General features: G+C 44.7%; 1 protein-coding gene across 1 annotated transcript; it reads right to left on the minus strand.

Moving 5' to 3' along the window:
• Positions 1-13,729: 13,729 nt before the first annotated feature.
• ERI1 (exoribonuclease 1) lies at positions 13,730-216,194 on the minus strand. Its single transcript, XM_078676421.1, has 7 exons — positions 216,013-216,194; positions 151,492-151,658; positions 106,514-106,730; positions 96,779-96,862; positions 90,805-90,914; positions 39,501-39,615; positions 13,730-14,297 (listed from the first exon to the last, which is right to left on the minus strand). Exons 1-7 carry the CDS (start codon positions 216,076-216,078, stop codon positions 14,055-14,057), a joined length of 1,002 nt encoding a protein of 333 aa, XP_078532547.1. The 5' UTR covers positions 216,079-216,194; the 3' UTR covers positions 13,730-14,054.
• Positions 216,195-220,504: the final 4,310 nt, after the last annotated feature.

The raw sequence follows: 220,504 nt of genomic DNA on the forward strand, positions 1-220,504 counted from the left end.
AAGTAGTTAACATCATGACCAAGTCAAGACAAGATCTGACAGATATTCCATTACCAGATCCCGACCTGACACTTTATGTGGATGGTTCATGCATGAGAACAAGTACAGGAGAACTAGTAGCCGCGTATGCAGTGACTACTGACACTGAAGTTATTGAAACACACCGTATTGACACCCTGTCTGCTCAAGCAGCAGAGCTAGTTGCTCTGACACAAGCCTGCATTCACGCCAAGAACCTGAAAGTTAATGTTTACACAGATTCACGTTATGCATTTGGAGTCGTACACGACTTTGGAGTGCTCTGGCAGGAGAGAGGTTTCATGACTTCTCATGGAACCAAGATTCAGCATGGTCTCCTCATTCAGGCTCTGTTAGATGCAATACATTTACCGACATCCATTGCTATCATGAAGTGCAAAGCACATACGAAAGTTACTGACACTATTTCCCAAGGTAATGATCTAGCAGATCGCACAGCCAAGCTTACAGCTCAGACTCCAGACATTCCAGTTAATCCGACACAGACATACACTCCAGATCTGACTACCTGTATGACAGTTAAGGACCCTACTCAAGATGTTATAGATATCCAGTTACACGCTACTCCCGATGAAATCAAGAAATGGTCCGAACAAGGAGGGGTCCAGACAGATCAGGGATGGGTAACGAAGGGTAAAACCACATGGTTTCTCCCCGACTCCATGGTCAAGTCATTATCAATACCGCACATAGTCCAGCACATTTAGGAGAAAAAGCCATGTTAGACAGTATCCAGAACATTTGGTTCAACAAGCATTTACGAGCTGCAGCCAAGCAGAAAGTCCGTACCTGTATGATATGTTGTCAGTTCAATCCAGGTAAAAGTGTCCCGGTGGAACAAGGTGGATTCCAGCCCCCTGACCACCCTTTTGAAGTCCTCCAGATGGATTATATTCAGATGGAGCGATGTCGAGGTTTCAAGTATGTCCTTGTAGTTGTATGCGCTTTGTCCAGGTGGACAGAAGCATATCCAGTTCCAGATTACACAGCCGCGACTACTGCCAAGCAGTTGGTTCGTGAGTTCTTCCCCCGTTATGGACTCCCTAGAGTCGTGTATTCTGACAACGGCCAGCCATTCTCATCTGAACTCATGAAGCATGTTTCCCTATTGTTAGGGTACCAGTGGAAGTTCCATTGTGTACGCCATCCTGAAGCAGCCGGTCTCGTAGAGAGACATAATCAGACCCTGAAAATCCGAATTGCAAAGGTTTGTCAAGAGAAAGGTGTGGACTGGCTAGTAGCTCTGCCAGTCGCTTTGTTCTATATGCGCATGGTCGCACATTCCAGATCAGGTCTGTCCCCGTATGAGGTCGTTTTCGGCCGTCCCCCTAACATGTGGGGTACACCTAGACCTCGAAGTATTACCGATGTTTCAAGTAATATGCTGACAGATTACCTAGCTTCCTTGATGTCTGCCCTCAACTCTTGTCGTTCACAGGTTGCCGCCGCATTTCCAGACAATACTGAGGTGGCACCGCATGAAATCGTTCCCGGATCCATGGTCCTAGTGCAAAATTTCGATCGCTCAAGTCCACTGGAGCCTCGCTGGAAGGAGCCCCGACAGGTCCTCCTCGCCACCCGTACAGCCGTGAAGTTGGAGGGACGCAAAGGCTGGGTGCATCTTTCGCATATTAAAAAATTTTATGGATTGAAGCCAGTCTCAAAGAACATTTCCCAGGATTCTAAAGACTGCCAAAGTACTATTCTTAAGGACTGTCCCGCAAAAGACATTGCTACGAACCCTTCCCAGTTAGAGACAACTCCGCAACAGGAGTATAAGCTCAAGTTAAGGTCTAGTAAAATAAGTCAGCCAGTTTGATTGTCTAAGTCCTCCCCTAGGTGAAACGGTTAGACCGGTTTCCGACATGTATAAAATAGACCCCCATAGTGAGAGAGTTAGTCAAAACTCAATCCGATGTATCGTTTTTCTATGTTTCATATTATTTCTCAGTATTATGATTTCCTGCACCAGTTATGCATTTTACCTGTATTTTCCAGTTTCTCATGTAAATAAGTCTTCTAATGTTACAGTAGAGCACACGTTTAGTGATCTGCCTCCTCATGAACTCTCTTACCGCCTCGCTATGCGTAATAATTCTTTTATCCGCATGTTACATTATTCACACCAGACCAGCAATGCCACTAATTGTTGGGTGTGTGGTCGACTCCCCCCTTTCCAGACACCGAAGGGAGTTCTGCCACTCTTTCCTTATCCATTTTCACATAATGGTTCGTGTGGAGCATGGTCCACGTTAACGTCATCCTCAACAGATATGTCTTTTCTTAACAGTACATGTTTCCCAGACAAGCAAGGTCTTCCCCACAGAACAGGGTTAGATCTAGAAAACGAAGTTTACAATTTAGGTAATTATTCTTCGAATTTCCTGGTCCTGAATGTTCAGTCTGATTCCACTCCAGACTACCCTGCTATTTCAGTACTACCAGTCAAAGGCGAATTATGTGTTAGAAATAATGGTTCCGTACATGTAGGACATAGTGATTGTACTACTATTGTCAAGTATAGTGACAGTGGGAAATCTATTTTCAAAGCTTCACGTCATTCTTATTTTATTTGTGGTCAGACCGCATATGTTCGTCTGCCCCTCGATTGGGAGGGAACCTGTTACATTGCCTTCCTACTGCCACCGGTTTTTCTAGCCCCACCCGACTACCATAGGAATTCCCACCTAGTACATACTAGACACAAGAGAAACCTCCCGATTGTCGATTATACTGAAACTGCTCTAGAACAATATATAGATATCAATAAAGGTGTCTTCCCTTATTTAGGTACAGTCGTGAATAGTAAACTGATACGTAGATTAACCAGAACACTCGAAGCAGTAGTAATTGAGACTACTTCTGCTCTAAGTAATTTAACCGAAGAACAATCCTTTATGAGAATTGTCGTGCTCCAGAATCGTCTCGTCCTTGACGTCATATTGGCCGATAGGGGCGGGGCCTGTAGAGTCATCGGATCTAGTTGCTGCATTTTCATTCCAAATAACGCGCCGTCTGTTTATTCAGCTATAACCAGACTCCATAAAATTGCCCATCTGTTACACCAAGACCCAGGCACCTGGACATGGTCCGGTTGGTTCTGGAATATAATTTCCGCTTGGGGATGGAAAGTCTTGTCCTTTCTAGGTATTGCAGTAGCGATCATATTCAGCTGCTGCCTCTGTATACAATGTGGCCCTGCGATTTGCGGCATTTGTGCTACCTCTTGTATTCCTAGTCTCCAGCCCCGTTCTAAAACCCGTTCCAAGAAAATTCGAGACGAGCAAATGATACTGTATGAAATGATAGATGGTATCATGAATATTGATGTTTCCTGAAGGAAACGTAGTGACAAGGAGGGAATGTGGAAAAGTAAATTCTGCCATGTTCTGTGTCCCTACGCGTCCTCCATCATATGTTATCTGTGCATGATTAATATGCATATGTATTCCCCATGTTTGATTAAAGACGCAATTACAGTTGTGTCCACCTCTAGTATGTCAGTTTCCAGTTCTCGTGAATACTACGAATATCAGGCCTATGTAAAGCTACGTTGCCACGTTTCTCAGTGTGCAAGTTATTCCATTGTAAAGTCCCCGTTTCTAGGCCTCAAAAGGGCCCGGACACCAGATTCAGCTCCTGTCTCCTGAAGCCTCGCTGAGGAGCGATACAGCCCCCACCTGTATCCTCGACCCTTCACTTACTTCCTGCCTCGCAGTGCCCGGCTCAGCCTGGCCCTGCCTCTGAGTCTGCCAAGAGTATGTTATGATTCCAGTTATCAGTTCAGCCCTCCTTCTCTGCATTTCTAAGCTACTGAACTGCATCAATAGTTTCCGTCATTGTCTAGCCTTTACGTCTCCATGCAAGAGAAATACTGCATTTAATGGTCATTTAATATTCTTCATCACGCACTACATGTAGAATAATGCATGCTCTAGTCTTAGAGTCTGTTCGCCTTTACCCCGATAACTTTTGGATTCTATCAACATGTTCTCTAAACATCAGATACTAGATACTGTTTAGGTACATGTCGCCCTGACTCTCCAGACTTCAGTCTCTGCTCCTAGCACAGAGTTCGTAGCCCCCAGCTTCTCCTAGTAACACGTCATTGCCAGTTTGCGCGCACCATCAGGTCAGAGGTCCCGGCTCCTTAGGTAGCCCCCTCCATGTTTCCGCCCCATTTATGACATATTCTGTTACGTTTGCATCACATGTCTATGTATACGCCCTGTTACACCTACTTTCACCCTTATCTTTCGCGACTGCTATTGACCACACCCACTGCTCCGCCTATCGTATGTATTGTAATGCAACTGTTTTAGTATATATGATCGTGCACTGTTATTAAATGTTGCGCCGATTACGCCGATTTCGATCCTGCCCCCGGCAGCGCTGCCATCCTATTCCTGTGCAGGTTGTCCTGTTCCTGTCCTTATGCTGTATTAAACCTGCAAAACTCCTACTACCTCGAATCTTGACTCTTATTTATTGAGCTATCTGTTATTCATTTATTTATTCAAAAATAGAGGTATTATTTATTTATTTACTAGCCCCCCCCCCTATAGAACCTTCCTGAGAGAGCCTCAGATTTTCTACTGCACGTTGTGCTAAGGGAGTCTCCACTGAACTCTGCTCAGATTTCTCTTCAACTTTGGATTAAATCTCTTTTTCTCTACAGTTCTCTTCAGGATGTCAGACAAGAAGGCGACTTTATTTAAAGCCTGTGCTACTTGTTCTAAAAAAAAAGGCTTTACGTGGAGGACAAGCATAAGGACTGCATTTATTGCGTGTATCCTGATCACAAGGCCACTGAATGTAAGATCTGCAGGACCTTCTCTTCAAAGACACTGAGAGACCGTGAGGGACGTTTACGGACCTGTTTGCAAAAGCTGAAGTCACGTAAGGAAGAAGTATCCAGTGACAGTGATGATGCCTCCTCAGCAATGTCTTCAAGGAGGTCTAGAAAGAGGAGTAGGTCTTCCCCTTCAACTTCGGCTGATCCTCCTACTAAGGCCTTACAAAAGACCTCTGATAGGTTTGACAGGTCCAGTCCCAAAAAAGCTCCTCACCGAGGTGTAAAGGAGAGGGAGGGACTAGTTTCTGAGGTACTTTCTACTCAGAAGGCGAGCCATGGACCTTCGGTTTCTCCTCCACCATTGGATAAGCCAAAGCTGTTAAAAAAAAACAGCTTCTGTATCTCAGGATGGAAAATCTGAGAAGAAAATCCGTCCGTCAACAACATCAGGTAAGTCGACGACTGCATCTAAAACTCACCTGACGTCTGTTCCCGTCGACGACAACAGACGACGACTCAGTTGACGCTGCAGGTACCTGTTACAATGTCGCCAATGATGGTGTCGACGGCGATGACGAAGACTACGTCGATGACGACGATGTTGACATCTACAATGTTACTGACGACGAGCTCCTCGACTGTGCTGTCGACGATCAATCTGTCGTCGTCGACGATCCACTCTTCGGCGACGATTCCTTCGACGATGACCTCATCGACGATACAGAAAGTTCAAATTTCATTAAACAGACACCAAATCACACCAGAAATGACATCTCCTCGTAGAGTGACACCATTACCTCCGGCATTGCTTTTGAGTGAGGAATTTTCAGATGAGGATGAGGGTCCTTATGGAGATGCATACAGTCCATCCCAACTCCAAGTAAAATACCAGGACGCGGAAGAATATTACATGGAACAACAGAAATACCTTCCACAAGATAGGAACAACAGGGTATGGTGGCCATGCAGTCTTCACTTATTAGCGATTTGCAAGTCATGTTGTTAGATTATAAGAGGAGATTTCTATCACAATCCTCTGAACAACAATCAATGCAAGCGCCTCCTTCGCCACCTCCAGCCTATTCTTCTGTCAGAGCAGCTCCTAACTACCTCAACCTCCGGAGCCAGAGCCAACAAAGTTGCCAGAATGTCGTCATTGTGCATGATGATGATGATTCATCAGATGATGACCAGAATGCAGAACAGCTCCCGAATCCAGATAGGGAATGGGACGAATAGGTCATTCCGGATCCTGCTTCACCATCACCGGCTCTAATAGATTCTCCTCCAGCAAACATCAGAGGTTTCCATAATCTAATGGAAAGGACTTCCAAACGGTTTGGTCTTCCTATTCCAACTGTACAATCTGAATGCTTTCTTTATGATTTTAAGGAGCCTTACAGAAAATCTGTCCGTTCTATCCCGATTGTGGAACATGTATGGAGTGAGGGGATAAAGATGATGCAGTCTCCAGCTACTGTCATCCCTGTTCTTCCGCGGCTGGAGAAGAAATACAAGGCTCCAGAAGATGGTACAACTTGCCTGGTTGGTCAACCAAAGCCAGACTCTTTCAGGCGGCTCAAAGGAAGTTAAAAAATAAGTTGGCGCCCCTTACCACACCACCGGATAAGGAGGGTAGGCGTCTAGATAATGTGGGAAAGAGGTTTTCCTCTATGTCCAGCCTCCTTGTAAGGGCTGCCAATGCACGTGCAATTTTGGGACGATATGATCGCCAAGTGTGGTGCGACTTATCTCCATTTCTGGACCAGCTGCCAGATGGTTCCAAGGCTGAGGCAAAGAAGATCTTGGAGGAAGGAGAGCCCTCTTCAGAAATCATCGATTGCATGATGGACATTGCCACCCCTGCTTTCCACACCTTGGCAGGTTCTGCTGTTCTAAGACAAAAAGGTTGGCTTCGGGCCACCTGGTTTCGCCCGGAGGTTCAAAATAAAATCTTAGATTTGCCATTTGAAGGAGAAATGCTTTTTGGAAAGTATGTGGACGACGCACTGCAGGATATTAAGAAAGACACTGAAACGGCAAGGTACCCTGGGACTTTGCAATACCGCATAGTACCTTTCTGTGGTGCAAGAGGGAAAGGTTTTTCTACATACGAGGAGGATACCAACAGCATCACTACTCCTCCTATTCGCAGTCTTCACAGTCGTACAAACCCCAGTAGTCTCAATGCCAGGGCCAATTAGCATCTTTCTCTTGCCAGCCTTCAAGAGGACGACAGGGGAGAGATTCCTCCAAACGCCGATAGCAGCATCCCCGCTCTGTTTACTGGCCCTTCACACCCTGTAACATCAGTGGGGGCAGGATATCACAATGCCTCCGCAGCTGGAAGATCATAACATCAGATCAGTGGGTCCTCAATATCATGCGGTTTGGCCACACGCTAGAATTTCAACACCTTCCACCTTCCAGAGCCCCTCGTGCCATCGAATCAAAACATCTACATCTTCTACGTCTCAAAGATCATCAACAGCTCATCAAAGGAGCGATAGAACCGGTACCGCTATCCCAACGAGGCAAATGGTTCTATTCCCGGTTTTTCCTGGTTCGCAAGACAGAAGAAAAATGGCACCCAATCGTATACCTGAGGGAGCTCAACACCTATCTCATAAAGCTCTTGTTTGGGATGGTATCCCTTCAGGACATCTTGCGTCTTCTGAATCCAGGCGATTACATGGCAACTCTGGATCTCGAGGACGCATGCTTCCATGTTCCTATCCACGGAGCCCACAGGAGATTTCTACAATTCACAGTAGCCAAGAGCCACTTTCAATTCAAGGTCCTACCTTTCAGACTCCGATCCGCACCGCGGATATTCACGAAGGTATTGGCCCCAGTAGCAGCGTTTCTCAGAAAACAGTCACTCAGGTTTTTCCCTACCTACGATTGGTTGATAAAAGCTCCATCTTCTCAGGCAACTATAAGTGCAGTCGAAAGTTGCATTCAGCTTTTCAATCATCTGGGCCTTCAAATCAACAAAGACAACTCAGTCCTTCTCCCTTCCAGGTCGGCCAAGTTTTTGGGGTCCATTCTAGATACGACTTGTTCCAAAGCTTTCCCATCAGAAGAAAGACAGAAAAGGTTGATTTCTTCCGCCCGTCAATTGCAAAAAAGACTGTCTCTGTCTGTCCGCCTATACAAATCTCTCCTAGGAACAATTTCATCTTGAATTCCCTTAATTCCACATTGCAGATTTCGTACGCGCCCATTACAAGAACTGGACATGCAATGGCGCCAGGCGGAAGGTTCGTTCGACGACAAGATAATCGTTACTCCTCTTATGAAAGAGACGGTCAACTGGTGGACGATCAAAAACAATATCTCAAAAGGTCTCACTTTCACGGTGGCTCCAGCTCCTTTGATACTGACCACGGACACCTCTCTAGAAGGCTGGGGCCAGTCTTGCAAGACCTTCAAGTAAGCGATCACTGGAAACCCAGACAACGCATTCTCCACATCAATCTTCTGGAACTCAAGGCGATTCGTCTGGCTTCACAGGCTTTCCTCCTGAGAATTCGGAACTCCACCGTCCTGGTCCGTACAGACAACATGACGGCCATGCACTATGTGAACAAACAAGGTGGAACAAGGTCTCAACTTCTTGTATGCTTACTGAAAATTGATAAATAAAAGTTAAAAAAAAAAAAAGTTTCTGTCATGGAAAGTGGCCCTCCTTCTCGCTTTAACGTCAGCCAGGAAGGTTGGAGAACTTCAAGCTCTCACGATTAAGGATCCTTTTTTACAATTTAAAAAGGACACACTGATTCTAAGAACAAACCCGAAGTTCATTCCAAAGGTTCCTTCGGATTTTCATTTGAATGAGCCAGTCATTCTAAAATCTTTTTTCCTTGACCTACGACTCCAGCGGAAAGGTCTCTTCAGTCCTTGGATGTCCAGAGATGTTTGAAATTCTATCTTCAGCGCACCAAGGATTTCAGGAAAGCTACCCTACTCTTTGTCGCTTTTAGTGCTCCTCGAAAAAGATTTCCCCTTTCAAAGCAAGGGATTTCACGTTGGATTGCCAGTGCGATTCACTACTGTCACCAAGCGGCGAGTAAGCCGCTAGAAGGACGTGTTCGGGCTCACTCCACAAGATCAGTCTCATCGTCTGCTGTTCTTTTCGCTGGAGTTCTTATCAAGGACATTTGTAGGGCAGCTACATGGAGCAGTGGCCATACTTTCACAAAGTACCACTGCGTGGACTATTCTACACGGAGTGGGCGGCAGTGGGACAAGCAGTCCTAAAGAAACCTCTTCCAGTAAGCGGTGAGCTTTCCCTTCTATCCCTCCCTGTTATTGCACATTTTGTAGCTGGTAATGTTTATTGACAAATGTTTCAATCTCTGTTTATTTCTTATAAAAATATGGATACAGAGTTATTTCAGTTTTCATGACACAAAATGTGTTTTGTTGCTAACTGCTAGCTACTCTGATACAAGCTATGGGAATCTATGAAAGTTCCAATGTTGGAGTAAGAAAACAAGCTACTTACCTGTAACTTTGGTTCTCCAATATTGGTAACTTTCATAGATTCCCATGCGCCCACCCTCCTCCCCTGGGAAAGCACAGCCTTCAGCATATGTGGTTACTGTTACACAACGACTACGAAAATCTGAGGCTCGAAGGCTCTCTCATGAAGGTTCTATGGGGTGAGGCTTGTTTTCTTACTTACCTTCGGTAACGCATTATCTGGTAGAGACGATCGAGCTGCAGATTCCGTACCTTCCAGATCCAGCCAGACGCCTGGGAAATTCAAAGGTAAGGAAACTGCAGCTATAGCTCTATCAGATTGTGCATTTTATGCAGGATATGGCTGTGTGTGATGCGGGGAGGAGCGGATTGATTTGGATTTTGAGACTACATTGATTTGTGTAAAAAATTAACATATGGAACTAAAGAATCACGTACAACAAAGATGTGTTTTTGAAATAATAAAATGTTATCCTAATTATTATATATAGAGTACTCATGTTTTTTGATTTCACAAATTTTTAGTATCATATTGGCAGTTTTCAAAACAAATCAAAACCAAGAGAGCAAATTAAAGCAGAATTATGGCGACATACAAAAATTGAGAGTTTGGTTGGGAAAATACACTGAGAATGAAAATGACAACCTTGTACATCATTTGAAGCAATAAAAGAGGGAGGGGGGAGAAGGGATACAATGTTGGGAAAAGAAAGAAAATTATACAGCAATAACAGAATATATGCAATACAAGCGAAGGTGATACAATAATGGGTCTTAAGTACCTGTTAGGCCGCTATCTAGAGGTGTGAGGCACGGAGCACGCACCAACCATACGCAGGGGTCTTAGGGTCGCTGGACAGGGGTTATAGAAAGAGTATTCATGGGGGTTTGTGTAGGCTGAAGTAATTGTCTAGCGACTTCCACATTCGTCAGTGGGGGGGGTCTCCACGGGGTATTCTGGAGGGAAATATTATCCGCACCTCTCAAGTATATGAGCCAGTTTAGCCAGCATTTAAAGGAGGCCGTGCTGGTGTCCTTGCAGTTCAGGATGATTTTTACGCCAGCCGTGAACATGAGGTCAAATAGGGCCTTATCGTCCTCCGAAAGTGGTGTAGCTTTGGTGAATCCAAATACTAGGGTGGAAAGCTCTCTAGGGCGGGAGTAGGAGAAGACCTGTGTAACGAAAGCAAAGAGTTGGTCCCAGAAAGTCGTGCCACACTTACAACTTAGAATAAGTGGTTTTAGATCTCCGTCTACATCATGGCAGTTCCAACATAGGGCATTGTCTCTGATATTGTGTGTAAAGAGGCGTGCCGGTGTACAGAAGGCTTTTTGGATTAGCCAAAATTTTGTCTGGGAGAGTGTAGGGCTTCTCTTATTTCTTATGGCGGATTCCCAGATTTTGGCCCAGTCCCCTTCCGAGTGGTGTAGATGAGCGGGCCGCCCAGTATAGTTGGAGTTCTGTAGTGAGATTGGAGTGTTGTGGGTGGAGCAATTTATAAAGTCTAGAAACCTTATGGCCCAGTTTGTTGAGGGAGGTTAAGTATTGCGGAAGGGAAGGAGGGTGCCCGGACAGTTTAGCTTTGGTGACATCCGTTTTAATGTCTAAAAAGTTATAGAATTCAGCCGGGTCGAGATCATACCCATTTTGGAGCTCTCTGAATGATAGTGGGTAGTTGTTACAGAACAAGTGATAGGGAAAGAATATCCCCTTGTTAATCCAGGTTTCATTCTGGAGGGGTACCCCTTTGTATTTCATGGAGAGTTTGTGCCATAACGATTCCCAGTCTGAGCCCCGAATCCTATTCGGTAGGAGTTTATCAATTCTGAGCAGAGCAAGTCTCGTGTTTTTAAAAATGGGGATTGAGCAGCACGGTGTGTTTGTTTTGGCAGTGAGGAGGGAAGTTGGGGCGAGATTCTTATTAAGGGTTTTCTCAATAGTAAGCCATACCGGAGTGTAATCGGTCGGTGGCACTAACCAATAGGAACCCTATTTCGCCAGGAAGGCCATCTGGTATAATTTGAAGTTAGCTATGTTGATCCCTCCCGTAGATTTGTCTAGGCGCAATTTTTTTTAGACTGATTCTGGCTTTCTTCCCTCTCCACTGGAAATTAGAGAGAAGCTTATGGTGGAAGTCCTGGGTCAGGGTAAGTGGGAGCATCATGATGAGGTAATTGACTAAAGGGGCGATCATCATTTTAATTGTTTCGGCCCTGCCCCACCAAGTTATAAAGCGGGGGGACCAGCCATCCAGTTGTGTTTTAATTTTGGTTAGGATAAGGGTTTCGTTATGGTGGAGCGTTTCCAGCAGGGAGCTGCCAAATTCAATTCCCAGATATTTAATGAATCCAGTTTGCCAGGTAAGTCCGAAGGAGCCAAGCATGACTTTGGTGCCGTGGATATTTAAAGGCTTCACTTCAGATTTGTCGCGGTTTAATTTATACCCCGAATGAAGGGAGTAACTGTCAATGGTATCCATTAGGGCGGCTATGGAGGTCTCAGGTTTTTCCGTGGCAATTAGGATGTCGTCAGCATAAGCTGCCAACTTCACCTGCGTATCATCGAATGGGACTCCGGCTATATCTTTATCCTGCTTTATGTCTGTCAACCGGGGTTCGAGAGCTAATAGAAATAGGGCTGGAGAAAGCGGGCAACCTTGTCTGGTACCTTGATGTAGAGAGAATGATTCCGAGAGGGCACCATTAATGGCGATCCTGGCAGACGGCGAGGAGTAAAGGGCCATAACCATGTTAATGAAGGAGGACCCTAGGTTAAAATTTACCATGCACTGGTGTAGGAAAGATCATGAAACCCTATCAAACGCTTTTTCAGCGTCGAGGGTTATGGCTACCAGTGGGGCGGGTGTCAATTTCGCTTTCTCTAAAATATGGCACAGAAGCCGTGTGTTGTCGTTGGACATTCTGTGTTTTAAGAACCCTACTTGGGAATCACCAATTAATTTTGGAAGAATGGCGTTTAATCTGCCTGCCAAAATTTTTGCATAAATCTTAGTCCAAATTTATGAGGGAGATGGGGCGATAATTTTTAGGTAGGATGGGGTCTTTACCTTCCTTGGGGATCACAATTATGGTGGCTTCACTCATGGATTTTGTAACACTGCCTGAGGGACCTATCGAATTAAAGAGTTTTTGGAGGATGGGGTTAAGGGAATTGTCAAAGGCCTCATAAAAGTTCGGGAAAAGCCATCCGGAGCACCGGTAGTGGGGAGAATCATGCACCCACCTCATTGAAGGAGGTCACATCAGAGATCCAGTGTGCTCGTTGGGAAGCGGGACACAGGATTAAGCATTGATCTGAGGGCAGAGGTGTTTCTTTTGACGGAGCGCTGCCATCTTAGGGCTCCGGTCCGGCGAGAGAAAGCACGGAGCCTCGCTCAAAAGTGGGGTGAGAGTTGCGCTGGCGGCCTCCAGTTATCTTCATGTAGCACGCGGCATGCAGCGCTGATCATGGCATGGCAAGACGACCTCGGCAGGGCTTGTGTGGCGCCTGAAATCTGTAGGAATCGCTCCTCTGCCTACAGAGCGACGCGATCAGGCAGTCATCACCGCTGCCGTCCAAGCCACGCCCCCTAGAGTACTCCTGTTTTGATACATATAGTGGGCTTTACATGAATTGTGTTTATTGAAAGAGCATTTTGATAACATTGAGAGGCTATATAAGGCTTTTCCATTCAGTAGGGGAAGCGGTTTATCATTTTTTTTATTAATTAGTTTGGCAGGCCTCGAGTTACGTTAGAGGCTGGTGTGAAATGAGGAGCCAGTTTCTGACGGCAAAGAAGGCCATTCCCCCATTATGATTTATGGATGTTGTACAAGATCATAAATATAATTCTAGCATATTTTGTGAGCCAGTAGGGCATTCTAAGGGCAGATTTGATATGGGACAGATTACCAAGTGTAAAGCCCATTCAATCAACCATGTTCTGGAATCTTTAGAACCTTGAATTTGTTTGGGAGACTAGATTAGTAGATGTTGTAACATTAGGGGCTCTGATCAGCTCCATTTTGATGTCTGTGTGGATAAGTGTGAATATTTCTTGTGGAAAAGGTTCCAGAATCCCACCATTTATCATATTGACTTGTGGGGAGCAAAAATAAGAATGGTGTTGAAAATTCCTTACTTTTGATGAGGTAGAATGTGCGGTGCATTGGGCTTGGCGCCTCAGTTAAATAGGATTTTGATCTTGATATAATTCATGCAGATGACGGTGTTCATGAAGTGGACAGGTCTAGGCATGAGGTCATTTTGGTTGGATTCTCCGGATCATACTTCAAGCAAAAGTGGTTTGTGTGTTATTAGCATACATTTGCTAGTTCACATGGAAACAACATGTATTGAAATAAAACCCGCAGAAGAAAAAGGTTTTCAGGAAAAAGGCTGACTACTACTGAAAAATATCATACATTTATTTTGTTTTGATCAACACCTAAACCTGACCACACTGTAAAAGGTCATCCAGCCTATTGTGTGCCAGGCAACAGTGACCGATGTAAACAGCCACGCAGCGTCTTTATCTTTTTAAAAAGGAACTACTCATTTCAAATACATATATTTCTGCAAAAACATATATACTCTTCTGATAAAAATCTGAAAATCAATGAGGTGCTTCTGAAGAATGCATTACATTGCCATGCAATGGTTCACCGTCAAACATCCTTTATCAATACATTTAGTCTGAAGACTGAATACTGGTCCATATGCTGTTAAGTTCTATGTCTTAAAATGAGGGCTCAGTGGTATAGGTGCTCCTTCTATAGGTGCCGAGCTGGCTACATTCATTAGCTGCCCTGCATGCATCCTCTCATTGACACGCAGTTCACAGCCATCCCGAAGCATGTGAATAGCAATCCGTGCAATATTCCGTGAGTCATCAAGTCCGCTGTGCGGCCGTCCATCGTAGTTCATACCTAGCTTCTCTAACATCATCAGTAGTTTAGTCTGAGTTCTGGGTACCTGGTCAATGAAAAGAGAAGAACAACACTTGAGAAGAATATATTTAGAATAATTAATACTTAAGTTATTTAGGTCCTTCTTGGAATGGTATTCCTGTTAAACAGTGATATTATAAATTACAAAATTGTGGATGTACAATTCGAGAAAAAAAGATAAAAGGTATTTTCATGTTTCACGGTGTAGCTACAATGCAGTGAAACACAATCACACTCTAGTACACACCATATCTGGTTCCTTTACTAGAAAGTAGGTACTTTAGATCGATAGAGTACTTAATTCTGCTAATGTTATGGAAATAATAGGTCTGCTTCACAAAGATTGTACGGTGACTTGCCTCTGTAGTACTCCTGAAGTCCAGACGTAAAACAAAAGTAATGCATGTATTGGAATTATAGGGTCATTGGGCTAAACCTTTAGGAGGGTACTGAGTGGAATTATATTTTCCACCCTGGATCATTTCATTTATATCTGAATCGGAAATGTTCATTTGTGATTGCCAATTACTAAACACAGTTAAATTAACTTTTAGTATAGAAGTTTTTTTTTAAGTTTTTCATAGTACTAAATTCCAGACAGGTAGTCTCCTGGATGATGTAATTCAAGAACATAATTTCTTTAGGTATAATTCATGTCCTAAATAAGGTCTTGTTGCCTTGATCCTGCCAAAATGTTGTTCCCAAATACTTTTCTCATCAACATTTTCTTTCAGACAATCATGCCTTGGATAGTCAGGTTCTGACTGAATTCATTTCAATAGATGACCTGATTAGTGCCAATTAGATTCTTCTGAAGTGGTGTTGGATTTTGTGAAAAATAGAAAGATGAGGGATGTGACCTGTCGTCACTCTGGAAGAAGGTGGTTGTAGTATGATCAGAATTAACAGTGCAGGAATATTTAGAAGGAAAGCCTACAGGAAGCTTTCTACCCAGTTGGATGGTATGGGTGGCTGTCAAAATACCTGTGTCAATCTTCCTCTAAGATCTGGTTAAAGCTGCTACTCTAAGTCTGAATTGCAGCTTTGGCAGCTAAGTCAGCTGACAGTTCCCTTTAGCATGCAATCCGTCATACTGATGGCCCAAAGTGTGCCTCACATGGACCAATTGATACATATCTTGTAAGACAGCTACCCCTCCCCAAAGTTGTTTAGCTTTAATGGATGTTTCGTTTTAATCCTTGAATCCATTCAAGCTCCAGTGTTGCAATTCAACAGTGTACCCTTGCACACAGAAGGATGGATCTGGCACTGTAAGTGTCAGAACTGATGGATTAATCTTTCGTAAAGCAAGTAAAAGGGCATCAGGTTCTGCAAGTTGCGCATTGCTGTTGCCCAAGATCTTAGTATAGTTGCTCTGTGGACAGAATTCACCATCTTTCACTACATCTTGCACTGCGGCCCAGGCTGTGGAGTACTTGTATTTCATTCCTACCTGTGGTTGAACAAAGCCATTCATGTACAATATGCTCTGGTAAGACTCAATGGGTAAGGTAGGAGAAAAAAATGTTCCTATTGGAGAAAAGCTAGTGTACGAAAAGTGGGATCATACTGAAACTTTACATCCACTGAACTCAAACAAGAGGCCCATTGTACCCACCTTGGGCGTAGGGTGAGAGCAATAGGAATTCTTGCTTTAGTGGCTGCCTTTAGTGTAGGTACGGGAGTAACCACAATCATTAGTTTTCCCGGCCAAAGGACACCTTTTCAAGCTAGCCATTTGCACAGCTGCAGGAATTTTTTCAATGGAGGCAAAATGTGCTTCATCTGGAGAATACAAGAGATATCTGTATGCAATAGGAACAGTCTGTCCCTCATTCTAGATCAAAAAGTTATAGCCGAAGTGACTTGGTAGGACTCCAAGAACTAGGATGGTGACTAGCTCAGAATAATGCAGCGAATAAGTCTGTCCAGAGTTAAAGATTCCCAGGACAGATTGCAACTTTTTCAGCGTGTTAGGACGCTGCAAGGTAGCACACTTCTGAAGGAATCTAGAACCCAGACCCTTGCCCTCATTGGATAGCTTGTATCCAAGGAAGGTCACCGTAAGGTAGGCAATCTTTGGTTTTATAAAGTTAACTCTGTAACAGTGTGATGTTAGTGTTACAACTTTGCCCACCCTAGCCAGGTGTATGGCAAAGTTGTCACCTGTAAAATAGATATCATTAGTGTATGGCAATACCTCGGGATCTTATTGTAAGATCTCCATAATGTCCCCTGAGAATAAACCTGCACTGTTCCTATAGCCCATAGTCAAGCACCAAAATGAGAACTGCACCCTGTTGAAATTAAAGCCAGCTACTAACATTCAAGCGCTATGTTTTGACTGAAAACCCCATTAGAGATGCCAAGAGTTGTTTTGTATTTTTTATGCACCAGATTCAGCATTAAGCCTGTGCTATGTGCATTTTACACCGCATTTGTTCTTGTATGTGCGTTTACATTCCTGTAGTCTAAAACTATCCTTTAGGATCAATCAGGTTTGGAGACGGGAAAAAGAAGAGTGTTCATTGGTGAAAGACAAGGCACTATTCTGCCCAAATATTGCAACTGATCTAATAGTGCTCAATACCATGCTTTGCTTCTGGCTTTAAAGGGTATCAAGCTTGCGCTTGAGATTCATTGCATAAGGGAGTGACATGTGGAACAGAATGTTTATCCCAACTCGCGTGAGTTCTGTATAAGGCCTGAGCCTGTCTTACAGCAATTCACTGGTGTACATTTTCCTGATGTCTTCAGAGTAGCCCCCCCCCCCCAATACCCGATTACTTCCTCTCCCCCCCTCCCCAAGGCCCTTTTCTGATAAAGACTGGAGACCAGTCTTCCTCAACTAGTATGATGTCCATCTTCAGAAAAATGTGCCTAGAAAACAGCTTTAATACTGCATGGTATGTCCCTTTAAATTAATAATGAAAATTGTAAACCCTATTGGGAAGATTTAAATAATTATCTGGAGTTTCAACTTGTTTGAACTCATCAGTTGGACTCGCCACCAGAAACCTCTAAAGCACCCGATATACTACTGTAACTTCTGCTGTGCCGTCTATGAGCGCACACGTCAAACTCCTGTTTTGCAGGAGAATACATAGTTGGATCAGCATGTTTCTACAGGAGTCTTCAAGTTCAATCCTTTCTCTTGACATGGACTTCAACCGCTCATCCTGTGTCACCTTTTCTTCTATACTCTTTTCTTCAGAACTCTGATCCTCTCTCTCTCTGTCTGTCTCTGTGTTCACTGTCAGAATCCTGAAAAGAGCGTGGAGAGCAGATATCAGAATACGGTTACCATTTTGATTATTAAATTATCTTCTGATACCATTCTGGTTTTTAAATTATCTTCTGGTCTCTTAAATTATAACCACCCCTACTAAATTCTTGAGCTGCGGGAAATCCAGTCTATCTTTGATCTCTACTCCTCTATTTCTTCTCCTTTTCCTTTGCAGATTTCTCTTCCACGGCACCTTCCACATCACTTTTAGGTTTTAAATATGGCTTAACGGCTTGTAAACCTAAGGTATAATCACCCACAGTGGTGTAAACTTCCAAGATTATTTTTTTTAGTTCCCATTCATGATCTGGAACAGATTCCAGTCTCTGTCGTATAGGCAAAACCAAAGCTTCTCCCTTAAAGTTGCTCACGATGATGGAAGAAACTGTAGAAAGGTTTTCCATTAAGTACATTCCTAAGTCAAGAGCTGATGCAGCTCCGTGCTCATTTTGTACTTGTTTCAATAACTCAGGGGGAACTGCCAATGAAAGTGTGCCATGTGTGCTAGTGTAAATGCATGCAAATATACTTCCCCGCAGGTGTTACATTCCTCTTCGGGTTGTATCATCCCTAGTGGTAGACACACAGTCAATATTCTAGGTTTGCCTTGAGGTGTTTTAAATGTATACACCACTTCTAACTGGTTGGTTTAGCTAGCAACCCAGAAGGGAATCTCTTCACATGCGCTTAGCGTTAATAGTGTGGTTGAGGGACTGTATCGGTACCGTAGCTGTTTGTTCCGATGCAAAAGCAAGTCGAGTGTTCATGGTACGTAGCACAAACTGTACAAGTCTCCTGTATAAGAAACGTGTGTAATTTAAAACCCCTACCATCTCAATGAGTGTCATAGTATCAGGAAAAGGAACGGGAATGGAGCTAGCTAAGACTGGCCTCATGGCCCCTTCGTTGCTCAGAAATCCCAGGCAGACATTTGTGTGTGTGAGTGGTAACTGACCAGCAAACCAGTTCTGGTGTTCCAGGTAAGATAAAGGGTTTCCAAATCATGATAAGTCCTGTAATTTGCAAGCAACTGTACTCTCTTGTAAGCCTGAAATAGCACTGAGGCAGCGTCTATATCCTCAAACTTTACCTATGAGTAAATATTCTCAAAGGCATATGCATCATGAGCAGCTATTACAAAAATAACTGTTCCCCCCCACCCCAAGCCTTTCGGAGACCTCGAAGTTTGAGATGTTGTGTAACTGCTCTCCTGTATTTGGCACCTTTCACAACAGGGGCCGCCATATGAATGGATTCAAATTTAACAGAATCAAAGAATATAAACATCATAATGGAGAACAACCTTTTTGTAATATCCTATCATTCCCAATGTGATGCATTTCTACCATCTTTAGAATGTTCATAAATGCAGCAGTCAGAATGTTAGTACTCTGACTGGAGAGTGACAGTTTGGATGGGCTGAGCACCTGGATAGGAGCTCCTGGTGGGGTCTCCATTAGGTCTCTTCTTGACTAACCTATCTGCTCAATAAAACTACTGAAAACTACCTTCAAGCGTGGACCTAAATACTACATTGATTTGGCGACGATCCTAATTACGAACCTACCTACAAGACCTACAAGCAAGTTTCTACAAGCAAGTTACAAGAACAAGTTATCTTTATTTCACTCAAGACACCCCAACTGGCACCGAGACCCCACCAGTGACCTGCCAGCGGTCGCCCACAGCAACCCGCCAGTTGAACAAGTGTCTGGTGAGTCAATTTTCTGACAGAAACTATTCTCTACAAGCCTATACTCTTGATCAATCAACCGTCACATGAGGGCTTGTATTTCACCTTTCTACTGACTGTATTCTCGACGTAGTTTTCTAATTACAAACAGTCTGCTAGCTGAGTTTTGCATACCGAGCAACACTTTACATCAACCTCTGCCTACTGTCCTGTTTAGTTTTAGTGTACTCGGCAAGCTATAATGCTGTGCGATTTGTTTGCTGTTTGGCATATGGGGTGCAGTTTAACACATTCTGAAATCGACACTTTACTTACACCGCCGTTATATATTTAGAGATCATCACAGTTCCTGCTCTTACATTGTGAGGTGTACTACAGACTACTGCACCTTGGAAAAGTGGCCCATGGCACAAGAAGAAGGGAGAAAAGGAAGCGCTGCGCTAATATGGCATGATGTCAGTCTGAGGAACCTCAGCTCTCAGCATTCTGGTGCCTACTAACGCATTCAGTGAAGCGCTGTGCGGTTATGGCCAAGTTTACACTCTAAAGGGTTGCAAATTTCCAGCGCCGCTCGAAGTTTGTTTACTTACATTCCAAGGAATCCGTTACTTGACGGTTGGACGGCTCCGATCTTCTCTCCTCACTATCTGCCGCCTATCTGATGACGTCCATAGAACACTGTGGGGAGTTGGTGAGCCCATCCAAACTGTCACTCTCCAGTCAGACAGTTTGGATGGGCTGAGCACCTGGATAGGAGCTCCTGGTGGGGTCTCCATTAGGTCTCTTCTTGACTAACCTATCTGCTCAATAAAACTACTGAAAACTACCTTCAAGCGTGGACCTAATTACTACACTTTTAAAAGTCAAGCTTGACAAACCTATGGTAATGGGAAGAAACCATCCTTACTTTGTCTGCTCTGTAATGATGTAATAATGGTTCATGTGTGTGTGAAAAAGAAACTACTCAAGGAGTTCCAAAAACATCCAGGTCCCACACTGGGCGCCAATGCTGCATAAACTGAGTCTTTGGCTCAGATCTCCAAGGTTTGCTTTCCCACCCGCAGGTAACGAGTGAATTTGATTCAGTGCACCAACATTTGAATGTGAAAGACAGGTTTATGTAGTCATGCAAAACCCCACCCAATACATTGTTAGAGCGGTGTCAATGCTTATGGGCTACTAAACAGAGATTCAGGGACAACCTTGGTGATCAGAAGCAAACCTCTTTCATTCTATTCAATCACACACACACAAACACGCACGCACACACAAAATATGCTAAGAAAAAGACTAACTAAAAGATGCGTTTATTTCAACAGGTGCACCCATTGCTCAACACATCTGAAATAACCACAGAGAATACGATTAAAACAGGACAAATGCATACAGCTAACAGCAAGAATAAAATTACAATTTCTAACATGGTTAAAATGTCCTCTAAAAACATAACTCCCTAAATACTACTTCTATGCACCACACTAGGAGAGCATGGTGAGTAGAATAACTTACAGCTAGATTTTCTTAGAAAGGATGAGTGCACTGCATCTCTTATTTACAGTAAAAACGCTGCAATAATCAGGACTCGGGGAAGTCGTGTTCCCTGCGAAAGGAAAACACATTCAGCATCAGCTTGAGCTCCTGCTGGGCTCCGGCTCGATATCAGCTTTCAGTAAAAAGTGTGATATGGTGGGAGGATCACTGGCAGGCAGGATCGTTTTCAATTCTGGCAGTATCTTGCTAGCGATAATCTGGAACGTAGGACCTCTCCTTACAGGTGTTCAAGTGGCAGTACTTTTAGATTGTATCTTATCTAAGATGGAATTTCCAACATCACCTTAGGAATGTTTGATATAACCCAAGATGCCTTCCTTTAAACATATGAGGTATAAATACGGCAATTGAGAATAACTGTTTTGTCTATTATTCTTCTTCAACCTTGAAATTGAGATCACCTTGTTCCAGACTGATGTCGCATCAGGTGTCCTGTTGATGTCTAGATCTAAATGACTTGACACTTTCAAAGTTCTTGGAAAGATGAGGACAAATGACAGCTGCGCCAAAGGCAGATATGTTGATTCTGAAAACAAATTACAGAAAAATGGAGTTGCGGCCTACTTAAAATGGAGTTGCAGCCTTGTGTCTTTTTACGTCAAGGCTCTAGTAAAAGGGCCAAGGGCCTGACCCCATTATGCAGTGAGAGACAGCAAGGCACGGCATAACATACAGGAAAACCATGCTCCGGTGGCAAGCCAAAAGCCAACCTTTGCACTCAATTCTTGCCGTGCATAGTCAATGACATACTCCTTATCTGGGCTGGCCGTCAGAGTTAATCACTGAAAGTTACTGCCTGCATTGAATACACACAGAGCTACAGGCAAAGCTGTAAACTGGGCTCTGAGTCTTTGGGAAGGGGTACATGAAGGTCATGCGGTGTGCCCACAATGTGATCGTGGCATCTCAAGGATCTGCCCAAGGCAGATGAGTGGAGAGAGCTGGAAAACAAATGCTGGTAATTACACAAAGGAGTTATTCAGAAAAGTTACTTTCTTTGTGGATTCATTGACAAGTTCTACAGATATAAATGGGTCAGAAGAATGGGGCATAATAATACAAACATTATTTAAAGAAAACTAATAACAGAACTAAGAAACTATAGATAAAAATAGAAAACAACCAGAAAGTATAGAATGAGCAGTTGGAGACAAGTATCTACAGAAACAAAATAGATTGACATTATCATTTTGAGTAATCACTTCTAAAGATGTAACATCCACAGGTAAAAATATGATTCAATTATAAATTGCATATCCTGTCCGAATAACTACTGACCCTATAGATTTGTCAAGGATTGTATTGCAGATATAGCATCAACTATGTCAAAAACAGGTCAATTCATCAATGTGTGCAAGTGTTTAGTATTTGTATAGCATGAAGCTAGCCAAAAGGCAGTGGAGTACTGTACAGAGTCAAAGGTAAGCATACAGTCGGTGAGTGACCTGAAAGGTAGCTGGAGTCTGGAAGCAGAAGGGCACTGTTACTGCAGTGTGATCCTAAAAAAGGGGAGTCTGCAAATCTTTCCAAAACTGGAGCAATGTTGTTGTTCTCATGGATATGGGGATGAGGTTCCTGATCCTGGGTGTATAGATGGAAAAGAGCGACTGACTTGATTTGTCTTTTTTACACTTGTTACTCTGCAGTCTGATGGCTGCGGGTGTGCCGAGAACCAACCGAGATGGTAAGCCTGCCTGCAAGATTAGCGGGGGCTGGTCGTGAATGCTCTGCAAATGATGCCGCTAGTTTTAAAGAAGATGCAGGCTGGCAAGGGGAGTCAGTGGGCTTCCAGACTTCCATCAGGATGGGGATGATGTAATCATTTTTCTTGAGGCTCTGGATGAGACATATTGTGCTGTGTATGATTACCTTCAAAGTAGGAGTAGTGGGGGGTCAGATCACAAACTTAAGTTTAAAAATAATTGTGTCTTGATAACCACAGCTCAAAATATTATCAACCCATACCCATCATTCTAATATGTGAACTGTCCTAGAGAAAGCCACTATTAATCTATTACAATCTTTTACTATACTGAAGCCTACAAAAATCTGGAAGGATGATCTTCGAGTTTCGGTACCAATATAGGAACAAAGATGGCACTGCCAGATTTGGAATTCTCTAATCTGACGTTACTAGAGGGAGACCATAATGTTAAGTTACAGCTAAGGCACTCGTCGGCAGCTGTGAAAACTCTTGACCACTTTATCATGAACAGAGTTAGTTTCCAAGCTAACCTCCAATCGGTAGATAATGGCCCATTGGCAAGTGAAGATTAATTCTCCATGTATTTCATGGGAAAGGAAAGGAGGATCGAATCAGGATTGCAACTCGCCTCCCAATGTCTACTTAGCCTGGATCAGCCTAGTCTCCTCCCAGTGACACTTGCTGCGATCCCCTCACATTGGCTACACTTCTAAAAAAGAATGCTACTTGGAGAGCCTTCTAACTTCTGGACAAAGATGATATGCTTAGAATTATAACATCAATAAAACTCTCCAACTCTATCTCTTTATGGGATAAGCTGTGTTTAAAAATACACAAAACGTCCAGAGCTGCTAATACCTCTCAGACTCTCTACATTTATATAATCGTTTACTTTTCACTCCACAAAAATTAGCCACCTTTTCCCAGGATCTTTCGCCTAAATGTTGGTCCTGCTCCTGTCCACATGCAGATTTACTTCACATGCTATTTCAATGCCCCAACATTGCCTCCTTTTGGAAACTGGTCTGGCCTCTTTTACATAAGATTTTTGGTTTTACACTTCCTTTCTCCCTTCCCAATGTCCTTTTGGGCTCCCTATCCCCTGATTTACCGCTCTCTACTTCTCACTTTAAGTTGCTTGACCTGTTTTTAGCCGCTGCATTTCATCTCATTACCTCCAATTGGAAAGATTCCACTAAAGTTAGTTATTCTGCTTGGTGGAATGCTATTTGTTTCCATCATAGACTTGATACCAACTTTGTTACCCCCATTTCATTGGCTGTTAAACGAGACATGTTATGGATCCCTCTCACTACCTACCTTTCCAAAACCTCTCCCTCTCCTCAAACTGTTAATGTTAATTACCAAAATCCATCTGATGATGTTCACAAACCACCATGATTGTACGTATTTCTCTTTTTATTTCGATTTACAAGTTCTGTGCTTATTTATTGCTTGCTGTCTATCACTCATTGTTTATTTACATTCATTACTTGCATACAATTTTATGTTTTATGAACTGTCATGCTCCATTTCCCCTTTTATTTTGTTTCCTTTTCCATCCCTTGTTATTTCTTTTTCATGATCTAGCTATAGGTGTTTATTGATTCTGTTTTATTATACCTCCTTAAATTTCATTTGTATACCTCTTATGCCTCTCGTTGATTGACTGTATTACATTTTGTATTTATGCTATGTTTTTTGGTTTCAATAAACTTGAACTTAAAAAAAACTCTCCAACCATTTCAATGATCCTCTGCCTGCCAAAGAGATTAGATTGTTTATATTGCTGGTTTGGCCTAAGATTAATAATGCTTTCTTCTTTCAAGGCACGATTCCTAATTGCCTAAAGATAGGGCAGGTCACACCAATCCCCAAAAACACAAATTCAAATTGACTTGACCTCAACAACTTCCATCCAATCACCAACATCCTGACACAAGCAAAGATACTTGAAAAATGCTTACACCTACAACTCAGAAAGCACATTGAGCAATATCAGCTACTTGACCAGTGCCAATCAGGCTTCAGAAAGGGGCATAGCACTGAATCGGCTCTAACTCACATTGTAGATGATGCCCTGAGATTGCTTGATCAGAATGAACCCTGCTTGCTCATACTTCTTGAACTCTCCTCTACGTTTGACAGGGTAAAACAAGATGCATTGATTGACCCTCTTGAAATAGGATGGGCCTATCTGGTCCCATTTTAAACTGGTTTGCCTAGTTTCTTCACAACAGGGCTCATAGAGAATCAAAATTAATCAAACCCTTTCGGACATCACTTTGGTCTCAAATAGAGTGCCTCAAGGTTCTACACTCTCATCCACATTATTCAACTTATACTGGAACCTTGGACCAAGAATCTGAAACAATCTAACATTCTTAACCACATGTGGATGACACAACTGTACCTGAAAATGTCCTCACCCAACGATAACAACATTTTCAACTGTACCCTACTAAAAACTCAACAATGGGTAACCCACAATCACCTCATGCTCAACACTCTTAAAACGGAATTCCTTTTAATTGCCCCCCCCCCCTTTATCACTCTTTCCTGTACTAGATCACTTGGTATCCCATTGGACAAAACTAAATATGCAAGATCATATTAGTGCAACGACCAAGGGAGGCAATTATTAAACAAACACTAAGAAAAATAAAGCAATTATTACCCCCAGCGGACTTTCAGTGTGCCGTCCAAGCCCTAGTCATTTCCCGATTAAATTACGGGAGTGCTACTCTTGCAAGCTTACCTAAAAAGCAAGGATGGCACCACGAAGGGCTGCACTGAACTCAGCTGCTAGGCTCATCGAGGGATCCAGAAGATTCGACCATATCATACCAGACCTAAAACATCTAAAATGGATCCCATTTAAAGCAAGGATCCAGTTGAAGATAGCCTGCATGACACATAAGACCCTCCACCACAACACTCCTGTCTACCTGGCTAAAAACCTTGAACTATCTGGTGGTAGCTGCACCACAAGAAGCCCTAATTCTCCACTGCTGAAACCACTGAAGTTCAACAAAAAGAACTTACATCTTCCTCTTCTCCGGTATAGCCCCAAGAATATCTAACGCTCTGCCTCTGCATATCAGGACAAACCCCTCGACAACCTGCTTCAAAAAAGTAAAAATGCTCCTTTTGAATAGATTCCGCCAATAGCACACCTGAAGTCACCTATCTTGGCTATTCTCCTGCTGAAACCCTTGGATTTGATTCTACGTGGACATTTGTCTATACCATACCTGTATTTATGTTTGCTTATTCTGTTTTGCATTTTTCTCTGCATGTATGACTTGACTGCTATTTGTACAGCGCTCGGATACCCTGATAGTTTATGTTCATGCAGTATAAACTCTTCAAATAAATAAGATAAATAAAATTCAAAGAATGAGTGAAGTGTTTGAATTATTGGAGGTAATGAAAGAGGTTTCAGCTACTTCCTTAGTAATAGGTGGTCAATAATTTGAATAGGAGAAACAATTGGAGTATATTAACAGGTTGTATATGGAGTATCGCATGGCTTGTCTATCGCCGTTACTCTTTAAAGTATATGCCAAACAACTAGATAATCTCCAAAATGTTCAGTCTCTAGATTTCTATAACTATGCTGATGATAATGAAGTGCTGTTCTAACTTAAAAATGATCATAAAAAGACCTGAGAAAAGAAATGAACATCCAATAACTGATTCAGGGTTCTCTAGTAGTTTAAGATCCATTTATCCTGATTAGATGAGCTATCAGCTTTTAATAACATCTTGCCCTTGCGCATGATTCGACAGTTACAGCATATTGGAGTGAGTGGTCCTGCTCTTAAATTTCTACACTCCTTTCTCACTGATAGGCTGCAAATTGTCAGTGGGGTGGATTCAAGGCCAAGGCTTTTAGTCTTCTGTGAGGGATGCCGCAACGCTAATCTCTTAGTCGGACTCTTTTTATTCTAGAGGTCTCTCCGCTTGCGGAGTTGGTATGATCTTTCGGCTTCCAAGCTGTATCCTATGCGGACAGCACTCAAATCATTGTGTCTATTTCTGAAAATTTGCCTTTTGTGGCTGACAAATTCAAACAGTTTATGTCCAGCATCAGTTTCTGGATGAAAGATAATTTCTTAACGTTAAATGAGGACAAAATAGAGGTGCTGGTGATTGAGGCTCAGGATTCTATCTTGTCCGATGCCTGGTGCCCGTAGGTTTGTGGCCCACTACAGATTCCAGTGAACTCTGCTAAAAAAAAATCTTGAATTCACTTTTGATAAGGCTCTCAATTTCAAGTCGCATGTTATGCGCACCATCAGCACTTGTTTTTATATCATTAGCGCGTTAAGGAAATGTTTTTGCTTTGTTTCTTTTGAAATGTGTCATTTAGTAGTCATTGCTTTGATTACATAGCGACTAGACCACTGTAATGCACTGTATCTAAACATCAATAGCTCATCCCTTAAATTCAGAGGGGCCCAGAACATGGGCGGCGCTCCTCATTCTGAATATTCCCAAGTATGTCTCGGCTAGAGGGTATTCATGCTCTGCACTGGCTTCTAGTTGGAAAGAGGATAAACTTTAAAGTACTCTGTATGGTCTTCTTGACATTTCATCAGAAGGGACCAGGCATCTAACCTCGTTCTTTAAATGGCACGAGCCACACACACATCTCAGATCATTCTTTGGCAGAAAGGCGACCATTCCTAGTGATCGTTAAGTCAGAAGGAGAAGACGCCCCCTCTTGGCTGCTGCAGCTGAACTTTGGAACTCGCTGCCTGCTCATAGCTCGGAGGCGAAATCCTTCTCCCAGTTTAGGAAACATTTGAAGAAAGAAAAAAAACGCTTTTTCTTGTAAACTCTGCCTGCGGGCTTCTCAAGATCTGTTAAGATAGCTCCTTTTGGCTCAGCGCTTTGACACCTTAGGCCGGGTATGGTGTGATTAAACAACTTGTTTTTAATTTTTATCTACTAACACGAAGATAAGGCAACCAACTCAAAATTCAAAGCTAACAGGACAAAAGAGAGAGTCTGGATATCATATTTGATGCAAGAATGTCCTTGATAATGATAAATTCCATCACTGTGTCAGCCAATTATCACTGAAGGTTTTTGAGAGTGTGTGAACTGCTCCTAGAATTACATAATCAGGCCACTGATTGTTTTGCCCTTTATATTGACACTACAAAAGTGAATATTAGGAAGCTGAAAAGTCTCCAGCATTCTACAGCCAGGGCCATTCAGTGACTAAACATTCTGCATGCAAAATCTAGAGATTGGGAACATTTCAGTTTTAGACCGTCTGAGTGTGAAACCAGAGCACTGGCTGTTCATTTCAATGTTTAAAGCTTCGGGTGCCCAAAAAGGGTTTGAGAGAAGAAGCAACACATACTTAGGAATCTGATACTGGATGTATCCGGAGTTATCCTTCTAGACCAGGATCATTTCTCAAATGGGCAGCCCTGACAAGTTACTTTCCCTAAATTGAACGTTTTAGATGCAATTCTATTGGTCAGTACCTGAGCCCTAACTGCCTTATACAGTGCTCAAAAATATCTATCAGTTTTGCGCAAAAATCACAATATAACCCTGTTGGATGCATTTTCATCATTAAGGCTTAATTCAACTTTTGGAAATGTCCACTATTTGAAGTGGTGTATGTACATGTGTTTATAAATCTATTATTAAAACAGGCTGGACTGCAATGCACTATTTTTGGAAATCGGTTTTAATTTCAATATTACAATAGGTAGGAATATAAATATGTGCATGGAGTAGGCAGATTTGTCTATAACTGGAACACAAGACAGCTTTTTGTTATAGGCTGTAATCTTTGGAGAGGGGGACAAAGAGCAGGGAGTACATGAAGATTTTGCTGGGCAGCCACAATTTAATGGGTGCATTTCAATGCCATGCCTAGAGGCGGTTGGGTGGGGAGAAGCGCTGAAGTAATACAACAGTAATGGTGGTAATCACTCAAAGGAGTTATTCAGAAAACAAATTCTTTGTGGATCAACAAATCCTGCTGATAAGGATTAGTTACTTACCTGTAATCCTATTTCTCTTCCAGGGGTATACTCATCAAAGTCATAAGCACTGAATTATCTCCGCCCATAAGCGGGAACCCAGAACATATAGCCTAATACATATATATGTGTGAAATATATAAAAAGAGTACATAGTACTTAAGAATTATACACATATACATGTATAAACTAATAATATGCAGCCCTAACCATATCCAATAGGCTAATAAACCCATAATTACAGGTCTTCTGCAGAATGAAAATAACAACATATAATGCAAGAAAATGACCTGAACCTTAGATGCATTCCACAGAAAACAACCTTTTATTTTCATCAAAGAGCAGGTAATAAAAGGCAATTAGCCTAAACAGGCTGCATAAATAAATGACATCCCTGTACAGAAAAGGAGACTGGCACCTCGCCTTTAAGGCCTCAGAGAATCTGAACACTTTGCCTTTAAGGCCTCCAGGAGAACCCTGCTCCCATCATGCCCCACAGGTGACAGTTAGGTCAGTTATTTTGTACGGTATAGGAAAAACGTGCAGGAACCTGTATACAGAATGCAATAATAACATATCAAAAGCAATGCTACTGCTCGCCCGGGGAGGCGCGAGGGTGCTTATGACTTTGATGAGTATACCCCTGGAAGAGAACTAGGATTACAGGTAAGTAACTAATCCTTCTCTTCCAGGGGATACTCATCAATAGTCATAAGCACTGAATAGAGTAGCAAGCTCATACCCACTTCCAAGCGGGCGAACAGAAAATAGAGATTAAATCACTCTGACACATACATTTTAGCTAGTATTAGCAAACAAGTTTCCTAATGAGGCTTGCCCAACCTGAGCATCTGCCTGTGTGTCTGAATCAAGACAGTAATGGCGAGTAAAAGTATGGGCTGAACATCATGTAGCTGCTTTATAAATCTCCGCCATAGGAACATTCCTTAGGAGAGCTGTGGTAAAAGCCTTTCCCCTCGTAGAATAAGCCTTAGGCCTTCCTGACAAAGATCTGTTGGCTAATTGGTAGGCTAGGACAATGCAAGAAACAAACCACCTAGATATGGATCTTTTGGACGCTGCAGACCCCGTGTTAATAGGACCATAGTTAAACAAACGGTCTGACTTTCTCAATGCCTTTGTTCTGTCGAAATAAAACTTGAGAACCATCTTAAGATCTAAAGAATGTAGACATCTTTCTGAAGGATTCGCAGGATTTGGAAAAAAAGTCGGTATAGTTATAGTCTGGTTAATGTGAAAGTCCGACACTACCTTGGGCAAAAAAGCAGGGTGTGTTCTGAGAACTACTCTATTAGCATGAAACACAGTGAAAGGTTCCTTACAACAAAGCACCTGGATCTCGCTCACTCTGCGAGCAGAAGTAATGGCTACCAGGAATGCAACCTTCCAAGTTAAATGTTGTAAGGAAGCTTTGTGAATAGGCTCAAAAGGAGTTCCCATTAACTTAGTTAACACAATATTAAGTTCCCAAGGAGGAGAAGGAGATCTGACTGGAGGATACACTTTTCTTAGGCCTTCCAGAAAGTCTTTCACCACCGGCATCCTAAAGAAAGAAGTCTGGTTAGGTGACTTTCTATAGGCAGTGATCGCTGCAAGATGAACTTTAATAGAGTTAAACTGAAGGCCAGCCTTCGCCAAATGCAGCAAATAAGGCAAAATCACTTGCTCTTGACCTTGGATGGGATCATGTCCTTTGTCCACACACCACAGGAAGAATAGTTTCCATTTTAAAGCATATGACTTCCTCGTAGAAGGACGTTTCGCCTCTTTAAGGATATGCATACAGTCTGGATTTCATTGCAAGTGACCATACTGGATGACTTCAGGAGCCATGCTGCCAACCGTAGGGAGGACAAGTTGGGGTGTACATCTTGTTGATCACTGCTGGTATTAATGGGATCGGAGGAAAAGCGTACAGTAAGTTCTGACACCAATCTATCAAAAGGACATTCCCTTGAAATCCCTAGATTTTACTGCACTCGACGCTACATGCCTCGACGTCGATAAGTTCTTCGACGGCGATCTTGCTTCATACATCGTTGTAGCGGGGAGGCGGGCCGGGAATCGAACCCTTCCCCGGTGCAAGAATGGTGGAACACTAACACACGTCCTACCTCTCTTTCGCCGTCTCAGGATCAATGGGAGACGGAGTCCAACAGCTGGTGGAATCAACCAGAGTCAAAAGGAGAGACTTGTTCCTTTTACGGGGCCGGCTTCGAGGTAGAAGAGGACCGCCCACCAGTCGAGTCACTACTGTGTCAGCCAATCAGCTTCGGAGTCACAGACAAGCCCCCGGATGACGTGCAACCAATGGCTTCGCTAAAAGGACAGGAAGACGGAAGAGCGGTGTGTCCCGGCACCGAGGAGGAGAAGAGCAAAGAGCGAGACGAAGTGAAGAAGACCGAAGGAATTGCGGAGGAGCAGGTAGCAGAGCCAGGAGGCCAACGATACTACGCAGCGCCCAGCCACGCTCGCGGAGTGTGGCTCTCCCAGGTGCGTCACCGTGTGGCAGGGTGGCTGGGGAGGCGGGGCGCTTCCTTGTAGATTTGTACATAACTTACCTTGCCTTTTCATTTCTTTTTGTTTCCCCGTCCTTCCTTTCCCCTCCTCTCTCCCTGAACCCTACCGCTTACCTCCCCGACCTCTCCTCACCGTGCTCCCTCACATGAACCGTCCGACTGCATTGTATATAGTCAGCTCACTTGTAAATAGTCTCACCGGTGTCCTCACTACCAAGGTTACCCCTGGGAAAGCTAAGACGTGCAAGTCCCGGGAGGTCTACAAACCTAGCTGACACCTTGGATCCCGCGGCCTTAGCCAGGGAACGACTCACTCAGAGGAGAAAAAAGACTTTTATTAGAATAAAACCTTCACTACCACGCTCCAGTCTCAGTGTCCCTCCTTCTGAATCGCCACAATCGTTTTAGACGTCGACTTGCTTCTTAAAGGTGTTGTCTTCGACACCGATTTACCTCTTTCCACTGGCCTGGACGTCGACAAAGCTGACGGCGATCTAGACTTCGACCTTACTTTTTTACTCGTTCTCGGCGGTACATAATGACGCCTTTTCTTACTCCTTCCATCAGGAGAAGCAGATCTTCGACGTTTTTTGGGAGAAGAGGGCCTTCCAGATGAAATCTCACTTCCTGGGCATTTTCATGACGTTTCTCCCTCTCCATAAGCCCCAGAAGTTGAATCTTCTCTCTTTCCTTCAGAGTCCTTCTGGAAAGTTTAAGGCAGTGGTAACATTTTTCTATGTAATGCGAGGGAGGCAAACAAACCACACAAACAGAATGAGGGTCTGTTTTGGACATCTTCCCATAGGAAGGACAGTTGTAAAATAAAGGTGGCATAACGGACTAAAAAATAGCTATCAATTAGTCAGAAAAGATTGAAAAATACCACAAACAATCAAAACTGTCGAAAAAAGTAAGAAATAACCAAATTCTGACAGAAAACAATCAAATTCAAGAGAGCTCAAGTTCCAGGTTCCTCTCAGAAAGAGCCGGAAAAAAGAACTGACCTAACTGTCACCTGTGGGGCATGATGGGATCAGGGTTCTCCTGGAGGCCTTAAAGGCAAAGTGTTCAGATTCTCTGAGGCCTTAAAGGCGAGGTGCCAGTCTCCTTTTCTGTACAGGGATTTTATTTATTTATGCAGCCTGTTTAGGCTAATTGCCTTTTATTACCTGCTGATTGATGAAAATAAAAGGTTTTCTTCTGTGGAATGCATCTACGGTTCAGGTCCTTTTCTTGCATTATATGTTATTATTTTCATTCTGCAGAAGACATGTAATTATGGCTTTATTAGCCTATTGGATATGGTTAGGGCTGCATATTATTAGTTTATACATGTATATGCGTATAATTTTTTAGTACTATGTACTCTTTTTATATATTTACACATATATATATGTATTAGGCTATATGTTCCGGGTTCCCGCTTATGGGCGGAGATAATTCAGTGCTTATGACTATTGATGAGTACCCCCTGGAAGAGAACAAATGGTTCTGAAGAATGGGGCACTACAATACAAACACTTGATGTAATTTATAGAGGCAAACTTAAAACAGACTTCATTACGATAAGGAAATACAGTCTCTTCTACTTCATAATAAATGACATTGATGCCCTTTTCTATGCAGTGTCTGGTCCTTTGAATATATAAGGCGACATGCGTGAAGGCCTCTTAGCTTGGGTTTGAGGTTTGCACAGCAATTTCTTCTGTGGAACTTCCGATAGGTGAATCAGATCTGTAAACCACTACAAGTGCCACACTTTCTAGTGATAAAGAGAATTGTTTGTCTTGTCTTGTCTCCCAACAACAAGTCATGCCATTCTGTTTTGTCCAAGATAGTAAACTGATCTATTTAGGAATTTATCCAGTTGTTAAAAGTTTGATTTAAGATGAAGACTGCAATTACTTATTTATGGTTTTCTGGGGTGATTCAACTTACTACCTCAGACTACCTATTCTTTGCTTCTAGCAAATTAACCAGATGTGTATGTCATAAGAATGAAACATGCCATGAGAAAACCTGCACCTTTCTTCCTCCCTTCTTGTTCAGGTGGCACTTATGTTATGAAATGTTGATTTATAGAGTGCACTTGCCAAGTACCGCGGATCAGGTACTGCCGATCGGGAGGAAAATCCTTTTCATATCTAGCGCCAAGGTACTGGAATGAGTTACCCGAGCGTCTGCGTAAAATGGAGACTTAAAGCATCTTCAGGAAACAGCTGAAATCCTTCTTGTTCTAAAATATTTTTACCTTCTTTCTCCATCTTCCTCAGAGATAGTGCTAGGCAAGCGCTGAGATGCCCCCGGGTGAATTTGTGCGTTATAAAAGAGTGCTTAACATAACAAACATAACATTGCCCCCATGTGAGGGTATCCAGGCGCTTGAGCAGGTGTGTAGGTCGACGCAGTGTTGTCTGTCGGAATCAGTATGTTATTGGGCTTCAATGATGGCCTAAACAATTTCAGGAAGAGGTGTGCTGTTGTCAGATCTAGCATACTGATATGAAACCCAGGCTGCTTTTGTAGCCATCGCTATTCAACCTGCAGACTTTCAACTGAGGAAGGACACATCTTTTACTATTTTCTGTGACATTCTTGGTTGTTAAAATACTACTCTCAAAATGATCTGCGTTCAACCATCTTTGCATACAAAACAGTGATGGATGGAATGCTTAAATTTATATCAGCCATTGGTAATCACTCAGGCACTTTTTCTTCTCATGGAAACTTCTACTGTAGATTACTCCCCTTTGGAATAGATACCAAAGCAATAACTGCCAAGGTAGATTGTGCTCTGACCAAAAAGTCCTGCAGGATCGAACGGGCAAAATGCCATCCCTGTTCAATGTGGCTAGCAAGGCAGTAGAGCTTCCTAAACGTGTGCACGGACACACACACATTGGGTCTAGCGGACATCAACAGCAGCTACCCCAAATGCCAACTCAGTGACTGCATTCTTGGCCCTGGTGGATTGGGCAGTCAATCCTTCTAGGGGCTGCTTTTGGCCAATGCATAGCAGACCTTGGCAGAGTGTTTCTGCACCGACTAACTTTTGACTCTTTCTTTGCCAAAAAGAAAACTACAAAAACTTACTGGCTAACCAATATAAAAGCTTAAAGCGCTTTAGGTGCCCAGATAATGGGTCTCTCCGAGGGGTGAGGCTGGGCCAAGAACTTTGGGAGGGTGTGGGATTGCCAAACGTGATAATGAGTTACAACTTTTGGCCGTCCCAGTCCTCAGCACCAATTTGTCCGCAAGGAGGTGAGGTAGGGCTTTTGCACAGGGAGAGCATGGACTTACTTATATGCGAAGAGCAGAAGTGATTGAAGTGATTGCAACAAGGAAGACAGTCTTTAGGGTCAGAAGACAAAACAAACATCGGTGCATCTGCTCAAAGGAAGAACAAATGAGAAATGTCAGGTCCAGATTAATGTCCAACTGTGGTCCCACTGCGGTATCACAAATGGTTTAGTAGAAAACCTTTAATTAACTGCATCACAAGAGATGATTTAACCAGGGACGGTTGCTTGGTAACTGCAGCACAGCCAAATGGTCTAATAAATAACCTTTAATGGTGCCCACCGCAAGGCCTTGAGGAGCCAAAAAAAAAGAAAGAAATAACACTTCCAACAGCTTGGCAATGGTCTGTCCTGCAGACACCACACCATGTCACAAATCTGTCACAGCGCCCAGTGTAAATAGAATTTGCAGATGGGTACCTGGCCACCAGGATGGCATCCACAACTTCGGATGGCACATCAAATGCAGTCAACAGTGGCAGCTCAATCTCCATGTATAGAGGTGTAGAGTGGGCAGGTTCCGGAGGCGAACCCTGTCCTGCTGCTTAGACCGAAGATCCTCCTGAAGTGGTAGTCTAATCGTCAAGCAGACACACATGCTCAGGCTTTCCAGGTACCATACTCTCCTGGCCCTACCCAGGGCCACTAGGATGATTTATGCCCAGTTGCTCCTGCTTTTCCGTCAGAACTTAGGGCAGCAGAGGCAGTGAAAGCATCTCCTAGGGAAGAACTTTGCAGAACCTCCAACGTGTAGAAGTTTGGACCCTGCATTCTCTGAGGTAGCACAAATATCTAGCCATGGTTGTCTCCAGTATTAGAAGACAATCTGTGCCTCCTTAGTATGCGGCTGCCATTTGGGATCAGCCAGATAGCTCTGGCTGAGCCCGTCCACCTTGGCATTTAGTGAGGTGGCCTGATGTTCCAACCACCTTCATAGTCATACAGCCTCCTAACACAGGAACCCACTATGGTCTGCTTGTTGCAGTACCACATGGCAGTGATTTTGTCTGTGAGAACTTGTGCCAGCCTTTCCTTGATGGACGGTATGAAGGCCTTCATTGCCAGACAAATGGGTCTCAACTCCAACAGATTGATATAGAGGAAGTGTTACGCCAGACATCAAAGTACTTGGTTATCCACTTTTCCCAGAGGACCTCCCGACCCAGCACTGATGCATTCATCAGCACGGTCAGCAGTAGGTGGGGAAGTGAGAGGGCTCTTCTGCTGGTCAGGTGGCAATCGAGCAGCCACCACTGCAGGTCTTTTAGAGTCTCCTTCCAAACCTGGATGACATCTGACAGGTTTCTTTGGTACTGGCAAAGTCAGACTTCAGATCTCACGACAGAGCCAGCATATGCCTCCTGGCAACACAGACCAAAAGGATGCACTACGCCAACAAGCCGAGAAGCCCCAGTACAGCTCTCACTTAGATCCAGGACGACGGATGAAACATCAGTATCACAGCTCGAATGTCCTGGACACGTTGCAATTTAGCAAACACCCTGAACTGCACCGTGTCTAAGATATCTCCTATAAAAGGACATTTATACAAAGGACTCGGTGTGACTTCAGCTCGTTGATCAAATGTTAGATGTCATCCAGGTTTGATCAAAACCGCCAACAATGCCAGGAGATTTGCCGTAATCTGGTAGTGGTCAATGAAGGACTGTGGTGCGCCAACGTTCAGGAGCCAGTAGTCGAAGAAGGGAAAGACTGGTAACCACACCTTCGAAGATGGGTGGCGAACACCAGCATTACTTTCATGAAAACCAGAGGGGCGCTGGTAAGGCCGAAGGGGAGCACAACAAACTGAAAATGTTTTAAGCCAACCATAAACCACCGGTAACCTAGGTTGAGACAGCGGGAAGAGCACACGAAAATATGCATCCTGCAAGTCCAAAGCTGCTGTCCAGTTGTCCACATTCCAGGCAGACAGAAACTGGCCAGATTGAGCATTTTAAATGTGTCCTTCTGCCTCAAGGAGTTCAGAATGTGACGGTCTAAAAAAGCATCCACCCCTCTTCGACATGTGGAAACAGCAGGAGTAACAACTGATCCAGGTTTCTGAACCCAGATCGCTCTTGCAATCGTAAAGCAAAGATACACTAGGGATAGTACCAGTCCCAGATGGCCACCCGGTTTAGAGCCAGTGGCTATGCAGGATGCAGAGCACTGTAGATGAATTAGGCAATAAGCAGGGGGCTGTAGACCTTTCTGAGGAGCCGCAGGATGCTCTAACAAATAAATACATAAAAGGAGACGGAAAGAATGAAACAGGACCCATAGAATTAACAAATGGGAAACTGATGGACCGTCAACCACTCCCAGAGCTGAAGTATTCTTGTTTTCAGGAAGACAAATCCCCGTCAGCTCTGGGATACTGATGTGGAACATGGTACTCTCTCCTCGCAAGGATTGTCACCACAAGATCACATAGGTCTGTCCTCATCCGGTAAGGAATGCTTCCATGATGACCATGACTTGCCTAGAATCCAGCCTATATGGCTCACCAACTGAAAGGCCAAGACCTCTAAAGGGGACAGTTGTTTACCTCAGTGGGAAGAAAGGAGGGGCTCTGCTGCTACCCAAAGAACAGGTATCCTGGTTACCTGAAGCAACATTGCATGGGGCTCTACCTCGAGTCAGATACCATAAACAAAAAAGGCATGATAGCATCAAACCAAAGAAAAACAGAAGAGACAGGAATGTAATGGATCCTAAAGACCTGTTCTGAGAGGAAAAAGGTACCGAAATACAAATGCCCTACACTCGAGCCAGGAGCTGGAAGGCAGGGCATTCACTAGAAATCTTAAATTGTGCAAAAACTTGAAGTGCTTCAGAGAGAAATACTTATGCCAGTCATTACCAGAGGAAAAAGTCATGGATACCCTGCCTCTGGATATTCAAGGGAACTACTGCAATGACTGTTGTTGAGACTATAAATGCTCAAACTGAGGAAAATGCTGCCCTTCCACCATGTATCGCAAACTTTTACAGTGGCACCCTGCTATGGGTATATGGAAGCATGCATCATAGAGGTCACACTGCCCTCTAACTCCAGCAGCTGTAGGATCTATGTCACCCATGCCACGGTGATCATTTTGAAGCTCTGCTTTTGAATGAATCGGTTAAAAAAAAAAAAAAAAAGATTCAGTATCACAAACACCTCCACTCATCTTAGGTAACAGTAAACAGCTGGAATTAACTCCTCAGTCCACCGGGAAGAGCAAAGCTCTTTCCAGGTCCCCTTTCTGTAGCAAAAAATTGCATTGCTCTTCAAGATGGCTGTAGAAGGTAAGAGGAGCATTGAGAATCTGGGACATGAGGAGATTCCCGCAATAATGGATGAAAACCAGCATCAGTCAAAAGTGGTGATCTTCCACTTTAGCCATAACCTTGGCAACCTCATCACTTCTGGGGCATTGCACGTTTGGTAGATGAACATTTCAAGCTTTAGTGTTGCTGGTGTGGATGACAAATATCTCTCCTGACTCTACAGTGTGATCCTGCTTGTACCTCTTCTTCGCTCAGCTAGCAGTCATGGAGTAGCTACTCATATAGCAAGAGCTTGGGCATTGATACCAGTAGCATGTTGTAGCCTGTAAACTTGTGGTCCTGCAGGTGGCCCGGCCTCATGTGGAAAACTAATGCAAGCAGTGGCCTTTCTCTGTTTAAAAGTATCCTGGGAGATATCCACTTTCTTCATTAGAACAGTCACTGGCCTTCGAAAGCCACATACAAAAGCCATCCTGCAATCACCTGGAAAGCCAGATCTGAACAGGAGGACAGCTCCAATTTCCATCAATATGGGAACAATGTCAACTATGGTCATATGTAATATGCGGACTGCTTGGACCCGCAAAAGCCATCCAAAAGTAACTAGAAGGAACTCTCTTTTCAACTGGTCAGGTTAGTGTGATACCACCAACCCTGTCATTCCTACAAAAATCATGCTAGTATCAAAAGAGTATACAAGAGGCAGCAGGCTCCTGGAGGCAAACCACTTTCTGCACATCTGGTCTACTTTTTTATATTAGTTGTCAGGGCCACAGACAGGAAGGATTTCAGTTTGGTTCAGGAGGCCTGTACTCCAAGAGTTGGTTTACTGGCAGCCTGGAAATGCACTGCCAGTGGGTAATGCAGCTGGGCTCAGACTGACACTGTGGCCAGTTGAGTGTCATTAAAAAGCAATAGAGGCTTAATCAATTATTTAGTTGTGATCATTGTTAATCAGAGGTCCTGGAGGTGTGTCAGTAGAAGGCAAATGTTGGACTGTGTTCAGGAACATGCCAAGAAAACAAACCTGTACAAGCTGACAGAGGCACTTAAACTTAGAAAACTCCCCTCAGAGTATTACCACCCTGCTGCCAGATCAATTAGCAAACTAGCTTCAAAATCTAAGGGCAAAATACAGTTGGCCACCTCAGTAAGTTGTTGTCACTGTTAGGCTTGTAAAACCACAATGCACCCATAGTGAGCTTAAAGGGGCCTCTATCACTGTAAATTCCATGGAGGGTTCTTATTCCTGGTTTCTCTAACAAAGTGGAATTCTGTCATAGCTGTGTGAAGGCAATGGTCAGTGACAGATTTGGGAAGAGCTGCAGAACAGAGTGCCAAGGCCAGACATCAAAAGCACCATACCCTGCATGGCACTAAGTTCTTAGGATCCAGTACCATTTGATGCTCATAGATACAGCGCTAATGTTGCAGGAACAAGCCAATGGCAGAGCTTGATCCAAACCAAGACCCAGCCAAAAATCCGTTCACAGTGAGGGGTGTGGCACCAGAAGTCTCAACAATTTTAAACATGGTGGCCCTGAAGGCATTCACCTCTGATGCACAAAAAGTTGCAGAGAAAAAAGTGACCTCACAGTTACGTAAGTCTAGTGTGCTTTAACACAAAACTTCACAATTATGCCACCTTGACCTCAGTGGAAGTTATGTGGGCCTCTAAGCGTCGCACATCAGCAAGGGCAATGATATGAAATTTGCATCTGCCTGTTAAATGAAACATGAAAAGGTACAGTACTTATCAATATTCGCCAGTTTGCTAGATCAGTTCACTTGACTGGATTGACCCTGTAGGACTGTCATTATGCTAAAATTCAATGTTCACATTTTCTAGCGTCAAAACTATACAGACCTTATAATAATTTCCATAAGCTTTCCGTATGTTTATCCATTTTTTGGCAAAACGAGGGAACTTGAGCCGACTGGTACGACACTGCATATTCAGAAATTTGCTCATATCCCAAGACCTGCAAAGGATAAGGGGAAGCAACGAAAATCAAACTGAGAATTGAGCACCAGGAAAATTCCCAAAAAGATCTTTACTAGAAACCTGGACACAGAAGACAAATGTTTTAGTCTACGTTATTGTTTATGATCGAGAACAATACAGAACCCAAAAGGTAGCAATTCACACATAATTTTGACATATTACATCTTCCAACAGTAACATAGATAATCTCTAGTATCAAACAAGCATTTGCAATGCATAAGGTCTCGCATTAGGAAAGTTTGAGCTATTGGTATTTTAAATGACACATTTTTTATATATGTGTTGGTTTTGAAAATAGCAAAAATAATAGCTTTGTCATTTACAATGCCAATAGTTATAACTTGTGACACCTATAGCATTTGTAATGCAATATGTGTTGTATTCACGTGACTTAGATGTATTGATATTACAAATAACAATGGCTTTGAATTTTTTAAATAATTAATACTTAAATAAAAGTTATTGTAATTTATAATGGCAATAGCTTAAACTTTTGTAAATAACTTTTGTGAAGAATATGTTCAGTGTATTTTATTGTGACGAAAATTCAAGAACAGAAGTGAAATACTAACCTCTTTTTGTGACATTTGTAATAAAGCTTGAAACATTGAGAGATCATATTTGACCCAGTTGTTGGTAAATGGTTGCACAGATTGATGCTGTGGTGGGGCTGAGAGATGTTGTGGTGGCGACTAGTGATGCTGTGGCATTCAATGATCCTGTGGTAGCGCATAGTGATGTTGTTGTGCCCCTTAGTGATGCTGTGGTGATGCGATAGATAGAGTGAGTGGGATAGATAGATAGAGTGAGTGGGATAGATAGATAGAGTGAGGGCGATAGAGAGATTGAGTGAGCGAGATAGATAGATAGATAGATAGATAGATAGGAGTGAGGGCGATAGATAGCTAGACAGATAGAGTGCTGGCGATAGATAGATAGCGTGAGGGCGATAAATAGATAGAGTGAGGGCGATAGATAGATAAATTGATAGATAGAGTGAGGGCGATAGATAGATAAATTGATAGATAGAGTGAGGGCGATTAGATAGATAGAGTGAGGGCGATTAGATAGATAGAGTGAGGGCGATTAGATAGATAGAGTGAGGGCGATTAGATAGATAGAGTGAGGGCGATTAGATAGATAGAGTGAGGGCGATAGATAGAGTGAGGGCGATAGATAGAGTGAGGGCGATAGATAGAGTGAGGGCGATAGATAGAGTGAGGGCGATAGATAGAGTGAGGGCGATAGATAGAGTGAGGGCGATAGATAGAGTGAGGGCGATAGAGTGAGGGCGATAGATAGAGTGAGGGCGATAGATAGAGTGAGGGCGATAGATAGAGTGAGGGCGATAGATAGAGTGAGGGCGATAAGATAGATAGACTGAGGCCGATAGATAGAGTGAGGGCGATAGATAGACAGAGTGAGGGCGATAGATCGATAGACAGATAGAGTGAGGGCGATAGATCGATAGACAGATAGAGTGAGGGCGATAGATAGATAGATAGTTGTGTGTGTGGTTGTGTGTGGTTGTGGTTGTGTGTGTGGTTGTGGTTATGTGTGCGTGGTTGTGTGTGTGTGGTTGTGTGTGTTATGCTTTGTTTTTCTATGTTTTGTTATGCTATGTTTTGTTGTGTTTGGTATGCTATGTTTTGCTAGGCTATGATATGTTTTGTTTTGTTATGCTATGCTAATTTTTGTTATGTTATGCTATGTTTTGTTATGCTATGCAATGTTTTGTTTTGCTATTCTATGCTTTGTTTTGTTATGCTATGCTATGTTTTTTTGCTATCCTATGCTATGCTTTGTTATGCTATGCTATGTTGTGTTGTGTTGTGTTTTGCTATGCTTCGTTTTGTTATGCTATGTTTTGTTATGCTATGTTTTGTTATGCTATGCTATGTTTTGTTATGCTATGCTTTGTTATGCTTTGTTATGCTATGCTATGTTTTGCTATGCTTTGTTTTGCTATGCTATGTTTTGTTGTGTTTGATATGCCATGTTTTGCTATGCCATGTTTTGTTATGGCATGTTTTGTTATGCCATGTTTTGTTAGGCTATGTTTTGTTTTGCTATCCTATGCTTTGTTTTGTTATGCTATGCTCTGTTTAGTTTTTCTATCCTATGCTATGTTGTGTTTTGTTATGCTATGCTATGTTATGTTGTGTTTTGTTATGCTATGCTGTGTTTTGTTATGCTATGCTATGTTTTGTTATGCTATTTTTTGTTATGCTATGTTTTGTTGTGCTTTATTACGCTATGCTTGGTTATGCTGTGCTTGGTTATGCTGTGCTTGGTTATGCTGTGCTTGGTTATGCTGTGCTTGGTTATGCTGTGCTTGGTTGTGCTGTGCTTGGTTGTGCTGTGCTTGGTTGTGCTGTGCTTGGTTGTGCTTGGTTGTGCTGTGCTTGGCTGTGCTTGGTTGTGCTTGGTTGTGCTGTGCTGTGTTGTGCTGTGTTTTGCTGTGCTTTGCTGTGCTGTGTTTTGCTGTGCTTTGTTTTGCTGTGTTTTGCTGTGCTGTGCTTTGCTGTGCTGTGTTTTGCTGTGCTGTGTTTTGCTGTGCTGTTTTGCTGTGCTGTGCTGTTTTGCTGTGCTGTGCTGTTTTGCTGTGCTGTGCTGTTTTGCTGTGCTGTGCTGTTTTGCTGTGCTGTGTTTTGCTGTGCTGTGTTTTGCTGTGCTTTGCTGTGCTGTGTTTTGCTGTGCTGTGCTTTGCTGTGCTGTGTTTTGCTTTGCTGTGCTGTGTTTTGCTGTGCTGTGCTGTGCTGTCCTGTGCTGTGTTTTGCTGTGCTGTGCTGTGTTGTGCTGTGTTGTGCTGTGTTGTGCTGTGTTGTGCTGTGTTGTGCTGTGCTGTGTTTTGCTGTGCTGTGCTTTGCTGTGTTTTGCTGTGCTGTGCTGTCCTGTGCTGTGTTTTGCTGTCCTGTGCTGTGTTTTGCTGTGCTGTGTTGTGTTTTGCTGTGCTTGGTTGTGCTGTGCTGTGTTTTGCTGTGCTGTGTTGTGTTTTGCTGTGCTTGGTTGTGCTGTGCTGTGTTTTGCTGTGTTTTGCTGTGCTGTGTTTTGCTGTGCTGTGTTTTGCTGTGCTGTGTTTTGCTGTGCTGTGTTTTGCTGTGCTGTGCTTTGCTGTGCTGTGTTTTGCTGTGCTGTTTTGCTGTGCTGTGCTGTTTTGCTGTGCTGTGCTGTTTTGCTGTGCTGTGCTGTTTTGCTGTGCTGTGCTGTTTTGCTGTGCTGTGTTTTGCTGTGCTGTGTTTTGCTGTGCTATGCTTTGCTGTGCTGTGTTTTGCTGTGCTGTGTTTTGCTGTGTTTTGCTGTGCTGTGTTTTGCTGTGCTGTGTTTTGCTGTGCTGTGCTTTGCTGTGTTTTGCTGTGCTGTGCTGTGTTTTGCTGTGCTGTGTTTTGCTGTGCTGTGCTTTGCTGTGCTGTGTTTTGCTGTGCTTTGCTGTGCTGTGTTTTGCTGTGCTGTGTTGTGATGTGCTGTGTTTTGCTGTGCTGTGCTGTGTTTTGCTGTGCTTTGCTGTGCTTTGCCGTGCTGTGTTTTTCCGTGCTGTGTTTTGCTGTGCTGTGCTGTGTTTTGCTGTGCTGTGCTGTGCTTTGCTGTGCTCTGCTGTGCTGTGTTTTGCTGTGCTGTGTTGTGCTGTGTTGGGTTTTGCTGTGCTGTGTTTTGTTGTACTGTGTTTTGCTGTGCTGTGTTTTGATATGCTGTGCTTTGCTGTGCTGTGCTTTGCTGTGTTTTGCTGTGTTGTGCTGTGTTGTGCTTTGCTGTGCTGTGTTTTGCTGTGCTGTGCTGTGTTTTGCTGTGCTGTGCTGTGCTGTGTTTTGCTGTGCTGTCCTGTGCTGTGTTTTGCTGTGCTGTGTTGTGCTGTGTTTTGCTGTGCTGTGTTTTGCTGTGCTGTGTTTTGCTGTGCTGTGTTTTGATATGCTGTGCTGTGTTTTGCTGTGCTGTGTTTTGCTGTGTTTTGCTGTGCTGTGCGGTGTTGTGCTGTGTTTTGCTGTGCTGTGTTTTGCTGTGCTGTGCTGTGTTTTGCTGTGCTGTGCTTTGCTGTGTTTTGCTGTGCTGTTGTGGAAAAGTAAATTTTGCCATGTTCTGTGTCCCTACGCGTCCTCCATCATATGTTATCTGTGCATGATTAATATGCATATGTATTCCCCATGTTTGATTAAAGACGCAATTACAGTTGTGTCCACCTCTAGTATGTCAGTTTCCAGTTCTCGTGAATACTACGAATATCAGGCCTATGTAAAGCTACGTTGCCACGTTTCTCAGTGTGCACGTTATTCCATTGTAAAGTCCCCGTTTCTAGGCCTCAAAAGGGCCCGGACACCAGATTCAGCTCCTGTCTCCTGAAGCCTCGCTGAGGAGCGATACAGCCCCCACCTGTATCCTCGACCCTTCACTTACTTCCTGCCTCGCAGTGCCCGGCTCAGCCTAGCTCTGCCTCTGAGTCTGCCAAGAGTATGTTATGATTCCAGTTATCAGTTCAGCCCTCCTTCTCTGCATTCCTAAGCTACTGAACTGCATCAATAGTTTCCGTCATTGTCTAGCCTTTACGTCTCCATGTAAGAGAAATACTGCATTTAATGGTCATTTAATATTCTTCATCACGCACTACATGTAGAATAATGCATGCTCTAGTCTTAGAGTCTGTTCGCCTTTACCCCGATAACTTTTGGATTCTATCAACATGTTCTCTAAACATCAGATACTAGATACTGTTTAGGTACATGTCGCCCTGACTCTCCAGACTCAGTCTCTGCTCCTAGCACAGAGTTCGAAGCCCCCAGCTTCTCCTAGTAATACGTCATTGCCAGTTTGCGCGCACCATCAGGTTAGAGGTCCCGGCTCCTTAGGTAGCCCCCTCCATGTTTCCGCCCCATTCATGACATATTCTGTTACGTTTGCATCACATGTCTATGTATACGCCCTGTTACACCTACTTTCACCCTTATCTTTCGCGACTGCTATTGACCACACCCACTGCTCCGCCTATCGTATGTATTATAATGCAACTGTTTTAGTATATATGATCGTGCACTGTTATTAAATGTTACGCCGATTACGCCGATTCCGATCCTGCCCCCGGCAGCGCTGCCATCCTATTCCTGTGCAGGTTGTCCTGTTCCTGTCCTTATGCTGTATTAAACCTGCAAAACTCCTACTACCTCGAATCTTGACTCTTATTTATTGAGCTATCTGTTATTCATTTATTTATTCAAAAATAGAGGTATTATTTATTTATTTACCACATAATGGCGCCCGAATAGGGACTTGCCCTTTCCCCACGCGTCGGTGAAGCCACGCCGACCCCCTGACCCTCTGCAGTCGTGACGGAACTCTTCTGCGCACCGGCAGATATTTCTGCTTCAAGTATCCCTCAGGCCCACGGAGGAGACGGAGGAGGCGGTCCAGCATCCAGACGAGGCGGTGGAGGAACGCGGCGAGTCCCGACCAGAGCCCAAGCCGAGAGTCCAAGGTCCGAGGTATCTGGAGGTCCACCCGTAACTGAAGTCCGAAGTTCGTCGTCCGTCGTCGTTGCAGCCCCGTCCAGTCTGAGGCCTTCCGTTCTTGCTGCCCGGTGAGTACCATTACTGGGGTAGTATCTAGACAGGGTCGATCTAATTGACTCTGGTCCGTGGGTTGGTGGTACACAGACCCACAAACGAAGTGTCCACTTCGGTGGATGCGGGTCCTGACGTGTCTCTTTATGAGACCGGTAAGTTTCGTACTGTTTCAGCAGTGCATCTAGTTTCTGTTCTAGTCAGTTCTGTTCTCGAGAAAATTCATGTATTCTGTTTTCCGTATTCCAGGTGGTATTCTGTTCGAACTGTTATTTTAAATGTTCTTCACGTACTTTGATGTCGTGGTATGAGTGTGAAGTAGTTATCGTGTTTATTATGTATTGTATTGTGTCCAGATTATAGTTCAGTCATGCCGCTCTTTTCAAAACTGCGTCAGTTGAGAACTAGAAAAGGTCTGCTAGAAGCAGCAGTTCCTGTCCCGCCTAGGGACAGTCCAGGTCATTTCATGTATCAGAAGCATGGCATAAGCGCCATATTGTATCTAGATTTATGGGTCGAGTATACCAAACAGTTAGAGGAAAAGTATAGATGGCCTGTGTCAGGCACATGGGATGCCGAGTGCATCATGAGAGTAGAAGAAGCATTATGGAAAAAGAAAGCCAGACAGTCACAGAAAGATGCCATCGAGTTATGGCGCAAAGAATCTCATAAAAGAACCGAAAAAGAAATCAGAAAGTCAGAATTAAGTAGAGAATCCTTAGAACGAGCCCAAGAAAAAGAACTAATCGAGATAGGTGAACAAGTTAAAGCCGAACAGTCAGACAGACAGAGGAATGCCCTTATTAAGGGTATGTATCCTCTTCTTGCCGAGGGTTTGCCAAAAGCGACCCCAGAGGCATTCAGTAATTTCCCGCCACCATTAGTTCCGACCAAGCTACGTCACAAACCGACCGCAGCTGATATTTTCATTTCGTCCTATTTGGACGACACAGTCCCGGAATATGCAAATCCTGTTCGCGCTCCGCCAGTCCCTGTAAATCAGGCACTTCCCGTTCCTCCAGACACCGGGGTACCCCTTGCAGTGCCTGCTACGGTCCCCCAGGTCCAGTCCGCCATACCAGTTCAGTCCGCATTTCAATTTCCCGCCACCCTAGTACGAAGAGTATCAGTTGACGATTCTAGTTTAGGGGCCGCAGGAGGAGGTCCTCCTCAAACCCCGCCGCCACACAAGCGCTTAACGTCAGTCGAATTACATGCTCAAGCGTCACAGCGCACGCCCAGATATCAGTCTGTTGCAGAAATAAGGAAAGCCCTTACCGAATGCGGCTATGATCCAGTCCCAGGCGAGGATAATATGGTTTTATATTCATTACGCGTAAGAAAGGTGGCCGAGTATCTAGTCACCCTACCGAATATGAAAGAAGATCTAGACAGAATATATCGTTTCATCCGTACAGGGGATGATCCAGAAAGCATTGGCGAAGTCATGTCTCAAAGGAAAGCTGAGATCCAGCTCATGATACTAAAGTTTTTGATTAATTGTTTAATAAGAGAACAAGATTACCCGTCCAAAGATCAAGTCGAAATGAGAACCCTGACAAAGTGGAGTGATAATATAGCCGAGGGTAAGCACAAGACTATCGGTAGTATAGAGAGTATGTACAAGAAAATTCGTAAAGAAATAATAAGGTTACACGATCAACGTAAAGCAGCACAAGTAAGCGAGAAAGAAAATGACTCTTCTACAGAAGAGGTAGAGGACGAGAATCCCGACAGAATAGCGTATGTAGGAAAATCTAGATTCCCAGATCGCCATTTACGTCTAGAACACAAGCCAGTTTTTCACCATTCAGCACCAGAACAAGGTTCTCTAGAACAAGTATTTCAAGCCACCGATCACATTCTGAAATCACGAATCGGTTATAGTGAGTTAAGTTCTATGCATGAACAAGAACTAGTCCGATCAGCAGTCCGATGGACTACTGATTCTACCACTTTTCCAGACGAAATAGTGGCACAAATGTTTCTGAAAATGCCCCTAGCCGAGCAACGACTGGCGGGTATGTATATGATCCAGCACCTCATTACACTGTATGAGGGTCAACATTCTGATCCAGGTCCATTACATGATGTCCTGAACGAGTTACTCCAGTATAAATGGAAAGGTTTAGGTACCGATTTAATTAGTGTCATTCTAGAACAGCGCCACAAATACAGTATGTTTTTGAACCCGCATTTTGTTCATGTCTCACCCCCAGAAAGTAAACCCTTTTACATAGACAGACAGAATCCGTTACGAGAAGTGCATCCAGTTAAGACAGACGGTGGTGAAATGCAACAAGTGTTTGTTTACACCCCGATCACAAAGATGGAACTCTTAGAGATGAAAAAATTAATTCCCTGTCATGATAAAGATCCAGCAGGGTTCCACCGAGAATTAAAAGACATGCTCCGTATGGGAGAATACACGTATCCAGATATTATTAAAATGTTAAAAGTCCTGTTGCCCGCAGGGGTATATGAGAAACTCAAGGAAAAAGAATGGGAGGTGGGAGAGAAAAAGATAGATTGGGCAGTCCTAGAAGCTGAAGACAAGGCACGAGTACCAGGTACCGGTCTTGGAGATAAATGTAAAGAATTACCAGAATTATTAATACAAGTTTTGCCCAGACTATTAGCAACTAAAAAGGAAGACTGGGATGCAATCTCAGCCTGTAAACAGAAACAAGACGAAGACACTAGTGATTTTTATTCTAGATTTGAAAAATGTTTTATCATAAACAGTGGCCTCAAGACAAGTAGTGAGTCATACCCTCATCTTTTTGTTACTAAATTAGTCGAGAATTCAAGTCCACAAATTAAAAACCGAGTTTTGAAGGTCGAAAGTACCTGGCAAGCTAATACCCCGTCCCAGATGTTACAGATGCTTCAATATCACCAGAATAGAATCAGAGAAGAGCAAGAACATGAAAGGAAACATATGAAAGACACGAAAATGAAAGTACTAGTTGCACAATCTATTCCACAAGACAGTCAGAAGAGGGGTCCGAATCAAGCCAGTCATCCTGCAGCTCCCGTTAAAGGGACATGCAATTATTGTAAACAGCCAGGTCATTTTATAAACGAGTGTGCAGTTCTGAAACACAACATAGCTACTGGTAAGACTAAAGAAAGACCACGTCCGCCTAGACAAGAACAAGTTTCACAGACTTCTCAGCCACAGAATGCACCACAGACAGTTACTGTACCGCAGCCTATTGCTGCAACACAGCATGTTACACAGCAGATGTATCAGTATGCACAGTCCGAGTATCCAGAGTATCAACCGTATTCATGAAACAGCCTAGAGAGGGAGGTAGGCTTGCCTCTCATCGAGATACCTGTAGATCAAGAAGGTCCCTATGTTCACAGTCAAGTATTAGGGAAAGACAGAAAGTTTTTGATTGATACAGGGGCAAGTAGGACCACAATTAGCCACGCCGAAGTTCCAGGGGCTCCGCTCTCAGGCTCAAGAAATGTTTCCCTTGGATTTTCAGGAAAACCCATTGTAAATGAAATATCAAAGCCAGTTACTCTAGAAGTAGGTCCATTGTCCCGTACTACTGATCTGTTACTTACTAAGTCATGTCCAGAAAATCTATTAGGCATTAAAACACTGAAAGAATTAGGTGCAGTTATATGCTGTTCCCCAGAGGGAATACGTCTGTTCCTGCGTGACTTTAAGGGTCACTATGTATTACGAGATTTTGATCCCAGATTGTCTAATGTTCCGCAGCATTTATGGGCGCAAGGTCCAACTGATGTAGGCTACATGCAAATCACACCCCATCGTGTGACTCTCAAGCCAGGTGTAGTGTTACCACGAATCAGACAGTACAGATTGCCACCTGAGGCTGTAGCAGCCTTATCCAAAATTATTGACGAGCTCATCGCTCAAGGAGTGGTTGTAGAAACTGACTCCAATATATGCAATTCTCCGATCATTCCAGTCATGAAACTTACTGATCCAAATGCACCCCCAGTATATCGATTAGTGATTGACCTACGAGAACTTAATAAATGTATTATTCCCCAGTACCCAGTGGTCCCAGATATCTCTTCCCTATTAACAGCCATTGATTCCGAAGCCATGTTCTTTACTGTAATCGACCTCAAGAACGCGTTTTTCAGTGTTCCCATTCATCCAGACAGCCAGTTTCTTTTCGGATTCTGTTTAAATGGAAGGAGCTATATGTTCACACGAGCTCCTCAAGGTTTCACGGAAAGTCCTAGTATTTACAGTCAAGTACTCAAGAGACAACTAGACAACATTCACATGCCAACTGACACTGCCCTGCTCCAGTATGTCGATGATCTATTGATCACAGCCCGTTCTGAACGTGCTTGCGAGCGAGCATCCCTCACAGTTCTGTATTTCCTAGCCGAGATGGGGCACAAGGTGTCCCCTTCGAAGCTTCAATTCTGTGTCCAGCAAGTGGTTTACTTAGGACACTTACTGTCCAAGAGGGGTAGGCAGTTGACACCTGACCGTATTCAGTTAATAGCGAGTCTTCCTCAGCCCAAGACCCAGAAGGAGGTACGTGCTTTTATCGGCCTTACTTCTTATTGTAGACAATGGATTCCTCAGTATGCATTTCTAGCCAAGCCACTGATACAGTTAACGACACAGGAGGCAGCCGTATCGACTGTTCTCCCTTGGACATCTGAACATACACTTAGCTTCAATGAGTTAAAGAAAGCTTTATGCCAAGCTCCAGTTCTAGCTACACCAAACTACAGTAAGCCTTTTACACTTTTTGTCACTGAACGCGAAGGTACAGCATTATCTGTTCTCACACAAGATCAAGCAGGACAATACAAGCCCTGTGCTTATTTTTCGAGCACATTAGATCCTGTAGCCCAGGCTCTGCCTGCGTGCCTCAAGTCAGTTGCAGCCACAGCACTAGCTATCAGACAAAGTGATTCCATAGTCTTAGGACACTCCCTGACAGTACAAGTTCCACACTCCGTGGAAGTTCTTTTAAACCGAACACAAACTCAGCACTTGACAATTGCACGTTTAACAGGTTATGAATTGACACTGTTTCAGCCACACATAGAAATCAGACGCTGCAACGTCCTAAATCCTGCTACACTGTTACCGTCAGTTAATCCAAATCCTGCCACACACGACTGTGTGGAAGTAGTTAACATCATGACAAAGCCAAGACAAGATCTGACAGATATTCCATTACCAGATCCCGACCTGACACTTTATGTGGATGGTTCATGTATGAGAACAAGTACAGGAGAACTAGTCGCCGCGTATGCAGTGACTACCGACACCGACGTTATAGAGACACACCGTATTGACACCCTGTCTGCTCAAGCAGCAGAGCTAGTTGCTCTGACACAAGCCTGCATACACGCTAAGAACCGGAAAGTTAATGTTTACACAGATTCACGTTATGCATTTGGAGTCGTACACGACTTTGGAGTGCTCTGGCAGGAGAGAGGTTTCATGACTTCTCATGGAACCAAGATTCAGCATGGTCTCCTTATTCAAGCTCTGTTAGACGCAATACATTTACCGACATCCATTGCTATCATGAAGTGCAAAGCACATACGAAAGTTACTGACATTATTTCCCAGGGTAATGATCTAGCAGATCGCACAGCCAAGCTTACAGCTCAGACTCCAGACATTCCAGTTAACATGACACACACTCTAGATCCGACTACATGTATGACAGTTAAGGACCCTACTCAAGATGTCATAGATATCTAGTTACATGCTACTCCCGATGAAATCAAGAAATGGTCCGAACAAGGAGGGGTCCAGACAGATCAGGGATGGGTAACGAAGGGTAAAGCCACATGGTTTCTCCCCGACTCTATGGTTCAAGTCATTATCAATACCGCACATAGTCCAGCACATCTAGGAGAGAAAGCTATGTTAGACAGTATCCAGAATATTTGGTTCAACAAGCATTTACGAGCTGCAGCCAAGCAGAAAGTCCGTACCTGTATGATATGTTGTCAGTTTAATCCAGGTAAAAGTGTCCCGGTGGAACAAGGTGGATTCCAACCTCCTGACCACCCTTTTGAAGTCCTCCAGATGGATTATATTCAGATGGAGCGATGTCGAGGTTTCAAGTATGTCCTCGTAGTTGTATGCGCTTTGTCCAGGTGGACAGAAGCATATCCAGTCCCAGATTACACAGCCGCGACCACTGCCAAGCAGTTGGTTCGTGTGTTCTTCCCCCGTTATGGACTCCCTAGGGTCGTATATTCCGATAACGGCCAGCCATTCTCCTCAGAGTTAATGAAGCATGTTTCCCTTTTGTTAGGGTACCAGTGGAAGTTCCATTGTGTACGCCACCCTGAAGCAGCAGGTCTCGTAGAGAGACATAACCAGACCCTGAAAATCCGCATCGCCAAAGTATGTAAAGAGAAAGGTGTGGACTGGCTAGTAGCTCTGCCAGTCGCTTTGTTCTATATGCGCATGGTCGCACATTCCAGATCAGGTCTGTCCCCGTATGAGGTCGTTTTCGGCCGCCCCCCTAACATGTGGGGTACGCCTAGACCTCGAAGTATTACCGATGTTTCAAGTAATATGCTGACAGATTACCTAGCTTCCTTGATGTCTGCCCTCAACTCTTGTCGTTCACAGGTTGCCGCCGCATTTCCAGACAATACTGAGGTGGCACCGCATGAAATCGTTCCCGGATCCATGGTTTTAGTGAGAAATTTTGACCGCTCAAGTCCGCTAGAGCCTCGCTGGAAGGAGCCCAGACAGGTCCTCCTCGCCACCCGCACAGCCGTGAAGTTGGAGGGACGCAAAGGCTGGGTGCACCTTTCGCACATAAAGAAATGTTTCATATTATTTCTCAGTATTATGATTTCCTGCACCAGTTATGCATTTTACCTGTATTTTCCAGTTTCTCATGTAAATAAGTCTTCTAATGTTACAGTAGAGCACACGTTTAGTGATCTGCCTCCTCATGAACTCTCTTACCGCCTCGCTATGCGTAATAATTCTTTTATCCGCATGTTACATTATTCACACCAGACCAGCAATGCCACTAATTGTTGGGTGTGTGGTCGACTCCCCCCTTTCCAGACACCGAAGGGAGTTCTGCCACTCTTTCCTTATCCATTCTCACATAATGGTTCGTGTGGAGCATGGTCTACGTTAACGTCATCCTCAACAGATATGTCTTTTCTTAACAGTACATGTTTCCCAGACAAGCAAGGTCTTCCCCACAGAACAGGGTTAGATCTAGAAAACGAAGTTTACAATTTAGGTAATTATTCTTCGAATTTCATGGTCCTGAATGTTCAGTCTGATACTACTCCAGACTTACCTACTATTTCAGTACTACCAGTCAAAGGTGAATTATGTGTCCGAAATAATGGTTCCGTACATGTAGGACATAGTGATTGTACTACTATTGTCAAGTATAGTGACAGTGGGAAATCTATTTTCAAAGCTTCACGTCATTCTTATTTTATTTGTGGTCAGACCGCATATGTTCGTCTGCCCCTCGATTGGGAGGGAACCTGTTACATTGCCTTCCTACTGCCACCGGTTTTTCTAGCCCCACCCGACTACCATAGGAATTCCCACCTAGTACATACTAGACACAAGAGAAACCTCCCGATTGTCGATTATACTGAAACTGCTCTAGAACAATATATAGATATCAATAAAGGTGTCTTCCCTTATTTAGGTACAGTCGTGAATAGTAAACTGATACGTAGATTAACCAGAACACTCGAAGCAGTAGTAATTGAGACTACTTCTGCTCTAAGTAATTTAACCGAAGAACAATCCTTTATGAGAATTGTCGTGCTCCAGAATCGTCTCATCCTTGACGTCATATTGGCCGATAGGGGCGGGGCCTGTAGAGTCATCGGATCTAGTTGCTGCATTTTCATTCCAAATAACGCGCCGTCTGTTTAATCAGCTATAACCAGACTCCATAAAATTGCCCATCTGTTACACCAAGATCCAGGCACCTGGACATGGTCCGGTTGGTTCTGGACTATAATTTCCGCTTGGGGATGGAAAGTCTTGTCCTTTCTAGGTATTACAGTAGCGATCATATTCAGCTGCTGTCTCTGTATACAATGTGGCCCTGCGATTTGCGGCATTTGTGCTACCTCTTGTATTCCTAGTCCCCAGCCCCGTTCTAAAACCCGTTCCAAGAAAATTCGAGACGAGCAAATGATACTGTATGAAATGATAGATGGTATCATGAATATTGATGTTTCCTGAAGGAAACGTAGTGACAAGGAGGGAATGTGGAAAAGTAAATTTTGCCATGTTCTGTGTCCCTACGCGTCCTCCATCATATGTTATCTGTGCATGATTAATATGCATATGTATTCCCCATGTTTGATTAAAGACGCAATTACAGTTGTGTCCACCTCTAGTATGTCAGTTTCCAGTTCTCGTGAATACTACGAATATCAGGCCTATGTAAAGCTACGTTGCCACGTTTCTCAGTGTGCACGTTATTCCATTGTAAAGTCCCCGTTTCTAGGCCTCAAAAGGGCCCGGACACCAGATTCAGCTCCTGTCTCCTGAAGCCTCGCTGAGGAGCGATACAGCCCCCACCTGTATCCTCGACCCTTCACTTACTTCCTGCCTCGCAGTGCCCGGCTCAGCCTAGCTCTGCCTCTGAGTCTGCCAAGAGTATGTTATGATTCCAGTTATCAGTTCAGCCCTCCTTCTCTGCATTCCTAAGCTACTGAACTGCATCAATAGTTTCCGTCATTGTCTAGCCTTTACGTCTCCATGTAAGAGAAATACTGCATTCAATGGTCATTTAATATTCTTCATCACGCACTACATGTAGAATAATGCATGCTCTAGTCTTAGAGTCTGTTCGCCTTTACCCCGATAACTTTTGGATTCTATCAACATGTTCTCTAAACATCAGATACTAGATACTGTTTAGGTACATGTCGCCCTGACTCTCCAGACTCAGTCTCTGCTCCTAGCACAGAGTTCGAAGCCCCCAGCTTCTCCTAGTAATACGTCATTGCCAGTTTGCGCGCACCATCAGGTTAGAGGTCCCGGCTCCTTAGGTAGCCCCCTCCATGTTTCCGCCCCATTCATGACATATTCTGTTACGTTTGCATCACATGTCTATGTATACGCCCTGTTACACCTACTTTCACCCTTATCTTTCGCGACTGCTATTGACCACACCCACTGCTCCGCCTATCGTATGTATTATAATGCAACTGTTTTAGTATATATGATCGTGCACTGTTATTAAATGTTACGCCGATTACGCCGATTCCGATCCTGCCCCCGGCAGCGCTGCCATCCTATTCCTGTGCAGGTTGTCCTGTTCCTGTCCTTATGCTGTATTAAACCTGCAAAACTCCTACTACCTCGAATCTTGACTCTTATTTATTGAGCTATCTGTTATTCATTTATTTATTCAAAAATAGAGGTATTATTTATTTATTTACCACATAATGGCGCCCGAATAGGGACTTGCCCTTTCCCCACGCGTCGGTGAAGCCACGCCGACCCCCTGACCCTCTGCAGTCGTGACGGAACTCTTCTGCGCACCGGCAGATATTTCTGCTTCAAGTATCCCTCAGGCCCACGGAGGAGACGGAGGAGGCGGTCCAGCATCCAGACGAGGCGGTGGAGGAACGCGGCGAGTCCCGACCAGAGCCCAAGCCGAGAGTCCAAGGTCCGAGGTATCTGGAGGTCCACCCGTAACTGAAGTCCGAAGTTCGTCGTCCGTCGTCGTTGCAGCCCCGTCCAGTCTGAGGCCTTCCGTTCTTGCTGCCCGGTGAGTACCATTACTGGGGTAGTATCTAGACAGGGTCGATCTAATTGACTCTGGTCCGTGGGTTGGTGGTACACAGACCCACAAACGAAGTGTCCACTTCGGTGGATGCGGGTCCTGACGTGTCTCTTTATGAGACCGGTAAGTTTCGTACTGTTTCAGCAGTGCATCTAGTTTCTGTTCTAGTCAGTTCTGTTCTCGAGAAAATTCATGTATTCTGTTTTCCGTATTCCAGGTGGTATTCTGTTCGAACTGTTATTTTAAATGTTCTTCACGTACTTTGATGTCGTGGTATGAGTGTGAAGTAGTTATCGTGTTTATTATGTATTGTATTGTGTCCAGATTATAGTTCAGTCATGCCGCTCTTTTCAAAACTGCGTCAGTTGAGAACTAGAAAAGGTCTGCTAGAAGCAGCAGTTCCTGTCCCGCCTAGGGACAGTCCAGGTCATTTCATGTATCAGAAGCATGGCATAAGCGCCATATTGTATCTAGATTTATGGGTCGAGTATACCAAACAGTTAGAGGAAAAGTATAGATGGCCTGTGTCAGGCACATGGGATGCCGAGTGCATCATGAGAGTAGAAGAAGCATTATGGAAAAAGAAAGCCAGACAGTCACAGAAAGATGCCATCGAGTTATGGCGCAAAGAATCTCATAAAAGAACCGAAAAAGAAATCAGAAAGTCAGAATTAAGTAGAGAATCCTTAGAACGAGCCCAAGAAAAAGAACTAATCGAGATAGGTGAACAAGTTAAAGCCGAACAGTCAGACAGACAGAGGAATGCCCTTATTAAGGGTATGTATCCTCTTCTTGCCGAGGGTTTGCCAAAAGCGACCCCAGAGGCATTCAGTAATTTCCCGCCACCATTAGTTCCGACCAAGCTACGTCACAAACCGACCGCAGCTGATATTTTCATTTCGTCCTATTTGGACGACACAGTCCCGGAATATGCAAATCCTGTTCGCGCTCCGCCAGTCCCTGTAAATCAGGCACTTCCCGTTCCTCCAGACACCGGGGTACCCCTTGCAGTGCCTGCTACGGTCCCCCAGGTCCAGTCCGCCATACCAGTTCAGTCCGCATTTCAATTTCCCGCCACCCTAGTACGAAGAGTATCAGTTGACGATTCTAGTTTAGGGGCCGCAGGAGGAGGTCCTCCTCAAACCCCGCCGCCACACAAGCGCTTAACGTCAGTCGAATTACATGCTCAAGCGTCACAGCGCACGCCCAGATATCAGTCTGTTGCAGAAATAAGGAAAGCCCTTACCGAATGCGGCTATGATCCAGTCCCAGGCGAGGATAATATGGTTTTATATTCATTACGCGTAAGAAAGGTGGCCGAGTATCTAGTCACCCTACCGAATATGAAAGAAGATCTAGACAGAATATATCGTTTCATCCGTACAGGGGATGATCCAGAAAGCATTGGCGAAGTCATGTCTCAAAGGAAAGCTGAGATCCAGCTCATGATACTAAAGTTTTTGATTAATTGTTTAATAAGAGAACAAGATTACCCGTCCAAAGATCAAGTCGAAATGAGAACCCTGACAAAGTGGAGTGATAATATAGCCGAGGGTAAGCACAAGACTATCGGTAGTATAGAGAGTATGTACAAGAAAATTCGTAAAGAAATAATAAGGTTACACGATCAACGTAAAGCAGCACAAGTAAGCGAGAAAGAAAATGACTCTTCTACAGAAGAGGTAGAGGACGAGAATCCCGACAGAATAGCGTATGTAGGAAAATCTAGATTCCCAGATCGCCATTTACGTCTAGAACACAAGCCAGTTTTTCACCATTCAGCACCAGAACAAGGTTCTCTAGAACAAGTATTTCAAGCCACCGATCACATTCTGAAATCACGAATCGGTTATAGTGAGTTAAGTTCTATGCATGAACAAGAACTAGTCCGATCAGCAGTCCGATGGACTACTGATTCTACCACTTTTCCAGACGAAATAGTGGCACAAATGTTTCTGAAAATGCCCCTAGCCGAGCAACGACTGGCGGGTATGTATATGATCCAGCACCTCATTACACTGTATGAGGGTCAACATTCTGATCCAGGTCCATTACATGATGTCCTGAACGAGTTACTCCAGTATAAATGGAAAGGTTTAGGTACCGATTTAATTAGTGTCATTCTAGAACAGCGCCACAAATACAGTATGTTTTTGAACCCGCATTTTGTTCATGTCTCACCCCCAGAAAGTAAACCCTTTTACATAGACAGACAGAATCCGTTACGAGAAGTGCATCCAGTTAAGACAGACGGTGGTGAAATGCAACAAGTGTTTGTTTACACCCCGATCACAAAGATGGAACTCTTAGAGATGAAAAAATTAATTCCCTGTCATGATAAAGATCCAGCAGGGTTCCACCGAGAATTAAAAGACATGCTCCGTATGGGAGAATACACGTATCCAGATATTATTAAAATGTTAAAAGTCCTGTTGCCCGCAGGGGTATATGAGAAACTCAAGGAAAAAGAATGGGAGGTGGGAGAGAAAAAGATAGATTGGGCAGTCCTAGAAGCTGAAGACAAGGCACGAGTACCAGGTACCGGTCTTGGAGATAAATGTAAAGAATTACCAGAATTATTAATACAAGTTTTGCCCAGACTATTAGCAACTAAAAAGGAAGACTGGGATGCAATCTCAGCCTGTAAACAGAAACAAGACGAAGACACTAGTGATTTTTATTCTAGATTTGAAAAATGTTTTATCATAAACAGTGGCCTCAAGACAAGTAGTGAGTCATACCCTCATCTTTTTGTTACTAAATTAGTCGAGAATTCAAGTCCACAAATTAAAAACCGAGTTTTGAAGGTCGAAAGTACCTGGCAAGCTAATACCCCGTCCCAGATGTTACAGATGCTTCAATATCACCAGAATAGAATCAGAGAAGAGCAAGAACATGAAAGGAAACATATGAAAGACACGAAAATGAAAGTACTAGTTGCACAATCTATTCCACAAGACAGTCAGAAGAGGGGTCCGAATCAAGCCAGTCATCCTGCAGCTCCCGTTAAAGGGACATGCAATTATTGTAAACAGCCAGGTCATTTTATAAACGAGTGTGCAGTTCTGAAACACAACATAGCTACTGGTAAGACTAAAGAAAGACCACGTCCGCCTAGACAAGAACAAGTTTCACAGACTTCTCAGCCACAGAATGCACCACAGACAGTTACTGTACCGCAGCCTATTGCTGCAACACAGCATGTTACACAGCAGATGTATCAGTATGCACAGTCCGAGTATCCAGAGTATCAACCGTATTCATGAAACAGCCTAGAGAGGGAGGTAGGCTTGCCTCTCATCGAGATACCTGTAGATCAAGAAGGTCCCTATGTTCACAGTCAAGTATTAGGGAAAGACAGAAAGTTTTTGATTGATACAGGGGCAAGTAGGACCACAATTAGCCACGCCGAAGTTCCAGGGGCTCCGCTCTCAGGCTCAAGAAATGTTTCCCTTGGATTTTCAGGAAAACCCATTGTAAATGAAATATCAAAGCCAGTTACTCTAGAAGTAGGTCCATTGTCCCGTACTACTGATCTGTTACTTACTAAGTCATGTCCAGAAAATCTATTAGGCATTAAAACACTGAAAGAATTAGGTGCAGTTATATGCTGTTCCCCAGAGGGAATACGTCTGTTCCTGCGTGACTTTAAGGGTCACTATGTATTACGAGATTTTGATCCCAGATTGTCTAATGTTCCGCAGCATTTATGGGCGCAAGGTCCAACTGATGTAGGCTACATGCAAATCACACCCCATCGTGTGACTCTCAAGCCAGGTGTAGTGTTACCACGAATCAGACAGTACAGATTGCCACCTGAGGCTGTAGCAGCCTTATCCAAAATTATTGACGAGCTCATCGCTCAAGGAGTGGTTGTAGAAACTGACTCCAATATATGCAATTCTCCGATCATTCCAGTCATGAAACTTACTGATCCAAATGCACCCCCAGTATATCGATTAGTGATTGACCTACGAGAACTTAATAAATGTATTATTCCCCAGTACCCAGTGGTCCCAGATATCTCTTCCCTATTAACAGCCATTGATTCCGAAGCCATGTTCTTTACTGTAATCGACCTCAAGAACGCGTTTTTCAGTGTTCCCATTCATCCAGACAGCCAGTTTCTTTTCGGATTCTGTTTAAATGGAAGGAGCTATATGTTCACACGAGCTCCTCAAGGTTTCACGGAAAGTCCTAGTATTTACAGTCAAGTACTCAAGAGACAACTAGACAACATTCACATGCCAACTGACACTGCCCTGCTCCAGTATGTCGATGATCTATTGATCACAGCCCGTTCTGAACGTGCTTGCGAGCGAGCATCCCTCACAGTTCTGTATTTCCTAGCCGAGATGGGGCACAAGGTGTCCCCTTCGAAGCTTCAATTCTGTGTCCAGCAAGTGGTTTACTTAGGACACTTACTGTCCAAGAGGGGTAGGCAGTTGACACCTGACCGTATTCAGTTAATAGCGAGTCTTCCTCAGCCCAAGACCCAGAAGGAGGTACGTGCTTTTATCGGCCTTACTTCTTATTGTAGACAATGGATTCCTCAGTATGCATTTCTAGCCAAGCCACTGATACAGTTAACGACACAGGAGGCAGCCGTATCGACTGTTCTCCCTTGGACATCTGAACATACACTTAGCTTCAATGAGTTAAAGAAAGCTTTATGCCAAGCTCCAGTTCTAGCTACACCAAACTACAGTAAGCCTTTTACACTTTTTGTCACTGAACGCGAAGGTACAGCATTATCTGTTCTCACACAAGATCAAGCAGGACAATACAAGCCCTGTGCTTATTTTTCGAGCACATTAGATCCTGTAGCCCAGGCTCTGCCTGCGTGCCTCAAGTCAGTTGCAGCCACAGCACTAGCTATCAGACAAAGTGATTCCATAGTCTTAGGACACTCCCTGACAGTACAAGTTCCACACTCCGTGGAAGTTCTTTTAAACCGAACACAAACTCAGCACTTGACAATTGCACGTTTAACAGGTTATGAATTGACACTGTTTCAGCCACACATAGAAATCAGACGCTGCAACGTCCTAAATCCTGCTACACTGTTACCGTCAGTTAATCCAAATCCTGCCACACACGACTGTGTGGAAGTAGTTAACATCATGACAAAGCCAAGACAAGATCTGACAGATATTCCATTACCAGATCCCGACCTGACACTTTATGTGGATGGTTCATGTATGAGAACAAGTACAGGAGAACTAGTCGCCGCGTATGCAGTGACTACCGACACCGACGTTATAGAGACACACCGTATTGACACCCTGTCTGCTCAAGCAGCAGAGCTAGTTGCTCTGACACAAGCCTGCATACACGCTAAGAACCGGAAAGTTAATGTTTACACAGATTCACGTTATGCATTTGGAGTCGTACACGACTTTGGAGTGCTCTGGCAGGAGAGAGGTTTCATGACTTCTCATGGAACCAAGATTCAGCATGGTCTCCTTATTCAAGCTCTGTTAGACGCAATACATTTACCGACATCCATTGCTATCATGAAGTGCAAAGCACATACGAAAGTTACTGACATTATTTCCCAGGGTAATGATCTAGCAGATCGCACAGCCAAGCTTACAGCTTAGACTCCAGACATTCCAGTTAACATGACACACACTCTAGATCCGACTACATGTATGACAGTTAAGGACCCTACTCAAGATGTCATAGATATCTAGTTACATGCTACTCCCGATGAAATCAAGAAATGGTCCGAACAAGGAGGGGTCCAGACAGATCAGGGATGGGTAACGAAGGGTAAAGCCACATGGTTTCTCCCCGACTCTATGGTTCAAGTCATTATCAATACCGCACATAGTCCAGCACATCTAGGAGAGAAAGCTATGTTAGACAGTATCCAGAATATTTGGTTCAACAAGCATTTACGAGCTGCAGCCAAGCAGAAAGTCCGTACCTGTATGATATGTTGTCAGTTTAATCCAGGTAAAAGTGTCCCGGTGGAACAAGGTGGATTCCAACCTCCTGACCACCCTTTTGAAGTCCTCCAGATGGATTATATTCAGATGGAGCGATGTCGAGGTTTCAAGTATGTCCTCGTAGTTGTATGCGCTTTGTCCAGGTGGACAGAAGCATATCCAGTCCCAGATTACACAGCCGCGACCACTGCCAAGCAGTTGGTTCGTGTGTTCTTCCCCCGTTATGGACTCCCTAGGGTCGTATATTCCGATAACGGCCAGCCATTCTCCTCAGAGTTAATGAAGCATGTTTCCCTTTTGTTAGGGTACCAGTGGAAGTTCCATTGTGTACGCCACCCTGAAGCAGCAGGTCTCGTAGAGAGACATAACCAGACCCTGAAAATCCGCATCGCCAAAGTATGTAAAGAGAAAGGTGTGGACTGGCTAGTAGCTCTGCCAGTCGCTTTGTTCTATATGCGCATGGTCGCACATTCCAGATCAGGTCTGTCCCCGTATGAGGTCGTTTTCGGCCGCCCCCCTAACATGTGGGGTACGCCTAGACCTCGAAGTATTACCGATGTTTCAAGTAATATGCTGACAGATTACCTAGCTTCCTTGATGTCTGCCCTCAACTCTTGTCGTTCACAGGTTGCCGCCGCATTTCCAGACAATACTGAGGTGGCACCGCATGAAATCGTTCCCGGATCCATGGTTTTAGTGAGAAATTTTGACCGCTCAAGTCCGCTAGAGCCTCGCTGGAAGGAGCCCAGACAGGTCCTCCTCGCCACCCGCACAGCCGTGAAGTTGGAGGGACGCAAAGGCTGGGTGCACCTTTCGCACATAAAGAAATGTTTCATATTATTTCTCAGTATTATGATTTCCTGCACCAGTTATGCATTTTACCTGTATTTTCCAGTTTCTCATGTAAATAAGTCTTCTAATGTTACAGTAGAGCACACGTTTAGTGATCTGCCTCCTCATGAACTCTCTTACCGCCTCGCTATGCGTAATAATTCTTTTATCCGCATGTTACATTATTCACACCAGACCAGCAATGCCACTAATTGTTGGGTGTGTGGTCGACTCCCCCCTTTCCAGACACCGAAGGGAGTTCTGCCACTCTTTCCTTATCCATTCTCACATAATGGTTCGTGTGGAGCATGGTCTACGTTAACGTCATCCTCAACAGATATGTCTTTTCTTAACAGTACATGTTTCCCAGACAAGCAAGGTCTTCCCCACAGAACAGGGTTAGATCTAGAAAACGAAGTTTACAATTTAGGTAATTATTCTTCGAATTTCATGGTCCTGAATGTTCAGTCTGATACTACTCCAGACTTACCTACTATTTCAGTACTACCAGTCAAAGGTGAATTATGTGTCCGAAATAATGGTTCCGTACATGTAGGACATAGTGATTGTACTACTATTGTCAAGTATAGTGACAGTGGGAAATCTATTTTCAAAGCTTCACGTCATTCTTATTTTATTTGTGGTCAGACCGCATATGTTCGTCTGCCCCTCGATTGGGAGGGAACCTGTTACATTGCCTTCCTACTGCCACCGGTTTTTCTAGCCCCACCCGACTACCATAGGAATTCCCACCTAGTACATACTAGACACAAGAGAAACCTCCCGATTGTCGATTATACTGAAACTGCTCTAGAACAATATATAGATATCAATAAAGGTGTCTTCCCTTATTTAGGTACAGTCGTGAATAGTAAACTGATACGTAGATTAACCAGAACACTCGAAGCAGTAGTAATTGAGACTACTTCTGCTCTAAGTAATTTAACCGAAGAACAATCCTTTATGAGAATTGTCGTGCTCCAGAATCGTCTCATCCTTGACGTCATATTGGCCGATAGGGGCGGGGCCTGTAGAGTCATCGGATCTAGTTGCTGCATTTTCATTCCAAATAACGCGCCGTCTGTTTAATCAGCTATAACCAGACTCCATAAAATTGCCCATCTGTTACACCAAGATCCAGGCACCTGGACATGGTCCGAATGGTTCTGGACTATAATTTCCGCTTGGGGATGGAAAGTCTTGTCCTTTCTAGGTATTACAGTAGCGATCATATTCAGCTGCTGTCTCTGTATACAATGTGGCCCTGCGATTTGCGGCATTTGTGCTACCTCTTGTATTCCTAGTCCCCAGCCCCGTTCTAAAACCCGTTCCAAGAAAATTCGAGACGAGCAAATGATACTGTATGAAATGATAGATGGTATCATGAATATTGATGTTTCCTGAAGGAAACGTAGTGACAAGGAGGGAATGTGGAAAAGTAAATTTTGCCATGTTCTGTGTCCCTACGCGTCCTCCATCATATGTTATCTGTGCATGATTAATATGCATATGTATTCCCCATGTTTGATTAAAGACGCAATTACAGTTGTGTCCACCTCTAGTATGTCAGTTTCCAGTTCTCGTGAATACTACGAATATCAGGCCTATGTAAAGCTACGTTGCCACGTTTCTCAGTGTGCACGTTATTCCATTGTAAAGTCCCCGTTTCTAGGCCTCAAAAGGGCCCGGACACCAGATTCAGCTCCTGTCTCCTGAAGCCTCGCTGAGGAGCGATACAGCCCCCACCTGTATCCTCGACCCTTCACTTACTTCCTGCCTCGCAGTGCCCGGCTCAGCCTAGCTCTGCCTCTGAGTCTGCCAAGAGTATGTTATGATTCCAGTTATCAGTTCAGCCCTCCTTCTCTGCATTCCTAAGCTACTGAACTGCATCAATAGTTTCCGTCATTGTCTAGCCTTTACGTCTCCATGTAAGAGAAATACTGCATTTAATGGTCATTTAATATTCTTCATCACGCACTACATGTAGAATAATGCATGCTCTAGTCTTAGAGTCTGTTCGCCTTTACCCCGATAACTTTTGGATTCTATCAACATGTTCTCTAAACATCAGATACTAGATACTGTTTAGGTACATGTCGCCCTGACTCTCCAGACTCAGTCTCTGCTCCTAGCACAGAGTTCGAAGCCCCCAGCTTCTCCTAGTAATACGTCATTGCCAGTTTGCGCGCACCATCAGGTTAGAGGTCCCGGCTCCTTAGGTAGCCCCCTCCATGTTTCCGCCCCATTCATGACATATTCTGTTACGTTTGCATCACATGTCTATGTATACGCCCTGTTACACCTACTTTCACCCTTATCTTTCGCGACTGCTATTGACCACACCCACTGCTCCGCCTATCGTATGTATTATAATGCAACTGTTTTAGTATATATGATCGTGCACTGTTATTAAATGTTACGCCGATTACGCCGATTCCGATCCTGCCCCCGGCAGCGCTGCCATCCTATTCCTGTGCAGGTTGTCCTGTTCCTGTCCTTATGCTGTATTAAACCTGCAAAACTCCTACTACCTCGAATCTTGACTCTTATTTATTGAGCTATCTGTTATTCATTTATTTATTCAAAAATAGAGGTATTATTTATTTATTTACCACATAATGGCGCCCGAATAGGGACTTGCCCTTTCCCCACGCGTCGGTGAAGCCACGCCGACCCCCTGACCCTCTGCAGTCGTGACGGAACTCTTCTGCGCACCGGCAGATATTTCTGCTTCAAGTATCCCTCAGGCCCACGGAGGAGACGGAGGAGGCGGTCCAGCATCCAGACGAGGCGGTGGAGGAACGCGGCGAGTCCCGACCAGAGCCCAAGCCGAGAGTCCAAGGTCCGAGGTATCTGGAGGTCCACCCGTAACTGAAGTCCGAAGTTCGTCGTCCGTCGTCGTTGCAGCCCCGTCCAGTCTGAGGCCTTCCGTTCTTGCTGCCCGGTGAGTACCATTACTGGGGTAGTATCTAGACAGGGTCGATCTAATTGACTCTGGTCCGTGGGTTGGTGGTACACAGACCCACAAACGAAGTGTCCACTTCGGTGGATGCGGGTCCTGACGTGTCTCTTTATGAGACCGGTAAGTTTCGTACTGTTTCAGCAGTGCATCTAGTTTCTGTTCTAGTCAGTTCTGTTCTCGAGAAAATTCATGTATTCTGTTTTCCGTATTCCAGGTGGTATTCTGTTCGAACTGTTATTTTAAATGTTCTTCACGTACTTTGATGTCGTGGTATGAGTGTGAAGTAGTTATCGTGTTTATTATGTATTGTATTGTGTCCAGATTATAGTTCAGTCATGCCGCTCTTTTCAAAACTGCGTCAGTTGAGAACTAGAAAAGGTCTGCTAGAAGCAGCAGTTCCTGTCCCGCCTAGGGACAGTCCAGGTCATTTCATGTATCAGAAGCATGGCATAAGCGCCATATTGTATCTAGATTTATGGGTCGAGTATACCAAACAGTTAGAGGAAAAGTATAGATGGCCTGTGTCAGGCACATGGGATGCCGAGTGCATCATGAGAGTAGAAGAAGCATTATGGAAAAAGAAAGCCAGACAGTCACAGAAAGATGCCATCGAGTTATGGCGCAAAGAATCTCATAAAAGAACCGAAAAAGAAATCAGAAAGTCAGAATTAAGTAGAGAATCCTTAGAACGAGCCCAAGAAAAAGAACTAATCGAGATAGGTGAACAAGTTAAAGCCGAACAGTCAGACAGACAGAGGAATGCCCTTATTAAGGGTATGTATCCTCTTCTTGCCGAGGGTTTGCCAAAAGCGACCCCAGAGGCATTCAGTAATTTCCCGCCACCATTAGTTCCGACCAAGCTACGTCACAAACCGACCGCAGCTGATATTTTCATTTCGTCCTATTTGGACGACACAGTCCCGGAATATGCAAATCCTGTTCGCGCTCCGCCAGTCCCTGTAAATCAGGCACTTCCCGTTCCTCCAGACACCGGGGTACCCCTTGCAGTGCCTGCTACGGTCCCCCAGGTCCAGTCCGCCATACCAGTTCAGTCCGCATTTCAATTTCCCGCCACCCTAGTACGAAGAGTATCAGTTGACGATTCTAGTTTAGGGGCCGCAGGAGGAGGTCCTCCTCAAACCCCGCCGCCACACAAGCGCTTAACGTCAGTCGAATTACATGCTCAAGCGTCACAGCGCACGCCCAGATATCAGTCTGTTGCAGAAATAAGGAAAGCCCTTACCGAATGCGGCTATGATCCAGTCCCAGGCGAGGATAATATGGTTTTATATTCATTACGCGTAAGAAAGGTGGCCGAGTATCTAGTCACCCTACCGAATATGAAAGAAGATCTAGACAGAATATATCGTTTCATCCGTACAGGGGATGATCCAGAAAGCATTGGCGAAGTCATGTCTCAAAGGAAAGCTGAGATCCAGCTCATGATACTAAAGTTTTTGATTAATTGTTTAATAAGAGAACAAGATTACCCGTCCAAAGATCAAGTCGAAATGAGAACCCTGACAAAGTGGAGTGATAATATAGCCGAGGGTAAGCACAAGACTATCGGTAGTATAGAGAGTATGTACAAGAAAATTCGTAAAGAAATAATAAGGTTACACGATCAACGTAAAGCAGCACAAGTAAGCGAGAAAGAAAATGACTCTTCTACAGAAGAGGTAGAGGACGAGAATCCCGACAGAATAGCGTATGTAGGAAAATCTAGATTCCCAGATCGCCATTTACGTCTAGAACACAAGCCAGTTTTTCACCATTCAGCACCAGAACAAGGTTCTCTAGAACAAGTATTTCAAGCCACCGATCACATTCTGAAATCACGAATCGGTTATAGTGAGTTAAGTTCTATGCATGAACAAGAACTAGTCCGATCAGCAGTCCGATGGACTACTGATTCTACCACTTTTCCAGACGAAATAGTGGCACAAATGTTTCTGAAAATGCCCCTAGCCGAGCAACGACTGGCGGGTATGTATATGATCCAGCACCTCATTACACTGTATGAGGGTCAACATTCTGATCCAGGTCCATTACATGATGTCCTGAACGAGTTACTCCAGTATAAATGGAAAGGTTTAGGTACCGATTTAATTAGTGTCATTCTAGAACAGCGCCACAAATACAGTATGTTTTTGAACCCGCATTTTGTTCATGTCTCACCCCCAGAAAGTAAACCCTTTTACATAGACAGACAGAATCCGTTACGAGAAGTGCATCCAGTTAAGACAGACGGTGGTGAAATGCAACAAGTGTTTGTTTACACCCCGATCACAAAGATGGAACTCTTAGAGATGAAAAAATTAATTCCCTGTCATGATAAAGATCCAGCAGGGTTCCACCGAGAATTAAAAGACATGCTCCGTATGGGAGAATACACGTATCCAGATATTATTAAAATGTTAAAAGTCCTGTTGCCCGCAGGGGTATATGAGAAACTCAAGGAAAAAGAATGGGAGGTGGGAGAGAAAAAGATAGATTGGGCAGTCCTAGAAGCTGAAGACAAGGCACGAGTACCAGGTACCGGTCTTGGAGATAAATGTAAAGAATTACCAGAATTATTAATACAAGTTTTGCCCAGACTATTAGCAACTAAAAAGGAAGACTGGGATGCAATCTCAGCCTGTAAACAGAAACAAGACGAAGACACTAGTGATTTTTATTCTAGATTTGAAAAATGTTTTATCATAAACAGTGGCCTCAAGACAAGTAGTGAGTCATACCCTCATCTTTTTGTTACTAAATTAGTCGAGAATTCAAGTCCACAAATTAAAAACCGAGTTTTGAAGGTCGAAAGTACCTGGCAAGCTAATACCCCGTCCCAGATGTTACAGATGCTTCAATATCACCAGAATAGAATCAGAGAAGAGCAAGAACATGAAAGGAAACATATGAAAGACACGAAAATGAAAGTACTAGTTGCACAATCTATTCCACAAGACAGTCAGAAGAGGGGTCCGAATCAAGCCAGTCATCCTGCAGCTCCCGTTAAAGGGACATGCAATTATTGTAAACAGCCAGGTCATTTTATAAACGAGTGTGCAGTTCTGAAACACAACATAGCTACTGGTAAGACTAAAGAAAGACCACGTCCGCCTAGACAAGAACAAGTTTCACAGACTTCTCAGCCACAGAATGCACCACAGACAGTTACTGTACCGCAGCCTATTGCTGCAACACAGCATGTTACACAGCAGATGTATCAGTATGCACAGTCCGAGTATCCAGAGTATCAACCGTATTCATGAAACAGCCTAGAGAGGGAGGTAGGCTTGCCTCTCATCGAGATACCTGTAGATCAAGAAGGTCCCTATGTTCACAGTCAAGTATTAGGGAAAGACAGAAAGTTTTTGATTGATACAGGGGCAAGTAGGACCACAATTAGCCACGCCGAAGTTCCAGGGGCTCCGCTCTCAGGCTCAAGAAATGTTTCCCTTGGATTTTCAGGAAAACCCATTGTAAATGAAATATCAAAGCCAGTTACTCTAGAAGTAGGTCCATTGTCCCGTACTACTGATCTGTTACTTACTAAGTCATGTCCAGAAAATCTATTAGGCATTAAAACACTGAAAGAATTAGGTGCAGTTATATGCTGTTCCCCAGAGGGAATACGTCTGTTCCTGCGTGACTTTAAGGGTCACTATGTATTACGAGATTTTGATCCCAGATTGTCTAATGTTCCGCAGCATTTATGGGCGCAAGGTCCAACTGATGTAGGCTACATGCAAATCACACCCCATCGTGTGACTCTCAAGCCAGGTGTAGTGTTACCACGAATCAGACAGTACAGATTGCCACCTGAGGCTGTAGCAGCCTTATCCAAAATTATTGACGAGCTCATCGCTCAAGGAGTGGTTGTAGAAACTGACTCCAATATATGCAATTCTCCGATCATTCCAGTCATGAAACTTACTGATCCAAATGCACCCCCAGTATATCGATTAGTGATTGACCTACGAGAACTTAATAAATGTATTATTCCCCAGTACCCAGTGGTCCCAGATATCTCTTCCCTATTAACAGCCATTGATTCCGAAGCCATGTTCTTTACTGTAATCGACCTCAAGAACGCGTTTTTCAGTGTTCCCATTCATCCAGACAGCCAGTTTCTTTTCGGATTCTGTTTAAATGGAAGGAGCTATATGTTCACACGAGCTCCTCAAGGTTTCACGGAAAGTCCTAGTATTTACAGTCAAGTACTCAAGAGACAACTAGACAACATTCACATGCCAACTGACACTGCCCTGCTCCAGTATGTCGATGATCTATTGATCACAGCCCGTTCTGAACGTGCTTGCGAGCGAGCATCCCTCACAGTTCTGTATTTCCTAGCCGAGATGGGGCACAAGGTGTCCCCTTCGAAGCTTCAATTCTGTGTCCAGCAAGTGGTTTACTTAGGACACTTACTGTCCAAGAGGGGTAGGCAGTTGACACCTGACCGTATTCAGTTAATAGCGAGTCTTCCTCAGCCCAAGACCCAGAAGGAGGTACGTGCTTTTATCGGCCTTACTTCTTATTGTAGACAATGGATTCCTCAGTATGCATTTCTAGCCAAGCCACTGATACAGTTAACGACACAGGAGGCAGCCGTATCGACTGTTCTCCCTTGGACATCTGAACATACACTTAGCTTCAATGAGTTAAAGAAAGCTTTATGCCAAGCTCCAGTTCTAGCTACACCAAACTACAGTAAGCCTTTTACACTTTTTGTCACTGAACGCGAAGGTACAGCATTATCTGTTCTCACACAAGATCAAGCAGGACAATACAAGCCCTGTGCTTATTTTTCGAGCACATTAGATCCTGTAGCCCAGGCTCTGCCTGCGTGCCTCAAGTCAGTTGCAGCCACAGCACTAGCTATCAGACAAAGTGATTCCATAGTCTTAGGACACTCCCTGACAGTACAAGTTCCACACTCCGTGGAAGTTCTTTTAAACCGAACACAAACTCAGCACTTGACAATTGCACGTTTAACAGGTTATGAATTGACACTGTTTCAGCCACACATAGAAATCAGACGCTGCAACGTCCTAAATCCTGCTACACTGTTACCGTCAGTTAATCCAAATCCTGCCACACACGACTGTGTGGAAGTAGTTAACATCATGACAAAGCCAAGACAAGATCTGACAGATATTCCATTACCAGATCCCGACCTGACACTTTATGTGGATGGTTCATGTATGAGAACAAGTACAGGAGAACTAGTCGCCGCGTATGCAGTGACTACCGACACCGACGTTATAGAGACACACCGTATTGACACCCTGTCTGCTCAAGCAGCAGAGCTAGTTGCTCTGACACAAGCCTGCATACACGCTAAGAACCGGAAAGTTAATGTTTACACAGATTCACGTTATGCATTTGGAGTCGTACACGACTTTGGAGTGCTCTGGCAGGAGAGAGGTTTCATGACTTCTCATGGAACCAAGATTCAGCATGGTCTCCTTATTCAAGCTCTGTTAGACGCAATACATTTACCGACATCCATTGCTATCATGAAGTGCAAAGCACATACGAAAGTTACTGACATTATTTCCCAGGGTAATGATCTAGCAGATCGCACAGCCAAGCTTACAGCTCAGACTCCAGACATTCCAGTTAACATGACACACACTCTAGATCCGACTACATGTATGACAGTTAAGGACCCTACTCAAGATGTCATAGATATCTAGTTACATGCTACTCCCGATGAAATCAAGAAATGGTCCGAACAAGGAGGGGTCCAGACAGATCAGGGATGGGTAACGAAGGGTAAAGCCACATGGTTTCTCCCCGACTCTATGGTTCAAGTCATTATCAATACCGCACATAGTCCAGCACATCTAGGAGAGAAAGCTATGTTAGACAGTATCCAGAATATTTGGTTCAACAAGCATTTACGAGCTGCAGCCAAGCAGAAAGTCCGTACCTGTATGATATGTTGTCAGTTTAATCCAGGTAAAAGTGTCCCGGTGGAACAAGGTGGATTCCAACCTCCTGACCACCCTTTTGAAGTCCTCCAGATGGATTATATTCAGATGGAGCGATGTCGAGGTTTCAAGTATGTCCTCGTAGTTGTATGCGCTTTGTCCAGGTGGACAGAAGCATATCCAGTCCCAGATTACACAGCCGCGACCACTGCCAAGCAGTTGGTTCGTGTGTTCTTCCCCCGTTATGGACTCCCTAGGGTCGTATATTCCGATAACGGCCAGCCATTCTCCTCAGAGTTAATGAAGCATGTTTCCCTTTTGTTAGGGTACCAGTGGAAGTTCCATTGTGTACGCCACCCTGAAGCAGCAGGTCTCGTAGAGAGACATAACCAGACCCTGAAAATCCGCATCGCCAAAGTATGTAAAGAGAAAGGTGTGGACTGGCTAGTAGCTCTGCCAGTCGCTTTGTTCTATATGCGCATGGTCGCACATTCCAGATCAGGTCTGTCCCCGTATGAGGTCGTTTTCGGCCGCCCCCCTAACATGTGGGGTACGCCTAGACCTCGAAGTATTACCGATGTTTCAAGTAATATGCTGACAGATTACCTAGCTTCCTTGATGTCTGCCCTCAACTCTTGTCGTTCACAGGTTGCCGCCGCATTTCCAGACAATACTGAGGTGGCACCGCATGAAATCGTTCCCGGATCCATGGTTTTAGTGAGAAATTTTGACCGCTCAAGTCCGCTAGAGCCTCGCTGGAAGGAGCCCAGACAGGTCCTCCTCGCCACCCGCACAGCCGTGAAGTTGGAGGGACGCAAAGGCTGGGTGCACCTTTCGCACATAAAGAAATGTTTCATATTATTTCTCAGTATTATGATTTCCTGCACCAGTTATGCATTTTACCTGTATTTTCCAGTTTCTCATGTAAATAAGTCTTCTAATGTTACAGTAGAGCACACGTTTAGTGATCTGCCTCCTCATGAACTCTCTTACCGCCTCGCTATGCGTAATAATTCTTTTATCCGCATGTTACATTATTCACACCAGACCAGCAATGCCACTAATTGTTGGGTGTGTGGTCGACTCCCCCCTTTCCAGACACCGAAGGGAGTTCTGCCACTCTTTCCTTATCCATTCTCACATAATGGTTCGTGTGGAGCATGGTCTACGTTAACGTCATCCTCAACAGATATGTCTTTTCTTAACAGTACATGTTTCCCAGACAAGCAAGGTCTTCCCCACAGAACAGGGTTAGATCTAGAAAACGAAGTTTACAATTTAGGTAATTATTCTTCGAATTTCATGGTCCTGAATGTTCAGTCTGATACTACTCCAGACTTACCTACTATTTCAGTACTACCAGTCAAAGGTGAATTATGTGTCCGAAATAATGGTTCCGTACATGTAGGACATAGTGATTGTACTACTATTGTCAAGTATAGTGACAGTGGGAAATCTATTTTCAAAGCTTCACGTCATTCTTATTTTATTTGTGGTCAGACCGCATATGTTCGTCTGCCCCTCGATTGGGAGGGAACCTGTTACATTGCCTTCCTACTGCCACCGGTTTTTCTAGCCCCACCCGACTACCATAGGAATTCCCACCTAGTACATACTAGACACAAGAGAAACCTCCCGATTGTCGATTATACTGAAACTGCTCTAGAACAATATATAGATATCAATAAAGGTGTCTTCCCTTATTTAGGTACAGTCGTGAATAGTAAACTGATACGTAGATTAACCAGAACACTCGAAGCAGTAGTAATTGAGACTACTTCTGCTCTAAGTAATTTAACCGAAGAACAATCCTTTATGAGAATTGTCGTGCTCCAGAATCGTCTCATCCTTGACGTCATATTGGCCGATAGGGGCGGGGCCTGTAGAGTCATCGGATCTAGTTGCTGCATTTTCATTCCAAATAACGCGCCGTCTGTTTAATCAGCTATAACCAGACTCCATAAAATTGCCCATCTGTTACACCAAGATCCAGGCACCTGGACATGGTCCGGTTGGTTCTGGACTATAATTTCCGCTTGGGGATGGAAAGTCTTGTCCTTTCTAGGTATTACAGTAGCGATCATATTCAGCTGCTGTCTCTGTATACAATGTGGCCCTGCGATTTGCGGCATTTGTGCTACCTCTTGTATTCCTAGTCCCCAGCCCCGTTCTAAAACCCGTTCCAAGAAAATTCGAGACGAGCAAATGATACTGTATGAAATGATAGATGGTATCATGAATATTGATGTTTCCTGAAGGAAACGTAGTGACAAGGAGGGAATGTGGAAAAGTAAATTTTGCCATGTTCTGTGTCCCTACGCGTCCTCCATCATATGTTATCTGTGCATGATTAATATGCATATGTATTCCCCATGTTTGATTAAAGACGCAATTACAGTTGTGTCCACCTCTAGTATGTCAGTTTCCAGTTCTCGTGAATACTACGAATATCAGGCCTATGTAAAGCTACGTTGCCACGTTTCTCAGTGTGCACGTTATTCCATTGTAAAGTCCCCGTTTCTAGGCCTCAAAAGGGCCCGGACACCAGATTCAGCTCCTGTCTCCTGAAGCCTCGCTGAGGAGCGATACAGCCCCCACCTGTATCCTCGACCCTTCACTTACTTCCTGCCTCGCAGTGCCCGGCTCAGCCTAGCTCTGCCTCTGAGTCTGCCAAGAGTATGTTATGATTCCAGTTATCAGTTCAGCCCTCCTTCTCTGCATTCCTAAGCTACTGAACTGCATCAATAGTTTCCGTCATTGTCTAGCCTTTACGTCTCCATGTAAGAGAAATACTGCATTTAATGGTCATTTAATATTCTTCATCACGCACTACATGTAGAATAATGCATGCTCTAGTCTTAGAGTCTGTTCGCCTTTACCCCGATAACTTTTGGATTCTATCAACATGTTCTCTAAACATCAGATACTAGATACTGTTTAGGTACATGTCGCCCTGACTCTCCAGACTCAGTCTCTGCTCCTAGCACAGAGTTCGAAGCCCCCAGCTTCTCCTAGTAATACGTCATTGCCAGTTTGCGCGCACCATCAGGTTAGAGGTCCCGGCTCCTTAGGTAGCCCCCTCCATGTTTCCGCCCCATTCATGACATATTCTGTTACGTTTGCATCACATGTCTATGTATACGCCCTGTTACACCTACTTTCACCCTTATCTTTCGCGACTGCTATTGACCACACCCACTGCTCCGCCTATCGTATGTATTATAATGCAACTGTTTTAGTATATATGATCGTGCACTGTTATTAAATGTTACGCCGATTACGCCGATTCCGATCCTGCCCCCGGCAGCGCTGCCATCCTATTCCTGTGCAGGTTGTCCTGTTCCTGTCCTTATGCTGTATTAAACCTGCAAAACTCCTACTACCTCGAATCTTGACTCTTATTTATTGAGCTATCTGTTATTCATTTATTTATTCAAAAATAGAGGTATTATTTATTTATTTACCACACTGTGCTGTCCTGTGCTGTGTTTTGCTGTGCTGTGTTTTGCTGTGCTGTGTTGTGCTGTGCTGTGTTTTGCTGTGCTGTCCTGTGCTGTGTTTTGCTGTGCTGTGTTGTGCTGTGCTGTGTTGTGTTGTGCTGTGTTGTGTTGTGCTGTGTTTTGCTGTGCTGTGCTGTGCTGTGCTGTGTTTTGCTGTGCTGTGTTTTGCTGTGCTGTGCTGTGTTTTGCTGTGCTGTGCTGTGTTTTGCTTTGCTGTGCTGTGTTTTGCTGTGCTGTGTTTTGCTGTGCTGGGTTGTGTTTTGCTGTGCTGTGTTGTGTTTTGCTGTGCTGTGTTTTGCTGTGCTGTGTTTTGCTGTGCTTTGCTGTGCTGTGTTGTGCTGCGCTGTGTTGTGCTGCGCTGTGTTGTGCTGTGCTGTGCTGTGTTGTGTTTTGCTGCGCTGTGTTTTGCTGTGCTGTGCTTTGCTGTGTTGTGTTTTGCTGTGCTGTGTTGTGTTGTGTTTTGCTGTGCTGTGCTGTGTTGTGTTTTGCTGTGCTGTGTTATGTTGTGTTTTGCGGTGCTGGTAAGGGTATGTGAGGGTGTGTGTGAGGGGGTGTGAAGGTGAGGGTGAGGAGGTGTGTGAGGGTGAGGAGGTGTGTGAGGGGTGAGGGGGTGAGGATGAGTGTCTCCAATGAATGTCACTGCTTCGCCTTCTTTGAAAATGTTCAGTGCTGCAAATAGAGCATGCCGCCCTAATTATCACAGCATGAGGCCCCAAAGTGATCATTATCACAGCATGCAGAGAGCCGCCCCACGCTGCTGGAGCACTCAACTGCACATTAATTATAGTTGAGTGCTCCAGCAGCCTGGGGCGCCTGTTGACATGCTGTGATAAGTGGGTCTCATGCTGTGATAATTGTTACGGTGCCTGAGGAAGTGGAGACTCCTGCTGGGATAATTGTTCTTGTGGAGCCTCAGGAAGTAGAGTTTCATGCTGGGATAATTGGTCTGGCGGGCTTGCAGCGCCTGACGTCCAACAAACGTGCACAAGCTGCTCAACCTTGAAGCGCGTTCGTACCCAGGTCTGTATCGGGCTCGTTCACAGCTGTTACTCCCTTGACAGGGAGGAAGGTGACTATAGTCTCGCTGGCGGGAGCGCTTCGCGCTCCAACGCCAGCTCGACCTAAAAATGAAGTGCGCAGCTACGGTAATTTTCATATGGAAGGTAAAGCATGTAATTTGCATAAACATGGCACCCAGTTTGAGGAATTACACTGAAACGCCAACCAATCGCTGCGATTGGTATAGAGGAGTGTTAATCTAATCTAAAATCAGTTGATGACGGTTCGGCCTTTTTGAAGGTTGGTACTAGACAATAGATAGTTGAAGTACGCCCACAAGGGTGCACACACTATGCAAGGCCAAAAGCGCCACACTTCACTAACTTAATACTATAGAGAATAATTCATATGGAGATCGTGTTGATTCCCTTAGTCAAATATCAAGCAACAGGAACATAGAATTGTGAAAAATTGCAATTACATTATTTTCAAATCTTGGCTAACTCATTATGTCCACAAAAAACTAAACGTCCGCGATTTGTGAGTCTTTGGTGGAGAGATGGATGGAGTGGTTGATAGGGTAGATGGGTAGGTAGGTAGATTGAGGAGGGCAGATGTGAGTGGGCGAATGGATGATTCACTGATAAACTGAGTGGATTTTGGGTGTGGGATATGTGGGTGAATGGACAGGTGTGCAGATTAAGGAAGAGGTGAGTGGGTGCTCTCCAAGCTATCCACAGACGCTTCTCCTGCACTCTGTATTGATTACCTACCACTTGATAGAGCAACTGTATTGATTTGCTGGAGTGAGCAGTGAGATGCAACCAGCTGGAAGCAAGATCATTCCATTCCTCTGTAGTACACTAGCAGATTAGCTTGCCAAGGGAGTATCACCCTGCACCCATCTCCTCACTGCAGCAAAGGGGTGGCATAGCACTATACTGGAAAAGAAGCCAAATGGTGCCACAGGGTACTGTGCTGGGGAGTCTTGTGAAACGTTCTCAAGAGGGCCGTAGAGTCCATCTTCTGTACCAATGGACTGATGAGATGCTAAGCGGCACAACACCAAGCCTCGCTCACCTGCCTTAAGTGACACTCTTTTGAAAGGTCTAAAGAATCCCGAATGTAGTCTCATCCGACTACAGCACCAATTAATTAAATGACTGTATGTAGGCAAAAACGACACCCCGTAGGTCATGAATGATTTATGCAATCAAGCAATGGCGGATGAATTGAGACTGATCAATATATGAAAGTAAATTGAATGAACAATCAATGGTTGTGAGAAGCTGAACTTTGCTGTTGGTACATACATAATATTAGTTCTTTGAAATAGCGAAATTCGTCTCTAGAAAGACCCACTTGCCAACTTTTTATGAACTTATAGAGGTAGGACTTTTTAGGTTTCAAAATGATCATGATCATGGCTTAAAAAGACATTACATGGAGCGATAGCAGTGTGGAGGTTTTGTCTCTCCAAGACGCCAACCTTTGAAAATATTTCATGTAGTACTATCAGGGACTCACTCACTACGCACTAGCAAAACTGCAGAGAGCAATCTTCCGAAGGAAAATGGGTCGAAACAGTGCATTTTGAAGTATAAATGTATTTGCTAAATAAAACATGTTAGCCTCTTCAGTTGGGGAAACCAATAATCATATAATATGCGTGTGCGCCCTCTGATGCACAAAGCGCAAAGACCAGTGCAATGGGTGGAATGGGGAGGCGTGGGGGGGAGGGGGCGGAGGGGGGGATCTGCAGCGCCTGATATGCTAGGCCCACCAGAGAAAGGGCCATCATATATCCACTACAACATGAAATAAAAACAGCTTCAAATAACGTGCCAGTAAGTCCAGAAAATAAAGCCCATCACAGTCTATGTGCCACGTTTTTTCCTCAAACGTTCTGAGCCCAAAAAAAGTCCATCCAGGTCTTGGACAATGGGACAAACATCTTTCCAGCACTTGTGATCTGAAGCTGTAAGTCACTGATGAGGCCCAAACAAGCCACAACCGGTCTAGGGTAGTCCCATACTAGCTTACCCGTCGCTGCGATCTCCGAAGAAAGGAAATTCAAGGAAACTTGTTATGATAACATTCAATTTACATATTGTCATTTTTATTGAAACTTATTCATTTTAATATGGAAAACATTTCAAAGTGTCGTTTTAATTCTATTTATTTATTAGGGTGCTTGTGGACACACGATTTGTTGTTTTTCCGTCTGGTGCGTACATCAGTATTCGAAAGATTATGAGGGCCCTTGGGGGCCGATATTTAAAAAAAATGTACCCTGGAAACCTTTGCGGGAGTGTACTCAACAACTTCCGATAGAGTATATATATATATATATATATACATAGATATATACATAGATATATATATACATAGATGAAAGAGAGATCCCAACCCGTCAATGGACGACAGGCTACGGCAGGGTGCAGACCTCAGGACGCCACATTAAACGGCCAGAAAAGCTCACAAACGAACCAACTCAAGTGAGTATGCAGGAAAAACGTTTATTACTGAATGACGCGTTTCGCTCCGCAAGGGAGCTTGTTCATATACACACACATATATATATATATATATTCACTGAAAAAACCATAGGTTATAGACCATATATAGTTAGGAATTAGCATTTACAAAACCTTGAAAATTCACTGAAAAAACCATAGGTTATAGACCATATATAGTTAGGAATTAGCATTTAAAAAACCTTATTTTACTCACACAAAACCATTGAAATTCCATATATAGTTAGTTGCACTAACTATATATCGCGCACCTGCAATCCACTGCTGATGATGTCACATATTACATCATTCATGACATGGTCAGTGACATCACTGATGACATCACTGATGACATCTCAAATGACATCACTGATGACATCTCACTTGACATCAATGATCACATCACTGATGATATCATTCATGTGACAATACAATGCATCTCCTCACATTTTAATATAACCTCTGTTTCACCCAGTGTTAAAAACAGAGTATAATTTTTGAAACCATTGACACACCAATACTAGTTACTACATACGTACTCACTGATTCCTACGTCTACACACACATTCACTCATTCACCCATACAATCATTCATACATACAATCACTCATGTTTACAACACAATCATATGCACTCATACACCTATACAGACACTCACACTCTGCCACTCATCCATGGAGTTACTCACACACCTAGTCAGTCCTGTAAAGAATCAATCACACTTCCATTTTCTACTCTATACAGTTAAACATAGAGCACCTTACGTTTTCAACCATATACTAACACATACTTACTCTCTTATACAATCATTGATACAAGTACACATTGATCTGTACAGAGTCACACACCTCCCATCCAGCCACACACACACTCAGTCTCCCATGCAAATACTTGGGCAATCAATCAATAACCCATATAGTTAATCATATAGCTACTGATCAAAACATGCAGCAGTTTACAGAACAACAGACATAATGATGCACAAATTAAGACACTTTAGTCACTAACCCATGCACTCAGTGAGACACATTTAATCACTCACTCATGCATTCAGTCATGCACCTACTAAATCCTTTGTCCAGACACTTATACTTCCACTCATTCTTCAATATGTAAGACACATTTTAACTTTACAGAAACATACAGTCACTGGATGTTGTCATCAGTGATGTCATCAGTGATGTCATTTGAGATGTCATCAGTGATGTCATCAGTGATGTCACTGACCATGTCATGAATGATGTAATATGTGACATCATCAGCAGTGGATTGCAGGTGCGCGATATATAGTTAGTGCAACTAACTATATATGGAATTTCAATGGTTTTGTGTGAGTAAAATAAGGTTTTTTAAATGCTAATTCCTAACTATATATGGTCTATAACCTATGGTTTTTTCAGTGAATTTTCAAGGTTTTGTAAATGCTAATTCCTAACTATATATGGTCTATAACCTATGGTTTTTTCAGTGAATTTCAATGGTTTTTTAATAGCAAATATCATAAGCTGTCGAATGTCAAGTACGTGGTAAGTGAAAACATTTTCGTGTTTATGCACACTGATCTGCTTTGAATGGTGCCCCCCCCCCTCATTTCTATTAGGAGTACTCTCTCTTTGCAGATAGTGAAAGGTAGTTAACGCAGGTCTTTGCCCCCATTGTAATCCGTCGTGCCTGCTTCTCTCTCCATTTGATTCATTGTTATCCAAGTATTTACTGTTTTAGAATTAGTTCTCTTTGGTTCATTCTCTATTTACAAACAAACACAGAGTCGCAATACTCTGTTTAGTCTTTGCAGATAACGAAAAATCGTGTAAAAAAAAAGAAAAGGAATCGAGCAAAATCAGTAGGCCACTAATGGGATCTCTTTTTGACCTCGCTAAAATAGAAACATTAGGAACAACCCCTCATGACAAATACAAAACTAGTGAGATGAACTGAACTCCACACAATGATGGCTGCAAAACAGCTCTGCTCCGCCACCCACCCCGCCCAAAATAACGATAAAGAACGGCTGCCATGATTGGTTGCGGAATGACCACGACGGAGCTACGAAATGGTGCTGCTCTCATGCTAACCCCAGCTTCAGTCTGAAACATCCAGAAACACTGTAGACTACCAATTCGATCAGTTCCGGTAGCGCCCCAATGTAACCCGGTAGAGAAGAACTAGCCCTCCCCTCTTTGACTGATGGTTCTTGTTGCCTGTCCCTTCTGTTGTCATTTAACAGAACTATTTAGCCTGCTGAAAGGGGTTGTGTTCCGACCGCTGGTTGGTGGAGACATTTTGACTATATTCTGTACCTGCGTTGTCGCGTAATGCGTCATATGACGCGCCGCGTTAGCGCATCCGGAAGTCATCCGGGGCGCGCAGCGCGTAACGTAAGCATAACAAGTCATGTGACTTGTTAATAAAACTTTTCATTGGTTCATTTTACTTTTCTTATTGTAATGATGAAAGGCTTGGTCATATGACCTAAAAATTACGCTTTTCATTACTTCCGAACATTATTTTTTCTTAAATATATGTTATAATGTTCCAGGCTAATGTACTTTCCCGGAAATTTTACAACTGTCCTGCAAGTAAAATATATTCTTTTTTCGAGAAAAAGAGCGTTTCTTCGTCCCATGACGGAGCCGTTGAGCAAAAGAGGGTCGACCTGCTGTCTTAGTCGCCGATACGCCTGAATATGAGATTCTTATCGATCACTTTATGTTGCAGGAATAGAAAACACAACAGCCCTTGACCATTTATCTTTACTGCGTTCCTTCGTATTATACCTTTTACCCTTCATGTAATTGGTCTGCTTTATTTCACTTGCCTTTTAATGATTCTAAAACAGTGACTATTATTAAAAACTTTACCAATGTATATACTACTACCATGTTTTCTTTTAAAAACCTTTATTGTGAAAATTTCATTATACAAATACGAGCCTATAACCACGTGGGCCGGCCACGGAGCAAACTGTAATCGTATATGATAAATAGACATTTACACTGTAGAGGAACGTAACGGGCGGGCCATTAGGTTGCAAGAACTAAGGTGTCTAACAGTTACGGAATCGGTGGACGTACATTTTATAATTAAAATACGACAGGGCCAGTTACAATAAAATTATCTAGATATACATTTGCGGGCAAGTACCATGGGTGACGTTAATTCGAACTTTCAACAGTACAGTAATCAATAACACATCAGAACTTAATATCAATAGGGATGTCGAAATATTCAATCAATTCTCGTCCCCGCCCGCCATGTGCTTCAAAACTGCATACGTATCTCGTGATTTCAAGGTTCTGCAACCAGTACACAACAAGGAGTTACGAGTCCCATTTATTCTGGCGCCATTTTGGGCGAGGACGGGCAGGTCCAGGATATAGTCAAAATGTCTCTACCAACCATCGACTATGATGATGTTCATATACTGTATTTATTAGAGTAACACTCAGATGTCCACATGAAATAAATTTGCCACAATCTAAACATGTCATTTTAATCTTTCCAAAGTTCTTCTAAATATTTGGGACCGTTTCCCTTGCCTCTGAAGCTCTCAGTGCCACTTCTTTGATGAATGTACTAGCAGGTCAGGGGTTCTCCTCCAAATCTCTTTTATGCAGCACTATAATTAATTGGTGCCACCTCTCCATATGACAATGCATGGTATAGTTACCACAACTATATTTTTTTTCGGTTCCTCTAGAGAGTTCATCGTGGCAGATGAAGCGTGTAACGTACCGGGCATTTACCTTTTTTTGCATGTACAGGAAAGGAAAAAAAAATCGAGCGTCCGAGTTCTAAGGTGTCCCAGGGCCATTTTAGTGGACCAGGCCCAAATCCAAAGAACAGGCCGCCATTTTGAGAGTCCTGTTGCAGCCGCCTGTCGCTGTAGCATCAAGAGCAGCCGAAACTCAGCTGAATGGCAACTGAAACGGTAAAGGGGCGCCCCACTACAGCAGACGAGCCAGGCCCAAATCCAAAGAACTGCTATCTCACAGGCTAATGGGGCGACCCACGCCGAGTTTCAGCATTGTAGGATGACCACACAAGTACAGCAACTTGCTAGACATCACCTCGGTGCCATCCGGATCTCGGCGCCCCACTGCAGATGAAGTGCCTCTCAACTATGAAACCACCACGGTGACATCCGGATCTTGGCGCGTTGTGCTGCCTTCGGCCTATTCGCACATCGGTCCGCTACTGACGCCATCTCACAGGCTAATGGGGCGACCCACGCCGAGTTTCAGCATTGTAGGATGACCACACCAGTACAGCAACTTGCTAGACATCACCTCGGTGCCATCCGGATCTCGGCGCCCCACTGCAGATGAAGTGCCTCTCAACTATGAAACCACCACGGTGACATCCGGATCTTGGCGCGTTGTGCTGCCTTCGGCCTATTCGCACATCGGTCCGCTACTGACGCCATCTCACAGGCTAATGGGGCGACCCACGCCGAGTTTCAGCATTGTAGGATGACCACACCAGTACAGCAACTTGCTAGACATCACCTCGGTGCCATCCGGATCTCGGCGCCCCACTGCAGATGAAGTGCCTCTCAACTATGAAACCACCACGGTGACATCCGGATCTTGGCGCGTTGTGCTGCCTTCGGCCTATTCGCACATCGGTCCGCTACTGACGCCATCTCACAGGCTAATGGGGCGACCCACGCCGAGTTTCAGCATTGTAGGATGACCACACCAGTACAGCAACTTGCTAGACATCACCTCGGTGCCATCCGGATCTCGGCGCCCCACTGCAGATGAAGTGCCTCTCAACTATGAAACCACCACGGTGACATCCGGATCTTGGCGCGTTGTGCTGCCTTCGGCCTATTCGCACATCGGTCCGCTACTGACGCCATCTCACAGGCTAATGGGGCGACCCACGCCGAGTTTCAGCATTGTAGGATGACCACACCAGTACAGCAACTTGCTAGACATCACCTCGGTGCCATCCGGATCTCGGCGCCCCACTGCAGATGAAGTGCCTCTCAACTATGAAACCACCACGGTGACATCCGGATCTTGGCGCGTTGTGCTGCCTTCGGCCTATTCGCACATCGGTCCGCTACTGACGCCATCTCACAGGCTAATGGGGTGACCCACGCCGAGTTTCAGCATTGTAGGATGACCACACCAACTTGCTAGACATCACCTCAGTGCCATCCGAATCTTGGCATCTCAACGCCTAGTGGTATCTTCCATACAAAAAATATTGTTACGCTGCCTTTGGCCCCATTCGCACATCAGTCCGCAACTTAGACATCACCTCGGTGCCATCCGGATCTTGGCATCTCAGCGCCTTGTGGTGTCAGTCAGAAAATATTGTTGTGCTGCCTTCGGCCTATTCGCACATCGGTCCGCTACTGACGCCATCTCACAGGCCAACGGGGCGCCCCACGCCGACTTTCAGCATTGTAGGATGGCCACACCAGTACCACAACTTGCAAGACACCACCTCGGTGCCATCCGGATCTTGGCATCTCAGCGCCTTGTGGTCTCTTCTACACCGGAAATATAGTAGAAAATATTGTTGCGCTGCCTTTGGCCCCATTCACACATCAGTCCGCTACTGACACCATCTCACAGGCCAACGGGGCGCCCCACGCCGACTTTCAACATTGTAGGATGGCCACAGAAGTGCGACAACTTACTAGACACCACCTCGGTGCCATCCGGATCTTGGCGCGTTGTGCTGCCTTCGGCCTATTCGCACATCGGTCCGCTACTGACGCAAACTCACAGGCCAACGGGGCGCCCCACGCCGACTTTCAGCATTGTAGGATGGCCACACCAGTGCGGCAACTTCCTACACACCACCTCGGTGCCATCCGGATCTTGGCGCGTAGTGAAGCTGCAGCAGCTGCAAATAAGCTTCAGACAGTGTTACAACCGCTGCTCAGAACTCTCAACTATGACACCACCTCGATGCCATCCGGATCTTGGCGCGTTGTATTGCCTTCGGCCTATTCGCACATCGGTCCGCTACTGACGCCGCCTCACGTGCCAACGTATTTTCTCCGCATTTTATACCCTATGCCGCATAACAGGTCATGTGACTTGTTTATAAAACTTTTCATTGGTTCATTTTACTTTTGGTTTCCTAATGATGGAAGGCTTGATCATATGACCTAAAAACAACACTTTTCATTGGATGAAAACTTTTTTTTTCCCCCAAACGATGAAAGCCCCACCTTGTTTCTGGATGTTTCAGACTGAAGCTGGCGTCAGCATGAGAGCACCACCATCTCGTAGCTCAGTTGTGGTCATTCCGCGAGCAATCATGGCAGCCGCTCCCCACCAGAAGCCTGCAGGAGTCGGGGCCCCCAAAACTTTTGATGAATTCTCAAGGCGGAGGGGACGCTTTCGAGAATGGGGTCCAAGACCTAGCAGACAACCGTCCGATTTCCAAGGTGTCCCAGGGCCATTTCAGTGGACCAGGCCCAAAAAGGAAACAGCCTGCCGCCATTTTGAGAGTCCTGTGACAGCCGCCTATCGCTGCACCGCAAGAGTGGGCGCAACTCAGCTGAATGGCGGATTTTGACACAGTGGACCAAAAGCGGACGGAATGGCAACTGAAACGGTAAAGGGGCGCCCCACTACAACAGATGACACTCCACCTGGAGAGGCCCGTTCACGCCGCCTCCCCCGGGGCGCCCCACGCCGTTATTCGGAGCAGCATTGTAGGATACCAAAACCAGTGCGGCAACTTACTGGACATCACCTTGGTGCCATCGTTCTGCTGCCTTGGAACTATTCGCACAACAGTTTGCTACTGATGACCCACCCCCCGCGACGCCCCACGCCGTTATTTGCTGGGTGGCAACTTACTAGACATCACTTTTGTGTCATCTAGATTTCGGCGCGTTCTGCTGCCTTGGAACTATTCGCACAACAGTTTGCTACTGATCACCCACCCCCCGCGACGCCCCACGCCGGAAATCTGGACGTTGTGCTGCGTTGGGACTATTCGCACAGCCGACCGCTACTTCGTTGTTTTTCTCTAAAAATGTTTATATGTTATTACTATTTTTGTTTTCTTGTATATATTTATAAATTATTAAAGTTTTATAATCTTACTACTTTGTCGGAGTGCTATATATTTTTAATGTGACACATAATTGTAAAAACTTTGATGTACAAAGAGTCATCCCTGGAATCTTCCGCTTCACGCTCGGTCCCCTCCCCAATCACAATACAGAATGGTTTTCAGATAATAGCAACGCTTCTGCTGTGACGGATCTCATCGAGTGTGGGCCTTGATCTACTATAACTCCTTTGAAGACGGGTGATTCTTTACAGCTGTGGCCATAAACTACATCTGCAGGGCTAGCTGATAGCCTAGGACCGGCCTGGACAATCGGACACAGAGGAAAAGGAGTGTCAGAGGGTGCGGTAGTGAATAGGGCGAAAGGGAGGTGTCGGGCGGGCACAGGGTGTGATTCTCAGGGAAGAACAGCGCAGATGGGGGGAGGTTTATTACCCATGCATAAAACAGAGAGCGGGGGTGACCACTGCCTGGGGGAGATGCTTGCGAGGGTGGGGAGCCATGCTAAGGATCGACAGCGTTCACAGAGTGGATCTGGTCAAGGCATCTAAAATGGCTGCCGTGCACGACAAAAGTGTGGCATTTGAAAAAAGACAAGATGGCGCACACAATGTTTTTCAACAATTCCTGATTTCCTTCGAATCGAACGTTAACAGACGTTGGGGCATATTACCAAGGTTAAGCGATATTTATCCCTAACGATGCTTAGCAACGATTTTTTTACCGTCAGAAATTATCGCAGATAAACCTTGCTATTATCAAGGTTTATCGCAAATACGATAAAAAACGAGCGCAATGCATTAATGTCGCTGAAAACTCCGCGATATTCATGCATTACCGAGCTAATGCTCTTAGCCATGTTATCCACCTCCCATTGGATAACATGGCTAAGAACTGCTCAGGGCAGCTGTTACTTTTTGGAGATATTCGCGCTTATCTCGAATATTTCCAAAAGTTGATAATAGGAGATAGCGATGTTAGCGACTGTTTCCAGTCGCTAACATCTTGGCATGCCCACTTTGCATGTCATTAGTGATAAATATCACTCACATGCAAAGTGGGACCCAAGATGGTCGCTATCTCCTACTAGCCGTCGCTAACTGGTGTTAGCAACAGCTAGGTAATACACATATAATTTTATCTCCGCGAAGCGGAGCGCTGTTACAGATATATATCTTGTTTTTGAACGTTAATTTCTCAAAATGCACTGAAGCACATATATTGAGACATAGCAAAGGCACATCGGGCTACCAGTCCCTAATATTTTACCAAGTTTCGTGCAAATCCATTCAGCCGTTCGATTATTATTATTATTATTTTTTTTTGCCCCGCGGGGCCCTTTTAAAACCTCCACATCAAACCTAGGGGGTCAGCGAGGATCTACTATGCCCCCTTATGGTCATCAGCCGTTCGATTATTATTATTATTTTTTTTTTTGCCCCGCGGGGCCCTTTTAAAACCTCCACATCAAACCTAGGGGGTCAGCGAGGATCTACTATGCCCCCTTATGGTCATTTGCCCCTTCGCTTTGGCCTCCTCTTGTCTCTCGATCCTACCGAGAGACAAGATGGCGGCCGCTACGTACTGTTTGGAATGTTTACAGACACCGGAGAGCCAATCAGCTTCGCTTCGCAAAGCTCCGTAACGCGAAAAGTACGCGAAGCGGTGCGCTGTTACAGATATATATCTTTTTTTGAACGTTAATTTCTCAAAATCCACTGAAGCACATATATTGAGACCTAGCAAAGGCACATCGGGCTACCAGTCCCTACAATTTTGCCAAGTTTCGTGCAAATCCATTCAGCCGTTCGATTATTATTATTATTATTTTTTTTTGCCCCGCGGGGCCCTTTTAAAACCTCCACATCAAACCTAGGGGGTCAGCGAGGATCTACTATGCCCCCTTATAGTTATTTCCCCCTTTGTTTTGACCTCCTCTTGTCTCTCGATCCTACCGAGAGACAAGATGGCGGCCGCTACGGACTGTTTGGAATGTTGACAGACGCCGGAGAACCAATCAGCTTCGCTTCACAAAGCTCCGTTGCGCGAAAAGTACGCGTCCTGGGACGCTGCCCGGTCCGCTGTTACAGATATATATCTTTTTTTAAACGTTAATTTCTCAAAATCCACTGGAGCACATATATTGAGACCTACAAAAGGCACATCGGGCTACCAGTCCCTACAATTTTGCCAAGTTTCGTGCAAATCCATTCAGCCGTTCGGGCTAAAAGTGAGGCCAACCGCCCTATGGAAAACTCAATGTTAAAAACACGTTTTGGGACCCCCCTTTTTTCTCGGCCCCCACTGGACGAACCCCCCCCAAATTTTCAAGGGCTGCTCAGAAACAAAATGTGCCATTTTCCTGAAAATTTCAGCCGATTCCGTCCACAAACGCCAAAGTTATTAGACATAGAATTTTCAAAAAACCCATAGAGAAAAAATCCTAACTATATATACCTACTGGCGACCGCCAGTAGGTAATATACACACACACACACATATATATATATATATATATATATATATACACACACACACATATATATATATATATATATATATATACACATACACACATATACATACACATACACATATATACATACACATATATATACATATACATATACACATACATACATATATACATACATATATACATACATATATACATACATATATACATACATACATACATATATACATATATATATATATATATACACATACATACATACATATACTCCAAGTTACCACCTCCAATCCCCCAGGACCGGCGAAGCAGGAGACAGACCACGAACTTTCAGGTAACTGATTTTTATTTGCAGATTTTTCTGGTGCAACCAACCATGACGCGTTTAGGGGAAGGGGAAGGATAAGGGGACATGCCTGGCAGTTCTGCTTCGTTGTTCATACTGAAGCCGAATCAAGTCTGACTTGCTTATAGTTGATCTCTGCCTAGCAGAAAAGTTTTAAGGCCTGGGGGCCCTGTGATGGAGCCAGCTCTGTTCTGCAGAGATTCTTGCCCTTATGACCTTCAACAATTCTTAAACAATTTGATTTAAATACCACTACACATCCATTATGGATTTTAACCTTGCCTAAGTTTACCATTATTAAAATATACACCACATGAGGTACATAACCCAGAAGGCAATTTTGATGCACTTGTTTATCTCTTATGGAGAGAAAAAGAATCACTCCCCAAAAACCCCCAGCTCCGCTGTAATCAGATGTTGAAAGACACAATTGATAGCCGGAATGCAGAACAAATCAAAACATGCATACCCCAGTCAAGAGATCTGGGTTAAATTCCTCATTCTTTTGCTCACCATGCCACCCCAGTTTAGACATGGCCATATGAAAATCAGTCTTGACCCTGTGCCTCATGGGAACAGACCAGCCCAAACTGCCAAACCAGGTCTTCCCTGGACCGGAATCAAGCATCCTTGGACCGGTTTCGGGGTTTCACCCCATATCAGCCAGGATAGCCTGAATCCAGTGGCGCAGTGAGCCCCGGCCCATGTTGGGGTATACCTGGCGCACTTAGAGCAAGAAAGAAAAATACACAATGGATGGACAGAATGCTAAACAAATCAGAACATTCAACCCCAGTAAAGAGATCTGGGTGAAATCCATTATTCTTTCGCTCACAATGCCACCCTGGTTTAGACCTGGTGAATATGCAAATCAGTCTTGACCCTGTGCCACATTGAACCAGTCCAGCACGGATTTAGGCCAGATCTGTGTACTGGGGTGAATGTATGACCTTGTTCTGCATGCTGTCCATCAATTGCTCTTTTTGCATTTGTCACCCCGAGTGGGACGGGTATGCCCAGACGTGGGTCCTGTGCTCTCCAAGCCACTGGAGTCAAGCTATCCTGGCTGATGAAGGGTGAAACCCCAAAACCAGTCATAGGATGCTTGTTTCCAGTCCAGGGAGTACCTGGCCTGGCAGTTCGGGCTGGACTGTTTCCATTGGGCGTAGGGCCAAGACTGATTTGCATATGGCTGCGTTAAAACTAGAATGGCATAGGGAGCAAAAAACACGATGGATTTCGTCCCAGATCTCTGTACTGGGGTGAAAGTAGGACATTGTTCTGCATTCTGTCCATCAAATATTCCGTTTGCAGTAATCAGATGTTGAAGCACACCCGGGACAGGCTAGCTGGCTGGGTGGGTGGGACCCCAATGATGAAGCATGCCACTAACTAGGTTGGTAAGTGAGGTTTTTTATTTTTAAACCGAAAGGTATTTTTTTCACGATCTGTGTGAGGGACATCCTTTGGACATTTGGTACCAGGGCTCGGTCCGCTTTATCTGTAAAGGTGAGGCTGGGAAGGTGAGCAAGCCATCTCTCTTCTCACTCTCCCCTTTGATATTAACCATTGAACCTTTGGTCATGGAAAGATACATTTGTAAGATAGACCAGGCTAACCTGGACAAGGTAAAATACATGTTGGCAGAGTAATGTGTCATCAACATGGATGGTATGCAGATATGGCAGGCCCTACTTCCAAACAGTTTTGCCCAGGCTCACAAATAGAAATGCCATTAAAGTATTTCTTCACATTTGTAGCTGTAATGTATAAATGCTATCCTTTCTTCCAACATGGCCTGCTAATAAGAAGCTGATCAGGATAGGTAAGGTGCTTGGAGAAAGAAGGAAGTGAGGTGCCCAAAGAAGTAAGGGATAGGACTGGAATAAGGATGACTATGGCTCAGTGTGGCTCAGTGTGAAGGAGATTACAATTCAGTAAAGGATTCATTACACTTTTGTTTTGTACTCCCTGCCCCAGTCCTCACTGCTCGAGGAGATACCAAAGCTTAGTAAGAACAGGCACCAACCAATACAATTCATGCTCATTCACACCTTTAATAACCTCAAGTACTTCATTGCTAGTTTTAGAATTCCAGAACCAAAGTTTTCAGAGACAGAATCATTTAAATCAAGCCTACAAAAGAATGTAAGTGGACTGACTGACTGTTCTATAAATTTCCTGCAACAAAATACCACAGGTTTTTGCCCAGGATGTACAGATACTTCTTGTATATCGCCCCTGGAAATTATTCTGAATTGGTTCTCCAACAGATCTGTAGGCTTCAGCTACGGCCTTTTGAACCCATCTACTTAAGAGTGTCTTACCTGCTGGCAGAACCATAAGAGACCATTATTAGGTTGGAGATACAAAATTCCTTCATTTTATCTAACTACATCTAAAAGTGAATCCGAAGCATTACCAGAAAACCTTGAAAAACAGGTAAAGTTATTTATTCGGACAGAAAATACCTTGAGTTGGATTTAGGGGTGAATTCTGGGTCTGGACACACAATGATTGTCGAGAAAAGACTTCAGATAAAGATAAGATAACACTAGAGCTCCTAGCTCACTCAAACTTTTAGCTGATGTTATGGCAACAGGAAAAGCCACTTTAGGGAACAACCAAGAAATACTAACTGAGTCCAAAGGCTCAAAGGACTTTTCCTAAAGACCTCTGAGAATTATAGCAAGATCCCAAGTTGGCACTAGACTAGGAACAGTTGGCCTCCTAAGTCTAAATACAAATGGCAGTAACTTTGCTATATCACCCCAAGGATCCTTAAAAGCCCTAAACGCTGCATATTCAGGTTGCTGGGTAGGAGAGATATTTTTAATACTCCATCTCTCAAAAAACCCTGAATGTAGAAAAGATCACAAGATGGAGGATCCAAATGCATATGCAAGCATTACTTAGTGAAATTACCCGAATGCTTTTCATATCAACATAGAGGGTCTTCTAGAAGTTTCAATGTGTAAGGCAGCCTTCTTCAAACAGCACGAATTCTGAAGATTTACCCTCTCAAACTCCATGCAGCGAGACACAGATGGGAAGGATAAGACTTTCAGTTTTGGGAACTGCAGAGGAGAAGGATCCAGAAGAAGATGCAATACCCACTCATGGGCAACCAGATAAGTTGTGAGAACAATAAGCGATAAGGCCAGGGTAATAAAGATTACAGGTAAGCATCTGATTATTTATGCACTATTACATATATATTTAAAATAGAGCTCAGATTATACTGTTTCATAAATTACTCATGCTTTTACTGCAGGATACATACCCGTCAGTCAGAATGGCATATTTATACTTGATGCCCAGTTCTTTTTGCCTCATCCAGTCAACCACATTTTGGAGAACCTGGGGAAAAGTATCCGCAGCATCTACAATGTCCTGAAAAGATACAAAAACAATAATGAAGTATGATAACTCCACCAGAGTGCATAAAAGCCTTATGTAACACAGTCTAAGCATACTGCAGTGAATAACGCTTCATGAGAAGCGAAGACCCACTTTAAGGTACTTTGGGCCACCCCTAATGACCTAAGTGAAGGAATGTTATACCTGCAATATCATCAGCACTTCAATTAGCTTCAGCTTTACAAAATATGCTGGGATCAGAAATTGTTTTTTCATAGTTTTATAAAAAATATCGCATCAAAGGGTGCAGTGTGTGTCTGCACCTGGAGCTCGGGGTACCAACCCCCTAGAACTTCCAGTGGAGTCCAGCTGTGGCTCAACAAATAGAGAGAAACGTAGTCTGCAGCTCTACCAGGAAATAAGGATAGTATAACTAACTGAGAGAACAAGTAATGGAGTGAGTTAATACAGGCAACTAACATACTTATTTGTAGTCTCTCTGCTCCGCAAGCTCTAGACCATACAGAACACTGCAGCCAGACTGGTCCTTGGCATCCCTCGACACAAACATCACCCAAAACCTGCGAAACCTTCCCTGGCTCCCCGTCAAGAAGAGAGTAACCTTCAAAATACTCGCCCACGCCTACAAATGCCTCCACAACACCGGACCCTAATATCTCAATGAAAGAATCACCATACACGTACCCAAGAGAAACCTCCGATCCGCTGACCTCGCTAAATCCCCGCGCATCCGCAGAGCCAGAACGGGTGGAAAAGCCTTCTCCTACATCGCGACAAAGATCTGGAACGAGCTCCCGATCAACATCAGACGCACCCCTACTCTACACAACTTCAGGAAGACCCTCAAGACCTGGCTCGTTGACTGACCGGAGCTGCCCCCCCCCCACCCCCACTCCCCCAGCGCCTTGAGACCCTTACGGGTGAGTAGCGCGCTTCACAATTCCATGATTGATTGATAGTCTTAAACGTTTTTCTTCAAAACCTCTGGAAATGGATTGTAAACAATAGAATATTAAGAGCAGGTGGCCATTTTGAAGTGTTCTATTAAGATTGAAAGCTGAATATTGGTACATCTAAACTAGTTTTCATAGGCTGCATACCTACAATCTCAAGTGGCTACCCAATAGATCTCAGAAATCAGAACATGCCCAGAATTCACTGGAAGATAACTTCCTAAAGATGGGTTGGACATGGAGCTCCACAGAGGGGAAAGTCACAGGCATGTCTTAGCAATGAGCGATGCTGGGTAAATATCAAAGAAACAGAAGATATGGAAGCGTAACCCACAGTCTTACTTCCTTAAGGGAACAAAGAACCTAGGAAAGATGTTAGCAGCTTTATGAAGTATGAATGAAGAGAGCAATCTTGCATTGCAGGCAGAACCCGGGTACTGATAGCAATAAAATGAGCAATGGTTCCAGCGCATTGTTAGAATCCAGCAAAGTCACTGAACAAGTAGCTGGATGGAGTAACAGTCAGATATCTGGTGTGCTTTTTGGTGGACAAAAGCGCTAACTTCAAAACAACCAAAGACATACCAAAATGTATTCACGGATGTTATGATCCACAAAATGTTGTGCAGAAAAAAGTAAACGCAGAGTTTTCTAAACTGGGTCAGGACCAACTGGTGAGTTGTGAGCCTATGTTTGGTGGGTCGTGAAAGTCCAAACAAAAAAATCAAGATACCTTTAAATTCTGTATTTATTTTGTCACATTTGCTGTGCTTCCAAGAAAGAGGACAAATGTCAGGCTATGTGTTCTGACAAATTGCTGCTTTGGTTTTTCAACATGGGGATTGGTGTTTAGGAACTCCTCTGACTTTGCACTCAGAGAAAGAAAGGTAAAGTGAAATATGTGGCAATCTTTCTGGAGAACTAAAAGTGTGAAAGGAATGGCTGGAATGGTGGTCATTTTTTGTAACACAACACAATGTAAATGAACGGTCGACATTCTGCAGTTAGGAAAGCAAAAATGGTGCATTTTTTTGTAATTTTGAAATGTGATGGAAACAAAGATTTTAATAGAATCAAAATAAAGCATGACATTAATTAGTTAAGTACAAACTTAATAAATATTCACTGAAAGCCGACTTCAACACATTATCATTTGTGTGTATTCTAGATTTATCAGGTGATCATTCACAATATTTTACTCTTGGTGGAGTCACATGGGACTATTTAGTATGCAACTCCCATACCTTAAACCAACAGCATACAAAAGAGCACTGAAAAATAAGGATCAATTGCGCCCACAGCATTATTTCTCACCAAAGCATTTACTCCCATATATCCATATATCCCCTCCTTCCATTATCTTCCTCGTCCCCTACGTCCCACTCCCACTACCAAAAACCTGCTTGAACCAGCAACCAGATCCTCATAGCTCTGCCAATCAGAATAGTCTGCCCATATAGGTCAATTCAGAAAGAACATGTGTGGGGCACCCGAAAGGAAGGACGCTTCAGACAAAGTTATGTTGAAGAACCGGGTTTTCAAGTACCCAGCGGCGTCAGGGACACGCTTGAAGTCCTCTAGGTTCCCTTGCCTTGGTATACAGAGACATGGAAACTTGTAGGTGGCGTCAGAGATCAAATTTATTAGCTGCAGCCAGTAGCAGAAATCCCAGTAATACAACACGGTGTACAACTCAAGAAACTGCTCAATTTTACTAAGGTGAGACATCCCTATTTATACACAAAAAGGTACATTTAAAATGCACGCCCCTGCACCAAAATTCAACAAATAGAAAATACATGACATCACACAGCATCATACAGTAAAGCTCATTTTACAGTGTCCCAACCCACAAGTTAATATTTAGGCATATCTAAATAATAATCTGGAAGGCCCGCACAAACCCTTAATTGAAAGCGTAACCCATGAAATGAAGTAACAGTCAAGAAAAGTAGTTTCAGATAATGTGCAAGATAACAGATACGTAAAGAAACTTAAAAGTTAACAAATGTCTTGGATGATGATTGGAAAAGTAGATAACGATCTTGCAGGGAAATTGGCTTGGCAGGGTCAATTCCTAGGTGAAAGGCCAGCTTCTGAAATTAACTCCAATGCACAAAGGAATCCTTGGTTAATGTATATATATATATATATATGATTCACAATAGGTCAGACTGCTTTGTTCACAGACTAACTTCTGAGGCCTACATGAAAAGTAACACCAGATGGCAGTCACGACACATGGCAAAAAGCCATGTTTCAGAAAAGAAAGTTTTAAGGAAAGAAACCATTTAGATATTGTTTAAGATAAGATATGCGCAAGGAAATTAAAGGTTAACGAGGTCCTGAACAGTGATTGCAAAACTCAGACAACGATCAGCTAGTGAAACTGGTTTTGCAAAAGGTCAGTTTCAGGTGAAAAGGGTTACTCTCTCTGCAGTTCATTCAGAGTCAGAGAAACCCAAATTAATATATGCACGAACTCAGAAGGCAAGGCCACTTGTTTTGGGCCTACTTCACTGGCCTACGTGAGGGCAAAACTAAAATGCAGTCAGGTTTGAGAATTACAGAACCACAATGTCGCTACTTTTGTAACAATGTATGTTGTAAAGTCAAGAGCTTGGTATTTGTAACTACATCACAATAACTCCCGATCTCGTGTTTACTTTGGCCTGGGTGTTTTTTCTGAGTGAAATAACTTGTAGTTTGTCGCACATGTGGGTATTTTGACTACATGTGTTTTTTTTTTGGTTTGAATGTTGTAGATATTTTCATCGGGTACATTCTTGGATGAGCCTGAGCAGAAGTAGGCCTTTTATGTAATCTTAGACTGCTGGGTTGATGAATAAGATAACCTGAAAGTGAGATTGACTATGGGAAAGTGCGGGACAGACTAAGAGTGAGACAGATTGAAGTGAAAGTATACATCTTCGTGAGATTGAGAAGCTGAGGGAGAGTGAAAGCACGAGCAAGTGGGAGGAGAGAAAGAGAATAAGTTCCTCTATAAAGCCAGGAAAAACACGACCATGACTAACAGAAATATAACCGTAATATATAAATAATAACCAACTATCTCCTTCCTTTAGGTTTTAACATTTTTGCTGCAGTTCGCAAACCACAGCTGCCATCTCTGAATGGTCACAACCCATTCCAAGACAATGTGCATATCTGCAGACTTGTGCAGATCTTAATCACCAGCCCACTGTCTTCGAACCCCATTGTATTCTTACTGGACATGGCTAACTTCCCAGAAGTACTTCGGGGAATTTGTCCACTTACTGGAAGTCTATCTGGGAAAGAGCCACTTCAAAGGTCATCCAACCCTTGACTGTAATGTAGAAATGTGAAAATCCATTTAACAGAATTATAATAACCAAATAAGGGACCAATATAAAAAGATTTTGCACTTTACGCCAAGTTTGGTATAATGCCTATCTGCTGCTTTTGTTGTAGTGAAGGGCAAATATTCTTTTGAGACTTAAACTGCGAATGCCAATTTGGATCATCCTAATCACTTTTCCCACATATGACCAATCTTATGACACAGAAATTGACCATAACAGAATAGCGTCTACCAAATGTCATGCAGATATGTGGTTCTGTGCCAAATGCATTTATTTTATTTATTTATTAGCAAAAGCAACTCAATTGCCTACTTTCACAAAGTCACACCCAACATCAATCTTTATCGACAACTGCAAAATACAAAAACACACAGACAATGCACACTCTCGTCTATTCCCAAAGGCACAATGCTCGCATCTGATGTCCTGAGCCAGTCCTCTAGGAGAAAGACAACAATTAGGGCCATAGTCCTGAAGAATGTCTGGTGACCTCAATTGCCAATAAATATATGTAGAGTTTTGTCCATTACTTGTCAAAACATAGGGTCATGTTAGCCCTTCTAGGTTTTAATTTGTGAAAATAGGGGGTACCAATAAAACAAATCTACTCCACGACTAGACAATTTTATTATAAATGGCCCTTGAAAAAAAAAAAAAAAACAGAACTACTATTAGAACAGCTCATCTAGTCCTTAACAAGGCCCATCTTGGACAATATGAAGAGAAATCCTATGACAAAGCATCTCACCTTGTTTGAGTGACAGTTATGCTCTTTTTATGTTGACACATAACAGGAACTAGCCCACTTGCATAGCACCATCATCATTCCATACATTAACTCCTAAAATAAGGTATGCAGGGATTTTTGTGATTGCTTTTTCTCACCGGAGAGGACAACCTATCATGCTTTTACCTATACCTTCTTCTCCAAATTCACTCTGTGATCAAAGTGTCAGCGAACAAAGTAGAGATCCTGTACCAATAAGCAGACACTTCACAGAGCATTATGTGGCTGTTTCACTGCCGGCATTGCACATGGATGTGTGTTGTCTTGGAGGGGATTTGGATGTGCGTGTACACACAAGTATAGAGATCCTTTTAAATGGTGAAGTATTTACACACATTAAAGAAGAATGTTAAAATGATTGATGGTGCGGGGGAGAGAGAGAGAGAGAATGTGTATAAGGCTAAATAAAAATACGTCTTGATTTTTACATTGAAAAACATTTATTGATTTCACTGCTATAAAAATGACTTTTATGATGTGCGATCGCAGGAGGAAATTCAGTTGTAGATGCTCCAAGACAATAAAACTCATACCCATGAGAAAAGTTTGAGAAGCCACAAAACTTAATTTAACTAAAAAACATACATAGCAACACCTTACAAAAACCACCCATCTGTAAACGTTTTACCAATATACAGGACACTTCAACAAGAACAGTTGAAAAAGTCTAAAAATAACATGGTATCTCAATCAAGAACGAAAGAAATTGCAAAATGAAAACTAAATAATAGAATCAACACCACTTTTCTTTCCCATATTTGGCTGGGGAAATTAATACCCGTTTGAGATTACCTGGGTAATTCCAGTTAGATTAATGCAGAAATCGGAAAGTTCTCGTTTTATCTCTGGTTTGACATACTGTTGAAAGGTATCTTCCTGCAAAAGGCAAAGAAAGAAAGAAAGAATAAATATATATATCATCATCATCATCATCAATAAATCTTTATTCAGGCACGTTGCCATAAAAGAATAAATAAAAACATGATACAATAAAACAATTTGCACAGAATTCCAATTCATGAATGAATCCAGCATAGCTTTTAGCAAGGCACATTTACATATATAGTTTCATACTGCATAGCAATCAAATGTACATAAAACACATACAGATTAATATCAATCAAGACTTAAAAATACCAATGCCATGAAACATAGCTACTTCATGGTACTTGGAGATCTGAATCTCCACCTTCGCCTACCGTTTGCCAGAGGACTTTAATAATGTTGTCCACACCCAGTTCATGACTGGCTGCACCTACACCCTTGCTGGGCACCATTTCCACCTCAATCTTTGCTAGTGCCAACCTTATCAGCTTGGAGTCAAATTTTCCCCTGATCTTCACTCACCACCACCTTCTAGCATTCAATATTTGCTATTCCTAATTTCACTACCACCCCCCCCAAACTCCCACATCCTTGATAAAGAATTTCAGACAATGGAGATTGGCGATGAAGGACAACAGAGAAAGTGCCCTTTGCATATTTCCACTACTAACTTTACCCTGTGTCCACTTTAGGAGCCTCCAACCTAAAGTACTGCCTAACCAGCACCCTTAAAGTTGCCACTCATTTGGAAATGAAGCCCCCCGCACGCAGAACTGCACCCAAGACCTGGTATATATGAATCTGTTTGCCTGTGCTCAAACGATTTTGCTTTCTGCCGATTTTTTGCACTTCGTTAGCCAATTACTTAAAGTCCAAAATCCTCAACATCTAATCTAAATTGGACTCAGCCCCAGCATTAAATAATCTACACTTACTCAACTATCCATCCTTCTCCATCTCAGGAACAGCATCAACTTGCTTTAGCTGGACAGCCTAGTCAGTGTTACACCACCATGCTCACTGTCAAGTTAAGCGCACAGAAAACACCCTCAATGTGGCCACTGCCGCATATGGAGTACACCCTGGACAAAGGTGCTTCTACTGCCCTGATCCTATTAGATTAGTCAGCAGAGATTGACAAGATATTCCCTGCTGTGATGCTCAAGTGTCTGCACTACTGCAGCTTCTGTCTCACCACCCTCATCTGGTTTAACTCGTTCCTGTCTGACTGCACTCAATCCATTTGCAGTGGCCCTTCTAATAAATTTACTTGCAGAGTTCACAGTGCTCCTCACTGAGACCTACCTTGTTCAATGTCTATGTATTCCCACCTCACCACCATCATCATTATATCCAGAGGCTTTGCAGTCAACTTGTATGCAGAAGATAACCAGCTAATGGTCTACATTTTTTAGGCTCTCCACCCCACACAATTGAACTTCAATGCTTGCATGTACAATATTACAGTGTGGATGCAAGAGAATGTTCTAAACCTTAACTAAAGTAAGACAGAGATGGTCCTGTTTGGGAAGAACACTGCTCCTTTGTCCAGAGACTGGAAGCCCATGGAACTGGGTCCAATCCCGATGTAAGCCTCTTCAGCAAGAAACCTTGGTATCATGATAGGCAACCAACTTTCATGGCCAAGCATATCTCAACTGTAGTGGCATTCTGCTTCAGCTGAATGAAATTCGCACAAAACTTGTGCCAGTCTGCCCATTCTCATCAACAAAACCATCACTCATGCTCTTATTACCAGTAGACTGGATAACGTGAATGCTCTTTAAGTCAGTATTCCGGAGCATCTGACCAATAGATTTCAAATTGCACAGAAAGCGGCTGCTAGATTCAGACTTGATCTTCCAGCTTGTGTCTCAATCTCCCTCCAGCTATGGAGCCTTCACTGGCTTCTAGTACACAATTGTGCAGTTTTAAAACTCCTTTGCACACTTTAATAGCACTCCATAATGTCCATCCAAGCTACCTCAAAAGCAGAGTTTAATTTCTCAACAATTCCAGGACCTGTAGGCCCTCCTCCATTTTCTAGCAGACATACCCCCTGTTCCAGTCTAGCATGCTAGGGAGGTAGATCTTCCTCCTAGCAGGGATATATGCACACTACACATGACACATGACTTTACCATAACATAACAAGATACTAAGAATTAACCCTCGTCAACTAATGGTTCAGACCCTTACAAACACCAGTCAATACCATCAAATCTAACAATACAAAATCAAGAAGCAATGACAAACATGAGGCAAAAGCTCAATATGGGAAAGGGAGACCAATGAGCACACTCTTTAAAACAAGCTACAACACTAAAGAACACCAAAGAATCATTTAACAGGAGCTAATAAAGATAATAAAAATGGTACAAGATTTGCCTAACCAACCAAACACAGGGCATAAACAAGTAGGTAAGGAATACAGAAATGCTCTGTAAAATCCAAAAAACAAGAGAAAAAAACATTAAATTGCAGTCTTTGTCCCAAATTCTAAACCTAATTATTACTAACTGATACTACAAGTCAGCTACATAGACTAGCAGCATTGCCAAAACCCATAAACACTGGTGGGGTGAATAAAGTATAAATAGAATACAAGGGGTTAGGATAGAGTTATCCTGACCCAATGAGACTGATTGAGGGGTCTACAAGGGACCCCTCATGGGGAAGAAGTTTTATAAAACATTTTCTTTTTGGCACTCGAGGATCTTAGTGCAGTCCCCCCTCCCGTGTGGATCCACAGATCCATACTCCAATTAAACTAAACACCTACACCTACACCCACACACACTCACACACACACCCCCACCCACATAACCACACATACCCAGTCATACATCCATACAGCCACTCACACCCCCATACGGTCACTTAGAGATCCAGGGAACCACTCCAACAACCATACAGCCACTCACACATCCACACAGATCCAGAAAACCACTTGGACACCCACTCACACACCCAGAGAGGCACTAACACCCCATGTAGACACAGACACCCACATACTCACTTGTACTCAGACACCCATATGGCTTGTCCCATACCCATACAAAGACCCAGAAAACTGCTTGCACATCCATTCACACCCACACAGCCACTCACACACCCACTTACAGACCCAGAGAAACACTCGCACATCAATTCCGAGACCCACACAGGCACTCACACCCCCACATACACTTTACACAGCCAGTCACACACCTACTCACAGACCCACATAGCCACTTACAGACCCAGTGAACTATTCACATACCCACTCACAGACCCAAACAAGCACCAACACACCCGCTCATGCACCCACGACACTTGCGCACCCAGTTACACGCCCACACAACCCCTCACACACGTATACAACGACCTATACAAACACTTACAGACCCACACTGCCAGTGACACACCCACTCACAGAAACCCTCACAAAGTCACACAACCCCTCACACACCTACTTACACACCCACACAGCAGCCACACAACCACTCGCACACCTACTCACAGATCCAGAAAACCCCTCACACACCTACACAGGCAGAGACAATTACTCCCACTCCCGCACAGTCCCTCTCGCAGCCAGTTACACATCCACTAACATACCCACCCACAGTTATACACAGCTAAAAAAAAAAAATCAAAAGTTACAGGAATGTTATAGTTAGATTCAGACTGTACACACAAAACCATAGACATTCAGCAGTTATTGTCCTCTCAAGTAACTATAACTCATGCCCTCACAATGCACTGCTAATCACCATACATATTACATCAGTCATGATATATTCTATGACATCCTATTAATATTACAGCAATATCTGCAGTGAAATTATGGATATGAAAACTGTGCATGGCAGGGGTATGTGTTATAGTTACCTTACGGCCTTAATTATAGTTACTTGAGATAACTAACTAGAACTGCTGAATTTCTATGGTTTTTAGTGTGTAAAATCTGAACCTAAATATAACGTCACTGTAACCTTTGGTTTTTTTGTGAAGAAAAAAAAAAGATATATATCAGAAACAGTTCCAAAGATGCTGCGCACTCAGGATATTCTGAAAAGTTGTTTATTTCATGCAACTCAAGAAGGAGGAAATATAACCTCAGAAAGGCACAATGGAATGCCATTAAGTCACTCAAAGATGATCCGTCGCTGGTGATTAAGCAATCTGATAAGGGTGGAAATGTTGTAGTTATATCGAAAGATTTGTACAAAGAAGAAGCACTACGCCTCTTGGGTTATACCCAGAGCTACACTAAAATCAGCAGGGAGGACTACAACAGAAGCGTTTTGGCCTTCTATGATCTGCTGCAGGATTGGAGGGCATTTTGGAGGAAAATGCATGTCCGTACATTAAGGTGGACCATCCTGTTCTTCCAACATTTTACCATCAGCCCAAAATACACAAGGACATGGAAAAACCACCTGGTTGCCCAATCATGTCCTCCAAAGAAAGCTTCCTAGAGAAAGCATCAATATATGTGGATTCTTTCCTGTACCCTATGGTAAAGGACATTAGTTCTTTATTCCAAGAAACCACTGATTTTATATGTTTAATTCAAAACGTCTGCTGGGGTGAGGACTTGTTGATTACTCTAGATATTGAGAGTCTCTATACCTGTATTGTGCATTCCAGGGGCCTGTTGGCATTAGAATCATTCTTAAAAACCAGACCACTCAAATTCCAAGAACATAGTAGGATGTTGTCACAAATTGTTTCATTCTGCTTGCATAATAACATTTTCCTTTTCTAAGGACAACTGTACCTACAGATGCAGGGGATCACCATGGGCACATGCTTCGCCCCCAGCTATGCAAATCTTTTGTAGGCTGGTGGGAGAAGCACGTGTCATGGGTAGATGACAAAGAATTTTGGGTGGAGAAAATAGCCCTGTGGTCTAGATACATAGACGACTGGTTTATTGTCTGGAGGGGAACACGCATAGAAGCTGAGGAATATGTCAGAATCTTGAATGTAAATGAGTTAAATGTAAGATTCACGAGTAACATCAGTAAAACAGAAGTTCCATTTTCAGAACTCCTGGTGTTCGTAGCAGACAATAAGTTATGCACTAAACTCTACAGAAAACCAACGGCAGGGAACACAGTATTACATTCACAGAGTCAATATCCACGTAGTCCAATTAACAGCATACCCTATGGGGAATTGCTTAGACTGAAACATAATTGTTCCCACCCTGAAGACTACCAAGAGGCAGAGAGAGAGAGTCCTTAAATAGGTTCACCAGAAGGGGCTACCAGAGGAAAATACTACAGGGAGCAGCTGAGAAGGTTAAATTGAAGGAGAGACAGGAGCTGCTTGCAGGCAAGCTTAAAAATAATGCAGCCGTAGAGGAGGAATCACCCAGTTAGGCTGATACTCCGCTTCTCTGCAGAATCTCAGAGGATCAGATACATGGTCCTTCGAAATTGGAACATTCTCCAGACAGATGGCACAATAGGACAGTTGCTTCCCAATAGACCAGACATCATCTATAGGAAAAGCGCATCACTGAAGGACATCTTAGTTCAGAGTCACTTTTTAGATAAACCCCAGAATAGAACCACCATCATAGGTTTCTTTCCCTGCACCGCCTGTAAAGCATACAAAAACGGCATAAAGGTTAAGGATTATCATGTCCCAGGGAAGAAAGAAAGACGGTCCATTAACAAGTTGCTCCAGTTTGTGGTGTATTGTCTGGTGTGTCCGTGTAGTATCCAATATATTGGAAGTACAATACACCCAGCCAAGAAATTAATATTGGAGCACACTAGGGCAATCACCAATTGTGACAAAACACATCCTGTGGCAAGACATTTTGCCACAACTCACAATGCCAGAAGTGATAAACTACGTTACTTCTGCCTGGACCAAATCCACACCAAAGAGAGGGAGGGGGGGGGGGGGGGGGGGAGATAGGGTGAGAATTTTAAGGCGGCTGGTAGCAAGGTGTATAGTTGACCTTAGAACCCGCACTCCTTGGGGCCTGAACAGTGAGGAAGAACGGTGGTCGTACATAGGCTGAAAGAATAGAGATTCAAGTAGGATAAGTCTCTTCACTACAGACCGATACCTTAGGAGATGATCAATGGATATGGCCCATACAGGGCGAGATTGTACCCCAGATTTCTTTTTTTTTTTATATAAATATATCGAGTTGAGAATCACAACTATTCCATTGTAGATGACATGCATTATGCAGCAATAACTGTTTCCATTATATACTGATGAAGGAATAATGAATTGTGCAATCATGTACAGAGAATCAATTTGGGAATGTTATGATTTATTGAATTTGATATTAATCTGGAATACGGATTGTTCAAATATCAGTATTGAATTTATTTTATGTTTTTCACCTTCATTGGTGAGCTGTGAATTTAAAACAGTTCTGATCATAAATAGGTATCTATGCAATACATGCACGAATATTCAAAGATGGCCGACACTTTACATCTACTTTGGCCATCTCCACAACATGCTCCCTTTTCTATTTTTATAATTCAGCAGCCATCCAATGAATTTGTTTTGTGTTAAAAGGAAGTATTTTGCATTTGAATCACTGACAAGGACGAAGGACAGGAGTCGGAAACGACTTTGTCAGTATACTTGCTTTAAGTTGCATGAAATAAACAACTAATCATCAAAATAGCCTGAGTGGGCAGCATCTTTGGAACTGTAGGTTCGATTTATAGTCATGAGGCTGCCTTCGTGAGCTGCGGCACCCGCTGTGTTGAGAGCTGCAATTTTGGCGGAAATCGTTGTGATATATATATATATCCCATATTCCGTCGAGCACCAACAATTTACAATGAATAACGGGCCAATTGTGGATGTTATCCCACATTCCAAGGTAAGTAGATTCAGAATTCTGAATCTGCTCACCTTGGAATGTGGATAACATTGCCCAAACAAATTGCACCACATTTTAGCTAGTGAAAAACGTGCAAGGAAAAACCTCAAGAGGAGCACAATTAACATCTTTGGAATCTCAAGTCATGCACAAACAGGAGCATGCACAGGAATTAGAAATATTGCTCTACAATGGATGTTGGACAAAGAGAGAAAAAGTCACAATCTCTAGAATCTAGCAGACTTTAACTTAGGAAAACTGAATGGAATAATACGAGTTACAATAGAAAGTGACACAGACAACAGTAATCTAGGAGTATACTAAAAAAAACATTGGCCAAAGCAACACACCTCAAATCCCAAATTAACAAAAGCCAGTAACTGCCCCCAAAACTCTGCAATCATAAAAAAAAACATCATACAAAACTTCCATCAGGCAGGAAAAACAGTAGGAACTCACTAACTACAAAACTGAATCAACCATCCTAAACTTTGGTCGCAAGGTGATTTTGTGTTGGGTCCCGACCGTCAAAGCAATAAAGATGCCTTTAAATTCTATATTTATCTTGTCAAATTTGGTGGGGTACAAAGAATGTGAAAGGAAAGGCTGCAGGACACATTTTTTGTAACACCACAAAATGTAAATATCCGTGTATAGAACTGTACACATTCAGGAGTTACGAAAGCAAAAATTAAGTACTTTTTTTTAATTATGAAGAGTGATGCAAGCAAATATTTTAATAGGATCAAGACACTTACTTGGTGATTCACAAATGATAAATATTAACAGAAACCCAATTTCCGCACATTATAATTGGTGTGCAATATAGTTTTATCAGTGAAACTGTATGCCTGTGCATATTTAGTGGCCATTTGAATGGAAAATGTGCTATCTGTAAATTACAGTGTGCTGCCACACAATGCTTTCATTAATATATATATATATATATATATATATATATATATATATATATATATATATATATATATATATATATATATATATATATATTGCCACACAGAGTTGCCTCAAGAGATGGAGCCCACACGGGTGGGGACTGGCCGAATCAACATCGTTTGCTATGGGGACTGGCCAAATCAACATCGTTTGCTGCACCAAAAGGACAGCCACCCACTGGGGATTTAATTTAATTCACTGCATGAACTCACGTTATTGAACTGAAGGACTCACTCACTTGAGGAATACCAGGTAAAACTACCAGTACCAGGAAGCTGCAGGCGCGGCAACGCCCATCAGGGCGGGTACTTGAACTTAATAGAGTCCTTGCAGACTGCGTGTGCTCATTTGAAAGTCAGCCTGTGACGAAGGGCGGGAGCCCGAAACGCGTCGGCGTTTTGACTTTTATGAACTGTGTGCTGCTGGCGGTGCATATACCCTGTTGCAGTCTCCAATAAAAAGATGCACAAGATTTCACCCGTGTGGGCTCCATCTCTTGAGGCAACTCTGTGTGGCAATGTTTAGCGGCGAGCCCAGCCGCGATGGACGCCCAGCCGCTGTTGTGGACCCGGTTCATGCCACCAGGTATGTACTAATGGGACGAGGTGGTGCTTTGGGGACTGGCCGAATCAACATCGTTTGCTGCACCAAAAGGACAGCCACCCACTGGGGATTTAATTTAATTCACTGCATGAACTCACGTTATTGAACTGAAGGACTCACTCACTTGAGGAATACCAGGTAAAACTACCAGTACCAGGAAGCTGCAGGCGCGGCAACGCCCATCAGGGCGGGTACTTGAACTTAATAGAGTCCTTGCAGACTGCGTGTGCTCATTTGAAAGTCAGCCTGTGACGAAGGGCGGGAGCCCGAAACGCGTCGGCGTTTTGACTTTTATGAACTGTGTGCTGCTGGCGGTGCATATACCCTGTTGCAGTCTCCAATAAAAAGATGCACAAGATTTCACCCGTGTGGGCTCCATCTCTTGAGGCAACTCTGTGTGGCAATATATATATATATATATATATATATATATATATATATATATATATATATATATCTCAAGCTCATGGGGAATGTCCATCAGGCGAGCCGCACTCGAGTGGCAGTGTGCCTTCCCCAACGCATTATCTTTGGAATGGGCGGTGGTTCCTTCGAATAAATAAAAGCATCTCCTTACGCGTTTCGAAATGTCTTTCTTCCTCAGAGCCCATCAGAAAAGTGCATGATGGTACTTCCTTTCCCCCTTTGTTCAGCGATATCGTGCGCCAAAATGGGCTGATCTGATAATACAAGTACCATCATGTACTTTGTACATTGTCGTTTTTGCATCATCTATGATTTTTGTTGTCGTAAGAAGTATTTTTCAAAACCAACGAAATTCTTTCTAGCAGGCAGCAACAATAGTGTGGTGCCTATTTATTGACTCTTTGAGAAATCTCCAAGATAGCGCAAGTGGATGTAAGGCAAACTCTTACATATCCGTTACTCCCTATTTGTTCTTTTGGGAGCATGTGCCACATTAGAAAAAGTAAACACCTCTGTACGGCACTTATCTGCGGTTCTGGGCATAATGATCGATTACATTATTGAAGAAAGTAGAATACTTGCTTGCCAATACTCAATGGGGATTTCAACACTGGTATTGGTTTTTATTTGACAGTACATGCTGGGATAGGTAGATTGTAGTGGTTTTACTGCTGTAGTTTTAACAACAAAGAAAAATAAAGCATCAAGGGCCACGGTGAGCCCAAAGCTCTACATACCCATGGATTGAAAACTCATTGACACTTAATACATAAAGGAGAACTTGACTTCCTTTGTAATGCAAAAACAGAATTCAACACATTTCTGGACCCAAAGTACGAATATTGATAAATTGGTTCACATACTATTTCAAGGGTGCGAGTGTTCACCAAGGCAATGGGAAATTCAATTATTTCATGTATGTAGTCAGGTGGGTTGCCCTCTTCACACGTTGCTTCAAAGTCAATGACACAGATGTAATCATAGTAGGTGTCCCCACTGCCTTGGAGAAGATGATGATAATTCAGCTTCTGCTTCTTGTAATAGTTCTTTAGCCTCTTTTTCAGAACATCCTTTACTCCCCTGGAGGGAACACAAAGAGAAAAGCATCTCAAGTCAGGTTCACTGAACAGTATGTGCAGCTTTCACAGAATGATTACATAAAAATACAGCCTATCATATAACAATTTAAAATATACACACAAATACAAATCACAAAAAAACTAAATCTATGCATGTGGAATTCAATTTCAGCATCAAAGACAGTTGTAAATAGACACGTCTGGTACCAATGAGGAAGAATTACTGAATGGGCCCTTAGATTCATCATGCCAAGCCACAGCACATGCCAACAAGCATTGGCATAGCGAATAGGTCTCGTCTTTGGGACCGTTTAAGTGTTTTGTCATATCTGCTGCTTAATCTGGCACACACAATTTTAGCAGAGGCAGCAAGAGTGCTTGGTGAGTGAGAAGTGTTAGAAGCTGCTGCTTCAGAGCCAAGCGTGCTGCACTCCTAAGCACCCCTGTAGGTGGGTGAGATCCAGAGTATGGTTATTTGCTCAAATCACAATGGTAAGCATGTGCCTTAAAATGAAACCCCAAGCAAAATAAAATTACCCTTGAGCTTAGTGGTGATCAAGTCTACCAATGCACCAGATCTGGAGGTAAAAAGGGTAACTTATAAGGGAATAAGGTAAGCGCAAGGTGCCTGGACCCTTTTCTTGTACTTTCTGCAGTAAACAGGAGGTGGGTGGGGGAGAGAGTAAAGATGGCTCGGACAACAGGAGTGGGGCAGGAGACTACGAGAGGGGGGCGAGAGTAAAGACGGCATCGACAACAGGAAGGGGGGTGGGAAGAAATTTTACACAACAACTGGAGGGGAGGGATTAGAAAACAGATATTTAAAATAAAAAAAAGACATGGAAACTAGCGCCGTGCGAGGCAACGCGGAGTCCGAACTTACCCATAAAAAAAACCATGAAACTGGGCGCCCGATGGAAGGTAAATGTTACCTTTTGTCGAAAACCATAGCCTGGCACCGCTCTCCGTTTGTGGCCTATTTAGAGCACATGCTCTGCTTCCCGCGCGACACTATAAAATGTTTCCACAATAGATAATTTATAGGCGGCACTGTGGTGACATGGTATTAATTCCAACTAAAGTACAGCGTGTGTAACCTGAACCACGAGGAATGCAGCTGCCAGCCTGCACGCCGCTGCTCGCTCCCGAGAGCAAAACCCTGTGAGAGTGCACATTAAAAAAAAAAATAAAAAAAAAAAAAAGGAGGTGGGACATGTGCCCGCCTTTAGCCATTTTTGTGCTTTCATTATTGATAAACACACACAAGAGACAATCCTATGTGTGGGAGGAGTCAGACCCACATGGACTCAACACCAGAAGCCTCGCAGAGCAACGCATGTGCGCTGCTAGGCTCGACCTAAAAATAAAAGCAAACACTGTATCATAACAGTAGTTATAGGACTACACAGGTTGTCAGCAGCAGAGTGTCACAAACTATTTCACTTAGTAAGAAAGATTTGTGTAACAATGCCAGGGTTATAGTCCGCTACAGAAAGGCAGCACTTTGAAATGTAGATGTGGGGTGCTGTCCTTTTAAAAATCTCTTAAACGAAAAGCAGCATTTGATCTTTTAAAATTGCTATTGCTAGAACTGCAATCAGCACTGTTACACCACAAAGGACATCCCTAAAATGTCATGTGTTAACAACAAGTGGGTAACTATGGTGTAAAATAATCCACATGGGTGTAACTTGAAAGAAGCTCTAATCATAAACTGGAACACCAGCAATGAGAGCAACGGCAAGCACAACTTGCTTCCTCCCTTCCTCCAGGCAACTGTCACTGAGATTCTTTTTCAAGGCTCTGCCCGTCACTAACAGTTACAGAACACTGAGCGCAAACCCCCAGAGGCAGTCAAACACAAACAAATACTACTGTGCCTGCTAACATTATGCATTATGTACGTATGATATAACAAATCATCCCCTCTCAATAATAAAAGGAAAACTAAATTCACAATACGTTAACACTATATACAAGGCACAGGAGAAATGTTTCCTGTGTCAGCAGACTTTCCCAGTGCAACCCCAGTAAGATCCAAGTTGTCATTTTCCTCACTGATTTCACTTGGTTGATCGTTAGTTTCATCGATGTTGACCCCCTCAGGACTTTTACCATAAGTGGTAACACCCTCATCTTTAAGGTCAACATAACTTTTGTTACTAGTAGAAACCTCTTCCAAAGACACCACACCATCACAACAATCCCCATACATGTCCATAGCCCGAACAGAACTCTCCTTATATACATCACAGTCACCTTTCAAGACAGCTATCCTCAAGACTCCACACCTTCACATCACTCAATTGACAGCATTGCGCGAAACATTAGAAACTTTCAAAGGTTCCGAAAACACACTCACGCCTTTCCTTACAAGTTACTTTTTTTCCTTACTTTTACCCATACGCCTTCCTTAATTGCAATCTCCTCAGACCTATTCTTAGAATCATGTGTGTTTTTGTATCTCAAATATGTATCTGTAATTTTCCTTCTCAAAAGAAATATCAGTATTGGTGGATTCCACTAACATTCAGGATTACTTTTAGCTCTTACCCCCTTTCCTCATGACCTCAAAAAGAGTTGCATCCAAAGCACCATGGATATTAGACCTGTACATCCATACCATTTTTTAAATTTTACCTCCCAATCCTCAATGTTCTAAATTGCCAATTGTACAGCACTCTTCATCACTTTTTTAAAATCATTCAATCATGCCATTGACACTGGCATTATAGAGTGAAGTGGTACAGTGTTTGATTCCAAATTTCTAAAATAATTTTCAGCCTAACCAGCAGTAAACTGAACTCAGTTATCACCGATGATCCGAACAGGTAATCCTACATCCATGAAAATTCTCTCAATTAAATGGAACACTGCATCCATATCCAGCCTTTCCACGATTTTGTCTACTGGCCATCTTGCAACCACATTAATCAAAGCAATTATATATTTAGACTGAAAACCAATGGGTCCCTTACTGTAAATATCAACCATTTCCCAGAGCTTCCTTAGAACAATAAGTTACATACTGGGTCTCAATATCCTCAAAGATTTGTCAGAATTTACACAAACTATACATTTCCTTAACATTATTTCTACAAACCCAGCCACCAATACCACTTCTACATCCTTAGTTTAGTCTTCACAATACCACCATGGCCTTAATGACACAAGTTAACAGTACCTCTCAAGGTAATGGGCGAAACAACCCTGTCCACCCTCTTTTAGTATCTCTCACCACAGACTACTCATTTGGAACTTCTTAAAAGTGTTTCAACTTGGGAGTAAAGTCAGATGCTTTTGGGCCATTCTCACACCACCACACTCATTAGTTCCTGTAAATTTTAACTATTTTTATACTGGTCGTTCCATTTCGTCTCATCCAACACAGGTGCACCTTGGTCATGAATTCATGCAATCTGATATTCCTCCTAAAACCTTTACCAGATGATGAAAAGTCTGCCATTCCATTACACTTAATCCTGCAGACTCATGGACATTCCAGCAATCCATGCGGGAGCATGAAACGTGCCTTTAGCAGTTAACAGTCTTACCGAAGGCTTATAGTTGCTACTTACCACGCATGTTTATCCCCAAAAAAGATTTGAAATGTTTCAACGCCCATACACACACACACACACACACACACACACGTTTCTTTTTTAACATAAAACTTTCCCTCCACAGGCGATCAAGCCTGTGAGCCACATGCAAGATTTTAACTTCTTGCCTCTCCCATCTTTTGCAACACCACGCTTCCTAACCCTTTACTACTGGTGTCAGTTTTAATTATGCTAGGTTGGAATCAAAACTTTTTAAGCCCAGAGCTTTAACAATAGCCTCCTTAATTTCCTTAAACTCTTTTTGACATTCTGAAGACCATACACGTTTTGTTTTCTTTTTAATAAGTTGTCTTATGCAAAGCCTTCCACAAATGTGTGCATAAAATTCGACAAGCCGAAAAAATGAACTTACTCAGTCCTTGTTTGACGAGCAGCAGCATTCTGGATAGCCTCTTCTAAAGTAGCTTTAGGAGAAATACCAACAACATTCAAAACATGGTCCAAAATGTCACAGACTGGACTGCAAGTTCACACTTTGAGTATTCTACAGGTAAGCACCTCTGTTCTTATAGGTTCAACAAGTATTATCATGCTCCTGCCTATCCTTGGTATAGATCAATATGTCATCTTGGAAGCACTTAACATTACCCTTGTTCCAAACAACTGATGCATCAGTCTTCGGAGAAAAAAAAAAGCTTTTGCTGATGCCAACACAAAGATAATTTTTTTGTATTGATATAATCCCATGTGAGCAGTGAAAGCTGTGCACCTTTTACGATCTGCAAAATTTGCTCTCAAAGACCACTTCTTTGAGTTCGAGGGCAAACTATACCTGCAAAAACATGGTACCTCTATGGGGAGCGTTTTCGCTCCCAGCATAGCAGGACTATACGTTCACCATTTTGAAACAGAGTTCATATTCACAAAAAACTAGCCCAAATTCCCAGAAATCAAATTCTATAAACGCTATATAGATGATATTCTACTGATCTGGGAAGGCAATACGGAGTCCCTCACCAACTTTTGCCTGTGGCTCAACACCTGTGATCACAATCTAAAATTCACATACAGCTTTGATCCTCACAAAACTACCTTTCTGGACCTTGACATAGTGGCAGATGGCGGCCTCTTGAAAAGCAAGACACACTTCAAGCCCACTGCGCGCAATTCTATGTCAGTCCACGGAGGCTCTGATTATGCTTCTCTTATCTTTACTGACAAAAACAGCAGCCAATAAAAACTTTAAACTGGCATGACCCCGGAAGGACAACCCCCTCCATCAGTCTGCACCAATCACTGTTCAGTCCAATACATAACAGTCCATGCAAAACCGGAACCTTCCTCTTTCTTTGCTGCTGCAGCAGCGAGTTAAGTGCCTTTCCCTTATTTGCTTTTGTGGATGGGGGTTTATGGCGTGTGACTGTATAATTGCGTTTTATTGCGCGATTGCGCGGCTTGTTATAGCGCTATTGCGCGGCTTGTTATTGCGCTATGCGCGACTCTATTCCTCGTCGGGTTTTCGCTACCCGGTCCGCCGCCCTGCGGTGTGCGCTGTGCGTCTGTGCGCGTTAGGGGGCGGTGGAGCAGGAGGAGGTAGACGCGGCTCGGCCACGCGCAGGGAGCAGTCGAGTGTGTGCCCCCAATACAACGCGCATGCGCGAGGAGCCGAGTTCCGTTTTTGCATTACCGGCTCCTCGCGATCTGCACGTTAGTGACTGCATCAATCCTTGGCCTTATATTAACACTAACCAGAGCGTGTCCGGATTAAGAGCTTTGCTCTAGGGGAGTTTTGAATGTCTTAGGGGTCTCCTTCCACCGTGTAATTACCTGCCTCTGTGGTGTGTTGGCAACTGGGGTTGCGGAGTGTGTGTAGAGGCACCCCTGGGTTGCTCCCCCCTGCTAATCTCCTCCTCACCTCCTTTCCCTTGGATATGGCGTATTACGCCGAGGAGGGCGACCAGTGGGTCGAATTCAATGAATACGAGCAGTATGAGCCTGAGGAAGAACAATTGGAGGAGAACTTGGGTGAAGCCCTGGCTACCCACGACCAGAGCTCGGTTAGTAAAGCCCTGATTAAGGCGTTAAAGCCTTTTACTAAGTCCCATCATACCTCGGGCAAGAGAAAGTTTAAATCCTCACGCAAGGATACCTCTGCTCAGTCCCAGGACCACAAGTTGGCGCAGATGGCCAGGTCAGTGATGAGGGACTATGGCTCTATGGCTTATCAAACATCGGGGGATTCCTCCTCGACACCACCTGGTACTTCGGACTCGGAGGTGGATTCGATTGCTTCTAGAAAGAAGGCTAGGAAGACTAAGCACACGGCATACAAGGCGGATGATAGTCAGGTCCCTAAGAACCTTCTGTTTGACCCTAATAGTATAGTTCACCCTAGATCCACGGAATGGGTGCCCTGTGCTGAAGTTGCGCATTATGTCACCAATAACATGCGTCAAGGCTTTGAGAGTGGGGTGCGAGCCACGTTGAGATCGGAATGCCCCAGACCTTCAGTGACAGGGAAAGTGACGGACCCTCCAGACCTTGATCCTACCATGACAGCGTTCATGAGGAAGTTCGCTAAAGACCCTAAAAAGGGGCTGGATAGAGCATGGCGGGGGTGCCAGGACAAGTTGTTGGACGTCTCTGGACTCCTTACTAAAATTCTGGAGGCCGCGGTCAAGGCTAAGGAACAGGACGTGCCTATGAATACGTCTGATATCATGGAATGGGCCCAGCGCGCCATGTGCTTTTTGGGAAATGCGAATGTGGCCCTGTCCACAGAGCGGAGGCGCTCTTTTCTGATGCGGATTGATTCCCAATTGGCAGAGATGGCCACCAATGAACCTGGTTCTTTGGCTAACGGCATGCTCTTTGGAGACAAGTTCGTTAAAGAAATGGGCAAGTACGTCGCCACTTTCTCAGCGCTTGACAAGGCGCAGACTACGACAAAAAAGGTGCTTCACACCGGTGTTTTTGACAGGGCCGGACGTCAGCGAGGTTGAGGGTCCGGCCGAGGTTTTAATCAGACCTCACGTGGAGGTGAGCAGCGAGGCAGAGGTTACCAGCGCCCCAACTTATATCCCTCCCGTAATCGAGGAGGTCGTGGCAGAGGACAGAAAGGGAACTACCGAGGACAACAGAATAATTCAGGAGACAACTCCTATTCAGGTACGGGTTCTTTGTGCAACAGAACACATGGTGGGAGGCAGACTGGCCTTGTTTGTTCACAAGTGGCGGGAGCTAACGACCGATCCCTGGGTGCTACAAACCGTCCAAGGGTACCACATAGAGTTTTATGCCTCCCCCGCGCAGCGTCAAGCGCCCGCGCCACTGCATTTTTCCCTACAAGAACAGAGTTTCATAGACGCAGAGGTGCTGGCTTTGCTCAGAAAGGGAGCAATAGTGGAGACTTTGCCACACGTTCAGGGCTTTGCGAGCACCGTCTTCGTGGTTCCCAAGAAAGACCAGGGCTTTCGACTGGTTTTAAATCTCAGATTTCAACGCATGGGTGGTGTATCGGCACTTCAAAATGGAAGGCATACACCTACTGGGCGACATCCTGTTAGAACAGGATTGGATGGTACGTCTGGATTTGAAAGACGCATACCTGGCGGTGCCCATTTTTCCACCGCATCGACGGTTTCTTCAATTTCAGTGGCGCAACAAGTGGTTCGAGTTTGCCGCCATGCCCTTTGGCCTCTCGTCCGCTCCCTGGTGTTTCACCAAACTGATGAAACCAATAGTTCAGTGCTTAAGGGAGAGGGGCGTAAGAATGATCATCTACCTAGACGACATCCTGATTTTGGGATGCTCTCCGGAGATTGTTTCGCTCCATTTATCATGGACGGTTCACCTCCTTCAAGAACTGGGCTTCCTTTTGAATTTGCAGAAGTCCATTCTGACACCTTCACAGGTTATGGAATTCCTGGGGTTCCAGGTCGACTCTGTGAAGGCTCAATTGCTCTTACCGCTCAAGAAGAGGGTGGCGATCAAGAAGGAGTGGAGGAAAGCGCTTGTCTCTCCGACAATTTCCTTGAGGAACTTAGCTCGCCTGGTGGGGCTGTTGGCCTCGTCCATCCAGGCGATCTTTCCGGGTCCCTTGCACTACAGAGCGATGCAACGATTGAAGGCTTTGCATCTTCGCAAGGGCGTGACTTACGCCCAACAGGTTTTGCTGTCGACGGACGCTCGCACGGAGATGAACTGGTGGTTGGAGCACATGGAGGCCTGGAACGGCAGAGCCATCTTTGCTGTCACCCCAGAAGTAGTGATAGAGTCGGATGCGAGCCGGTGGGGCTGGGGAGCCCGTTGCGGCTCGGTGGAGACCGGGGGCCGTTGGTCCCGCGAAGAATTGAAGCTCCACATCAATTGTCTGGAACTCCTGGCGGGTTCATTTGCGGTGCGGACTCTATCCCCTCAAAAGATCTCTTGTTGCATTCTCCTACGCATGGACAATGTGTCCGCGGTACGGTACATAAATCGCCTCGGGGGCACCAGGTCTCGTCTCCTGGCGGAGATAGCCAAGGACTTTTGGCACTATTGCCTGGACCATCAAATATCGGTGACGGCAGAGTACATTCCGGGATCTGTCAACGTGACAGCGGATTGGAACTCTCGGTATTTGAGGGATGCCAGCGATTGGAGGTTGCATCCCAAGATTTTCAGGGCTTTGGACCACTTATGGGGTCCGTGTGTGATAGATCTGTTTGCCTCACGACTCAACAGACAGTTGCCCCATTTTTTCAGTTGGCGCCCGGATCCGTTGGCGATCAGCTCGGACGCCTTTCTTCAGTCATGGACGATGGGCATTCTTTATGCTTTTCCCCCGTTCATCATGATCCCGAGGGTTCTAGCTTAGATTCGGAGGCAGATGGCAGAGGTGATTTTGATCTCCCCATGTTGGAAAACCCAAGCGTGGTTTCCGGTCGCGATGAGTCTAGCCTGCGCTTCACCGGTGCGAATCTCATCGTTTCCAGACCTTCTGACGGACCCTGTGGGCCTTCAACATCCACTGGTCCTTCTGGATCAGTTGTCTCTCATGGCGTGGAGACTTTCAGGAGACGCTGGCAAGTGCCGGGAGTTTCTCAGGACACTCTTTCTTGTCACAGGCATGGGAGCCTTCCACCCACAAGCGTTAAGAGTCAGCTTGGAGACGTTGGGTTGGTTGGTGTAACGAACGACAGGGAGATCCGGTGGGATCAGATATCTCTATCATTGCGAATTTCCAGGCTGATTTGGCTCAGTCAGGCTTGGCATACAGATCGGTGAATACTTTCCGATCAGCTATTTCGGCGGGACATCCGCACGTGGATGGTAAACCTGTCGGAGAACATCCACTGGTGTGTAAGGTTGTCAGGGGGATCCGGCTGGTGAACCCTCCTCAGCCTAAGTATACGGAACTTTGGGACGTTTCTGTTATCTTGCGTTTTTATCGGCTTGGCCGGCTAATGAGGGTCTGTCTCGGAAACAGCTCTCAGCGAAACTTACGGTTTTGCTATGCTTGATTTCCTGCAGAAGAGTATCGGACATTCGAGCTCTGGATTTGTCAGGTAGAGTATTTACTCCCACGGGAGTTTCCTTTACTATTTCAAAACGTACTAAAACACATTCAAAATGTATTTCCTATCCTGCTTTTCCTCACCACAGTAAATTGTGTGTAGTAAAGTGTTTGAAAGTATAGGAGGATTGTACTAGAGAGTTTAGGAACGATTTTGGTCAGTTATTGATTTCTCTACAGAGACCTTTCCGCCCAGTCGCCAATGCTACTCTGGCCAGGTGGGTTTCCTGGTTGTTGAGTCTGGCGGGTATTGATTCCTCCAAATTTGGAGCTCATTCTGTAGTTGGGGCTATGGCCTCAAAATCCTTTGGTGCCGGTTCTCGGCTTCAGGACATCATGACTGCGGCTGATTGGTCCTCTGAATCTACTTTTAAAACGTTTTATCATAAACCTATTGTGGATGTAGCCTCGGTGGTGGTGGAGAAACTTTAAACTAGCATAATCAGAGCCTCCGTGGACTGACATAGAATGAAAAATTGTCTAGCATTCGCGACAAAGAATTTTCAATTCTATTAAGGACACGGAGGCGAGGATTATCCCACCCGAGTTAACAGTGATGTACTTTGTATGTCGATTTGAAGATGTGATGTATTTTACCCACCCGAATGATGTTATGGCTTGTTGTATTCCTTGATGTTGGAATAGCCATTACGACATATCCTTTCGTTTCAGGTGATCAGCACAAGCAGACCTGAGAAAGATTCCTGCGGACTGAGCTGGGTCTCAGCTGAGGAGAAGTTTTCCCCTTCGGACAAGAGGATGCGATAGTTGCCACGTTGGGCTCCAGTCTTGGTTGGACTGCGGAGGACATCGCAAAGAAAGAGGAAGGTTCCGGTTTTGCATGGACTGTTATGTATTGGACTGAACAGTGATTGGTGCAGACTGATGGAGGGGGTTGTCCTTCCGGGGTCATGCCAGTTTAAAGTTTTTATTGGCTGCTGTATTTGTCAGTAAAGATAAGAGAAGCATAATCCTCGCCTCCGTGTCCTTAATAGAATTGAAAATTCTTTGTCGCGAATGCTAGACAATTTTTCATTCACTGCTACACTTCTCCAGCTTCCACCCCAGACCGCTGAGAGAAAACCTGCTATACGGTCAATACCGAAGGCTCCGGCGAAACTGTAGCCAAACCTCAGACTACAAGGAACAGGCCAAAGATCTGAATGCCAAACTCCTCAACCGAGGATACCACAAACGGATCACAGAGAAAGCACAGAAATGAGCCAGAAACCAAAACCGTGAGAGACTAATTGAAATATGCCCACGCGAATCCAAACCTGTACCCCTTACCTGTGGCACCACCTTTAACACAGTCTCCACTCAAGTATCCAAAATAATCGGGAAACATTGGAAAATCATAGGGACAGGAAATTTGCACTGGGATCCACCCCTCATCTCTCACAAAAAAGCTAATCCATTAAAGACGCCATTGTCTCCACCAGACCCAAACCCACGCAGAAAACACAGAATACCATCACGAACGCCTGGCGCCTGCCAAAAATTATGGGCCACTTTGCGTGTTGAGACTGCAGCGTCTGTCACCTGACGAGCACCACCAAAACATTGGCCTTAGAACCAGGAAAAGTTTGGGAAATACGCGCCCACACCAATTGCAATACGACACACGTAATCTACCGCATTACGTGTCCGTGCAATCTCACGTACATTGGCATGACCAGCAGAAAAGTAAAGACACGCATATGTGAACACCGGAGCACCATTCGGTGCAAAAAGAACACCACGAAGATGACTAATCATTTCCTAGAAACAGGCCATACCACTAATGACATGAAGTGGGTGGTAATCGAAGCCATAGACCCCAACACACCCAACATCCAAGACAAACTGCTGAACAAAGAACAGAGGTGGATTTACTGTTTGTCCAGCCACAAGATCGGCCTCAATGACAATATACCATGGAACAGTCTGAGCAACCACTGATTACTCTCCCTTACTGAGCCTGCCCCCCCCCTCTATCACAATGTAAGAAATAGCAATAAAGAAGAAATCACGTAAGGGAGCGTCATCACACCTCCCATATAGCCCTCCCCTCATCTTAATTCTTCATCATTTCCAGGCAATCTCTGCCTAGATAACCACTCAGGGCACCACAACTAGACAGCCGCCCCCGCAACTACATCCTAGGGCAATTTACCCCGGTCCTTCATACATAGGCTATTACTGCCTAGGTAGTCACGCCGGGCACCACTTTAAGATGGCCGCCTCTCCAACCACAATTCTGAGCAACCTACACACATGCGCGATACAATACACTGACTCGGCGTTTCCTGGGCTACGCGCATAATCGCATGAGGGCCCTGCCCGGAAATGCACTCGCCTCCTACTTAACCGGCACCCACCAGCACTCCCACACCATCCGGGACGCCGAAGGACCCGCAGCAGGTATCCCCGCAGAGGACGCAGCTCAACCAAGTAAGGCCTCGCATCCCCCGAACCGCTGTATCAGTCTGACTCTCCCCCCAATGACAGCTAACAGCACCTCCCTTCTCCCTTTAACTTTTACAGATCGGCATCGGTTGTGCCTCTCCCCCGCGCCCTCTGAAAAGGATTTGAATGTTGTAGCGATGTAAATATTGGTGCACTTTTTAGACCACATTATTTCTAATTGTTTGTTTGTCTTACATTTGAGTTTTAATGATAATTCGGTAGCGATCACGATCTAACACTTAAATCTCTTAGCAAAACCACAGAATGGCCTTCCAGCAGACATTCGGAGGTCAGCTCTTGTGAAGCCCTTTACTCAGTACACTGGCGCGCCACGGAAACGCTGGTTTCCCTCCCCAATGTTCCTAGAGCACGCTCTTGTGCCACATAAAATACCCATTCACGAGCTATCTTTCAGGCCCATTGATAAGCAAGCGCCACACCATGCCCTTGCCTTGGCATGCCACACAGTATCGCTTGCATGCCGCGATACTTTACTGAGCATAGTCACTTAAATGGCCTATAGGAACAATAATGCAAAACACCATTACCATTTCTAAGATTGCATTTTATGTTGCTAAACAATACCTTCATTGTTGCTGAATTATGTGTGTTGTGTATTGTCCTTTCTTCTCCCACAGGATTTTTTACGCTACAGGCGAGTGTCCGTGAGTACATGGACATTTTTCCTTTTACCTTTCACTTTTTTCCACACACCTTAGCGAGTGTGTAGGGATAACACCACACGTGGCACCACATTTTGCCACACACTTCGCCTTTTTGGTCCTGAAGAAAGTCCCGTGTATTACCCAGAAGAGACTGAAACATGTAGACCGCAACACTTAAGCCAACTCAAAGGAAGAATTTTTCTATTATCAGTTGCACCTCACATAAGTTTTAACTAATACCCTGGGCCGCCAAGAATGAAACATTAGGTAAGGATTCTCAGAGGTATTTTTTAGCTCACCTTCACTCACATCACACTGTTGCACGACACCCGCTCCGCTGTAGTCAGGCGTCGAAGCACAACCAGGCGGCACTCGGCTGCCTGGTTGGGACCCTGATGATAAAGCATGACACCAACCAGGTTGGTGTGTGAGGGGTCTTTTAACAACACCCATTGGGTTCAACTCCCAGGCCACTATTACAAGTGACTGAGAATATCAGAATATATATACATACACATAGTGGGCATGTCCTCATTGTTTCTACATATTACCCTTGGGGACAGGACGCGCCCCTAAAAACCCTCGCTCTCCGAGTGATTCGTCTTACACCTTTTACTATCCTCATTCAAAGAAATCGGATGGTAGTCTGCAGATAAATCAATAGTGAAAAACCATCTTGCATCCTTAATTTGGGCCAACATTTTAGAAATCTTTGGAAGGGGAAATTTATCTACAACTATATTGTTTTTCAGATAACGTAAATCGATACAAAGTTTTCTACTGCCATTTATTTATCCAACTGGCCACTACCTCAGGTGATATTCAATTCTATAGGCTCAATTATGTCGGCACTCACAAGTTTCTTGAGTTCTTTTTCCACCTCATCTCTCAAGAGAATGGATGTATTCCTTACTTTAGTGGTTTAAGGACAAAAAACTTTCTTTGAAATTATTTGATGACTAAATTCCGTAAGATTTAAAAAGTTTCTACTAAATACATTAGAGACTGTTATAAGCATAGCATTTCCCACGTCTTCACAATCAAAACAGGTTCTGGGCTATTTGGGTTCATGAGCATTTGAAAATTACACTGAGCATACCAACCCAGTACAGAAGGACCCTAAAACCAGAGGGTCTGTAGCCTAACATTTATTTTCTCACCTGAGAAGCCTTTCGGTAGTATGTCAGATTTGAATACTTTTTCTTCAATATTGTTCACAAATTCCCTCCTCCAAACTTTTTGATTCACAATGTATGGAGAACCTGAATACATGTGCACATTCTCACCTTCAATGAATATTAAACACACAGGTTTCTTTTTTTATTACACTCACCATCATTACTATTTAAATCAAAAGACTCTTTAGAATCAAATACATTTTTAACTCAAGATGCCTCATTGATGCAGCTTCCTCACAACTAGAACCACCTTCATCCACACGCTTAACTACGAAATGTATTGCAGGACAAGATTTACTAAAAGCCAAGTGTGACTTACTGTCACAACAGTACATCTAAGCTCTTTGTTAACTTATTCTTAACCTTAAGGATTGGTCTTGTGAAATTTACCTCACATTTTTTTTTACTTTTCCTGCGACATGTTCCTTGTGGAACTGAAGCACCCATGATTCCACTTTTACCACTTTAGTGCTACGACTGGATGATTCTCTCTTCTTTACTATTGCTAAAATATCTTTGAGGTTTGCATCCCCATTGACCCACAATCTTTCTTGAATTGCAGAATATCTGGTATGCATGACAACCTGGTCCATAATTAACTCTTCCTGTAAACTCCCAAACTTACAACCAAGAGTCAACTTCCTAAGTGAGACAACATTTTAACAATAGTTTCATTAACTTCCTGCTTCCTCTGGAAAAACGTATTCCTAATAATACCTATACAAACATTGGGCACAAAATAACTATGCAATATCCAGAATAGCTTTCCCAAATGCATTAACATTGCACCCACAAGAATACTTGGGCGTATTTACATACACTTTTAATCCTTCAGGTCCCACCGAGCAAACAAAGTATTTTCTTCTGTTCTGGAATCATTTTACCATCTTCATTAATAGTTGCTAAGTAATTGAGGAAATAAGATTCTGATTCTGCCCATTTCATGCAATGGCTCTACCTCCGCTGGCCAGAACGTTTGAGATGGAAACAATGACAAATTCTGTTAACTCATATTGAGGTAAATATATACAGAGACAGTGGAAGTGTCAGTGTTCCTTCTTCACCGAGAGGAGAAACTAGTGCACTGGATAATTCCTACTGTCAAGAAACACATTGTTGTTGCCAAAACAAAGAAGATATCAAGATGTGAAACTGATTCCCACGTATTCACTCTGAAATACCTTCCATTGCTCATTTCCCAATCAATAGTAACAATTCCATGGATCAGCGTGGCACAACTTATGTAACCTCTATTGCCTGAGGTAATGCTGGATGGATCGCTCCTTGGTGCAAAATAATTCCAAGATGGAGGCACGTGCAATTCTCGACGTGACTGTATGCCGCGTGACATCATACATTGATGCAGCGACACAGAGACCAAAGAGTCGACTGCCAGAGCGCAGACAGAGTTGCGCGAGGTTACCAGAGCTCAATGTTACACAGGGCAATCGTGTGAAGATGCTCATCAAGCATTCAAATTACTGCACAAGAAGAAGGGAGCGCATACGTGCAACATTCAAACAGAGCACAATTTACTAATGCACATCAATGGCCACAAGAACAAAGAGGGGCACAAGGCAGCAGTGGCACCTTGAGTCGCTAACATCACAGTCACTCCATAGGCCACATCGAGGACAAGGCCAAATGCAGATCTCTAATGCCCTGCAATGCCCAAACTTGTAACTAAAAACAGGGTACAATTCAGCATAATGTACACTACACACGAAATCAAATGAAGGCAAAGCGAGTCAAAGTTCCAGGAGCTTGCATCAAAAAATGCAATGTAATCCACATGGATGAAACTTGAAAAGTAACTTTAATCATGAATTGTAATACCAGCAATGAGAGCAGTAACTGCCACAGCTTGTTTTTCCCTTCCTCAACTGCCATCAAGTATTTCATTTTAAGACCAGAGGCTACCATTTATGCATTACGTATTTAAATGCCACTACTACAGCACCTTCAAAAGAACTTCCAAACAATAACATCAATCTAGAACTAGAGCACTGTAGTCCATAAGTACTCCCTACTCAGAACACTCTTACTCTTTTAAATGCTGGTCTTGGAGAGAAGTACATTTATAAATAAGTTATATTGTTAGCTAATAAATCATATGTATTGTAAGTTTTTAAGATAGATAAATAATAAGTGTTGTTAGCTGTTTGCATATAGAACCAAAGCTTCTAATTTATAGAAGCCGGTTCTATTTAATTTAGTTTTAGTTTAAATAGAGTTTGTAATGTTAAGTAAGATGGATTGTTTATAAACATCAGCGTTTCTGAATTTTGTAAGTGAGGTCATTTTTATTTTTGAACAATACTTTAGTGGATACAATATTAATTAAGGCATTGCCACGTTGTTGGCGGTTGGTTTGCGGGAGCGTTGCCAGGTCTCGCGGGTCTCGCTGCCATGTGAGCAAGATGGGCTGTGTGAGCAGAACAAGCGCATGGCGCAGAGGCACACACTGGCTCACAGTGTAGGTTGGCTGTCACATCCTCACTTGTGTGCTTTCAGCATAGAGGAGCAAGTTTCCTGCAAGTAGTCACATGCTTGTAGCGCAGGTGGAAAGGATATTGGTTAACAACCATCAAAAGAAAAGGTGTCCTTAGCAGCAAGCAAAGAAAAGGTGTCCTTGGCAGCACGCAGGAGGACGGATGCTTTAAAGAAGCCATGGGTCAAGTCTCCTTGACATGATGGTAAGTAGTATGAGGAGTAGGTTTTGGACATGCAACTGGATGATGAACTCCATGACTAATTCGGGAATATGGAGGGTGAATCTTCTACAGAGGTGCTCAGAGATCCATTAGCAGAGGAGAGGTTTTCTCCATTTAGTATTAGGCATCTGGGAAGTGGTAACTGGTGGCCCATGGAGCATTTGAGTAAATTTATAAAATAATGGATTTAGAAACCTTTAGATAAGGAAGTGGGATGAGTGAAGAGAGCATGATGCTCTAGACCAGTCATTGACAAGAAGGTGTGTAATGAACCTAATTGAGACCCAGAAATGATTTGTGTTTTTTGCTTCGTTTGGGCAGATACCTGAAAAAAAGTCTAGCACAATCACTAAAAATGTGCCAGGATGAAGTGTTTGAGGTTCTGGGTCCACTGGCTAGGATTTTACATATGGCAGAAGAGGCTCATGTTAATGAGGAACCAGTGGATTTGGAATTACTTGGGGATGGAATCTGAGAACTGTGGTTATGTTAGGGAAGGCAAATGCTGGATTGATGGCGGAGAGAAGAAGGCAAGCCTGATAAAAATTAACCCCAAGTTGGGGGACTTGGCTCAGAAGGAACCTAGCGAGGATTCTAAAGGTTTGTTATTATAAGAAGAAAGGCTAGTAAAAAGCCTTGGAAAATATGTGGCCACTTTTACAGCCTTGAATAAGGTGCATGTGAATATGAAAAATGTTTTGGAGGTAGTGTTTTTGGAAGGTCCAGTAGAATGGGACCCACTACTGGCAGAGGGATACAAATGTCCCAGTGCAATAATCAATTTAGAGGCAGAGGATATCAAGTCTCTTCAGATTTCTACCCAAGCAGAGGGAAAGTCGGAAAAACAGGAAGAGGAAGGTTTTCGCGTGGTTGATGCCAGAGTTACACAGGAACCCAAGGTGAGTACAGGGATTATTTCTGGTTCTTCCCAAGGAAGAGTGGGGAGTTGGTTAAGACATTTTATAAGGGAATGAGAAAAGTTAACACAAGACAACTGGGCATTGGAAACTGTACAAGGTTTGTAATAGAGCTTGTGGAGCTTCTGCAACAGAGAAGAGAACCAAGAGAGATAATAACAGAAGAACAAAAGTTAGTAGTGGATTCGGAGACGGAATCCATGATTCAGAAAGGGGCAATAAAGCACAGGAAGGAGATGGGGAAGTGCTTTGTGAGCTCTATATTTTCAGACCAAAAAAATAAAAGGAGAAAGACCAGTGATAAAGCGCAGAGTATTGAACAAATATTTGATATACAGACTTTTCAAGATGGAAGGGATCCATTGTTTGAGAGACTTGCTGTTGAGAAGCAATAGGCTGGTGAAATTAGATCTAAAGAATGCATACTTCACAATTCCCATGGGGAAGGAGAGTCAGAAGCATTTGCAATTCAGATGAAAGAAACATCTGCATCAGTTTCAATGTCTTCCATTTGGGCTTTCTTCAACACCATGGTGCTTTACGAAAGTAATCAGAGTAGTGATGTCGAATTTTCGAGAGAGAGGTATACGAATTAGTGTATTTAGATGACATATTAATCAAGTCAATGGAGTTAGAAGGTCTGAAGAAGGAATTAGTACAGGTGTTAAAATCGTTGGAAAGTTTAAGATGTTTAATAATAAACCAGGAGAAATCGGTTCTGATACCTTCACAGAAGTTGGAGCTTTTGGGATTTCAAGCGGATACGGTGGAGGTTATGTCACAGCTTCCAGAGAAAAAGGTGAAATTGATAAGAAAGGGGATTTTACATGTGTTGAGAAAGGAGCTATTCCCATTAAGGGATCTGGCTCAGATAATAGGATTGTTATCCTCTTCAATTCAGGGTATATTTCTTGGTCTCCTGCATTATCGTGCTTTACAGAGATGGACAGCAGATGCTTCGAGGAAATGACTTTGGTATGGCAACAGGGTAACACTGAATGTAGAAGTGAAGGAGGAATTACATTGGGGGTTAAAGAATATGCAGGCATGGAATGGCCGTGCCATTTTTTATTCTGTTGCAGATTATGTTCTGGTGCCAGATGCAAGCCTGAGAGGCTGGGGAGCACGGTTAGGAGAAGAACAGACAGGTGGAGATTAGACACAGAGAGAGAGGTGGAAACTGTCTGGAATTAACACCTGGGTTATATGCACAGCAACGCATCAAAGGAATTTTACGAGGCCAATCAGTGTTGGTAAAGATGGGCAATGTATTGCATTATTTTCCCTCACCAGGTCAGATGGAAAGATCCTACAGTAATTCACTGTTGCTACCATTATCAGGGGTGTGGAATTGTATAAACTATCTACTTGTCTTAGCGGCTGGATGCTTCAGAAATCTACTCTAATTATTAAAAATGTTTTATACATAGTGAAATCATTATAAGCAATAGATGCTTAGCCAACACATGAGCAACACACTTATTTCAATTTAAGTAGTATTTATAGTAGCTCAGAGGCGGATATTGCTAACTGACTCCTATGAAAGTTCTTAGTTGTTTGTTACAGACGCACAAATTCTAATTTTGTACTTTTCTTTACTGTTTTTTCTTCTTGTGGTTCTCTCTTATTTTCCTTGGGACACATTGCACAATTTTTTCAATCGCGAAAATAGTATTCTGTTTATTGTTACTTCCCATTTTATATGGACATACTATAAACACTACTCACATTGAGATAAGAGTGTTGGTCATGTGTGTTATCACTGTATGCAATAGATAGTTCGCCATCACCATGAGTTAAAAGGTCATCTAAATATGACTGATGAGAACCACTGTTTTTTTTAGATAATTGTATACTTGGTTCACAGAGGGTTACGAGTTGCGTGGTTGAATAGCAGAAATCTGCTTGTACAGCAAAAAAATAAAAATCCACCTGTACTTTTTGGTCACATGCCGTAAGGTGGTAAATTATGGCAGTGTTCTGATTAGGTCAGAGCATTGATAACCACTCTGCTGATTATTTCAGGGCTCTTATCAAGAATTGGAGTCTAATTAGGCTCTGCTTTTGCCACCTTCCTCTCATTCATATACAGGGCTTGTTAGTAGGTGGGAAGCGGTAGTTCCACGGTTGGAAAACCTCAAGAGTCTCTGCATACCAACAAACTAACAGGTTTCTTTTTGCACGGTTGAAAAGGTTGGAAATGTACTGATGACGAGGGCAGGAACAAAACTTTTTCCAGGATGAAAAGGGGTTGTAGGTAAAGTGAATTTGTGATCCCTCTACAGATTTTAGAATAAGCAAATATACGCCTGAATATTTGTTTGAAAATGGAATTCACAAACCATTGCTAGATGTGCAGTTTCCACGCCTGCTTCTGTAAAATCTAGTTTGGAAGACTTGGACCCCTCCTTTATTTTCATGTTGCTATAACGATATTTTACTAAATGAGGACTCAGAAGTTGTATTTAAAGCTGCACAATAGTTTAGCAAAACTTTTTTTCCCGTGCTGCATATTGTTTGTGTACCTTTTCTTTTGAAAACAAACAATCATCAATCATGCTTATGTATTTTGCATACAATTAGGGAGCGTTTCGGAATCCTTAAAAAAACCTAAATTGTAAAACAAATTCCAAACATGAGAAGTTTAGACTGAAACCACGGTCAGTAACGCAAAACAAGTTCACAGCTCGCTGCATTTCTTTGGAGCACTCTTGGTAACAGTGAAGGTTTCAATAATAATGAATCATATATACAAGTTTGAACAACTCCAACATAGGGATTCAAATCTTGCCCTAAGTGCCTCACATTACTCTTTCACAGTTCTCTACCGTGGTACTATAAATTGGCGGCAAACATGGTTTGTGCTGCAGGAGAGTTGGCCAACTTTTCCAGTGGACAAAATAATTATAAAAACTGGTTGTCCTTGACCCCAATCAGAACGTGCTGAGTGACGGGCTATTGGAATTCCACATCCTACATGTCATATTAGAAATTTGTGATGAGAAGAGGCAGTGTGTCTACCTTCCCCTATACACTGGTGCACGTCATTTGTAATCCAGATTTCCCCTCAGGTTTCCATGACAGTGTTTTTGAACACTGAGAATTGGAATCAGAGCTTACCTCAAGATACTTGTATTACAAAAAGGAAAAATTGGAGCTCCTGCATCTCGTCGCCAGTCCTGGCATCTCCAACAAGATGATCCTTATAAGACTGTACACTTATTACACAGGACAGTACAGACAGTGATAAGTGCAGGGGCACTACAGATTTAACATTCACTGTGAATCTGATAAAAAGGCCACCGTCCTAAAAAGATATATCTTTTACAGATTTGAGAAAATTATTCATTACTCCTAGATCTATAGGATCAGCTGGGAAACTGAACATGGGTAGAGAAATCCGAAGACTCCTAGCTAAATATTTGGTCTGGCGCTGCTACCACAACAGGTTTCCAAAATCAACAAAACTAAACATTCTTATGAGATGATACTTAACATCTGAACATCAGATTTAAATCTTCCACTTGCGGATGTGCCCAAGACAAAACAGGCGGCGGAGTTCCGAGACTAGGCAGCTCAAGGGGACCCGACAAATGTGTGGCGCCAATGAAATGGCAGCACCCAAGAGTATTCCTTCCACTCTCCAATACAGGACTTCAACGTGAGACTCAACAGATTTATGTGCAAGGGAGGAGTCATGGGTAGAGTGAAGCACACTGACTGGTTGGGACACATCGTCTCACCATAATCCACTTCTCTTAAAGGTGCACGTTGCGCGCAGAGGGAAGCAATCCCTACGTGGTGGTTACAAACCTCACATCTTTAGGAGAGTACCTCTAGGCGCAGTGATAGCTGAATATTTCCAATGGAATAGCGGGATGCTCGGCATGTTTCCATGGAACGAGAAGCATTCAAAGTCATAACAAGAGGACATCAGAAGGAAAATGGTAGGAGTCAAGGAGGCACTAGAAGCAGAAGTTTTGACCCTGGAAAACAACTTTCACAGGCTGGAAATCGGCCTCTTGACTGACCTCTCACTGTGGTCCAAATGGGTTTGTAAACGAAACACACAGAGGAAATTGAGAGCTGTGACATATAGAGACTACCTAGCCACGCTGAGGGCGGTAAAGTAGGAAGACGGTCAGTGTGGCTGTCACAGCTGAAGGACATAGACCACCCTATCACCGGCATTCATAATGAAGCGGTGAGATGCTAGTGCTGCAAAAGGACATACATAAGGTAATTGTCAGACACTATTAGGAGTTATATGTGATGCAACTGCAAACTTCCAGGCAGCAAGCGAGCTAGGTGGACGGATCACAGAGGGGAGATCGAGGGGCAATTAAAGTTAGTGTGTGGTAAGACGCTGTGAACTGATGGTTTGTCAGCAGAATTTTACCAGGCATTCGCAAACCAACTGGTCCAGAAATGAGCAGATATGCTTGTAGGAGCACAAGACAGTGGAATGTTAACCAACACCTCCAGGGAGGCACCAATAGTATCTACCCCTAAGCCGCGGGGCGAAGTGCTGAACTCAACTGCTTACCGACTCCTGTCCATACACAACTTAGATTATACAATCTTGAACAAAATACTGGTCAACTGCCTGCAACCTCATTTAGTGGCGCTCATTTACAGAGATAAACGCTGCCTCATACCCCAGTACAACCACTCCAAAAACAACTGTTTGGGTTGATGAAGGAGACAAAATCGCAGTACTGGGATACAGCCATAGTGCTCTCAATAGACATAAGAATTCCTTTGAGAAGTTCTGCGACAAATGAGTCTGGGGTGAAGATGAAACAAATTGGTTGCATGCTGTAATTAGGCACTTGGGCCAAAGAGAGAACTTAAAATGCATATTTGACGTTTTTGAGATCCACAGGGGCACAAGACAGAGCTGTCCTTTATGCCCCATGTACTTTGCATTATCAATGGAACCATTTGTTTGTGTGACTAGATCGGATGAGGTGGGTGAGCGCATTCTCTTGGGAGATGGGGAACAGATTAGCTTGCTATATGCAGACGATGTGCTTTTATACCCAAAAGACACAGAGATCCACTAGAGTGTAAAACTGTTACAAGACCTGGGACAAGTATGCAGCTTGCATACAAACTAGTCCAAGACGTGTGCATTTCCGATCTCATCGGATGATCAGGTTCCTCCATGCAGGATGGCCCGCACTTGCATTCTCTGGGAACCCAGAGTATTCCGGTACTTGGGTGTTACGATGTGTGCAAAAGGAACCTAAGAACTGCACTGAGAGCCCTGAAAATATCAAATTTTTGCGGTCACTGAAATGACAGAATCTGGCATGGGTAGCCCATTCAAAAATGGGGATGCTGGGTCCTTTATAATTTTGCAAAACTGCAGATCTGCGCTCATAGGTCATTGCTTAAGAACTTAAACGCACTGCTAAGAGCTAATATGGGACAGTGGAGAACACAAGGTCTCCGTGGAGACACTGCAACACACTACCAAGACTGGGAGTTTGAGAGCCTCAACCTTTGATATCTATTATATTGCTGTCCAGCTGAAGTGATTGGCACGGTAGCTTGTAGGCCTTAATATGGAGGAGCTGGGAAATAAGGTGGGGCTCCAACGGCAGGGTGCCATTGTTGCACTGCTCTTAGGAGCCAAGATGACAGAAACATGCTTGGCAGAGGAAATAAACTGATATTTTGGCTTTCCAAAATGATCCTGTCCATGACCCTGCATAAAATGACTAAGCTTCACAAGAGGTGGGAGATGCAGCGTGGCACTATATATAGAAACATGCAGTTTAATTACTAACACCGGGCATACCCCCTCCCCATATACTGAAAGTCATGAAACACAGACACTATGCAAAGCCCTCACTGTGCGGAGCTGGGCGCAGACTTCATAGTTACGCTATGGACTTGCCCAGTCTTAGAGAGGTTTTGGACCAGAGTGGTGGAGGACATGGAGAGCACACTTGATAGACAAAATATGTTTCTGGGCTCATAACCATGCAGGCAGAGAAGAACTTTAGTAATATATTTTTGGATCTAGCTCTTGCTGTAGCCTATAGACACATAGCCTCCATTGGAGATTGACTAATGGTCCGCCTCATCTGTGAAGGAAACAGCAGCTGGGGGGGGCCCCGCAAAAATGATAGCAGACCCTTGACTGCCTTCCTGGGAGTAGGCAATGAAGTAGGAGCTGGAACGTGACAAGACTACCACACAACAAATATAGGGAGAGGTTATAAGCCCTCTCGGACAGGCCTGCCCAGTTACCCAGCACTAGATACATATTTTATTAATGGGGTTACTCTCTCGCATGTTAACACGGTCTCAGAACATGGTTGAAGGCTTACACGAATATGTGACGAGGCAAGAATGTTGGCTACATACAGACCTTTGGGTAGCAGGCAGATGCTTTGGTTTTAAATGTTCCAATTGTGTTTCCTTCTTATTAGTGTAAAACCCTAGCCAGAATGGTAAGAATGTGGTTTGTCTGAAGTTCAGGCATGATCCCAAATATATTATACCATTGTCAAGTGATGTTAATAATGTATTACTGGGCTTTTTGCAGTGCCAAAGCTTGAAAATGAGAAAAAAATCTATATAAAACATTAAACAAAATATGCACTTCTGAAGATATTTGGATCTTCTGGGACATTTTAGAAGTGAATGTAATGAATGTGATACAGTGGCACATTTGTGGTGGATCTATAACAATGTCAACATTTTCTTAGGACAGCATAACCCAGATTAAAGCCGTAACACTTCAATTGAAATTGCTTTGCTCTTGGTGGCACTGGGTAAGATTCAGATTACCACCCAACTACACAAACGGGTAGGCTCTTGACCCCCATGCTGTAGGCTGAAAGGCTCACTACCGCCCCTGCCTGGAAACAGCATGCTATCCCAATGATCTTGATGTGGTGGTCCAAACTACGGTTGCTATAGGCCATGGAAAACCTAACTGCAATGATAGGAGATCAGATGCATACATGAAAAAAAATAGGAGGCCATTATGAACATATGTTATGATAACAGTGGTGCAGGCAATTTTTCGACAGTATCCGACAAATGAGGTGTGTGTTAACCAAGTTACTCTAAAGAACATGACTGAATTATCTTGCGCGCCTTAATCGACATATGCAAATTCTTTATAGGCTTTGCACCAAAAGAGTTTGTCATCTGGCACATATATTTTCTATTTGCTGATTGTACGTACATAATATTGAACTGCTTGCATCAATTGTATATCAAAAACAAATTTGCAATTTTTTTGGTCTCCATCCCATCAACATTTAAATACCGTTTTAGAAACTTTTAAAAAATGTAAGAAAAAAACTGATCTGAGAAAAAATAACAATGGCAAAAGACACAAATGTATGATACACTGTCCAGACTTGACACTGTCCAGACTTGATCTAATGTTTCAGATATTGATTAAAAGAAAAGGTTCATAGTTTGATGGCACAGGAATAGTAAACGCTTTTCTGGACAGGAGGGAAATGGCAGGTGGTTGCTATTTTGCAATGTGTTCTTGAAGGCATAAAGCCTTTAAAAAAAAATGTAATACCCAAAACTCTGCTCAAACGTTGGAAACCTGCGACAAGCAAGAGAGACTTTCCCCGGATACCCCTTACAAATAACACCTATAGATCACAACTTAGATTTCCCTCCAAGGGGTCACTTATCCCAACTTTACTACCTGGAATGCTGGAGATCCCAATTAGATGAAAGACTTTGAGAAGAGTGAGCTCTGAAGACGTGAAACTTTAATAGAAAAATGGGCCTTAACCAGAATCAGACTTCTTCAGTCGTCAGCTCGACCATGACAAAAATCGTCCGAGAAAGCTGTTTGAGCTAATCAGAACACAATCCAAGGAACAACCCCAACCACTCAGTACTCTGGGCGAAGCACCCTCCTGTGAAGACTTCGCTTCTTTCTTTATCCAAAAAACAGACAACATAAAGAACGATCTCCTCATTGATGCAAGTCTCTACCCCAAACCCCTCTGCACAGCACCAACGGAACCAAAAAACAATGCTACATGGTCATCCTTTGCCACCTACTCGGAAGAAGAAATTGGTAGACTGCTCAGTACTGTGAACCCAGCCAATCACCCCACGGACCCCCTTCCTGCCAACGCTGTCAAAGACCTTACTCCGTCGCTCCTCCCACTTTGGACCAAAATTATCAACAGCTCACTTCAACAAGGGACCATCCCTGACTCCCTGAAAGTTGGACAAGTCACACCACTACTAAAGAAACCTACAGCCGACCCCTCTGATCTAAATAATTACTGTCCCATTACCAACATTCCGACTCTTGCCAAATTGCTCGAAAAATGCGCACAAACTCAATTGGCTAGACACATTAATCAGTTTGATCTACTCAACACCCATCAATCAGGCTTCAGAGCGGACCACAGTACAGAAACTGCTATGATACACATAATTGACGACGCCCTCCAAATCCTAGATCAAAACGATACCTGCCTCCTTATCCTTCTTGATCTCTCCTCTGCATTCGACACCGTCAAACATGAGAACTTACTTGACCTATTAAACTCAAGAATGGGTATATCTGGAACTGTGCTCAAGTGGTTCTCGTCCTTTCTACACAACAGAACGCAGAAATTCAAGAGTAACAACTTGATGTCTTCTCCAATACCGGTAACGCTAGGCGTCCCACAAGGATCCTCCCTATCCCCAACTTTGTTTAACCTAGTTATGGAACCTCTCACCACCCTGCTACAAGCATCCAATGTTCAATTCCACATGTACGCCGATGACACTCAACTTTATCTCAAAGTACAATCACCCAAAGACATTATGCTCTTGAATTCAACGATCAGAAGCACCCAATCATGGTTGGCTGCTAATCACCTCAAGCTCAATGCTCTTAAAACAGAGTTCCTCTTGATCTCACCTCCTGCGAAGATCACTACCACTCAAATCTGGCTTAAACACCTAACCGCACTCAATGTTCAGCCCACCATTGTGGACTCAGCAAAATCTCTAGGCAGAACACTTGACACCAACCTCAATATGCAGGAACACATCAACAAAGCAACTAAAGGGGCGAACTACCAGATCAATACCCTTAGGAAACTCAAACCCTTCCTTCCTGTTAAAGATTTCCAAACTGCGGTACAAGCTCTAGTCATCCCTCGAATAGATTACGGCAGCATCGCCCTCTGCGGTCTCCCCCTAACTACTACGGCGCCCATAAGAGCTTCTCTAAACGCTGCAGCGAGACTCATCACCGGCTCAAGAAAACACTCACACATTTCCCCTGACCTGAGAGCCCTGAACTGGCTGCCTTTTGAAGCCAGAATTCATCTGAAAATCGCCTGCATCACGCACAAGGCTGTCCACCTGAGCTCACCCGGATACCTCGCCCAAAAGCTGACGATTTCCGGAGGCTCTAGAAACACCAGAGGCACACACAACCTCCTGCTAAAGCCCCAAAGATTCCGCAAGGAAAAAACGTATAAACGCTCCTTCTCAGGAATGGCACCCAGGATCTGGAACTCACTCCCCCCTGAAATCAGACTCTTCTCCTCTACCATGCTTTTTAAGAAAGGACTAAAGGCTATCCTCATGGCTAAATACACTTTAATTATTACTGGGGACAATACTCCCTGACGTTGTACCATTAAGTTTTACTAATCTTTTTTCTTTTCTTTTCTGCATTTTTGTATGACACGTGTTATTGACCTGCCTGAGTGTTTACGCTTTCAAGTATTTTTACTTGTATCATTATTGATGTATCTGGCTGACTATGCTCCCACATGTATCTTCCCCACCCCAATTGCTATTTACTCACACGCTGTTCCTTTCGTCTGTAAAGCGCTCTGATATCTGCAAAGATCTTGTTCGCGCTATATAAAACTTTCAAAATAAATAAATAAATAAAGATGAAAGACTTTGAGAAGAGTGAGCTCTGAAGACGTGAAACTTTAATAGAAAAATGGGCCTTAACCAGAAGGGATGATTACCGTTTTACTTAAGTGATTCATCGGATAGCAAGGAGACTACACAGACAACGGATGAACAAAGAGGCTATTCCCTTAGAATCCCTCCCTTGGCACAAATGTGCAAAGGTGTGTCAGCCTCTGGCTATATAAATATATTAGAGAGCTTGGGCCCCACCCACAACTCACCTACATCACACAATGAGAGCGGAATTTGGGCATAAACCATTTCGGACAACGATTGGAGGGCAATATGGGTGAGAGTGGCAGGGTCTTCCATGTGCATACATCACACAGCTAACTTCTATAAACTACTAACTATATGGTACCTTACTCCCACGTGACTATACACCATATTTGTCAAGTCAGACACTTGCTGGAAGGGCTGTGGGGAGTGAGGCACACTACTTCATACTTGGTGGTCCTGCAAGTGCATCCAAATTTAATGGCGGGAAATCCTATCTCAGATACAACAAATAACACATATCTCTTTCTCCCTTGATGGTCCTCCTGGGGAGACTGGGAGCTCAGGGGACCTATCCTCTGACTTCCCCCCAATGGGAAAACTTATAACTAGTTTCCTATTAGCTGCTCTGCTTAGCATAGCCCCACTATGGAAACTCCCTGCAATACCATCTGTTAACGTGGTGTGGAGCAGTGTGGCTAATCTATGCTATGGAACGAATCACTGACAAAATATTAGAAGCAAAAATATTGGGGACCAAGATAGTGAGATGGTAAGTGCAAATAGGTAAGGCGGCTTGTTAAGCTTTAACTTGCACGAATAAAGACACCTTGATTTTGGCACCAGACCTGGGCTCCACTCTTCGTCATTTACCCGATTTCAACTCAGATCGGTGACGCTGTTGGCGTCGGGCGAGTATCTGTTCATAGATTTACTAGTCTTAACTACGTACCTTTAAAAGAATGAGTGAGTGTGTGTGTGCATACCTATATTTATGTGGAGTTCTGTATAGTAAACCTTTGGTTACCTATAGAAACTTACCTTCACAATATTTTTGTCCTCGATATTCTTGACAATATTTTGTTAGACGAGATTTTTGTTTGCGATAGTCTTTCTAAATAACACAACGGAAAGCCTGTTGAATGCAGTCCACAACCGTATGTACAACTTTGAAAAGACCTGGTGCACTTTCATTACTCATGTAAATGTAAATGTACAGGAATTTATATAGCGCAAATCACCGAGCGGTTTCTAAGCGCTTGCTTAGGGAACCTGTCCTGGTATTCCCCTGTGAGATAACCCCAGCAGGGTATCCGCAAGGTGAAAGCCAGGCATCCCGCCGCGAGGGGCCGTTTTGGAGATTAAGCAAGCTATTGCCCAGAGTCGCAGAGTGTGAACCCGTGAATCGAGTAGGCACCAGAGCGAGAATTGTCGAGTCCATGGACATTTTAGGACTCAAGACCCCGCCGAGCCGGGAATTGAACCCTGGTCCCGAGCTGACCTCTGCTTCCAGGTCTGCCTCCTCTAACCAGTGAGCCACACTTCTCCATGTAGCGGGAGAGCGAAGAGCAGTCAGGATCCTGTTAGGGGTAGCCCCCAATACTTCATAGCTCTGGTGTCTGTTCGCTCTCCCACTCAGAGGATGAAGATAATTGAACGCCTTACACGGCCTCAGCTCAGAGGGCGACCAGATTGACCGATCTGAACTAACAACCCACTTTCATCTGTGACTATCTTTGATGCTACATATCACTAGTACTTTCTAGACATTTTTGGTGACTTGATCACCTGAAGTTTCCTGTTTCTTAACAAAGCTAGGTACAATGCTGATGTAACACCGCACTCCAGAGTGCTGCCCAATTTCACATTCCTGCTTCTTTTTATAATCCTTTTCCCCTTCCCGAAATACATTGTTTTAAAGTGTTTCTTGATTCGATGTACATGAAAATTAAAATAGAGTGGTAACATTTAAAAAAAGAAAAAAATCCCACTTTCCACTAACTCCACAGGCTGGTACATAACAGGAAGTGGTTACCAGCAATTATAGATACAAACTTGTAACAACATTTATCTGAGGAGGAATTCTACTCAGAATCTTGACCTTAGAATCATTCTATGATGCCGGGCTGAACCTATGAAAGACAGAAGTTTACTTTTTTTCCTAAATAAACACTTTTTTCTACCTTTTGTTTTTCCGTATCTTCACATTTTAATTGTTATTTGAAGAACGCGCATCAGAACTGCAGCTCCCAAGAAATAGCTTTCTACTGCTTTAAAAATATTTTTACAAATATAATGACTGAGGGGAGTTTCCTACAGAGCAAGAAAATCATAATGCAGTCGTTTATTAAACCTCACTGTTTTCAGAACTCACTTATGCAGTAAAAAGTGGATGATGAAAGGCGTAGTCTGGAATATGGGAAGGATTTACTACTAACTGGTGAGCTGTTATTACAAGCATGTCACTTTTCTTTTTCCACCAAGGGATCCTTTTCAGGTTCCTCACTGAAAACATAATTTAAAACATAGCATAACCTCTAAGGTGGGCTTTGAGCAGATGAATTAAGCAAAATGACTTTTACGTTCAACAATAATGTGTACTGATCTGGAAGTGGCTGCCATGGAAATATCAGAACATTAAGAAACACACACAAACGCACACTTGCAGCTATTTTACACCAAGCACGTGGAGCTCGAGATTATACCAAAAGTATCCCATTTGCTGTCGGAAAGCAGGTACATTCCACATCCACCTCGATATGAACAGCTTATCAACATGTCTGTCTGATTTACCCAAGGTATAACAAACTAGAAACTGCCTGGACAAATAGAAAAGCTTAGATATTTACATTTAGTACTTTATGTTCTTCAGAGCAGGAAGAGTTTACTCCACTGGAGTTACAGGATTATGGAATAAAGCTGGCAAACTAACTACCTAGCTGATGTAGAAGTCTAAAAACGAGGAGGTAAAAAAACATAAGGGTGTTTCCTAACATCCACTTTAACCAAAAGAAAGACGGAAAATAGTTTGTTCAGTGATGCCGTCTGGATTTCATGTAAGCCGGGTCTGGTGTTTTAGTGGACTAATGCGTGCACTGTATAGCGTCCTGTGTTTGACCTCATGGTTACAGGTTCTGATTACAAAGCCTTTCCTCCTTTTGAGGTTGATAAAATGAGTACCACTGAGTTGGGTAACAATAAACAACAGTTACTCAGCCCCAAGATGCCCACAGGTGAAAGTGCGCTTTACAAATACATATGTTATGGATTTCACGTACTGTCCTGGTCAAAATAGTAGGTATTGACAAAGCCACTTCCACGAATATATTTAATGTCAAATACGTGCATTGATTCCATAGATTTAGAAATTGATCCATAACACTCCCAATAAAAGGTGCTTTTCAAGCTCTTTAGAAAATCACTGAGCACTTTTACGTTAAAAAAACATTTGGTGATTTCCTTATGCTGCAATGGCAATAAGAAACATTTTGGTGGAAGTAGTGCCCCTCTTTATTCCGAGCATGAAAAAGGATTGTGATGAGGTCATCTGCACTAGGTCCCAGGATGCTTGTGTCCGGTTCATGGAAGACCTGGCTTGGCAGTTCGGGCTGGACTGTTTCCATGAGGCACAGGGTCAAGACTGATTTGCATATAGCTGGGTCTGAACTGGGGTGGCGAAATGAGCTGCATGGGTACTCACAAACTTTCTCTCGGGGGCCAAATTTACAGTGTGGTTTGTTTCCGAAGGCCGCACCGGTGGGGGAGGCGGCGGGGCTAGATCAACAAAAAAAACTAGGACCATGAGGTTGATCACAGGTCCCTGCAGTGGATGCCTCCTTCGACTGCGCCACCACACCCGGCATACACACATCTATCTCCCTCCCTCGGTCTCCCTCCCTCCCTCTCTCGCTCCCTCGCTCTCCCTCCCTCGCTCCCTCTTTCTCTCCATCCCTCGCTCCCTCCCTCCCTCCTTTCTCTCCATCCCTCGCTCCCTCCCTCTCCCTCTCTCTCCCTCCATCCCTCGCTCCCTCCATCCCTCTCTTCCTCCCTCGCTCTCTCCATCCCTCACTCCCTCTCTTCCTCCCTCTGTCTCCCTCCCTCCCTCCCTCTCCCTCCGTCTCCCTCTATCTGTCTCTCCCTCCCTCCCTCCCTCTCCCTCCGTCTCCCTCTATCTGTCTCTCCCTCCCTCTCACTCCCTCCCTCCCTCCCACTCCCTCCCCCCCACTCCCACCCTCCCACTCCCACCCACTCTCCCTCTCCCTCTCCCTCTCCTCCCACTCCCTCCCTCTCCCTCTCCCTCTCCTCCCACTCCCTCCCCCTCCCACTCCCACTCCCACTCCCTCCCCCTCCCACTCCCACTCCCTCTCCTCCCACTCCCTCCCACTCCCTCCCACTCCCTCCCACTCCCTCCCACTCCCTCCCCTCTCCCACTCCCTCCCCTCTCCCACTCCCTTCCCCTCTCCCACTCCCTTCCCCTCTCCCACTCCCTTCCCCTCTCCCTCCTCCCACTCCCTTCCCCCTCCCTCCCACTCCCTTCCCCTCTCCCTCCCTCCCACTCCCTTCCCCTCTCCCTCCCTCCCACTCCCTTCCCCTCTCCCTCCCTCCCACTCCCTTCCCCTCTCCCTCCCTCCCACTCCCTTCCCCTCTCCCTCCTCCCACTCCCTTCCCCTCTCCCTCCTCCCACTCCCGCCCTCACTCCCTCCGTCGCCCTCACTCCCTCCGTCGCCCTCACTCCCTCCGTCGCCGCCCACCCTCTGTCTCCCTTTCTCTGTGTCCCTCTCCCTCCCTTTCCCTCTCCCCGCTCTCTCTCTCTCCCTTTCCCTCTCTCCCTCTGTCTCCCTCTCTTTCCATGCCTCCCTCTGTCTCTGTCCCTCGACCTCCCTCTGTCACCCTCTGTCATCTCACCCTGCCTGTGTGTCAGCCCCGGGTGAGACAGCTTCCTGACACACAGCCGCACCCAAGCACTTCACAGGTCGTTAAAGGCCATTTGCATGCTAATGAGGCTTTGTTGTATTCCACCTCTTCTTAGGCCCCTGCAGCTCCACTCTGGCTAAGTGAGAATCGCCCGCCCCTGGCCCCCACAGAGCAGCAGAGACTCTCAGAGTCGCGCAGCAGCAGACAATCTTTAAAAGAAAAAAAAATACATTGGAATGATGTCTGCAAGGTCCGCGGGCCGCCAGGGAAGGCTTGCCGGGCCGCCCCTGGCCCGCGGGCCGTACTATGAGTACCCATGAGCTAAAGAATGATGATGGATTCAACTCAGATCAGTGACTGGGGGTGAGTGTCTGAAAAGTTTCATCTTTGTGTCCGTCATCTGCACTAGATACAGAACACCTGCCTTTTTTAAGTAACATGTCTTGTTGTAAGAATGATTGATATCTTTAAAAATTGCATAAAGTCCACAGGAAGATCTGGAGCTCTTCGGGTGCCAAACCACCAAATATACAGCTCAGCTTGTGGTGTATAGCCCACAAGGAAGTGAGACGCAAAATGCGACAGATTTTACTCGATTCAAAATAGCAACATACACAAATGTTCAATCTTTAGAAAAATGTTTTTCCATAAAAATTAGAAGTTCCATTTGTTCTGTGTGGTGAAGGTATTACCATCCTTTCAAAAAAGGCATCCACACTGGTTAAAACTTTATGACACTACAAATATGTATTAATGCACTTTGAGAAGAACAGTACAGCTCTTCATTGGAAGTGAATCATGCCTTCTTTCCATTTTTACCCAATATAATGAAAGAAACCATAAACACTAGTAAGTTATTAAAACCTGTCCATACGCCACGAGCTGGAATGCTAGAGACGAAGTAGCAGTATAAACTATTTTTAACTTGGTGTGCACTGAAGAGCCATACAATTTGTTGGGAGAAAATGGTATTATTGTGGATCTCGAAGTCATGCACTTCCTCAGAGTTGTTACAATGATGTTCTTGGAAGAATGTATTGGCTGTGTACTCCAAGGGACATTGAAACCAATTATCTGGATGCATTTAAGAGGACATGTGCTTCTATTTATGGTAACAGAACCATACAGCCGTAGAGAAAAGGGCACCATTGTTGGGATAGTTGTTGTTCATGCTACACTGGCCTTCAAGCATCTGCCTCCCCATTGAAAATGCCTGACAGACATGGAATTGACAGGTATTAAGAGTTACAAAATGCCCAATTCCACAGTTGTTGTGCCTCCTAGGACAAAACGACTGAGCAGGGGGACATCAATTTGGATTGGTTTGCGGTTTCTATTGCTGGCTCACTTTAGCCTTTACCTTCATACCTCGCGGAACCCGCTCCGCGGGTCCCGCAGCGCCGTGCTGTGCCCTCCTTGAATCTGGGACTGTACCTGTGGGTGCGTGTGTGTGCGCAGGGCTGCGAGCGTCGGGACCGGGACTCCATATCCCAGGAGTCCTGGTAACCCGAGCCGCCCGTCACCTGGCCGCTCTCCCTGCTCGCCCCGCCCCACCAACAAATTAACTGCCTGCCTATAACTACAAGTAGCACTTCCCGCGGCGCGGGAGCATCCCGGGAGAAGCCCGGGACAAGGGCGGGACCGTCTGTGGCCGTCAGGGGCCGAAGGAGGCTGGGCTGGGCTGGGCCCTGTCCCTAATATCTATACTCTGCCTATTGTCGTATCCAGGTTAGTCTGTCTCTGGGGTACCCAACATACTAAGGTCTTCCATAGTCATGTCTAGTTCATTACCCTCCTGTGTTGGGGTCTCGATCCTGGGGCCTCTTGATAAATATTTTGAGAAGGCAAATAAGGAAATCGACAAAGAACTCTTACTAGCGGCGAAACGTGCTGAGCGACGTCGCTCTATAGAACAACTTTAAAAAAAAAACACCGACCTCCCAGCTAGATCTAATTACCACACAAGACTCGGGAAGTATTGGTAGGTTGGATAGAGATGCAGATCTATTCAGTACTGACCAAATCCCTCGTATTTTTCGCGACCACAACACATCTGCCATGAATTTTGGTATCAATAGTGAGGATAATTTTAACAGCCCTCCCATTGTTTCTAATAGCCTTATTGACCTTAATACCCCAGTAGCCCCAACCATAGCCCCTCAACTCCACTCAACCTTGTCCAATCACTCAATAGATATTGTAGCACCCACCGAGATAATTCCGATACACACCAAAAGTGGTACCGGAATTAAGCCCATGAATCTACGTAGGGTTTTTCGCTCTCCGCCAAGGAAGAAAAGGAGAAAGGGCGGGGTTAAAAGAAAAGGTCTTAATCACCTGGGCTCTCCACCCCTATTAGTAACCCCCAAAACCAAATCAATTGTCCCTTCCGTGAGGGAGGTTTCACCAGGTACTCATACCCATTCCTCTCCACCCCTCCTAGAAGAAATATCACCCATGTCAAAAAAAGAATCCATAGAACTCTTCGATCAAATTCTAAAATCTTATATGCTCCCACTTATGGAGAGAGTTAGGATTCTGGGGGGAAAAATGGATTGCCTTCTAGCAACTGCTGATCCGAACAAAATCCCCCATTTAACGAACTCTAAGGATCAGTCCCAATTGAAAGGCAAACCTAGTACCACAACTTTGATCCCAAGTAAACCTCTCAAAACTAACGGAAATTTACCCGTTAATAATACCAATGCCCCCCCAACATCAACCAAACCGACGTTAGTATTTAAGCCAGCAAAAGAGAAGCCCGTGCCGGCTCCCAATAAACTGATCCCTACTATAAACAAGCCAACCATGCTCCCAGGGGTAGATAAAACCAAAACTATAACCCAAAGAGCATCCTCAAATCGTAAGAACACAGTGGACCTACCTCCAGAGTCGGCTAACTTTGTGATCCTTTTAACCGGTGTTCCCCCGATCACAAATGGAAATCCTGAACACAATGCAAACTTGAAAAACAAAGTCATCTTTTGGCTGAGAACAAATAGACCCCTCCCAGCTCACTTAAACGGAGATATTATCTCGGTAAGAAGATGCAACTGGGTGGGCCTTCGCCCGAAAGATATAGATGGGAGACATTGTGATCATTAATTTTAAGGACCACAGAGTTGTCTCACACATAAGTGATTGGTACCCAGGAAATAAGGAAGGAGGTGTTTCAACTCGAAATGTAAGTTATTTTTACCCAGAGGCCTTGCTTAGACCCCCGCTCTACTCCAGTTCTAGTAGAAATATTCTCTCCCTGAACATGCCAAACTATACACCCTTCTTTTCCCATCCCGCCAGTAATTGCAACATTTCCTATCCCCTTCCTTCCCGCCGTCATCCTTCTAGTCACTTCCCCATACCAAACAGTATTGGAACATCCCGTTGCAAAACCTGTACGAACCATATTCGGGATTGGACTTTAATGATTGACTTGTTTTTCCACTCTCAGATCTAGAGGCTATCCTAGATTGTACGGGTATTTTTTTCACCCCAGAAAAGGTTCCCCCCCATGGTGTAACATCAAACGACAAGTCAACGCATTGTAGAAATGGGAAGTATGATCTTTCTGGTGGGGCCCGGGGTAGGAAATTGGAAACAGAAGTGGTGGTACAGGTTGTTGTGACTGCAGAGGTTGATGAGGTGATTGGCCATAACGGGGGGTCGCTTAATGGTTGCCGGGAATCTGTGTTGGCAGTTTATGGTGTGGCTAAACTGACAATAGGAGTGACGATGCACCCCTACAGGACAGACGAAATATTAGGGGCAGCTCTGATGATAATGTAGCTCCTCTTTCACAGGATGTAGTACCCTCCCATTCTAAGGCCAGTACTATTGTCCTGGCGGTTCCAAGCGGCACCAAGTTTGGTAGTTGGAACATAGCCGGGCTTGTGTCTCGAATGTGTAACCCGGACTGGGTGGATTTTATACAACAAGGCGATGTTTGGTCATTCCAGGAAACCTGGGCACTCTCATCGGTGTTCTTTGTTGGATATTTAAATTTTAGTAAACCAGCAATCAAAGGTCACAGAGGGCGCGCTATGGGAGGCTGGACTACTTGGGTTCGCCAGTATGAGGGAGTAAGAGTGGAGGAGGTACCAATTGATAGCCCTGATATATTAATGGTTAGAATAAGATCCACTAAAGGCCTTAACATCTTATTGATCAATATATATGTTAGGGGCATCCAGGGCGGAAGGGTTGCTCCAACCCTCCGCCTTTTGGATGATTTCCTATCAGGTGCACTTGTAAACGGGTTCACGGTTGTAATGGGGGATTTTAATTCCAGTTTTGAACCCCTGAGTGTAGACGATGGCTTACTCACTGAGGTTGAGGATATGACCTGGGGGATTCCCCAGCTTGAGTTAGCCCCGATTGGGAAATGGACGCAATCTGCTACATTTATTAAAGGGCTGTGCCTGGACCAGGGTTTGCGAGCATTAAATGGTAGAGTGCGTTCTGACAGGCCGGGTAGACATACCTTTAGCAACGGCAGACATAGTAGCCGTATTGACTATATATTAGTCGATGTAAAGATGTGGGCTGCAGTTGAGGACATGGTGGTCACGACCCGCCCGGTAAGTGATCACGACCCGCTGGTGATGGAATTAAGGGACCACAGTTTTTTGGGGTCTGAGAGTTGTAGGCTAAATGTCGTTCAGGATGAAGTCGTACTTAGTAACGACATGAGAAGGGTACGTTGGCCAAAAGTCTCTGTTAATGTTGAGGCACGCAAGGAGATTAGATCCTTGGTATCTAACTCTCTGGAAGAAATTTCTAGTTGTGGGTCACAGGAGGATATTAATGCAATAATCACTAATATCCATACTAGTCTATTTTTGGAGTTGAAAAAGCTGTTTGTGAAGACCATCTCCAAGCAGGGTAGGAGGGGGAAACTGAAAACTATATCCTGGTTTGATGAGGAGTGTCGTCGAACCCACGGGGATCTGTTTAAATCAATAAAGCAAAAAAACCATAGCCAAATTAGGACTTGTAGGAAGGCATATAAAGATGCTATGCATAAAGCCAAGTCCAACTGGGATGAGGAACGGTGGTTATCACTAACCGAAGCATGTAGCTTTCGGAACATGCGACAGTTCTGGCATCTATTAAAATGGGGCAAATCCCAGGAAGATCGCCCAAGCCCTGCCTCGGTTGGTCAACACCAGTGGGTATGCTATTTTGAGGAACAATTTAGGAACTATAGTAGTGCTCAGGTTGACATTCCATGTCTTGTTCCGGTTATTCCTCTTAAGTTCACGAGTTGTGAAGTCAAACATATCCTGCAATCTATTCCAAGGGGCAAGGCACCTGGCCCGGATTGTATTCCAGCTGATTTATTTCGGCATGATCAGGATCTCTGGGTCCCCTATATAGTCCATCTGGCCAATGCCCTAGCCTCTGGTGCTAAGGTCCCCGAGTCCTGGTTTGGGGCAGAAATCCTGCCAATCTACAAGAAAGGCGATCGGTCGGTTCTCTCTAACTACCGGCCGATCAGCCTTATAGATGCGGTACAAAAAATCTCAGCCCGCCTTGTTCTTGGCAGGATTCAGGACTGGATTGGTGAGTTTAACATTCTTACACCACTCCAGGCTGGCTTTCGGTCCCATGTGAGCACCTTAGACCAGGCCTTTCGGTTTATTCTTCTCTACTGGAAGACTGTCATCCTAGGTAAAGGTATCCTTTACGCAGCCTTTGTGGACTTAAGGTCTGCATTTGACCTTGTCCCAAGGGCAAAGTTGTGGGACTGTTTAGCGACGCTGGGTATGCCAGCCCCTCTAATACGCCTCTTGGTGAATCTACATGCCCAAACTTTTGCCCAAGTACGTTGGGGTAAACCAGGGGAGGTAACAGATAGATTTCCAGTCGATAAAGGTGTAAGGCAAGGGTGTGTTTTAGCCCCTACCCTGTTTTCTTTATATATAAATGGGGTTACAAATTATTTTGCCAATCACCCTACTGATGCCCCGTCCCTGGCTGGAATGAAAATCCCTTTGCTCATGTTCGCAGACGATACTCTTTTAATATCCAAGACCAGACAGGGTCTTCAACAGGCCCTAACAAGGTTTGAACTGTTCTGCTGCGAGCATGAGCTTGAGGTAAATGTGTCAAAAACAAAATTTATGGTACTAAGAGGACACTCCCCGATTACAGCTAGGGTCACTATGGGAGGCACATCCCTGGAACAGACCAAACTGTTTACCTACCTTGGAGTCACGTTTAGCGAGACCCTTAGTTGGTCTCAACAGGTTGACCTATTGGCATTAAAGCATGCACAGATAGGAGGAGCCTTGCTCAAAGAACATAAAAGCTCCTTTACCAAGCCCATGTCCCCCTTAATGAAGATTTATGGTATGAAAGTTCTACCATCTGTCTTGTATGGGGCGGAGCTCTGGGGCTACAGTAACCTTGATCCCTTGAAAGTTGCCCAAAATAAATTTCTTAGGATGGCCATTGGCCTCCCACAGTCATCACCGCGGATCCCACTTCTGTATGATCTTGGGTGTCAGCCTGTGGAGGACCTAGCCAGATTGCGACCATTAGCATTCTGGCGACGCCTCTGGACAACGCCCGAACTTCAGCTCCATGCAAGAGCATGCATTGAGGTTAGGGATCTTCCTGGCTCCTCTAACATTGGTTGGTTTAAAGACTTAAGAACCACCTTGTGTGCCTTGGGGCAAGGAGAACTATGGTTAAACCCCGACACTGCAACCTTTCCCTCCAAAAAGGATTTGAAGTTACAGTATTGGGACTGGGTTGTAGATAATAGACATTCGGGATTGACTGTTAGTAACCTTACTGGTACATTTGTTGTTATGAAGGATGTCCCCTGCTTTGAAAAATACTGGGATGTCATAACTAAGCCCCTGGACCGTAAACTATATCACCAATATAGGTGCGGTTCTCTGCCTTTAAGGGAGCACACTAAAAAGTGGGGTAAGGGTGGCCCTGGGTACTATCCTAGGTGCTCAGGACAGGGTGAAAGTGTAAATCATTTTCTTTTTGTCTGCCCGCTGTACACAGCCCCTAGATTAAAGTGGTTAAGCCCAGTTTGTAGAAACTTGGGAACACGCTCAGCAGCCAATGCTAGTAGGATATTAAAGACAGATCTGTCACCCATGATTGTAACTGGTGTAGCGAAATACGTAGGCTGGGCCTGGATCCTAAGAGCAAGATTCATTCATTCGACTTAGGTTCCAGCCTAAAACCATAGGCTCTCCATTGACTATGTGTAAATGCGTACCCACCTATTGTGCCCGGACTACTATGGTTATTTGACTAAGGATTTATTGTAACTTTTAAATGAATTTTCAATGAAGTTTTGCATAAATGATTTAATATGGTCTTAGATTGTTTTATTATTACCTTATTCTATTTTAGAAACTATACATGTATTTTAGCTATTGTAAATTGTGATGCATGTCTTTTATGATGGAATAATCGAATAAAGACTTCTTGAAAGTGACTGAGCAGGTTTCGCACCAACAGACTTTCTTATATAGAACAAGCTGATCCTTGTAGTCCATCTTGATCAGTACCATCTTTCCTTGAAGCATTGCATGAAAGTTCTGATGTAACAGTCTGTGGGTCATCAATTTCAAGTGGTTCCCATAGTAAAGGGTTTCATTGATGGGGTACAAAGGCCTTGGAAAGATGGTATTGAGGGTTCCAACAAGAAGTGTTCCGATGAGGAATCATCAGCTCGGTGACCGAAGAGTGAGGGGAGAACTTGTGATTATACCACCTTAATATTCTGAAATATAAAGCCACTTAAACGCAATATATTCCTACATCAGTCGCACATGCTTTGAGGGGATTTGTGTGTGTGTAAGAAAGAAAGAGTGATCAGGAGCACATCCGGCCAAGTTCAGTCACAACTTTACTTTTTATGACTTTTTGTTTTATGTAAATGCATGGAAAAAAACATGAAACTTTTCTTAGTACGTGATCAATTTTTCCAGAATTCTGCGGATGAAATTAAAACAAACAAAAAGTGGAAATCCTCATATAACACATTCCCCTGCTGATAAAAAAAATGCCATTGTGGCAAACAGTAACACTTCTAGCGACCACTGCTCAAAAAGGGTACCTCTTGTTCTTAATCTATAAATTATTAGCACTTTAGCACATGTGCAATGGCAGTTACAGGAACAAGTAATGAACAGCATCACTGGCAGAGAAGCTGGTGGTTTGCCAAAAAATCTTGTACAATGTACATGCAGCCAGCCATTTCAGAAAATCTAAAAACAAATCTCAAAAAGCTTTACTCTGAGAAAAAATAACAACTGTAAGTAATCAGCTCATTTTTGTGTACATCTAACACACCAATTTTAGATACTGGGACTAAACTGCGATATCTTGATAAGAGGGTAGTACATTGTGAACTTTTAATCCCGATTTTCTGGATTCATGCCTGAAGAGTATTCAAGTTCACTGGGACTTCCAGAGCCTGTGGCGCAATTTATAAAGTAAGACACGCCCATTCACTGGAGTGGATACAAAAAAGTCCATGTGGTGTGAAGGGACTGGGTTTTAATTTCCAGCAACTAGTTAGTTGACAACAAAATTATGAACTGCCATATATTGCCAAAAATGCATCCTCACAATTGCACTCAGAGTTGTTCTCAATTTACCATACTCTAGTACATCACTAAGACATATAGCTTCGTTAGTGCCAACAAAAAGAGTAGAAAGCCCAACATATTGCCGGAAGAATGGAATTTTCTTTTAAACAAGAAGCTTATTTTCAGGATTTGGAACATAATTTGCAACTGCTGCCAGACAAAAATGTTTAATTGAATGGTTGGTCTCAAGTCATTTTATTACAAAAGATGAGCAGAGGTATGTTCTGCCTTAACAGAAAGTCTAGCAATAGTTTAAGACATTTAGTGGCACACATCGTGTCCAAATTAACGACATCTGACAGGAAAGGGCAACCAATGCCCACGTATACTGGCACTTAGTAGCCAAATGTCAGGGTATGCAACTATACTAGTCCAAAAGAGCTTCATACTTTAACCCGTTCCGTGCTCCCGTCGGCCACTCCCTCCCCAGTGCTGCCAACGGCCGTCGCAGCCCCACCCACTGAATAAAAGGCCCGCGGCGGAATTGCCGCCGCGGTTAAGGCGTTAATTGTCAGATTTATTCTTTATCCAAATAAACAATGTTGTTCAATACTGTACCCCCTATAAAAAACATTTTTTGGGTTCCTTGATCAGGGGGACTTGAAAATAAACATTGAACCAAGCAAGACTTCCATATTCATTTACTTTAGCCTCGCAATAACAATGAAGTGCAGAGGACAATAATCCACGCCAAACATTTATTTAATTGCCTTTGACTGGTGTACGCCGATATTGGAAGAAGGTGGTGTTAACCCACTCCTGTCCACAGAAATTCCAATATTAACATACAGGCAAAGAAGTTAGCTCTCCTGCATGTAGCAAATTAATAGGGACAGTCCTTATCTCAGTGTTTATTCGATTGACAAAGACAAGTGAAAGTAAGTCCAAGGATAGCAGACATCCTCGTCATGATGAACACATTACTACAACCAGGTAATCTCTATAGTCTGGACTACCTTTCCATTAACTCCCACCTTTAAAGTAAATTGAGTTTTTAGCAGCGGAATCCAGGTTTTAAACCGACATTAAATACTGAATCTACCAAGATGTGTTCCCAGAAGCAGTCAGACATGTCCCACATGTTCACACTGGCGATATTGAATGGAGCCTCTTCATACAAAGAAAACAAATCAACAACTATCCTCTTTGCGTGCATAAACATATTTTGGCATGGAATAGATCCTTCCAGGTGTTTTTTGTAGGCACATCATAGTAAGCTCAACAATCGCGTCCATCAGGAGTTCAGCAAATAGTTTTGAGTTTGAAATTCATTGAACAAATGGGCCTGCAAGACAAAGCAGCGTAGGTATTGACCTGTCCATGGGTTAAAGAGAAGAGCTCAGCATATGCATCTAGGACTTGCATGCAATCAGTCTGCTACTGGGCAGTGAGGATGTGTGAAAAATCTACTCCTTCAACTGACCCATCTTTAGGGTTGTTGGAGAGGTTGTCAGGGAGACGTGCACTTACTGCTTCCTGACCCTCATCTGTGACCATCAGTATGGTAATTTCAGCCGTGTCATGATAGGGTTTAAGGCGGTTGACATGGATGACCCTCTTGGGGTTCCTGCAACTGCCAAGGTCCACCAGGTAGGTGCCCTCCTCTTTTCTCTCTAGGATAGGGTGGGGTCCATAAAGGAGTCCCTGCTCCCAATAAGTCCTGTGGGAGCCACTGACCGCTCTCTTTTCATGGTCAGCAGTTTGCTGTATCAGGCTTTCAAGAGCGGGACAGGTCCTCTGCTCCTGGCACAGATCTTTCTTAGAGGGTCCCTCTGGGCCCTAGAGCTCTGGTATGTAAGGCCCAAGCTCCTGGGGCTCAGTTCCCATTGGGGCGGATAGGTCTTCTCCCTGACGAGAGGGGACCAGATATGGTATCGGTACATAAGCTTGTTTCCTAGTCTTACCTTTCCCTTTATGTTTCTATGCTCCATCGTATAGCCCATTCATACTCGATCACGCAGATTCATAAATGAGTTGTTACATGTGTACTATTTGATTCAATGCCTATTAGATTCGCTATGTTTGACTCATGTTTATTGTTATCTTTTTTTGATTTGTTACCTTTGCCTAAAATTATAAAGCGCTTGGATATTCTGCGGGGTCAAGTTCGCGCTATATAAAACTTTATAAATAAAATAAATACAATTAAAACTCACCTTTGGGAACACTGCATCAGTGGCAAAGGATACCTAAACTTTCAATCTATAACATACAGAAAGACTTTTTGGAACGTTTTTAAAGAGAGATTTCTATAGGTTGTAAAATATTCTGGTGGAACTTCAGCTGGCCCAAGTGTTTTGATATTCATCAGCAAAGCTATAGGGATACCCATTTCATTGCAAGGGGAATGGATTTAACATCACTTGCTTTAAGTCGTCAGCTGTCCTGATGGAAAGTGTGGAGCACCTACCTCCCCCTGTGAATGCATCCTCTCTTTCTGCTCTACTTCTAGCTTGACAACTTCTCGCTTGACTTTAGCTCACTCCACACAAAGCTGCCACATACACTGGTTGACCCAGCTACAGATGGCAATAAGAGCTGCAGCATCTTCCTAGCTTTAACCAGAGCCACTAAAGTTTACCATCTCAGGGAGAGAGATAGCAGGGGAATCACAACAGGCACCTGAGGCCAGCACATGCTCTTACCCTGAAACCTCCTACAAAGTGTTCCTCGTTCAGTCGCCGCTATTATCCTTCCACAACCAGAATTAGGGAAACAACTATTGAATCCATGCTGCATTAGAGACCATTTTAACTTGTCACCGCTGAGAAGTGTCTTACTCAACTCGCCCAGAACTCTTGCCGCCACCATTACAAACAACATTTCTTACTTCACTTGGACCAGAAGCTATAGGAGGTGAAGAGGTTGAAAGGAATTTACGCACCACTACATCCAATGAATCAGAGAAGCAGACTACCAAAAAATCTTAAGAATAGATTCATTAAGGAAAGATTGTGTGCGCTTCGCCAATCAAATAAAAAAAACATTTAACCATTTCTCACGTAGTGAATATTTATTTATTTATTTATTTATTTATTTATTTTAGTAGTTTTGTATAGCGCTGACTGGACCCAAGGGTATCAGAGCGCTTCACAACAAATACAGTAAATGACATAATGAGCAGACTGAAACTTAGATATACATAATCTGTTGAAAGAATGATTGTATCCAAGAGCTATTTTGATCTGCAGCCTTGATGTCAGACTTGGAATTTTGTTAAAGCTGGAGTGACAGAGGTCTCTCAGGTACCTCGAGTACGGTCGAGGAAGAAGTCTTTGAGGAGCCTCTTGAATTTTGGAAATGAGGAGATTGTTCTGATGTGGGGAGGAATGGAGTTCCAGATTTTGGGAGCGTTGCCAGCAAAAGATTTGGCTGTAGTTTTGAGCTTGCGCAGTTTGGGAGGGATGAGCAGTAGAGAGCTGGAGCTCCTTAGGTTTCTAGACTGGCCTGCTCTATTGAGTTTGGCGGCCAGGTATTCTGGTTTACCTGTATGCAGGGCTTTGTGCGTGATGCAGGCTGTTCTGAAACTGGCTCGTAACTCCACTGGGAGCCATCTGAGTTCTTTGAGGGCTGGAGAGATGTGCTCAAATTTCTTAATTCCGGAGACCATTCTTGCTGCTGCGTTGAGTGTCGTCTTCAGGGGGGCAAGATGGGATTTTGCTGTCCCTGTCAGGGTCGCAATTCCATAGTCTATTCTGGAGAGGACTAGGGCCTGGGTGGCCTGTTGAAGGTCTTTGGGTGGAAGGAAGGGTTACTATCCGGGGAACAGCGACGGAAGAGGGAGAATTGAGTTATGGTATAATACATGTGAAATATTTCTATCATGGAAACAAAAGAGGATGTTTTGCAGCGGACACTAATTTTAAATTTAGAAAAATGACCATTGCCTCCTGACTGCACACTTGGGGCAGAGAACATTACTGAAACGGATTGACTTTTTCTGAAGTTAATCAGATTACTTTATTGGTAAAATGTCATTATCACAAAAAAGGGGAAATGCTGCAACGGAAGAGAGTAAACGTGTCTTATTTCCATAGCGCCAACTGAGACAAAGGCAGCAGAGTGCAGTAATCAGGGATTCAATGTCGAAGTTGCAGCCCTTTAAAAAATAAGGCAGCAACTTCTAAAACCTTACACGTTTCCAAAGATACAATGGAAAGAACACATCCTTAGTAATTAAGATACTCCCAAACAGGCATCTTAGACCAATTCAACTATTCGTACAAGTTCCGAATGCTTTTCCACTCAGTCTTACCTGGGGTCTAGCTTGACTTCCACAAGCTTAGCTTTCAGCTCCTCTTTACTCATTCTGTTAATGCAGCCATTAGCAGCAGCTATTTCTTTGTACACTGGATCACTGTAAATGCCTCCATTGCCAGTAATGGAGTTCTCCTTTTCTTCCTTGCAATCCAATTTAAAATTCTGACAAAAAAAGCACAGAAAAAAAAACACATGAAAAAACGGCAGTCTTCAATTCACCACACAGTGCTCGTAAACAGAACGCAAAGGAACAGGTAGAAAGTCAGACATGCTGAAAAATGTCAAAGCTATGGCGCCTTGCACACTATTAAACCGAGAGGCTTTAACACAAAGCGCTAGGTCTGAATGTGCCCTCAATTCTGCTTACGAGGAGCGAGAGACATGTCGCCGTTCAATCGCGCAAAGAAATTCAATTGAATATCGGAGTCTGGTAAATGTGGGTCGGTTTTTACTGACTCAAGACACCACGACCTCTGCTGTGTTCATAGCATGCTTACTCCTTGTTTACTAGTTGCAAAACGAGAATATGGCTCTCAAGCCAAACATTTTAGGCACCAACTGAGATTCTCAGGCGCGCATTTAAGGTGAGCGCAATTACCTTTCAACTTAATAGTTTAATTACAAACAGAAACAAGTCTACACACATTGGTTATCAGTTCAAATGAATTTCAAACCCAGTAAGTACCTCACTCACCAGCCATCATGCACTCTGCACCATCTCATGCCACCCACCAATTAACTCACCCCCCCACTCATGGTCTCCACCAACCTCCTACCCTGCTTAATGATCAATTCCCTGTAGAGCATGGTACATTGATTAAAAACATTTTAAATAAAAACAATCAAACTTGCAAGTTCAAAATATGCAATAAGGATTGAAAACGACCTCCTCTTTCTAACAGGAAGTGTCTTCCCTTTCTACTTTAAGTAAGTTTAGTTGAATTACGTTTACAAGGGGCACACATTATCGAAAGAGTCCCAGGGGCGCAAAAGGCATCTGTGTCCACATTTCGTACCCCTGGGGCCCTTTGGTATTACAGAAGGGGCTGCAGATTTTCAAGTGGATCCTTCTGTAATCCAGTCATGATTTCAAGGGGGCATTCCATGATTTGCACAGGGGCTTGGCCCCACATAAACAAGCGAATTATTTGCCGCTGTTCCTGTGCTTTATTAGGAGCAGGCACAATGGCAAAATTGACTGTGAATCACACGTTGGTGCATATCCACTGCTGCCCCCTGAAACATGGGATGTGGGAGCTTATAAACCACCCCCAGATATCCCCCTCCTGTGGGTGCAGTCACTCACTGCACCCACTTGCAGGGGGACCTCTGCGCATTCCCCACCACAAAATGCAACCAAGGTTGCTGCCTACACCGTAAAAGTAAAGTCAGTTGCTTAAAACATCTGGGTTCGCCTTTTACTGATGTGTTACCCCCGCCCAAAGCGAGCACAAGTTTGGGGCTGTGCTGGAGGCAAAGCATTCATTGCGATAGGGACAGTGGCATGGTCTGCACCCGGTATACCCAGTTTAAGGTGTGCCGTGTCATATACCAGGTCAGTGCGCCCGATCAGTGATACGGGCCCTGATTTGACTGTTATAGGATTGCAATGGGTTTTCATTAAACCATTTCAGATGCATATTTTTTTTAGAATGGCAATATAATATAGAGAAATAGGATAGCCTATAGGGAAATCGAATGATCGTACCTCGGAATGCAGGTATAAATGGACCTTCAGTCAAACATCCCCCTGCCTGTCCTGCAACAGATTCAGATTCTGCTACAGTCCTAACTTTCCGAGTGCCTGTTTTACCTTTTTGAAGGTAAAGCACAGTTACCTTCCTAGGAAAGGAGCACCTTGCTACTTATACAGGCATAAATTCACATCTCACAACATTCATTGATTGAACGTAATTTGCTAGTTATCAAAAATATTCATCATTGCATTGCTGTGCAAAAGAAATTCACACAACGGTGGACCTTTCAACCGCACCCGACATACAGTTCAAGATAGTTAAGGCTTGTGCAATTCACCTCCAATATCAGCCATTGTATGATATTGCTGCAGAGCAAAGTTCAAAACAAAATGGAATGGTGCACCCCCAAAAAAAAATAATCAATATCTTCAAGTCAGTTTCTAGAATATGTGCTTTCTTTATTTAATTCAACTTTAAAATATAAGGTCCAGCAACCAACCAACACGTTTCATTCAAAAATAAAATTGAACTTCGTCAGGGCTTATATTTGTCTTGTTCAGCATTGATTTTCTTATTCCATGAACTAATATAGTTTCCATATATCATTGGCCATACAAGGTTTCCCATCCGTCAATCAATTGTAGTGTCCTACACCAAATCTGGCAGGCTCTTCAAAGGAATACAAGAGAAGAGGGGGTATTGGTATCCCTCAATCAGTAGCAGAGTCAGCGCCCTACCATCAGTTACCTTTCTAGGAGAGAAGCACCTTGCCACTTATACAGGCATTAATTCACATCTTCAAACATGTATGGAGTGTGATTTACTAGTTATCAAAAATATACATCAATGCAATGCTGTACATGATTTTCTTTGTTATCCAGTATAGCTTAAGAATAAGCCCATTAATGACCGGCATAGCCCTCACCAGAAGGGATATTACAATGTGAGAGCAACCCACCCACTAAGACTAAAATGTGCTAAACAGGAAGGAAGAGAAAGATAAACACAAATCTTGCAGCACAAGGTCTGTACGAAATAAACTAAACATACTTTTTGTTGCTGTTTCTTCAGGCTTTACAGTGGTTTGTGTCCCACAGTTTTCACTGCTTTTTTTAAGCCAGCCCAAGGGACCCTTTTGAGGGTGTATAAGATAGTGCAATACATGGATTGCTATTTAATTGATACAAAATGCAACAGAAAAATACTTGGTATAATTGAAACACTAAACACTTAATTTGAAAACGTGGAAGTCAATTTTCCAGCTCTCTTTCTGAATTAGGACTGGACGAACTATGGATCCATGAGCGCAATAGCTTTAAAAAAAAGCTCAAGTCAAGTTGATGGTGTTTGAGAGATCCTCTACAACTGACTAAGGCATTTTCTGGTAGAGTATTCCTGGCTTCTTTTGGACTTATGGACCAGGCGTTCACCAGGTTTAATTATCGGAAGCCATTTCAGCACAGAGGTTCGGGAAGATCATAGGAGACTACTTCAGTTTCTTCTGCTTGAAATCTCGAAATTTCGAAAACAAGCCCCAACAGTGTCAAGTAAGCAATTTGTCAGAGATAGAACTGAATCTTTGCTTCACATCATTTGTTCTCGTCTTACGCAGAGGCCTGAAAGAAACTTTTATGTAGCTGTTGTCCGCACTTGTAGAGGGGCAGCAATTTATCGTTAAAGTGGTTTTTGAGACAGAGAAACATTCCCTACATGGCCCTGGAAAGCGTACACCCCTGCCTCGAACTCCCAATAGTAAGCTGTAGAGTCTTAGACTGCCCCACCTCAACACACGTGGAGGCGTTTCCGTGACAGAGTGTGAACCACTGGAGGGCTCTGTAGTGAGAGGGGCACATCAACTACACCCTCCTTTGATGAGTGTGACTGCTAGCACATCGCCATACAGGAGAAGAATGAGAATGGTGGCAGTAAAGCACTTACAATAGCAGGGCAGTCCTTTTTTACCTGTCACCTGTGTCACCTGCTAGAAACAGCTGCTTACCAGCCTCTTCCATATTTTATTTTAATTGTTCTGCCTTTTCCCTGCAACCCGGTCCTTCGCCCATCCATGTGGTCATGGATGTGTGAGCATGGACATCACTTGTGTCTAGAGGTTGCATGTGGACAGTATAGGGCACATGTGACTGTAGCGACACTTTGTACCATTGTGTATTGGCTATACATTAGTGGAACTTAAGGAAGATTTTAGAGAAAACCCCATAAAGTAGATGGGAATTGCAAAGCCACCTCAAGATCATTCCAGGGATCCGTTCTAACGGGTCAAACACAGGAGTGTTAATGGAAAGAACCAGAGGGCCCCTTCTAAGTTAGGAGTTTGCCCCTGCACCTTCCTGCCCTATGTTCTCTAGGAAAGGCTCCACCTACTGATTAACAGGTAGTTAAGTGGGGCATCCTCCCATGACCGTGTATTCTGGTTTTGGGTTTTCTAAGAGGAGGCTTCAAGCTACGCACCTGCCTTCCTGCTAAAAAGTGTTACAAAGACCATGACTGAACAGTCTGCATGGAAATGGCAAAACAGCAGAACTGCCCAGAACCGGTCTGCTTGAACAGTCACAGACTGTCTGCAATCTGGGTATAAACATGGGACAGAAAATCCCAGTCAGCGTGCCAAAACCTACTGAACAGAAACTTGAGGTTCAACACAAGCGTTGACTGGGATATTCCTTTTAGTTGGGGCGTTAAAATGACCTCTCCTTGCCTTGTTCAGTAGCAGTAACCTAGGAAAAATGGGGCTACTCTGCCAGAAGGGGTTGCATGGACCCCACTGCGGCGGAGAGCGGACTGATCGCTCAATAAGAGTTTTGAAGATAGCCTTGCTCGGAGAAGGAGCTGCTTTGAACTAGAGGGTGATCTGAAGGAGCCATTGTGAGACAAACTGACAGCTATGGCAGGGGGTGATGTGGAACTCAAGAGGGCGAGTTCTACTGTGTCAACTAGTGCCAAGAAATGTCTGATGCACTGGGAGACTACCAACCGCCATCCATGGACAGCATCTTTACGGCAAGTTCATTAGCATGACCTTAGGTTGGCATCTTACGTGTTAGGCTGGATGGTTTGTTACTATACCCAAGGAAGGCCCAAATCGCAAGAACTCCAGGTCAGCGGCACTCTGGTCCTACAGCTACCTTCTATCGACTGGCACTGCTGAGACTAACCTAAGGTTGCGAGCACCAGTGCCAGTAATGTGGAGTGTAACCACACCGATAAGGCTGAAACAAGGACCGCAACAACCCTGCCTGGTGGCTGTGTGACAGGCTACTATGGGAACTCTTCAACAAGGGCAGAGGTATGCCTCTACGGTACCCAAGATGGACAGGTCGAGACAGAAAGACTCTTCCAGAACAACTCTCAATATTCCCACTGAGATCCCCTCATAGGGCCAAGGCACAGTAGCTCAAGAGACTGATGCCAGATTACCAGGGGAACAGCTCCCAATAGTATCCTTAACGAACACTCTCTGCTTGTTCTGCACTATATTTTTTCATTGTGTGAGGTAGCATTAAAGTACTTTGCTTTTTAAAACTAAAATACTGGCTGGACGTTGATTTATTGATTGTTACTGGGTGCATGAGTGCAGCGTATCTAACTGCACATCACCTCCAAGAGTAAGCCTTGGATTGGTCAGATTCACTACCCTGAAGGTTAAGTGTTAAAGGGTTGTATTTGGTGCTCAGTTGCAGGGTGAATAGATATGTCCTGCACCTGGATACCAGTCGCTTTGCTCTGATTGTTATAGTTGGATTCCAGAAACCTGACTGCCTACGACTCCTGAAAAAGTTCCAATAGTGGTAAACCAAATCCATCTTTACTCCTGTGACCACCATAGAACCTTCTTTATTGTCTAGTTCTCACTCTCTAGGTGTCCGTTTTAACAGGACAGAATAATAATTCACTTTTAAATCACCTACTCCAAGAAAAAGACTCGAGCTGTTAAAAAATGTTCTCAAATGAGGGTAGAAAACGTGATGGTAAAAAAAAACGTGGGCATCTTTGTCTAATATCATAATCTAAAACAGAAAAAATAGACTGATTCAAAATGAAGCTGGAGAACTGAACTAACTTTACATACTGGACTACAAAAAGAACACTTCGTGCTGTTAGTGTAGCAGGATACACACGTCTTAGTGTCCACAGTCAATCAGTTAGGCGGTGATGGATGAAAGGACAAAACTAGCTACTGCTAAATACCTTACCTCGGCACAGCAGTTGTTGGTTCTAAATGATGCATCCTCCAATAAAATTATGGGCTGACTCTTGGGCAGAAACACACGCCGTGAGGGGAACGGCAGTCCGTGGTGCAATCCTCACTCTCCAAGCGCCGTGAGGGCAACGGCTGGACTAGCGAGGCTCCCTGAGGCTCCCTGAGGGACTACACATCCCAGGTGCCCCGGAGGCAAGCGGCGCACCTGGAGCGTCATCGCCAGCGCCCGGAGGCGCGATTTAACTGCGGAGCGCCGAGCGCTCAGTGGGGGCTGACTCTTGGGCAGAAACACACGCCGTGAGGGGAAAGGCAGTCCGTGGTGCAATCCTCACTCTCCAAGCGCCGTGAGGGCAACGGCTGGACTAGCGAGGCTCCCTGAGGGACTACACATCCCAGGTGCCCCGGAGGCAAGCAGCGCACCTGGAGCGTCATCGCCAGCGCCCGGAGGCGCGATTTAACTGCAGAGCGCAGAGCGCTCAGTGGGGGCTGACTCTTGGGCAGAAACACACGCCGTGAGGGGAACGGCAGTCCGTGGTGCAATCCTCACTCTCCAAGCGCCGTGAGGGCAACGGCTGGACTAGCGAGGCTCCCTGAGGCTCCCTGAGGGACTACACATCCCAGGTGCCCCGGAGGCAAGCGGCGCACCTGGAGCGTCATCGCCAGCGCCCGGAGGCGCGATTTAACTGCGGAGTGCCTCTCGCCCCGCGAGTCGCGCGCGGGAGCGCCCGAGCTAAGCCAGGGCAAAGGGTGGGCCCTCTGTGGCTCTCAGTGGTCAACTGTGGTCGGGCGGGCAACCACTCTAACGCTTCTGAGTTGGTGAGTGAAACCGTAATATCATGGATGTAATGCCTAACACAGCCGTCATGGACGACTTTCCATTCCCACCGCCTACTTTTGAGACACTGTTGGAAAATGCTTTTAATTTGGTATCCAATGAAATTGCAGACACGGAAAGGAGAATGTCCCTGAGCTGTTCGAATATTACTCTAAGGCCGGTCCCCTCGCAAATGAGCCCTATTATCCCCTTATCCCCAACGGTGTTGATTGCAAAACCTATTCCAGCGTCCATACCCGCTGTATCTCCGCCAGAGGGGGATGACCCTCCAATAATAATCGATTCTCAGGTGGATGACAACGCCAGCGGGCTTTTGGAAGGTAGTAATAAAGCGGGTGGGGAAAAGCGCAAGAGAGGCGTTTCTACACTTAGTGTTAATAAAAGAAAAAAAATCGCTAAACCACAGGAATCAACCTACGCCACAGAGCCTGTGGGATAAGAAAAAACGTCAACCAACAGAGGCAGATCCCATCCACGTCGCCGATAAAGACTTGGTGGATACGTGTGATAATTTTACTGTTACCCCTATGAATCCCATTGGAAACCAGAATACAATATGGACACAGACTGTTCCAACAGGAGATAATAACAGCATATCGAAGCAAAATGGGAATCTCATAGACACTATAGTAGATACCATTTAAAAAAAAATAGAGAGTCAAATGACCAAACAGTTTAATAATGTTTTTAAAAGACTGGACAGATTAGAAAATTTGGTAAAAAAAGAGGAGGTAAAAAGAAAGGGGACTGTTACCCTAGATCAAATAAGGGGCGATCGCTTATTGAAAGAGTTGGAATCAGTTAGTAGTATTATATCATGTGGGAGGCCTGTTGCATCGTGTAGTGGTCAAAACTCTGTTGGGGGGGCCTAGCACTGGCGGACAACAACCATCTGATGTGCCGCCCATCACTCAAATCAGAGGTAACAATGCTGGGTACAACAAAGTTGCAGCTAACTTACCATCTAAATCCACGCCCATACCTGCAATCACACCATTGCCACTCACTGCTAGATCTAGTACTGACAACCAGAACGGTGGCCCCATTCTGAAGAGCGCAGTAGTGGGGTCCACCTCTGTTGGCAATAGGGGTGCGGGTTCGTCAGGGGATAGTAGGCCCATAAAACATAAAGGACCTCCTCTTCATCTACCCCCAGATGCCTGCCCCTTTGTTTTGGTTTTAGCAGGCATACCACCATTAAGGGAGGGACAGGGGGAATCATGGGTGCAATTACACAACAAATGTATTGATTGGCTAACTAAGTACAAAGGCGTTGGATATGTCATCTCCAACGAAATCATGTCAGCCCGCAGGGTGTCATGGGTAGGGCCTCTATTCAAAGATATTCAAGGTGACTGCATAGTCCTCAATTTCAAGAACCCTGGCACAGTTAGATTTCTGCTCAATAGAAATAACACTCACCCTGGTATCTCCACTGTCGTAACTTTATTACCTCTTAGTTACTTCTATAGACCTCCACAAAGGCAACTGCGTCCAGCGTTCTTTCCCCTTAATTTGTACAATAGGTTTGCACCCCTTTCTGAATTCGACACGTTAAACTGACCATTAGTTACCGACCTTGATACCATGGCCGCCGATCATTCACCCCAGGTACCTAATCAAGAATTATCACCACACACCAGCCCACCTCTTCCACTCACTGAAGTTAATCAACTATCTGGTCATTTAAGTACTACCATACAGGGCCGTAACTTATCTATTGTGAGTTGGAATATAGCGGGTCTTAAATCGAAATTAAGAATTAAAGAATGGTTGGACTGGGTAAATAATAATTGTGACATACTTATGCTACAAGAGACCTAGGGCCCGATGTAGGTCGGTCGGTAACGGCCGAAAATCGGTATTTTCGGCCGTTACCGATCGGAATTGAGCCATCGGGATGTAGGAGGCCGAAATCCGACAAAATCGGTGAAATTACCGAATCGGAAAGTCACCGAGTCGGTAAAATCCCAAATCAGAAAAAATAAGGAATCAGAAAAATCTCCGAATCGGTATGATACCGAATCGGAGATTTTTCAGAATCCTTATTTTTTCCGATTCGGTATTCGACCGAATCGGAGATTTTACAGAATCGTGAACGTACCGAATCGGTATAATTACCGATTCGGTGATAATCCGAATCGTTGTGAAAAGCTGAAGATTGAGATGTAGGTAAGCACTGAAATACCGAATTTGCTTCAAATTCGGTATTTCAGATTCGGAAATTACCATGGATTGGAATCAGGTGGTAACCAGGTGCAACCTATAAAAAAGGACCCAAAATGCAGTTCTACTTGCAACATGGCAGCTTTCTATGTCATAGCAAGACGGCTACGGCTACAGCAGGAAGGAGAGAGGGAATGGCAGAGAGAGGAGCAGGTCTATAGACAGAGGGTCACCCTGTCCATGCTCACTGATGCAGAGATCCTACAGAGGTACAGGCTGGACCCAGAGACCATCAGAGACCTCATTAGGGACCTCAAACCCCTGTTGCAGCACCCCACCCCAAGGGCACACGCAATCCCTGTGCATGTGCAGGTGCTATGCTGCCTACACCTGCTGGCGTCTGGCAGCTATCAAAGTGTAGATGCTGTGGCAGGAGGGGTGACCCAGAGCAGCCTGTCAAGGTTCTTCCACAAGTTCCTTGACGCCATGATCCAGAGGATGGACCAGTACATTTCCTTCCCTGCAACCCATGCTGAACTGGTACAGACTAAAGCTGACTTCTACCAGATGGCAGGATTCCCCCACATCATTGGCTGCATAGACGGCACACACATTCCGATTTGCCCCCCTGCTGACACGGAATACGTATACCGCAATCGGAAGTCACGGCACACCATAAATGTCCAGGTGATTTGCAATGCCAAGGGTGTCATCACTGACCTGGTGGCGAAGTTTCCGGGGAGTACCCACGACTCCTATATCTTCCAGAATAGCGGAATTTATGCACGGCTGATGGCAGGGGAATTTGGTGAAGGATACCTCCTAGGTAAGACACAGTGTCAGACCCCCATAACGTAAATAGCAGTATGAAGTACATGTATGCATGTGAGTAATGGCACCCCTTTTCCTTCTAGGCAACAGTGCATATGCCCTCCGCTCGTTCATTCTCACCCCCTACCTGAACCCCTCTACACCCAGCCAAAGGAGGTATAACCGTGCCCACAAAAGCACGAGGAATGTAGTGGAAAGGACCTTTGGCATCTGGAAGAGCAGGTTCAGATGCCTGCACAAGAGCGGAGGTGCAAGGCAATATACCCCCATTACCTGCTGCAAAATAATAGCTGTCTGTGCAATGTTGCACAACCTTGCAGTCAGGAAAGGCACTGAGGTTGAGTTGTCCGACTACGAGGACCCTGACGATGACAATGCTGTGCCACTACCTGCTGGAGTGTCTGCACCAAGTGACGGCAGATACAGGCGTGAGGAGATAACAGCCAACTATTTCTGAGTGAGTACAGATGCACAGACAGGTCAATGTATGTTTTCAAAAAAGAAATTTAATAATGTTGCAACAACGTTACTGCACTGATGTGCAACAAAAAAAAAGTAAACAAAATGTGGTCAAATGTCAATTGTCCGGGTTGCCTCACCCGCCCTGGCAGTCTTATTTCTTGCTGCGCTTAGCAGCCCCACTAGGATGTGGCTCACCCCCTTCTGTATGACCAGCAGCCTCAGCTGAGCGCCTGCTGCTCCGGCGCGGCTCAGACACTGCGCTGGCCGGGCTGCTGCGGCTGCTGCTGTCCCCAGCCTCGCCCGGGCCCAGGGCGGGATTAACAACTGTGTTGGATATCAGTAATGTCTCCATTGCGTTGGTAATGCGGGCCATGCCCCTAGTCACCTCTGCCATGTTCTGGGTGAGGCTGCCCTCCATGTTTGTCCCACGTTGGCATAGCTGGGCGGTTGCAGCAGCAAGGCGGTTCATAGACCAATTCAGCATGCGGGCATCCCTGCGGCGACAGTGCTCGTGTTCATCCATTTTATTGCAGAGCTGGGTGATGGCAGTGGTCATTCGCCCTATACCTGTTGCAATGTCCTTGTTGCTATCAACAAATGTTTTGAATCCCTGTGCCATCTCCCCCATCTGCAGGTTGTGCAGCCGCAACTGGCGATGGCAGGCCAAGATTGATTTTGCCTGCATTCTCTGGATTCTGACCATACTGCCCTCCAGCCCTCGGAACACGCTGCCCTCCTGTGCTGGATGTGCACTGCTGGATGCACGTGGCCTCCGGGGATTGCTGCTGCCCTGCTGTGTGTGCTGGGGTGACACAGGTGTTACAGGGTGTTGTGCTGGAGCCTGACCCGCTGCTCCCTCCAGGAGGTTTAATGGTGCAACAATTCTCCTCCTGGCAGGAGATGTGGCCGGTGCAGGGTGGGTCTGTGGTGGTGAGTTCTCCGGGGAGAAATGCAATGGGGGCGTCTGAGACAGAGACAGTCTGGGGGAGTGTGGTAATGTGAGGGAATGTCCAGTGTCTTCCTCATTGCCCAGGGCGCTGCTGTTGTCCTCCTCCTGTATATGTACACTGGTGCTTGGCACTGCCACCGCACTGGCTGATGGTGCTGGAGCTGGTGCTTGAGTAGCTGCTGCTTCCCCGCCTGATGGTGCCCCTAGGTATAAAGAGGCATTTGTCAACTGATTGCTAATGTATTACATTCAGTACTATTAAAACATTGCACATCTCATTACTAATACTTTGATGCAGTATTACAGTTCTTTTTATTACGCTTCTGCAGTGGCATTTTAGGGTACTTTTGCTGACTGCATTTAGCATGATGCATTGATCATGTCTGTTGCTAGTTTGGCTGTGCATTGGGTCTAAAGGGGAGATGTCTGGTATGGTGTGTCAAGTTGCGCATGCTTCTTACCTGTAGCTGTAGCTCGGGATGAGCTATCCAGGTCCCCAATTCCCACAACACTCGCGCGCTCAATGGTATTCGCCACAAGTTCCTCCAGCTCAGTGAGGGGTGGCGCCCGGTTCTTGCCTCCACCAGTTAGTCCAGCCTGCTTGTGCAGCTCGGCAAGTTTCCTTTTAGTGACGCCGCGGATGTCGTAGAACCTCTTTTTGAGGTCGTCCAGGCTCCTGTGGGTGACACCGACAGCGTTTACTCTTTCCCCAATTTCAATCCACAGCTTCCTCTTAGTGCTCTCTGGAACAGTGAGGGACAGCCTTCCATACAGCTGGCTGTGTACCCTCACCACCTCCTCCACCAACACTTGCAGCTCCATGGTGCTGAATTTGCTCTTCCGCTTGCGCTCTGCCTTCTGCCTCTCAGAGCTGCTTGCCATGTTTTACAGGGATCTGGATACTGCTGCTCACTGTGGCTGCTCAGCTCAGGCTGCCTCTCCAGAAAGTTCTGATGAGTTGCACCTGCCTGGCTTGCCACACCCTGTGGGGGAGGGTGCTTCCACCTCATTGGCTGATGGCTTTAGTTTCAGTTTCCTTGCTCGACAAATCGGCATTTACCGATTCGGTAATTGCCGAATCGGAATATACCGATTCGGTAATTACCGATTCGTTATTTATAATGCATTCCTATTGGCCTTTTGGCCCAAGGGGTGTTTTGCTATTACCGATTCGGTATTTTCCGATTCGGTGGTGGCAGATTCTGTTTATACCGAATCGGAACTTCCCGAATCGGTACGTATCGACTCACGATACCGATTGCTACCGATTCGGAAAATTTCAGAATTTTTTTATCTACATATCATTTACCGATTTTGAAATACTGATTCGGTATTTTAAAAATCGGTAAATGCGTTTTACCTACATCGGGCCCCTGGTGTATAACTTCACCTTTATTAGAAGGATTTAGCTGCCATAATCAAATTGTACCCGCACCACCTATGGGCCGCCCTAGTGGGGGACTTTCTATTTGGGCTAAAATAACAACTGGCGTAGAAACTAAACAGATCCAGACCTATGAGAAATGTTTTATGGCCGTGAAATATACTAACAGGTTAAAATTATGTTTAATCACTTTTTATAATAATGATTTTGTGTCCCATCCTAATAATAATTTTATAACATTATTTAAATTTATCGATGCTGGGCAGAAATATGGAACTTTTGATGGAATCTGTATTGGAGGTGATTTCAATGCTCATATGTACCGTAATGACCACCCATGTAGAAGTGGTGAGGAATTGAAGGACCACCTAGCACCCAGAGATTTAGTGAATGCCCTGGAAATCGCGGGGACGGGAGGGAATAATACGTCGACTCCCACTTATATTGGTCAAGGGTGTTCTTCCACCATAGATTATATGTTTATTTCCCCTTCCTTAAATGATATCATCTTAAAAGCAGAGGTCGCTTGTTCCATCTACAGCGACCATTATCCAATCATAATACATCTAAATAACCCTGGTAAGAACAACAAAGATGATGTCAGGATAGAAATGGAGGCGCCATTTTTGGAAGCATCCACTGACAGATTAAGAGTTGTTTGGAAAGGGGCTGATAACAAAAGCATTTTAGCTAGAGTCATTAACAAAAATCCTACATTAATGGAGAACTGTCTGACCCTCGACAGAACAGGACGTGATGTCGTCAATTCCTTTAGCAATCTCTGTTTGGCAATTAAAAGGGAAACTTCGAAACCAGCCAGTACCAACAAGAATTGCGGCCCTCGCTGGTTCGACTCTTCTTGTTCTAGGGCCAATAGAGAGTTAAGGGAAGCCCTGAAATCTAAACCTAGGGACCCGTTACTTGTAAAAGACTTGAGAACAATATACAAAACCGCAGTACGCACACGATCTGAAGCCTTAGTTAGGGACCATTGGGAATCTCTGGTCCGGTCTGCGGCTTTGAAAGACACTACAGGGTTCTGGAGTGAGGTCAAGTCTCTAAGATCTTTTGGCTCTAATATCACAGCCATTAATTGCAACATAACGGGGGATGTGTGGGTCAAGCACTTTTCTAAAATCTACACCGCTCAAGGACCCCCCGCAGACAGTATCTTTCAAGTCATGCCTACCACACCCCTGAATATTGCATTATCAGAGGTTGAGGAAGCCATAGCCGAAAGTGCAGGGAATAAAGCGACCGGCCCGGATGGCCTATCAATAGATCAAATTAAATCTGAAACTATTATTTGGGTCCCCCCGTTATGTAATTTATTTAATAACTTATCCGACAATTCCATTCCTGAATCTTGGTCAAATAGTGTTATTGTTCCAATATTTAAAAAAGGCGACAGACTTGATCCCGGCTGTTATCGCCCAATATCACTAATTGACAATACACTGAAGGTTCTTGGGCGGGTCATTTTTAACAGGATGAGGAGCTGGGCCGAGGAAAACAACATACTACACCACTGTCAGCTTGGCTTCAGAAGCCACGTGGGCACTGTCGAACAATGTCTGAACTTGAACCTGTTAATGGCAGAGTACACTATTGTAAAAAAATCCCCTTTGTACCTTGGTTTTATGGATTTAAGTTCAGCTTTTGATTTTGTTAATCGTTCTAATTTGTGGTCACTTTTGCTTAGTTATGGGCTGGATGATTCCCTAGTTTATTTTCTTTCATACTTGCATCGGGATCTGAAGGCTAGAGTGCGTATTAACAGCGAGGGTGTGGTCTCGAATGACATTTTAATTGGCAGGGGGGTTAGACAGGCCTGCGTGCTCGCCCCCCTGCTTTTTATCTTGTACATTAATGGGCTGAGTAGTAATCTGAGTGCTATAACTAACGATGTTCCAATCATAAATGGCAACCCCATTCCCGCTCTGTTGCATGCGGATGACGCGGTGCTAATAGGCCGCACACCGAATGCCCTACGTATTTTAATTTCAGGTTTTGTTAATTTTATGGCAGATCCGGGCCTAACTACAAATTACAAAAAATCTTTTATTATGAACTGCGGGCCCAAAAAATACAATATAACCGCAATTAAAACAGGGGATAACAGCCTAAAATGCACTGGCACTTTTCCATACTTAGGATTGCTATTTTCCAACACGGGCTCTTGGCAAACCCATGTGTCCCTTGGGAGAAACAAAATCAGTAAATCCATCAACTCGATTCTCTCCCTTCGGCAACCTAAACAGGCTGACATTATTACCTCACTTTTAAAGATTTACCGCACTCAATGTCAACCCACGGGAACCTATGGGGCGGAAGTGTGGGGATACTCTAATTGCACGCACATTCAGACTGAGGAAAATAGGTTCTGCAGAAAAATATTGGGGGGAGTGGTTTGTGCCCCAACATTCATTTGCCATAATGAGCTCAAACTTCCATATATAGAGGATTTTATCCGTTCTAGGCCAGCTCTCTTTTGGCTTAAAATTTGGCTAAACCCCGCGGCCCACTTAACTCGCAGTATAATAACTGACTGCTTACAAAGTGAGAGGTCTCACTATGTACCATGGTTAAAAGCAGTCGAGGATAGCCTGTTTAGCGTGGGTCAGGGCCTCTTGTTTAGCTCCCCTAATATTATCCAGCACTCTCATAAAAATATAGTCAAAAGAGCATTATATGAACTATATGGGGAGGAGCGGGCAAGATTCGAACACCCTAAACCTTCCGTTGCTAAATATCTTTCTTTTGTTGAGCCTGATAACGGTTCCCCAGTTTTACCACAAAGATATCTGCTCACCTCAATAGTCAGGTGGAACAGGAGCCTTCTGTTCCGCTTCCGGGATGGAAGCATTGTAAACTTATTAAGTTTCCCCCTTGGATATAATAAACATCTGGAACAGTTGGATTGCCCTTGTTCCGAGGGCAGCAAACAAAGTTTGATACATTATTTTTTCTTTTGCGGTTTTTATAAATTTTATACTTGTCAATACTTAAAACCGTATTGTTGTAGATACGGGCTCAGGGACCTGAATCAGGCAATGAAAATATTTCGTAGGATGTCCTCTGATGAGGTGATATTTATTGTGAGCAGTTTCCTTAAAGCCTGTGTCCGCTCTCGTGCAACCATGGAATCTGTCTGAAGAACATTTGCACATTGCATTTTTTGTACATTTGCTTTTTTGCACTTCTGAGTATCGTATTGTTATTGATGCTTAGATATGTAATTGCCTTGGTTCTCCAGATATGACTGACCGGGGATTGTTTCACAGAATATCTGCACATTGCCCATTTTTGCACAAATTGCCTTTTGCACATTGGAAATTTTATATATAGCTATCCTCTGCATTTGAAATAGATTATTTTGTATGCGTGTATGCAACTTTTAATGTTATTCCATGTATGTTCAACTGTACAAGATACTGGATAATTTTATCAACTATTTTTATGTACTTTTATCTTAACCTGTGTGTACTTTTATGGATGCTTATGACTTCCGAATAAAGATCATTTGACTTGAATAAAATTATGTACATAAAGCCAATATACACTTTAAATGTAACTGTGCATAAGTCAATGTTATAATAACAGAATACGTTCAACATCCCACCACAGGGGAAATAACTAAACTGAGAGGCCATTCTGCTTGTGAAAGTGAATTTATTATCTACTTAACTAAATGTCCTTCCGGCAAGGGATTTGTGTGGAAACCATTTGCTAACACCAAGTTTCAATCATCAGAACATAAAACTACAATCACGATAAAAATTATGAAAACCCCTTTAGCTGTACATTTTCTGAATGAGAAAAACGAAATTAATCCATTTGAATATGTCAAATTTTGGAGCAGATTGTGGCAAAAGAAGAATAACGTGACAATATTAGCACATCAAGAATTCTTTTTGAAAAAATTGTTAAATGTTTCGAATAGGTAACGAATATAATAGTAGAAATCAGTGACTACTTACGAAATTTATATATTAATAACATTTGAGTAAGGGGGGATTGTGAACACGAATAAAACAAAAATAGCTTTGGGAGTAGCCCCGAATGAAGAACCATCAACAGTTAAAGATGGGCATGATCACTTTGGACATCTTGAATGGAAAGTGTTTAAGGATTTGGCGTAAGATTTAGAAAGGGAAAGTTAAGAAATACAGCTAAAGGCTAAGGTGGATCTCGGCATCGTTGGAGAATATTTAATAATAGAAAGGAGGACGCAAAATGTTCATATTATATACCACAAGGTTTGTGTGTGATTTTGTTTTTATATCTGTTTAAAGTACAATAATCCGTTCCACTGAACAATTACACACATTAGGAACTCCCTTCCATTCTGTTAGTCTGTGCTGAACATGGCACATTTCAGTTTCAGTATTCTAGTCAGCATAGCCTCGTTCTGCAGCTGCCACAACAAAACGAGAACTGCAGAGATGTGTGACGCCAGCAGTCTTATCCTAATTTACTGTAGCAAGAGTCAATGTCTTTTCACATTCTTCCCAAGTCAAAGCTCTGGCCCACTGAAATGGCATTGTCCCTTCTCCCTATTTTTGGTGCTTGGTAGCTGTTTGCAATAAACATGTATTCGACTTATGTGAGCTATTTCACGCGCCTGCTTTCAAACTGCAGAGAGCAGGAGAACTACAGTGGAAAGAGTTGAAAGATTGACATAAAAGCAGTGAGGGAAATAAGCATGGCACAAAGTTTGCCAAGCGGATGTCGACATCTTTGAAGTGAACAGGCGAGTGGACAGCTTGGTCAACTGAGAAAACAAATGCTAGGAAGTTAATGTTGGACCACAATATGCCCACTAAAGTTTACATACAGTTGATTCGTGGACGTTATTAAATGCGACATTGAATGTCTAAATAGATTGCACCACAGACGGTGATAAATTACCACAACAGAGAAAATTCTATTTCAAGTCGAAAAATGCAGAGGATTTTTTTTGGGAAACATTAATGAGTAAGCTTTCAAACCAGACAAGCAAAGTGGTTAAAAATATGAAACCATCTCAACCATTTAAAATGAAAGGAACAGATTGGATTTCTTCCTCGCCCTTTTTGAAAAATCAAAAATCCAAGAACCAAGATTTTTCCCACACTAAGATTTCAACATAGTATTCTAATCGTGCATTGGGCCAGAGGGGCTAAAAACCTGACGGGGGAAGGTCAGAAGATATTGTTTGCACAAGATCTTACAAAAGAGACTATTAAAAAAAGAGAGGCCTTCCTTGATTTGAGACCTCATACGAGACCGCTTAGAATGAGATTTGGCTTCACTGGCCCCTCAAAACTGATCGTCACAGATAGGGATGAGTGACAATGTTATAGAACTGGATGCTTTCTAGAAATTCCTTTATGCTAGTGTTGATAATGAAATAGTCATTTGAATTGGGGACCATGGGAGTCCAAATTAGTTCTGAACTGTACTGACGAAATAACAAAAAAAGTAAAATAGTACTTAACCGCATGCGCGCTGAGGCGATTTTCACGCTACGCGGCTTTTTTCAAAAAGCTGCGTTACATGACGAGCTCAGCTCGTCATCAGCGTGCGAGCGGCGCAACTGATGACGAGCTGAGCTCGTGATCAGCGCTGAAGGGGTTAAGTGAGGCCCTATTATTAGGTCTCGCCTGTCGATGCGCATGCGCATCGAGCAAGCGAGACTATAGGGGCTCATCCAGACTTTATCTAACTTGCAAGGAATCGTGGCGATTCCTTGCAGTGCCCGTGACTTTTAAGCTCAATGCGCATGTGCATTGAGCTTAAAAGCGCGTGCACATGCACCCAGCCGCCTACTCTCTCTCTCAGCCTTCCCACAACTCCGCCCCCTCACTACTTGATTGCACGGCCGCTAGGCCGTGCCTCCCCTACTCTCCTCCCCCCTCCTCCTCTCCTCCCATGCCTGCCTGCCTCAACTCTCCGCCTCCCGCCCCCTCCCCCTAGTTTACAACGGATGCATGCAAACATGTTTTTTCAGATTGCAACGTTATTTTCTGCATTTGAACTGCTGAATGCTAAAGCTGACATGGATTGCAAGGAGTGGCGGTTTGCTCGGAGCCGAGTTCAGTCCTACACTGACTGCTTGGCTTCTTTGTTTCACACACTACAGAAAACATGGTGAAGGGAGGGGGAGGGCTTGGAGCTGCGAGGTTTGTCCCCTTCCGGTCTGACATCCGAGAACCGGATTCCTGGGTTGCTGTTCGGTTCATTCACTCCAGGATCAACCGTTGGCTGCTGTTCTTGGCAGCGTTCCCGAGGGGGTGAATTTTTAAAGCCATATTCATATTGCATTGGTTGGGCGGGTTGCCATGGACACTGGTAAGTGAGGCTTTAAGTGCAGCGCGCAAATAAGGTTGCGAAGTGATAATGTCACGAATGTCACTCATAGCCGGACTTAAACCACAGAAACGCCACACATACCGATCTGATAACTCAGCAGGTTCCTTTGGTTTTGAAAAGTTGATTGGTAAATTAAGCAAACCACACTGTACACTATTTGTGGACTGGCGTACAATGTTCAAGGGTAACTATGAGTCTCAGGATGCAAAATGCTGTGGTTATGAAAACCAGTAAATAATACATGAACATGCTGCATCTCGACAACTCTGGGTCAGAAAGAAGAAATACACACAGCACTTGACGCACGGCTGTCTGTCCAAATCTATAATGCAGAGCGCGAGGTATTTTTTCGAGGCTTGCCGCAGGAATACACATGCCCTCGATATGCTCGTCAGGCTGTGGGGACTACCAGCGCTTAGAGGGCAGGAAATTGAATGACCACTGGGAAATCCTGTGTAGAGTGAGGTTTGCCGAGGAGACTTTGCCACCGGTGGTATTCGAAGTGATAATGTGAAGCAGTATTGGGATTTTTGTTGTGGAGAAGGTACGACAAAACGAACGCGTTGGATGAATTCATTTTATTACCTGTTTAGTATTGATTGGTCGCCGTGCAGTGAACTCGAGGTTTGGGTCAAAGGTCGTCGCCAGGGACCAGGCTTTGCATTTCGCGCAATAAAGGCTGTTTGTAGCCATACGCTTTATAAGTGTTTCATGTTGTTCTTTTCTTTGGTGATGAATTATTTAGGCAACTGGACACGATCCCGAGCTGTTTTTTTCGTACCTTCAAAATAATTTTGTTTATTGGGTAAGAAGGCCGGATGTATTTCTTCCCTCAATCCAGAAACTTTTATTCTTTTTCCAATGCAAGGAGGCACGTGCAATCTAGAGTTGCTTTCGCTTTCTCCTCCAGTTCAAAACAGGGTTGGCTGGTTGGGAACCGCGTTACACACTGGACGTGCACCTCCCCCCTCCCCTTCTCTGCCTTCCCTCCGTCTTGTTTTTTTACTGCCTCATTAGTTAACCGCCCCACCTCCACTTTGTTGTCTAGTTGGCAGACTCAGCTGAGAGGCCAACAACTGAATGGGTGCATGCAATAGGTCTCGGAGCATTTGAGTTAGAGCTTTTAGATTTGTTTATGGCTTTTTTTCTTTGTAATTCTTTAGCATTGCCTACAGGAAACAAAAATGCTAAAGATAAAAAAAAAAAACCATAAACAATTCTAAAAGCACAAACTCTAATGCTGCGAGACCTATTGCATTTCCAATGCTTGTTTTTAATGCTGGTGTTATTAGCTAGATGGATATGAATAAGAAGATACATTACTGAGATGATACCTGATGTTGAAAACCTCAAAGAAACTATTGATTGGAGCGAGGAGAGCGATGTATTCCAGTTTGAGGTTTGTTAAATCCTCTTCACTGTTCTACATACTGGCAGGTAAAGGATGGCGGGATTGGGAGTGAAGATTCAGTTATTTATCCTTCAGATTGCTCCTTAAATGGCGATTATCTTCTGAAGATACAGTTCTTCAAATAGGAGATCTCCTTGTTTGTGCCCTTTCCGTCGCAGTCTTTATCAGGTATATTATTTCTTCTGCTTATATTCACTACCTATACAGTATACATGCTGACCCTAATATACGAACATTGATGCAGAGACAATGATAGCATGCGTGTTGGTCTGTTGAAGACTATTATGTGAAAATGGATGAATTGCATTGCTTTTCCCTTAATGTTAAAAGCTTCACTCACCTAATTAAAGCAAGACAGATTCTTCATAATGGCACACAATAGAAAGGAGATATAGTATTACTACAGGAGACAGCGGGTCTGTTTGAACAAGAATGTCTCTTGCATTGTAAATGGATGTGCATTCTAGGCCTGTGTCACCGAACTGAAGGGGAATCTGGTATCCAACTTTCTTTTGACCCAGCACACATGAAACTTCATGCACGCAGAGTCCTAAGCCCACAATTGACCATGAGACCTAAAGTACGGCTCTGAGGTCAAGGAGGAAATCAAAAAGCATGCTCTACATTGGCACAAATGCATCATCCATGTATCTGGAACATGTATGTGAGCGGTGGTGGCAACATACCATTTTTGAGTCTGGGGTCTGGACTGGTCCTTTTACTTGTTCTAAGAGCGCGATGCCTATAGGCTGAATACAAAGTTCTGTTTGTGTGTCATAACCAGTCCCTGCACTGACACCACTAAGGACATTCAAGTTGTGTGTATGGTGCCAGGTAGCATTACTCCATGATGTGTGAATGTGTATGCTGTAGCCAGTGGGATCCCTTTTGGTTACCACATTTTGACGTAGCACAAGCGGCAAGTTGTGATACAGGCTCCACAGACAGGAGATACTGCCTGCATTCCTGAGCTGAAAGATGTAGTTCTAGTCATTGAAGTGAAGGAGGATGGATAAAGCGCTGCCTTTATAAGTTCTGTGTGACCTACTTAGCAGGAAGTTGCCGATTAGTCTTCCATGAGTGCTACCACTTGGTTGATGGAGGAGGAGAAGTTCCCCGGCAGCCTACTCAAGAAGGCGCATTATCGGGTGCAGGCCTTTATACCAATTGAGCTTGCGTTACGGGTACTCCTGCCAGGAGCGAACATCATCAATACTTGCTGTTGGGAGTCTTCACTTTACAGAAAAAAATCTTTGAACACTGCAGAAAGAAGAGGAAATTATGAAAATAAATTACCTCAAACTACTTCCTGGAATGTAGACGGTGGATCCACATCCCCCATCTGGCTCTCATGTATACAAGTGGGACACAAACTTCCCCACTTGGTTGCAGTTCTAAGCTGCTTGACTGACTCCACAGAATGCTCAAAGAGTGACTGATCAAGGGCAGGTATGAACCATGGCTAGCCTCACAGAGGTGAGGAAACATCAGCTGAAATCAGAACATCTGGCTGAAGAAGCTTTAGGTCTGCCTAAGACTTGGGAGCCTGCCTGCTGAGAGGAGAGAAAGGACTGCTTTGTCCTGCAAGTTGGGAGGCTCTGAAGCCTACTCTTGCAGTTCGATTATTAGCATTGCTCCAGAATGAAATAAGCAAATAAATGGCAGGATTGTAGCAAATGAATGTGAAATTAAAGTTCTAGAAAGAGAACATAGGAATAGAACTAGATTTGACAAATTTATATTACTCAAGTATGAATATAACTTGATGGTAAGTAGCAAAGCTGGTCACTGGGCAGATTAGAAATACACACATGCTTGTTGTGCACTTTGTAGAGCTGGCAAAATGTTACCTAATTAACATTAAATCTAAAAAAGCATAAAACAGAATTAAGACAGAACAAGGCCTGATATAGACAGACAAGAGTAATGCTAGTCATTGAAGATCATTTAGAGACACTCACTCTTGCATCTCTAAACGAGTAGCAGAGGGTGTCCATTAATAATACTATTACAAAACAGAGGTAATATCGGCAACTGAGTCTCTTCCACTAGGAAAAGATCAGGGACAAAAAGGACTACGGGATAATTAGAAAATATCTGACATAAGCCTTGTGAATCATTGGCTACATTTCTTCTCTCACCGTTTACTTTGATAATAGAATCTAGATTTGTACAGAAGCGGCCATCAATCTAATCCCAAAGGAAGGAAATGTTCCCCTAGAACTGTCTAGTTACAGACCAATATCTCCTCTTAATTCAGAATGCAAAATGTCTAACCGATTGTCTCCAGTATATCCAGCATAATGGAAAATTAACAGGTTTAATGAAAGGCAGAGAATAAAGTACATAGACAAGTCTTTTAACCCAAATTTTAGAACAAGCTAATAAAACGATTGGTCTTCTACAACCACCATTACACTGCACGCCCAAAAGACATTTGATTGACGCGTATTGCCCTTGTTACAAGCTACACTTTGGAAGGCTAATCTGGGTGATGGCTTCACTACGGTCTTTATGACACAACCAACAAATGAATGCCAATGTCAAAAGTAATGCTTCAGCTTGTGACTTCTACCATTTAAATCAGTAAACCAGGCAGGATTGCCCCCTTTAACCTCCTTTTTATGTTTCGCCAGCCCACCGCTTGTTAGGTTCCGCCTGCACAGCGCATGCGCTGAGCTTCCAAAGTCTTTTGTATTTAAAACATTTTTTAAAGTGGCTTACAGCACGCTCTTACTATCCATTGGTTCAAATGCTGGTCACTCAGTTTCCCTTGTTTTCTGTTGGTTATAGCATGCTATTTCTTGTTAAATTCGTCTTTATCTTTGTGTGTTTTCTTACCACTTGAGCTTGGACCAAGTACTCCCTTTGAACTTTTCCTCCTCCTTTCTGGCACTACTTTTTTCTTTGTGCTTAAGCGTGTTTGGCAACTCCATGTTATTTGTGTAGTGCGATCCCTATTAGAGCATTTTCCACGTGGTCAATCGCTCTGGCCCTTATGCTACATAAGACTCCTTGGTATCGGCGCTCGGCGAAATGCGGGCAGTGGCTACTGCAGGTGCTGCTGCTCCACTCCCATCCAGTTGCGTTAAGGGTCACATGGCCATCGGAGGTTGGCTCCAGGGTTGGATTGGGATTAAATATCGGCCCAGGCACGCTAAAAAAAAGTGGCCCACATTTGCATATTGCCTTTCAGCAAAACACTGGCTTCTGCGAAATTTTATTTAAAAAAAAAAAGGGGGGGGCATTTAAAAAAAACCGCACTGTTTAGTTTACGCTTGTGAAACACACCTGAAAACAAGGGAGACCACTTTTGCTCAGGCTCCCTGCCCCCGCTCAATATGCATATATTAATGGGCCAGCCCATCGAGAGAAAGGGAGTGACACCTCTGCCGTTGATTAAAAGGAGGTAATGGACACCCATCGGCCTCCAGAAAGGCCACTCAGGCACCCACTGGGCCGCTGGCGGCATTGAACAACTCGGGCCGACACTATGGAGAGTCGTGAAAGTACAGTCTGTCTGGGCTACTGGCAATCAGACCCCCCAGGATATAGCGGCATGGATTGGCAAATTTAGCGGCACAAAAATGAAAATTTAGCGGCACAAAAATGGAAATTTAGCTGCATTTAGCGGCATTTTATTTTGTGGTTTTTGCAACACCAAACACAGATATCTTACTGTTTGAGTTATTTGACAACATGGATCTATGTACATTTTACAATTCAGCCCATTTGTGTTAGTTTCTGTGGCTTGGCAAGACCTTTTGCCTCCCATGGAAGCCCCTGAGTTTGCCGCCTGTGGCCGCATGTAAGGGAGGGGCTGCTGGTGATTCCGGTCCTTGCCCCCCGTGACTGCCTCAGGTAAGAGCGGGCGGGGACGCCCCAAAATTCATGCCGCCCGAGGCGGACAGCCCCCACTGCATCGCCCTGCTACGCCAAAGTTGCTTGAATTAAGTGTTCAAAATGTTTAAAACTCTTGCCATGGACTACACAATAGCAAACAAAGACGACTGTGAACGATAAACACAGAAAGCCATACATTTTCAGGTAGGGTGACCAGGCGTCCCCGTTTTGCCAGGACGGTCCCTGTTTTTAACTAGCTGTCCCAGCAAATTTCAAGAAATTTAGCTCATGTCCCCGTTTTTAGAGAGGGTCGACTGAAAACGGTGGGAGGTGTTTTTTATGTTTTACAAAGCAGGGATAGTTAGCAGTTGTTTCAAGAAGGCAATTTAAGCAACAGGCAATCTACTGTGCTTAAAAATAGCATTGTATGTATGTTCTTCCTGCATGTTCTGTAATTCTTTGCTGAGGAGCGCTCTCATCCCTTGAAGTAAAACTGTAGTTCTTCTTCTATTTTTGTGAAATGTCCCGGTTTTTGGCTTTAAAATTCTGGTCACCCTATTTTCGGGTCTTTTAAGGTTTGTGACAATGAGAGATCTATATGGTTTGCACACAATCTTGGCAGACATTTTGTATCTTCCTGGCAGTTGCATTTATTGATTCATCCGGTTTTTTTCAAACCACTAGTATCTTGCCTTGCAGCACATTTGCTCACCTATTTTCTCAGATTTTCTGGCCCCTTTTCTTTGTTCCCCTTCGTTTTATATTATGTTGTTGTCGGTAGACACGTGCACTATTTCTCCATCTGTACATTTGTTTCCAATTTTTAGAGGCTTCCGTATGTCACTGAAAACAACTTTACCTCAATTACCCTGTTCTTCTCAAACACTGTAAACGACACAGTTTGGCTTCAAACATAAAACGAAAACGTCACTTGCCAGTGGTTAAGCCGGTGTCTGCGTGCTGTCCCTGCTGAATATGGCGGGTGCTTTCTTTGCAGTTACTATATACAACTGGGCGACTGTGGTAGACTGAACGAGCTATGTAAAGCATGCGCAAGGATCTGAATCACGCTCTACGAGCTGGAGAGTCATTATTTATAAATTGTCTCCAAATTAACACTTGACAACGATTGCGTGTCTCTAATAACACCTTCTCCGCTTCTGCTCACCCACCTGGAATGCGCGAGGCACCCGGGGCCATTATTGCCCCACATAACCTCCGCCAGCATAAAACACGAGCTATAACTAATAAGTGGTAGCTGTGTGGTAGCTGGCGCGCAGCATTTATCATCTTTATGGACATTTCACAAGCAAGTGACGCCCGTTGGCAAACTTTCAACGAGGTGCTCTGCGTCTCATCACAGTAAATCAAGAGAGACCGCAGTCCGCAATTACGACGGTATATAAAGAATTTTCATCATATTAAGGAGGGAGTACGAACTGCAGAAGATTCGGTCCTCGCCTTCGTAATATTGTGATTTATGGAGGGCAGGCCTCGACAATTCGGCAAGTGAGAGTATTTATACTTAACAGCCTCTTCTCAGTGCACTTTATCGTGCAAAGTAATGTGCATTCAACCGTGCCTGGAGACGATCTGTCTTGCAAAGACTTTCTGCTTGCTGGGAACTGGGAACTCTGATAGTGCAAGCCACCTTGCGCATTTCAACCGAGCACATTCGCCGGGTAGTCCGATATTTCAACAATGATGAACACATTGGTCTTTCAAGGACTAGACAGAGAATTAAGGCGGAAACGGGCGGCAAGACGGCGATCGGGCGGAAATGGCAAATTTCGCGGCCTTTTTTTGCAAATATCGCGGCATTTCCCGAGATCGCGAGATTTCGCGATTTTTTTGCAAATCGCGAAATCGCGATAAGCTGGAGGGTCTGGGCAATATGTCAGTAGTTCTTTTATCCACTTTGGAGCTGGGCGCTGTAGCGTTCTCTTGCATTTCAGAAATGCTTCATGATAAACCAACGCGAAAATCCCATTACTTCTTTACAAATTTTATCCCCTTAAGTCCATGAGTGAGTAGCGCCAAACCACTTTGTTTTCTGCCACGTGCGCTGATTTTGTAATATGATTGTAGGACTTCGAGTCCCAGAATGCAAAGATAAAAACAGGGCCCAGATGGCTTACTCACTACCACCTGCAGAGTTTTGGGAAATTGATGCTTTAGGCTGTGCTCGAGGTTACTCCAGGTTTCATGTTGTGGATTCAGACTATTGAATGTGAAGTACAGTATACAAGTTTCAGCGGGTGGATGCAATAAGCTGTGCGTGCTTTCAGTTGTGGTTACTGGTGCTGTTGTGTGACAGAAGTACTGTGACAGTGAACCCTGCTTAAACACTTGTGTTTGTGTAGCAGCGCTGACAAGCACCACGTGATGAAATAGCGAACAAGACCCTTGCGGGTATCAGAGCGCTTTACAGATCAAATACAGTTAATGGCATATACATATAAGTACAGTGGATTATGTGAATACAGTACTGGGTTCAATTAGAGATTAGCACATAACTACAGGAGTGTATAGGACAAGTGCAAGTGAATTTGGATATGAGAATCGATTTCACTTTTTTTTTTTTAAAGGCAGCAGATGGCTTATGTCTCGTTAAGTTTCTTTTCGTATTTGTTGAAATGGTGTGGACTAAAGCATCGTTGCCATGGAGCTGTAAGAAAAGGGGCAGTGGCATAACAAAACGTTTGAGCTCAGGGGCTCACCGCATGCGGGGGCTATTGTTAAGCCACTGATTACACCCGATATGTTCGGGGCAGGGGTTACTGTTGGATGCTTTTTTTTTTTATTAATGTAGCAAAGATAGGTCCTTACAAAAATAAAACAGCCAGTTTAAATACTGTTACATAAATACAATCTGGAATTCATCATTAATCTAATAAAAATGGTAACCAGTGCATAGAGAATTGAGTGATTTACAGAAAAAAGCATACAACATAACATGTTTTAGTTACTGCTAGTATAACAAATTGGCCTGATTCCCCATTGAAAAGTGTTTATAATAAGCTTAACACTTAAGACCCTAATGTGTATAAAAAGTTCCCAAGTTGTGTATACAAAATTCCTAACTTATAGTGGGGTATACCATGATTATGTGCCAATTGCTAGGGTGTTTAATTTCCAATATCGCCATATTCTGTCGAGGAGCTTACCCTTTTCAATCAATCAATCACTGCATTTATATAGCGCACTACTCACCCGGAGGGTCTCAAGGCGCTAGGGGAGGGGGGGGGGTCCGCTACTGCTCGAACAGCCAGGTCTTGAGCTGCTTCCTGAAGGCGGGGTGGTCCTGGGTCAGGCGGAGGTGAGTCGGGAGGGAGTTCCAAGTCTTGGCGGCCAGGTAGGAGAAGGACCTTCCCCCTCTGGTGGCTCTTCGGAAGCGGGGGACGGCGGCGAGGGCGTGGCCGGTCGATCGAAGCTGGCGTGTGGGAGCGTAGAAGTTGAGGCGGCTGTTGAGGTATCCTGGGCCTTGGTTGTGTAGGGCTTTGTGTGCGTGGGTGAGGAGACGGAAGGTGATTCTCTTGTTGACCGGAAGCCAGTGCAGGTCTCTCAGGTGTCCGGAGATGTGGCTGCGACGGTGGATGTCCAGGATGAGTCGTGCTGAGGTGTTCTGGATCCGCTGGAGTCTCTTCTGGAGTTTGGCGGTGGTACCGGCGTAGAGGGAGCTGCCGTAGTCCAGACGGCTGGTGACGAGGGCCTGGGTGACAGTCTTCCTGGTCTCGGTGGGGATCCACCGGAAGATCTTACGCAGCATGCGCAGGATGTTGAAGCATGACGAGGAGACGGCGTTGATTTGTCTGGTCATGGAGAGGGAGGAGTCCAGGATGAAGCCCAGGTTGCGTGCGTGGTCTGTTGGTTTGGGTGCGCTGCCCAGGGCGGGGGGCCACCAGGAGTCGTCCCAGGCGGAGGGTGAAGATCCCAGGATGAGGACTTCCGTCTTGTCCGAGTTCAGTTTCAGGCGACTGTTCATCATCCACTTGGCAACGTCTGTCATCCCTTCGTGTAGGTTGGCTCTGGCGGTGGTGGGGTCGTTGGTGAGTGTTAGACGGGGACCTGGAGGGTCGGCCGAGCACAAGGGGAGAGGCCTCCGGTGAGGGCCGTCTCCAGCGATCGTACAGACGAGTAACTTCCCCCCCACAGATGGACGCCACACGAAGATCAGCTTAACACCTTTTATAGGCAATTCTTTGAGTAAGGTGGTACGATACAAGGAGATTAGGACACGATGATCCTCTCAATTCTAGTCTCTATTAGGGAAAGGGGGTAGCGGGACAGTCTTGGTACCTACAGGTACTGAGGTGAAACGGTGGTAGCTCACAATCCTCGAGCTCGGCGTTCGGACGGGTCAGACCGCGGCAGCGCCAGCAGGTCCCGAAGAGGTCGTAGGTGGCAACGGGCCGCGGCAGCGCCAGCAGGTCCCAACGAGGATGACGGTTACAACGGGCCGCGGCAGCGCCAGCAGGTCCCACGAGGATGAAGGTTGCAGAAGGCCGCGGCAGCGCCAGCAGGCAGGACAATAGTTCACAAGGCAGGGCTGCGGCAGCGCCAGCAGTCCGTCAAGGATGAGTTCTTCTCGGTGTCTCTCGACTCCAGGATACAACTCCCTTCCTGCTCTGGGGCTGCCTCAGTTATAGGTCTGGCGCCCTTTGATGTCCGGACCCTCGCACTGGGAGGTCGGGAGGTCCGGGATGAGGGAGTCCAGACACCCAGCAGGGGGGTGGAGCCAGCACCCGGGGAGGCTGGGGGCGATCGGCCCCTGGTGGGGGGAGAGCCACCGACACTTCTTTCTCCCATTAACCTGCCAAGTGGTCCGTTCACCTCCTGGGTGGATGGTGGTGCCGGGATGTCGGGGCCCGGCCAGGCCCAGGGTTGGGGTCGAGCCGAGGCCACGCGGCCGCGTGGTGCAGTGTCCAAGATGGCGGCTGGGCCGGGCAATGGGGTTGACGGGGGCCTGGGCCCGTGGCACAGAGATGTCCGGGGGCAGGCGTCCCGGAGGGGGACGGGTTGCGGGTTGCTTCTGCGGGTAGCCCCCGGAGAGCTTATGTCTGGGCCCTGTCATGCGGGGAGGGAGCGAGCCCTTCGTGGGGCCTGTCCAACATGCGTCCCCCCCAGCTGAAGGCGGGGAGAGTCACCCATCCTCTTGGGGACTCTCCTCGTCGAGGCGGAAAAAGCGGGACAGGCCATCCGCGTTGGCGTGGTCTTGGCCAGGGCGATGCTCCACAGTGAAGTCCATCCCCTGCAGGGAGATGGACCATCGCAATAGTTTGGGGTTCTCTCCCCGCATTTGCATTAGCCATTGCAGGGGCTGATGATCTGTTTGTACCCGGAAGTGGGTTCCGAAGAGGTAAGGCCGGAGCTTCTTGATGGCCCATACTACTGCGAAGGCCTCTCGCTCAATGGTACTCCAGCGCTGTTCTCGGGGCAGGAGGCGTCTGCTGAGGAAGGCCACTGGTTGGTCGACTCCCTCGGGGTTCAGTTGGGAGAGGACGGCCCCGATGCCATGGTCTGAGGCATCAGTCTGGACGATGAACTCACGGCTGTAGTCGGGAGCCTGGAGCACAGGGGCGGTGCACATGGCGGCTTTCAGCCTCTCGAAGGCCGCTTGACAGTCGGGGGTCCAGTTGACGGTTTTTGGGTTGGTCTTGGATGTGAGTTCCGTGAGGGGCCGAACAATGCTGCCATAGTCCTTCACGAACCGCCGATAGTATCCGGTGAGCCCCAGGAAGGCTCGGACCTCGGTTTGAGTTACGGGGGGCCGCCAGGACTGGATGGCAGCGATCTTGAGCTGGAGGGGGGCCACCAGACCGCTCCCCACTTGGTGTCCGAGGTAGGTCACGGACCCCTGGCCTATTTGGCACTTGTTGGCCTTGATTGTGAGGCCGGCCTGTTGGAGGGCCTGCAGGACCCCTCGGAGGTGGCGGAGGTGGTCAGACCAGTGGCGGCTATACACCGCGATGTCGTCCAGGTATGCGGCGCTGAACTCTTCGAGGCCCGCCAATACCTGGTTCACAAGTCGTTGAAACGTGGCTGGAGCGTTTTTCATGCCGAAGGGCATCACTCTGAAATGGTAGTGTCCATCCGGGGTGGAGAAAGCGGATCGTTCTTGTGCCCTGGGGGTGAGGCCGATCTGCCAGTAGCCCGCCGTCAGGTCGAAGATGCTAAGGTAGCGGGCCGCCCCCATGCGGTCAACTAGTTCGTCGGCTCGGGGGATGGGGTGAGCGTCGGTTCGGGTGACAGCATTCAGACCCCGATAGTCGACGCAGAACCGGAGCTCGGGTGTGGTGCCCGGGGCCGCAGCTTTGGGGACCAGTACAACCGGGCTGGCCCAGGGGCTGTCCGAGGGTTCGATGACTCCGAGGGCGAGCATCTTGGAGACTTCTTCTTGGATGCAGGTGCGTACCCGATCTGGTACTCGGTACGGCCGGTGTCGGATAGGAGGACTGTCGCCAGTGTCCACGTCGTGCAGGCACCAGGGGGTGACCCCGGGTGTGAGGGAGAATAGGCGTGCAAATTGCAGCAGGAGGGCCAGACAGTCTTGGCGCTGCTCCGGGGTCAGGGCCTCGGAGAGTTGGACCCCGTCCACTGAACCATCTTTTTCCCCGGTCCCCAGCAGGTCAGGGAGGGGCTCGGAGTCCTCTTCAGCTCCACTGTCTGTGGCCATCAGCAGGCTGAGCTCCGAGCGCACGAAGTGGGGTTTGAGTCTGTTGGCGTGGAGGACCCGGAGGGGGTTCCGGGGGGATTCCATGTCGATGAGGTAGGTGACGGGGCTCTTACGCTCGATCACCTTGAAGGGCCCCGTCCACCTGTCCTGTAAGGCACAGGGTTCGATGGGGGACATCACCCACACCTGCTGGCCAGGCTCGAATTCGATGGAGGAGGCATGTTGATCGTACCACTTCTTCATGTCCTCCTGACTGGCCTCAAGATTGGCTTTGGCGAGCTCTCTGAATCGCCGGGTCTGATTGCGGAGGGTCAGGAGGTACTTGTAGACGTCTGGAGGGGTGTTCAGGGGGGCCATCTCCCACTCCTCCTTAACTAGGCTGAGAGGCCCGCGAACAGGGTGTCCGTACAGGAGTTCGAAGGGGCTGAAGCCGAGGGACTTCTGGGGGACTTCTCGGTAGGCGAAGAGGAGGCACGGTAGTAGCACGTCCCACTGGCGGCGTAGGGGTTCTTCCAGCCCCATGATCATCCCCTTGAGAGTGCGGTTGAACCGCTCGACCAGTCAGTTTCCTTGCGGGTGATAGGGGGTTGTGAATCGGTAGGTGACTCCGCACTGTTGCCATAGGGATTTCATATATTTTGAAATAAAGTTCGTGCCCCTGTCACTGACGACCTCCCTGGGGAAGCCCACTCGAGAGAAGATCCCCATTAAGGCTCGCCCTACCACGGGGGCTGTTACAGTTCGAAGGGGAACCGCCTCAGGATAGCGGGTGGCGTGGTCCACCAGGACCAGGATGAAGCGATGCCCTTGTGCTGTTCGGGGGTCCAGGGGCCCCACAATGTCTATTCCCACCCTTTCGAACGGGGTGGTCACAACGGGGAATGGTTGCAGGGGTGCCTTGAGTTTGCAGCCGCTCTTCCCGCTGGCCTGGCAGGTCGGGCAGGACCGGCAGTGGTTGGAGACGTCATTTCTCATTCTCGGCCAGTAAAAGTGAGTCACCAGGCGGTTGTATGTTTTGTCTTGCCCCAAGTGTCCAGCCAGGGGGACATCATGGGCCAGGTTCAAAAGGAAGTCTCTGAAGCGGAGGGGCACCACCAGCACTCGACTGGTCCCCAGCTCCGCTACTCTTTGTTCGCTGTACAGTAGGTCATTGTCCCAATAGATCCAGTGGGCCCCTGCGGTGTCTCCTGCGCTCTGGGCGAGCGCTTGCTGTCGCAGTCCCTCTAGGGAGGGACATGTCTTTTGCTCCTGCCGGAATTGTTCTTGGGTGGGCCCCCCTTCCTGACGCCACTGAGCCAGGTCCGGAAGGTCTTGGGGCTGAGCGGGCTCTTCTTGGGATTGTTCTGGGTTGTCGGTAGGGATGGAGTCTCCCTCCGGAGCGATCGGGGGAGGAGGTGCTGGCCATGCGGGTTCTTCAGATCTAGGGATGGTGTCGGCGGCCATGGACCGGGTTGTTACGCACGCCCAGCCCGGGAGGCCTAACATCCCCAGGTGCTCTCTTCTTTCAACGGCTGCCCACGGGGAACTCTCGAGATCGTTCCCCAGGAGGCAGTCCACGGGGGCATCGTCGCGGACAGTCACTTTTAGCATCCCGTACACTCCTCCCCATTCGAAGGGGACGCAGGCCATCTGACACAGGCTCTCCGAATTGTCGGCCGATCGGACGGGGCAAAGAACATTTGGCAGGATTTGTTCTGGGGTCACCAGGTGACAACGGACGGCCGTCACACTGGCCCCTGTGTCACGCAGGGCTTCGGCCTTACGCCCATTTATGTGCACCCACTGGCTGTACTTCCTGGTGTTGGCTGGTAGGGGAGCCCGCGGGATCAGGTCTCTCCCCCCTAGGCAGGCCAGGGTCATGGCGGCAGGTTCCCACTCGGGCTGCTCCTGCTCGTACTCTTCAGGTCCTTCTGAGACTTGCTCTTCTCCTAGGGCGGCGGCAGCCACCTGGCGGGGCCCGGGGGTCTGGTTCTTTGGGCAGGTCGGGTCACTGGCATAGTGGCCGACTCGCTGGCATCGATGACACGTAACGTTGGCTCGGAACCCCGGGCGCATCGGGGGGTTGCCCCGGCCGGCCGGGGGCGGGGTGTAGTTTGCGGGAGCGGCTGGGACGGCGTCTCTCCCCCGGCCCGGGCCTCCTCCTCCTCGGGGACGATGATGACCTTGGTTGGTTCTGTTCTGCTCGTTGGGCCCACTCCGGGCCACTCGGGTGCTCTCCCATCGGTCAGCCTCGGCGGCGAGCTGCCGGGGGTCAGTCAATTTACTGTCGAGGAGGTGCTGCCTGAGCTCGACAAAGCAGTTGTTGGAGAGGTGCTCCCACACAATGAGGTTGAAGAGCTGTTCGTAGGTTGTTACGTTGCTACCCTTGATCCATCCCTCGAAGGCTCGGCTGAAATAGTTCACATATTCTATCCAGGTTGTACCCGGGATGCGGGTGCAGTTGCGGAACCTCTGGCGGTACATCTCGGACGTCAGCCCATATCGACTGAGGAGGGCGGCCTTCATGTGGTCATAGGACGTCATTTGATGGTCCGGAAGCTGCAGCAGGGCATCACGGCCTTCATTGACGAATCTCCCCCATAGACCGGCTCCCCAGTCACTTCGAGCGATCCGGTGGGCAGTCATGGCGATCTCGTAGGCCTTGAACCACTGCTGTATGTCGTCGTTCCGAAAATATTCCCGGACCACATCCTTGGGGATGTGGACCTTCTGTTCGGTAGTACCTGGGGGGCGCGGTTGTTCGGGCACCCCTAGGTCTTTGTTCTGTTTGCGCATCTCTATCTCCGCTAGCTTGCACTCGTGTTCGTATGCCAGTCTTTTTTCTTCGAGTTCTCTCCGTCTCTGATTCTCCTCTCGCTCTTCTTGGAGCCGTAAGTGTTCTAAGTTAATTTTTTGTTCTGCCAGTTTCAATTCTCCGTCTAATTTGAGCCGTGCCAGCTCTAACTCGTGAAGTCTATTTTTCTCTCGTTCTCGGATCTCTTCCCGGGAGAGATCCGTTCTCCTTTCTTCTGTCAGAGTGGTGTTTGGTTCCGGGGCTTCGGCGGTATTCGTCTCTGCCCAGGATTCTAGGGCGTGTTTGAAGTCCTCTTTCGTGCTCAGACCGGTGGTAGCAATGCCTAGTTCTATGCAAAATTGTTTTAGCTCTCGGTGGTTGTACTCTTCCAGTTTTTCCATCTGGAATTTCTCTGCAGATCCGCTCTCTCTGGTCGTCATTGTGGATTAGTCGTAGGGTGAGTTACTCTCTGTACAGTTACGCGTTGGTTCGGATCGCGCCGCTGGCCACCAATGTTAGACGGGGACCTGGAGGGTCGGCCGAGCACAAGGGGAGAGGCCTCCGGTGAGGGCCGTCTCCAGCGATCGTACAGACGAGTAACTTCCCCCCCACAGATGGACGCCACACGAAGATCAGCTTAACACCTTTTATAGGCAATTCTTTGAGTAAGGTGGTACGATACAAGGAGATTAGGACACGATGATCCTCTCAATTCTAGTCTCTATTAGGGAAAGGGGGTAGCGGGACAGTCTTGGTACCTACAGGTACTGAGGTGAAACGGTGGTAGCTCAAAATCCTCGAGCTCGGCGTTCGGACGGGTCAGACCGCGGCAGCGCCAGCAGGTCCCGAAGAGGTCGTAGGTGGCAACGGGCCGCGGCAGCGCCAGCAGGTCCCAACGAGGATGACGGTTACAACGGGCCGCGGCAGCGCCAGCAGGTCCCACAAGGATGAAGGTTGCAGAAGGCCGCGGCAGCGCCAGCAGGCATGACAATAGTTCACAAGGCAGGGCTGCGGCAGCGCCAGCAGTCCGTCAAGGATGAGTTCTTCTCGGTGTCTCTCGACTCCAGGATACAACTCCCTTCCTGCTCTGGGGCTGCCTCAGTTATAGGTCTGGCGCCCTTTGATGTCCAGACCCTCGCACTGGGAGGTCGGGAGGTCCGGGATGAGGGAGTCCAGACACCCAGCAGGGGGGTGGAGCCAGCACCCGGGGAGGCTGGGGGCGATCGGCCCCTGGTGGGGGGAGAGCCACCGACACTTCTTTCTCCCATTAACCTGCCAAGTGGTCCGTTCACCTCCTGGGTGGATGGTGGTGCCGGGATGTCGGGGCCCGGCCAGGCCCAGGGTTGGGGTCGAGCCGAGGCCACGCGGCCGCGTGGTGCAGTGTCCAAGATGGCGGCTGGGCCGGGCAATGGGGTTGACGGGGGCCTGGGCCCGTGGCACAGAGATGTCCGGGGGCAGGCGTCCCGGAGGGGGACGGGTTGCGGGTTGCTTCTGCGGGTAGCCCCCGGAGAGCCGATGTCTGGGCCCTGTCATGCGGGGAGGGAGCGAGCCCTTCGTGGGGCCTGTCCAACAGTGAGGGAGAGGATCAGCTGGGTGTCGTCGGCGTAGGAGATGATGTTGAGGTTGTGTTGGCGAGCGATGGCTGCGAGGGGGCTCATGTAGATGTTGAAGAGGGTTGGGCTGAGCGAGGAGCCTTGAGGAATGCCGCAGATGACTTCGGTGGCTTCTGATCTGAACGGGGGGAGGCGGACTTTCTGTGTCCTTCCGGCGAGGAAGGAGATGATCCACTCCCGTGCCTTCTCCTGGATTCAGACGTTGCTGAGGCGCTGCACTAGGGTGCGGGGGCAGACAGTGTCGAAGGCCGCAGAGATGTCTAGGAGGATGAGGGCCGCTGTTTCTCCGTTGTCGAGCAGTGCTCGGATGTCATCGGTGGCTGCGATCAGGGCAGTCTCGGTGCTGTGGTTGGCCCGGAATCCAGACTGCGAGAGGTCGAGGGATCCGTTCGTCTCGAGGAAGGCGGCCAGCTGCTTGTTGACGGTCTTCTCGATGACTTTTGCAGGAAACGGGAGCAGCGAGATGGGTCGGTAGTTCTTGAGGTCGGTGGGGTCGGCTGATGGCTTCTTTAGCATAGATGGTTTCCGTTTAAGAACTCTGCATTTTTATAAACCATTGGGACCACCTTGGATTTTCAATTGGTTAGAATAAGTGATCTTTCTACTAATGTTGCAATGAAAATGAATTGGCGATGACCTAGAGTTAGGTCTTCGCCTACCTCTGCTCTGCCAAAAGGGGCAGTTAAAGGACCGGGAGAAATATCGATTGCCAATTTATTTTACTAATTTCTAAATGGACGTCTTGCCAAAAATGTATTAAGTACCTACATGTGAACCTGACATGGAGCCAATCCCCAGTTGCAAGTCCACATTTAAAGCATCAAGGATCGACAGTAGGAAACATTTTATGGAGCCTATCAGGGGTATGATAGATCATCCATTTACTAAACCAGGCCATCCTCCTTAAATTTGCAGCCCTTACGGTCTTGCAGCTCATTTTGTTGCAATTCTGCCATTGCTGGAGATTAAAGCTACAGCCAGTTGCCGGGCCTACATTCTCAAGATGATGTAAAATCACCTGTTTATTCTCCACAGATTAAATTAATCTATTCCAATTGCCTGCCCTCTTAATTTTTGTTACAAAGTGTGCCTTCCCAAGAAGTGTGCCTTCATTCTCTTCTGTGATGGCTAAACCCAAGCAAAACTGGTTAATCTATGCATAGCTGAACATCAGGAGGTTATTTATATTGCTCTTGCAGTTTAAAATGTAATGCCAAGATAAGAACTTATAATTTTTATAGCAGTCTTATAATATATGAAACCCCAGCGTTGACCGCTGGTCGCAGTTCTGACCAGATCACTGAAGCCCCAAGAAATGCATTCTTCTACTTTCATCTGGGGATGCCAAATTTTTTGAAAAATCAAAGTGATAACCCTAGGGGTCTTATAGCATGAGTTTTTGGGGAGGTTAGGTATGCGTAACAAAGGAACAAGACAAGAGCATGTCCCTTAAACTGTTACAGTTCAACCAATTAATAATTGAGGCATGATAGCAGAGCCATAAATCCGGTAGAGCAAGGCCTCCATCTTCAACTTCAAATTGCAGCACTTGTAATTTTATTCTCAGTTTTTGTGCAGCCCAAATAAAATGTCGAAATACTGAGTAAATGGAGTCGCAAAAAGATTTTGGAACATCATTAGGTTAGAAAATAACAGAAGAATATTAAGTTTAATTAGAGCTACGCGTCCCATAATTGAAATAGGGAGATTGTCCCATTGTTTAAACAGATTACACATGTTATTTAAAGTGGTGATAACATTTAGCGGGTTAAAATCCTCGAGTTCAATGGTCACAAAAATCCCCAAATACCTTATTGACTTAGTTATTGGGTAGTGCTCCGGCATTGCAAGGGGTAAAATATCTGAGACGCAATTAAAAAAGTATCACCTCAGATTTAGAGTGGTTTATTTTGTATCCCCAAATATTTGTAAACTCCCTAATTCTATCAAGAGCTCTCACTAGATTATCTCCATCTGCTGCTAGACAGAGAGCCATGTCATCAGCAAATAGTTTAAGTTTAGCAGATCCTGGTAAAGGAGGGGCGATTGCATAATCACTGAATAGCACAAGCCAGAGGCTCAATAAAAAGAGAAAATAGCACGGGTGATAGGAGACAGCCTAGACGCGTCACCCGGCTAATAGAAAGTAGGCCGGCCATGCTCCCCATTGATAATTATAGAAGCTTTAGCATTGTGGTTTGATTTTTTACCACATGGCAGAGTTCAAGCGGGATCGCAAATTTGTTTAAAATTGCAAATAGAACGTTCCACTCTACTCTGTCAAATGCTTTTTCAGCATCTAACATAATTATTATTGTTGCTTTGGTTTTATTAGTGTTGAAGTAATCAATCGCCTGGATCAAATAATAAGTATTCAAAGTCAAAAGTCTATTTTTAAGGAAATCATTTTGATTGTAATGGATAAGGGAAGGAGCAACTTGCAAAAGCCTATTCGCAAGAATTTTAGCAAAACATTTGTAGTGAGTGTTTAGTAGACTAATAGGTCTATATGAATTGACCTTGTCTTCCGGTTTCCCTTTTTTAATAAAGCTTACCACTGCAGCTTGGGTAAAGGTTTCGGGAACTAAGTCCCCTTTAAGAATCCCATTAAGTAATCCTCCTAAGAAAACAGATAGTTGGAAAGAGAAAGTCTTATAGACCTCGGTGGGAATTCTATCTGGCCCGCAGGCTTTAGCAGCCGGGGACAGATTCACTGCCTGAGTAACTTCTTCAAGAGAGATAGCTGAACACAAGAACTTTCGTGGCACAGATGATAATGTGGGGATATTTATCCTGTCTAACCAGACTCGGGCAGCCTAAGCGATGGTGTTGTGTGTCTCGAAATAAAGCTCTTTATAGTGACTAAGAAAGACCTTTGACATCTCAGAGGGTGTGAAGTAGAGCACAAAGTGACTGGGTCTAGTATTTCTTTGATGCAATTAGCATTTGATCTCCTTTTTGCAGACCAAGCCAGGTACCTGCCTATGTGATCGCTTTCTTCCTATCTTTTTTGCATTACTGTGTCGTGGTTCAGGATTTATTTAGATACAAAGAAATCCTGTAAATGCAGCTTAGCGCTGGAGAGTTTAGCTTTACCTTCTGAGGTTGGTAGAGCAAGGTATCCTGCTGTTGCATTACATAACTCTTTCTCTAGCTGGAGTCTGTGGTCTTTCTCGTTCTTTATCCTAAAGGCAGAGTATGTAATTACTTCCCCTCTGAAGAAAGATTTTAAAGCATTCCATACCGAAAACATCGAAGTAGTATTAATATTCAATTTGAGAAATTCCTCTAATGCAAAGCACATATGCAAAACCCACTGTTTATCAGTAAGAAAGGATTTATTGAATACCCTGGGAGAGATCTTAGTTTGAGTTTTTATTTTGAACTTTACTGAAACTACTGCATGGTCTGAAAAAGGATTTGCGTGAATCTCAGACTCTGTTTTTAAGAGAGTATGGGAAGTCAGGAAGAAATCAATCAGAGGAGGAGTGAAATCTTCCTGAATAACATGTATATTGTCTTTTGTCTGGATGTTGATCTCTCCAGCAGTCGACCAGAGCAAAATCGCTTATAAAATCTTGGTATAGCCTACTTGACTTGGGTTTAGGCTGTATTTTATTAGCCTGTGAGCAGTGTATAGTTGGGTTAATCAATAAATTAAAATCACTCCCCAACACGAAATGCCCTGACTGAGCGATTGTGAAATCGTACTGGGACTGTAATGTCGTAGGAGAATCCTCGATGGGGCCATAGTAGCCACTTTAATCTGCACCCAGAGCCACCTGGCACTATGATCTCTATGTACCATCAAGATTTCACATGGGAGGTTTTTAGTTACTAATATAGCCACTCCCTTGATGGCTGCGTTTGAGGAAGCATAGAATTCCTGTTGGATTTAGCCAGGACCCTTATCCAAAGGGGAACCTTCCTTTTAGTGTGTCGATTGGAGAAAAATGATATTAGCTTGTGGGGATTTCAACCAAGGCAATATGGAACGTCTCTTCACTTTATTGTTAAAACCATTAACATTGCAAGACACTATCTTCAGCAATTTAACAGACTTTTTTATTTTTTAAATAAATTTACTTGGTGACAGGAAAAAAAAAAAAAAAGAGGATAACGTTTCTTGGGCCTTTGGGCTGCTACATTTTAATTTACACCCCCACCCCCGGTGATCCTGCTTCCCCTCCTTCCACAACCCTCCAGCGACCCCTCACCCCACCACCCCATTGGCCCCAGAAGCCCCACCCGTCATGGGGTCCCTGGGTGGCCCCCCCTTGCAAGTGATGACCTTCCCTTCCCCTCCCTCCGTGCCCCTTCCAACCTGCCCCTCTTCTCCCTACGTTGGGGTGCTGTGACATGGCACCCAATGCGGTGAGCCGGTGGCTGCCGCCGCCTGGCGAGAGGAAGAAAACAATAGAAAGAAAGAACAAGCATTTGCAATGCAATAGGTCTCGCATTAGGAAAGTTTGAGCTATTGGTATTGTAAATTTCAAATTTTTTATTTATGTGTTGGTTTTGAAAATAGCGAAATTAATAGCTTTGTCATTTACAATGCCAATAGTTTTAACTTTTGCAAATGTGACAATATGTGTTATATTTACGTGACTTAGATGTATTGATATTACAAATAACAATGGCTTTACATTTTTTTTAAATAATTAATACTAAATAAGTTATTGTAATTTATAATGGCTATAGCTTAAACTTTTGTAAATAACTTTTGTAAAGATTATGTTCAGTGTATTTTATTGTGACGAAAATCCAAGAACAGAAGTGAAATATTAACATCTTTTTGTGACATTTGTAATAAAGCTTGAAACATTGAGAGGACATATTTGAACCAGTTGTTGTTGAATGGTTGCACAGATTGATGCTGTGGTGGCGCGGAGTGATGTGGTGGCGACGAGTGATACTGTGGCGTTCAGTGATGCTGTGGTAGCGCATAGTGATGTTGTGGTGCCCCTGAGTGGTGATGCTGTGGTGGGGCTGAGTGATGCTGTGGTGATGCGATAGATTGACAGAGTGAGTGCGATAGATAGAGGGAGGGCGATAGATAGACAGATAGACAGACAGACAGACAGACAGACAGACAGACAGACAGACAGACAGACAGACAGACAGACAGACAGACAGACAGACAGACAGACAGACAGACAGACAGACAGACAGACAGACAGACAGACAGACAGACAGACAGACAGACAGACAGACAGACAGACAGACAGACAGACAGACAGACAGACAGACAGACAGACAGACAGACAGACAGATAGATAGTGTGAGGGCGATAGATAGACAGACAGATGGATAGAGTGAGGGCGATAGATAGATAGCTAGAGTGAGGGCGATAGATAGATAGAGTGAGGGCGATAGATAGAGAGAGTGAGGGCGATAGATAGAGAGAGTGAGGGCGATAGATAGAGAGAGTGAGGGCGATAGATAGAGAGAGTGAGGGCGATAGATGGATAGATAGAGTGAGGGAGATAGATAGAGTGAGATAGATAGATAGATAGATAAATAGAGACTGTAAACATCCCGTATTCGAGGAATTTACTGTGTGCAATTTTAATTTTGATTCAATGTTTCAATGCGTCCCCTCGAGCATCTGTGTTATGCTACTAATATAAATGAATTCGCAGATATTAATCACTGTAACCAAAACAAAAGGAGGCGGACATGTGGCCTCTGGCTCCAAAGGCACAAAACCTGAGTTCAGATCTTAGTTCCTGCACATAGGCAAAGCGTCTTATCTGACAGTTTTGTGCTTTCTGAGCGGGCGGGCACAGTGAGTGCTGAGAAGCCGGACTACCAGTATGCTCATTGTTTTGACTGCCTTCTTACAGTTTTTTTTCTATCCAGCCATGAAGTGAAGGCACCTCAGCAAGTTAACTACACCACATATTTCTGCGTGCAACAAGAAGTATATGGGGTCTGATTCCAGTCAGGGCGAGTTAGACGTTAATTCTTTTTTGACCAACAAAGTCAGTTTGAAATGGACAGTAAAATAAATAAAACACACTGCACGCCTTCTGCTGTGGGCTCAGAGACGAGAATGGACAGGGAAGGAAGGCCCGGCAGAAGAGCTGTTATGTCTGATGCTTGTGGATGGCTGACGCTTGACGCTTGTCGATGCCCGACGCTTGACGCTTGTCGATGCCCGACGCTTGACGCTTGTCGATGCCCGACGCTTGACGCTTGTCGATGCCCGACGCTTGACGCTTGCGGATGCCTGTCGCTTGCGGATGCCTGACGCTTGCGGATGCCTGACGCTTGCGGATGCCTGACGCTTGCGGATGCCTGACGCCTGCGGATGCCTGACGCTTGCGGATGTGGATGCCTGTCGCTTGCGGATGTGGATGCCTGTCGCTTGCGGATGTGGATGTCTGTCGCTTGCGGATGTCTGTCGCTTGCGGATGTGGATGTCTGTCGCTTGCGGATGTGGATGTCTGTCGCTTGCGGATGTGGATGTCTGTCGCTTGCGGATGTGGATGTCTGTCGCTTGCGGATGTGGATGTCTGTCGCTTGCGGATGTGGATGTCTGTCGCTTGCGGATGTCCCACAAGCGTCGGACATCCACAAGCGTCGGACATCCACAAGCGTCGATGTCCGACGCTTGTGGATGTCCGACGCTTGTGGATGTCCGACGCTTGTGGATGTCCGACGCTTGTGGATGTCCGACGCTTGTGGATGTCCGACGCTTGTGGATGTCCGACGCTTGTGGATGTCCGACGCTTGTGGATGTCCGACGCTTGTGGATGTCCGACGCTTGTGGATGTCCGACGCTTGTGGATGTCTGATGCCTGATGTTTGTGGATGCACTGACAAACAGTGGTGTGTGTGCCTGGTGGAAGCATGTAAATATAGCTGGTGTTGTGTATGCCTGTTAAAACGTGCACTGTCAGCTGGCGGTGTGTGTCTGCCTGAAGAAAGTGTGCACTGACGGCTGGTGGTGTGTGTCTGATGGAAGCGTGTACAGACAGCTAGTAGTGTGTGTGCATGATGGAAGCATGCACTGACTGGTGATGATGGCTGGTGGTGTGTGTGTCTAGAGGAAGCATGCACTAATGGCTAGTGGTGTGTGTGCCTGGTGGAAACGTGCACTGATGGCTGGTGATGTGTGTGTGCCTGGTGGAATCGTGCACTGATGGCTGGTGGGGTGTATGCCTGGTGAAAGCGTGCACTGACTGTTGGTGTTGTGTGCCAGGCGAAAGTGCACTGATGGCTTTTTTTGGTAGAGGAACGAAGAGATTTAATAGGACAAAGGCAGGTAGTGGACTGCAGAGAGAGATGGCCACAGGCTATTACCCTAAAATTTCTGCTTGACAGATGGAACTGCTTAGAGACTATCATGCAATGTTTGGGGATTTTTTTTTCCCCTCAGACTTTCCGTCTGATTCAGTATCTGTTTTTCACAGCCACTTTCACAGGCATGTGGCGGAAACACTACTGCGCGCGAGAACGTTTTGCACAGAATTCCTCGTGCAGGGTTTTACAGAGGCACGGGGTGAAGTGTCAGGTAGCGCCTTAGCTGGGGTAGGAAATAAGAGATGCTATAAAAAATGTTTAATGGCCAGGAAAATCCGACGGCTCCCACTTCTTATATAATTAAACAGAGAAGCCGGTGGATGCGAGCGCCTTGACTTCGCAGGTAGCGAGACAGTGCACATTAACTGGAAACGAACATCGGCACAATATTTTTTAAACTAATGTTTGCCAAGAAACGCAATCCGCCGTTTCAGAAAGCGGTAAACTTGTCCAGATAGTTTATTTAGCGCCTGCTTTGTACGTACAGTTTGCGACTCACAAACTGGAACACCGTAGGACTGACTCACCCTTTCATCCTTCTAAAGTGATTCCTGAATGTATTAGATAAGGACCTTGGAATAAATATATCATTCTTTTTTGTAGAACTAGTAATAAGAAAATCTACAGGAGCAAGTGCTGTATGCCAACAAGTTATTAATATTTCAGTTTACACAATATATTTTTAGACTAAAAAAAAAAACAACAACATACTTTGCACATAGCCCAGCAACGCTGCAATGGATTACTAGTAGTGATTTTGCTCACAGAGTGTGTGTTCCTTCATTGTTATTAATGTCTTGTGTTTCCCGAGTACCTTCAAACAAGGTCTGTGCCACTGTAGGCTTAAGGAGTTGACACGATTGATATAGCAGCTGCGATTCGATTCTACCGTCATTTATTAAGGAAAAGGGTGACGCTTTTGGAAAAGTCTCCACCATAGCACCAGGACCTGAGATAATCTGGGTGGTCCCGCGAGCCCCAGAAAAAGCACCACCACTGGAAGCAGGATCACCACCACAGCAGCGTGAACAGAGATCACCGCACCACCTAGACACCGGGATCGGGAGACGAACCAGCCCAACAGCTCCAGCTACAATGAGAGAAGACCAGTGTGGAGCAAGCATGAGCGGTGGCTCAAAGTGTCACTGAGACTCACCCTTGGAGCATGTGGAGACGGAGCTGAGGCCAGGTCCTGGGGGACAAAAGCAAAGATGGAACGTCACAGGCAGAGTTGGCCTGCAGAGGAGATGACCAGCCCTTCTGTTTTGTTGAATTACGAGAGTCGCTGAGCTCTGGCCTTGGAGCACAAGGAGACGGAGCAAAGGCCAGGCCCCGGGGAAGAAAAAGCAAGGGTTAAAATGGCAGGCACACTTGCGAAAGAGGCGAGAAGCCCTCCAGTTTGTTTAATGCTGCAGATATTGAGCAATAAGCGTCAGAGCCAGAATCAGTGAATGTGGACTGCGCTGGTAACTGGCGCTCCTCAAGTATCAAGAAATACGTGCAAAGAGGGTGGCAGGCAGCTACAGTGGGGAACAGGGACCCCTTGGTACCAGGCTTGTCTTCGACAAGCAGCGAATAAAATTGAAAGGATTTTGGAACATTTACAACCCAGCACGTTGTGAACCATTAGAACTTAGTCAAGAGCTCAAGAAGGCTCATGCAACTCGAAAGGGGGGGGGGCACAGGGCTAGGTGAGTGACCCTTGAGCATGGTAAGAAGAGACAAGCACCAAACAGGGCCATTTCAAAGCAGCAGCTCCCAGCATTTTTTTGGGAAATAAAGGGAGCACAAACAAACAGTTGACACCACTTGGCAGCAGAAGATGCCACCCGAGTGCACGCGGAGACAGTCCATGGGGGGAGGGGTGACGGTGCACATTAACTGGAACCGAACATCGGCAAAATATTTTTTAAACTAATGTTTGCCAAGAAACGCAATCTGGTGTTTCAAAAAGCGATAACTTGTCCAGATAGTTTACTTAGCGCCCGCTACACTCATCTGTCCAGGTTTGAAGGATACCGCAACAGCAAACGGAAGCGTTAATCACCGGCGGCCAGAGTCTAGGAAGGTAACGGGATTTTGTCCAGAATTGTGCTCTGGTGTCGCTGGAAGGCATATAATACTGTTGTGCATAAGGGGCTTATCTCGTGACACGAGACATGCATTGTTCTTTCCCAATTTAACTTTTAATTATCAGATGGCTACCGAGCTAGATGTTTTCATTGTCGGAATGCAGCCTGTTGTGTGAGAGACAAATGTTGGGGTGAGGAGGAGGGAGGGGGGAGAGAGTGCACTGCAGAGGAAGAGGCTGAAGGTGGGATGGCCATGCAGTGAATAATTAGGGGAGAGAGAGGGGAGGTGCTGGGGAACAGACGGCCGTGAAGCAGGGGGCGGGGCAGCGGAACCCTTTGAAGTGGCCTGGCGGCCGTGAAGAAATGCTGCTGCCAGGGGGAAGGCTCATGCATGAGAGCAGGTCACGTGATTGTGATTCAAGTGAACTGTCCAAAATCCTCTGGAGGAGAGCCCTTGGCCTGAAGTTTGGTTTGACTGCATTAGGGCTCTTTTCCTATGAAAGGGGCGAGCCCTAAAAAACACGAACAGAGCATAAAGCATGCCATTGAATTGTTAGTTAGAGGTTAGTGATGAGCACGGCAGGCTCGATGGTAGCACCCAGCAGAAAAGTGGGCGCTGTGTTGATTAAAAAAAAATACGGCACAAGCCTGCTGAAGCGGCCAGCATGTTACACGGCATTTCTTCCCCGCAACCTCTTAGGAGGTGCTGTGAAATACAGGCAGCGGGAAGGAGAAATGGAGAATGTGGGTGGAAAACAAGGAGAAAATATTAGCTATTGAGGAAAGCACCATAAGGGAGAATTAGAGGAGGAAGGAAAAGGGGGGAAATGAAAATTTCAAAGTGAGCAGGAAGAGGAAAGATAAGAGAAGAGTGCAGGAAGCAAGAAAACAAGAGAAACCATCGAAGAACACGAAAAGGAACAGGGAGGGGGGGGGGGAGAGGGCAGAAGTTAAGGAGCCAAAGAAGACTTTGGGGGGGGGGGGGGGAGGGGGAAGCCTGTGGGAGGCTGATGCCTTTGATGTGAGACCAGGGGGGAGTAGAGATGCGAGTCACGGCCTGCGGCCGTGAAGTGTGAACCAGTGGGCGGGGAGGCAGGAGCAAATGGTAAGGGGAGCCTTTGAAGAGCAAGGCAGGGGGATAGAAGCGCGGTCACGAGCACGTGCACTTCTACAAATCCGGGTCGTAAAAAGTCAGTTTTGTGGATGGGTGGCATTAGGTCTCTCTGCAAGACCTAAAAAAAGGACAGCAGAAGAAAAAAAAACTGCACATATGTCCCCGATCATTCTTGGCCTGGAGTTTTATGTAAGTGCGAAGCTAGCCCTTATTTCCATCCCCAGAATGCTGTATGGACTGTAGAAACTCCTGCACTGTTTCAGAGTGAAAAATCATAGCGCACCCTCTATGCAAAGCCTTCAATTTGGACTGCTGGATAAAGCCGCGGAGGCCCCTAGCTGGTGGAAAGAAATTGTATGCCTTTGAACTCCTTTCTCCTCCGTGCCGAAGAGGCAGACATGTCTGAGAAAACTTTGAATGAAAAAATAATCAAAAGACTGGTATACTTTGTCCTGGATGGCACATGCCAAGATCTCATCCTTAATTCTAAAGTCCCCAAAATTTGCGATAATAGTTTTTGGGTATTTGGCACTGGGATTCAATGACACAATGGACTGCAGGGGCGCGATGGGCCAGAGGGATAGTAAGATCGGTCTTCTGTGTTGCAGTTTCTGGGCATATATGCTTAGAAAGGAGGTCTGAAACGACTTCCACTACTGATCGACCGTTCTCGATGCCTTCCAGAACCCCTGTTATGCAAAGGTTACTTCTTCATGATCGATTTTCTGCGTCGTCCACCTTGATTTGGAGGCTTATGAGCTCAGGTTGTAATTTTGTGATTTGGCTCGTTTCAGAGGCATCTTGTCTTCGAGGTCTGAAACGCGCGGTTCTGTATCCGTAATGCGTGATGAAAGTTGCTGGTTATAAGACTGGATGGAGCCCAGCTGAGATTCGGTTTTCTTTTGTACTGCTCCCTGGGACAGTTTCATGCTTTTGAGGTCCACCAAAATTTGTTGTAAAAGAATGTGCGAGGTATCTTCCAACCCCACCATGGTCTCTGGAGTCCTGGGTAGTGTGGCAGACGGGCTTAGCGGAGCTGTCGTAGGTAGAGTTTCATTCGGGACCTCTGTAGCTGTGGTAAACAAAGAAGTATCGTGAAACAGGTTTGTCATATCCTCCTCAAAGAAACACGTTTCCTGACTATCGAGACGTGGAATTGGCTTTGGTGTAGTTAGGTTGGCTATTTTTTTGTTGAGTCTGTGTGTTAAGACCTGAGAATAATGAGTAGGTGCCCTGTTGCACATCTCCTGGGAGCAATTTAGCTGTAGGTGTGGCATTTGAAGCCAACGGGCTAGCTTCTAGTCCCGGGGGAGAGGCCTGGCTTGCTGCATGTAGACGGTTGGCTATAGGATCGTGACTCCCTTGGGCAGATGTCAAATTCCAGGGTATGGCCGACTTGTGGGCCTCTTCTCCACCCGATTATTTTTAGGGGCAGATATTTTGGGGGGCGGGGGAAGGGGGGAGGGGGAAGGAGTAATTCTTAGGTTCCCACTGAGTAGCCAGAATTCCAACTCTTTAGAGAAGGGGATCAGATGATGATTTTTTCGAAGCTCGTGTGGAGTTAGCTACTAGCCGGGTTTTAGCAGTAATGTCCCGGGAGATTATTTTCATATCTTTTTCAGCGAGCTAACGGGGGAGAAGACCTAAAAGGAGGGACACAGCGCACCTAAACCTAGCTAGGCCGCTTCCGCGCCTACCCCCCTGGCCTACTACACACTACAGTACCCTTTTCAAAGGCAGCAGCAGTCCAGGAGATTAACACAGGAGCTTAGATAAATAAAAGGTAAAGTTAATGTCATTGGCCTGAAGGAAGATAGGCGGAGAACTTGAACATCCATAGAGCCACAAAAGCTTCCTACACCAGTGGTAAGGCAGCTGCCTGGTGCTCCGGGTAATGCAATAAACTGCTGATTAGACACACCAGCCGCCGATGGCCTCAGCCGACCCCTATATGGAGTCAGTCTCAACCTCCAAGATAATTCTGGAAGTCTGCTCAAAATCACCTCCAGAGACGGCACCTCCGCTGCAGGAATTCTCAGCAGTGTCTCGTCCTGCACCTCAGCGGCAGAGATCCTGAAAGTTGCCCTCTCCTGCGACGGTGACCGCATCAGCCGCTGAGAAGGAATGCCACCAGCCTCCCAAAAAGATGCGCCCAGCACAGAGCATCCGTTGGACGGCTCCGTTAGACGTCTTCGTGAACGGCGTCTAAAGCAGGAGGACTCCTCTCCTTCGCTGTTCGAAACAGACCACCGCCAGCCACCCAGCCCGCCTCGCCTTCAGTCGCAGAGCATGACGGGAGCTCCGGCAACTCTCGTCCAACGGCCTGTTGGAGGCTTGATAGTAAAATAATGCATTGGCATCACTGAAACCTAAAATGCTGCCAAAGAATAAGGATGTTCCTCCTTTTTTGTTGTTGTTGTAAACAGGCTTCACTTACTTATTAGCATTTACTACCCCTGATGAGGCGCTGAAGCGCTTTCCTTACAGGTAGCCCAGTACTCCTTGGGAGCCTAATGTTAATGATTGAACATATGTGAAGTAAGTATCAGAAGGATAATAGACACTCATGCCACTTCATGAGTTTTTCACTGCTATTTCTGCGGTAGAGATTTATTTTATAGTGACATGAGGTGTAGTTTGGTCCCAACAGTCTGCTTTTATTCCCCATAACCCACGCACCCCATCTGTTTTTTCTACAACCGTTAATTTCGTGTCCCTCCACCCACCCGCTCCATCTATTTCTTCTCCCCATGTGCTCCCCGTCACCACCCCCACCCACCCTACCAATCATGCAATTGAGGCAGGCGTACTGTGTGCTTTTGTGCAACTCGGCATCTTAAAGTAAAAGAAAAAGAAAGAAGTGCTATAATGCAGTCAGCATTGACTGCATCATAGATTTTTTCTTTACTTTAAGCCATATTGCACTGCAGCTTGGCTGCTGTGCAAAACGTAAAAACAAAATAAATAACTATTGACAAAGCCAGTAGATCTCGCACAGGCGAAACTTATTGACTATGCCATTGCTTGCTTTTTTATAATAATAGAGTCGCTTTTGGAGGCCTTCAGAAAAGAAAACCAGGTTGAAGGAATCTGGATTGTAAATAACTCCTACAAAATGGCAGCATATCCAAATGATGTCATTTTCTTAGTTGAAGATGTGCACAACATTCTAATAAATAATACACGCTTGTAATGAGGATAGCCCCTGGGTTTTACAAACTTAGTATGTTTTAGTCAACTCTGCACGGTAATGGTATCCTTTCATGCTGTTTTGTCATTAACTGTAGGCATTGCAAAACTTGCACTGCTTTGCACCCTCGTAACATTTCTTCATTATCTAAATAAAACTTATTAAAAGTTTTACAAAAAATGTAAAATCAGCTTCTTTGCTCTATTAATCGCCCTTCAGCCTAGCAAGCCAAGAAATAAGGCAAGCACAACACTGTACATACTCTCTCAGAGGGAATATCATGGCAAATACCAGTTCTCAAGATGCCCAAGATTATGCATGAGTAACTCAAAAAACCCTGATTTCTCATTTTTGCATTCTAGGAATATAGGATTAGCTCCCACTCACACTTTAACAAGCATTGGCATTGCCAATAGGTCTCGCCTTTGGGACCGTATAAGTGTTTAGTCAGTCAACAATTAATGTTGTTGCAGTAAGGATATTGTGCTGCATAACTAAATACTTATAAGGTCCCAAAAGCGAGACCTATTGGCTATGCCAATGCTTGTTTACTTTGTGCACAGTCATGACACTTTTCTGCCACGACAGCCATGATCAGATGATCAGCAGTGTTGCTACCTAATACATATAGTGAGAAACAAAAAAGAAGGACTAATGTGGGTCCAGGGGCACCATATTGTAAAGGCAAAAATAATCATGAAATATCATGAAAATAATCAAGCAAAATGTGCGAGCAAACACAAAACATTACTAAGTGTGCAGCTAAAAGACAAAACCGTATTAAAGATGAGAGGATGTGGCCTAACGACTAGGGCTGTCGACCTTAGAGCAGGGGAACTGTGTTTGAGTCTCGGCAGGGATGCTCAACATCCTGTGATTCTGGGCAAATCACATTCTCCCTAACAAAAATGAATGTGTCCTTCTGTAATGCAACTGGTGCTTATGCAAAGCTCTCTGATAACTTCGGGTCGAGATCGCACTAGATAAAACTCCCCAAAGAAAGTGAGCAGCCAAACATGCTGATAGGTCCTCAGCTAGTTTTATTTTGTTGTTATATATATTTACTATACCCTATTGTACACTATTATTTCTATAGCACCTTCCTCCCTCTTGTCGAGGCACCAAAGCACCTTCAAGAGGGTCAGATGAGTAAATGCGTATTAACTAGTCCATGGATGGGAGAAGGCTGTTAGCTGTGGTAACGTGTGCTTGAGTTGAATGTTGATATTGTGCGTGAGACCAGGAGTGAGTGCTCCAGACCTGGTGCAGTGGCCCGTATGCGCGTCTTAAGCATGTGCCTATATAGGAATGTGAGGTCAGGAATGCAAGGGCCAGTATAAGCCGAACACTGGTCTGAGTATCCACTGCGCCTGTTTTTGGAAAAGCTGGGTCTTACTTTCTCTTCCGAGCTATCAATGGTTGCCGGCCCTCCTCTTTGAGAGTACATGCCAACGTTTGAGGTTTTTTTTGCAGGAGGGATAACTTGACATGGGGCAGTCCTGGACCCGAGGCTTTTTCTTAGGTTGCATAATTCTAGTGGATTGTAAGAAGATTGTTCCCATCACCTGGACTGTCTGATGTGTGACTGAGCATCCCCCCCCAACCCTGTGTCCCCCCCCCCCAACAAGGTCCTAGAAATATGATGAAATGGTATACTTTAAAGTCCATATGTGCAAATACATGTCCAAAGCGGGCCCTGCTGTTCGTGAGGTGTTTCTGTGTATAATCGGAGTAGACTTTGCCAGGGAATTTGTATGAAGTGGGGCTGAAGAAAATATACTTTTCTTTGTACTTTGTGTTGGGGAGTGGTGTCCGACAATTTCCCCATGAGCTTCTCCTGTGTCAGCGTCTCTGGCGAGGCAGGCACTACAGTGGGAGCATGCTTGCTGGAAGATGCTGAGCTCTGTAGGAGGGCAGCATCGGAGGTCGAGCGGGGTCGCCTAGCCACATTAAGGATCTATTACCAGGACTGGTTGGCAGAGGTAACACAAGCAGGCTTAATGCAGAATCCTTGTCTGAGCGGCTCTTCAGAGTTTACGAGAAAAGGCGAGAAGAAAGGGCGGTGGAAAGCACCCATAATATCAGTGAGCCCTGGAAGGGCATACAAATGGTGATCTAGGGATACCCTCCGTATTGGAGATATGAAGGCAGTAGGACATTTAAACAAGCCCAAAAGGGGCAAAGGGAGGGTTTGGTGGGGCAGAAGTAGGATACATCAGTTGAAGGACAACATGGGAAGCTCTTAAGGCAGTGCACTGCGAGCCCGCTCCCCATAAGAATACTTATCCTGATGTCTTAAACAAACCTCGCCTCCTCCACAGTGCAAAACACATTGCTTTTGCCGGAAATTAAATTCAGATTTGCTATATCTGAAGAAAATCAGAAAGAGATTTAAGTGAAAAATTAGACTCCTTAGTAAATTGGCGGCGAGGCCGTAAAAGCTGCGCGACCGTGAAAGGGATCGCAATCAAGCGCGGCGAGCGATGCGCTTAATGAGCATGACTAGGAAAGCCATATGGCGCCTCTGCTCGTAAGCGCGCGCCCACGCACATGCAAGCAAGCTGTAGGCTGGTTATGGTAGCATTTTTTGAAGCCCTTACTAAAAGTCTCGCCAGATAAGCGCTTGCGCTGGGTCAGGCGAGACCTAAAAATGGAGCACTTTCATTAACAGAAAGCAAAGAAAAGACCAAAGAAACCTCCTCAAGTCTGACATGAAAGAACCTAAACTTTCTTGATTGTGTTTTAGGTCAATAAAGAATGCAGGGGAGAGAGTTACACCGAGCCCAAGTCTAGGAGCATTGTGGTCAATGATCGGTGGGGTAATTATGAACACAAACTTGATAGTATTGAGCATGTGCTTGGTGAAGGGTAGACTTTAAAAAATATATATATATTTCCAGAATGCATGCCTTTAGCTTTTTATAATAGTCTGTGGTGGGACAGGAATTTCCCCTGCATGATATACAGGGAGTGTACCCTTGCCATGGCTGCCTGACTGCATCTGAAATTGGCATCCTGAATTTTTTGTGCTGGGCCCTGCCACCATGCAAACTTAGCGTGTGTGCATAGGACTAAGCCTGTCCATGGAAGTGCAACCTCTATAATCTGTTTTGTGACTTGAAGGGGAGCACCAAGGCACCAAGCGGGCCATTAAAACAGACATGGAACTACTGTCCATGTTCTGGATTGATCATATGATGAGGTGGTGACAGCATATCATGTTTTGTGTATTATTAGCCGTGACCAGACCTTTTAGCTATATGAAAGGAGTGTGTGATCCACGGACCCCACCAGTGTAAACCTCAATTGTAGTCTGAACTTCAGGTTCTTGCATTGACAATCTAGGTGAGACTCAAGTGTGTGCCTTATGGGATAGATTTTTCACAAAGCTATACTAGTAAGAGTCCATGTCTGGTGAGCATCTTAGTTCTGGGGCCAGTGGGATCCATTTTGGATGGTGCCCTTATGTAGCAAGGCACAAGAATGAGGGTTGATACCCGATTCCCAAGACACTGGTAGAGTACTGACTGTATTTCTGAAGCTGAAGGGTGGACATTTTGCCACTTAAGTAAGGGAGGATTCAGACAGGGCACTTCCATGAAGTTCTTGTTAGCAAAGGGCTGCTGATCAGTACTTCTGGGGACTGCTTTTTATCAGATGGTAGGGTTGAGGGATGTGAGAACGGGATTATATTGCCACTGCGTATATAGTTTTATCATAGGAAGAGCGAATTTTTCTTTTATTAATGCCTTTGGCATTATTGGATGAATCTTTAGGAAAGTTTACCAAAAAAAAAAAAAAAGACAACCCAAAAAAAAAAGTCGTCTACCTCAGCTTCCTCCTGGGAAGTTTCAGGGTGATCAGTGAAGCAGGGACGAGAAGAAGAGGGAGGGTCCCAAAACCTTGCTTTCCCATTTTAATTCACATAGGATAATTTTTGGGATCCAATACGCATTTTTTAAATAGAGCAAACTGATTGGTTGACAGACTTTTTCCTCCCCATCATCGGTTGTTTCGGCCGCACAGAACCGAGTGATCAGACTGGCTGACTGCAACATCAAAGAAAAACGTTGCAGACGTAATTACAGGACCCACCCACGTGGGGCTGGGCCTCAGTGGGGCTGGGCTCAGAGGCTGTGATCAGTGATGTCATCAATGAGGTCATCAATGATGTAATTTAACATGACCTAAATTATGTCATATGTGAGTGTAGGAAAGTAGGATCTACTTCTTATGGTTACCCTCACTTTTTGCTTGATGTGATGCTGTTTTTGACTATTCTGACTGGGGTTCTGCTAATCAGGTCGCCAGTCTATCTGCTTTCTCCCTAAATTATTGTGTTCAGTACGTAGGTACATCCTAGATTGGATACTGGGTTACCTGCTCAAGCCTTAGTATACTGTATGCATGTACCCTGGGCATAGGTACCCCAGAGGTCTCCCTTGGGCTGAATCATGTATTTCATGTATATCATTGCAGCCTGTGTAAGTCGGTGCATTCACCACTTACTAAAGATATAGGTTTACTATATCTGAGGGTCACTGCACTTAAAACCTATAAGTCACCCCTATAGCAGGCCTTTGCAATCCTGAAGGCAGGGTGCTTGGTTCCAAGTGAGAGGGTGCCCCTGCATGAGTAGGACACCCCTGTAGGCTACGGAGTCCATTCTCCCGGGTTGTCACTGAACCTGCTATATTGCGATAACCATCTCGAAACCGGCTGTAATGGACCCCATCATGTTTGGTATCAAAAATTTTGCAGAGCCCTCCATTAGGCTCTCAGTGTTAAGGGTGCTAACCTTCTAGTCACAGATAGCACAAAATGGTTGCTGCCGAAAAGAGGCACATTTCTGCCCTCCTGACGCTGAGCCAGAGGAAGGTAGAACAATAGGCATCCTGTCACAGGGAGGTGTGACCAACTTGAAGAGAGGATTTAGTGTATTGGGACTGGGTGGGAGCGCTCACCAGCGCCTGAAAGTCTGCATGAGGAGCACGTGGATAGTCCAGTTCAAGTCAGGTCTGGGAGCCGTTGGCTCCTGCTCTGGTGCAAAATTGGACAAAGGACATGGGAATAACCTCACCCTTGTCCAGACCCTGAATCTTCCCAACACTTTCCCTAGGGTATTTAAGGGCTCACCTAGGTGTAGGTCCCTAGATTCGTCGTGGGATAAGATTCAGAACAGAAACCTCTGCACTTCTACCGTCTGGGCACTCTGGACTTTGTTTGGGCCTGCCTTCGTCTCCCTTTCAGTCTGCTGCATCGTCTGTGCCTGTTCACCATACAGGATCCTTGCAAGACCTGTGGAGCATCTAAGACACTTGAAGGAATCTCCCGTGAAGTGAAGGAGTCACTTCCCTGCGTTCACAGGCACCTCAAAACTGCTGACCGGTCTGATGATCCCAATCTCCTACGGACTCCGAAGGGCTCAACAACACAGGTGGTAGTTTTCTACGTCCCTCGAGGCTTGAGCTGTCCTCTCACCGAGTTGGAGGTCAGAATCCCTTGTGGTGGCTGCATTAACCAAACCCCTGTGCACTGTGTAGTTTTGCAAATGCAAATCCTTTTTGGCAACTTTGTGACAAGTGCATTGGGCTCCAAGTAGCCCCAACCTCCGGCAACTTCTTCAACCAAAATCTTCAGCCACACTGCCTCATGGGCACCGTGGCCTGCTCCTTTTGGTGAGCTGCTCGAGGTCCTCTCGCGACTCCTGTGCCTCCGGCCTGTGGGTCCATTTGAGAGTCACCTTTGTTTTCCTGAAGCTCCCCCGATTGCTCAGGCCTGCCCTGACTCACCTGCTTGTGGTGAGTCTCCTGGGCCTTGCTGGTCCCAACTGTGCACCTTCTTGACTACCTGCGTCGGTTGGCATTTGCCAAGGCTTGTTGGTGCGCCCACCGGACACCAACCCCATAGCACTCCACATCCTTCATGGGACAGCTCATATCCGGGTCCTGGTCTTCAGCAGCGTCGCATGGTCAACACAGCTGCAGAGTCAAGGTCACCGTCATCATTCCTGAAGCACCCGGGCATTCGTCTTCCAAGTTTCCTGGTCATTCCCGAGTGACATAGACTCTGTCCCCTCTGCTTTTAGGTACTCCTCGTCAAGAATCCACGTTTGGATTCACACAGACACTTTCTCCTCTTCCAGTAGTGGCACTTTCCTGAAGTCCTCAATTGGGTTCGACAGCAGTTTCTGACACTACTTCACACATATGCACCTGGCTTCCCTAGTGTAGGTAACGTCGGTACTATGGTATCCACGGGTGGTGTGGCTTTCCAACCTTGTCTTCCACAGGTTTCTTCTGGGTCACTGTGAAGAGTCATTAATCTTTCAAAATCAAACCGTGACTTGCATGGAGGACACGGCTGTGTTCCCACACTGCACAAGCTCTCTGTGGAGTCCCTATCTACTCACCTTGGGTGGTTCCTTGCGGTCCCAGTAATTCTACGTCCTCTCGACACGGTCTTGACTCGAGTCTTAGTTCTTACACCACTTTCCTAGTATATGGCTTGGTCCTCCCTGGGGTACTGTGTATTTCGTGCTATTTACTGTCTTGCTTTGCTCAAGTACTGTGTGCATTGTGTTTATCTCAGTGTTGGGAGATACTTGGACATTCTAGAGAGTATTATATAATAAATACATATTTTTATAAATACTTGTGTGGTTCTTTTCACTCAATCTATACTATAAGATTGCATTCTGGTAAATCAAGCTGCTTTACACTCATTCTGGACTAAGCCTGAAAGCTGCTCTCCACAGCTACCACTTAGAGAGCTTTCTAAGACTGTCTAAGACCTCTTAAATCACCATAAGGGTTGTCTGGACTGGTGCAAGGTGCCCACTTACATTAGTGGACATCATATACCAGGCCAGCCGCTCCTAGTGAGGATATAAGTTAGGAACGGTGGGGGCCCAATTTACAGGTACCTCAGTAAATTGGTGAATTTCAGTGCCTTTTTGGATTTTCATATTTATTATTTTATTACAAAACTTAACTATAATGTCACTTTAAACTTTGTCTTTTCCAGTGAATTTCTAGCGAATTTCTTTATCCAACGCAAGCAAAAATCTTATTTCCCTACCCAACTACAATGTCACTTTAACCTTTAGTTTTTTCCACGAAAAAATATAAATACCTTGTCTGCTTATACCCTATTAAAAGATAAACCCCCATCTGTACCTTAAAATGTACTGCTATATTGTTCATCAATTGCTATATTGTATAGTACCCAATTGAACCTCGCTAAATCCTTAGTATTATTGTACATGTACATAATAATTTGTTTAAAATGCATTTTATTAGGCGGTGTTGTACAGGGAACATTTTAGCTTAACCGTTCTAATAAGCACAGCTTAGTTCTGTCAACCTTTTGCTCCGGACACTAGTAACAGTTTCTCAAGGCTTCTCAAATTCTTCCCACAAGAAGATCCTAGCACCTGCTCATTGGTGCTTATCTGTAGGTTTCTGCCAGTCACCTGTTCTGTTTCCATTTAGTTGCACTGAAAAAATGAGTAGAAGGGAAGCCCTAAAATGTATGGATTTTAGCATTGCATTCCTCCAATTGACCATGGGGACAAGATCTGGTCTGCTGATTAGTCACCTTGCTTTCACATATTTTTTTAATGCAAACTGCTATATTTAAACATGTTACACCAGTGCTGAACCTGATAACTTGGCCAGACAGTGTGAACATGTTATAACTAAATTGAGGTGAAGTCTAACTGTATTTACCGTATTGTGCTTGCTAGCTCTGCATGTATGGTTTTGTATTGTTTGTAACATGATAAAGTGGACTGAAGTGGTCACCTAGGAAGAGGACAACAAGAACTTAAAAAGTGGTCAGGTAGGTAAGAATGGGAGGAGCCCAAAAGCAAAGAATGTGTGTGCGCACAAATTCAATGTTTAGAAAGAGTGGGCTCTACAAATAGTGCAGAGATGGGGATGATAGGCAGGTATGTCTAGACCTGAAGACCGAGCACCTCAAGGATGGCTGTGTGTGAGAGAGAGGCCCTCTGATCCAGCTACCCCAGTTGCTATGCCCTTCAAGCACACAATCAAAGGTCAGCAAATGCAAGGCAACCTGCCCACACTATATAACGCCAGAACGATAAAGCCACGTACCATTCTGAAACAGTGGGGGCGACTTACTAACAAGAATGGGAAGAAATCCTTTCCTGAACACAGTACCTTTGACATAAGAGAATAGGGAACTTGCCAAAGTGGTTAAAGTATCCTATGAACAAATTACAGGCTGAAAAGCGGCTGCTAAATCTTAGAGTGACACGAGGAGGCCAACAGACACAAACATGAATCCAAAGTCTTTTGTATGAAATAGGCTCAGGAGAAGCTGGAATATAAATAACCTACCTTAGATACAGATTTAGGACTTGTGCTCCTACAGCTCCCCCTCCTCCATATTTATTCCCCCAAATCGTTGATTCTCAAGAGAGAGGGAAATCACGAACTACAGGGAGGATTTACTGGATGTTTTCCTTATGCCTACTACATATGCATCTGGAAACTGAGCAGGGCCTGCAGGTCTACTGGCGGATAGAGTTGGAGAAGAAAACGTGCAAGCAAGTCCTGCAATGCAAGTAACTGACAGCAGAGAATCAGGCGGGGATACAGACTCCGCTACTCTGAAGCAGTCTAGACCAAGCGTGTGCTTGGTCCCAGCTCAGAGTAGAGATTCTTGCGTGCGCAGCCCACTACAACTTGAGAAAATATAACAAGAACTGCAGACCTACTGGCTGGGATACGATTCCCCAGAGAGGAGGGGGGGGGTTGAAGCCTCCCTTCAACTCTAGTGATGCAGACGACACAGAGGCCACCCTGCCCGTTCCTCATAGCTTTCTTTCCGTGAGACTACCTCGTTCCAGGGAGTGGAGTCAATGTCCATATGTTCCTTGGACTCCATCTGATGTAATGAACATTACAAAACAGTTCCTCAATATTAGATAAAACTCCATCCATTTCTGTGAGGAATTGTAAAGTGCATTTTTCGTGTACACATCGAAATTGGACTGAACCAACTGCTGCAGTTAGTGATACTCACTGTGAAGTGTTCTCCTAGAGTCTGTGGTAGGAAGAGCTCCCCTAACCAATCCAGACGCTGCTCTCTGTTAACCAGCATTAGAGGAGCGTCAGGATTGGAGGGAGCTGGTGGCACCGACCCTCCATTAGGCCCTCGAGGACTATGCTTGCTCTCCACCAAGGAGTCCAAGACAGCTGAGTGGAAAGCTGCAAAGTGCGCATGTCACTTTGGCCGGCGTAAGACAGCCGGCCAAACTGACATGCGTACTTTGCAGTGTCTGGCCAGTATTCCATGCTGCCACTCGGCAACAGAGGACATGCCACCATTTCTCCTGGCTCAGGTGCAGGCTGGCGGCTACTGCGAGCGGCACAAGGTGTTCAAAATAAAAGGGCAATGAAATAATTTCATTGCCAATTTATTTTTGAACACCTTTAGAGCGGCTCGCAGCAGGCAACGCTCCCCTGCACATACAGAGAAGCCGCTGCTGCTTAGGGGTCAAAGTGATTCAGACATTGTTGTAAAAACTATACTCCATGAAGCAACCCCTATAACATAATCTTCCCACTGACCAGGTATTTCATAAGTGTTGACATCAAAGGAACTATGCACATTTCGGGCCAGATGTACGACCCTTGTAAATGATGCCTCGCAAGTTGCGCTCGATTGCGAGGCGCAATTTACAATGTACTACAATGGGGGGGCGCAAAATTCGAGGCGCATGAATATTAATGAGCCACTCGCAATTAGTGACCCCATTGGGAATGGCTGGCCCTCCTAGGGATGGTGGCCTGCGGGGCTCAGCAGACCACCATGTCTGAGACTGTTTTTCAATAAAGCAGCTTTTTTTTTTTAATGCAGCCCGTTTTCCTTAAAGGAAAAAGGGATGCATTTAAAAAAGAAAAATGAAACATTTTAAAGAGCAGGCAGTGGGACCACAGCCTGCCCCTAAAAAGAAAATTTCCCCTGCATCTGCAAAGGTGGCTTCCCTCTTGCGAGTGCATTATCACCCTCTTGAAGAGGGTGGTAATTTGCGAGTGTTTTGCAACTGCAATCGTAAAACATTCATACATGGCTTTGAGGTCACTATTAGGAAGGGAACACCCCTTCCTAATAGCGACTCGCAATTCCTAAATAGCGAGTAACAAATAAAGTGTGACTCTCTATTTAGGAATTGTACATGGCCCTGTTTTCATTTTACATGCGCAAAAGGGTCGCAAACCCATTTGCGCATGCAAAAATAGGGTTGTTTATCTGGTCCCTCGTCTGTTAAAAGAAAGCCTACACTTCTCGGTCCCAAATATACGCTGGGATCGGTTATCCTGGCTAGATCATCGCCGCTATCCAACACTTTGATCTTCCCTGTGCGACAGAAGACAGTAAGTGTTGCAATCAACCTCCAACACCTCCCTTAATATGCACAAGGAGGTAGGTCATATTAAGAAAAAAGGGTAAAGAAATTACATGAAAGGCGGCTATATCCATAAAAAGGTCATGGGATGTACCTCGAGTACAGAGGAACTGATGGAGGCCAATAAAAAAAGACTTATTGTACAAGCAAATACCGATTCAAGTTTATAGGGTTCTGGTGGAACAAAATATAATAATTTCTAAGATGTATGGTTCTAAGTTGAAAAAGCAGCGTCTACTGCGACGATACATATAAGTGCCGCCGAAACCTTAAAGGGCGGATGGGAGCATGGAGTCCAACTCACCCCCATCTCTGTCTTAAAAATGTATTCACCGATGCAGACACATGCTCTTCCACCCGTAAGGAATGGCCACCATCAGTTCCTCTGTACTCGAGGTACATCCCATTACCTTTTTACGGATATCCCCGCCCTGAGGAAGGTGAGATCTTCAATAGGTCGTTCACCGAAACGCGCGTCGACACTGCATACAAAATCTTCTGTGGCCCATACAAAATTTACCTTCTCATTTGTTTTTTTTCCTATTTTCTCATTTTGAACAACATTTGGATGATATTTTTTATCACAAAACTAAGATCCTGGTTTACAAAAACAGCTTTATTTATGTAACTACTGTTTATGACAACTATGGTCCCCTGTATCAAACATTGCCTTTACCGCTGCTAGTATGAATGGATCCCTGAGTTTCTGGACAGATGAGATTGTGTGTTTATGAGTCTGTTGGTATGAATCTGTGAATGAATGGGTTGTTGAGATGTTATTTATTGAGTCTTTTGATTATCTAAGTATAAAAATGTATGACTTGATTATTAATAAATTTTGATATGTTTTGAATTTATGACTTTTGCAGGTCTCTGTTGATAAACTCCCAGGAAGCTGGCCTATCTATTGGCGACCTGTTAGCACCTGCTTGATTAATACAGGTAGAGACTTTTTGTATTAATAATTTGTACATGGAATTTTATGCCTTGCTTAAGGGCAATCCCAAAAGGTTTTTAGTTCCTAGACCACTCCACTGAATAGGATCAATGCGTTAAGGTCTCCTTACGATCACAGAAAGACAAATATGTTGTCTCAGTCACTCAAATGATGAATATATAGACTGCTTGAAATTAATATGCTGATTGGCTCTTAAAAGCTCAAATTTAAATCCAGAAACGGACTTCTTACATCGTATGTGGCACTCCACAACCTTACATTGCACCCCGGCTCCTTGTAGCCCTCATTCTGTGTCATGGGAGTTTGTCTCTGTGTGTCAAGTGAAGCCACTTTGAAGTGTATGTCCCTCACGAGAGACACAGTTGTGGAATGTCAAGACATAGCATTCTACATAAATTAACACCATACATACACACTCGCATGGTCTTGCATCAACAAAACCACTGCAGCAGGAGCAGGTCTGCAGAGTGCACTCACAAGTATCACGGGAACCGTATTTTTACTGAGCAGGTAAAACTGGGCCAAGCTGTGAAAAACACAAAGACTGCCTTAAGAACCTTAGACTTTGCCCCAGTGAACTTGTGGTGGGACGAACTATTGAACTGATCTATGCATTAGCCATCTGGGTTTCCAGAGTGAAAAGCACCTGTGCCCAATCAAAGGCTACGCCCATATTACTTAAATTAGACTGTAAACATTAGAACTCCTAGAGGAGAAAAATGACACCCTAAGAGGTGTATCACTGCGATTCGTAAATGAGATAGCAGCGCTTTAATTCTGTCCCTACTTGAGCTGTGTATTCTCTCTTTTTGCTCTGATCTGATTATAGTACTTTCTAAGATAAACCCTATGCTGGACAATACCCGATTTTGTCTGTTTGGATCGCAGTTCTACACTATCTCCCTAAGAAGCCTCTGACTGTTGGCCTAGCTACGAGAGTCAAGTGTGGAAGGGGCGCACTTGGCCCAGTGCGCAAAGTTATAGAAGGACGGACCCGAGGATGTCAGTGGGAAATGACTGCAACAAACACAGTTGTGGCCCAGAGGTCCCGGTCTGCCCTGTGGCCCCTGAATAGGGTCTGACAGTCAGTTACTGAACATTTTATAAAATGTTTAATACCAACTCTTTATTTGTCCTGCTACACTGGATAAGCTTATCAGATAAATAAATCAGTTTGCTTTATTTAGGTCGCACCTTATTAGAAGTACTTAACAGTAAACATTTAAAAACCCAATGTAAATCAATACTCAAGTAATCTGTATCAGATGGACATAGGGTTGACTCCACCCTACAACATCTCGGCAGAAAACGTTTACCTTGTTGAACTATCCAGTCAGGTTTCGATTTTGCATGATTACCGTCTGTTGATCATGGACTTACCTAATTTCACTGGAGTGAACGCCTGCAATGCTACTTGCTGTGATGTCATTGATATTAAATGTTATCTGGCATTTGAACTCTCCCTGTGGCATGTGTTGGGCTAAAAATTGTGTGATGTCATTCCAAGCAATGTTAATTATATTATCTAGGTATTTAGCTAAGCAGTGGACTCAAGAGTTTGGGTCTGCGCATTAAATACTCCTCCTTCACTTTTGTCAAATTCCCAGTTTCTACCACGATAAATTTTTCTTGCACGCGGAGTAAAATTCAACGGTTACAGAGAACTGTGCTGCAGCAAAGTGACAAAATATCCAGCATTTGAGGACAGTTTTGGGAAATCTGCCAGTATATTTTGTCCAAACCACATAAGTGTATCCAGTTATAGGAGAGGTGAGTAACACATTGCAACAATTGCTCATGCTCAGGGCACGAGTCGAGGGTACACACGTGTGGACAGCGTTCACCCACTATTTTCAAATGGTGAACGATGTCCACCCTGCCAAGAATTTGGGCCCCTCTGAATAATGTGCTGAACTCATCCCTGCGTAATTTCCAAACACCGGGACACTTTCAGCAGCGCCTGCACATTGTCTGCTTTCCATCTGCAGCATGCAGGCGGGGACAGGGCTTTCTTATTTAAGACTCCTGCTGGGCCCTTAACAAAGGCCAAATTTGAGGGGTCCTCAGGCCTCCTTTTGTTCGAGTGTCTTGGCTGGGAGCAGTCAGGGGCCTCCTACCCGATGCAAACGAAGCAGAGGGGAAACAAAGGCTCACACCTTCTTAGCACTTCACACATACTTGAGAGACAGCTTTTCACTTTGTTCAGTCCTTGTTTAGGAGATATGCATGCACTGTAAGAATGTCAGATTTGTTGGTCTTTCCCAGTATTTACACAAAGCAAATTGCATTTATATAGAGCTTACTACACCTGAGGAGGAATTGAAATAATTTAAGTACCACTATTTTTTCTTGTATAGCCCTACTCATCCCACTGCAAGGTGTCAGGGTGCATTACATCAACACTTGCATATTACATGTAAAATAAATTATATAACTTTTTTAATTAATGTACAGGATGTGTTACATAAAACTGGGGGATTGCAAGGTGTAGAAGTCACATATCATCTTCCATAGCTCACTGTGCTATTATAGATTTCACTTCCCAGCACACATCTATTATTGTTCCTAAGGTTTCCCGATTTAGCAAAGTAACATAAAATATTTTTAAATCACAGAAATATCACAGTCCGATAAAATTATAAACACTGCTTTTTCTTCCTTTCGGTGTCTTTATTCTTATAACTTTTCAACACTGCTCCCAACAGCCAACACGTGTTTCGTCGCGTCAGGGATGTAGTCCTGCGACTTTCTCAAGGCTAGTAAATCCATGTATTAAGTCTTTGGCTTGAGGTGATAATTCCAGACAACAAAGGGTTTCTGTTCCGTGCGGTGTCCCACTTTTAGATTCTATTTTCGTTCTTAGTTCACTTGTTAGTTTTAAAGGTCACCAAGCTCTGTGTATTCTGATCTCTATCTTATCTGACGCCCCTCCATGTCGTCAGAGTACGGCACCACAAACCAAAGACTTTATACTTGGATTTACTAGCCTTGAGAAAGTCGCGGGACTACATCCCTGACGCGACTAAACACGTGTTGGCTGTTGGGAGCAGTGTTGAAAAGTTATAAGAATAAAGACACCGAAAGGAAGAAAAAGCAGTGTTTATAATTTTATCTGACTGTGATATTTCTGTGATTTAAAAATATTTTATGTTGCTATGCTAAATCAGGAAACCTTAGGAACAATAATAGACGTGTGCTGGGGAGTAAAATCTATTTCCATAATAGCGGAGGCTTTTGTCTGTGGAGGGTGGTGGTTCTCCACACCTTGCAGCACCATCAGAATTACTTGAGATATTTAGATAAACTGTGATTCTTCCCAGGGGCGCCCTATACCTAATAGCACTTTTTGAAACAGTGTAACACTTTGCTATTATACTCACAATGCTCCCAAACGTACACATGATAGACCTGCTAAACATATATATATATATGAGAGCTTTAGATCTGATGTCACTTCTTGTGATGCCACTTCCTGTAAAGTCGTGACTTGTGATGCCACTTTCTATTATGTCAATTCCTGTGATGCCATGTGTGATGTCATGCGCTGTCACTTGCATACTGCCTAACTAGGTTAGCCCCCCCACTTCTTTTATAGGACGTGTACCCTGCTCATGCTCACACTTCAGTCAGAACTTTTCTTTAGACAGCACAACAGGATAACAGATACCTCAAGCACAGGTGCTGATTTTTTTCACGTCATCATCACCACCACTCAGAGTGAAAACCAATATCTGACTGACGTGGCATGCCACGTCCGCCATTCTATGATGGGGTGCTTAACTTTTGGGGCACGGCAAATCCCTTTTAGTTTTGTGACATGAAACCCTCGCCTGACTGGGGAAAAAGATATGTATGCATACAGACTAAAGTCATCAAGATCTGCTGACACCCAATCAGTCTCCTAACTCTGCCTTTTCTCACCTAGCAGTTGCCATGTGTTTCAAAATAGACCTAAAAAAAAATGCCCGTTAACCCTTGTTACTAATCCATACACGTCAACAAGCCGTTTCGTTAGTACAGCAGCTGTCGAGCTAGAACTCTAATTCATTATGAGTGGATTGCCCTAGTTTTACAAATCTAGTCACCTCAACCGGCCGGTAAACTGTAAACTATGTCGACCTATAGAGACCCCTAGTGATCAAACCACAACAACGGCGCCCCATTTTGACAACAACAACCAAATTCCCTCGCTCAACCGATCTCCACGGCTCTGCTCTCACCGGCGAAGGGCTGCCAGGCTGCTCGCCTTCCTCTTCCTGGGGCTGGTTCTCTTTCTGCTCTTCCATCTCGCCGCAGCGCCCCCGGAGCTCCCGCCAGCCTTCTTCCACCTCAGACCCCCCGACAGAGTTAGCAATTCTAGACTCGCGCGCGAAATGTCAAGCGTCACTTCCGCAAGGATTCCAAAAAACAGCTGATGGAGCCCTAGATACAAAGGAAGGACACACGGACTGGAAATAAAGAGTGGCGTGTTTAGAATGGTTGGGGAAGAATAAGCTCCCAACAAAAATGCTCTATTAACTTTACCCAAAAAATGTAAAAAAGTTCTACGCCATAAAACAAGTAAAATTATTTTATGTTCAACGCCAGGTGCCCAGAGGTTTAGTTAAAACATCATTTTAGGTGATTATTTGACTGTGCTTCTGTATAGTGCCGCTAGGTGGCGGTGATGTATTGATAGACATTTTGAATGCAGACGCATTACATCTGTTCCCACATTTCCACTTGCGAGGCCAACGGTGATACGTCCAAGATGATGTAAAATAAACGTGTCTTGTTTCTTTACAAGTTTCTGACAAGCACGTGAACTCCTGGCTAACCAGTCGCATAAGACAACAGCTACTTTTTCTACCAATAAGATGAGGGAGATGCTTCTCATGTGTTAATGTTGTAATTTTTTGATAATTTGTTTCATGATCCATTACCGATGACGTCATTTAACTGTTTCACTGCTCGATATTGCTTGGTTAACCGGACGCTAGGCTTATATATAAACTTTGTGGAACAAATAGGAGAGAGGTATAGAAAATAAAATATGTGGAATTGTCCCCTTTAACGTACATTTAAATCGAAAAAGTTTTAATAGTGAGAAAGAATTCATTTTCGCTTAAAACTCAGGACCCATCTAAATCGGGGTGTTGGTACCAGCGACGTAACACATGTTTCCATATCCCCCATGGTGAGAAGGCCCCTGGGCTATTGGTTGTGAGACACCCTAGCTGTTATCTTTACCCCATACTGGATGCATACATTTTAAAAGCCTTCTGAGACAAACTTTAAAAAACATTGTTGTTATGAAAGTCTGTGTTGTAGTGAGACACTCAACAACCTAACTCAAAGTCTCTGCTCCCTTGGGCTTCATTACTCCCATGGTGGTGTGGGAAATCTTTGTGCATTTATACAATTTTGCATTATTAAATGTGCAGAATGTGGGAAAATTTATGTGGGTTTATAAAATATGCATTATTAAATGTGCAGAATATTGCTATACATGTGACTTTATATGTATATACTAATATAATGTGATTGAATGAATGAATGATTTTTCTATTGCATAATTACTTAAAATCATTGCAAATTGCGACACAGTATCAAAAAGTAACAATTAAAACATGTCTTGCACCTTTTAATGAAATAAAGTTTTACCCTTAAAGACGTGGGTAAAAATTGCAGTTAAAAATTGGCTTAAAAAATTGTCAGAGTCCTGTATATAATCATTGATTGTGGGCAAAGAGTCTGTTTGATGCATTACAGTGTGTCATGGGCCCCTCGTATTCCAACTTCTGGGGGGAGGCCTCATTGTATGTACCCTTCTATACTGACAGGATTCCCCACATTTTGTGTCTATATTATTTTCAATTAAGACCTTCGAGCCATGTTCATAAAATTGCCAAATTTGGTCTGATCCGAGGGCACTGTGGAGGACAGAGCAAGGCAACTACACCAACGCATTTTCTGATCCCATGCATTAGAAACATTGGTTTTAGCATTTTGCATTGGTACTGGAGTAGAGCGGGGCAGCAGCATATTAGGTGTGCCAGTGATTCTGCACTGTGGTTACATTGCCTGCATCTCTTTATGTTCTTCAGGGTTTTCCAGCCGGGATTCAGTTCCTTAATTGGTAGTGGCACTAAGCGCTCCCATTGAATTTCTTTTAAGCACTTTCTTCCTAGGGCGCTGTTCATGTATGGCTGGATGTTTTTTGTCTCATATGAGTTCATTAGGACTGCCAACTCTCCGATTTCCTTGAATCTTGCTGTGCCATCCTTCTTTGATAACTGGATGATTTGGTTGTTTAGAACCTTCTTAATTGCTGAGCCTCAAGACAGGACCTCTGCCATGAGTTCGGTCCACCTTCGAATATCGTTTTCAGTACCTCCTTAAAGGATCCTTTCTGGGCTTTTAGAGTCTTAAACCAGAATTTTACCAGGGTGCACGTACATTCGTATTTTTGTTGTACCAGGTGAAACTCTAAATGGATCAAGCCCAAAAAGCCTTTTATAGCACTAGCACTGGGCTTTTTCCATGATCTTTTCCATCTTCATTGGAATGCATGTGATGCATACCCCGCAAATGCGAGCAATTTAGATTTTGTCACCCTCCTTATAGGTTCCATGGTTGGGCTGCGTAATTTGCCCTGTAGCTTGCACAGGTCATAGATGGTGTCTTGTATATTTACTTGTGTCTTAGACAGCTGCGTGGTTGCAGTCCTGCCAAGTGCTACGCATCACAGGTTAGACTAACGCATTTCAGTGGAGTGGTCCGCATCACCGCACTGAGGGCCGGGAGAGCGCTGGCTGTAATTAATAGCTCCATTTTGCTGGAGTCGAGTGGCAGGCAGCGCCTGGTGCATGTGTGGCAGGGGGGCTGGTTGAGCTCATTATGCTTGTAACAGTGTAATAAAACAATGTGGAGTCGTCCGTCCCAGTGCTGCCCGGGCCGTAGTGCACATGCAAGCAAGCCCAGTGGAATTCAAATATTAGTGTCTGCTGCCCGCAATGAGCTTTCAGCGTAATTAAATCAATGCCGCGACTGGACCAATACGTGTTGTTGCTATTCTGTTTTTTTTAACCACACAGGCCTGCCTCCTCCTGCAAAAATCGAAAGCAGAAGGTAATATGTAAATATGTGTAATATTTAAGAGCCCCCTTTTAAAGGCCTTTCAGATGAATCAGAGATGGCTGCAGCAGACAGTTATGCGGTTTCTTCTCGGAATGTGAAGCACAGGAAGGCTAGAAACTGAAATGATGCCGAAATGCGGGGCCCGATTCTCTTCTGGTAGAAGTATTTTGACCAACTGAAGCAGACCTATAGGTGTGCCAAAGATCACGAAAATGGCTAAAAACAATTTGAATTGACAGGGAAGCATCACCTTAAAGAGGAAATTAAAATCACAAACATGACATTTCAATACCGGTAAGACAATTTAAATAATTTTTTTTAAATAATTTTTTTTACAAGTGCTGCGTCCGTACGATGCTGAATAGAAGATATGAGAGAGAGTGCTTTTTTTTTGTTTATATGACACAGGCATCATTAGTACATTTAAGTCTGATACCCGTGCACCTTGGAATGAATGTGTGTGTGGAAGGGCTCGATTCACGATCTCAGCGTTTTTTGAAGAGACATTCTTAAAAGTGGAAGTTTAGTCTCAAAATGGTGGCGGATTTCTCGGGCTTTGGCCCCGCCTGACGAATTGCTTAAGTTCTCATGGAGTCAAAACCGGACGGGGAGGATGGGGTGCGGGTGGCTGTGCTGTCACCAACTGAATTATCTTCCAAAAATCAGCAGGTGCAGCAGCAAGGGAACTCGACACTGCATGAGGAATAGAGCTGGATCACATTGGGACCTGCGAGCAGAGTGATTGCATGAACCCACAGTAACGGCAACTGCCGCAGGCCCAGTCCCCCAGGAATTGCAGCTGCTGCCCACGTATGTTAAATGATAGGAGGACAAGACGTCTCCTGCCTAACCTCCTAGACATGTGCTCCCCTGTTGTGTGTATGGTGGTATGGGGCCTGTGTGCTGTCACGTGAGAGCAGGCACGGAGTGCCTTCATCAAGCGCATGGGTGTCCTGCACAGTGCCACACCATGAGCCAGGCCCGGACTGGCCATTGCGGGCACCGAGAAATCCCCCGGTTGGCCGCATGGGTGGGGGCCGGTTTTGGGCCCCTGGGGGCCGTTTTTGTTACAGGGCCGTTTTTGCAGCGAAAACCGGCCCTGGCAAAGATCGCGGTTGCACCCCCAACTCCCTGGTTAGGGGGCCGGCCGAGCACTTTGCCAGGGCCGGTTTTGGTTCCCAGTCCGGCCCTGCCATGAGCTCTCACCAAAACTTCAATCTAGGCAGTGCTGTACTGTACAGTCTTCAGAGAGGAGCATCATCTCTGACACTGTGCCAGCCTGCCCTCTTCAAATCGACAGCTGACTCCTTTCTCCACATGACAGCGACACTGGCTGAGCAGCCGTCTGCAGCCAGTGACTGTGACTCCACATACAGCTCAGCTACAGTGGCAGTCCAAAGCAGCAGGCAGTATTTTCCCAGCACTGTGAGACTTGGTAAAACAAAGATAGGGATTAATATTGCTGCTGATGAAAGGTCGGAGTTTTCATCTTCTGGTAGTTTTGACTCTCACCATAAAGTATCGTCAAGGGTTAATATGCCTTCTGCAAAGAACGTGTAGCAGCATATCACAGAACTGCATTTTATGTAAATA

This window comes from Lissotriton helveticus, chromosome 2_1 (genome assembly GCF_964261635.1).
Source record: "Lissotriton helveticus chromosome 2_1, aLisHel1.1, whole genome shotgun sequence".
NCBI lineage: Eukaryota > Metazoa > Chordata > Amphibia > Caudata > Salamandridae > Lissotriton > Lissotriton helveticus.

Excerpts from the sequence above, each read along its gene's own strand:
- ERI1 (XM_078676421.1), bottom strand. The coding sequence starts at position 216,078 with ATGGAAGAGCAGAAAGAGAACCAGCCCCAGGAAGAGGAAGGCGAGCAG. Across the intron at positions 90,915-96,778 it reads ATCTAACTGGAATTACCCAG|GACATTGTAGATGCTGCGGA; the intron begins GTAATCTCAAAC and ends GTATCTTTTCAG. Across the intron at positions 14,298-39,500 it reads CTTATGGAAATTATTATAAG|GTACCCAGAACTCAGACTAA; the intron begins GTCTGTATAGTT and ends TTCATTGACCAG.